The 267,950-nt window shown below is 45.1% G+C and overlaps 4 protein-coding genes across 19 annotated transcripts; 2 read left to right on the top strand and 2 right to left on the bottom strand.

Annotated features, from left to right (window-relative positions):
- Positions 1–7,163: 7,163 nt before the first annotated feature.
- Positions 7,164–50,452, bottom strand: GMEB2 (glucocorticoid modulatory element binding protein 2). 3 transcript variants are annotated; one of them, XM_077832033.1, is made up of 10 exons: positions 50,317–50,452; positions 40,263–40,456; positions 24,551–24,648; positions 23,182–23,309; positions 21,101–21,204; positions 16,979–17,136; positions 14,960–15,031; positions 13,910–14,047; positions 11,429–11,551; positions 7,164–11,151 (listed from the first exon to the last, which is right to left on the bottom strand). In XM_077832033.1, exons 2-10 carry the CDS (start codon positions 40,391–40,393, stop codon positions 10,502–10,504), a joined length of 1,602 nt encoding a protein of 533 aa, XP_077688159.1. In that variant the 5' UTR covers positions 40,394–40,456; positions 50,317–50,452; the 3' UTR covers positions 7,164–10,501. The 3 variants fall into 3 exon arrangements, with proteins under 3 accessions (XP_077688159.1, XP_077688161.1, XP_077688162.1); XM_077832035.1 differs by lacking the exons at positions 24,551–24,648; positions 50,317–50,452 and having other exon boundaries at positions 40,263–40,283; XM_077832036.1 differs by lacking the exons at positions 40,263–40,456; positions 50,317–50,452 and having other exon boundaries at positions 23,182–23,304; positions 24,551–24,649.
- A 9,665-nt stretch (positions 50,453–60,117) lies between these two features.
- On the bottom strand, positions 60,118–97,900 carry STMN3 (stathmin 3). 6 transcript variants are annotated; one of them, XM_077832153.1, is made up of 6 exons: positions 97,768–97,900; positions 87,255–87,421; positions 64,976–65,071; positions 63,665–63,840; positions 62,371–62,562; positions 60,118–61,330 (listed from the first exon to the last, which is right to left on the bottom strand). In XM_077832153.1, exons 1-6 carry the CDS (start codon positions 97,818–97,820, stop codon positions 61,271–61,273), a joined length of 744 nt encoding a protein of 247 aa, XP_077688279.1. In that variant the 5' UTR covers positions 97,821–97,900; the 3' UTR covers positions 60,118–61,270. The 6 variants fall into 6 exon arrangements, with proteins under 6 accessions (XP_077688279.1, XP_077688283.1, XP_077688281.1 ...); XM_077832157.1 differs by having other exon boundaries at positions 87,255–87,373; positions 97,542–97,899; XM_077832155.1 differs by having other exon boundaries at positions 97,542–97,899.
- Positions 97,901–97,976: 76 nt separating this feature from the next.
- Positions 97,977–215,993, top strand: RTEL1 (regulator of telomere elongation helicase 1). Of its 7 annotated transcripts, none has more exons than XM_077832237.1 (37): positions 97,977–98,045; positions 100,201–100,317; positions 103,701–103,899; positions 104,295–104,388; positions 105,394–105,475; positions 106,808–106,868; positions 108,693–108,768; positions 109,423–109,507; positions 110,524–110,589; positions 117,253–117,406; positions 117,879–117,917; positions 119,777–119,855; positions 120,893–120,990; positions 121,840–121,895; positions 128,699–128,773; positions 131,010–131,091; positions 135,324–135,456; positions 136,797–136,910; positions 148,584–148,624; positions 150,453–150,538; positions 155,215–155,292; positions 161,790–161,867; positions 162,881–163,024; positions 169,487–169,513; positions 170,782–170,897; positions 172,573–172,696; positions 174,459–174,606; positions 179,338–179,492; positions 185,701–185,796; positions 192,625–192,835; positions 196,007–196,144; positions 196,718–196,834; positions 205,443–205,688; positions 207,516–207,716; positions 208,290–208,469; positions 209,071–209,174; positions 214,735–215,993. In XM_077832237.1, the coding sequence occupies exons 2-37, from the start codon at positions 100,216–100,218 to the stop codon at positions 214,807–214,809; spliced, it is 3,960 nt and encodes a 1,319-aa protein (XP_077688363.1). In that variant the 5' UTR covers positions 97,977–98,045; positions 100,201–100,215; the 3' UTR covers positions 214,810–215,993. The 7 variants fall into 7 exon arrangements, with proteins under 7 accessions (XP_077688363.1, XP_077688362.1, XP_077688366.1 ...); XM_077832236.1 differs by lacking the exon at positions 97,977–98,045 and adding an exon at positions 98,066–98,553; XM_077832240.1 differs by lacking the exons at positions 97,977–98,045; positions 209,071–209,174 and adding an exon at positions 98,066–98,553.
- A 5,780-nt stretch (positions 215,994–221,773) lies between these two features.
- TNFRSF6B (TNF receptor superfamily member 6b) lies at positions 221,774–237,236 on the top strand. Of its 3 annotated transcripts, none has more exons than XM_077832244.1 (5): positions 221,774–221,902; positions 227,032–227,214; positions 228,233–228,611; positions 230,823–231,020; positions 236,264–237,236. In XM_077832244.1, the coding sequence occupies exons 2-5, from the start codon at positions 227,140–227,142 to the stop codon at positions 236,545–236,547; spliced, it is 936 nt and encodes a 311-aa protein (XP_077688370.1). In that variant the 5' UTR covers positions 221,774–221,902; positions 227,032–227,139; the 3' UTR covers positions 236,548–237,236. The 3 variants fall into 3 exon arrangements, with proteins under 3 accessions (XP_077688370.1, XP_077688369.1, XP_077688371.1); XM_077832243.1 differs by lacking the exon at positions 221,774–221,902 and adding an exon at positions 224,017–224,406; XM_077832245.1 differs by lacking the exon at positions 221,774–221,902 and adding an exon at positions 226,260–226,514.
- The last annotated feature ends 30,714 nt before the right edge of the window (positions 237,237–267,950 follow it).

Raw genomic sequence — 267,950 nt, forward strand, 5'->3', positions numbered from 1 at the left:
ACACACACACACAAACAGCAGCAGGAGAGAGAGTTTGTGTGGGGGGGGCTGGAGGGTGAGAAAACCTGGATTTGTGCTGGAAATGGCCCACCTTGATGATCACTTTAGATAAGCTATTACCAACAGGACAGTGGGGTGGGAGGAGGTATTGTTTCATGTTCTCTGTGTGTATATAAAGTCTGCTGCAGTTTCCACGGTATGCATCCGATGAAGTGAGCTGTAGCTCACGAAAGCTCATGCTCAAATAAATTGGTTAGTCTCTAAGGTGCCACAAGTACTCCTTTTCTTTGTGCCGTGGTAATATACCCCCCCCCAAGGTGGAATGATTACACTACGTTTTTTGTAAAAAAAATTACACTATGTTTTTTGTACCTTGACATCACCCTGTGAATTACCACCATGGCATTCACAAGAGGTCGGGTCTGCAGGTTCACTGAGCATTCAGAGTCTGTCTTGCAGTTGGTGGAAATTGGCACAGATGCTTTGTCAGAGAATCTGGTCCCCTGAGCCTGGGCGATATCGGACTAAAACTCCAAGTCTGAAGAAGCAAAACAAATTCCATTATGCTGGGGAAAAATAAACCCAACAAAACCTAGTTGGCTGCAGGGTGAATCGATACCATCAGGTATCACTCCACCTAGGAATGCCACAGACAGACAATCAGCTGCCAGAGTTAGGTTTTAGAGTATCTCTGGCAGGGTTATTCTGGTCCTTATGCCACACTCTCTTGTGTCTTACTGCCAGCTATGCAGAACACACTCTTTGCCAAACAGATTAAAGCAGGTATCACCTTTCAGTCACTACAGTTGGACAGAGTCAGGCACTCAGGTCAATTTGGAACTAAAAGCAACAGGCTTCTCTTTATTTTAAAATGAAAAAAATCTGTATTTTCATAGGTAGGCAGGTCTTTGCTTGCAGGATACTCAATGTAGCAACAAACTAATGGTACAGGTAGTGACTGTCACCATATTTACTGCTATCATTATTATTGAGAGAGGAAGGATGGCCCACTAGTTAGGGCCTGAGACTTGGGAGATCCAGCTTCAGTTCCCAGCTCCATCACAAACTAGCTTGTGTGACATTGGGTGAGTCACTTAGGGTCACATTTTCAAAGGTATTTAGGCACCTAACAATGCAGATGGGAGTTAGGCCACTAGGTGCTTTTGAAACTACTGCTAAGCACCTATCCACATCTTTACACACTTAAATACCTCTAAAAAACTGGCCCTTAGTCTCTCTCTGCCTCTGTTCCCCATCTATCCAGCAGGGATAACAGCACTGCCCTATCTCACAGGGTACTGTGAGGATAAAGCCACTGAAGATTGTGAAGTGCTCAGATGCTATGGGTGGGGACGGGGGTGTCAGATAAATATCTCAGATAGATTGATTACACTGACGTCCACCCAAAAACCTAGTAAATCTACCTCTGCCATTTGGTATAACAGAATAAAACACTGTCACAGGGTCATTGTCAGTTTCCATGGAAATAAGGGCCACATTTTCAAAGTGCAGGGCTGGGATTTTCAAAAGATCCTATAGCAGACAGGAACTCAAATCCCATTCAATTTCCACAGCAGCTGCTTAATTCCTGCAGTCTCCTTTGGAAATCCAGCCTAGAGGTGCCCCACAGGGCAGCATGCAAATTTACAACACACGCTTGGGTAAATGCATGTGCAAACTGCCAGGTAGGCATCTAACTTGTCATGTAAGCACTCATATATCTGTGTGAGTAGTCATTTACCCAATCTGCATATTTCAGAGTAACAGCCGTGTTAGTCTGTATTCGCAAAAAGAAAAGGAGCACTTGTGGCACCTTAGAGACTAACCAATTTATTTGAGCATAAGCTTTTGTGAGCTACAGCTCACTTCATCGGATGAAGTGCGTGAAGCATCTGATGAAGTGAGCTGTAGCTCACAAAAGCTTATGCTCAAATAAATTGGTTAGTCTCTAAGGTGCCACAAGTACTCCTTTTCTTTTTGCCAATCTGCATATGCAGTCACCGTAGCACAGTGGTTGTACATTTGCATGCATGCATGTATCTCTGGCTCTCTCTACTGGAGAATTTTAACCCTAGATGTCTCAGTATACATGTCAGAGCAGAATTATTCAAAGACAATGCCCTGTTCTGTTCTTATTCAAGTGCCAGGTAAGGAGAAAAGCACTCTTTCTTTTTAAATTTAGAAAGTAAAGCATTTAAAGACTCCCAAAATAGTAACAATGTGTTTTTACAAATAAAAGCCGATTTTAAAGATTTAGGTTAAAGTCATTGGCTTTTTCACTCACCTGGCAGGACCTGAGTTTTGTGCTCTTAGTTTTTCTTCTGCACACTTACTATCATGGACTTTAAACAGAACAGGGCTTTGTGCTCTCACTGTATCAATGGTACCTTCAGCTGTATTAACTGCTAGTAACTATTTGCAGCATTTGAGCCAACCAATCAATAATGTGATTTAAAAATATTGTATAAATTATATAATATATTAATATTATATACATATGGATATTTTGAACTCTCATATCTATCTATCTATCTGGAGAGAGATTTTGCCCCCCCCCCCCCTTTTGGTTTCTAAGGTTTAGGATGCTCTTGGGTCCCTTTATTTATTTATGTATTTTTAAAGAAAACATTTCTGTTCTGCTGACTTCACCACACGAATAATTCCGCGGTGATGGAGGTCAAACCTTGTTATACCATGGCTTATTCTTGCCTCTGTGTGCAGAAAAACAAGCAAACAAAAAAGCCCTAGAACCACATTAAAGAACTGCGTTTCTCCCCGATTGGCCTCATTTACACAGGTAGATTATCACCCATAAATTCACACCACAGATACAGCATCACCATGGCAACAGCAAATGCTGTAGTGTAGACAGGGTTCAGGCATTTCGAGACCACGCTGGTAAAAGCCCCATCTACACGAGCAGCCTCCACTGTTAGTGCCACCAATGGACCTGCATCCATGAACTGGCGGGGAGAGGGGAGCGTCTCATCTTTGTCAGTGCAGACGAAAAGGCTGCTGTCAAGAATAAATCATATGAGAACATCGCTTGGCCACAGTCCTGTTTTCACAGCTATGTTTAAACATGGCTGGTTTTGTAGCACAACCTGGGCCAAATTCAGCACCTTCTAGCTGGTCTCCCATGTATTAGGCAAAGGCAGCCCTAGTGGGTACTTAGGTTACTAAGGCTGATTTTACAGTTGTAGCAGATGTTTGGTGGCATTTACCGAGGCCACACAGCAATGGATATTAATCTGACAGTTCTAGTTTTACCAAAAAATATAAATAAATCACAGTTCAGACAGCAGATAGACAACATCTTTTCCAAACTGCTCTGTGTTGCAGATTTGCTCTCCGCTAGAATACTGCAAACCAGATACATTAGAACTGTACCTCCAGTGCAAATATTCCTTACGAACAAACAATGGACGCAATCCCAATCCAAATGAATAAAGAGATACTGTAAACATCCTTTGACAAAAATATCCTACCAAATTAATGAAACTCAGACACAGAAAGGGCAGTACTTTTGGTGAGAAAGCATATCTGGAATACCAGATTCCATGCAACATGGCACAGTTAACAGTCACTGTTTAGGAGATCCAGGATTTGAGAATGTAGTGTATTGAAAACTGTTAAAATTGTAAGCTATCACTTGAAATTTCAAGGGTTTTCCTGGTCCTCCTTGCAGGGTAGGGGGCTCTGTAGGGAAGCTTGCAATCTGGATCTATCAGAGTCAGTCTGCAAAAAGCCAGCCTACCTAGAGCAAAGTGGGTGAGCCATGCCTTGCCGTAGGGAGCAGCCTGCTTTGTATCTGTTTTTGGTTCTTGTGTGTTAAGATTTTGGATTTTAAGAAATAAAGTAGTGATACATTGCAACCTTCCGGAAAGAGTATTCTATATTTTTACCTTTCTTTGTTTGTATGCTACGAACATAACAGAATGGGAGAGGGACTATTGGTCAGAGCTGAGGAGCTCTGGCAAAGTTATGTAGGGAAGACTGCAGAGCATCTGTGTATAAAGACTTTCAACCCAGGGTGCACTTATACCAAATCCTGCCTGCCTGGAGTACACTGCAATGCATGAGCCTGAAGTCAGGTGCCTTCTCCCACTCAAGAACAGTCACTGGGCTAGATTCACCCCTGGATTATGCTGGATTCTGGCAGCATAATCCATCTAACAGGGTTGCAAGCAGCAGAAAATTTGGCTTGAAGGGGAGTACAGAAAGATAATGTACCAGCAACCTTCACTTTCCAGAAGAAGCCTGAAGAAGGCTAGTACCACCTAGAAGTGGTCACAGGTGGGAAATACAGCAATTTATTGGAAACCCCGTGAGGCTTTCACTGGCAGCATCTCACCCTTCAGGCTGCTTGCCCTTCCCTGGCAGCAAATCTCCTTGGGTCACTGTGTTCACTGCTGGGGCAGAGAAGCAATTTGCACCCCAGCTGCTAGTGCGGGTGAATCAAACCCATTTACTACCACTGTACTTAGGATGCATCATTGCTTTTACAAGGCATGTTCTGTTATACTCTTGGAATGGCTGTCTAATCAGTTCTGACCTATATAGCTACACTGGGTACCAGCAGAGATGTGACTGTCATCAGCCAGAAATTCTTCCTGTCATGTCCATTTGATATAAGTCACATTAGAACACCCCCATATACCTCTCTGTACTCACCCTTGACATCTCCAGGTCTGCTGAGCCTGTCTGACTTGCAGTGGAATCACAGGACACAGCCTAGGACCTATCCAATGCTCACTGAAGTCAATAAGGGTATGCCTACACTGCAATTAAACCCCCACGGCTGGCTCATGCTAGCTGCTTGGGCTAAGGGTCTATTTAATTGTGGTGTAGACATTTGGGCTCATGCTGAAGCCTGGGCTCTAGGACCCTGCAAGATGGGAGGGTCCCAGAGCTGGGGCTGCAGCCGGAGCTTGAACATCTACACTGCAGTTAAACAGCTCCTTAGCCTGAGCCCTTTGAGCCCGAGTCAGCTGGCATGGGACAGCTGCAGATGTCTACCTGCAGTGTAAACACACCTTTAGTCATTCCATTCATATCAGTGCGAGGGAGACTGGGCCCTGTGAGAATGGAGGGTGTTTCAGGAGCGTGGGTGGGAGGAACAATGAAAACAGACTGTGCTGGCCCCACCTAATTGTCAGCACGCCTGCTCTGACTCACTCGCACAAGGCTGGGTGGTTTGAGCCAGCCCCTCCTCCTCCTCGGCATGAGTTACAGAATAGCAACAGGCCTGTGGGTGAAGGTGGAGTATGAACACTTAAAGCAGCCTGAATTTGCTCTGAGCTCGTAACAGATACACACCCCAGTCCAGCAGGTGGAAAACAACCACCCCAACAAGGGGATGCACACACCTCTTCTGGCCTTTGTGCTCGTAAGGTACAGAAAAGGGCAACAAAAATTATTAGGGGTGTGGAACAGCTTCCATACGAGGCAAGATTAAAAAGACTATTCAGCTTAGAAAAGAGATGACTAAGGTGGGATATGAGAGAAGTCAATAAAATCATGACTGGTGTGGAGAAAGTGAGTAAGGAAGTGCTATTTACCCTTTAGAATCATAGAATATCAGGGTTGGAAGGGACCTCAGCAGGTCATCTAGTCCAACCCCCTGCTCAAAGCAGGGCCAATCCCCAACTAAATCATAGAACACAAGAACCAGGGGCCACCCAACAAAATCAACAGGCAGCGGGTTTAAAACAAAATAAAAGTACTTCACACAACCGTGGAACTCATTGCCAGAGGATGATATGAAGGCCAAAAGTATAACTGGGTTCAAAAAAGTATTAGATAAGTTTATGGAGGACAGGTCCATCAAAGGCTATTAGCCAGGATGATCAGGGATGTAATCCCATGCCCTGGGCGTCCCTAAGCCTCTGACTGCTAGAAGCTGGGACTGGATGACAGGGGATGAATTGCCCTGTTCTGTTCATTCCCTCTGAAGCATCTGGCATTGGCCTCTGTTGGAAGACAGGTTACTGGGCTAGATGGACCATTGGTCTGACCCAGTGTGGCCATTCTTCTGTTCAAGGAAGTACAGTAGATTCCACTGAATAGCAACCTGGACATTAACAACTTCTGGTTAATAGCACCATTTTGCTAGGAACCAATCCCATCTCATTGACTTTTAACGTTAATGGGATTTGGATACTGGTAATGGCATGCTGCTTATTAGCAACAGGTTTTTGGAAGAAAGGCTCCATGATAGGCAAGTTTGCAAGGATGCAACTAGAGAAGGAAGCACTAGGACCTGCTTTCCCTGGCTGCTGCCTTGCTAACCTGCCTGGAGCCAGCACTCAGCAGGTCCCAGTGCTTCCTTCCCACAGTGCAGCCTCACAAACCTGCTTTCTGCTCATTAGCAACTACCAGATAATAACTTTTTTGCTGGAAACTGAGGTTTGTTAATAAGTAGAATCTACTGCAGTGGAGAAAATGGATGAGCAGCGATTCCCTCAAGACACCAGGACTTAGGTGTATTTGTCCCTAAACACTGAAAAAGGATGTGCCCTGAAATATTAGAAAGCTGGTGACTTAAGGCCCTAACATCCATCAAGCCAAGAGAATCCTGTTACGTACCGGGCACATACTGTTTAAAGACCACTGGATTTTAGCCAGTAGCTCCTAAAAAAAAAAAAAATTACACTTTGGTGTGTAAATCCAGACAAGATCCTGCCTATGCAACCTGTTGTCACCCAGATACACACATACAGAATAAATGAATATTAATGGCAGTCATACATATGCATACTGGGGGAGAACAGACCTCTCCCAACCTCTCTTTTATTCCTGTTTATCTTTTGGCGGCTGTGCTCTGGCAAGCATCACAATATGCTTCTCTCTAGCCGCACCTACTGGCCTCAAATGGAAGTGCTTCATTAAATTTTAGTCTCCATATTGCTTTATAGATCCATATATGCTTTACAGCGTTTACAACTGTATTGCTAAAATAGATACGAGGCAAACAGCAGTCTCCTGACAATCATTAACAAAAATTCCTCTCACACAACACTTCACAGCCTTGGGTATCTCATATCCTTGGGAAAACATTACAGCAACAGAGACAGTATCTTACACAGCAAAACAAATGAAGGATCCTGATTGGCCACTAAACAGTTCAGAGCTTCCAACAAAGCAAGAGAGGGGATCAGATACTGAAGCGAATTAGGTTTAATTGGTTTTAATGCTCAAACAGACTCTGTTTATTTCTTTATGCTCTAGATGTATGCTGTTGAATCAGAGGTTGCAGACACACAAAATAATTCCGGTGCGATATCCTGGCTTCATGTTGCAGCGTAATCTCTCCCTCCTCTTCCTGGTGGAAGTATGTGTGTTTTCCCCCCTCTACTTGTACCCAAATGCTTAGGAGCAGGGGGAATCCAACCATGCAACTGCCTTTGTTCCCCAGTCTTCAATGGGGATAGGGGACTGGCTCCCCACACATTGGAAGGCCATCCCTTCCCTGCACATAATGGGCAGTGGAGAGCGTTCCTGATGTCACCATGCTGCTTGCTGTTGGAGATACAGGCAGTATTGATCAGAACTCGAGGCTCATAAGCAGCAGGCTAAATACCACACGTGAGAGGCACACAAGGGACATATGTGCTTCCCATGATTCTTTAAGCTGACAAGACACCGTTTGCTAAAGAGCACAAGATACATGAAAGGTCCCCAACACAGTTAATAGCTGCGCTGTCTCTTTCATGGCCTGAGAGAATGGGGTTGCTAGTATTTGTTTACATTTTCTGCCAACCAGATCTGCGGACTCCAAGCTGTTGCTTCAATGGAGCCTGACCTCAGTAAAACAAGAGCTATTGATTCCTGAACCGTGTCCCTGTGGCTGATTCCTGAACCACAGTCACCTGCTAGATACTTCTGTTGCTTGTCCCTACTGTGCCCCCTCTACTCCTCAGACAGAATAGGGCCCTTTCAGTAACTAGGGGGAAGGCAGCATAGGGCTCAAGTCTTTCATCTTGCAACTTCATAACAAGCTGCACTCTCCCACTTCCTACCCCACTCACCAACAACCCTCTCTAATTTCTTCCCCATTTCCACCAAGCACCTCTCTTGTCTATAAGGTCACAACTGCTTTCTCATAGGAGCATCCTAATTCCACCATTATGGAGACCAAGCTCAGCAGCATTTCATAGCCAAGCTGGGGAAAAGAGAACAAAAGTGAAAGATCTTTAGAGGGTTGTTGCTTCCCATCCAAAATAGTTGGTCAGGTTTGCATGATTTTGTCATAAATGTTTCCTGCCTCCTGGAGTTAAGAGCAGCAGCCACAAAGAAATCCCTTTATGTAATTAATAACAAGTCTTGGGATAAGCTTCTTTTCATTCACAAAATGAGGTGATGTCAAGGCTACAATTCACATTTCTGGAAAGCCCTGTTCTGTTTGCATGTAGATTCATGCCCTCTCCATCACTCAAAAGAAGAGGAGAAAGAAGACTCTCCTCCTATAATTCAAATTCTATTTCTTAATTTATTAAAAATCCCTAACACCTTTGAAAATGCTATGTAAAGTCATTAACAATAACATGTCTTCACCCATCCTTAGAGTTTTATTAGCACCAACATATGGAATTCCAGGCTGGCCTAGAAAAAAAAAAACAGTAGTAAAGAAAGCATCAGGGATGCCAATCCCACATCTAAAGCTTTGCCACTATTAAATCTTTCCAAAGGGTTAAGGCAGCAAACAAAGGACATTTCTTTCTCATCAAGCCCCCAGTCTAGGTCTCCAGTGATATTCCCTTCACTTTGCTAACACACCAGCCTATGCTCATGTGAAGGGAAGCACCCTTGGCTTTCTCCCACCACCACAGCACAAAGGAAATAACTTCCTAAAATATAACCTGAAACAGTGTATGGCCAACATTTTGGAAGGATTGGCAGTATTACTTTGCAGGTGTGTGTGGATGGCATGGGGAGAAGAGGAAGAGGATTCTGTTCATTCTTGGAGCCAGTTTTGTGCTTTAATACTAGCTGTAACAATCAGACACATACAAGGAGATGTAATAAGCCAGCAGCACTCTTTCAAAAATATTTATTAGCTTATTAAAGTGACCTGTTGTTGCTGCTGCTGCTGCTGCCAGATCAAGTTGACAGAAAACCCACACTGCAGGAATCCAGCCCCTTTAACACTGTCTCCAGCTGAAACGTCACTTTCTCTCTCTCTCTCACACACACATACTTTTTACAAAAATAAGGACAGTAGCGAACCTCTCAGCGAGCTGAATAATCAAAAGAGTATTTGATATTTGAATATTCTATTTGCATATTCAAACCTTGCAGCCCACAACATATCCTTTTGGGCACATTGGGAGGGGACAAGAACACCCAGCCACACTAGATAAGGCTCATTGGCTAGATGCTTCTGATAAGAGATTAGCAGAGACATGGAGACAATTAGATTCCACAGTTAACACCTGCTAGGATGGAAGAAGTTCAGATGTCTCTTAGTGCTATTATTTAATTGGTTTCTCTGCATACTCAACAGTACAACTGTGCCCCTGGACATCACCTGCACAACCAGAAGGGCCACAAGAGAGTTTCCTTTTTTTAAAAAAAACCAAAAGAACAGATTTTTGAGAAAACAGAAGGAGACCCTAAATCCTCAAAAGATACAGATTTTCCACACCTGTCCCTGGATGGAACCAAAACCTTTAACAACTGTCCCCACACCACCTTTCAATGATCAGACTTGGGACGCCAGCATCTCACTCACAATGAGGAGACTGCACATTTAGTAATATTGAGATACTGCATTTAACTACCCAAACCCAACATTATGTGCAGAAACCAGCAACAAGGGTCACTTGGCTCAGCCCTGGGACTGCCACACATCAGAGGACCTTCCCTGGTCCAAGGCTGCTTTACCTCAACGTCATGCACATTCTTCATGTCCAGCTACGCACTCTGTACCGGCCTACCCTCCAGAACACCAGCTTCCCAAACTGCCCTCTGTTGTGAAGGGGAAGCAGCAGACTCCCTAGTATTGTCAGCCTACATGCAGTATTGAATCATGCCAGAACTCAGGAGTGCCCCTTGGCCACTTACCCCTTAGTTTCTAGTAAAATGCTTCATCATCTATTGTTTCCTTAACCTTTCGCTACTTTCTGCTCTTTCCCTGTTCTCAGGCCCTGCCCACATCTGCTTCTCTCAACGCTCTGTGCCAGCTGAGATGTCTAGAGACGATGCAGAGCTAGTGAACTAGACATGGAGATAGCATGTATTCCAGGAAAACACGGGAGGAAAGTTTTATATGTAAACCGGCTAATGGGTCAGTGCATTTCCCCCCCTCTTTTTTGGTGGTCTCTCTTTTTCCCTTTCTTTGGCTCAAACCTCATTATTACTCCTTTTAGCCAATCTATCCCAGAGTCTCAATTCCCTGTGCCCTCTTTACACTGTTCCCTCTTCCCTCAGCACAGGCAGAGAAAAGGCAGTTCAAGCCAGAGTATGTCACAAAAAATGTCCCTCCAGGCAAGTCCCCTTTTCATTTCTGCTCTGGCTCTTCTGCCACTGTTGTCACCTCGATGGTGGTGGTATGTTCGTCTGATGCCGTGGCATCCTCAATGGCGCTAGACGGCACCGTCACAATCGTGCTCCCACTGGGAGCCATTTGTGTTACGTTCTGTATGGTGGTGCCTAGTCCCGGGAGGGTGAGCAGCTGAAAAGGGCTCACCACTTTCACCACAGTGCTGCCATCTTGTATGGCTGCTGTGCTGAGGACTGTCAGGTTGGAAGCGTCGGGATGGATCTCAACAGTGTTGGGGAAACTAGAGCCTGAGGAAGCCAGTACGGTGTATCCTCCCAATAACGGTGAGGCCGGGGAGCTGGCTGAGGGTGCCTGCGATGTACTTTTCCCAAGCACTGAGGCTGGAAGGGCAGACACCACTTTGCTGAGAGGGAGGTTGGCCAGCTGAGAGACGGGCACTCCTGGGGCCAAGGCAATTTGTGCTGACTGGGCCAGGACTTGAGAGGTGATAGCAGCTGGCCCAGATGTGGCCCTGGTAAGTCTGGGGCGTTTTAAAGGTGCTGGGATGGAGACTGGAGTCAGAGTCATCAGCACGTTGTTGAGGTGCTGCGATTTGTGCTTCAGCTCCTTTGCTCGCTTGCGGTGCTCGTCACATTGCTGCTCCAATGCTGAAAAGAGACCGTAATGAACGTTAGTACGGGTACTCTCCAACCTCCACCTAACATAAGCTTCCCAGTGGTCATCTTCCCAGTTTTAACAGCATAGCAACAACTGTAGTAAAATAAGCAAGGCAATATAGCTCATTCTTTAGCATCATTCCAAGATAAACTGATTTAGCATGCATTGACTTAGCAAAAGAAAAAATCTACTTTCCTACACAGAAAAACTCCAGGATAGTATCAGCGATGCCAACAGAAGAGACACGGAAATTCCAGGTGGGCATACCTGCTAAATCCCGTGTGTATTGTTCTCTTGAGCGATCCATCTGGCACTTGTGGCTAGCTAGAACTTTCTTTACCAGGTCCAGCATGCCGAAATTCTGGACTATGTTGTTGAGTAAGACAGCATCTTAAAACAGAAAAATAGATACTGATCGTTGAGGAAAGAATCATTCTCTACAGAAAGAATTTATCTTTTTCTTGGTAAAACACAGATATGCCAAAGCAGCAGTTCTCAAACCGTGGGTCGGGACCCCAAAGTCAGTTGCAACCCCATTTTAATGGGGTCACCAGGGCTGACGTTAGACTTGCTGGGGCCTAGGGCCAGGGCTGAAGCCCGAGCCCAACCACTCTCTGGATGGCGGGGCTCAGGTTACAGGTCCCCGACCTGGGGCTGATGCCCTTGGGGTTTGGCCCTTCCACCCAGGGCGGTGGGGCTCAGGCAGGCTCAGCCTTCAGTCCCCCCTCCTGGGGTTGTGTAGTAATTTTTGTTGTCCGAAGGGAGTTGCAGTGCATGAAGTTTGAGAACCACTGTGCTAAAGTGACGTAGCCAAATCTGTTTTAGGATAATGCAAGAGGTCAGAGCTTAAGAATTCATTAATATTTATGCTTAGAATACTGAGAAAGAAAGGATGGGGAGAAGCATCAAGGGATGATTAAGAGACAATAGTCCTTTCTTCCCAAACAGAGATTGAGAAGAGAGGTCTCGGGACACATAGCTAGTTGCTGTCTGAACAGCAAGCGCTACTGACAGGCTGACCAAAGCGTGGTCAGAGGAGAGAATTGCTTTCACAGGATACAATCTAGAAGCTTTTTTCTCCCCACTTTATGAGTGCTGAAAATTCTCTCTCTAGCTCAGTTTATGGGAAGCATTAATCTAGATGAGTTTAGCAATTACTTTTATTTTCATTCTGTTTTCTCAGTGCTTGTATTAAATCTTGTGGTTAAGATGACTTGTCTGAGAATTTCACAAAGACATCCCCAAATAAGAGAATCCCATAACTGAAGGGCAAAGGGTTTCCCAAAGTGACACTGCCCCTCAGTCTCAGTGAGGTGGCAAGACAAGGTGTGTTTCCTCCCAGCAAGACGTGCTGTGAAAGGCCACGGCAGGCAGTACATAAGGAAAAAACTCAAAGATTAAGGAGGACACAATAGCTGACAGCAGTGTTGGTCCCAAGTGCCAGACATTCCAAAATATGAAGCAGTCATATTAAATTATTTTTCTATATTCAGTGACATGTGTGAGTGGGAAGGACAGTCAATTTCCTTCAATCACGTGGTGCGTTACCTTCTAATGATGCAGCGCAATGAACTGCAGAAACTGGCTCAGATTAGCAGGGCATATGCACAGATGGCAAAGCCAGTGGGAATCTGTTTGTCAGCTGCTGGAAACAAATTTGTACCACAGACTGCATTGCAGATTCTAAGGAAACTGGCCACAAAACTATCCTGCACCACTGATGCACCGTCCATAGTGGCCAGTTATTTCCATACCCCACTCTGCATGTGAGAATTAAAGGGATGCCAGCAAAGTGAGCATAATTCATTCTGCTGTAGTTAAGACTAGCTTTTTATTTAAAGTTTGACTCTAAGTGCTCGAAAAATCTACATGGCTACTTGGATTGCCTTGAAATATGGTGTGCCTCATTGTGTGCCACACAAATCTGGGGTCGTCTGACCAAGGAAGTCCCAAAATACATCTCCCAAAACAAAAGTTGAGAGATTCTGGCAACCTTTTTTGGCTCACAGACAAAGCTCAACAAGGGCTCAAGATCACTGCATGAGGGTCCCTAAGGCTAGAGTGTTACCCCAACAGAGTGCATGGCACCCACCAGCCCTTTGTGAGAAATCAAATTACACTGCTATTTCAAAAAGATTTTGCTTCTCATCACAAGCCTCATGTGATTATTCTTGCTCCTAAGGTATTACACTGAGCATGTAGAGAGTGAGAGGCTAACTATCTGGAAAACTACTTCCAGGTCACAGGGCTGGTGGGTGCCAGTATCATTTCAGTGCAGAATCGTCTCAGGTGTCAGCAGTGAGGTGGGATCTGAGAGGAGTCTATGGACTTAATGATGGGTAGGTGAAAATATAGCTTTAGGTGGCATACATGAGTGAAGGGCTATAAAAGGGTCTGAAGTGTCTGTCAAATTTGACAAATGTGGTACTCTGTAGGGAGAAGAGGCTCAATATTTCAGTGCAGGTAGTGCCTGTCCACTAGAGCAACAAGGCAGAACGGGAGTATGTTATGGGTGCTGTGGGGCAGGACTCAAAGAGGGCAGAGTTAAGGGTATGTGGGCGTTTACCTTAACTGTATTTCCTGGTTTTCAGAAGACTGATTTTGCTGAACTCAACATTCTCGGAGGGCATGAGCTATCACCTGGCAACCTTAACTCTGCATTCACAAAGGTTTTTTGCGATTTAATAATAAGAATAATAATCAAGACACAAAGATACTGCTTATTAGCTCCTGCAATCAAGCTCTTACCACTGAGCTGTAAGGGAGGATCCTGGACCCGTTGCTGTAATCCCTTCATGGTCTCCACAAGCTCCTGGTGAAACTCTTCGATCACTTCTTCCAGCAGCCCTGCATCCTTCAGACCACGCCAGAATGCAAATGTGTCATCTAGGGGAGCAGCCAGTATAAGAGAGAACCTCAGAGTACAAGGAAAAGGCAGTGGGGGGGCTGAATGACTGATACATCACCATGTCTTACTGTGAGGTGAAAGGGGTGTGCACATTCAGCAATCCTATTGAAAGGCAGAAGCTCACCCTAGACTTTTCTCTGGTGGGGTTTGAAGCAGAAGACATTCTATCTCTAGGCAGGTGGGGATGGGGCAAAACCCAGTATGAACAGGCATCCCAAGGCAATGGGTGAAAAACCAAGTTGACTGCGTAGTTTTAAAGGAAGAACATACTTTTCCCTTATAGTCCTCCTATTCCCCATATCACACAGGACTGATCCTGCCCAACAGGGCAGAGAAGCTGCAGAAGAACCTGTGAGTCACTTTGAACCCTGAGCCAGAAGGACTGAGGCAGAGCTCCCGCTAGGAGTCTCACTCACTTCTCTTCCACAACCCAGCACAGGCAGCTGGATGCAGCACCACAAATCCCTATCCCATTTCGGTGTCAGACGTTATCCTCCATGATCCTTCTTAATTCTGCTGAATCAGAGAAGCAAGGGAGAAATCTCAGGACTCACACCCAGGTTCCTCTGAGGGCAATGGCCAGAATTTGATCCATGCTTGGGTATTCTGACACTTGGAAGCAATTTCATGCCAAGAAGATGTTGTGGCTACACTGCAAACACAAAGGACTTAGTCCTACACTACAATAATCTAAAGCTATGCCAAATAAATACCATGAAGATCAGGCAGCTGAGTATGGGAACACCTACAGCAGAAACAGTTTTCCTACTCACCCTATCTTTTTTTTCTCCTCAACCTTCTCCCCCTACATCCCTTTCAAATGTAGGTAGCGCACATGGAGTATGATAGGAGATATTAACAGCATTATGTCTTGTTTTCCTGAACTGTACCTCCAATGCTAGTGGTCCAATCACTGGCTTCCTCACAAGTTTCTATGGTGATTGTAGCAGGAGATCCATTTACTGCAACCAAGATTGAAAAGGAAAAGAAAACACAAGTCATGGCTTCACAAGTCTTGCCACATAGCATCAGGTTGTCCCTGTATTATACACCCACCATGTTACATCCAAGAAAACAGGCAAGTCCATGCAGTACTCAATATTGTATCAGCTTATCTCCTCCAGCTGAAAGCCAAACAAACAGAGACTCCGAAATGGGATTAAAAGTCACATGAGGCCATTGTGTGAGCTTTGCTTACCTTTCCATACAGCTGGGCAATACCCTGGGCACTATTTACACAACTCCTGCAAAATTCTCTTTGCCTTGGGGAGAGTCATTTCTTTATTATATTAATTTTTCTATTATTATTATTATAAACAGAGGGCTGGCAAGTAGAATTTGTATCTGGTCTGGTAAGTGTTCAGGACAATTATCTGGCTTGTCGCCAATCTACAGGACATGAAAGAAATATAAAATTCTTAACAGACTGCCTCTGACCTGTGGTTTGACTGGCCTGAAGACTGAACTGACCCCGTCATTCCTACAGATAATACACATTGGGGTACTGTCCTACCCTTGCTGCCTCCAGGGTATATAACTGTGATCATATTTCCGCCCAGCCACTCGTGATCTCTGCTCTCCACAGCCCTTTCCAATCTCTATGGTATTGTTACTATGGAGACGAAGGAGTCACATGTCAGTTGAGCTGCCAGGAGGATGTCAAGCTGCATGCTGGAGCTGTACAGCTCAAAATCTGGGCCAGAGATGCAGTGATCATTCTGGGAGCACCAGAATGCTCTCCTGAAAGACGAGCAGTTTGTAACGCTCCGTAGCTTTCAAATAATTCTTTCCCTGAGCAATTTGTTCCTTCTACTCTGCAAATTTGGTTTCCCCCACTTGTGCCAAATACAGCCTGACATCAACAGTGTGGAAACTTCCTGGTTTGCGTGTTAACATCTTGGATTATATTAATAGAATTGCTCACAGCAACAAGGGTTACAGCTATGCTGTGGGGTGGAACTAACCCTGAAATAAACAATGGGTTAAGCATGTACAGCAACCATAAATATTAGCCCAAAGCATGGAATTCAATTGTTAAATACTCTGGGCAGAGCCAGCACAAGGGTAAAAACAATTTTTGCTTTTCTCCTGCAAAAATCTATGGCTATCAGATTTTTTTTTGTGTAAGTTCTCAGCGGCAAAAGGATTTGCAAATATAAGTATTTAGAAATAGGAGCACATTTCCACCAAAAACATTCCCTGCTTAAGACAAATCAAATTTAGAACAAACTCTAAAGCAATATCCTTTTAAATTCATTTTTGTAACTTATTTGTGTGAGATCTGATAGAAATTTGTAGCATTCCATGGCTGCACTTAATCTTTCATCAGACAAAAGCAATAAATAATTCAGAAACGGAGCCTTAAATGAAAATATCTAAATTATTCAGAAGGAAGTCAGTTGCCATCTTTGAAAGAAAGTGCAATGAAAGGGGCTCCAAATCCAGCATGCTGCGACAAAGAAATCAGGCTCATCTCTGCAGCCTACTGCCATGTACACTGAGAACAGCTAGCAGCTGATCAGATGCTGGCACTGAAGGATGACCACATCACAGGGGGACTACTGCACTAATTCCTGTGGATTATCTGGAGGCCACTACTTTAGCTATGTAGCTCCTAGTAAGCCAGGATGCAGTACGGGTAACTCTTTAGAATGAATTTCTTACAGAGTATCTAAGTGATTTCCTTCCAGGCAGCTACTGCTCTGCCATGCAGCATTACAATAGCTGCTTCTGCATAGCTCCAACATGGGAGACCCAGCAACAGGGGGAGGGGGAGAAGTGAAGGAGGAAAAAAGCAACAAGAAAAAACATGATAGAGACAACAGTAACTGCATTCATAAGGAAGCAGTAATTAAGCTTTGATTCGTAAGAGCCCCAGTAACAAGGGCTATGGAAAACACTAAACATACCATCTGCAGAGGCAGGGGTGAGAGGAATATACTCTGTCGACGTCTGGCTGGTCAGAGATACTCTGGCTCCGGTCAGGTCAATTTTAGTGCTTCGGCAGGTGTTTGAACAGACCTTGGTATGTTGGTAGAAATCCAGCTCTCCGGAGTCCATGATCTTCCTGCAGCACAAGGAATGAGTATGAGTACACACTCGTATCAGTATGTCCCAGACACAGTGAGAAAGATCACTGAAAAACAGCTCCCCTTCTGAAGTTTTTAACTGCATTTCGAACACACAAACCTCTCCAAATCCGGCACGAATTAACTCTGCATTTCAGCTTCCTGCCCTTCTTTTCTCTTAAATTGGCCTGGTGGAGAGGAAGCAGGACATGAGATTGCCCTGCAGGATAATCAACTGCTGAAGTGCCCTCGAGACTCCTCCTCAAGGGGCCAGTAAAGATCAGAGGGACTGGCAGAGGTAATGGGCCAAGAGTTGCTTCTCTTTTCTCCCAATTATCCATTCTGGAGGGAACAGTAACCAAATTAGTGGCCCATAAATGAAAGTGTGAGTGAGAAAGTCCACTCTGACAGGAAGAGAGGGGAAAAATTGTTTACCAACAAGACAAGCATTTAATCCCCTTCTATACAGCCTTTACATGTGAGTTTAACAACTATACCACTCACTAGAGCTTAATACCACGCTAATACATTATGGACAGAGAAAACCTGTGTCAGAATATCCACATTCGAGCCAAGGTAGAGACCTAGACTAGGAGCAAGGTTTCTGAACATTATTCTAACATGGCTTGAACCTACAGGCTGAGCAAAGCGTATTAGAAGCCGGCTTGACAACAAGTGGGTCTGAATTGCGAAGAATACAAGATTGTTTTATCAGCTGAAAGACCCATGTAGATTGGGCCTTACTATGCAAGTTTTTGTGTGGAGAGGTCAGTGATCAGCCTGTCCAAGAATGACCTGTGTGAGAAATGGAAAGGGAAGGAGCGCTGTATGGCAGTGTGGTGAAAGATGCTCTCTCTCTGTCTGCTCTATAAGGAAAGGTTACAGAACATTAAGGATGAGGAAGAGAAACATGGACTCTTCACTGGTGAAGAGCACCATGCTGCAGCTTCTCTCATTCGCTCCTTCGGTGCAAACAGATACATTAGCAAAGCAAAGTGAAGCAAAGTAGGAACTAGGGAACCTGAGATGAAGATAAAACTGCCGGAGAGGAGGCACCTTGCTGAATGAGCACAGAGCAATGTATATTAATGGAAAGCTGTCAAAGCAAGTGTCACAGCAGGTTAATGAAATCAGGAAGCGGCTATTACCCAGAGAGAATAAGGTTCCACAGGAAGCAGCAGAGAACTTGAATTCCAGACTTCTCTAAGGGTATGTCTACACTACGAAATTAGGTTGAATTTATAGAAGTCGGTTTTTTAGAAATCGTTTTTATATATTCGAGTGTGTCCCCCCCCACACAGAAAATGCTCTAAGTGCATTAACTCAGCGGAGTGCTTCCACAGTACCGAGGCAAGCGTCAACTTCCGGAGTGTTGCACTGTGGGTAGCTATCGCACAGTTCCCGCAGTCTCTGCTGCTCATTGGAATTCTGGGTTGAGATCCCAATGCCTGATGGGGCTAAAACATTGTCATGGGTGGTTCTGGGTACATATCTTCAGGCCCCTGTTCCCTCCCTCCGTGAAAGCAGCAGCAGACAATCGTTTCGCGCCTTTTTTCTTGAGGAAATGAGGCTCAAAAGTTCGCGGTTCTTTTCCTGTCTACCTGGCCAGTGCATCTGAGTTGAGAGTGCTGTCCAGAGCGGTCACAATGGAGCACTCTGGGATAGCTTCCGGAGGCCAATACCGTCGAATTATGTCCACAGTACCCCAAATTCGACCCGGCAAGGCCGATTTAAGCGCTAATCCACTTGTCAGGGTGGAGTAAGGAAATCAATTTTAAGAGCCCTTTAAGTCGAAAAAAAGGGCTTCATTGTGTGGACGGGTGCAGGTTTACATCGATTTAACACTGCTAAATTCGACCTAAAGTCCTAGTGTAGACCAGGGCTAATGCACGTGCACTTTAGCACACACTTGTATTTACAGATGATAGATTAGGTGTGTAAAAATCCTGCATGCACACTGACAGAATCTATCATCTGTGTGCATACAAGCAGTGGCCAGGCTGAAACCCAGTGAAAGTCAGGCCCTTAGAAAAGGACTTCATCACTGATGATTATTCAATACATATTAAGTGACTCCTCTCTAAATCCGGCAGATTAATAGAGCGGACAAATTCCCTTAGCTCAAAGAACATAAACATCCCTCAAGTGGGAGGCCTAAACATGCCGAAACAGCTCAAATCGAGGACAAAGACAGAATGCAGCATGATCTCTTACAGGAACAGATTGCTATAAATAATACTAGAAGTACTAAATGACTGAAAATATCTAGGAATATCAAAAAGAAAATCTTTCTGGAGGCCACAGCTCTTGCTCCCACTATATGGAATAGTGTTCATATCGTGAGACTTGTCTGAGGCCCCAGAACAATTGTGCTTAATAAAGCATGTGCACGTTGGATGTCACAAGCACCATGATCATAACTGAAGATGCAGCTGGCACACAGATATATGCCAGCACTTTGAATACAGGAAGCACGGTAGGTACTGCCCCTGAGTCGATAAGCAGGAGGTTAGAAGTGCTGATGGGGAAGTTAGTCTGAGATTTATTGGGAACCAGGTTCAAGCACACAGAGTTCTCTGCCTACTGACTGAATGCCCCATGGAGGTGTCAGTTAGAAGATAATATGCTCAGCTGAGGGAGGGAGAGGAAGTGGAAATTAAGCCACAATGGGTTAATAAAATAACCCATTCATCTACCTCACGTCCTGGAGACTCTCCCTCAGTGCAAAGAAGGACTGGATGTAGCTCCTTTTGGAATCTAAAAATGAGGCATCTCAACTCAGCAAAAGGACATTGCCAGAGGGGCACAGATGGTCTCCCCCCCCCCCCGGTACTGAGCATATTGCCTCTATAGTACTCCGAGCCTCTGCTGGCTGGAGACAACATCTTGGATTGCTGGGCTCTGTTTGCCACTAGGCTACTGGGCTGGCTCTCACACATCCTTTGTAAATAGGTTTTGTTCCTCAGAAGACCAGCCTTACCAAAACGCTGAGGTATTGGGTTACAACAACCAATGAGTAAAAGCAGATTAACGATAATAGGAGAGCAGTTTGTGTTATTGCAGGAGCTCAGTGGGTGGGACAGCCTTGCTATGAAAGGACTGTGGAACCATTGACAATTCCGGGGTAAGGGATGATTTCTTTTTGTTTCTGACTACAGATGAGGAAACGAGTAGATTTTGGTCAGACAGAAGTCTGGAGCTGGTGCTCTGGGAGACCATAAGGAAAGGAATTCCTGTAGTCAAGGCCAGAGAAGAGGAAGACACAAATAAGCATTTTGGCAAAAAAAAGTGGTTTAAGACGGACATAACACAACCATATGGATAGATTAATTTCCTGCAGCAGGGAGTGTGGATTCAGTAGGTGGCACTCTTCTTTCAATCAGAATGAACCATTGCTCTGGAAAGGTGTTCAAGAGCGTTCTGCTGCACAAGTTCTGTCTTTTAGAAGAGATGTAAACAACACAGTCTGACAACTTGTGGCCATTAAAGATCTCATGACACTATTTGTAAGAGGACATAGGGTTTTAGTCCTTGTCAAGTTCAGATAAGGCAATTAACATTTGCCTTTCCAAATTTCCCCAGCTTTTCCAACTGGATAGTGTATTCTCTTCACTTCCTGTTCTAAAACTGTTAAGCGCTATTGCTGTGTGGCTGTTACAACTGCCATGCACCACCCTAGAGGCAACTGCATATCACATTGTTGCCCTGGGACTATGACAGGTAGTGACAGTCCCTCATTTCTTAACTACCTCTGCCTACCTGCAACAAGGAAAACACTTACAGAAAACTGATCACTGGATGGATAGGCAGTTATTGGGACAAATTTTCAGTGTGTTCAGTGGCACACATCCACTCAGTCGCTTAACAGCTGTATCAGAGCATGTGGAGGATCCTTCTGGATTCTCCCAGAAAGAAGAAACCCCAGCCATCAATGCACATATACAAGCAAGCAAAAAGACTAACCTGAGCATGATCCCATTCATCCGGATTGCTCGCTTCCAGTCCTTCAGGGTTGACTTCCCAGCCAAGTGGACAAACTCTTTGGGACTAATTAGGTGATCATCATACTGCAAAGGGGAGAAATGTAACATGGTGTGACACAGCAGGAAAAATGCGGACTTGTTCCACATGAGAGGACAGCAATATGTTATACCAGGGTGCATAAACTGTATTTAGCACTGTGCCCAGTGACAGAGCAGAATGACCTTGATGGCCAAGTTTAATATTACTGTGAAAATCAAAGCTGGGCTCATACCAAAACTCCTGATCTGAAGAACCACAAAGTTTGATACGACAATCTGGGCTAGGCCCACCTCTAGTGAAAATCACCCACCAGGATATTGTGATTACACTAAAATATATCCTAATAAGAGCCAAGAGTCTGAACTTTGGCAGAAATTGGTTACAAATTCTTCTCCTAGCTCTGTACATACCACAAAGCATCAGACAGGAAGGCCATACAAGATCCATCCTAATGCGGTTTGTGCAAAATATAATTTGAATTATAGTGTTCTGTTCCATACCATGTGCAATTAACACACTATTTTATTTAGCTCTCATCTGCTCCCACTATCAAGCAAACTAGTGACAAAAAACAGATTGTTCCCACCCACCATTAGTATCCAGTCTTCCTACCAGCATGTTGCCCAATGGTCAACCCCACAAAGCACTTCAACAATGACTTGACCAGAAGAGATGCTAAGATTAAGGCTCTTTGGCCACTCAGTTCATAGAATATCAGGATTGGAAGGGACCTCAGGAGGTCATCTAGTCCAACCCCTTGCTCAAAGCAGGGCCAATCCTCAATTTTTGCCCCAGATCCCTAAATGGCCACCTCATGGATTGAACTCACAACCCTGGGTTTAGCAGGCCAATGCTCAAACCACTGAGCTACCACCCCAAATCTTTGGCCTTTGCAGAGTTAGTTAACAAGCACAATTAGTGCCAACTGCAGCAGCCACTTTTATGATGTGGACATCTCTTACTGGGAACTAGATTGAGACAACCAGCATATTTCATATTGAATAGCCATGTGACATCTTTCCTTCATTACTGACCAGGTGGATTTGAATTGGTGACCTAGTACCCCTTCTGAGGTTCTCCTTTAATAAAACTTCTATGGGGAGTTCCAGTAGGGATTTGCCACCTCCAGGTCTCTTTTCATTCCCTCCTGTGTTAACAAGTAAATGTGATATTCCCAACTGCTGCATGACATGAAACATCTACCTATAACAGGAACCAGAGTCAAGTGCAAAGAGGAAGCTGATCTCTGGTGGTAGCAGGCAAAACTGATCTGCTCCCGTCTCTACAGTTTGCTTTGGAGAGAGCGAGAGCGAGAGACATGGAAAGATCTCTCTCTCCAAGAGGAGGTGGAGTAGACCATCTCGTCAAAAATTCTCTGGCAGTGCAGCCTGAAAGCAGACCCTTCTTAAGAAACAGATTATTGTTTACCATTGATGCCTTACTGTGTTATCATGAAACATATGTTCTGGGAATGAAAAGTGCCCCCGACTCCTCCACTCATTAAGAGTTTTTTCACCCCCAACCATCTGGGGTAGAAAGAGTGGAAACAGGTCAATACTATCTTTACCAAGAAGGTTTGCATCACCGTATCAATTTCTCTTAAACTGATCTGATAAAGGGAATGTCTACAGTTTAGAAAACTGCTCAAAAGCAGAGCCAGATTGAAGTTGAAGCTCTAGCCAGAGCTGCTCAGTTTTCTTATGAAGCACTAAGTCACAATAACAGACTGCATGAAGACAATGGTACTCAAAATAGTTTTCTCTCCTTTCCCCTTTAAAGCAGGATCTCAACATAGTTATAACAGAGTCCTGCTTCCTGACACAATCAAAGCCACATATGGATGGAGTTTAGCAAACAGGTAGAGTGATCTACCATAGCAATAGCACTGGAATGCTGGATTTCATTAGCATCTGTGGTCCTTATTCTCCTTTCTGGGCAAGGAGGGTAACCTAAGAGCACACCTCTTATCTTTATACATGTGGTCCTTCCTTAGGGACCTTCAGAGAACTCTGTACCCTCACCTGAACACATTTCACATTAATGCCTGGGCACACGAACTTCCTCCATATCAGGTTGGCTTTACTATCTCCGCAGGTGATGGGATAAACAATCTCAGCCTCCAAACTGTCGTCCTCTTCAGCCATCTTCACTTCTCACAGGGAATGAGAGGCAGGGATTGGGGCGGGTCAAAAGGAAAATGAGTTACAACTATTGATTACCGTCAAGAGTTAAAGACATTTTGGGACAGAGTTTTAAAGCTTGGGAGCAAAAAGAGAAGGCAGGCAGGAACACCAGATTCTTCAGACAAATTTTTAGCCAGCCTTCAATACCAAACAGCCAGCTGACCACAGGCAAAATGAGTGCATGCCTATTTTTGCAGGTCCACAAAAGTCAATATGAAAGTTCAGTGGCTGACTGAACATTTGACCCTTTATGTGAATGCAGAAACATTTGAGATAGATGATATAGTCACACACATTATTATGGTGCAACTGTCTATTTTCAAGGTGGTGGGTCTTCCACTGTTCCCAAAGGAGGGCTTATAAGCAGGTAATCATGTCTTTTGCAAAATGAAACACTTGCAAACCCACTTCAACTCAGTTGGTGAATATCTCCTACCTGCCTACACTGCAGTGAAGCCACTGAAGTGAGAGCCACAGGAACATTCCAAGATACAAAAGCATTAGTGTCCAGGCCCGAGCATCACTTTATTACAGGAATCAGAGAGTTTTGGGAGTCACCATTTTTATTACTAGAGTAAGTTCATTAAACTTAATCCAAATAATGAAGAGGCCAGCAAACCCCAGGGAGACTTTCCAGACTAAACTGGTTTATGCCACAGCAGCCCAATTGGCAGAGACATTGTTACAATTTTTGAGTCATAAATTCGTCTTCTGCTTGCTTCTGAAACCTGTAATGCTCTTGTAAACAGACAATCTGATGATCCCATGGCTGAGCTATGGGCAAAACATATGGGTAGCAGATTTAATGGGGAATAAACTCAAGCAATCCCACTATTAACCAGGAGAGGGCAGCAGTGTGCTAGGAAACCATATCTGCCCACTCTCCCTTTTGGGCCTTCTCACCTTCCTTTTTGTCACATGCAGCTAGGAGGCAGGATTATGGCTCTACTGTTCTGTTTCCTTGAGCAAATGACAGCTACAGTGATGCCTGCAGAAAAGGTGTGAAACCATGATCTGATCCTGAAGCTGTCAGTCTGCCTACTCTGCAAGGAGGCTCCTGGGCACTCACTGGCAGTGCGGTGTGCTCCCAGGCAGCTGAGCTAGGCAGACCTGCAACACTCAAACTCTCTAGCAGCAGGACTGCTGATGCTGCAAAGCTGCCACGAGGAAGGCTGCAGTAAAGGCCAATGCAGTACACTGAACCTACCTAAGACAGCTTCTTTCAGGTGTGTGGAAGCTGTGAAGGCAGCAGCGGCTGCAGCAGCTGCATTTTCGGTCTCCAGAGTGTCTTCATTTAGGTCGCCACTGGGAAAAGAGTTGGAGATGAAAAATTAAGGAAGTTAGATGAATCATTCCCATTTCTGATCTCTGGAGCGAGCGCTGTTTCGAAGATCACTTGTAAAAACACTTTGGTGTGAGCCAAAAAATGTCCCCGTAATCCCTAGAAATGCAGATCTCTTTCCTTAAGAAAGTATCCTTTGGCAAAAGGTATGTTATCTTTTCCTCACTTTATATTGCAGCCTGATGTTGCTAACTCCAGCCCAGTACAATAACACTTGTGTGATCTCTGTGCTGCAATTTCCTGATGCGCTCATAGGAAGCTGGCTGTTTTCCTCCGCTAGCACAATGGAAATCAAAATCAGACGGTTGCCAGTCACTGGCAGGCTCTTTTAAGAAGATTCCCAAAGGCAGCAAGTGGGCAACAATCCTCAGCTGGCTGGAGGATGGACTAGATGACCTAATCGGTCTTATTTTCCATCTCCAACTTCTATGGTTCTATGCTTCTTAGCAATAGGACCCGAGAGGGCTGGAAGAATAGTAGAGTATTTCATTCAAGCTTTTCCCCCCAATATAGGTTAGGCAAAACAAAGAGGAAAAATTAACAGATTGTCTGGAAACAGGATTATATTACCTTTGTTTCTGAACTTGAGTGAATCTTGGCGACGTTGGAAAAATGTGGCAGCAGCATGGTGTGGCATGTCAAAAGTATCCAGTGTGATCAGCACCTAGAGGAGCTGATCATTCTGAATTGATGTATAGACATTTGGCATGTCATTGTACCCCAATGAACTTGCTCAATGTTAAAAGCTAGCAGTTCATACTGAATGGGAAAAGGAGAAAGGGCAAAACAAACATATAGAGGCCCCATCTACACAAGACTTTTAACCACGTTCTGGAAAACCGTGCTTAAGCATGTTTTAAACATGGTTGTCTGGGTTATAACTAGGTCTGCCAGCTGATGAATGAGAGCAAATTATGTCCAATTACTGTGTGTAATGTGTTTTATCCCAGGGGGAGAGTGAGGCTAGAAGGACTCTAAACGTGGATTGAATGCAGTTTGATCCTGTCCATGTTGACAATATGAAAGGGCATGAATCCATACACCCAGTGAACATAGGGACCCCAAACCATGAATTTCTGCAAAATTTGTTTTAAATTAAGTTTCTAGACCTTATGGTTTCAAGATAATTCTGCAAATGAGAACCAAATGCAAACCAAGGCAGTGCCGCTTCCTGAGTCAGGACCCAGACAGCTCCAGTGCCTCTGCTGCTGCTCAGTAACTTTGGCCATACTTCAGAGAGAAATAAATAAAACTCCGGCCAGTTTCACTTCTTGTTTTCAAAAACTTGCTGTGCAACTGTCAAGGGCCATGTCAGTGTCACACTGACGCTGCTGGGGAATGGTTTATGCAGCAGCAGAGACAGGAACTATAATTACTCACAGGGTAGGAGGATCCAGGAAATGGAGACCCGAGGAAGGAGTAGTAAGACCTGCCCTGCTTGCAACAAAAAGGCTCTGGAGGAGCAAAAAACCAGGAAGCTCCTCTTTACTCCAACAGTAAGAGGAAGGCATATCTTTCATTTTAGCCACTAACCAGACATTGATATGTAAGACAGCACCTCCAAGCAGGAACTGGGGTCAGCACCCTGGTAGAAATCCCACCTAGCCGGTGGAGGAGGAGGCAGGAGATGCTGGGCTTCTAACTAAAGTGTTCCACCTGGATCTCACAAGTGGGGCCACCCCTCTTCTTGCCATGTCCTGACACACAAATTAGTTAAACTATGGTCGGCCTGATTGTTAAACATGGTGAAGATAGGACTGGAAGAGAATGAAGTGTGTGCGCGCATGTTGGAAAGGGAATACTCGTACATCGTGCTTTAAGAAAAAAGGGCTAAAACAAATCTGACAGTTATGATTTCAGAACACAGCATGCACATGGGTGATGTGCAGAAATTATCTTACAATGCACATTGGTATTTGGGGATAAATCTAAAGACCTACAGAGTAGCTCATGTCATTGCTGTCCCTCCCCATTCCTCCCAGTCACTTAGAGCAGAAATCAAAGTAGGAGTTGCTAGCCTCAGCTTAATACCTTGCTCTCCATGCCTGGAATACCTGCACTTGCTGTGATGATGGAAGTCAGAGCCCCTGCTAGGTTTCAGTTTGCTCATGCATCACTGGAGAATTGCAGGGACATGTTTAATTCTTTCTACTGGATACTTAGGCCTTGTCTAACTACAGAGTTTTGTTGAGAAAAGGCAGCTTTTGTCGACAAACCAGTGAACACGTACACAATGCAACGCAACTTTTGTCGGCAAAAATGCTGTTTCGTTGACAAAATAAAAAACACCCAGACGAGAGAAATAAGGCTTTTTGTGCAAAATTTTTGTTGACGAAGTGCCAGTGTAGACACCATGCTTGATTTTATCACTCTACTTGGCCTCCAGGAGGTGTCCCACAATGCTCAATCTGACTGCTCTGGTCACCGGTTTGAACTCAACTGTCCTGCAGCCAGGTAAACAACCTTGCCCCTCCGCATTAGAAGCCCCGGGAATTATTGAAATTCCAATTCTCGTTGGCTCGCAGTGGAGAGGTCTCATTGCATCTTTCCATGGAACCATGGCGGGTTATCGCAGCAAATGCTCTCCCACTTGGACCACTGCAGAGCTGCTGGATCTGATCAGTATATGGGGAGAGGAGGCTGGGCAGTCCCAGCTGTACTTGAGATGTAGGAATTTTGATACTTACAGGCAGATCTGTCAAGGCTTGTGTAAAAAGGGATATGATCCACAAGCTGCAGTGCAAAGCCAAGATAAAGGAGCTGAGGCAGGTATACTATAAGGCGAGGGAGGCAAATCGTTGCTCCGGTGCTGCACCTAAGACCTGCCAGTTCTATAAGGAGCTGTATACTATCATCGGTTGCGACCCCACCTCCACCGCCAAGAGCCCTATGGCTACTTTGGAGGGAACGGAGGTGGCGGAAAGAGAACCTAGCCTAGAAGACAAAGTCATTGATGAAGAGGTGGAGTTAGATGATGATGTGGCGCTCCCGGCAGGGTTGCCCGGTGGGGCAGGCATCCAGGAACTGTTCAGCACTCTGGAGTTGTCTAGCCAGTCTCAGCAGTTGCTCTCCGGTAAGCAAGAAGCAGGAGAGGAGACGCCTGGTAAGTGGCTTTGGTTTCTGTAGTGCAGAGGTGGGTTCAGGGTTAAGAAATGTGGGAGGCTGGCTGTGTTTCTGTGTGCTGGACATTTCCCCATGCAGCTAATCATTACGGCAGAACAGGGAGTTGATGCACACTGAGCTCTCACAGGAATCCCGCAGAGAGATCTCTAGGAAAGATTCCTGGAAGTACTCGGCAATCCTCTGCTGAAAGTTCCTTGGTAGCTTTGTTCCTTCCCCCATTGTAGGAAACTTTCCCGCGTCATTTGGCAATCAATCACTTATGCAGGGACCAAAGTGGCACGCAGGCAAGCAGCATAGGGACCAGGGTGGAAGCCACAAGCGTGTAGTAGATGTACCCTCTCTTCCCTGCTTACCCTCAGGAATGACATATCTGCTACAATGACCCTCACCTGTGGAAAAGTGGGAGAGAATTTTGAATTTTTTCCCTAGTTGGCTGCATTGCAATCCTTGCGGAGTGCTGCACCGCAACCCTTGCGGAGCGCTCTTTTCCCCATGTAGAGTGCCCCCCAGCCAACATTCACCATGCTTTGGGTGTTTGCCAAGATATGTGCTTGCCAAGGGTCAGTGAGAAAGTTACTGTAAAGTTACCAGAGGTGTATTTTACTGAAATGTTTCAATGCTGTGCGTTAACTTAACAATCATGCTTCTGTGCATTGTTCCTTGTGCTTTGGCAGATGTGTCCTTCAGGAACACCCCACACATACCGGCCGAGCGTCTCCACCAGATAAGAAAGCGCCCAAGACGGAGCAAAGACGACATGTTCCAGGAGGTACTGCACTTCTCCAATGCAAAGAAAAGGGAACGCAAGGCATGGAGGGAAGTGGAAAGGGAGGACAGAAAATAAAATCAGGAGTTTGTAAAGGATGTTACTGAGCAGATGATTAAAGTCATGGAGGAGCAAACACAAATGCTGAAGTCCCTAATAATGCTGCAGACTGAGCAGATGCATGCCCACCCTCCCCTGCAGCACGTTCAGAACTTGTTTACATGTCCCCACAAACTCTGCCCGCACAGTCCTTTCTGAGAGGTCTCTGTTTCCCCTTCACTCCACCTCCTTGGACAACTTTCAAAATGATACCTGGACATACACACAGCTCTGAAAGTCTGCCTTTCCCTGGTACCTCCTTTCCCACCAAGCCCCTTTCTGTGTGTTTGTGTGTTGTTTCTTGTTTATTAAAAGCAAAGTTTTTGAACAGTAACTCATCTTTATTTGTTTCCTACAAATTGAGATAGTAGGCACTACCAATACACAGGCACTGTAATCATTTGCTTACTGGAATGTAAGGCCCCAAATGTCACCATTGCTTCTCAGGAAAACTACATGTAATGTAACACTGCAGCACCAATCACAGAGATATACATTACTGGTTCTCATTTGAAAGCGTTGCCTCAAAGCCTCCCTGATTTGAATTGCCTCACTCTGGGCCCCTCTGATAGCCCTGGTATCTGGCTGCTCAAAATCAACAGCCAAGTGGTCTGCCTCAACACTCCACCCCCAGCAAACCTTTCACCCTTAGCTTCACAAAAATTATGCAATGTACAACACGCGGCTATGACCATGGGAATATTATCCTTATTGAGGTCTAACCTACCATAAAGGCATCGCCAGCGCGCCTTTAATCTGCCAAAGGCACATTCCACTGTCATCCAGCACCTACTCAGCCTGTGGTTGAACTGCTCCTTGCTGCTGTCCAGATCCCCCTGTAAGGTTTCATCCCTCTGTAAGAGGTAGGCCAGGTCTCCCAGGATCACTATGAGCATCCCCCACTATAATCTTCTGGTCTGGAAAGAAAGTCCCCGCTTGTAGCTTTTTATACAGGTCAATGTTCTTGAAGTTGTGTACGTTATGCACCTTCCCGGACCACCACACGTTGATATCAGCAAAACGCCCACGGTGATCCACAAGGGCCTGCAACACCATGGAGAAATACCCCTTCCTATTGATGTACTCCATCACAAAGTGGTCTGATGCCAAAATTGGAATACGTGTGTCATTTATTGCCTGTCCAGTTAGGGAAACCCATTTCTGCAAAGCCATCCACTATTTCACATACATTTACCAGAGTCATGGTCCTTTGTAGCAGGATGCGATTAATTGCCCTATACACTTGCATTAACACAGCCCCAACGGTTGACTTCCTGACTCCAAATTGATTCACAACCGACCGGTAGCAGTCTGGAGTCGCCAGCTTCCACACAGCGATTGCCATGCACTTCTCTACCAATAGGGCAGGTCTCAATCTGGTGTCCTTGTACCATAGTGCTGGGGCGAGCTCCACACACAGTTCCAGGAAGTTGGCTTTCCGCAGCCAAAAGTTCTGTAGCCACTGCTCGTCATCCCAGACATGCATGACGATATGATCCCACCATTCAGTGCTTGTTTTCTGAGCCCAAAAAGCGACGGTTCACCCTCTGCAGCTGTTCTGTGAAAGCCAAAGCAATCTAAAGTTGCATGTCACACAGCATGTCAGGCAACTGGGAGTCTTCTTCAGTTAGGAACTTCATGATTAACTGCGCTGCCTTCACGATGTCTTCATGACAGTTATCAGAGCATAGGAGAGCAGTGCAGGATCTCTCTCTTCTCACAAAGATGCTGGGGTGCACAGCAAACAAGGGCCATTGAAAAATGCTGTGAAAGAAAGCTGGAAGCCTATGGAATGCTGGGGCAGAAAGCAATGCATCATGGGATATTGAGCCAGGTCCCAAGATGTGCCGCGATCTGCTCTGCCTTCCCACAACACCTTGCAGCAGAAGGTGTTGAGCTGGACTGTGTGATAGGTACCCACAGTGCATTGCTCATACCGTCGATGATAGTGCCCAAACTGTGGATATGCTCTGCCGACAAAGGGAGCAAGTGTGAACCTGACATACAGATTTTTATTATAGCAATTTTTGAGTATCGACATCACTTTTGTTGACAAAACTCTGTAGTGTAAACCAGGCCTAACTTCTCCCTTGTTTCTTTTTTGCAACTGAAAATGTTTTACTAAGATCTGTGAACAAACCAAATCAACCCATGAATACAGATGTGCATTTTATAGCATCTCTGTGTACCCCATAGTTCAGGCTGCCTGGCATCCGATGAAGTGAGCTGTAGCTCATGAAAGCTTATGCTCAAATAAATTTTGTTAGTCTCTAAGGTGCCACAAGTCCTCCTTTTCTTTTTGTGGATACAGACTAACACAACTGCTACTCTGAAACCTATACATATAGTATAAGCCACTGCAGCCATAGGCAGACAGCTAATTAAAGACACTATATCAAAGTGTTCCTCTACTTCCTGCCTTGTACTAGTGGCTCTCCCCATCTTTCAGTGCTTGCTAATGGAAGGAGAGACAAACAACTGGCTCTGCATGGCTTCCCTATCCTCCCAGTTAGTTCCTGGCTTGCAGCAGCTTAATCTGCAGAGTACATGCAAAATAGACTATTTAAAGAGAAGAAATTTTAAAAATATACACAAATGTGAAATATATTTAGGCTACTTTGGACTGTAAATATTTCTTCTTTACACTCAGGGGATGCTGTTGCAATCTTAGCTAGCACAGAACACTGATGCTATATGTGTTAATTTTTCACAAAAGATTCCCATGCAAGAAAGCAAGGGCATGCTGGCCACTTGATAGAGAACATCTCTGGCTATCTGTCTGCATAGCCATCTCTACTGGATTTTAAAGACCTGCATTTGGATTTTCTGGCAAACAGGCCCAGTGTAATTAGCGCAGTACATTCTCTCCACCTCTCTGAAGTCCTGAGGTGGGGAAGGGAGAAAGAGGAAATAATAGTTAACAAATTTCCTGACACTTCAGCAGTTTCACTCTGTATAAACTGGGTGTGCTAAGCAGGAGTTTATGGAGGATGTAAATCTAAAGTCTGGCCTGCTCTGATAAAGAGGGGGAGGAGGGCGGGACTGAAGTGACTGACTGACTGACTGACTCAATGATTCATTGGCTGATTACATAAGACAGTGCTAGGGTACACAGGAAAGTCAAGTTCAGGAGCTACCGGTTTTTCCCTTCTGACTTTTCAGCAGATGACTGTAGGGTAGAGCTACAGTGTCAAGAATCAGGTTTCAGAGTAGCAGCCGTTTTAGTCTGTATTCGCAAAAAGAAAAGGAGTACTTGTGGCACCTTAGAGACTAACCAATTTATTTGAGCATTAGCTTTCGTGAGCCACAGCTCACTTCATCGGATGCAAGAAATTGTCAAGAAGTGTCAATAAATTCCTCTCCCTTCCAGCCATAGGACTAGTATCTTGTTCACACAGATCAGGGGCAGCTATAATGTGGAGATAGGGGATCTTGTGTGGGAGGCATCTCAGAATCATGAGGTAGATGAAAACTCCTAGGATTTCAGAGTTCCTGCTTTGGACAAGTAACAGCACGGGAGAGGAGGAAATAGGATATTCTGATACACGGGTCTCTCAATCTCTCCTGTTGAAGTTGTTCCACTGTGTATAAATAATTAGTCAATGGAGTAGGGAACTACACAAAAATGACGATGCTAGTTAGGTAGAAATTAAAAAGAGCAGTCACAAGGGTCAAATGCCTGCATGCAGCATGGAGACTACTTAAAAACACCACAAGAGAGGCTCAGATTAAAAGTATACCCCAAATCAAAAAAGACAGCAGGAAGAACAAAATAATGCCACCAAGGCTAAACAAAAGAGCAATGGAAGCCATTAGATGCAAAAATGCATCATTTAAAATTTGGTCATCAAATCCTAATGAAGAAAATAGGAAGGAACACATACTCTGGCTAGTAAGTTGTAAAAGTATAATACGGCAGGCCAAGAAAGAATTTGAGAAGCAACTTGCTAAAGATGCAAAAGCTAACAGTACATAAGAAGCAGGAAGCCTACCAAACAGGCAGTGCAACCACTAGATGACAAACATGTTAAAAAGAGCACTACTTAAGGAAGACAAGGTCATTGCAGAGAAGCAAAATGAATTATTTGCATCGGTCTTCACTGCAAAGCATGTGGGGGAGATACTCTCATCAGAGGTAATCTTTTGGGGGGACAAATCTGCAGTACTGTCCCAAATTGATGTGTCAATAGAGGAGGTTTTAGAACAAACTGTTAAATTAAACAGTAATAAGTCACCATCAGATGGTATTCACCTAAGAGTTCTGAAGGAACTCAAATATGAAATTGCAGAACTAAGTGTAGTATGTAACCTATGACTGAAATCAGCTCCTCTACCAAATGACTAGAAGGTAGCTAACATAATGCTGATTTTTAAAATGGACTCCAGAGAAGATCCTGGAAATTACAGGCTGGTAAACCTAACTTCAGTACTGACAAATTGGCAGAAACTTTTTAAAAAACAAAAACCCAGAATTATCATAGACACAAAGATAAACACGATTTACTGGGGAAACTGTCAACACAGCTTTTGTAAAGGGAAATCATGCTTCACCAATCTATTAGAATTCTTTGAGGGAATCAACAAGGATTTGGATATGGGTAAGCTAGTCAATATAATGTACCTGGATTTTCAGAAAGCCTTTGACAAGGTCCCTCACCAAAGGCCCTTAAAGCAAATTAAGCAGCCACTGGATAAGAGGGAAAGTCCTCTCATGAACTGGTTGAAAGACAGGACACAACGGGTAGGAATGGAGAGAGCTGAACAGTGGGGTCCCCCCCTTAGGGATCTGTAACTGGGACCTGTGCTGTTCAACATATTCATTAATGATTTGGAAAAGGGAGGAGGAACAGTGAAGTGGCAAAGTTTACAGACAGTAAAAAATTATTCAAGATAGTTAAGGCCAAAAGCAGACTGCAAGGAGTTACAGAAAGATCTCAAAAAACTGGGTGACTGGGCAACAAAATGATTAAATTCAACATTGATAAATGCACATTGGAAAAAATAATCCCAACTACACATATTGAATGGTGTGTTCTAAATTAGCTTTTACTACCCAAGGAACAGATCTTGGACTCAATGTGGATAGTTTTCTGAAAACTTCCACTCAGTGTGCAGCAGCAGTCAAAAAGGCTAACAGTATGTCAGGAACTATTAGGAAACAGATAGAAAAAGAGGCAAAAAATGTAATAATGCCACTATATAAATACATGGTTCCTGAATACTGTGTCCAGCTCTGGTCTCCCCATTTAAGAAAGGATATAATGGAAATGAAGAAGGGCAACAAAGATGATCCAGGATAAGGAATGACTTGCATACAAGGAGAAACTAAAAAGATTAAGGCTGTGCACCTTAGAAAAGAGATTACTAAGGGTGGATACGCAGAGGTCTAGAAAACCATGAATGGTGTGGGAAGAGTGAAAAGGGAAGTGTTATTTACCCTTTCCCACAATACAAAAACCAGTTGTCACCTGATGAAATTAATAGGGTGAGTATGTTAATACAGAAAAAAGAGGAAATACTTTTTGACACAATGTACAACTAGCCTGTGGAACTTATTGACATGGGATGTTGTGATGGCCAAAAGTATAACAGGGTTCAAAAAAACTGGATAACATCATGGAGAATGGGTCCATCAAAGTCTATTAGCCAAAATGGTCAGGGAGACAGAGTGCTCTGGTGCTCAGAGTGACCCTAAGCAGGAGTGGAGGAGAGGGATGAATTGCTCCATAATTGCCCTGTTCTGTACTCTCCCTCTGAAGCTCTGCTACAGGCTACTGTCAGAGACAAGATACTAGACAAGATGGACCATTGTCTGACCCAGTATGGCATCTCTTATGACATGAACATGGTCATGTCATGAACTGGATATGAACTCACTCCCAGGTGAGTGCCCTAACCACCAGGCAATAGAGTCACTCAGTCTTTCTCTGGCCCTATGACTATTTAATTATTTATACTCAGTGGAATAGCTTCAACAGGAAATAGCCCCACATCAGAATATTCTATAGCTCAGTGGTTAGGCCACTTACCTGCTGAGGGAGACCCAGGTTCAAATCTCTTGTTCACATCAGGTAAAGTGGGGAATGGAACTTGGGTCTTGCACATTTGTAGGAGAGTGGCCTGACCACTTATAAAGGAGGTGCACACACCCCACAAATTATTCACCCAACTCAATCCCTGACAACCTACATCAACAATTCACTGGCCCAAATAATTTTGACGATGACCTGCTGCAGAACATGCTTATTCTGTCTGTATCGGACTGTCACATGTATGTTCAGCATGAAGGATCGTTTTAAGTCAAGTCATGCTCCAAGCCTCACCCACATATACATTTCACTTCCTAGGTAGTGCTGTGCTTTTCTGAAGTCTTGCTAGGCATATGGCAGGCCTGCAAACCTGCAGAGTCAGAACTGCAGATGCTGAGCTGACACATACAGGGAAGACTGTTCGAGGAGTAAGAGTCTAACACCAGGGAAGAAAGGAATAATTGTAATTCAATAATTCAAGTTTGCCACAGGATTCCTTCCCAGCAATTTGTTAAATTTATCTAGGGGAACAGCCAAAGTACCATTTTAGTTGGACCTGCCTTGTGGTGGTTGCAAAAGAGAGACAGATCTATCTCTTACATACAGAACACCAGTACACCACGGGCCTCATTCAGATCTCTCTCACATGGGTGTAAATTAGGAACAAAAACCAGTGTATGCGAGAGAAGAGTCAGGTTCTATACCTTCTATTACTTTTAGCGATTACTTTTGGCAGGGAAAACTAATCCAGCTGCATCTTAAATCCCAACTTCTAATAACCTTCAACAGTCTTTGAGACAATAACTCATGACACTGTTGAGGCGCCTATAAAATGATATTTCCCCACAGAGGTTTAACTGGAAGAAAAAAGGCACTTGAAATGGAATATACCAATTTTCCTTCTCTGCTTCGCCACACCCCTTTCTCCCCCCCGAACCCCGTCTCTGTTCCCCTGTGCAGATGCAGGACAGTTGTGTACCTCAGCAGACAGAGGTGGGTGGGATGGGAGAGTACTCAAATAAGTTTCTCCAGTTACAACAGCGTGTCCCACCACCAAACAAGTATTTGCATTAGGTGGTTGTCATGACAAAGCTGTGGGAGGCAGCCGCTGCTCACATTTCATCAGACAGGATCATTCAAGCTTCTCCCCAGAAGGAGCCATAAACCAGAGGAGGAAAAAACAGTAAATGGCAGCAGACTTCCCAATCTATTTCAAACAAGAGATTGTTTTGGTCAAAGAAATCTGTTTGGAGCCAATTTCATTGTAAATATGAAAATGAATTTCCTGCCTGCTGAAAATCCAGAAGCTCTGGAAGCACCAACATGTATACATGCTCTGGGTATAAGCCAGGGAAGTGCCAAGGAAAATTCAACCAAATAACATGAACAGCCCTTCACTACTTAGGACTTCTGTGTATAAACAGGCCATTTTCATTTTGTGAACACAAAGAGTTAGCCAATCTAGGAAAATCTAGGAAAGTCTAGGAAAATAAGGAACGAACACAAACCAGGCAGTACAGTATCTAGAGTATCAACTTAAAAACTGATTTCAAACATGAGAAAAAACTACATTTTACAGCCATTCCAAGTTCACTGTTACGTAGGATTTTGAGAAGCACAACTCTGTTCTATATCTCGGTAGTGTTTTTGCTAAGGGCCTATTAGTAATTACCCTGGCGCTGCTGAAAATTACAGAAAGAAGGTCTCTGCAGAATGCTGCTAAAATCCTGGACCCAAAAATACACATTGCGAACAAAAGATTTTGCTATATCACAATATGAAAACAGTTGTGGATCAATTTCCTGACATGGGCACACGGTTTAGTGAATAAAACACTGATTTAGTCACCTGTTTTCACTCCCAACTGATTCATGTCCACCTTAATGTGCACATCTCTGAAAAGTGACCACTTTAAAACGGTACTTTTTCATTTAAAAGACATTTTCCTTAGGATTTGTGCACATATCTGCTTCGTGTCCAAAAACGGTTTGTACTGCTTTTCTACTCTAAGATAGAACGAGCTGTGGATTCTATTCTAGTTTGAGTATTAAACAGAATTACCAATAATTCCAATCATTACAGCTGAAGAGTCCCACTGAAGATAGCAGGCTTATGAAGATGTCACTGAGTGCATAATTTGAAGACAGAGGAGTTGCACAGATGCCATTGAGGTCCTATTGGTCGCAATGATGCAGGAGATCGAAAGAGCACAGTGACTCTCTCCAAGATGAGTTTGTAGGGATGAAAATTAGAAGCAGCATCCTTTTACTTATGAACTACATGTTTGAAGTGACAGGTTTCAGAGTAACAGCCGTGTTAGTCTGTAGTCGCAAAAAGAAAAGGAGTACTTGTGGCACCTTAGAGACTAACCAATTTATTTGAGCATAAGCTTTCGTGAGCTACAGCTCACTTCATCAGATGCATACTGTGGAAAATACAGAAGATGTTCTTATACATACAAACCACGAAAAAATGGGTGTTTACCACTACAAAAGCTTTTCTCTCCCCCCACCCCACTCTCCTGCTGGTAATAGCTTATCTAAAGTGATCACTCTCCTTACAATGTGTATGATAATCAAGTTGGGCCATTTCCAGCACAAATCCAGGGTTTAACAAGAACTTCTGAGGAACGGGGGCGAGTGGGGGGTCTTTGAGAAACAGGACATATGGACTCTCATGGTATCCTTTTTCCAAAGTCATTTTGTAGAACAGATTTGTATTTTAAGATCCTCAATTATGTGAGTTTAGAACAGGGGTGACCAATCTGTGGCTCCGGAGCCACATGCGGCTCTTCAGAAGTTAACGTGCGGCTCCTTGTCTAGGCACCAACTCTGGGGCTGGGGCTACAGGCGCCAACTTTCCCATGGGCCGGGGGGTGCTCACTGCTCACCCCCTGGCTCTGCCACAGGCCCTGCCCCCACTCCACCCCTTCCCGCCCCCTCCCCTGAGCCTGCCATGCCCTCGCTCCTTCCCCCTTCCCCCCCCGAGCCTCCTGCATGCCACGAAACAGCTGATCGAGAGGTGCGGGGAGGGAGGGAGAGGCACTGATTGGTGGGGCTGCCGGTGGGTGGGAGGCGCTGGGAGTTGGGGGGAGAGGGGCGCTGATGGGGGGACTGCTGATGTATTACTGTGGCTCTTCAGCAATGTACATTGGTAAATTCTGGCTCCTTCTCCGGCTCAGGTTGGCCACCCCTGGTTTAGAAGACTTCAGCTCACACCAGAGGGGATGGTGGTTCCTACTACTAAAATACACGCAAACCAGCAGGACACTGTGTGATCTGTGTTTGAGGAGTTTAGGAATAAGATGGCATGGGGACTGTATTGCCAATTACCTCAAGGATAAATGAAGTCAATGGGAATTTGGAATGTGCAAGGAATGCAGCATCAGACTCTCAGAAGCTAATCCAGTTATCTCAGCATGGTCTACCTATACTATAGCTGAAGCACTGATACATAAAGGACTTCAGCATCTAATAGACTCTTCACTTCATTAGAAATATAATCCTGCCTCTATGTCCAGCATTACAGTGAATTATGGCCTTAACTTAATACAAATCTATGCAAATGCACACCCTGTTGATGCAAATTTTGAATAAGAGAGAGTTAAGTATTCCAGTTGCAGGTTTTGTTAGTGCATTATGCTTAGAGGGACAACGGTATTAATCCAAGGTAGCTGGTACACTGTGTTATTTCAATCAATTTCCAGTTTTTTTAAAATTAGATCAGCATAGGATCATTTAGAGCTACCTATAGTTATTAAATTTTTGTTTCAACCATTTTGTTTACTTGAAATGATTATTAATTGCATTTAACAGACATTTGCTGACCTGAAAAAAGAAAAAGAAGAGGAAAAACAAAGTAAAAAAGATTTAAAACTCAGTACACACATGGATGCCTACATGTTAAAAAAAAAAACAAAAAAAAACAAGAATCCTGCACTAGCAAGGAGACTGGCTCTGTCTAGGTATTTATATGACCTTCAGCCCCGGTGAACATTATCAAATTTATCCTCAGTATCTGTGAGGGGTAGGAAAGTGCTATTATCCCCATTTCACAGATGATGAACTAAGGTACAGAAAGACTAAGTGTCTTACCCACAATCACACAGGCAGTCTGGGCACAGCTAAGAATTTAGCCCAGATCTCCTTTGTCCCATTCAAGTGCCTTAACCATAAAACCTCCCAGCTTCCTCTCTAGGGATAACCTAGCATGTCTTTTCCATCTCTAAAATATATGGGTCTCAAGTAATGATACTGTAGTAGAAAAAGAAGAGTAAAAGACTCAGCAAACATATAATGTTTCCACAGCAGATGGACCACAGCAGATGGAACTAGTGGTCAATTAACTGCTGCTCAAGAGAAGGCCCCCTCTCCCTACCTTATTACTTTGTATGTCTTAGCAAGTAAGCATAAGGGTGATTCAAGGAGAAAACCCACTGGAGTCCTCTGCACTGTTCCTAATATGAAAAGGGACACTGTGACACCTATCTGATGTCAGCAAAATGCTGGGAGGTGAGAGTGTGGGATTGCAAAAGGATCTCCTCACATGATTTCATGGAGAGGAGAGTGCTGTACCCTGTATTCTTTCCCCACTCACCCAAGGAAAACAGCAACATTTACTTTAACTTTTTTTGCTTAGATATCCCCCTTTGCTTCAGGGCCTGTCTGCATTACAGTTTAAGACATTCCAACAACTAACAGTTTCCATGGCCAGTGTGGACATGAATGCATCACACTCCCCTCAGCCAAGAACTGTGTTTTGAAACCTCGCTATAGTCTCCATCTGTGCTACAAAAATGAAAGAGCTTAACAACAGTGATTAAACTCTACTGTACCAGAACCAAGCTATAATACAGTTTAGTACAGCATGTATGGATAAGACCAACCAAACTCAAAAAATCAAAGCATTAGCTCAAGCAGAAGCCTAGTTTAGTCTTTGCAGCAATTCCTACAATATCAGGCAATTTGGTTGTCCCCTGACCCAGATACAACATGGTTTGGGCCTGCAGGGTAGATAAAACCAAAGTGATTTTTACCATGGCCCTGAGGCTCATGTCAGGTCAGCCAAAATCCAGGATTGTAGCAGAATATGGTTAAACCCTATTTGGGAACAGTGTATGCTACAAAACCAAACCATGTTTTAACAATGTCAGTGTTGTAACAGAAGTTCCTTCAACATAGTAAAAATTACAGTGTAGACAAGACATTCAGCTAAAGCCTAGTTTTAACCCAACTTGGCCACTCCAAAATTTAACAGCTGTTGGTAAACCCTGTTTTCCTGGCTACATATACTTGGCCACAGATAATCAGGAAGGGGATATGGGGATTATTAATCTAACTCTACTTGGTTAGCATGGTATCCAAGGTGGTGGGGTAAATCTTGGTCCTCCCTTGTCAAGGAACAAGTCAAACAACCACAGCACAGGCAGGATCATAAGGGACTGATTCTCACTCCTACTCTGAACCCTGTATTTCACAGGTATTTGATGTCTGCTTGGGTTGAATATTAAAGCCCCAACCTCCATGTCACTTCTATTGCATATGGTGAAACCATTTCTTACCCATGTTGAGACAAGTTTGTGGTCACTAGCACAGTTTTCACTTCTTCTACACCACTGCCATCAACCACATTGTCAGGTGTCGTTACCACGACCACCTCCTCCATGTGAACGCTCACATCTGGGGTTGCCATGGTTAGGCAGGAGAACACAAAGATCACCAGCTGCGTGGAGAGGTCCCTCCGTGAACTGGTTTCCTGTCAAAAAAAGAAAGACCAAAAATGTGATACATGAGAAGATTCTCACTAGTAAAAATGGCTAGAAAGAGAAGAACCAATACAGAACAGGACCAAGGCCTTCTCAAGGATTTCACAAGTAAATCCTGCATCCCAAATAAAATATTAGTAATTCCCATCCCACTGGTTCCATCTTGAAAACAGTTTAAGTGAAGAATATAAGAACCATAAGATGAGATATTGGAAAACGTACCAGGTCTATGCATAGGAACCCAAATACCTTAGTATTGGGTGTAGGATTTTAATAGGCTTTGTTGCTGTTGTGTGGTTGCTACTTCAGAAGCCATTTGAGACAACAAAATTACATGGCAGCTGAACTTCTCCCAGTACTGCCTACGTTCATAAAGTGAAACAGGAGAGGCCAGACCTTGCATTCTTTTGGCCCCATAAAATGGCACCCTGGGAAAAAACATTCAAACAGTAGAGCCTGCCCACGTCATTGGTATTTATTAATGTAACTATTCACCACAGGATATCTTCAACTGGCTAGCTACTCCTGACACTAAAGAACTATTGATCAGCAAGCTATTGTCTGAGCATTGTATGCCTTGTGACAATTGGACTGCGTTTTGTAATCTGAGGCTCTTCCCTGTTGTTATTCCTTCCTCCCCACATCTATTTTACAATGGGGAGCGAGGTTGATGCATGTCATCTCCTGCTCCCATCTGGACTTTATTGAGTTGCAGCAGTCATAGTCTTCAGGACTCTGATACAGCCCAGCATCCTCTTTGCCCGCATCCATGGCACTTCAGAACATAGGAATTGTTGTACCAGGTCAAACCAATGGTCATTCTAGCTCAGTATCCTGTCTCTGACAGTAGCCAGTACCAGATGCTTCAAAGTAAAGTGCAAGAATCTTCATAATGATTACTTTGTTGTGGGCGAAGGAAGCATTTTCCTAATTCTATCAATTAGAAGTTGGCTTCAAAGTGCTAGCAACTTCAAGCAAAGATACCCCAGAATCCTCTTTAGTGGCACTAAAAGTGTTTCAAAACAACAACCCTTGCTACTCTGTTTGGAATATACCCTCAATCTATAATGTCTCTCTTTTCTTGTTACTTAATGTCTTGTGTGAATGTCAGTGAAATTATGTTTAAAACTTTGTTTCCTATTTTAATGTGCTTAAAACTTTTACACACTACACTTTTCATTGCCTGTTGTGAGCAACTTTACCCTCTCTCTTCCCCTCTCCCCTTGAAGCTTGCCCACTATCCAGTCACCACAGCTCCTAACTTCCTTATGCCAGCCCCATAGCCCTAGGTCTCCAGTCCATCTCTGCTCCTGCCTAAGGTTTCTCCACTGTTAACACTTGCACATCCCCCTTCTCTGGTACACTCCCAGAAGATTCCTTTATTATTATTAGTTATTATCATTTAACATTTATACTGCGGTAGCATCTAGAGTCCCATCAAGTCAGGGCCCCATTGTCCTTGGTGATTCCAAAATCTGTCTCACGGTATTCCTGTAAGGAGCAGAAGAGAGTGCCTTCAGGTTTCTGGAGGTCATAGTGATTTCTGTACACTGATTCATGGAAAGCAGTCAGCTCCAGGATGTAAATGAAATTCCTTCCATTCCCAGAAGTTTTAGCCCAAAACAAAACTTTGCAGAATCGGAAAGCATAAAGTGACAGAGAAAACTGTTTTCAAGTCAGTGTTTCTAAGGGATCAGTAACAAATTTAAGAGAAAAAAATATTTTTACAGTTCTGATTTTAATGTTGATGGTGTCCCTTTAAAGGCACAATTGTCTCAGCTAGCTCTTGCTTTCTCATTACTGGCTTGCTTCCTAGCTGCTGTTGATTAAAGGGGGAAAAAGGACCCTCTGAAGAATCAGAAGACTTCTCTGCCCTACTAAATGTATCACCACAGGGAATCCCTCTGTTAGTTTCACTGATATAGACAAGATTATGTTGAGCACCTACACACTGCTTAACACTTTCATTGTTCTGCACTGCAGTGCTCTTTGTTAGAAAGTCTGTTCACATTATTATACATGGTATATCTTGGTATTATGGTAGACTGCACTGCAGAAGTGATTTATTAATGGTACTATTTACCATTCAAAGTTCAGTTCTACTCTGAAATCTGGCTTTGCGAAAATGGCATATTCATACTCAGTGGATCTGCTCCTTTGGTGCATAGAGTCTCACTTTACTTACCAAAGTTATTACAACAATCATCCCTGCAGAACCAATAACTTCAGTTTGAGAGAGTAAACTTGGATATTTCTGGTTCATGTACCACGAAAAAACTATTAACTAAGTTCCAAGTGTAGGGTCATGTGTGTAACTCTACAGGCTTAAAATTACACTATAGTTTACACTTGTGCAAACCCACAAGAGTGCTGCATACCAAGCTGGAAGGGGTTGCAAGTGCTTTGAAGGATAGGACTAAAATTCAAAATGATCTGGACAAACTAGAGAAGTGGTCTGAAGAAAATAGGATGAAATTCAATAAGGACAAATGCAAAGGACTTCACTTAGGAAGAAACAATCAGTTGCACACATACAAAATGGGAAACGACTGCCTAGGTAGGAGTACTGCGGAAAGGGATCTGAGGGTCATAGTGGATCACAAGCTAAATATAAGTCAACAATGTAATGCTGTTGCAAAAAAAGCAAACATCATTCTGGGATGTATTAGCAGGAGTATTGTAAGCAAGACAGGAGAAGTACTTCTTCCAGTCTATACCACGCTGATTAGGCCTCAACTGGAGTATTGTGTCGAGTTCTGGGTGCCACATTTCAGGAAAGATTTGGAGAAAGTCCAGAGAAGAGCAACAAAAATGATTCAAGGTCTAGAAAACATGACCTATAAGGGAAGATTGAAAAAACTGGGTTTGTTTAGTCTGGAGAAGAGAAGACTGAGAGGGGACAGGATAACAGTTTTCAAGTACATAAAATGTTGTTACAAGGAGAAGGGAGAAGAATTGTTCTTCTTAACCTCTGAGGATAGGACAAGAAGCAATGGGCTTAAATTGCAGCAAGGGCAGTTTAGGTTGGACATTAGGAAAAACTTCCTAACTAAGGGTGGTTAAGCACTGGAATAAATTGCCTAGGGAGGTTGTGGAATCTCCATCATTGGGGTTTTCTAGTAGCAGGTTGGACAAACACTGGTCAGGGATGGTGTAGATCCGTGGTTCTCAAAGTGGTTCGCCGCTCCAGGCCAATGGGGGCTGCGGGAAGGGCGGCCAGCATGTCCCTTGGCCTGTGCCACTTCCCGCAGCCCCCATTGGCCTGGAGCGGTGAACCGCGGCCAGTGGGAGCCGCGATCGGCCGAACCTGCGGACGCGGCAGGTAAACAAACCAGTCCGGCCCGCCAGGGGCTTTCCCTGAACAAAAGGGGGACCGGCTTTGAGAACCACTGGTCTAGATAATACTTAGTCCTGCCATGAGTGCAGGGGACTGGACTAATGACCTCTCGAGGTCCCTTCCAGTCCTATGATTCTATTATAACTGTAAGTGAGAGCAACACTTGCCCTTTAGAAAGCTTATCACTAGTGAAATGCAAGAGCCAGAAAGAATACAGCATGACTTTCAGATACCAACCTGAGCCTGAAAGGCTGACAATTAGCGGAGAAAAATAATTATTTACTTGTGAAGTAAGCAATATTTGACATACTAAATGTGGAACCTCATCATGCCTTTTAAAAAACACAAACCACAATGTCACTTCTCAGAGCAGAGTGACACCACACTTAAGGATGTCATCTTAAACACCTCTGGAACTACCTTCTCCAGGTGCAAAACAGACTGTTGCAGATAGTTTGGATTCTGGGATCAGAGATTCAATTGCAAAAGATTTTAAGTGACAAAACAGGAAACCCCTGAAAGGAGCCCTACTTATTTAGCATGCTCTCTCCCAACCGCCCCCTCTTCTCCACATCTACACTATGCTATACTAAATTACACACACACGCTATTTCTATTGCTCCCACGCTGCACACAGGGAGCCAACGGCTTGCCTTTCCCCTCCTTACCAGTCTGAGCATTGGTGCTCACAGCTGCTGCCCTAGCTGTCTCTGCCTTCCTGGTCACATACCCAGTCACTTTATAATGCGGAGAAGCCCAAGCCCTGCCCCTAGAGCAAGGCCTGGAATCCCCTCTTGCGTAAGAACCATAGAGCTCTGATGAATCATCAGCTGCCAGCTCGGGGCAAGTAGTCAGCCTGGGCATGGCTCTGCAGCACACAGGGAGCAGGGCTGCTCCTGAACAGCTCCAGGCCCAGCAGATCCAGCCTCTGCCTGCTGTCTCCTCAGGCTCTCTGTACTCCTGTTCTACGCCTTCTATAATCTCCTGGCTTCTCTTGAACCTTTATTTTACCCATTCATTCTTCTTTCTTTGACAGTGACTTGTGTCTTTACCCAGAGCCCGGCTTTCCAAAATTAAGGCACTCTTTTCTACACATGGACCCCTATGCTCAGGTAGGGCCCAAAGAAGTCAGCAGAGCTCAGCCCAGAAACAGGGGTCCACACACATGGTGTTTGTTGCAGACTGGAGCCTCAGTTTTATACTCCACTCATCCTACAGAAAAGCAGAGCAGGGGAGAGGCTAAGACAGTTTAAGGCTCCTTACAAGAATAACCTGACCCTCAAGTTGTTTGCCAAACAAAACAAAACAGAAGTTGCCTTGGGTCTTTCCCCTCCCACCACTTCTTCTTCCCAACCAAGTGTGTTATTTTAACAAAAGAAAATTATGTTGCATGTCCCCTCCCTCAAGGACAAGCTGCAGATCTGCTCTGACCTACATTTAAAAATCCTGGGTGTACTGGCTGACCAATATGAAGATGAGAAAGAATTATTCCCTGCTTCAGCTTCCTTGTCAACACTACCAGTTATGCCCCATATGGCACTTTGGGAAGAGCACTACGGTCAGCTATAGGCTTGCTTCCTAAAGGGCAGTAGAGGCCATGGCAATCTGAGCTGTGAGCCACAACAGGAATTTAGTCAAGCAAATGGGCAAATAGTTTTTTCTACCAGTTGGTGCCACTTCCAAACACTGAGGTGGGAGGCCAGTTTTTATTTTCAGCTTCAGATCAGACACAGTTACAACTCAGGCTCAAATCTTCAAAGAGCTGTACATCTGTAAAATGGGGACTGTACTTCTTTTCTCCCACATTTGTCTGTCTTGTCTACTTCAAATGGAAGTTCTTCAGGGTAGGAAATGTCTCTTACTATGCATGTATAGCACCTACCACAATGAAGCCCGGCTCTCGGCTAGAGCCTTTAGTTGCTAGCTAACACCACTAACAAATCACATATGAAAGTAAGAGAATTTGCAGCCAAAATTTCTATATCGGCTTTATCTCTGCCCTATTATTCCCAGCCAAACTTTCCCAACTAACCGTCAAGACACAGAAAAAGCACATCACTGTCTCAAAGGAAACTCTTTATATTGGGTTTCAAATTGTAACAGAGCCCATTGCTATTTATGACTAGACAACCTTTTATTCCATGCTTTCCCAGGGACCACAACTTTCTGTTCTATATAGGTTCTTATACTATGCTTATCACCATAGTATCTGAGCACCTTCCACTAGTGCATTAGTGCATCTCACATGTCCACCTGCTAACCATTCAGCAACCTGCACCCATCATCCCACTATGGATGGAGACCTCATTCCACCCTATTCACCCTCCCAATATTGGCCAGAGACCCTATGCTCTAGCTACTGTACAATCCAGAGATCAACCACTACAATGGCCCACCCAATGCTGAAGATACTGAATTATAAAACAACTACAAAAGGAGAACTTAGAGTTGTTAGAATCATAATGTAGGGTTGGAAGGGACCTCAAGTAGTCATCTAATCCATCCCCCAACACTCAGGCCGGATTAAGTATGCCTAGACTATTCCCGACAGGCGTCTGTCTAACTTGTTTTTAAAAACCTCAAAATGACAGGGATTCCACAACTTGTCTAGGTAACCTGGTCCAGTGATTAACCATCCTTATAGTAGGAAAGTTTTTCCTAATATCTAATCTAAGTTTCTCTTGCTGCAAACTCAGCTGATTACTTCTTGCCCTTCCCTCAACGGACATAGAATCATAGAATATCAGGGTTGGAAGGGACCTCAGGAGGTCATCTAGTCCAACCTCCTGCTCAAAGCAGGACCAATCCCCAACAAAATCATGCCAGCCAGGGCTTTCTCAAGCCTGACCTTAAAAATATCTAAGGAAGGAGATTCCACCACCTCCCTAGGTAATGCATTCCAGTGTTTCACCACCCTCCTAGTGAAAAAGTTTTTCCTAATATCCAACCTAAACTTCCCCCAGTGCAACTTGAGACCATTACTCCTCGTTCTGCCATCTGCTACCACTGAGAACAGTCTAGATCCATTCTCTTTGGAACCCCCTTTCAGGTAGTTGAAAGCAGCTATCAAATCCCCCCTCATTCTTCTCTTCCACAGACTAAACAATCCCAGTTCTCTCAGCCTCTCCTCATAAGTCATGTGTTCCAGTCCCCTAATCATTTCTGTTGCCCTCTGCTGGACTCTCTCCAATTTATCCACATCCTTCTTGTAGCGTGGGGCCCAAAACTGGACATAGTACTCCAGATGAGGCCTCACCAGTGTCAAATAGAGGGGAACGATCACATCCCTCCATCTGCTGGCAATGCCCGTACCTATACATCCCAAAATGCCACCGGCCTTCTTGGCAACAAGGGCACACTGTTGACTCAAATCCAGCTTCTCGTCCACTGTAACCCCTAGGTTCTTTTCTGCAGAACTGCTGCCGAGCCATTCGGTCCCTAGTCTGCAGAGGTGCATGGGATTCTTCCGTTCTCAATGCAGAACTCTGCACTTGTCCTTGTTGAACCTCATCAGATTTCTTTTGGCCCAATCCTCTAATTTGTCTAGGGCCTTCTGTATCCTATCCCTACCCTCGGGCATATCTACCTCTCCTCCCAGTTTAGTGTCATCTGCAAACTTGTTGAGGGTGCAATCCACACCATCCTCCAGATCATTTATGAAGATATTGAACAAAATTGGCCCGAGGACCGACTGTTGGGGCACTCCACTTGATACTGGCTTCCAACTAGATATGGAGCCATTGATCACTACCCATTGAGCCTGACAATCTAGCCAACTTTCTATCCACCTTATCGTCCATTCATCCAGCCCATACTTCTTTAACTTGCTGGCAACAATACCGTGGGAGACTGTGTCAAAAGCTTTGCTAAAGTCAAGGAACAACACGTCCACCGCTTTCCCTCATCCACAGAGCCAGTTATCTCATCATAGAAGGCAATTAGATTAGTCAGGCATGACTTGCCTTTGGTGAATCCATGCTGACTGTTCCTGATCACTTTCCTCTCCTCTAAGTGCTTCAAAATTGATTCCTTGAGGACCTGCTCCATGATTTTTCCAGGGACATGGAAAACAACTGATCACCATCCTATCTATGACAACCTTTCACATATTTCAAGACCCCCTCATTCTTCTCGTTCCTAAACATGCCCCACTTTTTCAACCTTAAATAAGTGCTCTTCTCCCCCCCCACCAAGATTTTGGTGGTTAAACTAAGTATTCATGAAAGAAAGGCTCTCACAGCAACAGCTCAAGCCAAAACAATACAAGGAGTTGCTAAGAGAGTGCTCTCTTTCGCTTTCCGTGTACCTCCAGTCTTACCAGCAACCTTCTGCTGGTGGCATCTGACTCAGATGATGAAAAGGAACATGCATCAGTGCACACTGCTTTGGATTGTTATCAAGCAGAACCCATCATCAGTATGAATGCATGTTCACTGGAATGGTGGTTGAAACATGAAGGTACATATGAATTGTTAGCGCATCTGATACATAAATATCTTGCAACACCAGCTATAGCAGTGCCATGTGAACATCTGCTCTCACTTTCAGGTGAGATTTTAAACAAGAAGAGGGCAGTAAAATGTAAACAAATGTAAATGTAAACAAATGTAAACAAACTTCTTTGTCTGAGCAATTGGCTGAACAAGAAGTAGGACTGAGTGGACTTGTAGGCTCTAAAGTTTTACATTGTTTTATTTTTGAATGCAGTTATTTTTTGTACACAGTTCTACATTTGTAAGTTCAACTTTCATGATAAAGAGATTGCACTATAGTACTTGTATTAAGTGAATTGAAAAATACTATTTATTTTTACAGTGCACTTTCCACTATCACTGCAGCTGTCTGCCTAACCAAATGAATGAAAAGAGGGACAAAGAAGAGATGTTATGCTTTAAGAAACCAGGATGTGCGGAAAGATTAAAATTCCTTGGACCTGACCAGAAGGAGCGGTAGAAACCTCCCCTGCCATCCCCAAATACAAATTGCACTCTCTGGAAACAGGCATAGAACTGCTTATTTTGGAACTGCTAAGGGGTTCCATCCCCAACCCATTTCTGAAGAGTATTCAGCCCTGAATTCTGCATCAAATCAGAAGGTACACAGCAACACATAAAATGCTTGGAAACATTTTGAAACACAGAATTTTAGATTAATTTAATTATTACAGAATCAATAAATTCATTTTAATATTTAATTATGTATCTGTGCTTTTCATGATACCACAGATATTCCAGATCATCACAGTAACCAGAAGGACTTGCCTCAGATACTAGGTCAACTGTATAACAAAAGGGAAACTGCCAGTAACCCTGTTTTTTGGGTGGGGTTTTGTACACAACATGCAGTGACTAGGGGTGCACTTGAGCTTTAGGCAGGCTGGGGGACGGCACAAACTGCACAAGGTGAACATATTGCATGCAATGGTAGGGGAGATCTTGGCACTTGAGAGGTCTATGGGTATGGAGACTACAATGTTAGCAGGTGTGAGAGAGAAAAGGGCTTCCACAGAATGTCTGAGGTACTTTTGACTACAAGATGGTGCACATATTACCTACATACTCTACACAGTGCCCAAAAGGCACGTTTCCAACTGGAATGATGGCACAATGCATGCAAAGTAACAGGGGCTGGTTGCAATGAAAGGTTATGGGATGCATTTCGTAGAATGCCCGAAGGAGGAAAGAATTTACATGGGGGTAGGGTGTAAATATTGCACATAACACCTAGAGAGAGTGGCGCATTATCGTGTAAGAAAACGGTACATGCAACACCCAGGAGTGTACTGCAAGGGAAGCGGGTGATATGAACACTGTGCAGGCAATGCCCAGAGGACAAGGGTGTACACACTGCATGCACTATTCAGAGGCGGGTCTGCTGGCAAGGCGTGGGTGCGGGGGGTACTAATCCTGCATACACAAAGGGACGCAAGGTGGTGCAGACAATCCCTTCCCTGTCCGGGTAGGGAAGTGCACAGCTAGAAGCAGGGTGGGGCAAACGCCGCATTCAACCCCCGGAGGGTGGGGGGGGGCATATCTGGAGGCAGGGGCAGGGCGTCCGTGCACGCGGAGGCGCGCGCGGCTCAGCGGCAGGCGATGCCCGGGGAGCCGGACGAGGGAGGGTGCGCGCACGGGGGGGGCGGGCAGGCACCGCGCGCAGCCCCACGGGGGGGAGGGGGACATTTCCACAGGCGGCGCGTGCAGCCCCCGCGCGAGCTGCGAGGCAGCGCCCGCTTCTTCCCCTCCCGCGCGCTGGGGCCCCCGCAGTCCCAGCGCGGGCGGGGGCGGCGCAGGCGGGGCGCGCTCACGCTGGCAACGCCGGACGGGGGGAGGAGGAGGAGGGGGAGCGCGGGGGCGCGCTCACGCTGGCAGCGCCGGGCGGGGGGGGAGCGGGGCGGGCGGCCGGGCGCTGCCGCCGTCTCCCTGCCGCTGCCGTAACGTCCTGACGCTCCGCAGGGACCCGCTGGCCGGACGGTGCGTGCGGAGGCCCAGCGGCGGCGCCGGGCCCGGCTCTTACCTCAGGCTGGGGCTCCCGCTGCCCCGCGCAGGCTCCGGCTCCTTGTTAGGCGGCGGGTGGGAGAAGGGGGGAGCCGGGCTCCGGCGCGCGCCGCTCTGCCCCGCGCAGGCGCACGCGGGGGCAAGGCAGCGCTGCTGGGACTTATTTAGCGGGGGCGGTGGAGCCGGCCGGCCTGTGAAATAGGTGCCGGCCTGGCCTAGCGCGCCTGCGCGGCAGGACGTTCTGGGGGGCGCGGGCCCCGGCCTCGCTCTGTCCCCTCTGTGCTCAGCACAGCGGGGGAGCGCGCGCGCGCGCGCCCGCCTCTCTGCTCCCGCAGCTGCTGCTGCTGCGACGGGCTCGTGCATTGGGCCACCTGCCTGGGCATGCTCCAGGGGCACGGGGCGTTGTGCGTTTTGTTCTGGGCATTGTGCAGGCACCTTCCCGCCGCAACTTGTGCCTGCATTCCGTGCGCGCGTGGCCCCTACCTCCTTTGGGGGCTGGTGCACGGATCTCACTTGGTGCACGTTCTGTTTGTGAGCTGGCCCTTTCTCCCCACACTCCTTTCCCCCTCCATATTAAGGGTTTACATGGTGCTTCGACATCTAAGTGCTAATCTTCCCGTTTCTGCAAGCGTTCTGTGTGTGCACGTGCATTTCCTTTGTGTTTGCCTTCAGCCTGTACATGCATTGCACCTGTGCATGCATCCTGTTTAGGATAGGTGGTGGCTGCAATACGTTGCTCTTGCAGATGTATATTAAAATGTCGCAAACGACCTCACACTCTGGGCCTTACCACTAGAGCTTGCAATGAGGGAGAATTAGTGAACATCTAGTTCCTGGTGGTGGGGTAATATTTTTTATTATAATGCATCTGTGCTAAGACACTCACAGTACTGCACTGATAGTTAAAATAATACACAAACCTTGCTAGTCCAATAAAATTTAAAATATTAAGTTTAATTCAGGTTCTTATACTGCCCTTTTCACCATAGTAGCTGAGCACCTTCCAGAAGTGAATTAAGCAAAGTGACTAATGTTTGTCACGTGTGGTTCTCCCTTCCTTTTCTCTTTTTCTTTCTGATGATTTGTTTTGTTTTGTTTGCCTGCTCTGCTACATGTGTATATATTGAAGGCAAGGTTAAAAAAAGTGCATCTTGCACTTGGAACAGAAGGTGATGACGCCTAAGATGGTTCTTGGATCTTGTGAAGTTTGTTCCACAACCTGTGACTGGCCCATGAGAAAGTTCTCTCACCAGTATAGATGAGCTTTATCCATGTGAATGACAGCTCCCTCATGCTTGGCCTGACTCCTGAGAAGTGGTGCTGTCATCAATACCTGAGCATCAGGCAGTCAGTTAGGTATCCTAGCATCCAGTCTCTTGAAGATCAGCTCAGGTGAAGTGTTATCACCTTTGAAATACAAAAAAAAGAAAAAGCCACCCCCCCCCCCCGCTCTGCCACAAGGCAATCCCACCGCAACCCCAACCCAACTCTGCAATGTCCCCTTCAACAGCAGCTAATAGTGTCTCAAACCCCCTCACACACACATGCAATGCGCTTTCATGTTGGTGAGCAGACAGCTGTTGTATTTTCAAAAGTTTTGGTCTGTTACCGCTTAAACTGTGGAAGTGGGAACACTGCAGCATCTTTAGCTGGACATAGAAACTTTTAACATTAGCTGTTCCAGTGTATTGTGAGAATAATGCAAATCTTTAGACCCATGTTAAAAAAAAAACTGGCAGATTAAATTATTTTTATGGCAACTTGAAAATCCATTAAAAAATGGCCAGCCTGGTCAAATATTGGCCAGCTGATCACATTAATGCCATCTGACTAGGGCTCTTATGGGAGGTAGTGTAGAGAGCAGAGAACAGATTTGATATGATCATGGTAGCTTGTGTTGTTGAGGAGAGAAACTGCAGCATTCTTTGTGTGTTGGGGATTCCTAAGGGCTGATGGCTTCATGCTCAGGTGTATTGCACTGTTTTAGTCCATCCAGGAGAGGACTAAGGCATGAGTTACTGAGGCCAGGTCAGTGTTCACTAGGATGGGATGGAGTCTCTTAGTTAGCCTGAGATGGTATACTCCTGGGGAAATTCTGCAGCACTGCACACCCGCAGAATTAATATCCAGTGTGGAATTTTTATTCTGCCCAAGTGCTGCAGTTCTGCCGTTTTCCCACCAGAGGTCACTGTGCGTGGGAACAGACAACTGCTGCTGACAAGCCGTAACAGTCAGCAGCTGGCTGTGTTCATCACGGGGCTCTGCCCGTGGAGCCAGGTTAGGAGGGATGGAGGATATTGGGGGGTGGGGGGGCACAGTGGGGCACACAGGGCTGCTGTGGGGGGTCACAGACTGCGGTTCAGAAGGGTAAGTGGTAGGGACCAACTAGGGCGGGGGCTCAGGAGCTAGTGGGGTAACAGCATTGAGCCAGGGGCTGAATGGGAGAGGGGTTCAGGGATACATGGGGATCGGGGGGTGCAGGGACACATGGGGACGGGACAGATGTGCCTGACTGAACGGGAGACGCTTCATGGGGCTGTGAGGATGACACACAGAAGAACCTGGCCCTCAGTGACCAGCTGTAGAGAAGCTGACAAAAACCAAGGAGAATGAGGTTACTTAGTCTAGATATGCATAAAGAAAACAGTTTCTTGTGATGTCTAAGTGCCTTGCCTACATTCCTGGGGACGGGAACTAGTTCTAACTTCCTGTGATGTTTTTTGTAAAAATTCCTGAGGCAGGATCAGTGGTATATTGTGGAGCATGTAGAAATACAGAGGCAGCACTATCCCTCCAGTAAGGATATAGATTATTTTCAAAAACAGGAGGATTGTGCTGTAAAGATAGAACTGCCCCTTCTGCAGGCTTCGTGCGCACATGCAGAAGATGTCCTGGGGCCTCAGGCTCTTCAGGACTTGGTGCACAAATGTTGACACGGTAATTGGTTCATGGCTATTTTCATTGTCCTTCCTAAACTGGTGTTATGGAAGACTTCTCCATTAGGAAATGGAGTCCCTTATTTCTTATGACATCACCACCCCATGTCTTCCACTCGTTTCAGTTTCTCATCTACAAATGAAGTTTCTTGAATTCTGCCACAGTTGTGCTATTTTTAATGGGATCATTAAAAGCTGATACAGTCTAGATGGCGATCCACTTTTATAGATGTTTTCATACAAAGGGGGTAAGATTGTGACATTGGCCATTTGCCAAATTAGCCAAAATTTCGTCCAGTGAAAGCAAAAATGGATGTGAGGTGAAATGTCCAGAGCATACAGGGAATTTAGCCAAACGTCTTCCATTTAAATGGAGAAATCCCCTGGGCCACTTTGAAAAATCTTAACTGCAGCTCCTATTTCTTCTCTCTAGATGTCCTCCATGCCCTTCCCTGTGTCCTATGGTCTTAAGTGCAGATAACTCACTAGGTTTAAAAGACCAGTATTGCCCTTTGTATCCCCTACTCATGACCGTGTATATTCCATTTTCCCCACTGCATTTTCCACTGAATGCATCCGATGAAGTGAGCTGTAGCTCACGAAAGCTTATGCTCAAACACATTGTTTAGTCTCTAAGGTGCCACAAGTCCTCCTTTTCTTTTTGCGGATACAGACTAACATGGCTGCTACTCTGAAACATTCCATTGCCTGTGACTTCGGGTGCAGGAGCTAGTTTACTGGACTTCCTGGATGTTTTCTTAGATCCTGTCCTTGTAAGACATTGACCTTCAAATACTGTTGAAGTTAATAGGCACCCAGTGGCATGAGGCCTTCCCTTGTATCCCAGGATGGAGGTGCCTTTCCAAGGAGATCTGAGCAGGTATAAAGTGCAACGTTTTGGAATGAGGTTGCTTTTTTTTAAAAAAGAATTTTTTTTTAGGTAAAAGCTACTTTTGCTGAGCTGAGTAAGGGCCAATGCTAAAAGATGTTTGTAGGTTTCCCAGAATTTTAACCCTTTTTTTTGACAACTGACTGCTGAGTTTTTGATCCTTCTCTCCTCATGAAAGGGCTTTGAACTCTTCACTTCCCCTAGGATTAGGTAAAATAATGGTGTTATCTGCATTGAAGTGTTTAATTAGTTAGTTTTTCTCCTGGAGAATGTAGTTAAATTACAGATCTGTGAGCTGTCTTTAAGGATGGGCAATAATTACTATTTAGTTTAACAAAAACCTAGATTCCATACTCTACCTTTGAGCCAGTTTTATATTCTGCTGAGTTATTATTTTCCCAACAAGAACAGAAGCCATGGAAGATTAAAATAAATTGGGTGTATTAAGAGAAATGGAGGCATGTGGTTTCATACCAAGTTTATTTCTTTTTGTTTTTCATAATCACTTCTTTTGCACAACAACAACCTCAAGTTGACAATTAAATGCACGTGGTAGACCTAAAGGAACCAGACAAGGCTCCATTACAGTGATGGAAAGTCTGTTCATAACACCATTTACAGTATCTTATTGAGCTATTTGGGAAGAGCAAAGATAGCACGCACTGGGTCATGAGGAGTGAATCCTGCACAAGGCCAATGATATTCAAATCCAAATTGGCTCCAGAGAGAACACGGGGGCAGCCCTGGGGAACTGAATGGGCCCATTGTTTAATTTTTGTCTTTGCAGGGAGGTGGCTGATGGCCTAATAGTCATAATACTCAGCACTTGCAGAGTGCTTTCCATCTTCAAAGTGCTGTGCAGACATTAACTTGTTAATCCTCTCAACACCCCTGTGAGGTAGGGAAGTATTATTACCCCGTGTTACAGATGAGGGAACTGAGAGACACAGAGAAGTGGAGGGTACCTCTATGCCGCAAGAAAATCTGCGGCAGCAAGCCTCAGCACCCGGGATCAACTGATGTGGGCTTATGGGGCTCGTGTTATGGGGCTAAAAGTAGCGCTGCAGACATGCCTGCTTGGGCAGGGCTCAGGCTCTGAAACCCGGCGTGGGCAGGGTTCAGACTGAGCAGAAATGTCTGCTTTATTTTTAGCCCTGTAGCGCCAGCCCAAGTCAGTTGATCCGAGCTCTGAGACTCTGGGGCTGCAGGCTTATTTTTTTTTTTTCCTTTCAGGGTAGACTTACCCCAAATGACTTGCCCAAGTCAGGCATTCCTGGCTGCACTTCCTGTGTTCAGATAACATCCCTCCAGCTTCCAGTGAAGTTGGTTATCCCCTCAGCCCCGAGTAGGCTCTGGGTTATAGAAACCTAAATGCTGGTCTGTGCCCCTCATCTACATTACTTAGGCACCTGTACAGAGATGGAGTTTATTGGTCCTAATATGTCATGTCATCCCTAGCATGGTTTGCAGTAAGTATCTCTAGCACCATAAACAGCCATTCCCTGACTCTTGTTTCAAGTTTGATGTGGTGATAGGTGGGCGTATGCATATAGAGTGTACACACATGCGCATGTCTGTGCATGCTCACTGTATGTGAATACACGGCCGTCACCACTGCAAGTGCGCAAAGCCAGTAATGCTGCTTAATGGAATGAAGCCAGTTACGCGAGACAACAAAGTTAAACAGAACCAGGGGCAGGGAGTCTCACTGGTCCTGGCAAGGGAAAAAACCTGAAATTTACACTTTACAGGAGCAGTGTCACAGCTCTGATCCCCTATTGGAACATGCACGCAATTGTCTGTGAATTGCCAGTGGCACTAAAAGGCTAGCATCTGGGGTAACTCCCACACTCTGACTGCAGCAAGGTTTATTTGAGAACACAACAAAAAATGGAGTGAGAACTTCCAAAATAGACATGAACGAGGAGCACTCTGTTGTCACTTTATGGGCCGTACAGCCTTGAGAGAATCCCTTAAAACCAAATCTGAATACTTCCTCTAAATAAAGCAAACGGAAAGTCTAATATTTGGAACATGAGCCAGATTGTTCTAGTTCTTACCCAAGAATTGCTAATCACCAAGATGCTTGTGACACCTGGGAAATAATTTATCTTCAGGTTCATCTTCCTTTTTCTCTACAGGGTAGGAGTCTTTAATTTGCCCAAGAGAACAGGGAGGGAGCTAGGAATTTGAAATGTGTATACACACTGGTGGTCTTTTGCTACCACAGTTCTTTCTGTTACACCTGGAGTATACATTAGACTAAATTCTCTGCTGGTGTAAATATTGACTTCATTGAAGTTACACCGAAAGAGAGTGTGGCCCAAAGTAGATACGCTGTTACGCAAGTAGATATGCTCTTAGATGCAGCCACTAACAGCAAGTCTAGTTAGAAATTCCCATCAATGAGTGTCTAAGGGTATGGCTGCACTGCAATAAAACATGTGCAGTTGGCCTGTGTTAGCTGACTTTTCCTCTTGGCTCAGGGGCTACAAAACTACACTGTAGACATTCAGGCTTGAACTGAAACATGGGCTCTGGGACCCGGCAAGAAGGGAAGGTCCCAGAGCCTGGGCTCCAGCCCAAGGCCGAATGTCTACATTGAAATTTTATAGCCTTGCAGCCTGAGCCCCATGAGCGCAAGTCAGGTGATGTAGGATAGCCATGGGTATTTTATTGCCAAGTAGATATACCCTAAAAGGCCACAGAAGGAGCTCAAGCCCTGTCATAAGAAATGGTGCCACAGGAATTTGTAAATTGCATGCCACGGAAAATACCTGAAGATGGCAACATGAGGGAATGGCTGAAGAGCCACAAGAAAAATGAAGTGTGATGGAAATATAAGGGAGTTAATGGGGTGGGGGTGGGGTAAGAAACCCCTCTTCACGCACAAACTGCTTGTTAGCAATTCTGGGATGTCAACAGGAATGAAATAATTGTGAGCTGATGTGGATTTGTGAACTGAAGATCAAAGCGATGTATGATGCTGTCAGGCACAGCGTTAGTTCAGGCATGTATCTTGCATCTGTCATTAACCTCTCTGCTGCAGTCTGGACTGTGCAAACGTTTCATCAGCAGTGTTAGTGGGATGTCCCTCCAAGCAACAGGAATTGCATTCCCAGAAGCACACAGCCACAGAAACCAAACACGTTGCCCTGATACAGCCAGTGGCACTGGACAAACTCATTTCCCTGACATTCAGTTGCACGGGGCAGACACAGCGCCATGTTATACCTGATTCACCTGGGCACACCATACAAGCATTTTTCCCTGACATGACATATCCCATCAGATGTAACAAACCTTTCCCTGACATTACTGATGCAAACCTCTACCTGACACGCCCCTGTTTCTCTGCCTGATGCATCAGTTTATCTTGCACGAATGCATTTTCCTGCCATGTCCACTGTACCTCACAGCACTGAAGGTGTAAAGGTGAAGAAAATGAGGTTCCCAGCTCTCCCGTCTGCACAAGCGCTATATCCTAGGCACCTCTCTGGCCAGATCTTGTGTGAATCACCAATTTGAGTATTTGTCAGGCAAGCTATTGCAAGAATAAGTCTTCACCTGAGATCAAAATTGGCCTGTAACTGTGTGGAGGCGATCTTGAACTGGGAGCTTCACCATGAAAGTCTGAGATGGAAGATACAAGCAGAGGCAAAAATTGAGACCTGGTGACTGTACAGGATAAGGGAAGGAAGGCCCCCAACAAAGACCAGTCTGCAGCTACCCACTTTCTTCTGCATCATACATAGAACCATCCATTTCTTCAGTCTTGTTCCCTGGTTACAGGAAATAGACTGGACTACCTCCGCAGAGGCAGAGTTGAATTAATACTAAATTGGACCCGGCTCCATTACATTTTAGGGTTGTGTTTGAAACATCACGTCCCACCCATTAGATTTTTTTCTCCTGATCCTCCTGCCCCACTCCTGGAATGAATTCTCCCAGTTCCCACCCACCCTGCCTGAAGGACTCTTTGGTCTGCCTCCTACTCCTGACTCCCTGATTTACCTTCCACCTGAAGCAGCCCAGCCACTCAGCAGGCAGCAAACAGCTATGCACTGTGCTGCCACTTGGCTTTCGATGTACTGCTCTCTCTGGGCCTAGATCCCACAGCCCCAGGCATCCTGCCCTCACCTGGCCCTGCCTCCAAATTCTTTTGAGCCCAGTGGGTAATCAAAGTGGAAATGGTTGTTTCTCATTGGTTTTAATCTCGTGCTCATGACTACAACATTTCTGATAATAATAATCATCGTCATAGTACTAAAAACAGTATTTACAACAAGCTTCAGGTCAGAATTACACACCAAGCAAACACTCAGCACTACAGAGAGTAGGACAGGATTAATATCTTGCAGACATCTTCTCAGCTCCCACCGGTGTGAGACACGGACATTTGACAGTTTCAACCATTTCTTACACACAAACATTTTATTTATTTATTCATTAACTTTAAAATTTATTGTCACTATAAGGATGAGATGATTCTGGCGATGATTCCGCAGTGTACACAGATGCTTATCTAAGACAACTGCTACTTACAAACTGATCATTAGCTACTGTTAAGAAATTCAACCCTCAGTTTCCTTTCCTTTTCCCTACCCTGCCCCTAACATGCTTCCTGTCCCTGGACACTGCTGGGGCCAAACAACAGTCCTGGCCTTTCTCTGACCCTGGCAGAGAGGTTTGTGGCTAAGCTAGCCCTTCCCTTTGGAGCAGAGCTTTTCCCTAATATCCATAAACATGTTGTGGCCATAGAGGGATCTTCTCTATTTAAAAGGAGAATTTATTCTCTGGTAGATTAGGGAGAGGCTAGCGGCCTTGTTTCCAGCAGCTGCTGTCACTTCTTTACCACACTATTTGGCTTTTGTGACCAATTGCTACCCATCTGGTTTGGGGCATGGCAGATTCCTTACACTCTGCCAGCTCGTTGTAGATGGAAAACCTGCAGCTTCAGAACTGAGTCAGCAAATATTTGTTGGGCGCAAGGGGAACTTTACACCAAATATGAAATCCCTATCTGCTTTGGCATCTTGACACCACCTGGTGCCTTTGTGCTAGATGACATTCCAGCCCTGCTTATCCCAACCCTGGTTTGTGACACCCCTCAGCGCCTGCCTACACAACTGCCAGGAACCATTCTATGTACAGTAAAAGGAAGCAGTATATACATGTCTGTGGCACCCACTGGGCCAAGAGCATATAGTTGTTTGGACAAATCATTCTCCTTGGTGACATTGCCTCCACAGAGCCGCACTGGAGGAGTAGTGTGCCTCACCTGAAGAGTGGCTTTTTGAAGGTAATGTGTGCAAAGGGCACCAGTTACTAGAAAGTAACCTCCTGTTCCCCTTGATGGCCTGTTAGTTCATCCTGGGTTCCGAAACAGACTCCATTATGGCCATTGGGAGAGGGGAAGTTTGTGACACAGTGAGGATGAATTTCAGTCCATGATTCCTTCCCGTATCTGTGCCTATATTCCTGTTCCCTTTCCTTGGAAACACTGCACTGGTCTGGAAGAAAGGTACCAGTACACTGCAAAAGTTGGAAGGTGGGAGGAAAGAATCTTTGCTGCTCTATGTTCCAAAAGGAAAAAGAGCTGCCATGTTCTCCCCCACAATATCCTCCCACAAGGAAATGCTCTTGTGCAAGCCGAATCCTGCACAAACACCCTATAACAAGTCTTCACTGAGTTTAAGATGGTGCCTTCTTGCACTTTAGCCACAGACATAAGAAGGCCAGTTGATGTATCAATCAAGTCAAATTCAGATCTGGCGTTAAGTGTCTGCAACTCTATTGACCTCAGTGATGGAATGGCAGACCCCTTACAGTTGGCTCATCATCTGCTTTTACAGCAGCCATCTCTGTAAACAATGACCTTACATTTCTACCGCCGTGACTGCACCAGAAGCAGGCACACAAACATCTCCTAACCCCTTCTGTCCTCTCCCTGGCAGCGTGTTCCCCCCCAACCCCCCCCCCACACACACACCTGTCTTTTCCAAAGCTGCCATTCTGGAAATACCATTGAAGAGATCAGGGTGTCCTTTGCTACACCGAAGAGCCAGAGCTCTCTGGTTCATTCTATGATCTTTGGTCCAAATGTCTCTCCTGTAATGGTATTGAAGAGTCACATCCATCTTTGGGAAGAGGGAACAATAATTCTCCCAAATTAGAGTTTTTCTAAAGGCTGGTGGGCTGATTCACAATCACATACCCTTTCTAGTTTATTTACTTACTGAAGTGAAATGTTATTGTTTGTGAAATTGATTGACAGTCCTGGAAATCGAGCCACCCCGATTATCCATAGAATCGGGTTCAACACAGGCAGTAACTGTGCAGGCTTCCCCGACACTGCTTAGCCAGCGTGCCCCAGTCTTGCCTCTACAACTGAGAGGGTAGTTCAGTCTACAGGCTTATTCAGCCCGTGGCCAACTAGGCTATCCACTAATGCCTGTGGTGATGGTATTTTTTGTGATATGGGCACCTGTCCACTAGGCTCTGAGACCCCCAGCTAATTTCACATGGGCTACCAAAGCACTATCAGAAAGTAACGACTAAGTCGCTACCTACCTGGGCTGGCTTCAAACCAGTGACCCAAGGTGAAAGGCTCTGCATGACATAACCAATTCCTTGAGCCATCTGGTCTCCTTCTCCATCTGCTGGGAAACAATGGATCCATTAACCACTCCCTCACAAGGAAGAAATCCTCACTATTTACTGCCCATTGTCTTGACACTGATATCTGGCTCAGAGCAAACACCAAGAGTAGTATAAGCTCTGGATAGGAAATCCATATCTCCATGACACTGCTGGTTGAATTTATTAATATCTGAATTCTTTACATCTGTTTAAGAAAGATTTTTAAAAAAGAACAAAATCCCAAAGAGAAGCTGATTGATTGGTTATTGACTGATTCTATACTTCATATGAACTAGCTGCTATTATGCTTAGAGGTACCCCATGGCCTGTGATCCCCCACAAGTACTGAACAGTTAAGGATGGAGAGAGAGAAGCGTGTAGCTGAGGAACGAACACCAGAGGGTGGGGGGAAATGAGGAACCGAATGTTGCATCTAGACAAACAAAATAAAATGGGTTGGGTGGTTGGTTGTCAGGAACCAGGTGCTAGATGTGTAGAAAAGCCCTTTATCCAGAGATCTCCTCCCGCTGTTCCTTGTTCCTGCGAACCTCAGCTGCATGCAGTTCCTGCAAAGACATGGAAAGGGTTACAGCATCTGCAGGCTGCATAGGGCAAACCCAAGGCTGTTTCCCATCTCCTCTCAGTTTAATCTACAACTGAACAGTTTCTGTTTTTGTGCATGCATCTCCTCATCCTCAGGAGCCTGGCACCATCAAACACATGCACTAGAATATTGTCATAGTTGGGGTAATTCCACTGAAGCCACTAGACTTACACCTAGGGTAATTTTAGCCCCCTCCTATGCAGAGCTCAGAAGACCAGGCATATCACATGAATGTTCTGTGAATGGGTCTTCAGTACCAGTGTTCAGAGCCTGCTGCAGCTGGCTCACAGAAGGAGCCCCACACAAATGATGTCCTGCCCCACACTGAGACCGGAAGCGGTTGTAGCCTCTGGCCCCAGAGATGAGCAGTTATCAAACCGCAGTGCAGCAGAGGAGACCTGAGGTCAGTGCTGCCTTTGGGCTCCCAAGCAAGGGCCAGCAGAAGATAAAGTAACATTCTCTGCCATTAGACCGGAGGAGGGGGAGCCTGAGCCTGCTACACTAATCTCAGGTGCACGTCTCCTCCATCTCATGGTATCCTGAGCTACTGCTGAAGAACTCTGTTTAGTACCTGTTCTGATGGAGGAGAGGTCAGATGTGGTAAGAAAGTGCCCAAAACTCAGTGCTCACTTTCACACAGCCAAGTATAGAGTCCCACCCCCCTCCAAAAACGTATGAGGCAGAGAGAGAGAGAGAGAGAGAGAGAGAGAAGGAAGAAAACTGGGGAGCAGGGCTCCAGAGGGAAGGGGTAAGCAGAGCACATTCAACACCTTGGGGAGGGAGAGTTACACAAGGTAGCCTAGGAAAATGGTGGTGCAGGAGATATAGATTGTATACAGAGCTCTGCTCTCATGGTGAACATCCCAGCTGTGTCTGAGGTCAACAGGCCAAGCTACAGATGCTAGGCAAAGGCTTTGGTACCAGTAGCCACTATAATATAGGCAGGTGTCCTGGCCCTGCCCATTCTCTAGGTGTGCTGGGACAAGGGAATCTAGCACTTGCCTTCTCACGCAGTCGCTCCCTCAAGGCAGCTAGGTGAGCTTCACGGATCTCCTTGCTCAGCTCCATCTTGTAGTTGAGCTTCTCCTCAGCCAGCCGGCTGAAGTTATTGTTCTCCTCCAGGGCCTTGTGCAGCACCTCCCGCTCGTGCTCCCGCTTCTCCGCCAGCTGCTTCAGCACTTGGGCCTCCTGGGTCTGTGGGAAGCCAATAGTGTATGTGAAAGGAATTCTTCATGTCCCTTGTCTCAGAGATGCTTCCCTGATCTGATCTGCAATGTCTCCCTGGAGGTGCCACAACCACCTCCTTTGGGTGTCTGTCCAAAACCTAGCAACTCTGTTATAGGATTTGCACTCAATATTTACTCTAAACTGATCTGCCCCTCTTAAGGCTTTGACCATTGCTTCTTGTCCAACCATCTTGCATTCATGTGGCTACCCCCCTCCATCCATTAGATGATATTTAGATATTGCGACCATGTTCTCCTCACCCCACAAATCCTTTCTAGATCACATGCGACAAATTTTCAAACCTCTACATTTGCACCTGCATTTCAGGCAGGTAGATGTTAAACATCCCAAATTCTGTCTTTGCTGTGTGAGCAATATTGTTGGTGCAATTTGCAAGCTATGTAGAGACTCCTCTGGAAATCTGTCCCTATATATTAAACTGCCTCTTCTCCTGCTCTTACCCACAAGTTTCTGTAGTGTCGTGGTTTGCCTCTTTTTATAGTTTCTCTAATTTTCCAATATTTTTCTCTATTAAGACTTTAAATTATGGTCATAAATGAAGTGCAAAAAGAGCATTGCCAGCTGTTAAAAAAGCAATGACATGGTGCAAAAGGCACTGATTCTAAGCTTTACTGGACGTGTGGCTTATATTTATATCTCCTATAGAGATAGCTAGTGATAGAGATTTTCATTCTGCAGCATCGGGTCACACATATAATTCTCTATGAAAATCTAAACCAGAGGACCACAGGATTCCATAGATCCACAGATTTTAAGGCCAGAAGGGACCAATGTGATCATCTGTTCTAACCTCCTGCATAACACAGGCCAGAGAATTTCATCCAGTGATTCCTACATCAAACCTAACAACTGGGGGTTGAACAAGAGTGTAACACACAGCACTATTACCAATCACAAGATGTGGCTCCTAAGTAAAATCAACGGTGTTGTTCACCCCCAGCACTGTATCTGTTTTTCTGTCCCCAATTATGAGTTGCGGTCACTTGGAGGGCTTGGTTAAAACATGATTGGTCATATAAGTTAGCATTTCCCTAGAAAATCCTGCTACCTTCCTCCTCTCCTCTGCAGCCTCCAGCCTCTTCTGCAGCTCCTCCAGGGACAGGTCCTTCTTCTTAGGAGGAGAAGACAGGACTGGACTCTCCGGGGACAAGTCCGAAGGGGACTTCAGGATCACTTCAAAGCTCTGGCCAGATGCCCTTTTGTCCAGCTGCTTCACCTCCATGTCTATGACAGAAGAACAGAAGCACTTGATGGATTATAGGACACTTATGAAAGAGCTAATTTGATAAAGGCACCTTGCAGAAGCTGCTAAGTCAAGCCCTGAAGCTATGATCACCAAGTGAGACCTGGTTGTGATGAGATGCTTCTAAATGGGGTGTATTGTCACTTGAGTCTCTGCTGGAGAGTTTCAGAGAGGTGAGAATTTGAAGTCAATCATTAATTGCTGGTAAAAGGGACAATGACACTGTACAACCTAGAAGTAGGAGCATCATTGTCACATGTTATGGTGCAGACCAACAGGAGGCAGTGGTGGTCAGTAAGTAAAGGGGATTCGGGGATCCAGCTGAACCTGCAGGGGGAATTTTGGGAGGCAGAATGGAATTACCCATGTTGGAATTTGGCCAGGACACCGGAATTAACTTCCCTGCTCTTATGAAAAGGACCACGAGGCCTTTGGTGACCACAGGAGGTCAATACCTTGGTCTTACATTCTATCTGAAAGATCCAGCAGCAGGATCTTTCTCTCTGCCCATTCACAGGCTTTTCACAGGAACTGCATACAGAATTGTGTTGTGTAGCCAATGCAATTAATCTTACAGCCACAGAATAAGTACAGCATAGCTGATGGCAGCCACAGAAAGGCCATACTACTGATAACATCAAGACTCATATCCCAGGATATGTAATGGTGCTGTTTGGTAACAGTCCTACTGTTTCTCTGTGTGTAAATATGGGTCACAGGTTAATAAACTATTCTAAGGAAAAAGAAAAAGGAGTACTTGTGGCACCTTAGAGACTAACCAATTTATTTGAGCATAAGCTTTCGTGAGCTACAGCTCACTTTATCGGATGTAGCTCACGAAAGCTTATGCTCAATTAAATTTGTTAGTCTTTAAGGTGCCACAAGTCCTCCTTTTCTTTTTGTGGATACAGACTAACATGGCTGCTACTCTGAAACCTATTCTAAGGAACTGGACTAAAATACCATGCTCCAGTAATACAGAAAACTTGGATCAGGACATGAAAACGGTCTCTCTCCCTAGTCAGGAACCCAGCCTAATGTACTGAAGTCCTCCAAGATTTACAGAAGCTGCCTGCAGATTGGATCTACAAGAGATTCTGTGCGTATGTCATTTACCTCCATACTGGTAGATGGTATTGGGGTGCGGCTGAGTGTGGAAACAGGAGCAGATCAGTGAGAGCAAGGACAGCTCCTTCATTTTCTCCTTGTAGGCTGAAAAGAAACAAACAGCAATGAGTGGAGAGGTCTACTGGCAGTCTCATGTCTTTCTCAGGGGGAAGGAAGCAGAGGGATACACAGAGACTCATTTGTCACTATTGGACTCTCTGAAGGCCTTTCCAAATAGTCAGATGCTGAGATACTGTATCGGTGATTCCCACATCCACTGCGGTACAGTAAGCTACACAGGGAGATGCCTTAAATGTGTTTTACCATCTTTGCAGCTCTGAATCACCCAGGAGGAATCTTCCCCCCAGTTGCAAGAAAGGCAGGTTGGGAGCTGGTGAATTTCAGCACTTATAAATAACTACACAGTGAAGGCTGCCCAGATACCTCCCCTAAACAGTTCTAAACTCAGTAATTAAGAATGACATTTAAAAAGCAAACCCTGCAGCCTGTAGAGAGGATCCCCTCCATTTTATGATCCTGCATTTCTGATGTCAATCAGTAATTTACAATGAAAAGAAGAGATAAGGCCAGGTTTGTTGGGAACCAAGGTAAATTTGGGGGAAGGAGGGATAGCTCAGTGGTTTGAGCGTTGGCCTGCTAAACCCAGAGTTGTGAGCTCAGTCCTTGATGGGGCCCATTTAGGGATCTGGGGCAAAAACTGGGGATTGGTCCTGCTTTGAGCAGGGGGTTGCACTAGATGACCTCCTGAGGTCTCCTCCGACCCTGATATTCAATGAAGCACTACTGAGAACTGGACCAATGATGCATGTAAATGGCTTTTAACTGTAGCTTGCAGGGTGAATGAAACTGACCACAAACCTGGCTCTCGCTGTGTCCTGAAGCCACAGCCCAAGGACAGAGCTCTGGGCTCAGGGCGACAGAGACTGAGTGATGCTAAGGGTTGCCTGGATGGTAATTTGATGATGTAAAGGGGGTTGCTATGAGTTAACTGGGTAACGTTGAGGACGAAACTCACCACACCAAGGGGTGCTACTGTGCCTCTGACCTTCTAGCTGGGATAAGCAGGATTGTCAATGACCCTAAGTTTTGCAAGATAAGAATTGTCCACTGAACCCCCATCCTGCCACTCTGCATCTTTGTGGCAGGTCTACCTGTCACATGGGTCAGGACAGTCCCAGGAAAAGGACTCCTGCTGGAGGCACTGACTCACAAAAAAAAGAATGCCGATTCAGCACACTGTGAAGCCAAGAGCCCGGGAGGGTGGCAGGCCCACAGTGGAGATCCCTGCACCTCTGACTTTCCAGTGCAGCAGCATCTCTAGTGCAGATCTTTATCTCAGCAGTAGATTAGAGAGAATTTAAATGGATCTGGTCATTGTCCTAGGACCTCCCCTCCGCCCTTTTCAGGGAAGGTTGCTTCTGGTCTGCAATGATGGTAAAACCTGCCTGTTTCTCCCTCCTCCCAACTGTCTGTGAACGAGACTGGGATACACAATCCCTTCTGGCTCAGCCCCAGGGCTGCTGCTAGCGTGGGCTTCACTCGCCATTGTTGCGACAGCAGGTTGCAGCTGCAGCAGTCCTCGGTGGCACTGAGCACACTAAGCTGCTGCCCTAATCAGAACAAAACAGGCCCAGTCTGCAGAGTCTGCTTTCCCAGCATAGCAGGCACCCATGTTCTCTGAGGTTAACCCATTCCTCCCCTGTACACAGAGGCGCTCTTGGAATGAACCAAACAGTACTCAACCCTTCTACGTGCCCTTTCCCTCAGTAGGAGTTAATTAACCCTCACTGCACCATGGCCAGATGAGGAAGTATTGTCTCCATTTTACAGCTGGGGAAACTGAAATATAGCACTTGCCAAAGTTTTGACAGCAAGTCAGTGGCACAGTTAAGGATAGGACCTAGGAATCTTGACTCATAGCCCCTCCCGTGCCCCCTAGACTCCGCTGCTAGTGGTCAAATCATCAGAGGCGTAGTGGGAAGAACACATAGACTGATGGAGACAAAGAACACATGAGTTGTTGGGAGCCAAAATGTCACAGCTGTCTGGGGTTCGATTTTATTAACAAAAAGGAGAATTATACAAACCCCAGCCCAAAGCTTCTCCCCAGGAGTGGCGGTTCCTAGGGTCCTGCCATCAGGACCAGCATGCCCCAGCCTCTGGTCTCCCCCGCAGTGGGCTACTCCCACCTTGCTTGTATGCAGGATACAAAGGAGCCACAATGACCTCAGTGAGTCAGCTGTGATGAACCAGCCGCTCTCTGCAGGGCTAACAGTAGAATGCAGATCAACTGACTTGGGCTGGCGCTACAGGGCTAAAAATAAAGCAGACATTTCTGCTCAGTCTGAACCCTGCCCACGCCGGGTTTCAGAGCCTGAGCCCTGCCCAAGCAGGCATGTCTGCAGCGCTACTTTTAGCCCCATAACACGAGCCCCATAAGCCCACATCAGTTGATCCCGGGTGCTGAGGCTTGCTGCCGCAGATTTTCTTGCGGCATAGAGGTACCCTCCACTTCTCTGTGTCTCTCAGTTCCCTCATCTGTAACACGGGGTAATAATACTTCCCTACCTCACAGGGGTGTTGAGAGGATTAACAAGTTAATGTCTGCACAGCACTTTGAAGATGGAAAGCACTCTGCAAGTGCTGAGTATTATGACTATTAGGCCATCAGCCACCTCCCTGCAAAGACAAAAATTAAACAATGGGCCCATTCAGTTCCCCAGGGCTGCCCCCGTGTTCTCTCTGGAGCCAATTTGGATTTGAATATCATTGGCCTTGTGCAGGATTCACTCCTCATGACCCAGTGCGTGCTATCTTTGCTCTTCCCAAATAGCTCAATAAGATACTGTAAATGGTGTTATGAACAGACTTTCCATCACTGTAATGGAGCCTTGTCTGGTTCCTTTAGGTCTACCACGTGCATTTAATTGTCAACTTGAGGTTGTTGTTGTGCAAAAGAAGTGATTATGAAAAACAAAAAGAAATAAACTTGGTATGAAACCACATGCCTCCATTTCTCTTAATACACCCAATTTATTTTAATCTTCCATGGCTTCTGTTCTTGTTGGGAAAATAATAACTCAGCAGAATATAAAACTGGCTCAAAGGTAGAGTATGGAATCTAGGTTTTTGTTAAACTAAATAGTAATTATTGCCCATCCTTAAAGACAGCTCACAGATCTGTAATTTAACTACATTCTCCAGGAGAAAAACTAACTAATTAAACACTTCAATGCAGATAACACCATTATTTTACCTAATCCTAGGGGAAGTGAAGAGTTCAAAGCCCTTTCATGAGGAGAGAAGGATCAAAAACTCAGCAGTCAGTTGTCAAAAAAAAGGGTTAAAATTCTGGGAAACCTACAAACATCTTTTAGCATTGGCCCTTACTCAGCTCAGCAAAAGTAGCTTTTACCTAAAAAAAAATTCTTTTTTAAAAAAAAGCAACCTCATTCCAAAACGTTGCACTTTATACCTGCTCAGATCTCCTTGGAAAGGCACCTCCATCCTGGGATACAAGGGAAGGCCTCATGCCACTGGGTGCCTATTAACTTCAACAGTATTTGAAGGTCAATGTCTTACAAGGACAGGATCTAAGAAAACATCCAGGAAGTCCAGTAAACTAGCTCCTGCACCCGAAGTCACAGGCAATGGAATGCCCAAAGCTTCTCCCCAGGAGTGGCGGTTCCTAGGGTCCTGCCATCAGGACCAGCATGCCCCAGCCTCTGGTCTCCCCCGCAGTGGGCTACTCCCACCTTGCTTGTATGCAGGATACAAAGGAGCCACAATGACCTCAGTGAGTCAGCTGTGATGAACCAGCCGCTCTCTGCAGGGCTAACAGTAGAATGCCACTGCTGACCTACACTTCAGGCCTCCTCAAAGTACCAAGTGCGAGGGCATCTCCTACAGAAATGCTCATTCCCGTCACTCTGCTGAGTCTGCTATGTAACCTTTAGGCTAGGAAGAGGCTTATGGAAGAGGCTCATGGAAGAGGCTAATTAGAGATTTGCCCGGAAGAGATTTTAGAGGAGCTGTAAAGCTAAGGCACTCATTTTCCAACACTGTCATGCTGTTTACCATGTCCCCTCCTGGACACCTCACTTCCCAGCCTCCCAACTTGATCCCTCATCTTCCCCCTGGCAACAAGCATTTGGAAAGGTGACAATAGGAAGGACATAAGAGAAACATACTCTCATCTCAGTGCCATGTGATTCTTTTGTACTTGTGTTGTTTACCTCCTTTCCCTGGCTGCAGGACTTCATATTTATCAGCAGCAACTCTGCCTTTGCTACGCTACAGCCCCCACAGCTCAAATTTCTCCTGGTCACTTTACAACCCCTTCCAGTTCTAATACCAAACACGAGGCTGACTGTGTTTAAATTTACACCAGAAAAGACCAACTTGCTGCAGCAATGCAAGGTGCAGAGAGGGGCAGGTGGTTGTTGTTTTAATTTAGCTAATCAAAAAAGCTTTTGGAAATCCTATGAGAGCCCTGTGCTGGGCTAGAGCCAGCAGCAAGCATCACTGCTTGGCGACTGATGGATGCTTCACCATTATGACCGAGGCAGCTTTGTGAACCACCCAAGAGCTCAGAACCACTGAGCTGAGGAGCTGTTCTATTTCCTACCAGGCGTGCAACTGTAACCGCACATGGCTAGCAGGTGACACCAGGAGAAAGACAGTATGTGCCTGAAAGAAAAAATATATATAGCAAGTAAGTTCTTATTTCAATCTTCCCTTTCCTGCAAAGGAAGCTTGTTCTTTCAAGGTACACCTTGTCATTTTGGTCAATCTGGGCTCTCTGTAGCTGGGGAAAGCAGAGGATTTGGACCTGTCTCCATGGACATTTTGGATTTTCTGTCCCCTGAAGATGCAGGCATAGTGTCTTGGTGAGGAATGATTCTTGTTGCTCTAATGCACAGGTTTAGCATGTTCCTCCCGAAACTAGGCCTAGGAAGAAGTTTTCCCATGAGCATTTTAGCAGGGATCTTTTCCTCCTTTTTCTGGCAGATTGAGCAAGGATCTTCCAGGAGGATCAAGTGTGTCAGTCTCTTATGATTGCAGGGGGTCCAGCACTGCTAAATCTTTGGCCTTTCCCATCTCTTCCTTTTGGAGAAAGTCCACCTCACCCTTTTTGGCAGACGGAGCAAGGATTTTACATGGGGATTAGGAAAGGTGGGTCCGTTTCTTGTGATTTCAAGGGTCTGGCCAGGACACTGAGACCTGTGGACTTTTGCTGGCAGATGCTATGGTGTAATTTGGGCATACATGTTGAGTATTTTGTTAAAAGTAGGTTTCAAACCATTCCAGGGCATACTGTTTCAGCAGCCATTCAGTGTCACAGTATTGCCATGGTGTAGCTGTTATACCTGAGTGCTGCCAATGAACCCAAAAGGAGCACCCACTGGGCTATGGTAAAAGAACTTATCACTGTAACAGAAACAAACCAGACCATGAGGCCTTTACTTTGACATCTACCTCGGGAGCTGCGTGTGATAGAGAGGAATTAAACAGAGAGCCCTGGTGCATGGCACACTGATTCCACCGGCTGGTAACTCTCATTTTCTTGTGTTAGGTTATCTGAGCTTTACTCTGTCTCCACAGAGTCAGTTTCCTGGTCTCCCTTCAGACTCTTGCAAGATACAGCTTCTTCCTTTCAGCAGTTCTGACCCAGTGTTCACCAGCTGCACCCATTCCATTTGGAGCTTTCCTTCCCTACTCCCTTCCGCAAATTGGCTCTTTCTGTCAATTACAATGAAAAGGAGCAAGAGGACAAAAGGACACTGGTTAATCGAGCTGCTGCCAGCAGCGTAATGAGCTGGGAAAGTGGTGTGTGAACATCTCCTGGCACTTGAGACTCTGCAGCTCCATCCCGGCGCCAGCTACCAGAGGCAATTAACAGAATCCAGACACACAGGTCGGGGGAGGGGAGCAGGAGGCTTTTAGCTTCGGAGGGCTCAGCAAGTGTGTGGGGGGGGCGGGGGGGGGAGCCACAAGGGAAAAAATCCGAGGAGCTATGACCTGTGGTTTGTCTCTTGCTACAAAACAAAGCACAGGTCAAGCTCTTCTGCTAGAATAATATCTTGCAACAAAGCAGTATGGTGAAAACAATGGGATTATAAAGGGGAAGTGGTGAAAATCCCTCTGTTCTCAGAGGCATTTTCTCCTTGCTATATGGGTACCAAATCAATATGCTCTAAGGCCATATCTATATTATGAGCCAGGGGGCGTGATTCCCAGCTCGCATATGCATACTTGTACTAGCCTGATGAGGACTAGCACCTGTATAAATCGTAGTATAGCTGTGTAGCATGGGCATTGGCAGGTTAGGTGTGCTGAGCAGAAACCCGCCTGAACCCATGGGTTTGTACTCAGCACGGCTAAGCCATGCCGCTGCTTCCCAGGCTACCGTGGCTACCCTACTCTGTATACTTGCAGTAGGTCTCATCGAGCTGCCCCGAGTCCGTGTATGCAGGCTGCGAATCACACCCCAGCATAGACGTAGCCTTGTTTAGTTACTCCAATCTGCCTGCTGGAGGAGGCGAAAGAGCTTAGTGGGATAGATGTGATTGGAAAGTGGAGCTGTCCGTTCAGCACCACCCACCAGCTATGGCTGGCCACCCTCTGAATGAGACAGGAACTGGAATGAATGCACTAGCACAACTGGTTCCCTACACCCACAGCTTTTAACTGAACCCTAAAAAGGGGCAAACTTGGACAGGTTCAGCCCAGTAGGGCAGGCTCTGGGACTGTCTCTGGAACCAGTAGGTGGGTCAGAAATAATCACTTGTGATCTAAAGGGGATGTTCAAAGTCCACTATATGGCTTACAGGCTGTCAGAGCAATACCCTACTCCTCTCTACAACCTTCTACCCAAGGCTCTCAAAGCCCTTTACAAACAGTAACTGAGCCTCACTTTGGAGTTGCGCAGGACTATCCCCATTCTACAGAAGTTTGAAACGCAGACATAGAAACAGTAAGTGACTTGTCCAAAGTCACACAAAGGTAGGAATAGAACAACAGAAGAGTCCTGACTCCCAGTTCTCTTCTCTAACCACTAGGTCACACTCCCATCCCAGAGCCACAAATAGAATGAAGGAGTCCTGATTTCCAGCCCCCATGTTCTAACCAGCAGAGCACACACAACACTTCATCTCTTGATGAGGAGATGAATGCATGGGGATCCAACAAACCTTTAACTCTCATGGCCTTGTGTTTGGTTATCTGAGCTTTACTCTGTCTCCACAAAGCCAATTTCCTGGTGTCCCCTCAGACTCTTGCACAATACAGTCTCTCCCTTTCAGCAGCAGTACCCATTCCATTTGGAGTTTCCTTCCCTGCTCTCCCTTCCACAAACTGGCCAACCCTGGCCTCCCAACTATTAGTCCCAGAGGCTGGAACAATTGCTTTCAGAGAGTCCTGACAGCCCTGAGGTGAAAAGACCTCAGGTGGGTAAGGGTACCACATGCTGACTGCTCGTTAACAGGGCAGAGAGAAAGGGGAGCTTAAGGCAACATAAGTAAGCCACATCCAAATGAGACTGACTAATGATTCCAATGATCTTTGGAATCGAGAATGGCCTTAGTGTAAAGTCCTGGACTGCTAGGAGTGGGGTAGCCCAGACCCCCCTCCTTGCCATGTGGCACATTGTAGAGGCAGCAAAAAGTCTAAGGAAAGTGCAGGAGGCCCAGAGCAGTGACTCACACAGGCTATCCTTCCCCAGATTTTCAATGGGATTAGAAACACCTGAAGTTTAAAATTGGGTTCTTGTTTAAATTCCATTTTAAGGAGCCCAGATTCTCAGTCAAGTGAATATTCCCTTATGGAACCTTTAAACTGATATAATTGCATCCACACTACAGGGAGTTGTACTTTTATTCCTCTAAGAATAAAGAATACATGTCCATAAAGGCAAGGCCAAGGTCTCCCAAAGCAGGAATATTTCTAATTCACATCTGTTCAGAAAGAACCTGTTTACATTTCCCAGGGGACCAAAAGACCAACAATTTTAAGTGCTAGCATAATGGAGTTACTAAACCGCATATTTTGATATAGCTGTATGCAAATTGGGACAGCAATTGTGCACCTACTTATTTGCATGTACAAATCCCCCTTTTGTGCACATAAACATGAGATTTTGCGGGTATAATGGGCACATACGTTTTTTCTGGACATGCCTATTGCACACACATTTGACAATTTGCTGATCAGGGTACTGTATAACAAGCATGCACATAGGATTGTGTTAGAATCAGATGGAGCTCTCCACTTAAGTCACCGATGTGTATTTTCCAGCTTCCATTAGGTTCTGAAGGAATGACAAGGTCAGCTGAGTTAGCATTGATATTATATATGTGTACAAATTAAGGCAAGATAGCTTCCAGCTCCTCACTTTAAATGCTTTTATAGATTTTAGGATCAGAAAGCCAATAACCGACTCAGAGAGGAGAAAATGCACACACACAAATTGCAGTTCCTTTGTTGTGCTGCATTATCTATACCTATCTATACAAAGTGGTAAACATTTTGTGAGCAGACAAGCCCTTACTCTTCTCTTGGTGTCCCCTCCATGTCCTTCTTCTTTGCTATGTTTCATTCTTATGTGACCTTCTAAACTCTCCTGCTCACATGCAGTGGGACTGAAAGATGTGGCGGGACAGTGGAACAGCTATTCCTGATATAAAGTTACTGCTCTCCAGCTCCTACTTCCTTTTTTTACAACAGCATCACATTGCTGATTCATGTTGAGGCTGTGACCCATCACAACTCCCAGATCCTTCTCAGCAGTGCTGCTGCCAAGCCAGTTATCCCCCATTTTGTATTTGTGCATTTGATTTTTGAGGTTGCCTTAACAGAGGCATAGCATGCAAGTCATGGGAGGTGACAGTACCGCTCTACTTGGCACTGGTTAGGCCTCAGCCGGAGTACCATGTCCAATTTTGGTCACCAAAGTATGGAAAGGAGATAGAGAAACTGGAAAGGATTCAGAGGCTAGTGACAAAGATGATCAAAGGGATGGAATCCAGTCCATATGAGCAAAGGCTGAAGGAACTGGGCATGTTTAGTTGGGAAAAGAGAGGAGATTATGGGGGGACATGATAGCGGTCTTCAAATACTTGAAAGGCTGCCAGAAAAAGATGGAGAAAAGTTGTCTTGCCCTCTGTGGCAAGAGAGAACAAGAGGCAGTGGGTTCAAACTACAGCACAGCAGATTTAGATTAAATCTCAGGAAAAGCTTTCTAACTGTATGAGCAGTAGGCCAATGGAACAGATGTTGGGAAGGTTGTGGAAGCTCCTTTACTGGAGATTTTCAAAAGGAGGCTGGGTAGCCATCTGTCTTGGATGTTCAGACACAACAAATTCTGCATCTTGTGGTCCCTTCTAACCCTATGATTCTATGGCCAGTCACCCCTTGGCCCCCAAACTAGTTTGTTTTTCCCCTTCCCCTATCTTCCTTCTCTCTGCCTTGGGTGTTTTTTTTTTTTTTAACAAATGTAAGCACTTCAGGGAAGGGATCAGGCCTTCTATTATGTTTGGAGAGGGCCTAGCACATTTTGGACTGTACAAAAAATAAGAAAATTAATAAATAATAATTGTTGTTCTCTTATAGGTGCTGGGACTTGATCTCCCGCTCCACCTGTATTAGATGTAGGATGGTGTCAAATTTCTCTCTCATTCACTCACACACAAACTCAATTCAGATGAATAGCTCAGTCTTCACAAACTGTTATTGCAGCCAAGGGAATGAACAATACAGCCAGGAATCTGTAGCTCTCAATCCTAAAAAAGGAATGGGAATCCAGTAGTCCGCAGCTCACTTAAATGGTCTCCACTGTGTGATCAAATTTCTGGAGTGAACCCCTTCATACAGGTAGCACCACTATTCAGTGTCAGGCGTTTTTGGAATATGTATTTATCAGTGGTTTTCAGGCTTTTTTCATTTGCGGACCCCCAAAAAATTTCAAATGGAGGTGCAGACCCCTTTGGAAATCTTAGACATATTCTGTGGACCCCAGGGGTCCGCAGACCACAGGCTGACAACCACTGGTATACATGATATCATGATACTTCTCCATTAGTCAGCTGGGGAAGAATTTAATATTCACCGAACTAAAAGGAAACTGCCTCTCAGCCACCACTTAGGATACCATGTCCATAGAAGGCAAAGCCAAGGTCTCCAGGAGCAGGAATATTTCTAATTCACAGCTGCTTCAGAAAGAACCCGCTTACAATATCCAGGAGACTAAAAGGCCAACACTTCCAAATGCTAGTGTACTCCTTTTCTTTTTGCGAATACAGACTAAGACGGTTGTTACTCTGAAATGCTAGTGTAATGAGGTTATACAAGAAACCTCACATTTTGATATAGCTATATGCAAACTGGGCAGGCAACTGTGCACCTACTTATTTGAATGTACAAATTCCCCTTTTGTGCACATAAATGTGGGGGTTTGTGGGTCTAAAGGGCACATATGTATTTTGTGGATATACCCACTGCACCCACATTTGACAGTTTGCTGGTCAGGGTACTGTATAACAGGCTTGTTATTTAAAATAGGATTGTGTGATTATACGAGCACATTTTTACACATTTTAAAAATAGCGGGGTAGAAGCAGGTGGAGCGCTCCAATTAGTCACCCGTTTGCATTTTCCTGCTTCCATTAGGTTTTGAAGGAACAACAAAGTCAGCTGAGTTAGCACTGATATTATGTATGTGTATATATTAAGGCAGAAAGGCTTCCAACCATTCACTTTAAATAGTTTTTATAGCTTTAAGGATCAGAAAGCCAATAACCCACACAGAGAGCAGAAAATACACACACATGCAAATAGCAGCTCTTTTGGGACCTCATGCAAGAGCCTCACTCTGAGTCTTGGTGAGATTGGAAATGTCATGGAGGTGGCACCCATGGATCTTACTCTGACTAAAATGGAAGACGTTATTACAAACAGTAGTTTGTAGATGCCCATCCAAGGCAGAAATAGCCAACATTTTCCTTTTCCTTTAGGCAGACAGCTGCAATACAAGACTATGCAAGAAGTTCATTAAGCCTGGCTATAAATTTCATCGCTAAGCAGTAGAATGTTTTTGCTTCACACGTATCACTGGGGTGATCCATTGCGAATGGCTGAGTTTTGCAAATTAGTAAGTGAGCAAACACAATGTAAAAGCCACAGAAAACGCATCACAAAATGAAGAGCCTGATCTCACAAAGTGCTGGGCATCCTTATGTCCCATTGCCTTCAGAGAACAACGCCCTCACAGCCTTTTCAGGCCACAAACTTACCACAAAAAGTGTGCAGTTGGTCTCTGAGCTCCTGTGGATATAGGCAATTAAGTTATGCTCTGATTCTGCTCCGTTCATATCTCTTTACATTACTGGCACAACCCTTTGACAGACCCCTTGTGCAAACCTGAATGTGCACCGGGCACGTTGCATGAACAAAATGACTCTCTCTCTCTATTGTATTTTGAGTGAAGTAAACAAGCACGGAAGAGGAGTTAACTGGATTCTCATTCAAACAGAGCTGCTAAGAAGGTCAGAAGAGCCACCACCTTGCTTTCTCTCAACTGACTCACCCCAGAACTCCCCCAGTGTACTCTAGTATGATTGCTGGGTACTCACTCCTGCTCTTTGCCATTAATATTAGCTCCAACACTCACACATTTTAAAATATTTCTGTCACAAAGTCAATCCCTGGGGATCCTACTCTAGCCAGCCCTTGCCCCACTTTTACATAGTAAACAGAGACTAAAACGGATTCTCTGGGGAGATCCACAACAAATACATAACTGGGATTCACCCAAACAGCTATTGTCCTATCCCAAAGCCTTTGGTATGTATAGGAAATAGTAGAGGTAGCATGTTACAGTGTACAAATATGCTGGGCTTGGATGCAGAAGACCATGGTTCTATTCCTAGCTCTGTCACTAATCTTCCGTGTGAACTTGGGTAAATCACTTTGCCTTCATGTGCTTCTATTTCCCTTCAATTTTACTATTCAATTAAATATATAAGTTCTTCTACTGATCTCTTCACCATAGTATCTGAGAGTTATAAGTGCGTTAAGCAATATGACTGTCTATCAAGTGTTTGTTCTCTCATCCTCTCTCTAAGGGCCGAAGTGTGTGCAGGGGATAGGAGTGTTTTGTTTTGGAATTTATATATATACACACACATACATGTTGCTATATCTTTGTTAGAGAAGGCAGGTCAAAGAAATGCACCTTGCACTTAGAGCAGATGGGGGTGAGGTTTGTGACAGTCCTTACTTCCTGAGGAAGTTCATTCCACAGTCTTGGGCCAGCCGCCAAGAAAGCTCTGTCTCCTGCACATATGTGCTTTACCCTTTTGTACAGAGTTCATACTGCTAGAGGAGTGCGGTTGTCACTCATGGTCTTCATCCTCATGTAGCTATTCAATGTCCTGGGTCCAGGGTGTCTTGAAGGTAAGGACCAAGACACTGAACTTGGGAAGCCAGTGTAGGATGTGAAGGACAGGCGTGACGTGCTCAAGGTAGCCAGTGTTGCCAAGGAGAAATGCTGCAGCATTCTATACCAGCTGGAGTTTCCAAGCTCTGAAGACTTCATGCCTAGGTATACAGCATTGCAATAGTCCAGCGAAGAAGTAACAAAGGCACGAATAAATGAGATTAGCACATCATCTGCCAGGATGGGACAGACTCTCTTAGCCCACTGGAAATGACAGAAAGCATTACTTGCGGATGCTGCTATGCTAGAGCTTAGTGTCCGTGAGGAATCCAGGAGCACTCCTAAGCTACAGACTGAGATGACCAATTATGAGCGTGTACCTTCAACCAAACGAGACTGCATCATGGATGCAAACTCTTCAAAGGGCTTTCCTCTCCCCACCAGCATCACCTGTTTTGCTTGGGTTCAGTTTCAACCAGCTGTTCTTCATCCGTGAGCTGATCTCATTCAAACACTGGGCCATCTTGATGGTAGTGGTATGGTTGTATATGGTGAAGGACAGCTAGAGCTGTATGTCATCTGCATACTCCTGGCACCTGAGTCCTTGTCATCTGATCAGTTCATCTAGTGGCTGCATGTAGACACCCTTTGTATGTCTAATCTCTTTAGACCGTAAACTCTTTGGGGCAGGGTCTCTCTCAATATAAATTTGTTCAGCGGCCAGCACAGGGGCCTAAGTTCAGCTGGGGCTTCTAAGTGCTACTGCAATATAATTAATACTATTTATCCTCTCACATTCATTTTTCTTACTTCTTCCTCTCTATCTGCAAAAGAAGGATAGTATTTACCTACCACTGCCCCCAGGATTAGTGTATGCAGCCAAATACTTTAGAAATGCTAAATATTTTATCACCCTTTCCCCAGAGGGAGAAGCACATGCACTGGAGTGTCTTGTTTTGGTAGGGTCTTTTGGGTGTGTTTGTTTTATAAATACGTGTTGCTATGTATTTATGGTAAAAAAAAGTTACGTTATGATACACATGGTGTAGTTACGATACCTTTAGGAATTACCAACATTTACTATTGGAGGGGAATCTCCTTATAATCCCTTTATTTTCTCCCCCATTTGTTTCTTCTCCATGTTAAACTTGGACTCTCTATATTAGTGGCCCTCCTTCCTATTGAAGCACACCCTTATTACAGCAGTTGGGGGATAAAGGAGGGGCAAAGTAGCAGAGATCAACTCAATTCCACTTATTGAGCAACCAGAGGTTCTAGTGATGGGTTCTACTGATGGGTTCATGGGTGGGAGTGGGGGTGGAACAGAGACAACGCTCCTTCTCCCTTTCAGCAGCCAGAGAGGAGATGCTTCAAATTTATAAACTCCTATTTGCTGCAGGCTGATACAAATGACAGAGCCACCAAGAAGAATCCAAGGACAGTATTTTGGTGGGTATCTCAACACCTTCTTCTTGGCTAGAAGATGGGAAATTAGTGGGGATTGGATTTCCTTGTAGGTGTTGCACCTGGACAATGGGGTGCCCCATCTTTCATATATTAGTCAATTTAGTTCTCTGGCTATTGGGATGTCTGGTAAAATTAGACTGTAACCCTTAAGGGCAGGGATTGTCTTTTTGTTATCCAGCAAAATGGGACTGGGGTCTCTGGGCACTACATCAATACAAGTTAAAGAAATAATAGTAATAAATAAATGTTATAGAGCTATGTAATAAATCTAAGTCATGTGAATTCAGACAGTTAATAAATCGATGAAATAGAGATTGAATATTTATGGTATAACTGATAACAAGGTCAAAGCAAGGTTATTACAAGAAATTGACTTGACTTTGCAAAGAAAAGCTGGGCTAATGAAAATGGTGTTTTCCAAAGAGAGTGTTGATAAACAGTGAAAGAACAAAAGTGCTTCCAGTTAAAAGTGCAGACTAATGCATAAACACAGAATAAAAAAGGGTAAACAACCTGCAGAAACCAGGAACCAGCTGCCCAGGTTATGTAAACTGACATAGCTCCATTTTAGACAATGGAACTGCACTAGTTTACACCACCTGAGGATCTGACTCCAGATTTGTTTGACAGAAAGGTGTACAGCACAAAGAGTGCCGTGTCATGAATGCAATAAAAGCAACCATTCTGCAGAAATGTGCTGCTTTCCGCACAGACTATAAGGAAATCCAGAATGCAAAAATACATTCATGAATATAAACACAAGGACAAAGCTTTGATGGAGATGATGATGCAGAAACAGAGTTCGTTGTTGGGTCTCTCAAGACATTTATAAAGCAAGGTTCTGTAACAAATTGACAATGATCTTGGAAATCAAAAAGTTGATTTTAAAATCGATACTGGGACATCATGCCATAATATCACAGATCATGAGATCAGAAATGTTAAATATAATGCACAGTGCCAATCTGTGCATTGAGAAGTGTAAGAATAGAGTCTGAGATATCCTTTTCTGTACAGGTTTGAATACTGTCATATAAGATAATGGTCACATCTTCAGCTGCCAATCTAGCTCCTTTGCATTGCTTCTGTGGCACCTATGCCAGAAAGCAGCCTTAATAGGGAAGCTGGGGATTCCCCGTGCATAGGGAAATTCACAAATCACAAGCCAGCACAGCCTCAAGGCTTCCCCAGCCACACCCAGAATTTAAACACAACTAGTTTAAAACTACCTTCACTTCCCTCTCGTCCCCTCTCAGGTGCACCAGGCACACCTGCAGCTCTGGCCTAACACGTGAAATCCACAGGAAATAGAATGCAAAAGAACTAGTGAAACCACCTGAGATTCCTGATCAGCTCATAGGCCAAGGCTGACACAGATCTATTTGAATTAAACAGGACAGATAATCTGTATTAATGGACTACTACTACATCGTGTTCTAAAGTGAGCTGTTGCACAACACAACAAGTAGCAATGCAACAACCCCTGGTAAATGGCAGTTTGCTCACCTTGAGATTTCGTATGAGGTAATAACAAATAATGATCCACAGCTAATGAGTATCTTATTTAGGCCATTCTCTTTCATATATGAATTCAAGAACTCCACACCAAACCCTCATTATGCACAGCCAAGTGGCTAGCAGAAAAAAAACAGTGAAAATAGCAAATAAAAGCCCTGGTGAATGCAAGGGATCCATATTTAGTATGGTTAGAATACTGCAACACAACTTGCAATGCTTTATTAGGCTCATGAGCCCAAGAGGGCCTATAATGCATATGTCTTAACCAGTCCCAAGAAGGAACTGTTTTGAGAACAAGAAATGGTCATGTAATAAAAACAATTGTTGAGGTTCAAAGGCAGTAGTCATGACAGATGTCCAATAAGAGACAGAATGATCCTCTCACCTGCTGGGGTTTTGGGTTGCTTCTCCTGATGTTTCCATGTGTGTTATTACTTGGCTGCATGAGTAGTGTGTTATTTTTAGATAGCATGATGTTTTGTTTTATTTGTGTTTGACTTTCAAAAAGAAAAAGGGAGATGTAACAGTGTCGGAAGATTCTGAACCCTGCCATGTAACAAGGGTATTCATAGCCTTTTGTAGCCCTTCAGGAGACTGGCCACGCCATGAAGATCAGTCTCTTCCCAGCACTCCTTGTTTGAGTATTTAGAAGCTCTTCAATTACATTTTTGTAGAGCAGGTTTTGCTGATATGGGGCCAGTCTGACGGGCCCCATTTGGATGTTCAAGGAGAAGAGGGCACAAGAAGGCTTCCCTCAACTTCTGATCCCTGCCCAGGCAGCCAGCAACACGGCAGTCACTCCTAGCAACTCCTCTCCTTGTATCATAGTCCTGCCCACTTCTGCACCAGCCAGTAAAGCTGGCTAGGCACAGAGAAGGGATTAGAGTATGCTGCATTGTTCTAAGAGACAGTACACCAGATATGCTTCCCCTGCATGCCTATGAGGTCCAGGAGGGGCTGAGGTTCCCAAGGCAATGTAACTCTGCACCACCCTAATGCAGGGATATGCCTATCAGGCACAAGAAAGCCCATGCAGTGGAAGTAATTTATTCAATGCATTGGAAACACAGATTTCATATGGTAATAGCCATATACTTCTGAGTCTGCATCTGCCTGTCAGGAGCCTATTTAAGATCTCTGGGGAAAGTCTGAAGAGTGCCACCCAGGAGGCGAGCTAAAGACTCATGCATACTAACCATGATTCAGGAAGCAGGAAAGAGAGATGAAAATTACCCATCCCCCAGCAGAGACATAATGCAAAACAGAACTGTCATGGGAGCTGGTGAGAGACAGAGGAGGAGGAAGAGACAGAAAGAAAAAGAATATGAGAGACAGAGACAGAGCTTGTGGGGCCACAAGTAAGAACTTGGGCCTATGTGCCCACATAATGCGGGGCCCCATGCATTCACTTACTTTGAGCTTAAGGCCTTCCTCTCCATTTCTACGTCTAAGGGTGTAGCATGGATCAGAATGTTATCTACCTCCCCCCCCATCTGGTTCTAGTACCAAAGTAGGACTCGGGCAATGCCATTCTGTGGCTTCACAGCAACCAAGGTAGTTGACTGAAGACATCCCTTGAGAGAGCAAGTAGCACAATGCCATTTGGATGAAAGGCAGGAGAGGTGAAATAATGAAGGACAGTCTGCACTCAGGGTAGGAGAGAGCAGTTTGGGCCATCTGGATTACCTCTCTTTTTGTTCTGAGTGACGGGAGAGAGAGAGCAGCAGAACTCAGGCTCCCATGCAACACTACCGAGGTCCTCCCAATAAAAGAATTAGTTTGTGCCTATCTCTCAGTGAGGCCATGGAAGGAGAAGGACAGGAGTGCTGAGGCCCAGGTCTGGTGGACTAAGTGGGTTGGATGCAGCAGCTGAGTCAGTGAGAAACCACAAATCTACTTAGCGAAGGGGAACTGGGAGGTGAAGAGGGAAAGAGGCTATTTGGGGGTAAGGTGCTTGAGAAAGGAAAATCAACGTGTCCAAGTGGGGGCAGGTGACCCAAGGTTTTGGTACATATGAGACCTATTTAGGACTAGATTCTCAGCTATAGTTGAAATGGGGAGACACCCAGGAGCCTAGAGAGGAAGGATATTCCAGCGGGTAGGTTGTTGGTCTGAGATGGGGGAGACCTTGGTTCATGTCCCTGCTCTGGCACAGACTCCCTGTGTGACCTTGAGCAAGTCACTTAGTCTCTCTGGACCTTGGTTCCCTGTCCGTACAATGGGGATGATAGCACTGACTGACCACACAGAGTTGTAGTCAGGACAAGAATATTAAAGACTGTCAGGTGCTCAGACACTAGGGTAATGGAGGCCATATAAGTATTTAAGGTGGATAGGGGACTGTTCTGAAGTACGCCAGCTGATAATGGACTTTAAGGAGCTGTTACCCAGCTGGGAAATGCTGCAGTGCACCAGAAGAGGCATGTAAGAGCTAGTTACTTTTTAGCCCTTTTGCACTCACAGATCCAACTGAAGATGTGGTCCTAAATTTAATCCTGCATTAGATGAGACTCTTGATGGAAACCTTGCCACAAACCTAAAAGGAGGCATGATATCATAAAGGGAAGGAGAAGATCAAAGGGCAGAACTCAGAAAGGTATGGAGTTTCCAATGAACTTCAGTAGAACTGGGAGAAAAACTGTTGGAGGCTTGCTGAGCTTCACCAAATTCCTGTAACACCTTTTCAGACTGACTGGCTCTCTTGAGTTTCACCCAAGAGTTAGACTCAACAGCCCTTAGACCCAGTTAACACCTGAATGGTCCATAGTTGTCTCCTGTATCTGAGAAGAAAGTGGTGGGTTGGACACTTGTGAACATGCTGTCTGGGACTGTGCACAACTGGTGTTTACAGAGCATTTGGGGTTGTTCTGGATAAGGTAAGTGTGGAGCAGGTAAGTCCAAAAGCTTTTATTTCACCTACAGCCTTCCTTCTTTGCCCTTCCCAATTTCAGAGTAACTCACCTATTTCTCCCATGTCCAGAGAAGTGAGTAAGGAGGAGTGGGCATTCCACACTAGAGGCAGTAATCAGAAAAGTATTTCTAAACTTCATGGAATGCAGCTTGGTTTATTAATCAGGGGTTTTCTGGGCCTACCCAGAGCAGGAAGGCAAAACTTCTGTGCATTTTGCTCCCTATCTCCAAAATGACCATGCCCAAATGCCACTGCTTATACCAGTGCTACACCATTCCCATATTTACTCCTCAGAAGAAGAGTTCACAGAAACTTCCCCAAGGTCCATGATGCCACTGAGTCCCCACTTTTCCTTTCCAGAAGGAGAGTCTATTCACTTCATTAAAACAATACATTCACCAAATCTGTACCAGCACTTAGATACCTCAGAGAAGGTTCCTTAGAAATATCTGAGGGATTTCAGAAGCTCTGCAATATGTCATCGATGGAGACCTGGTTTATAGACTGAGAAATCACAAACTATTTTAAAATGATTTGGAATCCCTGGTTGGATACAGTGGTTTAAAAAGACTATTCCTTTCATTGTACTCCTTAGGTTTGTAAAACTGAAGTCCTGCTAGATGTAACAGGAACGTCTAAAATAAGCCTTGTACACTCAGTTCATTAAAGAAATACCTTGGAGATGCATAGATAGGATGGGTAGGGATGAATCTGAGTGGGGCCTCTGGGCGCTATTACAACATTAATACTAAAAAAAAAAATAGATATATGCCAGTGCTACAGAGTGTCCGCTAATAGAGTCCAGAAGAAGAAATCATGGGGACCCACCAGGGCCATATAAAGCCATATGATGCCAACATCCATCTAGTGAGGAGAAACATCTGGGATTTTCCAGGACCACACAGTGCCATGTGGTATCCACTTGTGCATACCAAAATGAGAGACACCAGTGATTCAGCCTGGCTCCACCACACCAGATGCACTCGTCTATCAGAAAAAGAGTCCACAAGGCTTTCACAATACTACACCATTTCATAATCTCTAGGAGAGGTCACAAATATTCCTTTGCCTGTTCATATGCCCAAACAAGACTTTCAGTGATGGATGAGTAGACACAGTCATGTGTCCTGGACTCTTTCTTTAGGGGTATACAAAAAAGCGTAGTTACATTAGGCTTGAATAAAGACTGGGAGTGAATGTATCATTACACAAAGTAAAATTATTTCCCCATGTTAATTGCCACCCCCACTGTTCTTCATACCTTCTTGTCAACTGCTGGAAATGGCCCACCTTGATCATCACTACAAAAGGTTTTTTTTCTCTCCTGCTGGTAATAGGTCACCTTATCTGATCACTCTCATTACAGTAAAAAGAAAAGGAGTCCTTGTGGCACCTTAGAGACTAACCAATTTATTTGAGCATGAGCTTTCGTGAGCTACAGCTCACTTCATCTGATGAAGTGAGCTGTAGCTCACGAAAGCTCATGCTCAAATAAATTGGTTAGTCTCTAAGGTGCCACAAGGACTCCTTTTCTTTTTGCGAATACAGACTAACACGGCTGTTACTCTGAAACCTCTCATTACAGTGTGTATGGTAAAACCCATTATTTCATGTTCTCCGTGTACATAAAATCTCCCCACTCTATTTTCCACTGCATGCATCTGATGAAGTGAGCTGTAGCTCACGAAAGCTTATGCTCAAATAAATTTGTTAGTTTCTAAGGTGCCAGAAGTCCTCCTGTTCTTTTTGCGGATACAGACTAACAGGGCTGCTACTCTGAAATTTAGTCCCTGTGACTCTCTAAGGATTCACCAGAGCATGTGTGAATAGCTGTCAGCATAGCATGGCCATCACTGCAGCTGAGCCTGCACTGAGCATGTGCTGCTGCTTCTCCTGTTTTATCACTGAAGTTGACAATCATGGCAAGAAGGAAGTACCTAGAGAGTCTGGTGAGAATTGAAACAAACTGGTGAAGCAGGGCAAGCAGGACTGGTTTCCTTTTCATCTGAGGGATTTGTTTATTTTAACAGACCCCAGGAAATCTTCCCTAGGGATACAAGCCCTTGGGCATTGGTTGCAAACAATTACAGCTGCTCTCTCTCTCCAGCACTGATTTGTTTTTGCTCGGGATAAAGAGAGAAATAAAGCAGAAAGAATAAAGGAAAAAGAAGTCTCTCTTTCATTTACAATATCTGCCTGTTTTTCCTGACTTTGCAGCCTTCGTTCTATTCCTATTGTAAGTGCAACACTGAATAGAGAGCTGACCCCTGCAAAGTCCACTGACTGAGACTCAGCCCTGCTCCTTGTCATATACCAAGTTTCCATTTTCTCTCTTCTCCTTCAGCTATAATAACTGCTGTCTCTTGATTCCTCTGCTCTGGTACTTATGCATGTCACACCCACCATCTCATTTGTGTCAGGCTGAATGCAATCTTGGTTTAGATTGCTGAGCTCCCTGCAATTCAAATTAGACCAGAACCAATTCTGTAATAAAGCAAGATGGATGGGTGGGGCCTTCAGAATAAACACTAGCACACATTCAATGACACAGGCAAAAGGGTGCTCTCTCTCTCCCTCACACATCCTCTCCCATGCCTGCAGATTTTCTAGCATAAGGGCAAACATTTTTAACATTGGCTAGTTTTGGTTTCCTAATCATATACAAAGCCTTCTTTGGATTAGCTGCATCCCTACACACATCCCCCAGTGCCCCCTCCCAGCCCTCTTTTCCTTCCCCCCTCCCAGCTTTAGTGGTCTTTTTAAAAGGAAAAAAAGAACAGAAAATGCACTGCAGAGAGCACAGGGGTGAAGCTAGTGAATGCACCAAGAAAGGCTGCTCTGTCTTCCTTTCAGCAAGTTCCCTGGATGGGAGAGGGTCTGGAACAGAACACACCTTGTCCTTTCCTCCTCCACTCCCATTCAGCCCCCCATTCCAACCCTTTATGATTATTTTGCTTGCCCCATCTTTCATAAAGCCTCCTCCTCTTTAACGCAGCATAGAAGGAATCAGAGCTGTTTCAAGAAAGGGACGGGGGGGGGGGGAACACTCTCAACAAGCATCCATTGTTCAGGTGTAAATCAGCACTTTTATTTTCTTCCTCACTGAGCTCCAGTTCCATCCACATGAACCCTTCCCTCGTTCCCCCACCTGCGCAGCTCCCCAGCAAGGTGCTGCAAGACCCATCTCTAGGAACCAGTTTCACAGAAAGGTTGCACCATTCTCGCCGCAGCCTGACATGCTGCAGGCTAATCTGAATGTCAAAACCAGATAGTGCCTAACCTAGGAAAACAAGAGGCAGCAATGGTATTATTCCCAGTATTACTGCAGGAAGGAGGAAGGGCTTCCCTTGCAGCATTGGATTTCACTCAGCAGCATCAGAGGACCACTCCCCTACAACACTTTATAATGGAGCAATGCATCCTGGTGGATGCAAGGCTCTGGGAATGCACAGAAAGCAAGCTCCATTTTTTTTTAAGCATAATTTTCAATTTCTTGCTTATGTCTCTTTCCTTGACCCACTTGTACAGTGCCTGGTCTTTACCAATGTAAAAATGCAATTCCCAGCCCCTCCCCATCCCTTCTTCCAAAAATGAACAGGTGATTTTTTTTAAAAATTACCATGTGATGTGACCACAAAATATTATTTGACAGGTAATATTATTTGATATGCACTAAGCATATCTCAAGTGTCACATTTTAAGGTCAGGAATTTTTTAAGTAGGCAGGTTTTAACTACTGTGGATACAGGTGAAAAAAAAAATCCCACCCAGCTTTCATACATCAAATGGGGAAAAAAAAAGACAATGTTGCCAAACCAGCTGTCTGTCCCTCGGAGAATCCTCCCAGCATGAAAGCAAAATTCACACTGGAAACAATAACAAACAACAGTAACGATGTTTTAAATGATTGATATAAAAAAAATCCATGCTGGTCCTACCTGACACAGTACTGGCCATGGTGGCGAGGTGGGTAGCAGAGTGGATGCTGGAGGGGAGATGCAGTAGTAGGGAGGAGCGAAAGAACGCCTTGCTGGCTTTCCGCTGAAGTGCTGCAATGCTGTGGAACAGAGGAAGATCTGACTCAGCTGTAGGGGGCTGCAGCCATCTGAAGGAGGAGAGAGAGAGACTGAGAGAAGTGGGTGGAAAGAAAGAGACGGGGGTCACCAGTTCAGAATATTAATTAGCGAATCTGGCCTTCTTTCCTGGGTGGCTTTGATGTCAGATTCTTCCCAGAGCCACAGTTTTACTGCTATAAATACAGAGAGAATTGAGGGGGGAGGGCAAGGAGCTACACCCAATCTTGGGCTCTATAAAAGAGATTTTTCTCTCTCTTTCTCCATCCCTCCCTTGTCTGCTGTAGATGGACTAGCCTGGCACTTTTTCTCTCTCTCTCTTTAGCTTTCAATTGACAAAAAAAAAAAAAAGTATGCAGATTCATGTAATTTATTTTTTCTTTTAAAAGGGAAAAACTCTCTCAAAGCCAGCAACCCCTTGAGGGGCCATGGGTGGTGGCCAGGAGAACCAGGGGAAAAACACCAGCTGCTTTACACAGACAGGGAAGGGGAAGAGTGACCTGAGAAAAATAGGAATCTGTAGGTCTGATTCTCCTCTGACTCGTAAACCAGAAGTTCTACTGGAGTCAAGGGGGCTACGCTGCTGGGAAACTGATGTGAGGGAGAGGAGAATCCAGCCCTCTGCATCCAGCGGGGCTTCTTTTTTTTCTTCTGGGTGTTTGGGCTTTTACATTTTGTATCATCTCCACTCTAGTGGTTGTTGCTAGGGGCTGATACACTCTATGCTTTATGATGGTTTCTAAGTCTATTCCACACACCCATTGAGGAACCAGAAAAACACCGCCTCTTTCACAGTAAGTGCCGCAGGCACCCCTGTATTATTCATCCAGTTGTGGCAGTACGATCTTCACCGCATTATTTTTTATCCACCATTAACCTCATCAGCTTTAGGTTCCTCACACTATTCTGCCAGCTGCATATATCCTTCATCCTCAAACACCCCAAAATTATCCAGCATGCTGCAATATAGACACTCCCAACCCATCCCAGCAGCTGCAGGAAATTACAGCTTATTCAAGCAGCCACAGACATCCCTGCTTAGCACAGAAGTCACAGACAATACCCGCCTCTCAAAGGAAATTGAAAAGTCAGAGATTTTCCCCTTCAGCTAAATTCTACCTCCAATCCCTGTTTGTCCTAATGCCTTAAGGTTGGGAGGAAGGGAGGGTCTCTGTCATTTGGAGGGAAAAAAGTACAAATTAAAATTTTAATTCAGGAGAATAATATTATTAATATATCCCCAACTTTAAAGAAACCTGGACAACAGTGGGCTATGGAACAGGTTTCTTTGTGGCCCACCTGGACGCTTTGTTACCCTCCTTCAAATGCCTATTTCATGGCTGTAGCAACTACAGTTATCCCCACACCCACTTCCTGGGATGAAAGTCCTCAGACTTAATAGGTAGTCCCAAGAAATCCCCCCAAAAGCTTGTAGCTGAGGCCAGCAGCCTAAACTTAGACAGGCATGCCTTACAGCTATCAACAGTTCATTTCCCTATTTGCAATGCAGCTGGGGTAACTTTTGCTCTTTACTTGATAATGCTTTCTTTGATTTACCCAACCAATCTGACAGGATCTATTTTCTTCTTGCCACATCCCAGGCTTATGACTCCCTTTACTCTGAAAAGCATAGGGAACACTTTCAACCTGGTAACTGTTAGCTTTGTAGCATGTGCCTTAATTACAAAACATTCTGTGGCACACAGGAGGAGAATGGGCAGATTAACTAGTGCCTGTGCTATGATGCTCCTTCTGAGAGATTGGGGAGTTGTGTGGGTGGCAACAAAGGCTATAGAGATAAGATGGCCATATAGGCCAGTGGATCAGACAACAGACTATGGCTCCAGAAATTTGGGTTCTGTTTCTGGCTTGCTGCATGATCTTTTGCAAGTCATTTCACCTCTCTGTGCTTTTTTTCCCTTTCCATGTCTCGTCTATTTCAAATACAAGCTCTTTGGTGCAGGGATTGTCTCTCACTATGTGTCTGTACAGTGCCTACCACAATGGGGCTCCCATATTGGTCAAAATCTCTAAGTACTACTGTTTATATAAATAATATTCAAATAATGACTGTAGGTAGATGTCTAATGTTCCAAGTTATTTTTTCTTCCCTATTTTAAACGTAATTTCTTTTCCAAGCTGCCCCTGATTTGGGGCAGGACAAGTTTGAAAGAATCAGGCAGGAAAAGGTCTGCAATATTTTATGAAGGGATTCAGGAAAATAGGTGTGTATATTCCACTGATGTAACTGGTCCCCCTCTGCGTCTATGGCATGTGATAACTAACCAGGCAGATTATTGGGAATGATGGGTATTCAAGTAGAATCAGCAGCGAGACTGGTTTGTGGCACGCATGTCTTTCAGACTTTTCCATTATGAAAAATGTGACTTTTTTTAAAAAAAATCATAATTAAAATTTCCTGGACTTTTTCCCCTATGGGAAGCTTTTCTCTGGCATGTCATCCTTTCAGTGGTGCTGAAAAGAGCTCCCAACTATGCACCACATGAAAGGTGCAGATCATAAACGGCAGGTCTCTGATTCCCCTTTTAGTCTATGAAGCTCAAAAGGTCAATTTCAGAAGAAAATTCCACCTGAAATTTCCCATCCTTCCTCCCGACAGAAGCCTCATCAATACATTCTGCATCTCAACAGGAACCCACAATAATCTCCTCTAAGGCTTATTATCTTATAAGATACATATGGTGCTGGCTGCCTAGGATCTGGTGAAAGCAGATACAAGGATGGAAACCATTCATTCTGTGACAGTAGAGAGTACATATTCTAGACACTAGCATGTGAAATACACACCAAGCAAACCAAAAACAAACAACTTAAAATAATATTACGAATCCAAATTCACATCACAGGTATTAGAAGACACAAAATTAAAAGTAGGCTATAGTAATCTTCTATCATGGGCATCAGAATGATAACAGTCTAATGTTCCTGCATTTATTTAGCACCTTTCCTCCAAATCTATCCCAGCGGGCTTTACAGATTTTACCTTCTCATTGAATTTACAGCATAAGTACTAATCATTTTCCCCAACACTGAAGGGCAGCCACCTCTGGGGGGGGAGGGGGAGAGGGAATACAACAGCTGTTTAATCAGCGGAATGTAATTACACACAGTTGAAGTCATCCATGACATGAGGTTAATATTCTTGGCACCCCAAGATGTGCAGTCACGCCAAAGTAGAGGAATGGTGGACATGGACCTCAGCACTGGCCTGCAAAGTTAACCAGGCAAGTCTGTGAAGCAGGCTGCAACATCCAAAAGGATAGTGCAGTGTGGGTATTATCCCAGATCACTGGGGATCTCCGGAGTCACAATCTCTCTCCGAGTTCACATGGGGCAGTGTCTTCTTTGCAGCTCGGTGAATAATGGATATTTCAGTTTTCTGGCAATTCAAAAAAGTTGGAGGGAAGGGAATCATTTTGGTTTTGAGCATTTTTAAAGGTTTTTAAATGTTTAAAAATGAAATTAAAGGATTTCAAAACAAGAAGTTGTTTTGAATTGAAAAATCAAAATGTTTCATTTTAGAAAATGCTGAAACAAAACATTTCAATTTTAATTTTTTGCTTTTTTTTGGCCTTTATGTCACTAAAGCTAATATCAGTGCAGCTCCTTTCAGACTTCTGTCTTCCAAGCTGACTTAGCCAGTGAAGGTTTGTTTGATCTGTCTGTGGGGTATGCAATGCACTGGCCAGGACTGCTATGGTATAAAGTAATTGTGCTGCTAAGTAGTATAGCTTCAAGTTAGAGAGGGCTCTACTACTATATACAGAGTAACTACAGTTTTGATAAAAACGAGGAGTCCTTGTGGTACCTGAGAGACTAACAAATGTATTTGGGCATAAGCTTTCCAGATACGGTTTTGATGGCATTTAGAGCATCCCAGAAGCTGTCCTAATTTGTGCTGACAGTCAAACCAGCACCCAGGACTAGGGGGAGAGGTGATATAATGCACCTTCTGCCGGGTGCACCAGGGTTTTGGCATACCTGAGAATCTAGCACTTGATCTGTTCATAACAAATGGATTTTGAATTAATGGATATCAATCAATCTGCAGTTATCGCCTCAAAGTTAAAATTCTGACAGCCACAGGAGGTTGGCCTACACTGGTGCTCCCATCCTTGGGTTTTAGCTTCCCCCTCACAGTCTTCTTTTGTACAGATCAGACACATTACCTTCAGTCCATATTTTTTTAATGACTGCTTTTCAGGGTGGTCTGTAAATGTTGATTTTAAAAATATCAAATTTGAGCTTTTATGTCTCCAGGGATATTTCAGAATTTGTCTTCTGAAAATTCCTGACCATCCCAGCTATTATCATGAGATGGAACGGGACAGTCTGCCTTGTCTGACATGAAATTCAAAAGTAAATGGTACTCAGGCAACAGCCTGAAATTAATAAATAATACATGAGAAAGTTAGAAAAAGAATCTGATTGTCTAGCAGGAATACCAACTGAGGCCAGCCTGCAGGTACCGCTGCAGTATTTAGCAACTGAGAGAGAGAAAACCCAGCAATAGCAACATCAGCACTAAATCAGAAAAATGTCTCCCTAAAGGCAAAAGAAACAAGTGGGACATCCTGACTGATTCTGTTTTGGTGCCTGACATGTGCACTTCAGACGGGAAAGAAAATGAGGCTAAGTTGTATAAAAGATCAGGAGGAGGAACTGCATCAAATCAATCAGGTGAAAATGTGAAGGGAAGCCTGGATTCTGGCCATCTTGGAGTCTCCTTCCACTTGTCTTGCCTGTACCAATGACAAACTTCAAGGAAGAGACTACAGGCTGCAGGCAAAACCTGCCATCTCATCTTATAGTTCAGTCTGCATAAACACCAATCTAATATGAAATGCTCCAACCTGCCTTCTCTTGTAAAAGTTATAATGTGTTACAAATGCAGCATCTGACTCAGAGTGGGACAAATACATCTAAAACTGGTTAAGGGCCTGTTTAAAGAAGACAGTGGTCCTGACCTTGACCATTACATCTAGAGGCTGCAAACAATAAAATGATGCATTGCTTAATAGCCTGAGCACATAACTGAAAGCCAGGAATTTCTTCTATGGGCTAGTCCTGATTCCAGCACTGATTACTGTTCGGCCTTAGCTTCCCCTCTTATGAAAAGGGATCAGTTTCCTCCTTTGCAAAAATGGGTAATATTTACTTACGCGCCTACTTCATAGGTCTATTTAATTAAAATTTGAGTGTGAAAGAGGGAAGGCGATTTATTGCAGGTACTTCCTGATAGTCAAAAAGACAAAAGGACTCTGGCCCCATCTGGATCTCAAGGAATTAAATAACTATGTGGTCAAACAAAAGATGTCTTTTGAAAATGGTTTCCCTGGGAACCATTATGCCTCTTCAAGAGGATGGTGACTGGCATCTTTAATCTGCTCTTCTATCTATAAGGAAAAAAAATTACCTTCACACTATTGGCATTGACCTGCTTTATGGATGATCTGATCTGTGCTCTCATTTTCATCACATCCCAAAATTCTTACTCTCCAGGAGCAAGAATCTTGTACAGATGGTCTCTGTAGTGACGGGAAAATGACTTATCTTGTAACTATGCTTCTCCAAAGATGTTATCTTGCATGATCCACTCACTCATCAACCTCCCTTCAGAGTTTGGAGATTTCCTTTTTTGAGGTGTTTCTCTTGCACCTGTTTTTTTATTTTTCCCTGAAGTCAAAGTTTTTATCTTATGTGGACAAACTTCAATCAAGACATAAAGAAAAGGAGTACTTGTGGCACCTTAGAGACTAACCAATTTATCTGAGCATGAGCTTTCGTGAGCTACAGCTCACTTCATCGGATGCATACCGTGGAAACTGCAGAAGACATTATATACACAGAGACCATGAAACAATACCTCCTCCCACCCCGCTCTCTTGCTGGTAATAGCTTATCTAAAGTGATCATCAAGTTGGGCCATTTCCAGCACAAATCCAGGTTTTCTCACCCTCCGCCCCCCCCCACACAAACTCACTCTCCTGCTGGTAATAGCCCATCCAAAGTGATGTCTCTGTGTATATAATGTCTTCTGCAGTTTCCACGGTATGCATCCGATGAAGTGAGCTGTAGCTCACGAAAGCTCATGCTCAAATAAATTGGTTAGTCTCTAAGGTGCCACAAGTCCTCCTTTTCTTTTTGCGAATACAGACTAACACGGCTGTTACTCTGAAACCAATCAAGACATAGTTCTTCTGAGAGCATCTCATTTGAAAGAACTACCTGGAACATTCAAAAGCTACATTTATACTTGGCAGAGGTGCCACGCAAAGACCATTAGGGGCCTGACTTATGCTCTAGACTTCTACCACTAACCTCAAGAGTTAAAAAAAAAAAAAAAAAAAAAAAAAAGCTTGAAAACTATTGAAGTTCCTCCACTCTTGTGCTAAAGAGCTAAATTCCAAGAAGGAGAATCTGGGAGTGAGAATCCTGCTTTGATAGTATTTTAAGCATATATTTCCTACACGCATCTCCTGCAGTGTTTCTATATGCCAGTGATACACAGAGCAGTTATTTGAATCATGCATGTGTGAGATTGCAGAAGATTTATCTCATGCTCAGTTTCCTAATTAGAAGATGTACCAGGGCTATGTAGTTTAACGCAATGGCATATATTTCATGCACGTCTCAAGGGATCTATCCCAGGTTTTGTTTCCCATTTAAAGGTGGTACAGTGAGTGATTACCTTTAATCCTATTGGCATATAACAACAAAAAATACCTTGCATTTATATACGCCTTGTCTTTCTTATGAAAAATGGGGGAGGTTTAACCATTTGTTGAAACTACAACTACCTTGTCCATGGTAGGATTTTACCTCTGGTGGGTTATCGTATGTTAGTGAACACATTCTAAAAAAGCAACTTCTTTCTTAATGTGGAGGTAAATAAGTGCCATTCTTGCAGATAAGAAACTGAGTCACAAAAGTTAAATGACTTGCCCAAATTTGTATGGCAAACAGAGTTGGGAATACAACTCTAGTCTTTGGATTTTCTGCTCCCTGGGATAACCACTTAGAAATATTGTCTCCCCGGGGTATGTTGCCCATAAATATAACAACAGCAAGTATACCAGGCCCTATTTCCTACTTACGGATATTAGAGGCCTTATTATGTTAGTCCTAAATGTGTTTATTCCTTATGGATAGCCCGGAAATAGATCCCAAGCTCTGGTATAACATAAAGGATCCATCTTCAACTTTCATGTGTTGACTTTAAATGCACTAAACTCACCATACACAAATACAGAACTGTTTTCTGGCACCAAAAAAAAAAAACAACATACACATGGGCTCTGAGGTTATTAAAACACTTTACAAATTGTAATTACTGTAGCTGTACAAAATCCCTGTGATATAGGTAAGCACTATTATTGTTTTTAACGGATGAAGAAACTGAGGCAGACAGAGGAAGAAACTCGCCCAAAGTCATACAGTATGAAATGATGCAGATAAAACAGGGGAGCTGGCAAATGGAGCAGAATGCAGTGATTCAAAGGATTAGCAAGAATCTATCCCTCACATATCCCCCTCCCCGTCCCAGCACCAATAATGTAGCTGGCATAGGTATCATACATTTTAAAATGAGTCTTGTGTGCACAGCTAAGCCAACAAGATGTACAGCTCCATATAATGGTGCAAAATCTATAGACTAAGTGTTAGCCTTCATCTGAAATGCACAAATCTGAGTCTCTGACTTGGAGTAATAGTCAACAGTATCCATTCTTTAAATCTTCTGCATTACTATAATCTCCTGGAGATTTACTTTGGCTTTAATACACATCTATAGTTCTCTTGTGAAGGGCATCATAATGAGAAACAAAACCATCTCCCATAAATTTGTGAGGTTTTGTTTGTTTGTGTTTATTGTTCCCAGACATCCCTTTACAGTTCTTGGGAAGAAAATGGGAGTAGCGGGGGGAGGGGGGAATAAACCTGCCAGTGCTAAGCTGCAGAGTTGGTCAAATAAGGTAAATGGTGCAGACAAATAATTATATAGAAAGATAGAGAGCATCCAACTAATGCTGAGTCACATCAGCCCCTGAACAAGAGCATAAGCTGACTCATATTTCTGTTTGTGCTAGGACTGCAGTAGCTACTATTATGTTAATATAAACTGTAGCAAACAATAAAATACAATTCAACAGAATGTTTATATTACTTTTCATTGTACAACAAAGAATAATTACAAAGAGATATGGTGTATGTGATAATGATACTGGGTTTCTCCCCCCCTACTCACGATAGAGACTGAATTCTAACCTTCACTCTCCACTACACTTCTTCCTCTCACAATTTTCTGTAGTAGCTCAGAGTTTTCCCAAACCCCTTTGTTTTATGCTGAAATGTTGTGTTCTTGGGTTCACCCCAAAGCGACCACCTTTTCGAGAAAGTCTGAGCAAAAGCAGTTGAACAACTTTTTACTGGAACATTGGGAGGATTGCAGGAACGGGTGGGAAAAGAATGGTTTGTTTTCTATATGTTTCATATACTCAAAAGAGGTGAAGCTAGAAATTTTAAATCTGACATATTTTGTAGATCTCATTAAGACTTAAAAGTCACAGCAAATTTAAATAGTTTGGTTGGTGTAATTAAAATTCAAAATGTTGTGTATCTACATTAGATTTTCTGTATTCACCCTAATGATGCATTCTTTAAGAATTCCGCAGTTAAAGATGCTCAATTCTGCAAAGCAAGTATCTTTGCTTCACGGAACATACAAATGCTGTTAAGGATGACTGAATTACGGAAGCCTGAATTATTGAAGGCTAAATTAAGGACAGATAAATTAAGCATGCTCTATTAAGTATAGCTTTGTTATGACTGCTGAAGTTGGGAAACTGGAGTTTTTAAGTTCTCTATGAGAATCATTTATACAGACCCAGCCTTAAAGTGAACTGTACATAGGTAGTTCACTAACAAAATAGCTAAAGTTCAGGCAATTTATAGGCCAGATGACTTCAATGCAAAGACAAGCTTGCCAGGTAAGGCTAGCCGAAGCTGTAATCTCCCCTAGTTGAATACCTCCAGAAAAAGAATTTTACTGACTCTGCCAGCAAAGAGGTCAGATTTTGTAATATACTCAAGCTTGTTTGCTTTTATCTAGAATATTTTCAAATATTTGATGAAGCATTAGTTATGGTACTTCTGTATAAACAATACCATCTGTGTGATTGACTACAAATTGAGGGCACCTGTAAACTCTGAAGCACCTGTGATTGGCTAGAAATGGATGGCATCTGTAAGTTTGTGTGGCACCTCTATGTGAGGCCATGTTCTGTTTCTTATCTATGCAACAGCTGTCTAGTAGTATGGGGAAATGCAAAAACATCAGAATTAGCAGGACCATTTACAGAGAGCTGTAGTAGATGAACTCATATTATCTTCCTATATCTAGCCTCTATGAGTACATGAAATATAATAGAAGAATCTGGGAATCTAATTAAACCACATCTCCCTTTATTACATACATGTACAGGGCACCAGAATCTTACAGGCCCTAGACTAACCCATCTCTCCGCTGCATCCGATGAAGTGAGCTGTAGCTCACGAAGGCTTATGCTCAAATAAATGGGTTAGTCTCTAAGGTGCCACAAGTCCTCCTTTTCTTTCTGCGAATACAGACTAACACGGCTGCTACTCTGAAACCCATCTCTCCGAAGTTACTCAGGAATTCATTGTGAGCATGGACATCTGGGGGAAGCCCTTGGTCTGAGTAATTGAGCTTCCGATGCAGGAGGTCCTGGACACGTGCAGTGACAAGGAGCTAGTGACAGGGAACTGAAGGGAAGAGGAAAACAAAGGGGGTCTGCATCCCCCACGAACACAAGACACCTGGCAGGTCGCATTAGCATTCTTGCTGCAGACACCACACAGCTGGAAGGGATGACGTAACACTAAACCTGGAAGAGGGAGAGCAAGGGTCCTGCACAGCCTGACACTCGTCACACGCACACCCCTAAAACTCGGCTACCTGGGAAGGGCCAGGAGCAGCCACCCGACCCCAAGCAGAACCGCGCACGGGAGAGAGGTGCTGGCCAAGGCCACCACCTAGGGCGACCAGACAGTAAGTGTGAGAAATCGGGACAGGGGGTGGGGGAGTCATAGGAGCCTATGTAAGAAAAACACCTCAAAATCAGGACATCCGGTCACCCAGCCACCACCTCTGACAAAGAGTTTCGTGGGCCTTTAAGGTAGGGCTTGAAGAGCCGCTCAACCCCGCTGGGGCCGGTCAGGCAGCCGCCTGAGGGGAGCCAACCCGCCTCCGAAGGGGCCGGATTCATTCGAAACACTTGGCTCCTCTCACTGAGGCGAGCAAAGGACACCCCCAAAATGGCGTCGCTCTACCGGGCACCTCCTGGGCCAGGCCCTGGCCGCTTGGTTTCCTTCCCTACACGAGGCCCGCATCCCGCTGCTAACGACCCCTCGCTTCGGCCGCTCTCTCACGCGGCGAAACACGCCGCCCCGCAGGGCGAGTTCTCGCGAGAGCTATCCTGGCGGGGATGGGGGAGGCGGAAGTGACGTACAGGATGACGGCGCGGGGCGGGCTCAGGAAGTGCGTCACGGTTGCGCCTGCGGTGGGCGGGCCTTGCGAGCGCCGGGCGCGGGCCTTTGCGAGCGCCAGAGCGGGAGGTGAGGGAGGGGTGGCGCGAGCCATTTTACTGGTTGCTCCGGGCTTGGCCTCTTCCGTGGGCCGCCGCTGCCTGGAGCGCGGGCCCCGGCTCCCCGCCTCATCCTAGCCCGGCCGCTCTGAGCCTGGGCCAGGGGGCTGTAGCGCCCGCGGTGTTTCCGGGGTAACCAGGGGAGCAGCGCCCTGGGGAGCCCATGACAGCCCCCGACCCTCGTTAGGACCCCTCGGGGCCGGGCCGCCGCGGTTCTGCGCCTCTGGCCGGCTCATGCGGGGAAGGCAGCGTGTGCGGCCTTCCTCCTTTGGGGGGGCTGGGGGCAGAGCGACGGGGCGGCAGCTTGTCCCCCCTCGGCGGGCGGTGACCGCGCCGCCCCGCGATCTCTGGGCGCAGACGCAGCCCTTCCTGTGCGGCTTCAAGGGACCCGCACGCCTCCTTGGCATTGAACTGTTTCTTTACCGGGTGTACAAAGCCTCTGCGTGGATCTGCTTATTTCAGCTCCCCTGCGACCCATGGTGATTTACCTTAACCTGACTCCTAATCAGCTTAGGTTTTCAGCCTGTGGGCGGTGGACCCCTGAGGGTCTGCGGACTAGGGCTGAAGGGTGTGCAAAAGGCTGTCCTTACCCTAGAAGAATGGTTTTCAGTCTGGCGGGGGTGGGGAATGGACCCCTGGGGGTCCACAGACTATGTGTAAAATGTCCAAAGGGCACTGCACTTCCATGTGAAATTTTTTAGGGGTCTGCAAATGAAAAAAGGTTGAAAACCACTGTCTTAGACTGACTACACTACAGCGGCTCAGCTACGGTGCTGGGGAGGCCACTTGTCTGATTTTATACAAGACAGTTCCTTTTTTAGGTGGTTTGCCCCCTATCCACTACTGGGACGAAACTGGACAGGGCTTTGTCGATATCATTTGGGGGAATGGCATTTTGAACAGTACTTCATCCCCACCCACCTGACTTTGAACACATTTCTGCATGCAAGGTCAGGTAGGTGGGGCTGGCAGGGCCAAGGTCATGCAGATGCACTGACACTGTTCCTGGAAGTGCTGAAATGTCCAGTATTCCGGGAACATGTGTGTGGCGACCCTGTGCTGTGCTGCAGCAGCACCATAGCATAGATACTTCCTACATCAGTGGAAGGGTTTTTCCATCAGTACAGTTAATTCACCTCTGAGAGGCACTAACTAGGTCTCTGGAAGAATTCTTCCTTCGATCTAGCTGTGTCTATGGTGGGACTTAAGTCAACTTAATTATGTTGCACAGCACATGAAATTTTTCACAACCCTGAGCGAAGTAGCTAGGTTGACCTCATTTTTAGGTGCAACTTTTTCATGTGAATAAGGCCTCGTGCAAAGTACTTATTACGATACATGTGCACAGTTAGGAGATTTTAAGAAGTATGAAACTTGGGACAAAGGTGACAAAATCCCAGGACTTGTGTGGGCAAGGCTGCCGGAAGCCTGTGCAATTTGAATGAGGGACACTTTAAAAAAAAAAAAAAAAAAAGTGAGATTTAAAATGTTTGAGATGTAAACAGCAAACTTATTCTAGAAACAGATCTTTGAAGTGAATAGACAGGAGGGACTTTCCCAAAGCAGGGAGACTTGACAGGATTGGGGGTATTTGAGGTGACCAAGTCATTTATGCTCTCTGTGTTTAACATTAAACTACATGCATCTCTCCCATGCTCTGGATATATATAACTTTAAATTGACAGTATCAATTTATTTACACTTTCCAATGATGGACTGCCCATTCTATTCCACTAAATGCCCCCAACAAACATAAATAGAATAATAAATTTGGCGTATTCTGTGGCTGCATTAATGGTGCGATTCTACAAAGATTGAAGTTTGTGAATAACTTTACTCCTGTGAGTAGTTGCATTGCACGCATTGGACTACTTAGAAGAATGTGCTTAGATCTTAGCAGAATTGGGCCCTAAATCCTTGTGAACTTTGTACCTGTTGTAAATAGTGATTTGCTGGCAATATTGTTGCCTAAAAATGAAATGACAATACTCTCTTCTACCATATAAGTGTAATTTCAATTGATTTTAATGAGAAGTTGCAGTATGTACATATTTAGCATATACGCCTCTTGTTGTGTGCTGTAAATTATACGTGGTAAAGCATGCTCTTGGTTTCTGTGCTTTCAGTGTGTAAGATAAAGTATGCCCAAGATAACATTAAATGGCATCGCAGTGGACTTTCCTTTTCAACCATACAGATGTCAGGAGGAATACATGACTAAAGTGCTTGAGTGTCTCCAGAAGGTAAGCACTGGGAGAGGTTACAGTAAATTTCCAGCACTGGTCAGGTATTCCTTTGGGATTCATTTGTGTTGGGGAATGGGTGGGAAGGGCAATTTAGGATTTGGAGTATCAGTGTTTCCAAAATAATTCCTTCTACCTACAATGCAGATTTTACTGTGTCAAGTGACAGGGTTTTACCTGTGATCAGGCTGAATTATAATCATGCTACAGAGCCCGCTCTTTATAGGGCTTTCGCCCAGGGCTCTATATTGTGTTTATAATACAATCTGATTCCGTCCACAAGCAGTACCAGGCCATGATATAACACCGTACCTCAAGAGGGTAAAATTTATAATGTAGATTTTTTGGGTCTGGGTGGGGGAAGAGGTTCATAACTGTGAGGATTTCTCTGTCAAAGGGGGCCAGGTCCGAACCCAAGAGCAAGCCCTTTTTTTTTAATTAAAAAAAAAAATCAGTTTGGTGGTTTTAAGCGAAACAAAGATGAAAATAAATAGATTAGCGTATCAGATGTTTTGAAGGTATTGTAACATTTAAAGGCTGTTTGTATAGCATGGTGGGTAAATGTTTTTTGATAATGTGAAAAAAATCTTTTTTAAGAAAGAGGCTGTGCATTTATCACAAATCACAGTTTGTAGAAGCTAGATTGTAATTTATGTAAAATTGTCTGTAGGGCCCTACCAATTTCATAGCTGTGAAAAACGTGTCAGAGACTGTGAAATAAGCACTTTCCTGTGAAATTTGATCTCCCCGAAATCAGCAGGGCTGGGGAGGGACAGGACCTGTCCGTCTCCTGCACTGCGATTATGGGGAGAGATCAGACCCACTTCCACAGGCAGCGCAGAAGTGAGGGTGATACACCCTCACTTCTGTGCTGCAGCAGCTCCAGAGCTGGACTCCGGACTGCTGGCCCTCATGGCTGTTCCCCGGGCTCAGGGCACCTGAGCTCTGGGGCTTCCGCTCCCTCTCCCACATGGCTCCTGCCCAGGGTGCTGCCTCTCTCCCTTCCCCTCCCCCGCCCCCACAGCTCCGGCTGGGGCTTGAGGCTTCCACCCCCTGCAGCTCCAACCTGCGATCAGAGACCTGGGTTGGGTGCTGTCACGCCCTGCAGCTCCAGCTCCTGCCCGGGGCTGCCCCCCCGCCGAGCCCCTGTGCTCTGGGTGATTGAGCTTGGGGCTGCTTCTCCTCCGCTCCCCCCCGGTGGCTCCAGCCAGGACTCAGAGATTCTATCCCCTGAGGCGCCTGCCCAGGCTCAGGGACCTGGGTTGGGGGCTGCTACCACCCGCAGCTCCGCCTCTGCCCCCCCCCCATGGCTCCAGCTGGGGTTCGGGGTGCCTGGGCTCAGGGCTGCTGTCCTCAATGGCTTCTGCCCGGGCTCCGGGCCACCCAATCTTGCCCCCTCCCCCCCACCTCCCTCATGGCTCCTGCCAGGGCTGGGGCAACCATTTTTCAAATTGTCCCGGGCCTCTGGGCACGAGCCCCATGGGCCCATGCAGTAATCCACCACTGGCCCTGACCAGCAGCCAGGAGCCCCTAGCTGGGGTTCTCTCAGCAGCACTGGGGAGATTGGACCTACCTCCACCTCTGGGAGCCTCCTCCAGCTGCAGGAAACTCTGCAGCTGCTGCTTTCAGAGCTGGGGTCTGAAGGTAGCACGATAGTGAGTATGGCAATCCTGCAACCCCCGTACAACAGCTTTAGAAACCCCCCCCCACGATCCCCTTTTGGATCAGGACCCCCCACAGTTACAACACCTTAAATTTCAGATGTAAACATCTGAAATCGTGAAATTGACTAATTTTTAAGACCCCCATGGCTGTAAAATTGACCAAAGTGAATTGTGAATTTGGTAGGGCCCTAGTTATCTGGGTTGCAAACTGCGAAAGGCGACTCTTACAATTTAAACTACTAATGAAAAAATACCTAGTTTTTCTCCTTCCTTGTTCATATACTCTCTGCTTCCCACTCCACCAGACTTTATTTTTAATTGTACATATTTTTTAGCATGCAATTAAAAAAAAAACAATGCCAGAAATGTTAGTGTTAAATCTTTTGGGCAGAAATGTAGGTAGTTTTTTTCTTCCCTCTCTCTGAAACTTGAAAAAAGAAAAGAAAACTAAATAAGTAGTCCTTATGTTCATGCAATCTGTCCTTAATTTAAAAAAAATTGATGGTGTACTTATGGTGGTATCTACTTGGCATCTCCGCAATATAGTCTTAGTGAATGTCAAACAAATAAGGAAACGCTTTCCAAAATACTGATTATTCTTTGCCTGGAGTGCCTAAAGTAGTTTTTCTGAGATTTATGTTCTTTGTTCCACCCTATCCAAGACCTGAGCTCTTTTGTGAAAGAAGAGAAGTTTTACTCTCCATGACGCTCCAGCATTCAGCCTCATCATAGTTGCAATGTTAGTTGCTCAGTAGACCACCCACTGATGTTGGGCTGTAAAAGCAGATATAATTTTAAAGCTGTTTTATGAAGGGCCTTAATAGTGTTGAGACATAATTTGCCTTGGCCAATGCATAACCCAGGCATAAAAGAATGTAATTTGTTTTAAAACTGTAATGTCTGGCACCGTTCTATCCCTGGTGTAAATCATCTATACTGCATGATTCAATCTTGTGATGTGGAGTGTATGTTTAAACTATTAACTTGCTTAGCAAATCAGTCTCCATCTACAGTCTTATAATCATTTCCAATTTTAGCCTAAGGCAGCAGCTTATAATATTTTCTTTTATTTTAACCTAAAATTTGTCATGTGTCAAGCAAAGTATGGAGAATTTCTGTGTGAATTAAAGGATAAAATAGTCCATGAATCTGTGTTTTAGGTTGACCACTCCACCCCAGTTAGTGGAGCTCTGAAGAAGTGTTTTTTTACCCACGTAGTGCATCTGAAGAAGTGGGTTTTTTATCCACGAAAGCTTATGCCCAAATAAATCTGTTAATCTGTAAGGTGCCATCGGACTCCTCGTTATTTTTGTGGATACAGACTAACATGGCTACCCCTCTGATACTTGACTGGGGTATCAGAGTATCAGCCGCGTTAGTCTGTATCCACAAAAAGAAAAGGAGTAAGTGAGCTGTAGCTCACGAAAGCTTATGTTCAAATAAATTTGTTAGTCTCTAAGGTGCCACTAGTACTCCTTTTCTTTTTGAATGGAGTAAAGGCTCTTACAGGTTGTACCTCTATGTGTCAGCTTTTACAGGCTTATAAGCATGTACATATGTGTTTCTAGTGGAAGGTATATCATGCTACATAAATCTGTACAGTGATGTGGTTATTCTTTTCCTGGGAAAATACTGTACTATATGGTGATCAATGCTAGGCAAATTTCTGAGCTGTCCCCAAATTTTCCTTCCTTCTCCCTGTCTTTATCAACATTAAAGAAGGTGAATGGCATTTTGGAGAGTCCCACGGGTACAGGGAAGACATTGTGCCTCCTCTGTGCCACTCTGGCTTGGCGGGAGCATTTTAAAGATACCATCTCGGAATGGAAAATTGCACAGCGAATGAATGGAGTGGAACTCTTTCCTGACAGACCCATGTCGTCCTGGGGTGACGCTGGCAAAGATGCTGAAATCCCAGGTAAATGTCCCAGCAGGCAGACTTTGACTGTTATACTTGGTTGGGAACCTTGAAGGAATGACAGAGGATGATTAGTATTTTTTTCTTTTATCCTTGTCATGTACCTGTGAATGCCACAATGGCATTATTTAGCAGCTAAAGCATTATTTCACACTTACCTTTTACTGATGTAAATCTAAAGATGCCCCACATAACCTTTCTCCTTGCTACAAGGCAATAAAAATATCCACTTAGCTCATTTCCTATAGGTGAATAGCTGGACTGTAAAATTCCTTGCTGTCTCCATAAGCCACGCTGTTACCATAGCACCAGCTGGGGAAAGCAGGCTAATGATATCTTTAGTTCTTCCTTCTGTTTAGTGCTAATAATTTTTTTCTTTTTTCTCCCTTTGGCAGCTTATTACACTGATGTTCCTAAAATAATTTATGCCTCCAGAACCCATTCTCAGCTTACTCAAGTCATCAGTGAGTTAAAGAGCACAGTCTACAGGTAAATACAAATTAAGAAAATGCTTTTCAGTCAGAGTAAAAGGGTATTTTTTGTGTTGCGTTGGATGACTACATATCTGATGATGTATCCCTTGGAATGCAATTTTCATAATGCAGATGGGTGGAAACGGAACTTCTCTGGCTCACTGTGTAGCTTTCTCCCATGCTGAGGATTCTGCTTCCCATTCCTCTTCCTTTTCTCACTCCTATTCCAAAGTTTCCTGTATATAATCCCCTTTACTTCAAAAGTTCCTTTGAAAAAGTGTGGTTTTCTAGATGGTTTTCCAGTCAAGCCTGTAAACTTTTTTGTGTATGAAAAGAAATGTGCTTTATATTTTTCTTTGTTCAGGGAGAGATGGATTTTTCAGTTTATCGGGGTTAATAGAATATTTTGCTTGTATTCCTGCCAATGGTGCTGATTCATGTAGCTCCATGGTTCTGTTTTTTGAATTTGTCCATTAGTAACTGCTTGAGTATCTGTATGGATATATCTTTTCAATGAACAAAGCTATTTTGAATGCTTGCCTTCAGCCACAGCTTCTGCAGTAAATTATCATTAATCCAATCTTCCTGCTATCTAAAAAATAGATTACAGTACAGTAAAAAAGAGGGTTCTTTTTTAGGTCCATGGTATTTAGATGTGGGATGCTGAGCCATTATAACAGGATCTATGTTTTGTGGGGGTGCTTTTTGAGAGAGTTGACTAAAGCTACTATTGATTACTCCCTGCCCCATCAAAATAATTTCATTAATGCATGTTTAAATTTGAGAATTTATTGCTGCTACAAAAAATTTACTGTGATGTTATAGATGAGAAATGTAGCTGTTGAAAAGCCTTGAGATTCCCAAATTTCTGACATCCACTTTTATTCTTTCCAGCCAACTTTCACATTTGAAATACTTGACTCAAGCTAGCAACATATGTGTTCAAAAGTCTGTTTTTCTCTCTCTTGTCATCCCTCCCACCCCTTTTAATACCAGCTATTTGGGTATTTTGTTTAAATAGGCCAAAGGTTTGTGTTTTGGGCTCCAGAGAGCAGCTTTGTATTAACCCTGAAGTTAAGAGGCAGGAGAGTAACCACATGCAGGTAAGAACGCAACAATGAAATTGTGCAAAGCTCATACATGTAAGTGACTGTATCTTGGCTTTAGGGCATGTAATTTCTAATGCTGAAATTCATTACAATCCTCGGCAAAACTCAGAGGTATTAGTTGACCATACAGTTGGAGTGCTATAGAAAGTTTGTGTTCTTGTCGTGCTCTGTTAGTGAAGAATTAAATTCTGGGATTTACCTTTCCAAGAGGGGTTGTGACTGGTGAGAGCATGTGAATTAGTTTTCTGTATTTAACTTGCAGTCCTGCCATTTGCTTGCCAAGTGACCCAGAGCAGGTAGTTTAAAATGACACCATCAATTTAAAAATCATGCTCCTGATTGAAAATGTTTTACCTACTGTTGCCAGATGTAATGTTAAGGACTCCCATAGCTGAAAAAATAATAATGGGGAAAAATAACTGAGTAATCTGTCACTTTCCCCCTGTTTGTTTGGGTGTTTTACACAGCAATAGGGAAGAGAAGAACACTGAGAGGAAAATGTGATTGTGAAACTGCAAACGTTGGCCCAGGGATTTGTAGACAGGTGTAGACCCTGTAATGGTATTTGATTCATTACCTGAAATTGACCAAATTTCAAATGACTGGTGTCCCTTTTCTTTCTGCCTTAGTTTCCTTATTTTTAAATTGGGTTCGATACTACTTCCCTTACGTGGCCTAATGTATGTAAGGCACTTAGGTCTTTATATAAAAGGTACCATAGAAATCCAACATACTGGTGATGCTCAGAGGGTATTTTCCCCTTTTTCTTAGGCAGGACAACTTGTTGGTATCCCGCTATTTGATTCTCATTATTGATGATCTGGTATGCATTTCCTCTAGCTTCATGCTCAAAGGGCATGCTGCATTTCCGCAGCCCCTATTGGTAGCTGAATAAAGAGGCAGTATTAGAAGGGTCTCAGAGGGAGGTTTGGTGGCTTCTTCAGGCAGGTGGATGCCCCTGGGGAGGGAACCTATCTGTGGGAAGTATGGAGGCTTAACGATGGATATACAAGTAAAATCCTAGGAGATGAAAAAATTTGGGAAAAAATAGCAGCCTCATTATGAAGGAGTCCAGTGAAGCCACATGTTCGTAGGCTGTGGATTATAATCTGATCCTCTTTCGTGCTTGGTTGGGGTGGATGCTGCACCGTGATCAAGGTCTGTAGAAAATGTGAGAAGAAAAGGGATTGGTTTTTTAGAGAAACCTTTCTCCATTCCTTATTATGCTGAGCGAGTGTCCCTGAATACGTTCATTTACCCTGCCTCTCCCTCCACAGCCTTGGGCGAGCTGTACCTTTGCGCCCTGAAATATGCTTTATCTTGCAGATCCACATGTGCCGAATGAAAGTGATGGCTCGTACTTGCCATTTCTATAACAATGTGGAGGGTAAGTTTGGCTGTGGAGGCAATGCCCTGATTCTGGGCAGAGAGATGCCTGGCAGGTAGATGGGGAAATTGAAAAGGAATGAGAGAACCCATCAGCACCTGAATGTATGCATGTACATTTACTTTTAATAGGTTTTTAAGCTAATGCTCAGGAAGGGTACAGGGTCGATATCCCTGAAGACTGAAATCCTTTTTATTTGTCCACAAAACAGAGCAGGAGCAGCAACAGTGCAAATTATCCATATAATCCCGGCAATATGTTTCACCCCTGACCTGGTGAGGCCCTTCTAGGAGTGAGAGTGTATTTCGTTCTACATGCCCATTCAGCTCTTGGCCTCTTTGCTGTGACTGCTAGCAATTGAGCTAAATGAGAAAGTGGGGTTTGGATCAGACCACAAATTAATTTCATGTTAGTCACCAAACTGTTGTCAGCACTACTGAACTGCAACTCAGCAGACAACCATCATGCTACATGATACACAGTTCAAGGGAGCTGGGAGGAAGTATCCAAGGAGTCTGCTGGTGTGGGATGACAGACCCCTTGTCTTCAAGTGCAGATGGTTTTAAATGTCCTTGCAGAACCCCCATTCAATAAACTGTATTGTGCTTATTGTATCTTCTGAAGGATGATGGGCTGGGTTGACTGCTGGGTTTCAATCCTGTGGTTCTGTGTATTTTAAGATGAAGCTTAGACCAGTAAACTGTCCTCCTGAATTTTTACTAATATGTGTACACACACACACACGTACACACACGTACACACACACACATCCTTCTTTAGCACAAGACCAAGTTAAGGAAGGGATAGCAGTTCCTCTTGCCTGTGTGAATTATAAGGCTTTCAGGTCATTGAATTTTGGGCTGGAGGAACTGAGCAAATCAGAAATTAGGTTAGGACTAAACCATTGAAAAAATTATGGCACCAAGATGAGTATTAGCTCACAAGCTATCATCTACACATGTTGTAAAATGTAATTAAGAGTTAAATCAGCAGGTATTCACATTTTCTTGGAGCCTGTCCGGGAATTTAGAAGCCGCAGGGCCAGATTTCATAGAATAATAGAAATTAAAGTTGGAAAAGGACCTGCTAGGTCAGTGGTTCTTAAAGCCGGTTCGCCGCTTGTTCAAGGAAAGCCCCTGGCAGGCCGGGCCAGTTTGTTTACCTGCTGCGTCCATAGGTTCGCCGATAGCGGCTCCCACTGGCTGTGGTTCGCCGCTCCAGGCCAATGGGGGCTGCGGGAAGGGCAGCCAGCACGTCCCTCAGCCCGCGCCGCTTTCTGCAGCCCCCATTGGCCTGGAGCGGCGAACTGTGGCCAGTGGTACCTGCGATTGGCCGAACCTGCGGACGCTGCAGGTAAACAAAGCGGCCCGGCCCGCCAGGGGCTTTCCCTGAACAAGTGGCGGACCGGCTTTGAGAACCACTGTGCTAGGTCACATCTAGTCCATCCCAAGAGATCCAGTGCAGGATTGTTCCTTGCAATATGGACATTAGGGTAAAATCAAACACTATTTATATAACAGTTCTCTGTGGAGTGGATGGAACAAAGTACAAAATTGACTGAAATCTTCAAATGCTAATGTGTGTTTGTCTGAAGCTTGTGCATCGAGGAGTAAACAACAGCCGGAGCACTCAATGCTTCTGGGGCTACAGCGCAGCTGGCTCTAGATTATTGCACAGAGAATAACCTCAGGCCTTAGTTTCAATCCAGGGAATCAAGACAAGAGATTTCGATAGAATCCAGTGAATTCGGAGCGAAGTACAGATGTGATTGATTTTGTGATTATTTGCTTCGATTTCTGTAACTGTTCGTTATCTCCTTCACAGAGAAGAGTACAGAGAAGGAACTGATCAACTCAATCTTTGATATTGAAGATTTGGTTAAAAATGGAAACAAGCACAGGTAAAGTTCCTCAGTGTCCTTGTTCTGGGGAATGCATTTGTATGAACTTGACACACCTAAAAGTTCCAGATGAGCAGCAATGACCAGAGTTGAGTAGTTACATGTTGTTGTGCAAACAATTCTCAAGAAATCCATCTCTGCGATGAGGCCTTAGTACCTCTTCCTTGAGCTGATGGTGTATTTGAGTCCTGATCTGCTGCACAGACAAAATACTGATCACAGTCAGGCATACCTGAGGAGGAACTGCTGATTATGCAGGTGATGTGGTGGTTTTATGAGGTGGATGAGACCACAAAATCTCTTACCACTAGAGATTTAATGATCTAATCCAGCATTGAATCCTGGTCTCCAGGGGAGAAAGATTAGTGCATTAATCACCAAGTCACCTCATTTTTCTCCTGTTTGGTATCTTGATCTGTGTTTTGGTGGACTGCGCAGTTAGGTATTAAGTCTGGCGTTCCTTTTTACTGAAGTATAAATAAGAAGGGCGCACATGGATAAAGCGAGGCATCTGCCTTAAGGTCCAATGTTCCAGTCAATTAAAAAACTGATTAGAAACCTTTGAGAGCCTGAAACATAATAAATGAAACCAGAGTGCACTTCAGTATTTCTGTGGATATTGTTTTATAGTTCATACTTTTTTTTTTTAAACAGAGTTTGTCCTTATTATCTATCTCGGAGCCTGAAGCAGCAAGCAGATATTATTTTTATGCCTTACAACTATTTACTAGACTCAAAGGTAACATTTTTATTTTTAAATTCATTTTTATTGATTTTATTGATTTTTTTTTTGTCAGATTCTAGTGGATATGCCAGAAAGAATGTGCATAGCAAGCAAACTCCTGAGGTGGTTCACTTCAAAACTAGCTAACCTAAATCTCCATTGCTGCCGATTAAGCCCATTATTTCTTGTCCTATCTTCAGTGGACACTGAGAACAATTTATCCCCATCCTCTTTGTAAGGGCCCTTACCATATTTGGAGACTATCATCAGGTCCACCTCAGTCATCTTTTCTCAAAACTAAACATTCCCAGTTTTTTTTAACCTTTCCTCACAGGTCAGATTTTCTAAAGCTTTTATCATTTTTCTAGCATTCCTCTAGACTCTCTCTAGTTTTTCCGCATCTTTCCTAAGGATAGATGTCCAGAACTGGACACAGTACTCTAGTTGAGGCCTCACCAGTGCTAAATAGAGCAGGCTGGTCTTTCAGCTGTCACAGAATATGAAAGTGAGCTAAAGATGAAGAGGATATTAGGAAATGAATTGATTGAACTTTATAATTGTACTGCACATAATACTGTGGGTGTGTTCTCTTTTTGCAAGGATGACAAACAAATATATGTAGAAAATACTAATGACAAAAAGAGAAATTGGAATGAGTTATAATACGTTAATGCATCCCTTAAGGTATTAGTGTTATCTTCTTTCTTATGCATGTGAGTGCCTCTCAATTTCACCTTTTGGGTCCCAATCCCACTCCTTCACAAGACAGACTGCTATTATTCATAAGATGGACCCATGATGTCATCTAACTTTCAGCACAGGTGTATGGCCTTGTTCTTACCTCTAGAGGACACATTGACTATCTCCATTTCAAGGGACTATGTTGCAGTGTAAGCAACCAAAACTGTTTTGCTTGCCACATTCCATAGTGAATTATATCCTGTCCAAACTCTCTCATGGTCCAGTTCACCAAGCTGTGTCTGAAGGCAGTGTTGCTATCTCACCCGTGTCCCCTTTGTTTTTGCTTTTAGAGCCGGAGAGCACACAACTTAGATCTGAAAGGGACTGTGGTAATACTCGATGAAGCTCACAATGTGGTAAATTATATCTGATTTTTTTCCCCCACCATTTCCCCTTCTTCACCCAAACACGAAATCTGGCCCTTGTAGGGTTACATGTAACAAGGTGAAAGCTACAGTAAAAGAAATTATTTCAGCTGCTAGTATGATCAGTTTAGAAAGGTGGTTATTAAGTATACATTTGCGACTCCGTCTATGTTGAAGTGGGTTTGTGTTCTGCATGAATCTTAGCATTAGCTAAACCGATGTCTGTAGCAGTACACCTTCCACTCTCCATCTATAGTTGTGTGATCAATTAGGAAGCCAGGATTCTGATATTGCTCCCAGTCTTCTGTCAGGGGCTTCGCATTTCTGGTAGTGATTGAATCCCCAATTTCTGATATCAAGGAATTAAATAGATATGATACAATCAGTGCAGCTTCTTGCATTGTGTCCTTCACTGAGGGTGTGTTGGATATAGAGCAAAGAGAACACGTATTGCAGCAGTGATGCTCAGACGGAGGCTTGCGTGGCTCTTTAATGTGTCTCCTGCGGCTTTTTGCAGCACATGATATTAAAACTGTGTGATTTGATTATTAACCAGTCTAAGTTATTAACCATTCAGGATGCCTTTACTATGTTGTTAACCAATTGTGGTTGAGAAAATAATACTTGATCGGTCATTTTGCTGTGAGAATTATATATACTCAATATGTCCCCTGTCCTACTGTTTATATATAGTACTATAGTAAATGAAACAATGAAGTCACGCTACTATGGCTCTTTTGGGTAATGTTGATTTGGCTCCTGAAGCACTGAGGACTGAATATCCTAGCATTACAGGTAAAACTTTTACATAATGAAGAAGTAGGATGAATTATTCAAACCAGTGATTAAGCCCAGTGAGCACCCAGACCTACTCAGCAGTTTGTACTCAGTGCTAGATCTTGGAAACCTATCTGAAAGACCTACATTTACAGTACAGCAGAGCCCCCGAGTAACACTGTGCTTGGCAGAACTGTTTATTTACTGTTCTAGTGGAAGAGTTTCTTGCATAGCCTTATCGCTTCTGAGTCAGGCTTTCCTGAAGCAATCCTGGCAGATCTTTGGATCAGCTGGCACCAGGGATTTAACCCCTTTTCTGCTGGAAAGTGCAAGTAATCAGTTTCCTATGGAATGTTGTTCAAATGACTTCAGAATCAGGAAATTGCTAGGTACTTCATTTGGTAAGCAGCCCTGGAGCACCTGTCTTGTTTCTTGTATAATTGGTGATTAGAAGTGAAGAAGTGATGATTAGTGAAGAAATTGACCAGTTCTTGCCATAGTAGTCTGGTCCAGTTCTGGTTTTTCAGGTGTTTGTGTTGCACTTGGGAGAGATGTGGAATTTTATTTGCTTACTGAATAACTAAGCAGATTTGATCATTCTGGTTCTTATTTTCAAAAGTGCACAGAATTTCTGTGATTGCACACTCAGGTATTGCTGCTGCACTTAGATATTTAGTTATGTTCCTAACTAGTACATCTGCCTAAACTAGTCACTTTGACACACAGCTGCAGTAGCTGCATATGCAAATTGGGTGGACAAAAAGCAAACATTTTGGAAATAAAGATTCTAGGTTCAGAAAGGTTCAGCTTCTATGGAATGTGAGCTCCATGATGAAAGTATTGAGTCTCTGCTGGCAGTGAGTACTCCTACCTTGTAGATGGAACCTGGAAAAGCAGACTCTGATGTAGTTTCATGTACTTTATTACAAACAGACAACTAGAGAGCCCCCCCACCCCCAGTTACCACACCCCATTGTATTAGTTCTGCTCTGACATGGGCTATCTCACCTTTAAATGCTGGATAGCACGTGAGTGTCTCAGCAATGATAGAAAATCATATTTATTTCACAGGCATATTTGTTGAGTTGTTTTTTTAAGAACAAAGAAACAGCTGGTGGTCTCTTTGAGTAGGAACTCTGTAAAGGGAAGATTGGATTCCTGCCAGGGCACCCTCCTCCTATCAAGCAGATACCAGAAGGTGTTGCATTACAAGATCATATCCCTAACTGGCTCAAACACTAGTTCAGTGCTTGGATAATGAAATACAAAGGAACTCTTAAAATGTGTCTCCTGATTTGCCAAATTACACCACTTTGAATTTCTCTCTGGCAGCGGCAAGTTTTATTTTCTAGAGTGCCTGTTCTTGCTGTTGTCTATTTTGCTGTAAAATGGCTGCTAGAAGTAGAGGATGTTTGGCCTGAGGTAGGTATAGAAATTATTTTTAGTGTTGGAATATTAATCCAACAGTGCCTTAATCAAAACAGTCCTTTCCATTAAAAAGTGAACCCGGTTCCCACAGAGCTTTTCCTTGTCACAGCACGTTATAAGTCTTAGGGCTTGTCTACACATGGAAATTGACTGAAATAGCTAGTCTGGAATAAGCTGTTTTGCTCACCCTGTAGACAGTCTTTGCAGAGGCTTTGGGCAGTGGTGCCCCTCAATCCCTCTTATTCTTTTCCTGTTGAACGTAATAATCAAATCTCCTGTGGGCTGTAATACTTTGGTCTAATTTTGGTTGATGGGTTTAGTGTACAGGTAGTGTTGGTGACTTTTGCTATACAGGAGATCAGACTAGATGATCTGGTGCTCCCTTCTGGCCTTAAATTCTATGACTGTATTCTGGAATAAAAGTGACTTTTATTCCAAAATAGCACATCCATGTGGGGAGCTATTCCAGTATAGCTATTGTGTAATAGCTTATTCTGCATCTCAGTTTCCCCATGTAAGCAAGTCCTTACTATTTCTCACAGCTGGGAGGAAGGTCAATACTATCATCATTTTATGGATGAGAAAACTGGGGCGGAGAGGGCTGTGACTTGGCCAAGGCTACAGAGAAGTACTGTCAAAACTAAGATCTGAATACTTCCCAATTCTACCCATTAGACCACATCTCTTATGTAAGGGTATTCATTTCCCTTCTCCATAGTTGATAGTTATTTTCTTTATTTGTGTGTGTTGTTTAAATCTAAGATGGCATGTATGTATGTTGTATTTTATCCCTCTACCTTCATTCATTACTTGCCATCTTGAGTTCAGGGGACTGCATCTTCATATACGTGTTGGTCTAGTGGTATGATTCTTTCTTGTGTGAAAGGTCCCAAGTTCAAATCCAGAAGAAGTCCTGCAAAGGACAGGAATGGTTTGGTTCCTGTAAAATTTTGTGGAAGGAAATATTTGTGGTGTGGAAGGACAAGCGCATACACCACAGAGTATGAGAGAGGCTGAGGAGTTATTGGACATCCAGATTCAGGAAGCATTGCCACCCAAGATTCAAGAAAGAAAGAAATTGGTCACCAAAGCAGAGTGGGAACCAGAGAGGAGAGTTGGCAGTTTGTAACGATCAGAGGCAAGAAGTTCAGGTGCATTCTACATGGCTGGAGGCAGGAGAGGAGGGGCAGGCCATGACCACCAGACAGAATCAGTCCAGGAGGAATTCCACATAAGTAGAAGAATCTAATAATAATCATGATCTCAGCATAGAAACTGAGGATATAGTCTATGAAGATGCAGCTGGTCAAATGAAACAAAGAGCTGGACAGGACATACCTGTAAGGTTGGCTACTCAGCCCAACCCACAAAACAATCAAATGTACCCACAAAGAGATTTCCAACCAACTAAGGAAGACAGAAAATCCCCTTTGGGGATTCTGTACTAAGAAGAAGAAGAACATCCTTTCTAAAGGAGCAGGCAGAAAACAGGATTGTGTGCGGTCTTCCCGGAGCAAAGACACCAGATGTGACTTGAAGGCTGGATAGACTTCTGAACTCAGCGGGCAGAGATCCACTGGTGATGATGAGTAAGGCATCAATGATGCTGTTTCCCAGGATACCTCACAGATCATAGATGACTTTAGGGAACTCGGAAGGGTACTGAAGGAGAGGAATGCTCTAGTGATCTACTCTGAAATCCTTCCTTTGCCATGAGCAAGGGAAGGCAGAAGACTTTAGAAGTAAACCGCTAGCTAGGTAAATGGCACAAGGCAGTAGGATTAGGTTTTGTGAAACATTGGTCCACCTTCTGTAGGGGCGAGGGGACTGTCCACTTTGCATGGCCTCTATCTCAGTAGAATGGGAACCACTCTTCTAGGGTACAGGCTGGCTAGACTTGACAGGGAGGGCATTAAACTAGCAACAAACGGGATGGTGAAAAGAGAGAAGTAGTAAGCACTCAGTTACAACAAACCATGATGTTCAGAACAAAATTAATCAAGGTACCAAGACACGTGAAGTGAAGAAATTCTTTAGTTGTCTATACACCAATGTTAGGAACCTGTGTAGTAAACAAGAGGAATTGGAATTGGTTATTTATGAGCATAAATTCAACTTAGCAGGTACTACTGGAACTGGGTGGGATGGTTTGCATTATTGGAATGCTAAGTCAGTGGTTTTACCCTATTTAAAAGGTTCAAGTGGGCAAAAGGGGAGGAGTAGTGGCAGGCTGTCAGAAGTGGCATTACCTGTTTCTGAGTCTCTGACAAGTCAGAAGCAAATTATCTTGAATGCTTATGGGTCAGTGTCCTAACAGATACAGCACAAGATGGGGTACTAATTAGGGATGTAAATGTTGTTTTAAAAGTTAACCATTTAAACTATTAAAATTACATTGTTTAACCGATTAAAGGAAGAGGGGCTGGGGCTGCTCCGGCCGGCCCAACCAGGCCCGCGGCTGGGAGTTAATGGTTAGGGTGGATTAACGGTAGGACTAACGCTTACCAGTTAACCATTTAATATTTTACATCCCTAGTACTAATTGGGGTCTGCTAGAGACCACCAAATCACCCTAAGGAACAGGATGACCATATCCTCAAGTGCCTAACTATAATGCGTAGGAAAAAAATTGCATTATCATGGAGGACTTCAATCTGAATGACACATGCTGGAGTGCTTGTGCCACCAGTACTAAAAAGTCCGCAGAATTTGTAAATATTATAATGACAATTTGCTAACTCAAAACGTGTTGCATCCCACATAGGGGAATTCAGTATTAGACCTCATCTTGACAAATAGAGAGGAATTGTATTTAGGAGTTTTAAAGGAGCTGACTGCGGAGCTCTGTTGGATCATTAATATTGATTTTCAATAACTCTTGGAACACTGGGGAAGTTCCAGAAGACTGGAAGAAAACGAATGTGCTAATATTTAGAAAGAGTGAAAATGGTGACCGGGTAATTATAGGCCTGTTATCAGTCCCAGGCAAAGCAATGGAAAGGCTGATACGGCACTCAGTAAAGAAGGGTAATATAATTAATGCCAATCAGCATGAGTCTATGGAAATTAGCTCTTGTCAAACTAACTTGGTACCTTTCTTTGATGAGATTACAAATTGGTAATAGAAATGATGTAATATATTTAGACTTCTGTAAAGCATTTGACTTGGTAACACAGAAAATTTTGATTAAGAAATTAATTATACAAAATCAAATAGCACACATTAAATGGATTAAAAACCAGCTGACAGGTCTCAAAATGTAGTTGTAAATAGGGAATCATCATCAAGCATGTGGATTTCTAGTGGGGTCCTGCAGGGATTCATTCTTGGACCTCTGCTATTTCATATTTTTATCAATGACCTGGAAAAAAAACGTAAAATCGTCACTGATAAAGTTTGCAGATGAGACACAATTTGGGGGAATTGTAAATAATGAAGAGGACAGGTCCCTAATACGGAGTGATCCAGATCATTTGGTAAGCTGGGTGCAAGCAAATAATATTTGTTGCAATATGGCCATTGCAAAGTGATACGTCTAGGAACAAAAAATGTAGGCCATAATTTCATGTTTGAGGTGTCTATCCTGGGAAGCAGTAACTCTGAAGAGTGAAGGATGTTGAAAAATTGGAGAGAGTTCAGAGAAGAGCCGCAAGAATGATTAAAGGGTTGGAAAATATGCCATATAATGAGACTAGGGAGTTTAATCTATTTAGTTGTTAAAGAGAAGAATAAGGTTACCTATAAGTGCATGTGTTGAATGGAAATTTGATAATAGAAGGTTCTTCAATCTGGCAGACAAAGTTATAACACGATCCAGTGGTTGGAAGTTGAAGCTAGACAAATATAGGCCTTGTCTACGCTACCGCAGTAAGTCAACATGATTTACACTACTTCAGTCACGTAAATAACATAACTGATGTCAGCGTAGCTTAGGTCGACTTACCGTGGTGCCTACTCTGTGCTGTGTCGACGGGAGACGCTCTCCCACCAACTTAACATATTCTTCTCGCGGAGCTGGAGTACTGGAATCAATGGGAGAGCGCTCTGCCATCAACTTAGCGGATCTTCAGCAGAGCCACTGAATCAACACCGATGCATCGATTGCAACAACTCCTATCTATCGGTAAGTGTAGACATGGCCTAGGACTGGAAATAAGTAGCAATTTTTAACGGTGAGGATAATTAACCACTGGAACAATTTACCAGGGGTTGTGGTGGATTCTTTGTCACTGGAAACTTAAATCTAGACTGGATGTGTTTCTAAATGATCTGCTCTATTTCAAATGGGAATTAATTCAGGGAAGTCCTATGGTCTCTGTTGTATATGAGGTTGGACTAGATGATCATATTGGTTCCTTCTGGCCTTACAATCTTTGAAGTGCCCAGCACATGCAGGGCAGTACTAGAATCCAAATAACAATAAATTCTGTATTTTCTTGGAATTTCAGGAGAAATTGTGTGAAGAGTCATCTTCTTTTGACTTGACTCCCTACGACTTGGCTTCGGCCATGGATGCTATAAATGTGGTACTGGAAGAACAAGCCAAAGTAGTTCAACAAAATGAAATCCAGGCTGAATTCAATATGGAGTTTGCTAGCTCAGGTGTGTTGATAGCTGGGGACTAATGGTTTGCAAGAGATGTGTGGGGGGGTGGCAGTGTCAACAAATATGGAAAATAACTGTTTCCCTTAGTCAGTCCCTGAAAGGTCAAATGTGGGTGGTGGATAGATGAACTTTCTTCTTGGCCAACATTGTTGCTGTTCTTCTAACCTATGGTAACCAAGCACATCAAGGTTTAGCCAAACCTTTTAACATGAGATAAGGAATCAAGAGGAGAAAAGTAAATAGAATACAAAAGATGTAGTTGTATGAACACTTGAGTCTAGCCTTCAAAAACTGTAATATCCAGAAAGGCAGTCGGCAACAATAGTCTCACTTGGAGAAATGAAAAATGCAAGTTGAAAAATGAATGTGAGAAAGTTGGGATTAAGTTAAGAAACAGTTGCCTCAAATGCTGCACACTTCATCTAATCCCTGTGCAATTAGGAGTGAATTGTTTTTCCCTCTCAAACAGGGCTGAGCATGGAGCTTGAAGATATAGCAAAGATAAAGAGTAAGTACCATTTCTTCTGTTTTGAATTATCTCAACAAAATTGCTATTGATGCAATAGGAAAAAAAGGTGCTCTGGGTAATGATTGTAAATCAACCTCTTTCCATGGCACCCTTTGACAGCTGTCAGGCACATCGTTGAAATCTTCATAGGGAAGGGTCTTCTGTTTGTTTTAGAGAGAAATTTTGTCAAGTGTTCTGGTCCTTTGAGCATTCAGCCTTTTTCAGTATAGCTGAGAGGTTTGTATAGCTGGGAGAAGAATGCCTCCTACAGCTAGTTATTTTCACCGTTACAAGGACTTTCCAAATTTTGTAGTCCATCTCTCTTTTGGTGGTGCATTGGTTGTATCACTCCGCTGCAACGACAATTCTGCCAGCCAACAGCTGAATTAGTACTAAAGAGTTTGACCTTAAGTAACGTTTTTCATCCCACCAAAAAACAATACATGTTGGAATAGAAAAGAGCTTTGCTGGCAATAACAGAGCAGCTTTTTGAAAATTGATCCAATAGCACCTTGATTCTGGGAACACTTCCACAATGTTTGAGGGCAAATGGTTAATTTGCAACCCCTGCAACAATGATCTCTCTTCTGATTGTTCATGTTGCCTGGGCAGTGCAAGGTGAGTTTGAGATCTGTAATCCTGGGTTATGGCATTAGGAAGTACAATGGAAATTTTGATAATGTTTTTAAACTCAGCAGGCCAGAAAACTTCAGGGTCCCATACATTACCAGAGTGACTCCAAGGCTTTGTTAAATGGGGGATTTTGAATATTCTTGTTGCCAGTAAATATTTTCAAATGCTTAGTTCCACAGTTCCGTCCTACAGCTCCAAATTAATCACAGAAATTACGCAGCATGGGCTAGACAATATTTCAGCTGTTTGGATGAGCTGTTCATATTGCTAGCTTTGCCTGTTTGTGGGGCTCTCACTTAATCAGAATACTTCCTTCTAGTAAGCGAGCAGGAGATCAGCAACGGTAGTTCAGAGTGTCATAGAATAAAGTGGCATGTAAAATCTCAGTTTACTGTGTAATTGGATGTCCTCAGTATAAAGTTCACTGTTATGAACAGGCAATATGGGTCAGTGGATAGAACGCTGGAGTGAGACTCCAGAGAGACATGAGTTCTATTCCTGGCTCTGCCACTGGCCTGCGGGGTGACCTTCAGCAAGTTATTTAATCTCCATGTGCCTCAGTTTCCCCATCTGTAAAATGTGGATACTGACCTCCTTTGTAAAGTGCTTTGAGATTTACTAATAAAAGGTGCTATCAAAGAGCTAGGTATTATTATGCCTTGTTTCTCTTACCTGTTAACTATTGATGCTCCCATGGTCACATAACCCTCATCTTCTAGGTTCAGCTATACAAATATGGTGACCTGCCACTGAATTAAAGAGGTCCTTAGTGAGAGAAATTTGCAAAGGTGTCAGACTGAGTGAAAGATTGTGTATTTATTAAAATCTCATGTAGTAGCCAGTTCTCTTAGGTCTGAGAATCCCTTGTAAATGCAAGGAAATAGGCAAACATACATATATTTTACTTTCCTACATAAATTATATCTCACAGGGATGTTGTGAGGCTTAATAAATGCTTGCTAAGGGCTTTTGGATGATAGGTGCTCTATAAATATAAATGTTTAGAGGTTTTAAAAATTAAACATTTGAAATAACTTAAAATTTATATTTCAGCAGTTTTTAAAATATTAGGTTGGGTTACAGAAACAAGATAATAGCTAGGTTTAGGGGGAGTAACTAGGTGACTATCTTTGTAACAAAGGCCATTCGAAAGAGCTCATTTAGATGAGTTCTGAATTTTTCATTTACTGAAAATTGAACTGTTTTCTCCTTTGATTGCCTTAAAGGAATTCTTCTTCAACTCGAAAATGCTATTGATGCTGTGCAGCTGCCAGCTAATGGAAATGGAGTCACTAAAGAAGGGAGGTAGGTGCCAATTGGTGCTCTGAGATTGTATTATCCTCCTCCTTAGAGTGTCTGTATGTTAGGAGAAGAGACTTCTGGCCTAATGAGTCTGTCTCCAATCTGAGTTTCTCCTCCAAAGTTCCATATGAAAGTAACACCATTATCTGAAATAGGAAGCCTCCAGGACAGCAAGTAGCAATACGTGTTTAAAAGGCATACTAGCTGTTAACATTAGTAATATTACCCTAGCTCTGAGATCCAGCTTTTATTATGTAACTGTTGCTCTACACACACAGTATATTCAATGGGTCCCCATAAAACATTCCCCATTGTACTTGCTTACTTTCATGGTATTTCAGTAATTTATGTTTTTAAACTCTGAAGAGCATTTCAGCCTCAGATTATACTAATTATGAAATCTAACAAATGTGACCCTAAATCAGTTGACCCCATGCCTTTAGGAATAGCGAGTAGTTTGTTTATTATACAATGCTTTGAATACAGTATTATCCTACTGTGATTGGAATTTTACTGTTTAGCCTCTCACTATTTAGTAATAGCAAGGTCCAACCATGTTGTAAGCTGGAGACCACAGCTCCTATAAAAATAATAAGTTAAAGTTTGGAAAGTCTGGCATGGAGCGGGTGGGTGAATAATAGGGTATGTTGAACTGGACAATGGTCTTTATTTGTTTCCGTCAAATGCTGGCTTGTGAGATACTGATTCATATTAAGGTACCAGTGTAACTATGTTCTGGTTGATGTACTTCAGGCTCTACAGAACTGTTTGTAAACCACAGGAAATTATGTGTTGTAATAAGGTGTGCATGAAAAGTAATTGCAAATGATGTGGTGGTGAAAGTCATTAAGCTTTCAAACAAAAATATCCCAGCATTATCTCAGTTAATCTTGTAACAAAGTAGTTACTATTTTTATTTACCCTTATTGCTCATGGAGAAGGGAATACCGTGAACTACAAGGGCAAGGTATTGCTGTTATTAAATAATGTAGGGTTATTTGTAAAGTTTGTCCAATTATATTTTTCTTCTTGAATTGCAGCTACATCTTTGATCTGTTTGCAGAGGCCCAGATCACATTCCAAACCAAAACCTCCCTCCTAGAGTCGCTGGAACAGATTGAACAATTTCTATCAGGCCGTAAGTGTAAGCCTGTCACTGTGGCTACTATATATAGTTCTGTAAGTTACAGATGACGGCAAATGGAAGCTTCCATATTTTGGGGGCATAATGAGAAAGGGAGAATGAGCGCTATTCACCTAATGTTCTTCCTGTATTCCCTTTGCATGGGAGCAACATTAATTGTGCCACAGGCTTGTGAAGAGGCAGTTAAAAGTGAAAAGGCAGCTGTCATAGTTTCAGCAAGCGGAAAACTGACAATTTTCAAATTGTCAATTCTCAAATGCCTGTTTATGTGCATAGTCTGCAGGATCTCTCAAAGTGCTTCACTGATATCACTCAAAGTGCTTCACTGATATGCTACCGTCTTAACTGGGCAATAATACTCAGTGGGAGGTGGTCAGGTGCTTGTCAAGGGGCAGGAAGCCTTACTACTCCTAGAAGGGAAATGGCATAAAGTTCCCTTTTGAAATATCTTATAAACAGCTAGTATCCATTATTTCCAGAATTACAGACTCTCAGTTTAGAGAACCTCCATTGAGATTTTGTCATTGATTATTAATGTATGTGAGGGGTATGAAAGCTAATTTACATTAGAGCTTCTCAGTGCAGGATGGAGATGGGACAAAATATTATGAAATCAAGTCATGCTCTCGTTGCACACCAAACTGCTGGCAATGTGCTGGTTTCGTTTCTTTTTTGTTATCCAATGATATTTTTAAGCCACTTTATTCATAATTGTGGTAGTGAGTGAGATGTGGATGTGTCCAGTGCACATTTATGTGTGTGTTTGTGCGCGCTCAGGTACGGGTATATATACATATGTACATTTGTCTACATAAAAAGAAGTTAATATACTGTCCTCTCTAGGTACTGGGATATTTACCAACACAGCTGGATTACATAAACTTTCAGACATTATTCAGGTAAATAATTCTGTGCTGCTTCCTCGTTATAATTCTAAAAGATTTAAAAGGTAGTGGAGGATGTGGAAAGACACCAAAGCGGTCTTTTTTTCTCTTTGAAGTGCATTTGTTTAACTCTTAATGTGCTAGACCCAGGCCAGTTGGGTACAGCAGAGTAGTCGAAGGCAGATATACTGGCCACTGGATAAGCAGTTTTCTGTTCCCTGACTGAGCAGAGCAGGGGCGGCTCCAGGCCAGGGTGGACACATGACTCCAATTAGCCTGCAAAGAGTCAGTTGAAGCTGTTAGGCAAATGAGAACACCTGGCTCCAATTAACCTGCAAATAGTCCGGTGAGGCTGTTAGCTAATATGAACACCTGAGTCTAATTAAGGCCCCTCTGATAGTATAAAAGGGCTCACTCCAGTCAGGCCGAAGGGAGCCAGAGGAGAGGAAGTGTGGCTGAGCGGCTGGGTAGTGAAGACACCCTCAAGCCACTGGAAAGGGAGCCCTAAGGTAAGGATGAAGAAGGCGTTGAGAGAGCAGCGGGAGAGCTTTGGGGAAGTGGCCCAGGGAAATGTAGCAACTCTGGCGGTGAAAGGTTGGCTGCCAACAGCTGCTGCCATTAGGGTCCCTGGGCCAGAACCTGGAGTAGAAGGCGGGCCCGGGTTCCCCCCAACCCGCCACTACAGAAACACCTCCTGGGAGGGGAAGACAGGCCCATCTCAGTACAGGAGGCTAAACTGTTCTGGAACAAGCCCGTAGGGACAACAGAGACTGTGGGTGTTCTCTCACCAACCTCCTTGTTGGCTTATGATGAAAAGGGCTCAGTAGACTGTAGAGAGAGAAGGGCTATGTCGAGGGTTGCAATGAGCCTCTGAGGCTAGCATTAACCACCTGGAAGCGCAGGACCCATGGGGACAAGGTCAGAGCTCTGCCACATTAAACATTGATGGGAGCTGGCATGCTACTGAGGGAAGAATTTCTACCTGACTATAGACTCAAACAGAGCTACTTCCATGTGGCTTGTAGTTTGGTAGTGTGTTTCAGCAGAGATTTCATACCTTTCACTGTAAGCATTAAGGTGTGAGTATAGCTGTTCTGGTTAGTTTTCTCTATTGAGAAATTGCTTCTACTTGTGTAATTCAGTGGGGCATATGGAATATGGGTGAGAATCTACTTAAAAACATCTAAATCGACACACTTCTAAATTTCCTCTGCATACAGAGAATAGTCTCTAAAGGAAACCTCTTTGTGAGTTTCATTTCTCAACTTCCAGGACCAGCTTTTCTTGGCATCTTGTGGACTGAAAGTTCATTTACAGGAAATACAGAATTGATTTGTGGCATTCAGAAGCCAGCTATAAAAGAGTTAAGCAGCTGTGTACTTCTGATATATGACATAGTAGGAAATAAAGGAAAGTAAAAATCCATTGATATTTCTCTGCACTATGATGAGATGGGGAGAGGCAATCTTAAACATTCATATATATATAAACGTCCCTTTTAGAGGTGTCAGATTAAAGTATGGTTCAGTTGTTTCTAACCTCCACCAGGAGGAGCTGGATCGCTGAGTTGTGCAAACAGCATGTTCAGCCAGCAGTATTTGATTAGAAGAGAGATTCCCATGAAAGAGTAAGCTGCAGTTGGGGAGGGGAAAATGTAGATAATCTTAACTCTGTTCTTTTGATTTATTTATTGAATGTAAGGAACTTTTAAAATAGAACAGCTATACAATGTTTTACAGCTACAGCTCAATAATACATCAAAAGAACATGGTTGAGTACACTGCACTAGCAATCTCCCTCCTGTTGCAGGACTAGAAAATATAAATATGTCTTTGAGGAAGGCAGTAGTTGCAGAGCTTAGAGGATACTGTGGATTGGTGAACTGAAATTCATTTCCTAGCTGACCTCTAAATTTGGCCAACATTCTTGTTCTGAGCTATACTGACAAAGTACACAATGAAGTTTGGAGAGCTGAGAGGTCCAACTGAATAGCATCATAACTGTAATGTTTTAATTTTGGAACGGTTGCTGACATTTCGGATGGCGTCACTTTGTTTCCAGACTTTGATGACTTCACGGCAGTCTCCTCAATTGAGTCACTGTATGTCAAATTTAATTGGAACTTTCCCTGAAAGCTGATAGTGAAATTTGACTGAGCACAGTCCCAACTTTTCCTTTTCCTTTTGGATCAAAACAGATTTTCCTCTGGCCTTTCATAGAGAGGTGGTGGTAATCCCTATAAAGATTTGTATACGTGTCTTGCTGCTTCGTTCTTGCTTGTTGCTCTATTGTTTAATATATAGAAATCATTGATAAATTCAGTGTAGACATTTGGACATCCAGGTAGAGATTCAAGAAATAAATTCAGATTGATGAGTGACACTTAAACTAAATGAAAAATCGATGAAACCAGTGACCCTGTATAGTCAGTAGTTGGCCTACTCCCACCTTCCACTCCAATGACGCTAAGGACTGTAGTTGGTTGAGACCCCCCTGACTCCCTCCATTCACTGTAGCTCTATGGACTTTCCTTAGTGGCTAGTAGTCCCGTCCCGTCCCCCCTGCACCCCAGCAGTTAACTTTCATTCTTTTTACTCAGAAGTCATGTGCCACACAGACTTTTTCCTGGGAGAAGATGCTGCTTGTAAGCGTAAACTAAATTGTAGGAAGAGCAAAAGGGCCAGAAATACTAGTAAAGACAGGCAGGAGGGGGATAGTATTTCTGGCACTTTTGCTATGTCAGAGGGGAGTAGCATGAGGGACAACAGGAACATTTAACAAATTCTATGAAATTCACTTTATCTGAAAACTGAACTGGATAACTGTATGCACTGCTCTGCATTTTGTAACAGCATAAACCACTCTTCTTATGTGCTTTTTAATTACCAAAGCACCTTAATATGTTAACAGCCTTCTAATTCAAATGGCCTCCCCTGTATTTTCTGTCTGTATATAGTACCAGCAGTTAATTTTTTTTTTTCCTAAATCTGGGGAGGACAATATATGTCAGTCTGCAGTCTCCATTCTTGCCAAAGACTTTATATGCTGTTACTTACTCTCATCTTTACTGGGAATAATGTTACATTTTGTAGGCTCCAGCATTCCCTATAATTACACCAGATACTGTGCTCTTAAACGTCTTGTTCAGTGACACACACCATCAGGGGCATGTTCACCTGCACATCTACCAATGTGATATATGCCATCATGTGCTAGCAATGCTCTTCTGCCATGTACATTGGCCAAACCGGACAGTTTCTACGCAAAAGAATAAATGGACACAAATCTGACATCAAGAATTATAGCATTCAAAACCAGTAGGAGAACACTTCAACCTCCCTGGACACTCACACAGACTTAAAAGTGACAATTCTTCAACAAAAAAACTTCAAAAACAAACTCCAGTGAGAAACTGCAGAACTGGAATTAATTTGCAAACTGGACACCATCAAATTAGGCCTGAATAAAGACTGGGAGTGGATGGGTCACTACAAAAACTAATTTCCCCCTGCTGATACTCACACCTTCTTGTCAGCTGTTTTGAAATGGACCACCTTGATTACATTGGCCTCATTAGCACTACAAAAGTGATTTCCTCCCCTTCTTGTCAACTGTTGAGAATAGCTCACTTCCACCTTAATTGAATTGGCTAGTTAGCACTGACCCCCCCACTTGGTAAGGTAACTCCTGTCTTTTCATATGCTGTGTATTTATACCTCCCTACTGTATATTCCACTCCATGCATCTGAAGAAGTGGGTTTTAGTCCACGAAAGCTTATGCCCAAATAAATTTGTTAGTTTCTAAGGAGCAACAAGGACTCCTCGTTTTTGCTGATACAGACTAACACGCTACCTCTCTGAAACCTGAAATGTTGCTGTTTCCAAGTGATGTACCTGAAATGCTTTTTGTCACCTGTCATTGGATCATTTGGCAGCATTCAAGTAGTTAATGTGTCTTCACTTCACTGGTGATTCTTGGAAACATAAGTGGGAATAGTGAATTTCCCAATAACTGTTTGTTTGTTAGTTTTTCCATCAAGAATTGTATGCTTTGGCAGCTGAATAAACTCTCCCTCTTCTTCTAGAGTTGGAATTTGGCAGGAAGGGGTGATCTTGTTTTCTATTCTGTATTTTTCTAAGAAAAAAGAACTAGCTTCGTACAACAGAATAGGCAGCTCATTCATCACAGTATCTTTCCTCCCTCTTCCACCAATTGATTCACCTCTTACCCTAAAAGGAATTAGCTTTTCCTCCTCCCAGCAGCCATTGTCTACATTGTTTACAGCTGCCAGAAAGAAGATCTCCAAAAGCACATTACAGAAAATGCTCCCCCTGGAGGTCACTTGAAAGAGCAGAATTAATGTATTAACCCTTCCTCTTGCATGGCAAAGATCGGAACAGTGGTTCTCAACCTGCTGGCCACTTGCAGCCCTATCAGCACACAGCTGTGGCCCATGTGACATCCACAGGGCCATACAGGTAATATATATATTGTGTGGATGCGGCCCACATAACAGAGAGAGAGCTGCATAGGCGGCCCACAATGGGTTGAGAACCACTGAATCAGACATAGAGCTGTATTCTGATCAGTCTGCCAGCTCCAGGCCATCAACACCTTAAACAACTTCTATCTGTACAATCAGATTTGGGATCAAAGTAGTGTCACACTGAGCTTCAGGTCAAGTACTGTTCTGAAACTTAGAACCCTGCTAAGTTGGATGTGTGGCAGGAACGTGTCTTGGTTTTGGTCAGCAGCACTGAGCTCAATGCCTCCTCAGCAGATGAATCAGGCTGCCTTTCAGACAGCAGTAGTGGATCTCATTCCTAACAGTCAATCTATTTGGGAACACACAGTTCAGAAGCTCAGCACAAAGAGGAGGTTTAGTGGGGAATCTATGGGATTTGTCATGTCAAGTTTTACCCACGTCAAAAGTGTACCAGTAACTTTGGGTTGAAATGAGCCTGTTAGGCAAGTGCCACCTCATCCAGAATTTACTCAATTTTGAGCACCTTAGAACCTTTCTTTGCTGCTACTCATCTACTCCATAGGAGTTGCTACTAACTCTCAATGTACCCAGCTGCTCCTATCATGTCTGGTGAGATGGGCACTCCTAAATTCTGGAAGCTCTAAAAGTGAGGCATTTGAATTCTGGTCCCTCAGATCACTGGGGCAGTAGAAGGTTGGTTTGTAAAGCTGAGCCGTTCATGCATTCATGTGTGTGAAATGTGCCCAGCTGTGTAAAGGTTGTTGTATTTCTATATAGATTCAATAGATATCATGTGTATGCTCTGATATAACGGTAGCACTTTATATCCATCTATCTCAGTGAATTATAAAGGAAGGCACATATCATTATCCCCATGTGGGGAAGATAAGGCACAGAGGTTGAATTGCTTGCCCAGTGTCCTACAGCAATTGAGTGGTAGAACCAGCAATAGAAGCTGGGATTCCTGACTCAGTTCAGACCCCTATTCTCTTGGCCTCAATGCTTCCTTGTCATATGACCCTGTTTTCAGAGCTATAACTTTTCGATGTATCATGTGTTTGTTTTTGTTAGGAAAAAAAAGGTTTTTAAAGACATTTGCTAAAACCCCTTTTGGCCACAGGAAGGTTAATTTTCATTGGTTATGCTTTCCAGGAATGCTGCTTTTATTTTTTCTTCACTATTATGGGAAACGCCTTCCTTTTACTGTGAACTGTATTCTCATGAGCACTGTTAATGCCTTTTAAATGTCTCCAGAAACTTGGCTTACAATATTACAGTTATTCACCAGTGTTTATAACCAGCTATTTTTATTGAACTGATGCTGACCATCTATTTGAATTTGCAATCCCATATGTTTAATAAAAGCATTGTCATTTAATAAAATACATGAAACACAGGAAGAGTGGAGATGCACAGTCCTTTCAGAGCAGAGCTGATACTTCTATTAGTTTTGCATGTGGCATTTAGAGACTATGCTGGGTGCTGTGCAAATGGAGAGGTGGAAATAGGTTTGACAGCAGCATTTATTTTGCTTTTTTCTGAAAAGTGAATTGTTTGGGCAGTATGTCGTGGCTGAAATTTTAAGCACAAGTCAGGAAATTCAAAGGGATTTTTCTCAAAGCAGCTGTAGCCTGCATCATTGCCAGCTTGTGTATTTGTAGAGTGTTTCTACTCATCATAAAATTAATCAAAATCATATTCAATTGTGTATAACATAGAATCGTAGAAATGTAGAACTGGAAGGGACCTCCATAGGTCACCTAGTCCAGTCCCCTGCACTGATGCAGGACTAAATATTATCTAGACCTTACACATGCACTGTTACTTGTGTTGCTTGCATAAATTTGGTATTTGTTCACACAGATGGCTCACTAGTTCTGTAACTATCCATTTGTGCTTGCAAATATGTGTTTTGTGTACTCTGGTGCTGTAATTCTGTTCGTAAAAATAGACAATGGTGACAATCAGGACAAATTTGTTTAAATACTAGCAAACCCTTTTAGATTCTGGTTATACATTTTAATACTTATTTTTCCCTTCTACTTAATAGTGTCACAGGTACTTTCCACTCACAGTGAAGTCCATATGGGAACCTAAAAATATGCTAGAATTTAAACATATTTGTCCTGATTGTCAAAGATATTTTCACCATTGCGTCTTATTTTTTTGAACAGACTTACAGCACCTGAGTATAAAAAACAAATACTGAAAGATATAAAGATACTTAAAGTTATTGCAGCAGCAATCATTTTGCATAATTGTTTGACACATTACTGATTTTGCTGGAGGCATCTGTTAAAATTTTCTGTGCTTTATCCATCTGTTTCTTAGATTGTTTTTAACACTGATCCTCCAGAAGGCACATCCAGCTCCATGCCAGTTCAATCAGTATCCAAGTATTATAAGGTATGGGATGCTTGATGTGTTTTGGCACTTTCTCTTCCTTTCTGGTGTTTCATGGATGGGCTGTTGTAGTCAAGAGCAGATAGTGCAGAAATCAGTGGAAGTGGGCAGTGTAACATCAAAGTATGTTGTTGAATTCCAGGAGATGAGGATGTATAAATCCTACAGGCGGGAGCCAAGGGGATTTCAAGTCTTCGAGTACTGCTTGAGATTAGAATCCATTGCTCAAGTTCCAGGAAGAAGGGAACGTCTGATTTTTAGCTCTTAAATTTCTCCTAAGAACCTAGGAAGCAGGAAGATGCGGCAATTGTGAGTTATGGGAAAACTTTGATGCCACATGTTTTTGTTCGAGAATTAGGCCAGGTCTACGCTATGGGTGCTACAGCGGCACAGCTGCAGCACCATAGCTATGCTGCTGTAGCATCATAGTGTAGATGCTTCCTGCATTGATGGAAGGGTGTTTTTTTAAATTGCGTAGGAACTCCACCTCCCTGGGCCGCAGTAGCTAGGTCAGCAGGAGCATTCTTCCATCAACCTAGCTGCATCTAAAGCAGGGGTTAGGACAGCACAGCTGCGGTGCTCAGGGATCTGAATTTTTTACATCCCCGAGTGCCATAGCTATGTTGAACTAACTTTTAAGTATAGACTAGGCCTTAATATATTCCTACACTAATCTCTTGGGTGGCTCAAGTTTTGCAGCCCCACTTATAGTCCTCTGAATACCCTTTTTATTCACAAGGCCTAGAGTGGATTTCATCCTCTTCATTCCAGCATAGGGAGTCCATGCATCAAAGTGCATTTGCTTTGAAAACAGGACGCTCCTCTTCCTTCATGTTTATCTACCAAGAGAGAGACATACTTCACCAGTAAAACTGTGTCAAATCCCCCCACCCCCAAAGAATTGGACATGTGCATGGAAAGGTTTGAAATGAACTGTCCTGCACAGAGTTTGGGAAGTGCTAAACTTGATTCCCGTGACAAAGAACTGAATTAACTATTACACTATTTATTTTTCTTTTCCCATACGAAATACAGTAAAACCCCGTCTATCAAAAGAGAAGAAGAGAATGTAATTTATTCTGATAAATGGAGATGGGATACACTTACCTTTCAATGCAATACCAAATGTTAGGACACCTCTTAATTTTGGATAAATGGGTATTTTTGAATGAGGGGTTTGCATAAACCTGGTTCCTACTGCATTTGGTAAATTGAATTGTGTGTTTAATCTTGGCAGATGCTCTGAAGGTATTTTGGAAAGGGTCTGATCCTTTGAAGCATTAGATCTCCTTTCTTTAGACTTTGAGGATTGCAGACATCAACACTTAGCCTCCCTGTTGTCTGGCATCACTTTCTAATTGTAGCACGCAACTCCCAGGCCCCTTTCCCACCTGCATTCTCTGTGCTACAGACTCCTTTTGGTAGAGAAATGTAAGACATTAAAATGGTAAGGCTGTGGAAGAAATTCTAGCCCAGTAAACCTGCCCTCTCTTGGCTGATCTTAACCCTACCTTCTTGCATTTTTAACAAACCCCCCTCAATCCTTTCCTTCTCCAGAAAGAATGTCTGTCATTCATACTTTTAGCATCAATCACTTTCCCTGACAGTTTACTCCATGGGTTTACCCCACATTTGAAATTATTCTACTGGTCTTCCTCCTTAACTCCAAACTACTAATTTTTAGGTTGCCCTGTAGTTTTTGATCTCTTTACCTATGTGAACATTTTCTTTTGGCTTTTTCCTTTGCTTTTATCATTTTGAAATCATCTGAGGTAGGGTCACTTTTCACCTCAAATGAAGAAAAGCCAGTCTTTCTTCCTCAGAAATTTTATTCTCAAGACTTAATATTTTTGTTGCCCTATATACACCATCTCCTTCGAATAATCTTCTCCTTGTAAGTCTGTACACTGCTTTCCAATGGGAGGTAACAAGAGCCATACTAAACAATTGTATTCTTTGCCTTTGCTTTATGCAGCCCAGGAAATCCTGCTCTAACAAATTGGTTCAAAATGGCAATTTGGGTGGTGGTGTGTTCCTGTAGTTCTTGTTGGGTGGTTTTTTTGAGGGGGATGGGTGGGAGAGAAATGAGGAAAGGCAAATACCAAACACTGTAAGCATTGTAAGAACTGCTGGTGAACCTCAATTATCCAGGGCTGGACCCAGGCTTATGGGGGTGCAGATATCTAATTTCTGCAACAGTCTGTGGGAAGATGTTGTCATGTACCTATTTTTTCCACAGGTGCACATTCATATGGATACCAGTAATCAGAAAAAAACCCAGAGGACAGACCTGTGGAGTTCATCAGTAACAAAAAAAGAAGGTGCAGGAGTGGGCTGTGATGGGAGGTTAATACAAAAGCCGGTTAACGAGGCCTTCCCTGACTTAAATAAAATAAATACTGGAAACTGTCCGAGTGGTTGAAAATGCTAGTACAGCAAGTATTTCAGTCAGCAGTGTCTCACGTCACTCAACGGGGAGCTCTCTGGCAGGCTAGGGAGTGCCATCTCAGGGCTGTGCATGAAGTTCCACAAAGTCTTCCTTGAATGTAAAAATGGCTGTGCTGGGTGGGAAGGCAAAACAGAGTAGCTCCTTAGGGAACTTTGTGGGCTTGCCTGAACACAAATTGCACTGCTTTAACTGTATTAAATCAGTTAAATTGATATAAACCCTCTAGTGTGGACACAGTGAAATCACTTCAGAGGTGCTTAATACCAGTACACCTGTTCCTCTGTAGGAAGGGAATAAGCTATACTGGCATAAAGCACTGTCCTTGCTAGAGGTTGAACAGGTATAACTATTTTAAAAAATCAGCCCCTTAACTGAAATAGTTATACCCATACAAAACTGTGTTGACTAGCCCTAAGTGGAAAAAGTACCCATGGTGGTTGGGGGGAAATACTGAGATTTTGCTCTTGCCTTTAGTCTTCCTTGTTGCACGCTTTTCTGCTGTTAAAAGCTTGATTAAGACTGCAGCACTAGCTTTGTAAGACTTAACTTCAGGAGCCAATAAGGTGTGAGGTTAATTGGCTCCTTGGAATCTTTGCAAGCCAGTGCAGTTATTTGTCTTTTAACTGTCTTTGTAGCATAAACTGCTGCTCAATGAGCCTTGAAGGTTCTGAATTATAGTCATTGTCCTTCTGTGTAAAGCCTGGTATTAAACAACAGGTCAGGTAGAGTTGTGGTGTCTCTAAGTGGCAATGGAAGTACATTACTGGGGCATCGTCTGCATGGGCGCAAACACAGAGAACTGGGTTTGCAAGCTTACACAGTGGACACATTTTTGATATAACAAATAGAAGGCAACACCTTGGCCTTTTTCTATGTAAAACTATTTCTAAGAATAAGTTATTGTTTATATAGAATATGTCTACACTGCTGTTAAAACCCCACAGCTGGCCCATGCCAGCTGACATGGATTTGGGCTAAGGGACTGTTTAATTGCACAGTAGATGTTATTGGGCTGCAGCCCGAATTCTGGGACCCTCACAGGGTCTTAGAGTCTGGGCTCCAGCCCAAGCCCAAGTGCCTACACTGCAGTTAAACAGCCCCTGAGCTGGAGCCCAAGTCAGCTGGCACAGGCTAGCTGCCTGTTTTTAATTGCAGGGGTAAAGTACCTGTAAATGTTCTGAGTTGTTATCTCAGTAGAAACCTTTCAGTTCTGGCTGCAGCACTGTAATTGGTTGTTTCATTCTAAGCCCCTATCATCAGGCTCTTGCAATGTGCCAGAAAAATTACCCTTTGGAATTAAATCTCCCATGCTTATTTTACTAGAGGTGCCATGCCAGTTAGCAGCATCACAGTATCAATATGCTCTATGAGGTAACCCTCTTGTGAGACCTCCATACTTAAGCACAACTGGGTGCTGTCATGGTGGATCTTCAGCCTTAACTGTAAATTTTAAGCCTTTCATGATTAAATAGGGTTTTCTTCTGTTGTTGTTACTACCGCTCCTTATATCTTGTAGCTGGCACCATCTCCAGTATAACCCTGCTGCAGAACTAAACACAGAATTCAGAAGCCAAGTTTCTCTCTGAACTTAAGGCTTTCCCCCAGCCACTAAACCAGCTCCAAGTTGGATTTAGTGAGGATATAGTCTCCCTTTTAAAAAATAATTATATATATCCGTTAATCAGAGCAAACAAAACAGACCTTTTGACAATCTCTGGTTAGAGCATTAAGGTTCAGAAGTTATGTTAGAGTCCCTGTATTTAAGTTTCCTACAGAAGATGGTACACAGTGCTAGAAGGAAATTATTTGGTTGTCTGGAGGCCTCTCTAAGGATACATCTGCATTGAAATTGGAAAATGTAATGTCCAGCTCAAGGAAACATACCTGCACTAGCTGGATTAGGACTAGTGAGCTAAAACTAGAAGTGCAGCCTCAGTAGCCTGAGCCGTGGGAGGGGTAGCCGCACAAGTACGTACCTAAGATCACAGATGGAAACGTACTCTGGGTAGCTAGCCTGTCCTCCCACTCTCTGCATAGCAGCTACACTGCTATTTTTAGTGCACTGGCTTGATAAGTGCTAACACATCTTTCCTTGAGATGGAAATTACACTTCCATTTCTAGTGTAGACATGCATTAAGAGTTTCTTGTTTTGTTTTGTCGGTATCTGGTTTCATAATTTTGGCACTTAACTACTGGAGGCTGTTTGTTTTTTCCAGGTAGAACTATTCATCTTGAGGCCAAAAACCAACTTATTTTTAGGAATATCAGTAGTCATAGCACTTCAGCTAATGTTTTTGGACTGCCTCTTCTAAGTATTTCAATGAAATAAGTGTTGACTTTAGTGATGTCAGTTCTAAATGTTATCATGGTTCTCTTATAACTTGCATGTTTTGTTTTCTTTGGATATTGTGTAATCTTAGTTTCTATTACAGGAATTCTCCTCGGAACAAACTTCATTGTGAGGGGGAGGGGGAGGGGAAGCGGAGCAAACTGGGCCATTTGTTTTGGTTTTGTTTTGGTTTTTTTACGTTGTTTGGGTGTTTTGTATACATCAGCCTTGCAAAATTGTCACGAAAATCTTCCACAGTTTACCAGGGACAAAATATTTTCTTTACCTCTCCTTCAAAACAAAAAAATTACTCATGACAAACTAGTTAGTAGACGTACAACATATACAAATCCTACAGATGGCAAAAATAGCCAAAAGCAAATATTTCCTCACATAAGTGCTGTAATGCTCCTGTTAGGATAGTCTGTAGGAATACTGTCAGGTGCCTGAAAAGTGTCACTTTGTCTCGGGTTTTATGGGGATCTGTCTTGGCTCAGCTCACTAAAAAGAGTTCAACACCTTGGGCTAAATTCTGGCTTTGGGCTACCCTTATGCTCAAAAAGTCACAGTTAGTTGAGGAACCACAGACTGTAGCTGTTGTGGTCCAATCCTGGCTCCTCCAGAATCCATGGAATTGACACTGTGAAAGCCCCCTGCATGTTCAGAGACAGAGGATGTTTCAGGGGTGGGCTTAAGAGTTGAAAGGGGGTGTGTCCTCTCTCTAAGCCTCCCTCTCTCACCCTCAGCATCCTCCTCACCTGGGATTACCTATGCTCCTTGCGTGAGTGTGTCTACTCACCTTGTGTGGGCAGACTCCCAGACCTATCCAGATACAGGTCCAATTAAAGACTGCCTCCACCATGCTAATATGCACCAGTTTTGGTGTATAGTGAAGAGGTTTGCTCACAGTCAACATAAATCTCCAAGGATTTCAGTATCTCCTGGGTGTGTTTGCCCAAAGGGCTGTGTGTGGGAAGCAGTGCAGAGAATAAAACATAGGTTTAAAATAAGTTTCCCCCCTCTAATGATGGGTACTGAGTGACTCACTTGAGAAGCACAGCTTGATCAGGGTTGGAAGTTTTCAGTTAGCTCCCCTAAAGATGTAGCAATTACTGTCTTTGGATCAGGAGGGCCTAATTTAAGGTATGTGTAATGGGTGACGTATTTGGGCTCTTCAACGGTCTCAGGCCTTCCTTCAGTCACTCCTTATATTCAAAAGTGATCTTGCATGCTTTTCGATCATGTTGCCAGGATGGATAAAAATACCCGAGCACACTGTGCTCTCACACTCTCCATCAGTGTATGAAGGGGTGCACATCTTGACCCTGATGCTGCCTGTGGGGATGCCCCAGAGAACCGTGGATTCATAGGATTGAGCCAGTTCTGGGAACTTCTCTATACATGGTGCCTGATGTGATGCCATCAACCTTGGTTCTCTGGTTCGCAGAATCGTCCTTAGTAGACTGTGTGTTTGATGAAGATAACAGTCTCTTGTTGAAATTAGAAACTACGGAAATTTGGGTGGGTGTTGACCTTTGAATCCTGCTTTGAATTGGCAGACTTAAGTTCAGAGACAAGTTGAAGCACAAACCCCAGGTCCAGACATCCCTAAACAGGTATGAAAGCTTAGCTCTAGGTTCTGGCTTTGTTGTTTGTGCCCATCTCCAGTTATAGAACCTCAAACTCTGGTTTGCACCATGCGCAACTCAGACACATAGTCTTCACTGTATAGACAGATCTCAGTTCTTAGTGTTTTATTTTCTATTTGATACAGGAAAGATCTTGAGCTACTGGTGTTTCAGCCCCGGGTACAGCATGCATGAGCTGGTCCGTCAGGGAGTCCGGACAATCATTCTCACTAGTGGGACCCTCTCCCCACTGTCCTCCTTCACCATGGAAATGCAGATGTAAGTTCATTTCTTTGTGTGCAAATGAAGTCATTAGATGGCATTATTTACTGTTTGTAAGGCCTGGTCTACACTGGGTGGTGGGGATCGATCTAAGTATTCACGTAGCTGAAGTCGACGTTCTTAGATCTACTTACCACGGTGTCTTCACTGCGGTAAATCGACGGCTGATGCTCTCTCGTCAACTCCGCCTGCGCCTCTCACCCTGGTGGAGTACCGGAGTCGATGGGAGAGCGCTTGGCGGTCAATTTATCATGTCTAGACTAGATACGATAAATCGACCCCCACTGGATCGATCACTGCCTGTCGATCCAGCGGGTAATGTAGACAAGCCCTAAACCAATCTCACAGGACTTATCTCACGATTTTTGAATGCTTGGGGTTGGAAATGAAGTGATGGCTTAGAACTGGTATGAAGAGGATGCAAAGTAATGCATGTTGGAAAACGTAATCCCAACTATACATATAAAATGATGGGGTCTAAATTAGCTGTTACCACTCAAGAAAGAGATCTTGGAGTCATTGTGGATAGTTCGCTGAAAACATCCACTCAATGTGCAGCAGCAGTCAAAAAAGCGAACAGAATGTTGGGAATCATTAAGAAAGGGATAGATAATGAGACAGAAAATATCATATTGCCTCTATATAAATCCGTGGTATGCCCACATCTTATATACTGCGTGCATATGTGGTTGCCCCATCTCAAAAAAGATATATTGGAATTGGCAAAGGTTCAGAAAAAGGCAACAAAAATTAATAGGGGTATAGAACGGCTTCCATATGAAGAGAGAGTAATACGACTGGGACTTTTCAGCTTGGAAAAGAGACGACTAAGGGGGTATATGATAGAGGTCTATAAAATCATGCCTGGTTAGGAGAAAGTAAATAAGGAAGTGTTATTTACTCCTTCTCAGAATACAAGAACTAGGGGTCACCAAATGAAATTAATAGCCAGCAGGTTTAAAACAAAAGGAAGTTTTTTTTTTTTTTTTCACACAACACACAGCCAACCTGTGGAACTCTTTTTACCAAAGGATGTTGTAAAGGCCAAGACTATAACAGGGTTCAAAAGAGAACTAGATAAATTCATAGAGGATAGGTCTATCAATTGCTATTAGCCAGGCTGGGCAGGGATGATGTCCCTAGCCTCTGTTTGCGAGAAGCTGGTAATGGGTGACAGGGAATGGATCACTTGATGATTACCTGTTCTGTTCATTCCCTCTGGGGCACCCGGCATTGGCCACTGTTGGAAGACAGGATAATGGGCTAGATGGACCTTTGGTCTGACCCAGTATGGCCATTCTTATGTTAGAGATCATCTCTCTCTTCTGTTTCCTCAGCCCTTTCCCCGTTTGCTTGGAAAATCCACATGTTATTGATAAACACCAGATCTGGGTGGGGATAATTCCCAAGGGACCAGACGGAGGTCTGCTCAGCTCTACCTATGAAAAAAGGTAATCAGCTCTTTCATTTAAATACTGCTGTGAAGTCTTGGGTATCAGTGTATCAGATTTTTGTTTAAAGGAGAGTGCTTGTGGAAAAAGTCATCTGCAAAGTTCACTTCTTAGATCAACAGGTTTCTAATTAGTAACAGGAAGCAGCAGAAGGTGAGGTTATAGAGAAATGTTATGCTGCTTCTACATTTCAGTTTGTGCTTAGCTAATCTGGAAAAAAGCAGAGAATTTCTATGCTGGGGAAAAAAGAAACATAAGTGCTGTTGCCTAGAAAAGTGAAGACCTGAAATTAAGGTTCCTCCTTTTGTTCTGTTTCTATTCTGTAATGTCATTTTTTGCTTAAAAACCTGTTTATAGAACTTTAAGAAGTAGTTTCGTGCTTTGAGTGCTTTTTGTATTTATCAGTTCTTTACAAGAAAGTTATTTACCTAGCAGAGTAGCACAGTTGTTTTGGCACCATTATTTCACCTCTGTGAATGGGTGTTTAAAGAGCTAATCCTTTTGAAGTTTCTGGGGTGAGGGAGAAGTTTTTCTGCACATCATACATATTTTCTTATTTTAATTACCTTTTGAAAATATTCAAAGCAGTTATATCCTGATAATTTTTCATCCATTTTAAGTTCAACTTTATATACATTCCCCTGGTTAAGACTGCTTTTGTTTGGGTTTAACCAGGGCAGATGTAGCCTTTTTAGTGATACTCAGTAAACCAAAACCACTACCCATCGAAGAGTTTTTACCATGTAAAAGGAGACGTGCCAGAGAGTCCATGAAGTTTGCTGTTGATTTTATGTGGAAGGCACTCAGATACTACAATAATGGGTGACAATATATGGTCCTATGATAGTGTATTGCTAGTCCAAGAAACTTAGATGGCCTGCCATTTAAGTTTATTTTGATGTAAGATACCACTGAGTTTTTTCCTTTCCACAGTGTGTTGTGTGGAGTAAGTGAAGCATACAATATAATTACCACGATATCTCAAGGGTAATAGCATCAGAATTTGTAGATCTTGTAAAAATAGTTCGTTGAGTGCTTGGTCATGTCCATTCCAATCATGTGTGTGCACATGCACAATGGCTGGAAGATTTTTCCCTTAGCAGCATCCATCAGGCCGGCCTGGGTGTCCCCTAGCGTCATGCCTTCATGGCGCTCAATATAGAGCCGTGCCGACCCGCCACCCCTTCAGTTCCTTCTTACCGCCAGTGACCATTGGCTGGAACTTTCCTTAGCCCTTGCTTAGCAAGAGCATTCTGTACTCGTATATAGTTACCTTAGTGTCTTCTTAGTATTAGAGTTCTTAGTAGATTTCCCCCGCACACCTACCTGGAGCCATTTTATGTCACGGTCCCCAGGGTTTAAAAACTGTGTGGCCTGTGCAAAGTGCATGCTGAAGAGCGATCCACATTCATCATGGTTCTTAGGGGAGGTCCACCAAAAGGACGCAGTAAGATCTGCCACGAGTTCTGCCCTAGAACTCTTAAAGAAAGGGAGCAGCAGCTTAAGGTGATCCTCGTGGAGGCAGCCCTATGCCCCCACTCTGACCCGGGCTCAGGGGGCCTGGCTCCCAACGCTTCGTCCTTGACGCGGAGTGCCCTGGCACCGTTGTCAAGCTCAGCACCGAGAAAGGACTCATCCCGAGATGTCAGTACTAACAGGCACCTCACGAGGCCCAGCTGAAAGCAGGCAGTGATCCTACTCACCGGTGCCTCAGAAGAAAAAGAAGCCGGACAGCTGCACTCCTCCGGCTAAATCCAGAGACGTGAGACCCCAGATGGGCCACAGCTCCGGATCCCCTGCTGGGGCCATGTCGACTCCTGCCCAAGTGAGGGAGCTGAGTCTGGCCCTCCCTCGGTCGCAGCTATAGCTCCCTTCAATGCCAGAAGCTTACTAAGCTGCTCAGGACCTCCTGCACCTTATGGTGCCGTTCTCGCCCCCCCCCAAGAGGAAAGAACCTTCAGCAGTGGTGGACCCGTCCCGCGATGCAGTCAAGAGGGAAGCTGGCTGTGATTTTGAGGTGCCCCCCCTCTCCATGCCCCTCGCCACCAGCTCACTCAGACAAAGAGCCTACCCGCTCCCCAAGGTCTTGACGCTTAAGGCACCGAGGCTCGCTTCCCCCATGGTCTTCAGTCTCGGAGACCTCGGAGTCAGAGTCCGACTCCTATTGCTCCAGGAGAAGCAGGAACCACAGATAGAGGTCCGTGAGAGACAGGAGGGAGCCCCAGGCATGGCCTCCGCAGTGGCAGAACCCACCTTGGTGGCCTTTCTGGACTCCCTGGGCCTTTCACCAAGTACAGGGAGGAACCTAAGGTCACCGCTCCGCAACTTCTTCTGTGGCCTCAGCCACCATTGTCCCGCCATCGGCTACGCATCTGCCCTCGGTGCGTGCCCACAGCGCAATGCCTCTGACAGCAGCACCAATCTTGGCAGCGTCCTTGCGCCCATCTTCCACACTGGCACTGTTGTCGACGTCGGCTATGACGCAGGCACTGACTGCCCCAGTGCTGATGTCGGCGACGGGCCCTCCGCCTTCATCGGCACCTGCGAGCAGATCAGCACTGGCTCCATCGACAGTTCTTCCCATCATACTGATGATGGCGCCAACAATTTCCTGGTGCAAGTGCTGGAGGAGCCAACTAGGGGGAGAGCTTTTCTTGACCTGCTGCTCACAAACCGGGAAGAATTAGTAGGGGAAGCAAAAGTGGATGGGAATCTGGGAGGCAGTGACCATGAGTTGGTCGAGTTCAGGATCCTGACACGGAAGAAAGGGAAGCAGCAGAATACGGACCCTGGTCTTCAGGAAAGCAGACTTCGACTCCCTCAGGGAACTGATGGGTAGGATCCTCTGGGGGAATAACACGAGGGGGAAAGGAGTCCAGGAGAGCTGGCTGTATTTCAAAGAATCCCTATTGAGGTTACAGGGACGAACCATCCCAATGTGTCGAAAGAATAGTAAATATGGCAGGCGACCAGCTTGGCTTAACAGTGAAATCCTTGCGGATCTTAAACATAAAAAAGAAGCTTACAAGATGTGGAAGATTGGACAAATGAACAGGGAAGAGTATAAAAATGTTGCTCGGGCATATAGGAATGAAATCAGGAGGGCCAAATCGCACCTGGAGCTGCAGCTAGCAAGAGATGTTAAGAGTAACAAGAAGGGTTTCTTCAGGTATGTTGGCAACCAGAAGAAAGCCAAGGAAAGTGTGGGCCCCTTACTGAATGAGGGAGGCAACCCAGTGACAGAGGATGTGGAAAAAGCTAATGTACTCAATGCTTTTTTTGCCTCTGTCTTCACGAACAAGGTCAGCTCCCAGACTGCTGCACTGGGCAACACAGCATGGGGAGTAGGTGGCCAGCCCTCTGTGGAGAAAGAAGTGGTTAGGGACTATTTAGAAAAGCTGGAAATGCACAAGTCCATGGGGCCGGATGCGTTGCATCCGAGAGTGCTAAAGGAGTTGGCGGCTGTGATTGCAGAGCCATTGGCCATTATCTTTGAAAACTCATGGCGATCGGGGAAAGTGCCGGACGACTGGAAAAAGGCTAATGTAGTGCCCATCTTTAAAAAAGGGAAGAAGGAGGATTCTGGGAACTACAGGCCAGTCAACCTTACCTCAGTCCCTGGAAAAATCATGGAGCAGGTCCTCAAGGAATCAGTCCTGAAGCACTTACACCAGAGCAAAGTGATCGGGAACAGTCAGCATGGATTCACCAAGGGAAGGTCAAGCCTGACTAATCTAATCGCCTTCTATGATGAGATTACTGGTTCTGTGGATGAAGGGAAAGCAGTGGATGTATTGTTCCTTGACTTTAGCAAAGCTTTTGACACGGTCTCCCACAGTATTCCTGTCAGCAAGTTAAAGAAGTATGGGCTGGATGAATGCACTATAAGGTGGCTAGATTGTTGGGCTCAACGGATAGTGATCAATGGCTCCATGTCTAGATGGCAGCCGGTATCAAGTGGAGTGCCCCACGGGTCGGTCCTGGGGCCGGTTTTGTTCAATATCTTCATAAATGATCTGGAGGATGGTGTGGATTGCACTCTCAGAAAATTTGCAGATGATACTGAACTAGGAGGAGTGGTAGATGCGGTGGCAGGTAAGGATAGGATACCCTAGGGACCTAGACAAATTGGAGGATTGGGCCAAAAGAAATCTGATGAGGTTCAACAAGGGTAAGTGCAGGGTCCTGCACTTAGGACGGAAGAATCCAATGCACCGCTACAGACTAGGGACCGAATGGCTAGGCAGCAGTTCTGCAGAAAAGGACCAAGGGGTGACAGTGGACGAGAAGCTGGATATGAGTCACAGTGTGCCCTTGTTGCCAAGAAGGCCAATGGCATTTTGGGATGTATAAGTAGGGGCATAGCCAGCAGATTGAGGGACGTGATCGTTCCCCTCTATTCGACATTGGTGAGGCCTCATCTGGAGTACTGTGTCCAGTTTTGGGCCCCACACTACAAGAAGGATGTGGAAAAATTGGAGAGAGTCCAGCGAAGGGCAACAAAAATGATTAGGGGTCTGGAACACATGACTTATGAGGAGAGGCTGAGGGAACTGGGATTGTTTAGTCTGCGGAAGAGAAGAATGAGGGGGGATTTGATAGCTGCTTTCAACTACCTGAGAGGTGGTTCCAGAGAGGACGGTTCTAGACTATTTTCAGTGGTAGCAGATGACAGGACAAGGAGTAATGGTCTCAAGTTGCAGTGGGGGGAGGTTTAGGTTGCATATTAGGAAAAACTTTTTCACTAGGAGAGTGGTGAAACACTAGAATGCGTTACCTAGGGAGGTGGTAGAATCTCCTTCCTTAGACGTTTTTAAGGTCAGGCTTGACAAAGTCCTGGTTGGGATGATTTAGTTGGGATTGGTCCTGCTTTGAGCAGGGGGTTGGACGAGACGACCTCCTGAGGTCCTTTCCCACCCTGAGATTCGATGATTCTTGGTCCAGCATCTGCAGCTCTGGCACCGTCTGGCACACCACTAGCACCAGCACTGCCCCAAGAGTCTCGGGACCCCCTGGGGGCGGATGGCAGGGAGCATCCGCTCATTGTAAAAGCTTTCTCGTCTTCGTCACCGGATGAAGCATTGATGGGTACGGCCGTAGCCCTGGTGCTTGAGGACAACAAGGTGCTGCAGCAGTTGCTGTGCAGGGCCGCTCAGGGTCTGGGCATTAAGGCCGAGGAGGTAGTTCAGGAGGCTGATTCCATGGTGGTCATCCTTGCACCCTCAGGACCTTCACGTATTGCCCTTCCACTTACTAAAACCATTGTGGACACCACCAAGACACTGTGGCAGACCCCAGCTTCCTTGCCACCCACTGCCAAGCACAATGAGAGGTGTTATTTCATGCCTTCCAGAGGGTTCGAACATTTATACTCCCACCCCCTGACTCTTGTTTTGGATGCTGCTAACCAGCATGAGAGAGAGGGCTTCCAAGGGCTCCCCAAAAAACAGGGAGACTAAGCATCTAGACCTTGTTGGGAGAAAGGTTTATTCTACAGGGGGTCTGCAGCTCCATATCTCGAACCGACAGGCCATCGTCAGCAGGTACTCATACAATACCTGTGCAGCGATAGCCAAATTTACAGAGTTTCCCCGGTTGGACTCCTGAACCGAGTTCTCGGCCTTGGTGGAGGAGGGGAAGCTAGTCTCCCGCGCTTCCCTCCAGGCCGCATTGGACACTGCAGATGCTGCCACTAGGGTCATGGCAACTGGGGTAGCCATGACGAGGGGTTCCTGGCTCTAAGTCTCGGGGCTCCCTTACGAGGTCCAGCAAATCATTCAGGACCTCCCATTTGAGGGTGAGACTTCTATCTGAAAAGACAGACAAGAGGCTGCACAGCCTGATAGACTCATGAGCCACCCTCAAGTCTTTGGGTCTGCACACTCCTACCATGCAGCAGTGACACTTCAGACCACGACCTCCTCCGAGATTCTGTCAGCAGAACCGACAGGATGGTTCTTGGAGGTGGAACAGGAGTGGCAGGAGGAGGCAACACCCATCCTCAGGCCAGGGCTCTTGCCAGCCCATGCTGCCCTCTGGCCCTAAACTGGCCTTTTGAAGGTGCAGTTGAGGACGGCGCACCAAATCAGAAACTGGATCTACCCTGCCTTACCTTTTCTTCCCAACTCTCCCCTTTCTACTGTGCATGGTCCCATATCACTTCGGACGTCTGGGTGCTCTGCACAGTAGAGAGGGGATACTCCCTCCAATTCTGTACCCTGCCACCCTTCCACCCGCTTTCCCCGTCCCTCTTCAGGGACCCTTCTCACAAGTATCTACTCATCCAGGAGGTGCAGTTGCTTCTATCGCTAGGGGCAGTGGAGGGGTTTCCTCTGGAGCACAGGGGTGAGGGCTTCTATTCCCGGTATTTCCTAATACCGAAAGCCAAAGGTGACCTCAGGCCTATCCTGGACCTGCGAAAATTCAGCAGGTTCGTGAAGAAACTCCCATCATCCCCTCGCTAGATGCAGCAGATTGGTATGCCGCCCTCGACTTGAAGGACGCATACTTTCACATCGCAGTCACTCAGCCCCACAAGAAGTATCTCAGGTTTGTGGTCAACGGTACACCCTACCAATTTACTGTCCTCCTGTTCGGCCTGTCAGCAGTACCTCAAGTATTCACCAAGTGCATGGCAGTTGTTGCCACGTTCTTGCGGAGGCACCAGGTACAGGTGTTCCCGTACCTTGATGACTGGCTGATCAAAGGCCGCTCCAGGACCCAAGTGGAGTCTCAGGTCACATTTATCCGAGTCAGCTTTGAGAGACTCCGATCACTGAGTCTACTCCTAAACGAAACGAAATCGACTCTGTCTCCTGTCCAGAGGCTAGAGTTGATAGGGGGAGTATTGGACTCGACCCAAGTCAGGGCATACCTGCCACAGGCGAGGTTTCAGGCCTTCAGCGACATAATCTGAGGCATCATGCAGTTCCCCATCGCTACAGTGAGAAACTGCCTGAAACTTCTCAGGCACATGGTAGCCTGTACCTATGTGGTGCAGCATGCCGGACTCAGGCTTCAACCTCTCCAGTCATGGCTCTCGTCAGTGTATTGCCCAGCCCGGGACAGCTTGGACAGGATTGTGACCCTGCCTCGCCCGGTCCTCGACTCCTTCCTGTGATGGCTCGACGCTCAGGAGGTGTACTCAAGGGTCCTCTTCGCTGCCCCACAGCTGTCTCTGGTGATGGACTCATCAGACCTGGGCTGGGGAGCTCATCTGGGAGACTGCAGAACTCAAAGCCTCTGGTCACAAGCAGATCTGCATGTCAACATCAATGTCAGAGAACTGAGAGCAGTGCACCTAGCATGTCAGACATTCTGTCCTTACCTAACCAGGCAATGTGTATCAGTCATGACAGGCAATATGACAGCAATGTTCTATATCAACAAATGGGGGTGCACGCTCCTCTCCACTGTGCCAAGAAGCCCTCATGCTGTGGGAGTTCTGTGTAGAACATTCAATTCCCCTGCAGGCGTCGTACCTCCCTGGGGTTCAGAACGAGCTGGTGGACCACCTCAGCAGGTCCTTCCACAGCCACGAGTGGTCCCTTGGCCCAGATGTTGCAATCTCAATCTTCCAGAGGTGGGGTTTCCCCATTAGACCTCTTTGCCACGCGACGCAACAGGAAGTGCCAGCAGTTCTGCTCCTTCCAGAACCACAGCATGGGCTCCAGCGTGTATGCGTTCCTCCTCCACTGGGGAGATTCTCTCCTGTACGCCTTTCCGCCCATACCCCCGCTCGTTCACAAGGTGCTGCTCGACATCCGCAATGATCGAGCTCATGTCCTACTGATAGCACTGGCGTGGCCCCATCAGCACTGGTATACATCCCCAATAGACATGTCCATGGGAGCCCCGATTACCTTGCTGCTTTCCCCGGACCTTCTCACACAAGATCATGGATGTCTCCAACACCCAAACCTCCAGTCACTCCATCTTATGGCGTGGAAGCTCCATGGTTAAATCTGTTGGAGCTTTCTTGTTCAGACCAGGTTAGACAGGTCCTCCTTGGCAGTAAGAAACCCTCTATGAGAGCCACTTACCTTGCCAAGTGGACGAGATTTTCAGTCTGGTTGGTGCAGCCCCATTCGCCCTCAATGCTGGCTCCAGTGCTGCACATTCTGGACTACCTCCTCCATCTGAAGCAGGAAGGTTTCTCGATGTCTTCTGTACGGGTGCACTTAGCAGCCATCTCGGCCTTCCACCCGGGTGTGCAGGGCTGCTCGCTATTTGCTAATCCCATGGTCAGCTGATTCCTAAAGGGCTCGACAGGTTATACCCTCACGTCTGTCAACTGGTTCCTGCCTGGGACCTCAGCTTGGTCCTTTCTAGGCTCATGGGGGCCCCCTTTTGAGCCTTTAGCAACCTGCTCTGTTCTCTACCTCTGTTAAAAGGTTGCGTTCCTGGTAGCAATAACCTCGGCCAGGAGGGTGTAAGGACAAGGTTCAGCTCAGGCCTCACCCTGCTTTCCTCCCAAAGGTTGTCTCGCAGTTCCACATCAACTAGGACATCTTCCGCCTCATTTTCTACCCTAAACCTCATTGCAGCGGCAGGGAGCAGAGAGTCTACTCTCTGGATGTCCGCAGGGCACCGGCCTTTTACGTCGAGAGGACGAAACCGTTTAGAAAGTCAGTCCAGTTGTTCATAGCAGTGGCGGACAGGATGAAAGGTCAGCCAGTTCATCCCAATGCATCTCATCATGGATTGTGTCCTGTATCCATGAGTGCTACAGCCTGGCAGATGTTCCCGCACCTCCGATCACTGCGCACTCTACCAAGGCACAGGCTTCATCTACAGCGTTCCTGACTCAGGTTCCCACCCAGAAAATCTGCAGAACAGCAATGGGGTCCTCCATACGCCCTTTTGTCGTGCATTATGCGATTACCCAGCAGGCCAGAGACTATGTGGCCTTCGGAAGAGCAGTACTCCAATCACTGGACAGCTCCAACCCCACCTCCTGAACTTGGCTTGGGAGTCACCTGATTGGAATGGACATGAACAAGCACTCACTCCTTGTAACTGTTGGTCTTCAAGATGTGTTCTTTGTGTCCATTCTAATACCCTCCCTCCTACCCCTCTCTCGGAGTAGCTGGCAAGAAGGAACTGAAGGGGTGGCGGGTCGGCAGGGCTCTGTATTGAGTGTCATGAAGGCGTGACTCCAGGGGGCACCCAGGATGGCCCGGGATGCTGCTAAAGGAAAAATCTTCCAGCCAACGTGCACGTGCGCACGCACACACCTGATTGGAATGGATGTCAACAACATATGTCTAAGAACAACAGTTACGAGAAGTGAGTAACCATTTTTACTCCCCCTCAAAGGCGTAATAAGAAAACAGAGCATGCAAAACTGTCTGGAACTAAAGAGAAGGAAACAAGGAGATGAAAATAGGGACCAAATGTGGGGAATTTCCATAGAAACCAGCACAGACAGAATGCTACTGTTCAAGCAATGCTGAGCCAAAGAAATCTGTCAGTGACTAATTTGGTTGTCACTAGTAATACAGCAGCCAAACCCATCTCCTTTTTTTCCCACAGCACCACCACACCTAGTTCATCATCCATTGTTTTAATCATCACAATGTTGGCAGCTTTTACAGGCTCTCTCTGACAGGATTCTGTTCCTGAATTTATTACTGTTAATAATTAACTTCATTATGTGTGGTAATGTGTACTTCCACTGATGGAAGGCTGATATGTTAGGATCTAGATTTTCTTCACTGCTAAAACCCAACATCTCAAATTGTTAATTTTGCTGTTGATAGAGATTGCTTGCTTGTTGCCATCTTGACTATTCCTACCAGTTTGGGGCATTGGATGCTGCTGACATGCAATGTACAAAAGCTAGTTGTAGGAGGATCTTCATAGAATCATAGAATATCAGAGTTGGAAGGGACCTCAGGAGGTCATCTAGTCCAACCCCCTGCTCAAAGCAGGACCAATCCCAACTAAATCATCTCAGCCAGGGCTTTGTCAAGCCTGACTTTAAAAACTTCTGAGGAAGGAGATTCTACCACCTCCCTAGGTAACGCATTCCAGTGTTTCACCACCCTCCTAGTGAAAAAGTTTTTCCTAATATCCAACCTAAACCTCCCCCCACTGCAACTTGAGACCATAAGTCCTCATTCTGTCATCTGCTATCACTGAGAACAGTCTAGATCCATCCTCTTTGGAACCCCCTTTCAGGTAGTTGAAAGCAGCTATCAAATCCCCCCTCATTCTTCTCTTCCGCAGACTAAACAATCCCAGTTCCCTCAGCCTCTCCTCATAAGTCATGTGTTCCAGTCCCCTATCATTTTTGTTGCCCTCCGCTGGACGCTTTCCAGTTTTTCCACATCCTTCTTGTAGTGTGGGGCCCAAAACTGGACACAGTACTCCAGATGAGGCCTCACAAATGTGGAATAGAGGGGAACAATCACATCCCTCAATCTGCTGGCAATGCCCCTACTTATACATCCCAAAATGCCATTGGCCTTCTTGGCAACAAGGGCACACTGTGACTCATATCCAGCTTCTCGTCCACTGTAACCCCTAGGTCCTTTTCTGCAGAACTGCTGCCTAGCCATTCGGTCCCTAGTCTGCAGCGGTGCATGGGATTCTTCCGTCCTCAGTGCAGGACTCTGCACTTGTCCTTGTTGAACCTCATCAGATTTCTTTTGGCCCAATCCTCTAATTTGTCTAGGTCCCTCTGTATCCTATCCCTACCCTCCAACGTACCTACCTCTCCTCCCAGTTTAGTGTCACCTGCAAACTTGCTGAGGGTGCAATCCACACCATCCTCCAGATCATTAATGAAGATATTGAATAAAACCGGCCCCAGGACCGACCCTTGGGGCACTCCGCTTGATACCGGCTGCCAACTAGACATGGAGCCATTGATCACTACCCGTTGAGCCCGACAATCTAGCCAGCTTTCTATCCACCTTATAGTCCATTCATCCAGCCCATACTTCTTTAACTTACTGGCAAGAATACTGTGGGAGACCATGTCAAAAGCTTTGCTAAAGTCAAGGAACAACACGTCCACTGCTTTCCCCTCATCCACAGAGCCAGTTATCTCGTCATAGAAGGCAATTAGATTAGTCAGGCATGACTTGCCCTTGGTGTATCCATGCTGACTGTTCCTGATCACTTTCCTCTCCTTTAAGTGCTTCAGAATTGATTCCTTGAGGACCTGCTCCATGATTTTTCCAGGGACTGAGGTGAGGCTGACTGGCCTGTAGTTCCCAGGATCCTCCTCCTTCCCTTTTTAAAGATGGGGACTACATTAGCCTTTTTCCAGTCGTCCGGGATCTTCCTCTGTTTCTATGTAGGTGCTTGGCTCTTGTGGAGCAATAAGAAATGTATTGCACTAGTAGTGACCCATACTGGCAGATCATAGTGTTATGGAGCATCTGGAGGTGTAGAGCCTCTTTCGTCTTTCTTCCTAGAGCACTGAGGGGTCATCCTGCAAAGCAGGGTGGGAGGAAATAAGTGAAGAAAACTCGGACCTCATGACTGCTAGAGGTAATGCTTGAATTGCCTATTACTTTGAGGTTTGTCCATCAGGAGGGGAGTGAAGGCACAGGAGAGGGAGAGAGGATGCGGGTTTAGCGGTGCAGTCATTATTCCAAACAAGAGTGAGTTAATAAAAGGGAATTGTGATGGTGATGCTGATGGATATTGTTGTCTTTGTAGGTTTTCTGTGGAATGTCTGTCTTCTCTGGGGAAAACAATAGGTAAGTGAAGTTATAACCAGATTCAGGAAACAAGCTTCTGCTCTGGGTTATTTATAAATGAGTGGGGGAAATGACTTTTAAACAAGCTTAAGCAGGTTTGGAACCCAGAAAGGAGGTGGTTTACATCTGGATTGACTAAGGAATTTCTTGTGCTTTCCTGACGTCATTAGCTTATTATTTTAGAAGAACATTCCAATTTCTAATTACAAGGTGTGTATATATACACTGTAAGTCAGTTTATCAACTTTCTGAGCCCATCTTTCACAGCATAATTGTACAGTACTTAGACAAAGCAAGGTTCACAATGGTAAAGTATGTATAAGGTGGCACTGGAGCAATAAAACAAGATCTGACGACATAAATAAAATTGGAATTGTTTGTCCATAGGATATAGTATAACACAGAACCTTAACCCTAATCCGTTACTTCCTCATGGGACAATAAATAAATCTTGCACTTCAGCAACGGGTGAATGTCTAACACACATACTAACATCAGAGTTAAGGATTTTGGTCTTAATGCAATTATAAGGAATGTAGTGTGGCGGGGGGGGTGGATACTGTGGTTTTGTACGTTTGGAGTGTATGTAACGTTTGCAGAGGAGCAGAGTCTGTCAGTGAAGTGGTGATGAGATGATAGGGGTTAACGGTTTGTTAAAGAAGGATAATTTAACTGGATATCACCTTGCTTTTAAGGGTTTGGTTCAGTGGCTATTCCCTGTAAGCAACCTTATGTGTTTAATCAAGTTTTTTGTTTGAGGATTAAATTTGTGGGTGTTTTAAATGCTCGTGAGGACAGATAACACAAGAAGAGATTAAGGGTCAGATTGCATGCACAAATCAGATGCTTGTTTGTACCAAGTAACCAACTAGGTACATTTACGTGTGCAATTACGTGATTTCAACATACAAATATTTGCACATGCAACTACTATAATCCCATATGAAAGCCAGGTAATTGCATCTAGTTACCACTTGCAATTTAGGACACCAATTTTGCACACAACTGCTTATCTACTGGTCTGAAAAGCTGGCGCCGGAAACATGGTTAAAAAATAGGATGAGGTACAAATTGGAAAAGGAGAGAAGTTGATAGTGGACAGTAAATTAAGCATCAGTTTGCTATGCTATATAGTATCAAAGAAGGCCAGTGCAGAATTGGGCAGCATATGCAGAGACACCATTTCATCAAGCCTCTCTTGGTACAATTCTTACAATCATAAGAGAGCAGAGGAAATTGACTTATGAGGAAAGAATAAAAGAATTGTGTAGGATGACTTAACATATTCCCCCTTTAAATATCTCTTAGTCTAGAAATGTTTTGAAGGAGATAAACTTGAGGGGAAAAGGAAATATTTATGGTGGAATGAAGGTGTCTAAGTAGGCAAAATGGGATGAAATTGAGAACATTTTGGTTACATATCAGAAAAACTTCTTGTCAGTGAGATGTATAGTATAAAATTATAGAAGACTTCCAAGGAAAGTGGACAAAACACCAGAAAACCTCCCACAGGAAAAAATTCAACCCTGGCATGGAGATGGACAGGGCAACTTATTAGGTATTTTCCATCTCTTCCATCAAATGTAGTATGTGGCTATGTTGTGTCAGTATAGTTCAGTGGAATGCTAACCAGGCTAGAATAGTGGTGATGATATACTCTTCTTCCAGCACTCACTTCTCTCTCCCACCCTTTCCATCAAGAAGCTGAAGGGGAGTTGTAGGAAGACCAGTTATGTGCCCTGAGAAAAGTTGGCTAATGCCCTACCAATGTCTTGGAGTGCAAGTGTTCTGAGTGGTGAGTTATTCTGCACCATCTTCCTTGTTGCAGGTAATCTTGTGCGAATTATACCGCATGGGCTGCTGGTATTCTTCCCTTCGTATCCGGTCATGGAGAAAAGCCTGGACTATTGGAGAGTATGTTGGTTCTTTCTTTGTGTATGAATTGTACTTACACGCTTTGGACCAAATTTTCACACACGGGTGCTTATGTTGGAGTTCCCAGCACTGCAGTCTAGTACTGACTTGCCCAAATACCTATTTTATGCATCTCTGTGTTCATTTACATTTGTTGTCTACATTGTGACATAAGGTTGTGATCAGCACTCTCTAGACAAATAAGCCCGAGCTCTAAAAAAGTTTAAAGTTATAACCCAACAAATGCTGAACAATGAGGGACCTGGGGAACAAGCAGAGCAAGAGATAAAAGAAGCTCGGTTAATTAGGCACATGTTTCTACAAATTAATGTGTATTTGAGATGGAACTGCTAACACCACCTGTTGTTAAAGTTTTATAAGACCCTATTTTCAGTTGCAGTAACTTTGCCAAACTTTAACCATTTGGGCTGAAATTTTTCATGACAGATGTTTGCCTCAGGTTGAATATTTTGCTTTGCCCATGTTAAAAAATTCTGGTGAACTTTTTTTTTGAAATGTTCTCTTGCCCCCATGCTTTGGAGGAGGGACTTGAAATTTGCGGTGGCCTTTGCTTCAGGGATTTACTTTTGGTGTCTCTGTGAAAATCCACACAAATTTGACCAAGTTATTAGCCTTTGCAAAATCTCAGTTTGTGCATGCTCAGTAGAGACTTAGATTTTATCAGCTGAATTCCCAAAGATTCTGTTCATACTAGCCATGCTCTAGCCCAGTGGTTTTCAAACTTTTTTTTCTGGTGACCCAGTGAAGAAAATTGTTAATGCCTGTGACCCAACAGAGCTGAGGATGAGGGGTTTGGGGTGTGGTAGGGGCTCAGGGCTGGGGCAGAGGGTTGGGGTGTGGGAGTGAGGGCTGTGGGGTGGGGCCGGGAATGAGTGGTTCAGGGTGTGGGAGGGGGCTGTGGGCTGGGGCAAAGGGTTGGGGTATAGGAGGGGGTCAGGGCTCTGAGCTGGAGGTGCAGGCTCTGGTGTGGGGCCGGGGATGAGGGGTGTAGGGTGCAGGAGGGGGCTCTGGGTTTGGGGGGGGGAGGGGGTCTGGGGTAGGGGGTTGGGGTGTGGGCTTACCTCGGGCAGCTCCCAGTCAGCGGGGGTGCTAAGGCAGGCTTCCTGCCTGTCCTGGCACCGCGGACTACGCTGCGCCCTGGAAACGGCCAGCAGCAGGTCTGACTTCTAGGCGTAAGCATGCAAGCAGCTCTGCGTGGCTCTTGCCCACAGGCACCAACAGCCTCCCCCGCCAGCTCCCATTGTCTGGCTTCCAGCCAATCGGAGTGCAGAGCTGGTGCTCGGAGCGGGGCAGCATGTGGAGCCCCGTGGCCTCCCCGCCTAGGAGCCAGACCTGCTGCTAGCTGCTTCCGGGGCGCATTGCGGTGTCAGAACAGGTAGGAACTAGCCTGCCTTAGCTGGGTAGCACCACCAATGGGACTTTTAATGGCCCGGTCAGTGGTGTGGACCAGAGCTGCCACAACCCAGTGCCTTACATTCCGCGACCCAGTACTGGGTCGCAACCCGCAGTTTGAAAACCACTGCTCTAGCCAGAGACCACGCAGAAATCTCCCTACAATTTCAGCTCTCTGGACTGTTGTGGGACATGCTGGGTGTGGGTCTGGGAATGTGAACAGAGAGCAGGGAGACTATCCAGTGCTCTCCATGACCCCACCATTGGGCTCAGAAAGCATGGAGGAGAAAACTGCCTGATTTGAATGTAGAGGGGACAAAAGACAGGCTGCATGGCAACCTTAATTCTGGGATTTCCTAACTTCTGAGTGCTTGACAACGTTAAGGTTTTTTTATATATCATATGAACAGAATGTTTATAACTGTGGGTCCGGGCTCCCAAATCTGAATTGGACTCAGTATGTGTATATGTAGGATGATGTTTGCACTTCCTTGAACAATCATTTTTTTCTGAAAAAATATTCAAAATAAGACACTAAATTATATGATGAACTTACTTGTTTGACCTTAAATGAGATGACTGTTCTTGTTGCTTCCATGCCACTTGGAGATAGTGCCCTCGTGGCCTAGACAGGTGAGGTACTCAGCTCTACTTCATCTCTCCTTGGTAATGCCTTTCTGCCTTCCCAGGGAGGCTCTTCTGTCTCACAGGTCTGGTGCCTTCTCAACCTTTCATCTCGGAACTTGCAGGCTTGGCTTCTTGATTGTTTCCAGGCATGGAGTTAAACTGCTTGGCCAATGTTCAGAACCTACTATTCATAAGACTTACCTCAAAAGTGGAAAAGCTTCCATTCCTGGTATTCTCATCACTCTTTGAAAGCCTCAGAAGCTCCGCTCTTAAGGATCCTAGATGACCTGATTCTCAGACCTTGTGTTTTTAAGTCCATGAGCTCAGTTAGAATACACCTGGCTGCTGTTACAGCCTTCCTTTTACCTATAGAAGGGGTTTTAGTCTTTGCCCATCCAACCATGACCAGATACCTTACAAGTTCATAAATTATTTCCCCCTGTCCAGAGCCCATCTCCTCCATGGGACCGTAATCTGATTCTCAATGCCTTGAGGTAGCGCCTCCCCCCCACATTTGAGCCCATGACTACCTGTCTTCTCTTCCACTTCTCCCTTGAAATTTCCTTTCTGATAGCTATCACCTCAGCCAGAAGAATGGGAGAACTTGGGGGTGCTCATGGCAGACCCACCGTACGCTGCCTTCTATTGTGACAGAATGACGCTGTGCCCCCATCCTCGATTCTTCCCTAAAGTCTTGTTAGAATTTCATATCAACTAAGAGATTTGTTTATTGGTATTTTTTCTGAAGCCTCAGATCTCCAAAGAGGAAGTTAGTCTCCTCACACTAGCTATCAGGAGGGCCCTCACCTCTACCTCGACAGGACCGAGACTTTTAGGGCCTCTGCCAGACTCTTTGACTTCTATGTTGAAAGGAGGAAGGGACAGCCAGTTTCCACTCAGACTGTTGAAGTGGGTTTCAGGTTGTATCTTGACCCGCTATGAAGCTGCTGGGATACATTCCCTTCACAGAGTGACAAGCCGCTTCAGCAGGTCTCAGAACACTTCTGTGGTCCTTCTGAAGGATGTCCCCGTAACATAAATCTGCAGGGCTGCAACCTGGTCCTGGTTCACACATTCACCAGACATTATGCTATGATATCTGCATCCATGGCTGATGCTACCTTTGGTGACTCAGTCCCCCAAACTGCCTTGGATTTGCTGCCTCAGCACCTGCCTCCATGTTAAGATACTGCTTGTGAGTCAAAGAAGGAGAGGTTATTTACCTGTAAAGTAACTTGAAGTCTTCGAGTTGTTTTGTCCTTATAGGTACTCCACCTACTATCTTCCTTCTCCTCTGCTGTGGAGTCTTCCAGCCTTCGTAGTTGAGAAGGAACTGGAGTGGCAGCAGATCCGCATCTCCTTATAAGCCCTTTCCTGAGAGCAGATGCTGCTGCTCTACACAGTCCTCATGCTTGTCTTGTGTCAAGTACACTCTTTATTTGCTTAATTGATTAAGGTGAAGTTTCTAAAGCATGCATATCATCTCAGTTAGCTCCTCATTACCAGTGACTTTAGTGGAAACAGAGTTAAACGAATATGGGGGCATTAAGGAAAATCTCACCATTTGCTTAAATAAGCATTATACAGGCTGGAGGAAAGTTTTGGACCATCGTCCTCTTAATAAATGAGCCAAAAGCCAAACAGCTTTTCTTCAGAAGGGACCACTTGAGGCATGCTGAGGCTTAGGAGGGGAGAGCTACAACTTCTATAGTTTCCATTATAGGGTGACCAGATGTCCCAATTTTATGGGGACAGTCTGGTTATTTGGGTCTTTTTCTTATATAGGCTCCTATGTCACTCCCCACCTCCTGTCCCGATTTTTCACACTTGCTGTCTGGTCACCCTATTCCCTTAGCTTTCTGCAGTACTTTTCCTAGACTAAATCACTGACTCACTTTCCTCTTGTTCACTGTTGGTATCCTTAATATGGAGGTGACTCCTGAATGACTTGAAGCTGAGTTTTGGTTGGATTCTAATCCATTTGGAGGTTTTCTGAGACAGACATACCAAAGGGTGGTAATACTTCCTAACTGGCTTGTTTTAAAAAAAGTTGATAGTAAATAGTTAAATCCTTGATACTAAACTCCCAGTTGGGTTATTATTTTATTTTTAATTATAATAAATTTGTTGTAGTTTGTATCTTTCCTTGGTTGCTGTTGCTCACATCCCTGTCTTTGTTTCTGGCTGAAGTCAGGGACATTTTTCTAATGTGAGTTGTGTCTCCCAGCAGAAGCCGTGGTAGGACATTTGCCTAGGTAACTGTTGCTCCCCTTCTAAGGTACCAGTGTGGGGCAGTGGTGAGGAGCAGGGAAACAGATTTTCAGTGCAGATTGCAGGAGGAGTATCCAGGAGGCAGATGTTGGGCGCCAAGGGTCTGCAAGTTGGAAGGAAGGAGTGGCATGCTTCTGAAAAGATGCACAAAGCATGGAGAAAGTGTCCTGGCCATTCTGTCTAAACTGCCCATGTTGGAACTGCTGCCTGGACCCAGCTCATTTCCTTACCATTGGAAGCTGCATGCCCCTGCCTCCAACTCTGGCTGGCAAGAAGGGAATAGGTGATGGGGAGCATGTAGTTACCACCACCTGTGGCTTCCTTTCCCATATGTACTTCTGACTTATTTGCTCTCTGTTTAATAGGAGCATGACTTTGCTAAAAGAATAGAAGAAGTGAAGCCCATGTTTGTGGAACCAAGGAATAAAGGAACATTCACAGAGGTTGGTCATTTGTGTTGTCTGTCTCATTTAATAAGTTCTCCTTTTTATGCTTAAATACTTCTCCAAAGATGTGTTTGCAGCAGTGACTACAGAACTGCATGCTTTTGGGTTAAAACCAAGAGAGCTATAAGTGCTCTTGAAATACAGGTCTTCCCTTCTCCTTTCTACCTTCCCTCATGCTCCATTCTCCTGACAAGGTGTACTGAACACTAAGGATATGTCTGTACACTATGAAATTAGGTCAAATTTATAGAAATCAATTTTTTTAGGAAGCGATTTTATACAGTCGATTGTGTGTGTCCCTACTAAGCACATTAAGTCAGCGGCGTGTGTCCACAGTACCGTGGCTAGCGTCGATTTTTGGAGCGTTGCACTATAGGTAGCTATCCCACAGTTCCTGCAGTCTCCGCCACCCATTGGAATTCTGGGTTAAGCTCCCAATGCTTGATGGGGCAAAAACATTGTCGTGGGTGGTTTTGGGTACATGTCGTCAGTCGCCCCTCCCTCCGTGAAAGCAACAGCAGACAATCGCTTCGCGCCTTTTTTCCGTGCAGACGCCATACTGCTTTCAGCAGACAGTGCAGTAGGACTGCTAACCGTCGTCATCAAACCACCGCTTCTGCTGCCACTCTGCTCTCCTGCTCTTGTCTCAATAGCAAATTTCTCCATGTTGGCTGTCATGGGCTCCCGCTGCCACTCTGCTCTCCTGAATCCACCTCACTGGTCGTCAGCCACCGCTTCCGCTGCAACTCTGCTCTCTTGCAGACGCCATACCATGGCAAGCATGCAGCCTGCTCAGATCACCGTAGCAGTTATGAGCATAGTAAACACCTCGCGCATTATCCTGCAGTATGTTCAGAACTAGAACCTGCAAAACCAGGCGAGGAGGCGATGGCAGCACGGTGATGAGATTGATGAGGACACGGACACCAATTTCTCTCAAAGTACGGGCCCTGGCAATTTGGACATCCTGGTGGCAATGGGGCAGGCTCATGTAGTGGAACGCTGATTCTGGGCCCGGGAAACAAGCACAGACTGGTGGTACCACATAGTGTTGCCGGTCTGGGATGTTTCCTAGTGGCTGCAAAACTTTCGCATGAGTAAGGTCACTTTCATGGAACTTTGTGACTTGCTTTCCCCTGCCCTGAAGCGCAAGAATACCAAGATGAGAGCAGCCCTCACAAGTGAGTGGTGATAGCCCTCTGGAAGCTTGCAATGCCAGACAGCTACCGGTCAGTCAGGAATCAATTTGGAGTGGGCAAATCTACTGTGGGGGCTGCTGTGATCCAAGTAGCCAACGCAATCACTGAGCGGCTGCTATTAAAGGTAGTGACTCTGGGAAATGTGCAGGTCATAGTGGAGGGGTTTGCTGCAATGGGGTTCCCTAACTGTGGTGGGGCAATAAACGGAATGCATATCTCTACCTTGAGACCGGACCACCCTGGCAGCCAGTACATAAACCGAAAGGGGTACTTTTCAATGGTGCTGCAAGCACTGGTGGATCACAAGGGACGTTTCACCAAAATCAACGTGGGATGGCCGGGAAAGGTACATGACACTCGCATCTTCAGGAACTCTTGTCTGTTTGAACAGCTGCAGGAAGGGACTTACTTTCAGGCCAGAAAATAACCTTTGGGGATGTTGAAATGCCTATAGTTATCCTTGGGGACTCAGCCTTCCCCTTAATTCCATGGCTCATGAAGCCATACACAGGCAGCCTGGACAGTAGTCAGGAACTTTTCAACTATAGGCTGAACAAGTGCAGAATGGTGGTAGTATGTGCATTTGGACATTTAAAAGCTTGCTGGTGCAGTTAACTGACTCGGTTAGACCTCAGTGAAACCAAAATATTCCCATTGTTATTACTGCTTGCCGTGTACTCCATGATATCTGTGAGAGTAAGGGGGAGACATTTATAGCAGGGTGGGAGGTTTAGGCAAATCACCTGGCTGCTGATTACGTGCAGCCAGACACCAGGGCGGTTAGAAGAGCACAGCAGGGCGCACTGCGCATCAGAGAAGCTTTGAAAACCAGTTTCATGACTGGCCAGGCTACAGTGTGACAGTTCTGTTTGTTTCTCCTTGATGAAAACCTGCCCCCTTGGTTCACTCTATTTCCCTGTAAGCCAACCGCCCTCCCACTTTCGATCACCACCTGCAGGGGCAATAAAGTTGTTGTTGTTTCAAATTCATGCATTCTTTATTAATTCATCACACAAATAGGGGGATAACTGCCAAGGTAGCCTGGGAGGGGTGGAGGCAGAGGGAAGCACTGCGTGGGGTAGGGGGGGAGGGAAGGACAAGGCCACACTGCACTTCAAAACTTATTGAATGCCAGCCTTCTGTTGCTTGGGCAGTCCTCTGAGGTGGAGTGGTTGGGTGCCTGGAGGGCCCCCCCCCCTGCATTCTTGGGCGTCTGGGTGAGGAGGCTATGGAACTTGGGGAGGATGGCGGGCGGTTACACAGCGAATGCAGCGGTGCTCTGTGCTCATGCTGCCTTTCCTGCAGCTCAACCGTACGCCGGAGCATATCAGTTTGATCCTCCAGTAGCCTTAGCATTGCCTCCTGCCTCCTATCATCTTGCTCCCACCACCTCTCCTCACAGTCATTTTCTGCTTTCCTGGACTCTGCAGTTGTCTGCCTCTATGCATTCTGCTGAGCTCTTTCAGTGCGGGAGGACTGCATGAGCTCAGAGAACATTTTATTGCGAGTGTGCTTTTTTTTTTTTGCCACCTTATCTGCGCTAGCCTCTGGGACGGAGATGATAGAGGGAGTGTTGAAACATTTGCAGCTGCAGGAGGAAAAAAAGGAGAGTAGTATTTAAAAAGACACATTTTAGAAAACAATGGGTAGACTCTTTCACGGTGAATCGTTTCAAACAGCAGCGCCCTCCTTTCCCATACCAAGCACCCGTTGGGTTAGCTATTTAAAAGGAGGGGCTGTGGTTTTCGGGTTAACGTGCAGGACAAACCCAAATACCCTTCCCCCCCCCACACAATTCTCTGGGATGATCACCCCTCCACCCACCGCATGACTAGTATCAGGGAAGATCTCTGCCAGCCAAACGCGAACAGCTCAGTGTGAATAGGGCCCCCCCACCACCGCAAGGCTAAAAGCGGGGATGATTTCTTTTCAGCCACAGGCAAACAGCCCAGCAGGAATGGCCACCTCTGAATGTCCCCCTAATAAAATTCCCCTATTTCAACAAGGTGACCATGAATGACCATGAATGACCACTCTCCTGAGGATAACTCAGAGAGATAAAGAACGGATGTTGCTTGAGTGCCAGCAAACACCGGGATCATACGCTGCCATGCTTTATGCAAAGTTTCCAGACTACGTGCTCCTGGCCTGGCATGGTAAAGTGTCCTACATGGAGGACGGAATAAGGTTGCCCTCCCCAGAAACCTTTTGCAAAGGCTTTGGGAGTACATCCAGGAGAGCTTCATGGAGATATCCCTGGAGGATTTCTGCTCCATCCCCAGATGCGTTAACAGACTTTTCCAGTAGGTGTACTGGCTGCGAATGCATCCCAAGTCTTCAGGGAAAATTAATCATTAAACACGCTTGCTTTTAAACCACGTATTTTATTTACAAAGATACACTCAGCAGAGATGCCTTCTCTACCTTCAAGGTCCGGAAGCCCGTCTTGGGAGGGTATTGGCTGCAGGGTGATAAACAGTTCCTGGCTGTCGGAGAGAACGGTATCATCCTCCTCCTCATTATCATCTTCCTCGTCCCCAAAATCCTCATCCCAGTTGCGTGAGACTCCCCCCTTGCAGGAGTCCACGTACAGGGGTGGGGTAGTGGTAGGGGCACCACCTAGAATTGCATGTAGCTCATCATAGAAGTGGCATGTCTGGGGTTCTGAGCCGGAGTGGCCGTTTGCCTGTTTGGTTTTTTGGTAGCCTTGCCTGAGCTCCTTAATTTTCACGTGGCACTGCTGCAGGTCCCTGTTATAGCCCCTGTCCTTCATGCCCTAGGAGATTTTTTCAAATATTTTGGCATTTCATCTTTTGGAACGGAGTTCTGATAGCACGGATTCGTCTCCCCATACAGCGATCAGATCCGGTACCTCCCATCCGGTCCATGCTAGAGCTCTTTTGCGATTCTGGGACTGCATGGTCACCTCTGCTGATGAGCTCTGCATGGTCACGCCATGCTGGCCAAACAGGAAATGAAATTCAAAAGTTCCCGGTGTTTTTCCTGTGTACCTGGCTAGTGCATCTGAGTTGAAAGTCCTGTCCAGAGCGGTCACAATGGAGCACTCTAGGATAGCTCCCGGAGGCCAATACCGTTGAATTGTGTCCACACTACCCCAAATTCGACCTCGTGATATCGATTTCAGTGGTAATCCCCTCGTCGGGGAGGAGTACAGAAATAGATTTTAAGAGCCCTTTAAGTCGACAAAAAATGGCTTCATCGTGTGGACCACGTGCAGGGTTAGATCAATCTAATGCTGCTAAATTCAACCTAAACTCGTAGTGTAGACCAGTGCTAATATAGTCATGGTTTGAAATCTGCCTGCGCTTCGGATATTAGTACCACGTGCTTAGACATAGGGTGACCAGATGTCCCGTTTTGGGGATTTTTTCTTATATAGGCACCTATTACCCCACACCCCCGTGACGTTTTTTCACAGTTGCTTTCTGGTCACCCTACTTAGACACCATGGTGAAGGATAGCGTAGAAAAGCTTAGCTCAGTCTGTCAGTGCAGCAGTCAGCATTGGAAATCAAGCTCTTGGATAGTCTGCAGGCCATTTCCCTCCAACTTGTTGCAGTTTGTTTTTGATTATGAAAATTTTCACGGTAACATAGAAGTGTGTTTTTTTATTCAGAATGCTTTTATCTTGTCTGGGCAACACTAACTTTTGCCCAGGACCTCAATTATGGTAATCAGGGGCGCCATCAGGGTCTGCCTTTGTGGAAGCAACTCAACTGGAACATCACACCAATGGCATATTCCTTTTCTTCAACACCAGTATTGAACCCAGTAATTCTCAGGGGGCTTGGTTTGGGTGTAAAGGGGCTCTGAAAAAAAATTAAAAAATTAAAAAATCTAATGCGTTTCCAAGGCGTGCGCGGACACACGCAAGCGGGGATGGTTTAGAAGCAACCAAAGAAAGAAGGCAATGAACTCTAGTACAGGGAAGAGAAACTTCTACCACTTCTCAGTATAAATACTACTGTGTGTCTCTCTCTCACCTTGGCACAGCTTTGTTTAGTGTTTCTTGGGACTGCGTTGCTGGAAGATACTGGTATTTAATAGTTGTAAGGGAAGAGGAGGCCAACTGTACAGCTGTTACAATCATGGGCTGGCCATTTGTCAAGAGGGGAAAGAAAGGACAACTTCCTTGTTACGTGCACTCCCTTGGCTGATAGTGTACAATATTGTTTACTGTTTAAATTGTTTATTGAAAAGAAACCATTACAAAATTAGATGGAAGTGACCTAATTTAGAAACAAGATTAGATTACAGATAAGTATTCCTCTGCTAAAAAGATAACAAAAGTTTTTAATACCAGCAGTTTAAAATGTAGAGGAAAGAACATGTTAGTAATCCAGGAAGTTGCTAGGTACTGTTTGTACCAATTTTCACTGAATCATTGCCTCTTCTGAGGCAATAAGCCTGCAACATGTTAAAGGAAGTTCCTGACTAAAATTATTGTTACACTTTTCCATCACTGTCATAAATCCACCTCCTTGAAAGGTGGTAGCTAGGTCAAAAGAAGAATTCTTGTATCAGTGTAGCTTTGTCTACAGCGGGGATTAGGTTGACCTCACTACGTCACACAGGGTGTGAAATTTTTCACAGCTCAGAGTGATGTGGCTAAGTCAACGTAAGTTTTAGTTGTTTAGGCCTTGGTGGCAACAGACTTATTTTTCTGTACCTAGTGAAATTCTTAAAATATAATTCTTCATATTTACAGATATTGATGCAGTTCTGGCATGTGCTGCTTGCATCATAAATAGTTTATAGAAAGCAGAATTAAAGTTTTAAATTAATATCCTTCTAGTTTCTTAATTTGTTGAAATTCCTCACGCTTTCTCCACCTTTTTCTGTTCTACTGAATTCCAGCCTCTTCTCCTTGACAACGATTAGAGTAAATGATAACCTCAAATTGCTTTGTTTTGTTTTCCTCTTTTGCCAATGTGGAGTCATAAGAGTACTGCATAATAAGTTCTTTGTTTTCCCTTCAGAGATAGGTGACATCACAATGTTATGTCTATCAGAAGATCTGTGGGATTCTTTGTAATAAGGGGCTTTTGGAAAGCAAACATTTCTAACATCCATAGTTGTACTCCAGTAAGGAAACTGACACTAAGCCTAGTTAACTACATTTTGAGTCTTAGTATGTGAGTCAAACTTGTTATGATGTACAAGTTTGTTTGGTGGGTGGGTGGGTGTGTGTGTGTGTGTGTGTGTGTGTGTGTGTGTGTGTGTGTAAAGGAGGTGGTTTTCTCTCTTCCTCTTACCTAACCTGTTTGTCTTGTAGATCATGGATGCATATTATGATAAGATTGTCTGTCCCAAGTCTAGTGGAGCTACTTTCTTGGCAGTATGTCGGGGAAAGGTAATGTAGAACAGAGTTTGTCATTCTTGAGAGCAAGCTGCTTTTTGCATTTGGAAGACTGTAGCTCTTCCAGATACACAAACACACACATTTCTCTTTGCTAAAAGTAGTATCTATAAATAATCACATGTATAAAAAAGCCCTAGTGAAATAAAGGAGCAAATGCAGAATGCATAGTTTTTCCAACTCTATTTTAAGTGCACAGGTCTGTCATTCATGGTTTACTGGTGATACGTGCATGATCTCAAAGGGGAACAGCTTCATACTTTCCTACATTTTCTTTTGGTTGCTCACAGAAGAGCTGTATTACTGTATGAGAAGGACTGTATTAGACAAGATTTGACAAATGTTTCTGTCAGCCTAACGTTATAGAGAAACAACTGTCTGAAATGTTGTTCAATTTCAAAAGACAAGCTACAGTTAGTTCAAACCCAGTGCCTGCCCTGGAGCCCTTCTGCCAGTTTTGGTGGTTTTACAGTCATATTTCCCTATTTTTAGAAGTGAATTTGATCCTCTTGAAATGGTTGTATTTGTTTTGAATGTTGAGGGAGGTCTTATTATATTGCATTTTGTTATCCGGTGCCCCAGAAGAGGAGCACACTTTTCGTAAATAGATGTTGTTATTAATGGTCATCCTCTGGTGTATGGACAGTTCAGAAAGTTCAGGCATGAAATGTATAATCAGTAATGGGTGTGCTGGCAACACAGCCTGGAAATCAGGAAGATGGTTGAAATGCTTACTATCTCAGAAACCATAGAAATAGGAGAGAAGCAGAGATACCTCTCCTTACACCCTTTGGCTGATGTGTTACTCGGTCAAGGCCTGATAGTAGGAAACCACTGGGATTAAAGCCCTGGCAATAAAAGTAAGGAATCCAGTTCAAACTGTTTCCACTACTCTCAAACTACAATTGTTAGATGTGTAATTTAAGGCAGAGAGGCCACAACCCCTGAACTGCTCTGAAATGTCACTTAATTCCCTGTTAGTGATTGAAAACACTGTTCATCTTCAGGCCAGCGAAGGCTTGGACTTTGCAGACATGAACGGACGAGGTGTTATCATCACTGGGCTTCCATTTCCCCCTCGCATGGAACCAAGAGTCGTTTTAAAGATGCAATTCCTGGATGAAATGAAAAGACAAGGTTCAGGGGCACAGGTAAGATTGGGGAGCTTTTTGCAATTTTTTTTTGCCAGTCCATTGTCTCATAGTTTCTCTCTCCAGCATATGGCTTTTCTTCCCATCTCTGTGGGGCCACAGTAAGCAAACCTTCTCTATCAAACCATACAAATTTGACATCCCTTTCCCACCCCCCACCTCCTGCTGGGTTGTGCTGAAATTTTAAAATCTTCAAGAGATTGCACGTGTCTGTTTCATTTCAAATGTGTGTGCACCTGGTGCACAGGATGCACACGCACCTGAAGTACAAAGAACATTTGTAACACATCTCAAAGAACAGCAGTGACAGTTCAGGTTAGTAATCGGTTTTTCCATTTCTGATTACTGTGGTGTTTCTTCGAGTGCTTGTTCACGTCAGTTCCAATCAGGTGTGCGCACACTGCATGCACGGTTGTCGGAAAGTTTTTCCCATAGCAGCTTGCATCAGGTCAGCTGTGGAGTCCCCTAGAGTGGTACTTTCATGGCACTCAATATATGACCCTGCTGACATGACCCGACCCCCCTTCAGTTCCCTTAGCTTTCTTCTTTAGTCTGTAGTTCAGTCTAGGTTTTAGTTAGTAGTTCATTTTAATTTCCCGTACATAGTGTATATAATAGTTTGGGTTAGTGTGCAGGGTTCTCCCCTATCCCTTACCTTCCCTCGGCTCTGGGGCAGGCCTTGGGGCCAAGGGCTTAAACCTTGCAGGAAGCCCATGACAATGGGTGACCCCCGGGACACATGCCTGAAGTGTCTGGGGGAAGAACACCAAACAGACAGGTGCAAAATCTGCAGGTCTTTCCGCACTAGGACAAAGAAAGAGCGGGATTTCTGGCTGAAACAACTTCTGATGGAGTCCGCTCTCTGTCCGCAGCTCACCACAGAGCGCCGGGATCTGACACTAACCATGTCGGTGCGGAGTGCCCCAGCCTCAGTGCGTGACACGGCACTGAGGAAAGACTCTGACTCGAGACCCTCGGCACCGGCGGTCCCTGGCTCCAGAAGTGGCGCAGTCAGCCAGGCACCGCTCGCACTCACAAGTGCCACACAGGTGGCACAAGAAGATGGACAGGGGTTGTTGCCCAGTGCCGAAGGTAGCGCCAGGCGGAAGAGCAGTGCATCACACAAAGGAGCACGCAGCACCCATGTACCAGGAGTCGGTGCCGCTGACTTCTGTTCCCCGGAGGGGACTGTTGAGTCAAGTGCCCAGCAACTCCCAGGACAGACAGTGTCAGGTGGAGGAGTTGGAGTCTCCCTCCATCCCAGTCACTTTTGAAGCCACCAGGGACCTAATAGCAATGACGGCCCCTCAACTTCTGGCTATCAGGGACAAGCCTCTATGGCACCGCATCCGGCACCATCTAGAGGCAAGCTGGCCATGATGCGGCAATCACCTTCTGTGACATGGCACCATTCACCTCGGCACTGCTCGGGTTCACCATCGTTGAGGCACCATTCCCCAGCTCGGGACCCCATGCATGGGTCCCCGGCACTGGCGGAGCAGCACCGTTCCTCTGCTCAGCACCGCTCGACGCCGCTGTGGTTGTGATGATCTAGATCAGTGTTGTCTGACTCGGATGGGGACTCCTTTTACTCATGCTGCACCAGGCACAGGTCGAATCGGCACAGAAGTGAGGCACCAGCAGCATGGCCTCCACATTGGCAGCCGCAGCCTCAGTGACCATTCTGGACTCCCTGGGCTTAGCACCAGCCCCAGGGCTCATTTTCCTGTGGCTCTTGCTTGGTAGTCTCTGAAACCCAAGCACCACAGCCATATAAAAATTGCCCGGCATCTCAGGGATCGGAATGGACGCCAGGACAGGACCCACAGTCCATCCAGGACGTCGTCGAAGTAGTCACAGTGATAACCGGACAGACTACTGCTGCCGCAACTACATTCAGCGCAGAGCCCACAGGCGCTGACCAGGGGGATGCTAGAGAGCTGAATGATCAGGAGAACCCAGTACTGCCTCTAGCCTCCTCATCCTCATCCCCAGATGAGGCGATTGCGGGGACGTCGGCCTTGGGACATCCCCTGATAGATCACCGTGCACAGCAGGACCTCTTGCACAGAATCGCTTGCAACAAGGGATTGCAGGCGGAAGAGGTTATCTAACCAGAGGACCCCATGGTCGATAGCCTGATGCCAGAGGGTTCCTCCAGGATAGTTCTGCCCCTGATGAAAACTATACAGAGCCATATCAAAACGCTGTGGCGACCCTGGCATTGATCCCGCCTATGGCGAGGGGCATGGAGTGCAAGTACTTTGTCCCATCCAAGGGATATGGGTACTTGTTCTCACACCGCAGCCCTCCTTCCTAGCAGTGACCGCGGTCAATGAGAAGGAGAGGCAGGGCCAACAAGGACCGACTCCAAAATCCAAGGAGTCTAAAAGATGAGACCTTTTTGGTAGGAAGGTCTACTCAACGGGGGCCCTGCAGCAGAGGATAGCTAATCAACAAGCTATCCTCAACAGATAAACTTCAACTTGTGGGCCTCCATGTTGAAGTTTAAGGAACCTACTTTATCAGACTCCAGAACTGAATTCATGGCCATTATTGACAAAGGGAGTGTGGTGGCACGAACCTTCCTTGATGCGGCGGACTCTCCCCCACACACCTTGTCATCAGGTTTAGCCATGAGAAGGGGTTCATGGCTGCAGGCACCTGGGCTGCCCTCTGCAGTGCAGCAAACCCTTCAGGACCTGCTGTTTGAGGGCACAGGATTATTCTCAGAGCAGACAGACTCCAAGCTGCACAGCCTGAAGGATTCCTGGGTGACCATGAAGTTCCTGGGTATGCATACTCCTGCTACCCAGCGTAAACACTTCAAACCACAGACTCAACAGCAGTGTTCCTACCCTCCTCAAAGACAGGACTTCTATAGAAGGAGGGGTAAGAATGGCAGGCACAGACTGTTGCACCTCCCCATCAGGGCCAGGGCCCAGCCAAATCTTCGTCCGGCTCAAACCAGGCCTTTTGAAGGGATGCCCGGGGATGGCGTACCCACCGCTACACCGGATCCTTCCCAGTGCTTCCTGAATCAGCTATCCCGCTTCTACAGTGCCTGGTCCCAAATAACATTAGACTGCTGGGTCTTTCTCATGGTAGAGGTGAGATATTCTCTCCAATTCTGCTCCTCCCCTGCCTCCCATCCCACTTCCCTGTCCCTCTTCAGGGACCCTTCTCATGAGCAATTCCTTATCCAGGAGGTGCAGTCGCTCCTCGCCATGGGGGCAGTGGACGAGGTTCCTCTGGAGCTAAGGGGCAGGGGATTCTACTCCTGTTATTTCCTAATCCCCAAAGCAAATGGGGGTCTCAGACCCATTTTAGACCTGCAAGGACTCAACCAGTTCTTGGTCAAGCTGAAGCTCCACATGGTCTCCCTGAGCACGATCATCCCCTCCTTGGATCCGGGAGACTGGTACACCACCCTCGACATGAAGGACACGTATTTTCACATATCCATTCGGCCTGTTCACAGACCATTTCTGCCATTTGTGGTCAACCACAAACATTATCAGTTCACGGTCCTCCCATTCCGCCTATTGACAGCCTCCCAGGTCTCCACCATATCACTGATCACAGCCTTTCTTCGCAGGAGGCAGGTTCAGGTATATCCCCACTTTGATGACTGGCTGTTACGGGGGCGTTCCAGGGAGCAGGTGGAGTCTCAAGTCTGACTAGTCAGAGCTACTGTCGAGAGGCTGGGACTCCTCCTCAACGTGAACAAGTCAACCTTGTCACCGACCCAAAGAATAGAATTCATCGGGGTGATGCTGGACTTGGTACAAGCAAGGGCAATCCTCTGAGGCCTGATTCCAAGTGATGACAGACATCCAAAGCCTCAGGCGATACCCCACCACGACAGCAAGGGGATGCATGAGTCTCCTTGGCAGCCTGAACTTGCGTGGTCAGACATGCCAGTCTGAGGCTCAGACCACTCCAAGCGTGGCTCACTTCAACTCTAGACAGCCTAGTCTCAGTGGTGTCAGTGCCAGATCACGTACTCAAGTCCCTCTGTCGGTGGCTTGACCCTCGGACAGTCTGCAAAGGAGTTCCCTTCAACAGTCCACAGCCCTCTCGGTCTCTAGTAATGGATGAGAAAGCTCTGGGTTGGTGCGCTCACCTGGGAGATCTCCAAACACAGGATTTATGGTCGCAGGACAAGCTCTCGCTCCCTATCAGTATCAAGGAACTCAGAGCAGTGCGGCCAGCCTGCCACACCTTCCTGTCCCAACTACAAGGCCCAGTGCGTGGCAGCGATGACTGTTAACACCACTGCCATGTTCTACATCAACAGACAGGGTGGAGCTTGTTCCTCCCCGCTATGCTATGGGAGTTCTGCAAAGCCCACTGCATTCACTTGGAGGTGTCCTATCTCCCGGAGTGCAGAACAAACTATCGGATCACCTCAGCAGATCGTTCCGCCACCGCGAGTGATCCATCCATTCGGATGTCATGCATTCCATCTTCCAAAGATAGGGGTTTCCCCAGGTTGCTCTGTTGGCCACCCAGAGCAACAGAAAGTGCCCAACGTTCTACTCCTTCCAGAAGCACAGCCCGGGTTCCATCTTGGAAGCGTTCCTGCTACCCTGGGGAGAATGCCTCATGTATGCCTTTCCGTCGGGTTCCACTTGTGCACAAGGTTCTGTCAAGATCCCCAGAGACAAGGCGAAGGTAATCCTCCTGGCCCCAGCGTGGCCCTGCCAACACTGGTACACCACACTTCTGCAGCTGTCAGTGGACACCCCAATCGTGTTACCACTTTACCCTGATCTGATCACACAGGACCATGGTCGCCTTCTCCACCCAGACCTCCAGTCCCTCCATCTCACAACTTGGAAGCTTCATGGTTAAACCCAATGGCGCTCTGGTGCTCGGAATCTGTAAGGAAGGTTTTTCTCGGCAGCAGAAAATCATCTACCAGGGCCACTTGCCTAGCTAAATGGAAAAGGTTCACTTGCTGGTGTGCCCAGCATCGCACACCTCCACTCCAGACACCTATACCACTTGTCCTGGAGTACCTCTTATACCTGAAACACCAGGGCCTGACAGGATCATCCATCAGGGTGCACCTCGCTGCTATCTCTGCCTTCCACCCAGGAGATTTTGGGTGTTCCATGTTCGCCAACCCCATGGTTGGGCGTTTCCTCAAGGGCCTGGAAAGATTATATCCACAGGCTTGACAACCTGTCCCTGCATGGGACCTTCATCTGGCCCTCTCAAGACTAATGGAGGCCCCTTTCTAACGGCTGGTGACTTGTTCCCTTTTATATTTGTCATCGAAGGTGGCATTCCTGGTTGCCATTACATCAGCTAGGAGGGTGTCCAAGTTAAAAGCACTAACCTCCGATCCACCCTACATGGTCTTCCACAAGGACAAGGTTCAACTCAAGCCTCACCCAGCCTTCCTTCCCAAGGTGGTGTCCCAATTTCATAGTAGCCAAGACATTTTTCTACCAGTCTTTTATCCCAAATCTCATACTGGTATGGGAGCAGAGGCTTCACTCACTGGGTGTCTGGCGTGCACTAGCATTCTACATCGAGCACACGAAGCCTTTTAGGAAATCAAACCAATTATTTGTGGCAGTGGCAGACCAGATGAAAGGGCTCCTGGTCTCTTCCCAAGGCATTTCTTCCTGGATCACAGGCTGCATCCACACATGCTATGAACTTGCTCAGGTCCCAGCCCTGGCTATTACGGCACACTCCACAAGAGTGCAAGCCTTGTCAGCTGCTTTCCTGGCCCAGATCCCCATTCAGGAGATCTGCAGAGCTGCAACTTGGTCATCGGTGGATACGTTTACCACTCACTATGCTATCGCCCAGCATGCCAGAGATGATGCAGCATTTGGCAGAGCGGTGCTCCAGTTAACAATTCCTTAGCTCTGACCCCATCTCCAGGGGAGAGCTTGGGAGTCACCTGATTGGAATCGAGGTGAACAAGCACTCAAAGAAAAAACGGTTACTCACATTCTCGTAACTGTTCTTCAAGATGTGGTGTTCACGTCCATTCCAGAACCCACCCTCCTTACCCTCTGCTGGAGTAGCCAGCAAGAAGGAACTGAAGGGTGGTCGGGTCGGCAGGGTCGTATATTGAGTGCTACTCCGGGGGCTCCACAGCTGACCCGACGAGAGCTGTTAAGGGAAAAACTTTCCAACGACATGCACGTGGCGCGCACACACCTGATGGGAATGGACATGAACAACACATCTCGAAGAACAACAGTTCCAAGAAGGTGAGCAATCCTTAGTTATAATCAAACACAGGCCATACATTTTTTGAACACAGTTGCAGTCAAAATAGCTTGAATGCATGGTAACCATTTATCTTTCAAAGGGAATATTTGGCCCGAAAGGAAATTGGTCAGGACGTATAAACCATGGGTGTAGTGGGCTCTGTTTGGCAGCCTTTCAGGTTTGAGTACAAATACTATGTAATTTTTCTTTATCATCTTGCAGGGAAGCTGTTGGCTATTTAATAACATGGTAAGTGCATTGTAGGGCCAGGGCTATAAGCCCTAGTTCGGTGGCTAAACAGCAGAATTATTTATTAATAATTAGGTCAGGGTTCCATAGCAATTAGTAATGCCTCAGTTTAGTTGGAAGTGATTGCTTTAGCAGAGTCTTGCACTTGACTCTCACCTTTTAGAGATACATTTATAGCATGTATTGGAGACTGAGACAAGTAGCCCCTGCATTGAGAATACATTTTACCTACGAAAAAAGAAAAGGAGTACTTGTGGCACCTTAGAGACTAACCAATTTATTTGAGCATGAGCTTTCGTGAGCTACAGCTCACTTCATCAGATACATACCGTGGAAACTGCAGCAAACTTTATAAAGTCTGCTGCAGTTTCCACCGTATGTATCTGATGAAGTGAGCTGTAGCTCACGAAAGCTCATGCTCAAATAAATTGGTTAGTCTCTAAGGTGCCACAAGTACTCCTTTTCTTTTTGCGAATACAGACTAACACGGCTGTTACTCTGAAACCTGTCATTTTACCTACGGTAACTCCTCACTTAACGTCATCCCAGTTAGTGTTGTTACATCGCTGATCTATTAGGGAACATGCTCCTTTAAAGTTGTGCAATGTTTGCTTATAACGTTGTTTTGCGGGTGGGGGCTCGGAACTAGGGTGGGCTGGCAGCCTCCCTACTAGTTCCTCTCTGCTACCACCCTCCAGTGTCTCCCACCTGCGAGCCCTGTGGATCAGCACCTTCCCTCTCCCAAACGCAGCGAAGCAGCTGTTTCGCCACATTCAGGAGGTTCAGGAGGGAGAGGAGCAAGGACACGGCTCGCAGCCTCCCCGCTCCCTCCCCGCTTCTCCTGAATGTGGCAAAACAGTTGTTTCACCATGTTCAGGAGGAGGGGGGAGGCGCTGATCCGCAGGGCCCGTCAACAAGCAGGAGGCGCTGGGGAGTGTGTGGAGGGGAGCTGATGGGGGGCTACCAGCCCACCCTGGTTCCAGGCCCCCACCTGCTAGCTCCAACGGGCTGCTCTTCCAGAGAATCCCACAAGTAGTGGACAAAGTACTGTACTAGCAGGCAACGAAAAAAATCCCTGGAACTTAACCTCCCCTATTTACATTAATTCTTATGGGGAAATTGGATTCTCTTTAACATGGTTTCGCTTAAAGTCACATTTTTCAAGAACATATCTACAACATTAAACGAGGAGTTACTGTATTTGACTAGCCTGATCCCCCCTCTCTCTCTCTCTCTCTCTCCCCCCCCCCCCCCGCCCCCCTTTTTAGTATTTATCCGGGCGTGAGTGGTATCGGCAGCAGGCTTCCCGGGCTGTGAACCAGGCCATCGGCAGGGTTATCAGACATCGCCAGGACTATGGTGCCATTTTCCTTTGTGACCACAGGTGAATTCTTCTGTTGAGTAGGATGGACTATAAACGATGTATGTGCCAACATTCCTGTATCCAACACACACAACTGTATGTACTGTGTGTATAAGTGCATTAGTATGACTAGTTTAAGACTACAGGTCATTAGTGATCATCAGCGAGCTAGGTATCATTCTCCCTAATAAGTGAAAATAACATACATGTTCATCCTCTGTTCTCCTTTCCCAAAAGCTTCTTTCTCCCTATTCCCTCCATGAGGCTGTTAGTAGTATTAGCAGATGCAGAATAAGCTGTCAGTGATTATTTGTGGGTGTGTGTAGGTATATATCTTTTTTTATACATCTTTTTTAACCCTTTTCATGCCAGGAGTTAGAACTTCCTGAAATGCTAATACAGGTTATGTGAATACAGGGGTTCCAGTCCTGCTCTACACTAATTTTGAGAAAAGAGTGAATGGTAATTGCAGTTTTTAAGGGAGGTGCAGGAAGAAGTTACATATTGCCAGAAAATCTAAAAATGATCTCACCTGTATTTCTAAACAGAATCATGTTTCTGGGAAATGAGTGAATTCCTGCCATTGCCATGAAACATGTCAGCTTGAGTAGGAGTTTTGTTTGACCATTCTGCAAGGTGTGTTGGTAGCTATGTTGGGAACCTTCTGAGCTTGCATAGCCTCCTTGTTTCTTAAGGATGAGACTGAATCACCACTTTGTATTTTGCATGCTTCCAATTTCGGTTTCTGAAGAAGAAAGCTAGTTATTTCCATTTTTCCATAATGTTTTGTTTCTCAGGCCTTTCATCTGGTCTCTGCAATACGTGCAGCTTCTTCCTTTTGTTTATTTCTGACTTAGCCCCCAGAAACTGCTGGGTACAATAAAGTTTCATTCAAAAATAAACTATCTCAAGATTGGTATTAATGATTATGGGGTAGATGACCCAGAGAACTAATAGTCTAGAACAGGGGTTCTCAAACTGGGGGTTGTGACCCCTCAGGGGGTTGAGGTTATTATGTGGGGGGGTTGCAAGGTGTCAGCCTCCACCCCCAAACCCCGCTTCACCTCCAACATTTATAATAGAATTAAACATAAAAAAGGTGATTTTGATTTATAAGGAGGGTTGCACTCAAAGGCTTGCTGTGTAAAAGGGGTCACCAATACAGAAGTTTGAGAACCACTGGTTTAGAATGAGCCTTTCGTTTCTGGACATCTGGGTATGAATCCTGGTCTGTGTTCACAAGTGGAAATAAATGTGGTGGTTTCAGCCCAATCCCTAATGAGCATTTTTCTACCTTATGCAGCTGCCAGTCAGTTTTGGATAGCATGATATAACTGGTGCCTAGCAGGAATGCTGCAGTTCAGTACAGAGCTGTAATGATAGACACAAGCACCCTGGCTCCAGCAAACTCTTGCTCTCCTGGGGACAAAGATCAATCCCAGTTTTTTTTGTGTTCTTACCCAGCTGCTTGTTTTTACTGTTCCTGCTTAGCTTGGCGTTTCCAGGAGTAGGGGGATAGTCATACTATGAAATTTAATTTGTAATGTTGAGGACAGTGTCTGCGTATGCTCTTAAGACTTCAGTCACATCCCTGTTCCAGCTCCTCAGGTGAGATGTTCAAAGCTGCCTTCTGCTGAGAGATTAATTTAGTGGAGCTGTTTGAAGGATTTTTCTCCCATTTTCCAATTCTCCACAGGTTCGTGAACAATGATGTAAGATCCCAGCTGCCCTCCTGGGTCCGCCCTTATGTCAAGGTTTACAACAACTTCGGGCATGCAGTCAGAGAGGTCTCCCAGTTCTTCCGTATTGCTCAAAAAATCGTAGGTATTGTGAGACAAAGAAGGAGTTTTTGTCCAAGGGTGTCAGGGACTAAGCGCACTCAGCCGTAGGAGGGTTGGGCAGAGGATCTCATCATTCTTAAGTGATCTCCTTTACTCAGGATTCTGAGGGTCAGCCCTCCCAGGGAAGGGCAGGGTATGTGTCACCAAGCTACAGGGCCTTCTGGGTTAGATTTCAAAGGAAAAAACTCTTCTCTTGTCTTCCTCTCATCCAGACTGCCCCTACACACAAGTTGCTTTGGTCTGGTATATAAAATGAGGGAGTGAAACTGAAGACTCCCCTCGTCACCCACATGGAGAGGACACAAGTTTGGAAAAATTGATCAGACTCTCAAATTATTTAGGTCCAAGCTGGCTGGTATGTAAAACAAGAAGCAGCAGCGGTTAATAGCACAGGCCAGAAATCATCCTATCATTTGCCCTTTTGGTACTAGGACATCTTTAAGACTTTGGCTTCTGCCTTGGCAATAGGGAGCTCTTTGATTCATTAGTACAATACACAAAAAGAAAAAGGGTACTTGTGGCACCTTAGAGACTAACAAATTTATTTGAGCATAAGCTTTCATAAGCTACAGCTCACTTCATCGGATGCATGCAGTGGAAAATATAGTGGGGAGATTTTATATACACAGAGAACATGAAACAATGGGTGTTACCATACACACTGTAACAAGAGTGATCAGGTAAGGTGAGCTATTACCAGCAGGAGAGGGGGAAAAAAAACTTTTTGTAGTGATAATCAAGGTGGGCCATTTCCAGCAGTTGACAAGAACGTGTGAGGAACAGTGGGGCGGGGAGAATAAACGTGGGGAAATAGTTTTACCTTGTGTAATGACACATCCACTCCCAGTCTTTATTCAATCCTAATTTAATGGTGTCCAGTTTGCAAATTAATTCCAATTCAGCAGTCTCTCGTTGGAGTCTGTTTTTGAAGTTTTTTTTTTTGAAGAATTGTGACTTTTAGGTCTGTAATTGAGTGACCAGAGAGATTGAAGTGTTCTCCGACTGGTTTTTGAATGTTATAATTCTTGATGTCTGATTTGTGTCCATTTATTCTTTTACGTAGAGACTGTCCGGTTTGGCCAGTGTACATGGCAGAGGGGCATTGCTGGATGTGCCACAAGTACTCTTTTTTTTTTCTTTTTGCGGATACAGACTAACACGGCTGCTACTCTGAAACCTGTCCTAGTACAATACAGTTTGCGTGGTATAGTGAGGCACGGCTGATAGACAAAGGGATTTTGAAGTTGAGGGCTAAGTGTAAGATGGTGCCTTCAAAAGAATACACAGTAAAGGTGGCAGGGTACTTTGTGCAAGTATTTGTATGTGAGAGGTGTGAGCCTGAAATTGAGCTTAGAATTCTCATGCATTTAGGGGGAGTTCAAAAGAGAACTATCTCATTGTAAAGGGGAGCCAAAGAATAGTGCATCTGAATCAGAAGGGGCTGCACTGCAGAGAGAACATCAAGATTTTGTGTGATGCTTCCCACTCTGACGTCCCTTTAGAGTTGCATTATCCCTCTGTTCCACCTACGTGTTTCTATGCTGAACCTCCCCATCTCTGCTTAATCTGCCCATGCTAATTTCTAATTATTCAGTCGCATGTCAGGTGCATATGTGTTCAGACCTCTCAAAATCCAGGTTATCTTCAGCTTTGCTCTTGGGTTCTTTCAATGAAATATGTTGAGCCTTTGAAGTGGAACGGTAGTGTTTGCCTAGTGTAACATTTTCCAGTCTTTGTGCAGATGCCCCCACCCCCAACACGGAGCTCCTGCTCTAGCACCATATGTGAAGGGGACCCGACATCATCCACGTCATCTGGGCAGCCCCTGTCTCGGACAAAAGCAAAGAATTTAGATGACCATGTTCCTAGTTTGAAGAGGAAGCGAATGGGTAAGTCTGGGTGTTTACATTTCTAAATTGTTTACAATTGTGTCTTCCTTGTATTATAGGAAAACACATAAACTGAACTTTTTTTTTTTTAATCCAAAGATTCTGGGCCAAGCCAGAGGTGGAGCAGGGAGACTAGGAAATGTAGAGGGGCAAGAATCCAGGAGGGGTTAAACAGAGGAGGGCCAAGAATCAAAGGATATAGACTAACAGAAGGGGTCTGGGGAAACACATGGGGGAATGGAAAGACTGGAAGGAAGAGACTGATAGGTATGGAGTGGGGACCTGAAGGTGGTTGGGTACCAAAGCGCATGAGATGACAGCAGACTGGGGATGCATGGAAAGGGGGCAGCATATGGGGGTAGAGAGAGGAGGCAACCAGACAGACAGGAAAGAGTCTTTTATTTGCATTTAAAAACTCCAAACATCTCAAATTTTCTAGCTTTACAACTCAGCTTTCACTGTGAATAAACACATGCCATCCCCCGCTTCATTGGTACAGGTGCCTGAGTGTTTCTTTTAAGGGTTCTAAATTGGAATTGACAAAAATGAAAAACTATCTGGCCACTGAGATGTCCAGGTGGAGGGAATGTCAAATAGTTACCCCACCTGAAATATTTTGGTATTTTTCCTCCTTGATGAACAGCCTTGAACATCTGAGGCTTCAACAGGTTGAATTTCATCATGGATTTATTTGATATGGCTTGAATTCTGACCAAGGCTGACTATTCTGGAAGGCGAGATAGCCTACTGCTTAGAATAGGCGACAAGAAGTCAGAAGGCTTGGCTTCTGATCCTGACACTGCCACTGACTTGCCATCTGAAACCCTGCCTCCATTTTTCCATCTTCAAAATGGGGGTGATAATTCTTGTTCACCTTTGTAAAGTGTTTGAAATCCTCCTAATAAAGATGCTAAATGCTGTTAGCTACATACATCATCTCCCATTCTGTTCAATACTAGTCTCCTGTACATTGTGATAGCGCCGAAAACAAAATGAGGGCATTGACATCAAATGAACCAGTGACCTAAAAAATTGAGCTTAACTGATGTCAAAGGTAAAATGTTTTTCATGCCAAAGAAACTAGAACAGACCATTCTGTTGTGGACTACTTGCTGTTCCTGAATTTGACAATGTTTCATTGCACAGTAAATATGGTCTCCAAGCCAGATGGTGTTCTTAAAAATTATTCTTGCTTTCCTGATACTTTCTGATTAGAGAGACAAGATGGGTGAGGTAATATCTTTTATTGGACCAACTTCTGTTGGAGGGAGGGAGACAGCCTTTTGAGATTACACAGAGCTCTTCCTCAAGCCACTGTGTAATCTCAGAAGTTCATCGCTCTCACAGAAGTTGGTCCAGTAAAAGATATTACCTCACCCATCTTGTTTTTCTAATATATTGGGACCAGCATAGCTACAGCAACTCTGCATACAACTTTGTCTGATTGTTACTCAGATTGTTTTGCCAGAAGTAAAAATATTTAGCTACTCTACTTAGTAACTGACACACAAAGGTAGGTAGTCTCACAAACTAAAGAGAAATAGGTGATTTTTTTGTGTGTGGGGAGAATGCCTTTTTAGAAGCATCAAACTGATGTTGCCAGAACCTGGAACTGTAGGTTTAAAGTATCTACAGACAGACACAACTGGGCCCTAAAGGATGAGAATATGTTTCATGGACAGGAAGCTTGAATAAATGGCAATAAGATGTCAGTTTGGTACATGTAATTACAAACACTTTGTAAGCTCAATCAGTGAGGTGATTGTCTAGTATAGTAATTTACGTGGCTAATAGTAGCTAACAGTCTCACTTTAACAAGTAAAAAAAAAAAAAGTCTTCTGTAACACCATAGAAAATGTGTGTGTTAATATTAATCTTGTGCCAAGTCAAAAGTTAATTACTCAGACTTCACTCCAGGAATTGGGCTCTGAGGGCAATTCAGAGACCCACAATGTTTAAACACAAATAACTTTGGTAGTAAGAGTGGCAGTAAGATTTCTGAAGATCACTCAGTGTAAAGTGTTTTGAGCTTAAATATGATTTTATTCAAGCTTTCCCTGATGTAGAAGTCCATCCTTTAAATACAGAAGTCAGAATTACAAAGGTTGTGACAAAGTTCCTCCTCTGTCTTGGTGGGTCCTGCGCTTATTGGCGGATTTGCTTACCTCAGAGGTTCATGGCAGCCCTCAGTTTGGCCACTTTCGTGGCTCAAGTCTGCCGTTCACTGTTAGCCTCATCACTGGCCAGCATGGGGAAAAGGAAGAAGAACGATCCCCGCAGTCTCCACTGATCCACCTAGTGGATCGGGGAACAGGCCAGAAACCTTCCCCTCTGGTGGAACCCACAGCCCAGGTCAGCTCCTCTGGTATCAAGTAGGGAGTTGGGGGGAACCCGGGCCCACCCTCTACTCCGGGTTCCAGCCCAGGGCCCTGTGGATTGTAGCTGTCTACAGTGGCTCCTGTAACAGCTGCGTGACAGCTACAACTCCCTTGGCTACTTCCCCATGGCCTCCTCCCAACAGGACCTTTATTCTTTATTCTTACCACAGGACCTTCCTTCTGATGTCTGATAATGCTTGTACTTCTCAGTCTTCCAGTAGTACGCCTTTTCACTCTCAGCTTCTTGTGCCCAGCTCCTCACATGCGCACCACAAACTGAAGTGAGCTCCTTTTTAAACCCAGGTGTCCTGATTAACCTGCCTGTCTTAATTGATTCTAGCAGCTTCTTGATTGGCTGCAGGTGTTCTAATCAGCCTGTCTGCCTTAATTGTTTCCAGAAAGTTCCTGATTGTTCTGGAACCTTCCCTGTTACCTTACCCAGGGAAAAGGGACCTACTTAACCTGGGGCTAATATATCTGCCTTCTATCACTCTCCTTTAGCCATCTGGCCTGACCCTATCACAAGATATAAAGTCCCCAAGTTGGAACAGATCAGCTAAACTGACTTTTGTTGACTCAGCTGTTCAGTGCAGTTCTACTGCAAGTGAGACAAAGGATGAGAGAAACCAGCACACACTACTGGGTTGCCCCAGAGAGTTAGAAGGGATGTTTGGTAGGAAATCCTGTAGAATCCATCAGAGTTATTGGAAACATTGGCATGTCGCCAGGCATGTAAGAGGAGGGGGAGGTATGTCAATTTCTTCTTGGCGTATGTGTCAGCGTTGATCCCACTGTAGGGTCCAGATACGTTTTGACCAGCAGACTGTCAGAGCTGCACAGGGGTCCTACTGAGCTGCCTCTTGTTCTGTAGAAGGGCAGGGTGACTGCCACCTGCTTCACTTCCTTCTTACTGCCCATGGCAGCGAGATGGAAATCAGTGAGTGTCTGACCCATTAGTTCTGAAGTCAGGCAAAATTCTTTCTGGTTCTGCTGAAAATCTTCAGAATCACTTCTCATCTTCTGTTTCAACCACTGTGGACTGATGACTATATTAGAACTGAACACTTCTTCTCAGACACACCTTACGGACTCCCTGTCCAACCCTCCCCTATCCCCACGTCAGCCCCACCGTACAGTGTTTCTATAGCGATGAATTCAAAATCTGCAGGCTTCTAACCCTGTCCATCCTGCGATGGACTAATTCCCCTTAAAGACAGGCACAGTAGATGTCATTTTCTGCTTGGGAGAATCTCATGTTCTGAGCAGGTGCTCAGTATACTTAGCCTGGACACCGCACAAGTCATGAGATGTGAGGTTGAAACTCCACCTTCTGGGCCCAGACTACAGATCCAGAGGCAACAAGCTACTGAACAAACAAGCATCATTTAGCACCCCATCAAGCAGACAGGTGACAAAGACTACCAAGGAGAATATACCACCGAGAAAAGGCCCGTCACCGACATCGGCACCAGCACCAAAGTTGACCTCTGCTTTGATGACAAAGCTGGCAACAACATCTCAGACACTGAAGTCGAGCATTGGAAGTGGCCACTCTGAATACCGGAGCAGAAGCTTAAAGCCCTCCCACACAGCATCCTCCCACACAGACAGGCACAGCAGGACATCTGGGGATAAGCCCTCCAAGACCCTCACAGTATCGAGGGATGGAGAGAAAGAGCAGATTCTCCTGACAACGATGGTCGTACCATTGGTGTCAATCCTGTCCTTGTGGGATGATGCTCAGGCTGAACCAGGCCCATTGTCAGTGGTGAGCTATCCACTGGCATGGACTCCAGTACTGAAAGTGGCTTATATGTCAGCATGAACCCTGAAGGAGTTATGCTCCTCACTATCACCGGGGCCATACATCAAGCAAGCAATTGAACATCAAGGCACATTTCACCAGAGCACAGGCAGCAGCATCTGCCTGCTTGAGGAATGTGCTAGTCTCTGAGTTCTGCAAGGCAACTGTGTAGAGCAACTCACTAACTTTTCTGGTTCTTTGAAATTCCAAGGAGTTCACTTTGGATCCCATGACCTGCCCTTCATCCCTACTTTTCAGGTTCCTCTGCAACACAGGCTTTGAATTGCAAGGGAACTCAGGGAGGATTGCAGCTGCCCCATGTTTTATGCCTTCATATGAGAGCACAAGGAGGCAGAGTTCCCATATTTAGCTCCAATGGACATCACTTGTCTTTCTCTCTCTCTCTCTCTCTGAGAGAGAGTCAGTCTTGTGCATGTAAGGCATGTGCTCACCTATTGCAGGATCCACCCTGACTGTCTGCATCTTGGAAAACCACAGTTACTGCAGGGTAAATAACAGGTCTGTTTACATTCTGTCTTGATGTTGTAGGGCTGCTGGGGGATGGAGCAACCAGCCTGTGTGTGGAGTACGATCAAGAGCTGATCTCATCAAGGAAGCAGCCCCTTGGGCTCCTGGATGCATTGGAGCACAATGAGAAGAGCAGTGAAGGGGCAGAAGATGACTGCTTGCCAGGAGAGGAAAAGGTAATGGTGATCGCATACAGAAGAGCTGTATGTAGGTTTGAATGAACTATTGGTCCTAAAATTAAATGTTTGGTTGGCAATTTATGGGTGCTGGATCCAAATCCTTTCAAAAAAATACCTTGTAATTCATCACCATTAACAAGAAAGGTCTAGAGATGCGCTTGAGTAATAGCTTCTTTTTGGAGAAGGACACCCTGCCACGTTCTAGTATGTGACCTACACATTCACGTTGGTGCTAATAATGAACTTATCACTGCTATAGGTGAGACACAGACTGCCAGAAGTTAGCATTCTACTTTTAGGCCTGAGGAGTCCTCAAAAAGAGGTTGCTGTATATGCAGAACCTCATGGTGGACATTCACTGTAGTTGTTTGAATGTGAATATGTATTACAGGAAAACTGGAACTCCTTTTGAATTTTTATCTGCATGTGGAGCAGCATTCAAATGGGAAATGGACTCTTTGGCTCTCAGAGCCCAAACTGCACAGATAGAAGTACCTTATCACTGAGCCACAGGAGCCCTGCAATGCCATTGCACAATAGGGTTAGTAAGCATCTTCTATGCTACTGCTTTTCCTTAGGCCTCTTCTAGAGAGAGAATAGTCTCTAACTGGGAGGTCTAAGTGAAATACATTTCTGATCAGGCTGGTTTCCTCCCGCTATTCCAGAAATGAATTTTTTGCAATTAGTGATGCAGTTGTGTTGGAGTAGCCTGGTTTCCTGTCTCAATATGGCCCCTGACTCCATTACATGCAGGAATAGTTTTACTGTTCCTGCTAATCAGTTTTCTTTAACACAGAGATGTCTCTTATGAAAATATTGCTTTCAGGGCTATTTCTTGTGCATAGAGCTGTTCAGTATGGGGTGCCATTTGCCAGTTGGGAATAAGCACCCCTTCACCTGAACCCATTTGATTAATTAAATCAAATGAATTAAAAAGCCATATGGTCGTTGTGTTTATCCTGCTCAAACTCGCACAGCTTTGAGCATCTCTAGGCAATGAGAACTGCAGTTATGACAGAGAAGAACATCAATGGCCAGTTCTTAAACCCAACATATCTTGAGGGTATTTTTATCTTCTAAATTTAAATCTAAAAACCAACTATGAACAAAGATCTAGGTGAATGACAAAGTAAGTATTCAGGAATCATATACGAGCAGGCGGGATTGTATTCGTACCCTGCTGAATATGCAGATATATTCTTTGAGTGCTTGCTCATGTCGATTCCATTGTAGGAGTGCATGTGCCCATGTGTGCAGTCGTCGGAGATTTTTGCCTTAGCGGTATCCATAAGGCCAGTTGTCGTCCCCTTGAGTGCTGCGCTCATGCACTGGTATATCAGGCGCTGCTGGCCCTACAGCCTCTCAGTTCCTTCTTACCGCCTATGGTGGTCAGTCAGGACACCTTTCCTTGCTCATCAAGGACTTGTGGTTTTCTTACCATGGACTTTTTGCCTTTAGGCTTTCTGCATACTTATTTTTAGTGTTAAGTACCTGTTTATTGCAGTAGTTAGTGTTACTAGTTAGGTCCCAGTGGGGTTTTAAGCCCTGTGAATCCTGTAAGAGGCCTGTGCCTGTTAGTGACCCCCCACGGTAGCTGTCTCAAGTGCCTGGGGGAAGTGCACGTTAAAGAGAGGTACTGAATTTGTAAAAACTTTCAGCCTCGCACGCAAAATGAGAGAGACATCGGGCTCAGAGCCCTCCTTATGGAGTCTTCCCAGGGTCTGAGCTCTCCCGCCATGAGTCTCCCAGCACCTCAGCATTGGTAGGAAGTGTGCCACTGGCACCGGGGCCCACTTGTCACTGCTGTGCGTTGCTGGTGCCAAAGAAGTTGCTGGGCTAAGAAGCATGGCTCCGTGGCACCAACAAAAAGGGGCCAGTTAGCAGAAAGCAAAGAGCCTGCCTCGAGTTACCTGCCTACCGCAGAGCCCCGCAGTTGGCCCTCTCCTGTCCGGGCCGTCAGCCCGCTGAAAGGTCCTCCTCCGACTCCTGCAAGCGGGACTGGACTGACTCCCCTGCCGGCACTGATGCCTTCAAGAGCCCTGGCTTCAAAGAAGCACAGCTCTCCACCTGTGCTACCAGTGCCACAGGCTTTGGCTAAGGCTCCCCAAGAGGGCAAGCCAGTCGACAAGGCTCCCTAGGGAGTGGTGGAGTGCCGCCGATTCCTTGAGATGATGGTGCGCTCTCCTCCTCCATACCGCCAGGCACCAGTGCCATCGCTGAGATCGGCGGATACTTATTGTTGGTCACCGGCTCCATGGTCACGGTCGCTGTCATCTCGATTCAGCTTACCGAGAGGGAGGCGCTAGTCCAGCTATTATCGGTGCCGATTGCCATCCCAAAGGTCGTCATTCCAACACCGATCCCAGTCACCGACACAGTGGGAACAATCTTCTTCACACCTCTGATCTCCTCGGCATGGGACCCGCTCACCACACTGTCTGTATTGGTCCCCTCGGGCAGGGCGCCGGTCTCCTGTGTCAGTGGTCTCTAGGCAGACCCAGGCCTCAACAACCCCACCGTGGTCTCCAGAAGGGGGGGTTCTCCGGAACCGAGGGCCTCTTCAGCCTGTCACCTAGATCTCAGCGGCGAGATTGGGTGTCCGAGCTGGCCGCAGTGGCAGAGGGGTAATAGCAGTCTGTGCAGTGGCCTGCTCAGTGGCAAAGTTGGAATGCCTGGGGGATCCTGGTCATGGCAATGCCCCCAGGCACGGTACTGGAGGCACACCTGGTTGCCAAGTCTCAGGATGCTGTGCCTACCCGCAAGCCGGCCTCCCCGGTGGAGGAGGAGGAACAGGTCTCCACCGAGACATCCTCATCCTCCCCCAACGAGGCGGTCGCTGGCTCCTCCAGTGCCAGCCTGCCTGATGACTTTAAGGACCACCATGCCTTACTCCAACGGGTGGCCAACCACCTGGGCCTACAAGTGGAGGAGATGGCTGAACAGCAAGACACTATTCAGTGTCCTGTTAGCCTTGACCCCTACCCGTATTGCACTACTAGTGCATGAAGGGATCCTCAAAGTTGCCAAAGCCATTTGGCAGATGCCCTCCTCCAGCCCTCTCACCTCAAAATGAGCTGAGAAAAAGTACTTTGTCCCTGCCAAAAGTTTTGCATATCTTTATACCCGCCCTCGTCACGGCTTACTGATGGTTTCCATGGCCAATGAGAAGGAGAAGCAGGGGCACTCCAGTTCTACCCCAAAAAATAAGGAGGCAAGCGGCTGGACTTGTTTGGAAGAAAAGATTTATTCCACTGCAAGTCTATAGTTTCGGGTGGCAAACCACCAGGCCCTCCTGGACCACTATAATTTCAATTTATGGGACACTCTCCATAAATTTAAGGAGTCCTTCCCGCAAGATCAGGCCCAGGAATTCATCACCCTGATGCAGGAGGGCACCTCAGTGGCCTGCTGCACCTGCAGATGCGGTGGCCTTGGCAGCCAGGGTGGTGTCATCCGCAGTGGTGATGAGGCGCACGCAGCTCCTGGCTTCAAACCGCTGGGCTTTCCCAGGAGATGCAGACCTCCATTCAGGACCTTCCTTTTGATGGGAGCGGTCTGTTTTCCGATCAAACGGATGCGAGGCTGCACGGGATGAAGGACACCAAAGCCCACCCTCTGTTCGCTGGGCATCCACACACCACAGTCTGCATGTAAGCTGTTCCAGCTGTCCCCGACACCAAGGTCGTGGCAACCTCATTCCGGACCTGTCAGGAGAAGGGACAGGGACACTACATTTGGTCATTGCTGCCTTTCTGCCTCCTACTTACCTGCACATCCTAGCCAGGCTAAACGTTTGGCAGGGCAGAAGCACCCATTTTGATGGCACGATTGAGAGCGACGTCCCAGCCAATTCCTCGGATCCGTTGCTGCCTTTCCTCAACCGCCTTTTTCCCTACCTCTCAGCCTGGTTGCGGGTTACGTTGGAGCGTTGGGTCCTGGACATAATAGCTATACCCTGCAATTTTTGCCCCTTCTTTCCCCGCTCTCCCCCCCCCTTCCCCATCCCTCTTCAGGGACCCTTCTGACGAGCAACTCCTCATTCAGGAGGTTGACAGTCTTCTGCGTCTGGGGGCTATGGAGGAGGTTCCTTGGAACATGAAAGGAAAGGGGTTTTACTCCTGGTACTTCCTAATCCCAAAAGTGAAATGGGGCCTCAGACCCATTCTGGATCTGCGCCATCTCAACAAGTCTCTCAAGAAGTTAGTTTCGCATGGTCTCCCTGACCTCCGTCATCCCTTCCCTGGATCCAGGAAACTGGTACGCCGCTCTTGACTTGAAAGATGGTTATTTCCATATTTCTATATTTCCAAGGCACAGGCACTTCCTCTGTTTTATGATAGGAGGGCGCCATTTCCAGTTCACGGCGCTACCCTTTGGTCTCTCTTCGGCCCCGCGGGTGTTTATGAAGTGCATGGCGCTGGTGGCCGCTTACCTCAGGCATCCCCATATCTACTCTAGCGACACAATCATAGGACCCAGCCACACCATCAGGGGCTCATTCACCTGCACATCTACTAATGTGATGTATGCCATCATGTGCCAGCAATGCCCCTCTGCCCTGTACATTGGCCAAACCGGACAGTCTCTACTCAGAAGGATAAATGGACACAAATCGGACATCAGGAATGGTAGCATACAAAAGCCAGTAGGAGAACACTTCAGTCTCCCTGGATGTTCAATAACAGATTTAAAAGTAGCCATTCTTCAACCAAAAAAACTTCAAAAACAGACTTAAAAGAGAAACTGCAGAGCTACAATTAATTTGCAAACTTAACACCGTCAGTTTGGGCTTGAATAGGGACTGGGAGTGGCTGGCTCACTACAAAAGCAATTTTTCCTCTCTTGATATTGACACCTCCTCATCAGTTATTGGGTGTGGACCACATCCACCCTGACTGAATTGGCCTTCAAAATCAGTTCTCCACTTGTAAGGTAACACCCTTCTCTTCATGTGCCAATATATATTTATGCCTGTATCTATAATTTTCACTCCATGCATCTGAAGAAGTGGGTTTTTTACTCACGAAAGCTTATGCCCGAATAAATCTGTTAGTCTTTAAGGTGCCACCAGACTCCTCGTTGTTTTTGTTTTTACCGCTGTGTTACCTAATCCTGCTCTGACTGACTTTGAAAGGTAAAGTTTCTGCATAACTGCATTAGGTTTTTACTCTTAACATGCTAGGCAGTGTCCTGGTCTGATTTATCTGTTGAAAGGAGGGAACTCAGGGTGCGGGGAAAAATCAAAATAATATTTTTTAACATTTAAATCAACCTTTGATTTTAAAAAAAAAGCCTTATTTGAATTTTCAACCATCTGTCTCAAGATTCAGTTTATAATAAACTATTGTCTTCTGAATAAATAAAATAAATTCAAAAAGTTGAAAAGGATCAATATATTAAGAATTACATATGCTTACAGTTTTCATCATAGTAGATTCATGACCCTGTACTCTACAGTCTGCTTTATGAAACGCTGGAAATACAACTGGCTAAAGACTCTTCATAGCCTGGATTAAGGCATGACTTGCTGGTATTCTTTAAAACTCAAGGCCAGATTCACCCTCATAACCTTTGTGGACACAGAATAGTCCTTGGGAGGGAAAGAAAGCTAAACCATTAAGGAAGAGCACAGTTTCTCTTGATGTGAACTTTTGCAGTTCTCTGTCAGCCAGTTGTCCAGTTCTCTCTCTGCATTGTAAAAGATGTCTATATAGGGAATATTTTGAATTAGTTTTACATACGATGGTCATTTCAAAATAAAATATAAGATTGCGTGGCAGAGAACAATCTCCACAGGTTAGGCTTATTTTCTAATTTCTGTTTCTTTGATATGAGAATCTCTGGAGGAAGTACGAAGGAACAAAAGAGTGGCCTCTGCCTCACTCGCTCACTGTAATGCCATCATAATTTTCTAGTTAGGACCATTCTACACATTCAAATGAATGTGTTCGTCCTCTCTGAACTGCCCCATATATTGTCTTTGTTCATCTGCTTCATTCCCTGTCTTCTGAATCATCCAGTAGGTGAGTGCTCTTCCAGAAACCGAAATTCATCCAACGCTCCATTGACACAGTTTGTCATGATTTGCTTTGTCTCCTTGGAGTCATGTCACTGTGCAGGATTAACTACCTTTATTACAGAAAACGACAAGAAGAGGAAGGGGGGAAACAAAATAAACTAAAGCCTTTTAATGTTGTCTTTACAGGCAAAACGTTTATCAACGCTCTCGCTTCAGTACGAGAAGAGGTTAACAGATGAGCAGAAAGGAGGAAGAAAGAAAATAAGAATAGTCAACAATCTGGTATGTGTTTGTGTTGAACAGTTTATATGAGAGTAGAATCTGAGATTAAAAAGGCTGAGATTGTTTATATGTTTTATAGGCGGTGCAAGTAGCAATGCCTGTAATTAAAGTTGCCCAAAAGTTTCCCTTTTAAGACTCTGTTTCCAATTTCTTATAACTTGGCCAATATTAAACCTAAAAATTTCCAAGATGAGTGTCTGACTCAGATTGAATTTTTGGGATAATTTTCAGCTACAATAGTCCACCCATTTCCAAGAATTAGGTTAGGGGAAAATAAGTTGTTTTGCCCATGTAAAAAACCAAAATCTTACAATCATTGAAGAAGAAAGCTCTAGCACCTCCAGGCTTTGGAGCACGGACTTGAAATTTGGCGGGGATGTCACCCTAGTGTTGGAGATGTGCCTTTTCCATCCGTAGGAAAATATGTCCAAATTTGGACAAGTTATAAGCGTCTGAAAAGTCGGAGTTTGCACAAGTTCAGTAAAGGTTTGTTAGTTTGTGAGCTAAATTTTCTGAAGATTCTGTCTGCACTGAGCGTTCTCGTAGATTCTAAGGCCAATAATGAGCATTGTGATCATCTTCCTGTGTAGCATTGGCCATAGCATTTCACCAAAATAATTCCTGGAGCTGATGCTTTAGACAAATATCCAATCTTGATTTAAAACTGGTCAGTGATGGAGAATTCACCGTGACCCCTGGTAAATTGTTCCCGTAGCTAATTATTCTCAGTTAAAAATTTATGCCTTATTTGCTGTCTGAATTTGTCTAACTTCAACTTCCAGCCACTGGATCATGTTATACCTTTTTCTGCTAAATTGAAGAGCCCTTTATTAAATATTTGTTCCTACGGCTGTCGATTAATTGCAGTTAACTCATGTGATTAACTTTAAAAAAAATTAATCGCACTGTTAAACAATAGAATACCAACTGAAATTAAATATTTTGGATGTTTTTCTACATTTGCAAATATATTTATTTCAATTACAACACAGACTACAAAGTGTACAGTGCTCACTTTATATTATTATTTTTATTACAAATATTTACACTGTAAAAATGATAAATAAAAACCAGTATTTTTCAAATCACTTCATACAAGTACTGTAGTGCAATCTCTTTATTGTGGAAGTGTAACTTACAATTTTTTTGTTACATAACTGCACTCAAAAACAAAACAAATGTAAAACTTCAGAGACTAAAAGTCCACTCAGTCCTACTTCTTGTTCAGCCAATCTCTATGACAAACAAGTTTGTTTACATTTACGGGAGATACTGCTGCCTGCTTCTTATTTACGTCACCTGAAAGTGAAAACAGGCATTCGCATGGCACTTTTGTAGACGGCGTTGCATGGTATTTACATGCCAGATATTCTAAATATTCATATGCCCCTTCATGCTTTGGTCACCATTCCAGAGGACATGCTTCCATGCTGATGAGGCTCGTTAAAAAAATAATGCATTAATTAAATTTGTGACTGAACTCCCTGGGGGAGAATTGTATGTCTCCTGTTCTGTTTTACCCACATTCTGCCATATATTTCATGTTATAGCAGTCTGATGATGACCCAGCACATGTTCGTTTTAAGAACGCTTTCACAGCAGATTTGACAAAACACAAAGAAGGTACCAATGTGAGATTTCTAAAAATAGCTACAGCACTCGACCCAAGGTTTAAGAATCTGAAGTGCTGTCCAAAATCTGACAAGGATGAGGTGTGGAACATGCCTTCAGAAGTCTTAAAAGAGCAATGCTCAGATGCAGAAACTACAGAACCCGAACCACCAAAAAAGAAAATCAACCTTCTGTTGGTGGCCTCTGCCTCAGATGATGAAAATGAACGTGTATCAGTCCACTCTTCTTTGGATCGTTGTCGAGCAGAACCCATCATCAGCATGGACACGTCCTCTGGAATGGTGGTTGAAGCATGAAGGGACATATGAATCTTTAGCGTAGGCTCTAAAGTTTTACATTGTTCTATTTTTGAATGCAGTTATTTTTTTGTACATAATTCTACATTTGTACGTTCAACTTTCATGATAGAGATTGCACTACAGTACTTTTATTAGGTGAATTGAAAAATACTATTTCTTTTGTTTTTTACAGTGCAAACATTTGTAATAAAAATAAATATAAATTGAGCACTGTACACGTTGTATTCTGTTGTAATTGAAATCAATATATTTGAAAATGTAGAAAACATCCAAAAATATTTACATGAATGGTATTCTGTTGTTTAACAGCATGATTAATTGTGCGATTAATCATGATTAAAAAAATTAATCATTTGACAGCCCTGTTTGTTCCACATGTAGATACTTATTGACTGTAATCAAGTGACCCCATAATCTTTTCTTTAAGATAAATAGATTAAACTTCTTCTATCACGGTAGGCATGTTTTCTAATCCTTTAATCATTCTCATGTCTCTTCTTTAAATCCTCTCCAATTTATCAACATCATAAGAACAGCCATACTGGGTCAAATCAATGGTCCATCTAGTCCAGTATCCTGTGTTCTGACAGTGGCCACTGCCAGGACCCCAGAGGGAATGAACAGAACAGGGAATCATCAAGGGATCCATCCCCTGTCGCCCATTCCCAGCTTCTGGCAAACAGAGGCTAGGGACTCCATTCCTAAATTGTGGGCACCAGCACTGGACACAGGATTCCAGCAGTGGTTACACCAGTGCCAAATAGAGAGGTGAAATAACTTCTCTACTTCTACTCGAGATTCCCGTTCATGTATCCAAGGGTCACATTAGCCCTTTTGGCCACTGCATCATGCTGGGAGCTCATGTTCAGCTGATTAGCCACCATGACCCCCACATCTTTTTTTAGTCACTGTTTCCCATGTTAGTATCCCCCATCTTGTAAATATGACCTGCATACTTTGTTCCCAGATGTACACATCTACATTTAGCCATATTAAAATGGTTCCAGCTCCTCACAGATTCTGTGTGCTGATCAGATGGTGTATCCACCTTCCCCCCCAGAGCAACTGTAGCGCAGGGCAGCAGAGACTAAGCGGGACTTTCCCTGCAGCGGCTCCTAGCAGGGACTCTTTGTCGTGCAAGGCATAGGAACTAAGATGTCTCTCCTTAGTTCTCAGTGTTGCTTCCCTACTGACACCCCAGCGGAAACAGCTTGACTCGAGGATGCAGAGTAGTGAAGAACAGAGGGACAAGTGGGAAGAGATGCAGAGCTGGGGGACAAGGGCAGGAGTCTGGGTGGAAGAGAGTTAGGAGCGGGAGCCCCAAGAGAGGTGAGGAGAAAAGCAGGAGCCAGGGTGAGGAATGATGAGAGCAGACGGGGAAGGGGGAGAGAGAGGGGAGCAGGACTGAAAGAACAGGAGCTGAGTGTGTGGGGAAGTATAGGAGCAAGGTTGTCGACACCCAGGAGCTGCGGGAAAGCATCGAGGTACAGAGGGAGTTGCTGGGGAAGGGGGAATAGGAGAAGAGGAGGACAGGGAAAGGCTGAGGGGATCGGGGCAGAAGGGTTTCTAATCTCTAGAGCACAGTCCCCTACCAGACCTGGAACTGAACCCATTATTTCTGAGATTCATCATTCCTTTGCTGTCTGGCAACTAGCTGTGTGTGTCTGGCAAAGTATGTGTCTCCTTCCCCCTCCAGAGGCATGTCCACCAAAGCTAAAGTTATTAGCCACCTTCTGCTACTAGTTATTTCAATTAGCTTGAGTGATAGAGGACTGTGCTATGGGTCTAAAGATCCTAACCCTACTGATGACTCATGTGAGAGTCAATATGGTTCCATATGGTGGAATTTTTGGTTTTGTTTTTTCAATTTTTAAGTTTAAAAAGCCAGGAAATTACATTTAAAAGCCACATTAAATGAACATTAAGGTTTCAAAGTCAAGCAATCAGCTGGTAGGGAATGCCCACATTGAGGTTGCTTGTGAAATCTGAATTAGACCCTCTTGCGAGAGGCTTTATATTATACAGTCTTTAATTACATGCTTACATAATATTTTTTCCACAGGATTCCTACCTCATTTAGTGCACAGGGATTGACAATGGTCTGGGAATGAATCAGGGTTGTGTAGTGAAGGTGGGTGACTGTAGGACCTCTACCTCTTTTGTGCAGACATTTGAAAGGGTGTGTGGTGAAGGAGGCAGCTATCACGTAACTAAAGATTGCGTTATAATGCATATTCAGGTGGGGGGGGGCTGAATTGATGGTACTGCAGTGCCATTGACACCTAACTTTCTCTCCTCCTTATCAAGTGTAGACAGTACTGGGCTCAGTTGAGGATAGGCTGAGATAATTAATGTCAGTAGAAAGGGTGAAGTATTTTGAGGCTCTTCCTGGAGCTTTGAATGCCCATTTAGTAGAGACCATCGTCTCGCCCATTTCAGGATGGCAGGCAACCTCACAGTTCTTTTGCACTGCTCATGGAGGCTCAGATGTCATCCATGACCAGCCGAGACTGGCAGAGAGATTACATGCTAGTTTCACAGATGTAGGCTTAGCCACAGTGAGCCATGCTTTTGTCACCTCAGGGCTGACCTATTGCAGTGCACTCTGAAGGTGACTCAAGAAACTACAGTAGGTTCATCATGCAGCTGTCTGCCTGCAAGGTAGAACAAACTGATATGAGCTCTATACACAGATTATGTATATTTCTGGAGCCCTTTCAAGATACTGATGTTTATCTTCAAAGCCTGAAATGGATTAGGAACTAACTGTTGAAATGACCACCTGTTGCTCCACATCCCACCATGGCAGTTGAGCTCAGGGATGCTGAGCCTGACAGAATCCAGGCTCCAACAGGAATGGAAGCAGGTTGCTTTCAGCAGAGGGCCCTCAGCGGTGGAATTCATAGCTACCTAGATTATGATGAGTCAGTCTTGTAGCCCTCAAGGTGTGATTCAAGACTCATCTCTTTTGGCAGACCTTCTAAGAACAGAGTTGTGCAATGGACCTGGCTGCCTGCCTGCCCTGGAAAGCAATCCACCCAGAGTTCAGTTCCCCTAAAGCACTCACCAGTAATCTGTGAGGAACGGGATTAGAGTTTGTTCCTCTTCCTTGAGGGAGGGAACAGGTGAACATCTAAATTTATGTGAATGACCCCAGATGTTACAGGGATGGGTGTCTTAGGAGCATATATAATAAGAGTCTGGGAAATCTGTTGCATACACAGGTATTGGAATTCCCCAAGGAGTCACCATTTGTTGCCCTAAGGGATATACCCATGGGGAAAGGCTTATGAGGAAGGGGTATATTAAAATATACTGCAGGCATTCTGTTTTGATTTATGAGCACACTATGATTCAGACCCAATTAATACAGCTGCTGTCATAGAATAACTAGGGGACTGCCAACAGAAATATAAGTTATATCCTTAGGAAAATCCCTACTGTGTTCCGCAGTACAAGCCTGTCTCCTGAAATTCCTGCTTCCATTCTGGAGTTACAATGGCCAAGCATTAAACCAGGGGTGGGCAAACTTTTTGGCCTGAGGGCCACATCTGGGAATAGAAATTGTATGGCGGGCCATGAATGCTCACAAAATTGGGGTTGGAGTGCGGGAGCGGGAACGAGGGGGGCGGGGTGAGGGCTCAGGGGTGGGGCCAGAAATGAGGAGTTCAGGATGTGGAGGGGGATGGGGTGCGGGGGGGGAGTGAGGGTTCCGGTTGGGGGTGTGGGGGCTGGGGATGAGGTGTAGGAGGGTGCTCTGGGCTGGGATCGAGGGGCTGGGAGGGAGGGAGGGGGATCAGGGCTGGGGCTGGGGGTTTGGGTGCAGAGGCAGGCTCAGAGGTGCAAGCTCCAGATGGCGCTTATCTCAAGTGGCTCCCAGAAGCAGCAGCATGTCCCTTCTCTGGCTCCTACACGGAGGTGCAGCCAAGCGGCTCTGCATGCTGCCTCGTCCGCAGGCGCTGCCCCTGCAGCTCCCATTGGATGCGGTTCCCAGCCAATGGGAGCTGCGGAGGCGGCTCTTGGGGTGGGGGCAATGTGCAGAGCGGAGTGCCCTGGCTGCCCCTACGTGTAGGAGCCGGAGGGGGGCCGTACCGCTGCTTCTGGGAGCCGCATGGAGCAGCCCCAGACCCTGCTCCTTGGCTGGAGCGCCAGAGGAGGGCAAGCCCCAGACCTCACTACCCAGTGGGAGCTTGAGGGTCAGATTTGGCTCACGGGCCGTAGTTTGCCTATCCTTGCATTAAACCCTACCAGCAATGATATCCCATCCGGTGGAGAAGCACGGGACAGGCAGGGAAGGATCATCCCAGTTTTCAGTGGGGGGCCTTTGGGAGAACTTCCTCTTCCAAAATAACTGTTTTTAGATGGCTGGTTTGGGACATTTTTCAAATTCCCTGCTTTTCGTGATTGAGGAAATAAGTTTTACAATGCTAGATTCATCTCATTGCCTTGCTTGCGTGTGTGTGTGTGTGTGAGCATCCTAAAGTAACCAAGATGAGCTAAGTTCCATCTGTTTCACGGAACCCATGCTTTGCACACACAGAGGATGGCTAAATTCTCCCAGGGAGCTGTGAATTTCCAGCAGACGGACACAACTGGGTTTGTGTTCCCTTCTGCAGCACTGAAACTTGTTTATCAGGAGATGGTGCATTAGTAATGCACGTTTCTGAGCAACTACCATTGCTTATAATGGAGTTAACAGGATGTTAGTCACTAAGAAGCACTGCATTATGTTCTGTGCTGTGTAGTTAACTCATGTCAACTTTATTGATGATGACCGTTCTGCATCTACTTGAGGTGCTGTATGTTGAAACGAAGTTCCTGGGTTTACTTCTTCCCATTTCAATTAATCTCTCCAATGCATCCCATTTACCGAAAAACTTTGGTGTCCTCTTTGCAGCAAGCTGACAAAGTAGCAGACCCTGCTGAGCCAAAGAAGACCAGGGCCACATTGTTCATTGCAACAGTAAAGCAAGCCCTGAGCCAGTTACACTATGATCTCTTCTCAAAGGCTCTGCAGCAATACAAGAGGACTGATGACTTCAAAGCCATGTTATCACAAATGAGCTCTCTTTTCATGGAGGACCAGAAAAAGCATATCCTGCTGCGAGGTATGGTGGTCTCCCTGAATGTATCCTATGGGACACAGGTATTTTTCTTGGGATCTTGTCCCAAAGCAAGCACTTCTATGTGAAATACAATGCAGAAAAATTCATTAATAATTCTTAGCATTTTTATAGGGCTTTACATTTTCAAAGCGCTGTACAAACATTAGTCCACCTAGCCATTACAAGTTAGCTTATATATTAAAACAGGCCTTCTGGTTACATGAAATAAAACCAACAGTTTACATTGTTAGGGAATTTATGCTTTTCATGCACAGCTAATACATGTATAGACTTTGATATCGATAGTCCCACCATAGATCTGGATTAAGATAATATTTCCTAAGACTGTGTGATTGTGAGAAATTGATTGTGTGCGTTGGGGTGGTTTGATGTTAGAATTGAAAGTGACATTAGAGCTGTGGAGACTGTCTTGTTGGGTAATGATGGTGATTGGGATGTGTAAAGCATGTCACTATGAGGTTAGCATGGATAGTAATTTTGGTTTAACAGATGATTTTCTTGATTTTTGATGATTGTGTTGATAGGAAGTGGACCTGAGCTACCTTAATTCTACGCTGAAGTTTTTCATGTTAGAATTTCCATGTTTTTTTACTGATCTTATTTAACAGCTTTTAAAACAGGAATGGGAGGGGACTGGCTGGTTGGGTAGTGGGTAAATGATATGGGCAGCTACTGTGGAAAGGGAGCTGGAAAGGAAGGCTGGTGAGCTGACCAGCATGGCTCACTGCTGAATACCTATCAATCCTGTACTGGCATTTGTTTTTAATATGTCATACATTATAATAGCATCATAATACACCTGCAGCATAGCACAAGGCTGAAGCCCATGAGTCCTGGCAGCCCATGAGAAATTATGTTGTATTGTTCTAGAACATGCCCTGGATTGTTGTTAATGTCTCAGAATGAGAGTTGGTATCAATGTATTTTTAAGCATTGTGAAACTTTGATTTCTTAGCCATTGCTGTGAATAAGAGAAGTTACTATTTTAGGTCAATTGAAAGCAAGAATTAGTGGTTTTGAAGGAATGTGTGACTGAGATGATGGTGAGAGGCAGAATCTGCTCTGGGAAGATGCAATAGAGGTCTTCTGTGGAATTTTTTTAAATTCCAGTGCTTTACATTTGAGTTGATGATGTTCATATCTTCCTCATATGCTCTAGCGAGTTATTTGTTTTTGTGGTTCTTTTTCCTTTGGACAAAATATTCTTTTAAATCCAAAACACTTATCAGCTGATTCTGACTCTGTTGCTGTCACTTACACTTGCTTTTCTCCAAAACACAATAACCTTTTCAAGCACAATAAGAATAGTCAATGTTACAGTAAATCTCAGGTTTTTCAACTTTTGATTTCCTAACTAATAGTTCATTCATGTCCCCCACACTTCACTGTTTTTTAAATCAGAAATAGGGGAAATAGGGGAACAGATGACTGGTCTAAGGGAGTCTCCAGCCTGTGCTCTTTTACTTTTCTAACATCATGATTAGTCAGGGAAGCAATTGAGGGCACAGGACTATGAGTGGGGAAACCTGGGTTTTATTCCCCGGTCTGCTGATGACTTGCTGTATGATCATGGGCATGTGACTTAACCATTCTCTCTGCCTTAGGGCTTGTACACTATATAAAATTAAGTTGACATACAGTCACAGCAGTAATTAAAACAATAGTTCATGTCTGTACTTGCTCCTTATGTCAGCAGTGCACATCCTCACCAGGAGAGTTTACACTGACTGAAGTGGGGCATTGTGGGACACTGACAGCTGGAGCCCAGCAGCCCAGAAGCTGACAGCCTCAGCTGTAGGCACGGAGATCACAGCTGCGACCCCTACCCCAACAGCCCAAGCAGTCAGCCTGGTGTGGGCTCACAGCTGTTAGCCCCCCGCCCCCGTGCTGGCAGCCCCAGCTGTGATCCCAAGGGGGGCTCAGTTTCACAGCAGGGAGCTTACCAGCAGTGAAATTGACATTCTTGTCAGTTTCACGGCTGTTGTTTCACATTTCTGCTCTGGGTCCTGCTGTCAGCCTGCAGGGGGATCCTTTCCCCCCCAGTCCTTCTCCAGGAGGTAGCCGCTGGGCTCTGGGCTGTCAGCGCCGGGCGTCGGGAGGCAGAGCTCTTGCTGTGAGCCCCATTGCTGGGGCTGACAGCTGCGAGCCCTGTTGTTGTCTCTTCTTGAGGAATTGGGAGTGAAGGAGGGAGGACAGCCCGAGCCCCCTGTCCCTGCTGCCTCTTCCTGTTGAGGGACTGAGAGGGGGAGAAGAGCCCAAATCTGGGCAGCAGCTAGGCTTGGGCTCTCCCTCCGCAATCTATCACCAGGAGGCAGTAACAGCTCTAAGCCTGTGCCCTGCTGACAGCTCGGCCTGTCAGCTCCGGGGGTGGGATGGGGAGGGCTCCAGCTGTCAGCCCCCTTGGCTAACACGGACACTGTCGCCCTAGGTACGTTGACATAAGCACTATGCCTCTCATGGAGGTGGATTTACTATGTCTATGTAAAAAGAAAAGGAGTACTTGTGGCACCTTAGAGACTAAGAAATTTATCTGAGCATAAGCTTTTGTGAGCTACAGCTCACTTCATGTCTATGTAGCTGGCCACTTACTTTGATAGAAGCAGCATTGTGGTGTAGCTGCCTTAGGTCGACCTATCTCTGTAGTGTAGACCAAGCCATAGTTTCTTCACCTTTTTGTAAAGTGTTTTGAGCTCAAGAAGTGAGAAGTACTATATAAGCACTTAGTAGTAATAGCTGCAGTAACAGAGTTTTTTCAGTGAGTCCATATCATTTTATAAATATGTGCAACTGTGACATAGGATAAAATTTTCAAAAGCACCAAAGTCCCATTTTCAAAAGTGACTTAGGCATGAAAGAGCCTGCATTTCATTGAGAGTAAATGGATTTGGTCTCTTAAGTGCCTCAGTCACTTTTGAGAATGGAAATTAGGTGCTTCGTATGGCTCCAAAGCTTGTCTCTCTCGCCAACAGAAGTTGGTCCAATAAAAAATGTTAACCTCACCCACCTTTTCTTTTAGGCTCCTAAATCAGATTGAAAATTTTACCTTGTGTCTGAACTGCAAGTCCTGCCAGCATCAGGTGTCTGTGGAATTTTGTGTGTGTTGGGATGTATAAACTGCATGTGTTAACTTCTTTCCTCTTTCTTTAATGAAAGAATTTTACCAGTTTGTTCGACCTCAGCATAAAAAGCAGTTTGATGAAGCATGCTGTAGTCTGACTGGAGTGGGCTGTGGCTACAAACCTGAGCACAGCCTCCTGCGCGAGGAGAGAGAGGTGTTGGCCAAGAAGGCAGGTGAGGCACATATAGCTGAGTGCTTTAATAGATGTTTTCCATCAACTCAAAAGCACTGGTAATAAATCTGCATCAACTGATTTCCAGGACTGTGTAAGCTGTATCCCTCCATGAGATATAGAAGGTGGAAGTTAGAGCATGTGTGTGTTGTTAACTTTTTTTTTAAACAGAAAGTTAATTAACCTGGAGGCTGAAACACAAATCCTGCCAATCTGGAGGGGCTTTGTTCTTCTTAGTGTGAGACACTGCAAATAAGGCAATGCCTGCTGTGTGTGTGATGTTTTTCATTACAGTTAGATAAAATACACAGGGTTTGACTATGCCATCCTGAAACCCAGGAAAGCTTTGTGACTGCAGAAGGAGGGGATCATGGGGGTGGGAGGGTTGATATTCATCCTCCTGGTCCTCTCTTCACCAAAAAAATGCACCTGGTGGTTTCCAGGTGCAGTAGTTGAGGAGAGAGGTACTAGGAAATTCCAGGTTTCTGATCGTTCTATGAACAGCTTTCCACGTATCTTCCAAGCTCCCCAGCCTTCAGAAGTTCACTGTTCACTGACTAGTTTAATTTAATAGGGGAAAAGCAGTGTCTGCAGAAAACAGCATTCTCAGAGGGTTCATCCAGTCAGCTAAACTCCCAGCTACACCTGAACAAGGGAGGATCCCACCTGACCTCTGGGCTGAATAGAACAGGTACGCTTTCCATAAAGAAAATAGCAATGCAGATTCCCTGTTTGATTATTTTCTTGCGCTCCCCTGTTGTCTGTCAATATCCATCTGTGATTTCTTGTCTTACAGTTAGAATGTAAGCTGTCTGGGGGAGAGGCCATCTTTTTGTTCGGTTTGTACAGCACCTAGCGCAAGGGGGCCTCGTGCATGATTGGGGATCTTAAGTACTTTGGCAATACAAGCAAACAATAAGTTGTGTCGAGTGGAAATGGATTTTGAGGCCTCTAAAATATGCTAGTGTTGTATAAAATGAAACACCAAGCACGTGATTTCAATTAAGTGTATGTGCCGGTATAACCACCTAAAGTCAGAAGTTTGAGTTAAGAGTGTGTCTTTGCACCTGATTTCCTCCAGGGTGGGAAACGTGATCTGAGCACAGGAACCGTTAACCTTCCAGCCACTCAGCAGCCCATCTGTTTTTCCAGGCTTTCAAGAAGAGAGCAATTTAGGAGGGGTGGGTTAAATGAAGCTGGTTAGGAAGGTGCCACTGACAGCCTGGCCAGCGGGTGGCTGAAGGTCTGGCTAGAACAACACGAATGATGTGTTGTGATCAGCACTCTCTCTGCGAGGGCTGATGGATCCAGGTGATAAAGGTTAGGAAGGAAAGGCTGAGGGGTATTCATATTTTGGTAGTGGTATTTTATTTGTAAATATGTGTGTCCATGGGGTTCAGGGTGCACTCCAGACCAGTGAGAGGTTGTCACCCTTTACTCTGTAACCCTGAGGGCCTCACAGTGCCTTGGTACAGTAGCTCCCAGCCTGAGACGCTCACAGTCAGCAACAAGCATGCAGCTCACACGCTGAGTGTCTGTGTGCTCCCAGTCCCTGATTTTCCCAAAAATGTGTGCTCTACAATGTCCAGCCCTCTGCTGGACAGTTCAGAGAAATAATAAGGTTATTTTGTTTCTTAAAGCAGATCACAACTTATTAACTTAACTGGGGTAAATACACCCTTTCCTTCAAACACAGCACTGAGTTGGTTTATAGTAAAAATAAAACACATTTATGGAGATAGTAAGTGGTGCCAATTAAAAGGAATAAAAGTAGAGATGGTTACAAGCAAGTAAAAGTGAAAACACACCTCTAAAAGTCTAAAACTTAATCTAACGAGGAACAGACTTTGTTCAAGATGGTTTCTCTCAACGATCTTCCTTCTTCCCAACCATGGCTGACTTTCCCTCAGACAGGACCTTTCACAGAAGTACAAGGTTCTGGCTTCCCTTGTCTTCCTAGGTGAAGGATCATTGCCTAAGCAGATTTCTCACCTATATTCAGTTTTCAGAGACTTCAGAACCCCTCCCGCCCCTTGGTTGAAGGACCCATCTTTCTCAGCTTGCAAGAGCTTTGTTACCTTGTCTGTCTAGTGATGGGTGCCAAAGATGGCGGCTGCTTCAAGGAGTGTCCCTGTGGGTGCTCCACTTAAGGTGAATCTGCACCTCTGCACTTGTAATCGGAGATTTTTAGCAGCAGTGCCTGGTTGGGTCTCACAAGCACTGTCCCCATCTTGCGCTGCCTAAGTCAGTTACATAGTGCTGTGCGACCAACTCCGCTCAGTTCCTTCTCTACTGCCCTCGGTTTGATGGCGTACTTAGCAGCACTTCTGTGCTTTAGCTTTCTCTGGTTTTAACTTTACAATATTAGTTGGTTAGTTAGCAGTAGTTAGTTAATATTAGTACTTAGTTCATCGTTACTTACCCTTCCCTGTTTATTTTCTTTTAAAAAACCCACCTTTTTTTCTTATCGTAGGAATTTAAGTTTCAGTTGTTAGGACACCCCTTGGTGTAGCATGGGTACCCTCCATCATGGGAGAAACCATACTTTGAGGGGCATGCCCAGCTTCCTGGGTTTTAAACATTGCCTCACTTGCGGTTCCTCACTCCCCGTCTCTGATGGGCACTCACAGTGTGTCTGCTGCCTTGACGAGACACACTTCAAAAGTGCGCCCACTGCCACAACTTGAAACCCTGTGCCAGGAAGGTGAGAGACTTACAGCTAAAACTTCTTGTGATGGAGAAGTTTTACGCTACACATCCAATCTGGGATCACAGACCCCTCCAGGGCAATGGTTTCCTACGGTCGCATCTGACAGAGGGTCTTCTCCACGCTCTCCGGGGAAGGAGCATTCTGCCAAGAAGGCGGCAAAGAAGCGAGTTTTGACTTCCCCTCCTCGAGAATCTGCCAAAAAGCGGTGTTCCCTGACTTGATAGTTCCCATCGATACCGACCGCACAGAGACCTTCACCTCTGAGGTCGTGGAACCATCCAGTACCAGGGGTATCTCACAAATAAAAGAACCTAGGCAGGCTGGCTCAGAAAAAGGCAGTAAGAGGAGACCTACACTCCCGACCTCAGTACCATCAGAGCTGCTCAAACATGCAACACCAAGCATCTTGACAACACTACAGATGATGGTACCACCTTCTGCTCTGCAGTACATAGCGCACGAAAGGCATCGGTACCACCAACAACACTTTCTCTGGTATCAGTGCTGTTAGTACTGCAACTGTTTCTCCACCACAAAGATCTTCTGGTCTCCTCGCAACCAGAATCTCCACTCCTCGGTACCGAGCCATCTTACTACACCACCCAGATCAGCTCCTCCTTTATCTAGTGATGAGGATGAAGGTGAAATCTACTCCTCCCATCATTCCTTGCCTATCCATGCAGCTACTAGACCAGGTCTACCAGAACACGATAAATATCATCCAGGACCTGTACCAGTCTTTAAGGAACAAGGCTGGTACAGGCACCCATGGATGCCACTACCCATGCCATTTCTACCAGTGCAGCCTTAAGAACATAAGAACGGCCATACTGGGTCAGACCAAAGGTCCATCTAGCCCAGTATCCTGTCTTCCGACAGTTGTCAATGCCGGGTGCCCCAGAGGGAATGAACAGAACAGGTAATCATCAAGTGACCTATCCCTGTCTCCCATTCCCAGCTTCTGGCAAACAGAGGCTAGGACGCCATCCCTGCCCAGCCTGACTAATAGCGACTGATGGACCTGTCCTCCAAGAATTTATCTTGTTCTTTTTTGAGCCCTGTTATAGTCTTGGTCTTCACAACATCCCCTGGCAAAGACTTCCACAGGTTGACTGTGCGTTGTGTGAAGAAATACTTCCTTCTGTTTGTTTTTAAACCTGCTCCCTATTAATTTCATAGTTCTTGTGTTATGAGAAGGAGTAAATAACACTTCTTTATTTACTTTCTCCATATCAGTCATGATTTTATAGACCTCTATCATATCCCCCCTTAGTCATCTCTTTTTCAAGTCGAAAAGTCCCAGTCTTATTTCTCTCTCCTCAAACGGAAGCCATTAATACCCCTAATAATTTTTGCTGGCCTTTTCTGAACCTATTCTAATTCCAATATATCTTTTTTGAGAGGGGGCAACAACATCGGTGCACAGTATTCAAGATGTGGGCATATCGTGGATTTATATGGAAGCAATATGATATTTTTTGTCTTATTATCTATCCCTTTCTTAATGATTCCCAACATTCTGTTCCCTTTTTTGACTGCCACTGCACATTGAGCGGATGTTTTCAGAGAACTATCCACAATGACTCCAAGATCTCTTTCTTGAGTGGTAACAGCTAATTTAGACCCCATCATTTTATATATATATATATCGTTGGGATTATGTTTTCCAGTGAGCATTACTTTGCGTTTATCAACATTGAATTTCATCTGCTGTTTTGTTGCCTGGTCACCCAGTTTTGAGAGACCCTTTTGTAGCTCTTTGCAGACTGCCTGTGACTTAGCTATCTTGAGTAGTTTTGTATCATCTGCAAATTTTGCCACCTCACTGTTTACTCCTTTTTCCAGATCATTTATGAATATGTTGAATAGGACTGGTCCCAGTACAGACCCATGGGGGACACCACTATTTACCTCTCTACATTCTGAAAACTGACCATTTATTCTTTCCCTTTGTTTCCTATCTTTTAGCCAGTTACCAATCCATGAGAGGACCTTCCCTCTTATCCCAGGACAGCTTACTTTGCTTAAGAGCCTTTGGTGAGGGACCTTGTCAAAGGCTTTCTGAAAATCTAAGTACACTATATCCATTGGATCGCCCCTGTCCACATGCTTGTTGACCCCCTCAAGGAATTCTTCTTTTTTGTTTAGCCACGGTGACTCTTTTTTGTTTCTCTTACTATGTTTTTAAATTTGGGGTATACATTTAAGTTGAGCCTCTGTTATGGTGTCTTTAAAAAGTTTCCATGCCGCTTGCAGAGATGCCACTTTTGGTGGCAGAGGCTGTGAAACAAAGGGGCAGACAACATCACTCCAGAACCACCCCTTATGATGGACTGGAAGAGCTTAGACTTTTTGGACATAAGGCCTACTCGTCAGCAACCCTACAATTTGGGATTACCAATTCTGAAGCATTGATGGCCAAATATATTTACACTAATTATTCAAAAATATCTAAATTTATTTTTCTACCCAAGGACAAAAAAGAGCAATTCGAAGTAACCATCTCAGAAGGCCACCTTCTTGCTCGAACTGCCTTAGAGGCCTCACTGGACTCGGCAGACACGGCAGCACGTTCCATTGCCACATCCATGATAATGTAACAAGCTTCCTGGCACCACCTCACTGGGTTCCCCAAAGTGGTACTATATGCCATCGAGGATTTTCCATTCGAGGTCCCGAAGCTGTTTGCATCCAAGATAGATGAGTCACTTCACTCCTGGGGAACCCTCAGATCCTTGGGCATTTATATACCTTCCCAAAATTAAAAACAAGAGAAGTATTACCCAGCGCAAAGAACAAGATCCGCGCCCTACTCCCAACTTCAGAGTCAGTATGGCCCACAGAGGCGGAGACCACTCCCTTCTGAGCCCTCTGTGTCTCAACAACCTCTCTCCAAACAGCAGGGGTTGAGGGTTTGGTCGAGGACCCAAGATACCTCCCACATTTTCAAGTGTTGGAACCATCCACAACTACTCATCCATTTGGAGACTGACTGATCCCATTCCACCCAGCTTGGCAGATCATCACGTCAACCAAATGGGTACTAGAAATCATTGAGACTGGTTATTCCGTCCAATTTACCTCCATCCCCCTCATCCACCCTCCCTCCCCATCCCTCTTCAGGGACCCTTCTTACAAACATCTGCTACAACAGGAATTAAGCCATCTCATACACCTGGGCGCAGTAGAACCCGTACCAACACAACACAGAGGGAAGGGTTTCTACTCCCATTATTTTCTAACCCAGAAAACAACTGGAGGATAGAGGCCCATTCTCGATTTAAGATTCAACAAGTTTGTGACGACCCTACAATTCAGGATGGTCACGCTAGCAACGATAATTCCGGCACTAGAACAAGGGGGCTGGTTCTCGGCCCTTGACCTCCAGGACATATATTTCCACCTAATGATACATCCTTCACACAGGAGGTGTCTCAGATTTGTTCTGGGAAAAGATAATTACCAGTACAAAGTACTTCCTGTCAGATTATCCACTGCTCCATGGTTATTTTCAAAAGTTCTTATGGTAGTGACTGCCCACCTCTGCCAACAAGGGGTCCATAATATTCCACTATTTGGATGATTGCTTACTCAAAGCATCGACTTGAGAAGAGGCACTAAAGACAGTGGCTCTAAGTCTTCAAATAAACAAACAACATTCAACACTCACACCGGCAAGGCTCCACCTGAAGGCAGGGCTGTTCCATGGCTTCGAGACAGTGAAATGACCTGTTCAGAGGAGGTAAGGGACGTTCTCTTAAACAGCAGACCACCTATTATTCAACATGCTTACCCACACAAATGGAAGGGATTCAATACATGGTACCGAACTAGACAAATTATGGCAACTTTTTCCACTTTACCAGTGGTACTGGACTATATACTGGAACTTAACAGATCGGGCCTTTCTGGGAGAGGCAATCATGCCATTCCACCATGAAGAGGACAGGTTCTCCATCTTCTCCCACCCAACCACTAAACACTTTCTCAAGGCTCTTCACAACCTTTACCCTGTAATACGAGCCCCCATTCCGTTATGGGACCTCAATCTGGTGCTGCTACTGAAAACCTCTGATTACAAGTGCAGGCACGTAGATTCACCTAAAATAGAGCACCCACAGTAAGAAGAACCTCCGTTACTACACGGAGTAACCTTCTCTTCTATCTTCCAAAGTTCAGTTACCTTGTTTCAAGAGACAGGATAACCTCATGCTGTTCTTCCCTTCTTGTGGGCTTCCCATTCCCCTGCATGGAAATAGGGCTTCCATTGTTTTGATTGCACCATGCTTAATTTAGATAGAAGATAGGTAGATACCTTTTTTCCTGTCTGGAAGGGAACCTGTTTCTCCCTGTTTTGTCACAGGCTTTAAAGCATAATATCATTTAAGTATCAATATTTCCTCCTATAGTGTTAATACAGATGTTTCATGATGACATTAATCATCAGTGTCATTAGTTTTTAGAAGACCTCACTCTATAAACTTTTATAATATAATAATATTGTATACAATCAGTTGGTTCAGTTCCCCACCCCTATCTTTATAGACCAGTAAACCTTTAAAATAGATTATTTTGAAGGCTATACCTCAAAGTAAAGTTTATTCAGGCTGTGAGGAAGGTAAATTGGAGTCTGGTGGTGAAAGAAGCTCCATGCTCTTTCTCCCCCACTGGTGTGCAGGAAAAGAACAACTTGCATTTTAGCAGTCTCCTCCCCTTGTTAGTTGGATGGCTCAGTTTATTGCTTATACATATGTTGAGATAAATCCACCTTTCTTTGTCTGAAGCAGACTGTGCTTGTGCATTGTTTGCCAAACACCTTTTAAGAATATAATTCTAGCACCTATTCATAACTTTTCATACATACCCTGTGCATCATCAGGCAAGAATTTTAACGATCAGTGAGTTGTTAGTTTTCCAATGATATCTAACATGCCACCTTTTAGATACAGATTATAACAACAGTGTGCTAGGTGTGATGAGTACATCAGGCCTGACCAGACCTGCTGACGCGGAGTACTAACCACAAATGGGCCTCAGCGTCACAGCATGTGCCTAGAGCAAAAAGTTAGGCTTATATTTTTCAGAAATGCAGATTAGTAAATGTATTAATGTAGTTGCGTCGTGTTTTTTGCACCTATCCCTCTGGCCTTATTTTCTGCAACATTTATCTCTGAACGTCAGTGGCTCAGTGTAGATCTGATTAAAGTGCTATTCCTGAAATCAGCTGGGAATTTCTTGGAGAAATGAATAGGGTAACTCTTCCTATCGCTGCTTGTAAGCTTAGCTCATGCAAGCTAAACTCCTTTTTAACTGCCCTCTGAACGTGGTCCTTAGCAGTAATCAGTGACTATACCTGTTAAATGTTAACATTGTACAGCATTTTAAAGAGTAAAGAATAGTTCAAGACTTTGTAATCATCGTCCTGCAAAGAGCAGCTGACATTTCTTGGAAAGCTTTAAAAGAATTTAATTTATGAAGCAATTCTAGTTTTCTTGGTTCCTATTTCCTTCTCTCCTGTATTTTTAGGGACATTTGTATGAGAACAGGATCATTGTTTTCATGATATGGTTATCTCCTGTTGATTAAGTCTCACTTGAGTTCATAGATCTCTGTGACATTATAGGAATGTTTGATGGCTCCAAGGCTTTGGGGGAAACAAGCAGTTGGAATAGAAGAACCATTAATAAACAACTCCAGTTTTCATACACGTGTCCCCAGTATTAAAAAAAAGTTACTACATTTCTCTATTATCTAGGTTACCCCCTAAATAGAATGTTTCCTTATGAGGGAGGGTGTCAGATGATTCCAGGATATGCAGTGATGTAAAAAGATACTGTTTACAAAATTCCCACCATGCTCTGTAGCCACATTCACTTCTTTCCACGCCCTCCCGCTTCAGGAAACTGAGTTGGGTCCCTTCCTTTTCAAAGATCATTTCAATTTTTGTTCTGCAGTTTAAAAAAAAAAAGTTTTTAAAAGTTATTTGTCAACCTGTGGCCACTTAAGAACTTGAAACTGTCAATTGGCATTGTGCTGAAATAAAAACCACAGCTTTATTTCTGTAGACAGCACAATGGCCTGTCAATCAAAGAGCACTCCTTTGGACTGCAACAAAATACACTTCATTATGTGGTTAAAAGAATGGTGTTAGCTGCTTTGACCTTGATCAGGTTTGTACTCTCTATTGCATATGGTGCTGTGTTTTTTAAAATTTTGAAATAATTATTCCCTTTTGATGATGATTTCCTATTTGGCAAATGTTATTTTTTTCTCACTTTGTTTCCTGGGTGAGGATAAATCCTATGCTTGTTAAATGAATTAAGCTTTTTTTCTTGCTTCCTTGGCATGCCAGCACTGTTTATTAGCACAGCTATTTGGAAGATTGCTACTTTCTGCCTAAGGGAAAACACAAGGCATTGTTTTAGTACTGATCTCACACATTGTGGCTGTTGTAGCTTTTGCTAATTTTCCATTGATTTAACAGATTCCTAGAATATGCAGGCAGGGTACAAGAATCCAAACTATATGTCTCCCTTAAAAATGCTAGTTTGTGCTTCCCAAAGCGTTGATAATGTATGTTCTCTCTCAGGAGACAACCACACCCATATCCCTAAGGAGGACCCTGAAGAGGCATCATACTCTCTCAGACAGGACCATCATGAGCTAGTCAGGGCTACATATCTCAATGATCTGAAAAATGCTTTGGACAAAAACAGTTACAGCCGCTTCTGTGCAGCGCTATCAGCATATAAGAAGACTGATGACTATGATGCTATGGTGTTGGTGATAGCTGCCCTCACCACTGAGAAGCCAGAGTACTTTCACCTCCTGCAACGCAAGTATTTTTATTGAATTTTTTTGTTTTTAGAAAGAGATGTAGGTGCTGTGGTCCTGTCCCTCATACACCCCAGATGTACACTAAACTCTCACTGATTGGCATAAATTGGTGTGCAAACTCTATCCTTCTTTTGAACTTATTAGCACTGATGGAACACATTGCATCTCTTCTCTCTGTGTTCAGCACTCTGGGCAAATGGGACTTCCTGAATAAAAGTGTTAGCCAAATCCAGATAATTTTGAAGTTATAAAATTGGGCACTGCTTCCATTTGTTCTGATTACACTCAGTTCCTGAAGAAACCTAAAACTGAGTTAATACTTCCACAACTATACACACTTCCTCCAGATGTGCTTCTTTCACTTGTATGATTTCATTGCATTATTTTCCTTTTATCTGCAAGGGCTGCTCTTTAGAACAAGTGATTCTGGTGATTCAGCTTTTAGGGATAGACACACTCACTTTTTTCCCCTCACGTCTTTACATGGACACAGTTAAGGAATTTTGTCATGATTAACACTCTTTATTTACCATTATTTATAATAGACCTTTAGAATCTTGAAACTCACATTTATTTCCTTACAACAAATTTTTTGCTTCCTGCCCATCACATGTGCCGGTTTGTTGTTGTAGAGTTTCTCATTATGTCCTAGGCTGCTGGCACTGAAAAGTTGAGATTAGGTTTTGATTTAGTTTAAATAATACAGATTTTCAGACAGATAAAGAAAAAGGAAAACACACACATGTTGGGCCTAACCACCTTGAAGAGGGATCTCTAATTCCACTACTGTAATGTTTCATTACTGCCCTCTTACTGACTTGTGGACATCCTAGTGCCTTTGATGGGCAATTCTCTTCAGGGAGCAGTGGATGCTACATGTGCAAGGCAGCTGAAGGATGGAGAACAGCTAGCAGGAGTAGAAAATGCTTAAATGTGGCTCTGTTGGGTCCCGCAGAATCCCATCCAAATCCCACAATGTGGGTGACGATCTCTACATGTTGGGAAATAGGTTACCCTACTCTGTTAACTGTAGACGTGGGTTTGTCGCAGCTGAAGAAGATGGAAATGAACCACATGATGTGATGAGTCAGAATTTCCTGTTGAATGTCACATTATTGAATATGCAGTGTTGTAGCTGTGTCAGTCCCAGGATACTAGAGAGACAAGGTGGGTGAGAGTAGTACATATTTATTGGACCAACTTCTGTTGGTGAGAGAGCTTGAAAGCTTCTCTCTCTCACCAACAGAAGTTGGTCTAATACAAGATATTACCTCAACCACTTTGTGTGTCTATTCTTGACTATGGTGTATCAGTGTTTTTAGTGAGCAAGCCAGTTTCAAATTGAAGCACCACAAAGGAATTGTCTAAGCTTGGCAATAACCCAAAGTGGGGACTTCTTAAAATTTCTGTACTCACGGTCTAATTTTTTTCCCAATGTAAAAAACATACCAAGAGGATTCCTTCTTGAGACAACCTTTTTGGGCACTGACCTTGTTTGACTTTGCTATAACACCCTGCAGTGCTCATTGGCGCACCAGAACAGAATTAATGTCTCTTTCAGGGGTGGAAGCAGAATTTTCAGACAAGCTGATGCTGCTGTCAATGCAAATACTCATCCTCTAGTGAGAAAAAAAATTAAGCATCGCCCTTCAAGAAATGATCAGACATTCCCCAAACCTTCAGATGTGCTGGGGAGATGGTGGGAATCACTGGCTATTCTGGCTCAGTCTCCACAGAGCTTTCCCCTTTTCCAAAAAGGAATGCACAATCTATGCTAAACCCATTCATTTCATGTGTGTGTGACTTTTTAAAACATTTTGAGCAGGGTTCTACATGTTTGTACGTCCTCATCACAAAGAACAATTCAGACAGATGTGTAAAGACCTGACTGGAATGAGCTGCAGTGAGGAGAAGGAGAAATTGCAACTGGAAGTGCAGGAGCCCAAGAGTCCTCTGAATCTGGAGAGTTCATGTTCCAAAGCAGAAAACAGTGAAACTCAAGATAAAGCTGTCAGCCACACACCAGGTTTGGAATGAACACTTTTCTGGCATTTAGATCGTATTATTTATTTTTGTGGTAGCACGTAGGAGCACTCCAGACATGGATCTGGATCCCATTATGCTAGGTTCTGTACAAACACAAAACACAATAACAGCCCCAGTCCCAAAGAGCTTGCAATCTAAGTATCAGACAAGAGAGAACAGGTGGGTACAGAAAGACAAGTGGATGAACACAAGGAAATAATGAGACAATCACCTGCAAAACAGTTCTTCTAGACTCATGGGAAAATTAAGGCAAAAGCCTTCCATGTGAGCAAAGTCCACTGTCTTTAGGTAGAGTCTACCATATTAGAGTTGTTCCATTGGAAGGGTCTCCATTTTTTTCAGTGATAATTTTATGTATGTTAATACAGTATCAGAAACTTGTGGTATGGAATAATGTGATTTAGAAAAAAAAGTTAATCAAATTTGTCTGGCAGACTTCTAAATGAAACCCTCCTGGAAATGCCAGCTGGTCAAATTTCACAAAGAGCTGAGGTATGTCTAGTATTCTGGATTACCCCACATTATATACTGTTTGATATGTATTCATGTGCAGCTACTTTCAAGAGTGAAATGCCAAGAAAAACCCAGAGCAAGATTTTATCCTTCTGCAGTAATCAGAACAGGAAAACTGGCTCTCAAAAGACAGACACATTGACAGGATCCAGCATCATAAGAGCACCTACCAACCCACGCAGTTTGCATGTCTTGCCCTTCAATACGGAGCCAGAGTGTGGTAGGTGTAGATGTACTGGGCGGAGATCTTGCCCTCTAACTCTAGAAAAGAATGGTCAAAAATGTGTCGGAAATCCAATTATGTTTACCCTTTTTAGAACAGTATGAAGCCATCTTTTATTACTACAGTTATTCATGTGTATTTAAGCATTCAGATACAGCAGTGATGAGTGTGGTATAAAACCCTATATAGAATAAAATCGAATTTGGGTTTTCTTGTTCAACTATGTCCATTCTGTCTAAGTACTTACGTGGCCTAGGATGAGTGCCCCCTGAGGACTAATGCAGTTATCCTCACACCTACCCTGTGAGGTCAGTAGTATTACCCAGCTTAATAGATGGGGAACTGAGGCACAGCAAAATTGAGTGAGGTCACACAGAAGAAACTGTGTAATAGGGCCAGGAGTTGCACCTCTAAGATACAGGGGCCTCATAAAACACATTGCACACACCTTCAACCATTGCTTTCTAAAAAATGCACTGGAAACATGAATATGTAAAAACTTCCGAAACAGAGTTACTGGAATTTAGTGTCTTTTCTCTCTTTCTCTCCCCCCCTCCTTCCCCACCCCGGCACCTTCTCTCTCAACTGCTAATTTTAGGAAGATTCCAGTGCTCTAAATGCAAATCTGAGGATGATGTGCCTTTTAAATGCCAGTTATGTACCTTTACTTGCTGCAAAACATGCTGGGAACAGTTCTTAAAGGTTGGCTTTGCTTATTAGTTTCCGTTATTTTCTCAGACTTTTAGTAAATTTTGTTTTGGTTTAATGAATCAGATGGACAGCCCTGGATTTGGAAGTCCTCTGCTTCCCTCAGGGCCTTACCACTCTGACTCCATGATCTCCATGCTGCAGTGATTGAGGGCATACCATACCTTTTGTCCTTGTTGAGACATAAAGCCTCACCCCATCTGAGCCTTCCCCAATTTTTTCTGCCTCCAGAGAGGTGCAAGCAGCAACCTATGGAACTTAATTTGTGACAGAGATTTTTCATACATCTTAACTCTTATTTTAAACATTTTCTTTGCCCGGTTTTGTTTCATTCCTGAAGCATCTTCTGTAAGGCACAATCATGAGGCAACCTTCCTGCCATCACTGCATCATCCTGCTACTTCAGAGTTATCCTGGCTTGCAGAGATGGATGCCTTTCCCCTGGATAAGAAGATGAAAGCATTACTGCAAAGTATCTCTTTGGTAGCATCCTCCACAACAGATACTTTCCTAGACTTCCTGTGCTGTGCTGTGCAGTGCCTTCAGTGACTCAAGCACGGTAGCCCAATAAGATCTGTGGCTCTGCCCCTGAAAGGCAGATGAGAGGATGAAAAGGCTTGACAGCTTCCATGTACTCAGGGGTGAGGATGAGAGTGTTAATCAGAGAACCTGTAGACAAGTTGGTAAGAAAAGGCATCAGAGAAGAAAGAGAAACCCCTCCCCTCTCATCCATGAAGCAGTACAGAAGGGACTATGAGCAGGCATTCAGAAACGGGCAGTCCTTCTGTACCTACCGGTCTTCTTAGCTTCATAGGGACTTTTTATCAGGAAGACGACCCTGGAATATATTGACAAAGTGTGGAAAATCCAGATTAAATTAACAATAAAGACATCTTCAGACAAATGGGTTCTACAATCAATTCAGAACAGCTGTTCAATAGAATTTCTCCCCAAAATGCATGATATTCCCAACATTAAAGAATCCAGGAAATTACGAGAAGGCCAAAAGGCCATTTTGCAACTGCTGCAGATTAGGGTTATATAACCAGTTCCATCAAACAAGCAATCTTATGGAGTGTATTTGATTGTTTCTTTTTGGTTCAAAATAGGACAAGGCCATGCAAGCCATCTTGGATCTCAAAACACTCAGTTTATTCACCCAAAAGTATGGAGGCTTTTAAGTCTGTCATAAAAGCTCTGCATCCCCAGAATTCCTGTCATTGATAGAGCAGAGACGGGAGTGAGGTGTGTCATTACAAGTGTCTGCATTTCTGCCACTATAAGAGACACTTTGAGTATAAGTCCCTTCCTTTCAATTTGTTGGCCTTGTCATGGATCTTTACTGAGGTCCTAGTGTCAGCTGTCCAAGAAACAGGAATACCTCTCTGCCTGTTTCTGGACAGCTTGCTCATCTGGCCCTTCTCGACGGAGAAAGCTGTTGAGGCCAGCAACCTGCTGGTATGTGTTTTCTTAGTTTCTGCTGCTGAAGGCCCAGGGTGATTACAAAACAGCATCATATCACTAGATTCCTAAGAGCTGAAAAATCCAAAAGTTTGTTTCCTGTTTGCTACAGACCTTTATGAATCCTTCCTTTGAACCTCTGAGGAAAGACTCCCTGTGATTTTTCACTTGTAAACTCTTTCCTAATTGCTGTTATGTCAGGCTGGGGAGTTTTTTTGTTTTATTTTTGCGGGGGCGGGGAGCCACAGTACTGCACCATGCTGTATTTTTCATCAGGATGAGGTGATGGTTCTTAGGACTGAACGACACCTTAATTCCAAAGATCAGTTTAGTTTTTTCTTGGCTCACAAGCAAATGAACCTTCCATCCTTCTGCCATAATTCTCAGCAGCCTGTAGAGATGAAATGGCACACCCTTGTTGTATGGAGAGTAGTTACAACCAACCTGTCATGGATGTAGTGCTGTCTGCACTTCTGTTACCAGAGGACATGTATTCACTGAGGGGGGGAAAGGGTGTTCTTAATTCTGGTTACTTATCTGCATTAGTTTAGTCAAGTTAAAATAGCAGGGAAGACATGACAACTCGGTTTTTTTAACTCACATTAGCAGATTGAGTTCAACCATAGGCTCCCCTATAGGCTTTAACTCATGCTGCTAACTCAAGTTAAAAGTGGAGTTGCTGTGTCTTCATAGCTATTTTAACCCAATTCAGTTAATGTGGATTAACTAACCCAAATTAGGAGCAAACCTCTTTTTCGTTGAAGACCTCCCCCTTCTTGTTTCTTTGAATGCACACAGCACAGGTCTTGGGTCTCTTGCCCTGTTTCATGGAGGAAATGTGATTCTTCCACTCAGACTAGGATCTGTCTACACTACCCTGCGTATACCAGCCACTTATCCTATAGGACCAACTGGTTTTCGAGCACCTGCGTTTCCTCCCTTCAGGAACCTGTGACCAGTGATCCAGGGTATGTATGCACTGCAGCAGGGAGTGTGCCTTCCAGCCTGGGTAGACAGATTTGCACTAGCTTGCTAAAAGTAGCAGTGTGGATGTTGCAGTCTGGGCAGCAGTTTTGGCTACTCCCCTAAGTGCAGATCCAGGGGGTTGGATGGGCTTGGACTTGAATTGCTCACCAAAGCCACCTCCCATGCCGTAACATCCACACTGCTATTTGTAGCAGGTGAGCTTGAGTGAAGGTAGCACAAGTCTGTAGGCCCATGCTGGGAGGCACGCTCTGAGCTGCAGTGGTTTCAGGCCTGTTGCCAGAGTTGAAAGCTCTGGAACAACCATGTGTTGGCTTACTTTGTGGCATGGGTCTGGTATAGTTTGGTTCATGAGAAGCTGAGTATCTTGCAGTTTTGGAAGCTGTCATTCTTTGAAAGGCCTGGTGTGGGGCAGGTTCTCTGACCCAAGAGACAGGATAAAAGATCTGTTCTGCATCCAGTCACCTAGTAAAGAGGGGGAAACCAAGCGTTAATATTGTGGGACATGAAAGGTGTGAGAGGGGAAACAAATTTCCCCATCTTTCTCTAGAGCCTGGAGGAGGAGAAGCAGCGTCTCATTCTCGTTCAAACCTTGATCCAACTTCATTCCCAGGGGTGATTTGTTTTGTGACAGATGTCTCACCAGAAGGAAATGAACAGCCACTGACCACTTATTTCCTCTGGGCCCCCAAACCGCCATCAGATGGTAGTAACATTTGATCACTAGTGACCTAGTCTGGATTCAAACTCGTGACTTGTAGACTAAACTTTGTTCCTTTACTACAAGTTACTCATTCTAAATAATTGGTTCAAGCTTACTACATTTAATGAGGAAATGACTAACAAACCATCATACAGCACACAATGACTTCTCTTTACCCTAATCTTAAATCCTTTCCCAGTCATTATTATGGTAAGACCACTTAAAGGCGTGGGAAGAATGCTGGTCAATCATTGGAACTTTCAGCACAGGAGGATGTTCAATCCAGAGGGCATGCACCAAGAAGAGCAGCTTGGGAAAGATCTCTCCAGTGAATTCTTTCAAGACCCATTTGGCAAGCTGAGCATCATGCACATGATGTATACTGTAGGGCTTTGTCTTTAAATGTTTTGTGAAATGGATGGTCTTAAATGTGCCGATATACAATGAACAGGTAGACGCAGTTCTTTCCACGTACCTCTGTGTGCCTCAGTCCTGATTTGCAGCATTTTTGCATGTCATTCCTGAGCAGAAACTATCCATTGTTCTACCTTGCACAGTGGGCCTGTAATATGGGCAGACTATCATAATACTTTGCACGTATACAGTGTCTTCCATTTAAGGATATCAAAGCATGCTTACAAATGGATGTCTCCTGGGGATTAGATTGAGACAGCCAAGCTTCTATCCATTTGTAGCCTTTGAACCCATGTTTCCAGAATCAAAAGGCTAGAGCATTAAGCTACTCTGCTGCAATCTAGCGTCTATTACGAGGACTGACTAACTTCTATACTGGGAGACCTTGAACTGCTACTGCTCATGCTGCATCTGTCCTTTGAGTATGTAGCAATCTCCAAGGCTGTCAATATAGCCTCCACAAGGACTAAATTTACTTCAGACAACCTCACTTTTAAAATATTTAAAGCATTTTTTTCTTGGCCAATAGCCTTCATCCCGGAGTTCCTAGGAGGAAGTGGAAAATTTGGTTCTAGGCTGTTACTCTCTGTTCAAAGATGAAAGTCCGCAAGAAGGTTTTGGAGGTCACCCTTCCCTCAGTGTGGAAAAAGAACTAGCTCTGTTAACTAGGGACATAATAAGGAATCCCACGGGATCAAGTTCATAAAGGCTAGAACCGTTTCACTTTAGAAGCAGTGAAACCAACAGGCTGTAACCTTCACAACAGAGAGGTTTTCATCTCACAGGCTTTATCTTCATGGACCCAAAAAAAGGTGTTTTTTACAGTGAGGTAACTAACATGCATTAGCTATCCCACTGTTAAAAATCCACTTATTTCACATAGCCACAATCAGCTAACAGTTACATCTTGTCCTGCCACCACAACTTGGCCATGGCCATAAACATCATGGGTTGCCTTGTTTCAGAGTAACAGCCGTGTTAGTCTGTATTCACAAAAAGAAAAGGAGTCCTTGTGGCACCTTAGAGACTAACCAATTTATTTGAGCATGAGCTTTCGTGAGCTACAGCTCACTTCATCAGATGCCTTGTGTCTCAAATAGGTCACTTCCCCTATGCTGTGCTTGAATTGTACAAGAGGAAGTGGGAACTCAAGAAGTTCAGCTACTATCTCATTTGGTTTTTCGAAGGTCCAAATATTTGTATATTTTTGCAACAGCTGTTGCATATTCTGCATTTCCCCCCCTTTATTTTAGTAATTGCACAATTGGAATTGATTTTACAGAAACCATTCCTGTGGGGTGAGTTGCTATGAGAATTGGGCAGAATTTTTTTGATGGCTAATTTGCTGAGGAGTGCATTCTTAAAGTTCTCAAAATTATTGGAAAATTTGGGTCAAATTTAGTGGACAGTTTTGCCTGAAAAAAAGGGAGTACAACTGTAAAAGTCAAAACATTTTGTTTTCATCATTTTAAGTTAAACAGTTTGACATCTCATTTTTTAAAGATGTTTCATTTAGAAATTTAGCTAATTAAAAAGGGAAAAACACTCAAATGACCTGAAACAACAAACTGAAAAAAAAAAAAAAAAATTTCAGGTCAGGGTAAATGTTTTGTTTCTGTGCCGGGGGCGGGGGGGGAGGGTGGAATCAGTTTTCAGTTTGAGCCGAACTAAATTTTTTCAGGGGTTTTTGTTTTGTTTTGGTTTTGGTTCAGCTCATGAACAGAAAAATTGGTTATTTGCTCAGCGTGAACTGCTACTTCATTAGAGCAGTTTTCCTTTTCTTTCTTGTGTCACAACCAGTTAAATGGTTACATGTTGAGTATGTTTATAATAATTATAATTGTTGGGGACTGGCAAATGGTGGGCATGACTGATGTTTGTATTGAGACTGCTATTCTGTAGACTTCCTCCTTTGCAGATCTACTCTATGCAGACATTTGAAAGGAAGTGTAATGCTTGTAATCTGTGTGTTTTGTTCATCTGTCTTCCCAGATTGCTAAAAGGTGCCCAGAATGCCAAGCTACTACCAAGAGGAAGCATTTAGCCCAGGTTTTTTTTCTGCCATAACCTCCCTGACAAGGGGCAAGTACATTGTGTCAGCACTGGTTAAAGAGCCAGCAGAAAAAGAGATTGGAAAAAGAAGCAGGGTGCACATTCCTTTACGGACCCTTGATCTCAGCTTCTCGCAGCATCATTCCTCTCCTTGGCAAAACTCATCAAACCCCAAAGACCTCGCTTCCCACTTCTCTTTCAGCAAGAGGGGAAAGAAGCAAACATTGTCCTTAGAATTGTAACGAAATGGGGATCTGCATTTTTTATGTGTTTGAATCAGCAGATTCTTGTGCCGATATGGTCCTTTTAAGTTGAACTTTGACAGCCTGGAGGAGGTTTTTAGTAATTGCCTTCTCTCAAATATTTACTCAGTCCTCGAAAATTTCCCAGCAGTAGTAGTGCCCCGAATCCCCTTTTCCAGGAATACCATTTTCCTTTGGTGACTTACAGAAGCTGTTGCTGCTAGGGATTTCAGAGCTGTAAGGTGGTGAAAACCTTTTTAAAAATCCAGTAGTTTTTACTGTGCATCGCTCGTAGTACAGACCAAACTCATCTTGTGCTTATTTATGCCTTCCCTTCCAATCAGAAGCCTGTTTCCTATATGGCTATAAGTGCTGAATGTTGCACTGAGCACGCTTCCAAAGAGGATTCGGTTTCTTCTGAGGCACTTGCACACTCCTGTTGTGTCTGTACGGTTTCATACTTGTGTTTTCAGAAGTGTAGCAGGGAGAGTGAAAGAACTATTCATGTTCTTTCAAAGTGAACGTACAAACTGATTTTAAACTCCATCAAGTTGGAAAAGAGAAACACTGATATTTTCACTCTCTGACTGGGGGTATTCATGTTTTGCTAATTTAAGGAATTGTATCAATTTTTAAATCTTCAGTGGAAAATCTAAAATAAACTAAGTAAAAATGAACCAGTTTGCACGTCCTGAGTGTATTGTACATGGCTTTTTGTTTTTCACTGTGTCTAGAAGAGGTGGGCGTTGAATCCAAGTGGAATCTAAAGTGGAAGTAAATAGAAGTCATTTTGCTATATGATTTTAAATACTCTGATATTTTTGCAACAATCCTTTGATAATTTTTTGTCACTCTTGTGTTTTCAGTTGTCAACTTGTATAACATGATATAATGGCTGGAAGTTGAAACTTGGCAAATTCAGACTGGAAATAAAGCATTTTATTGGAGGGTAATTAACCACTGGCCAGTGTACCGAGTGTTGCGATGGATTCTCCATCACTGACAATTTTTAAATCAAGACTGGATGCTTTTCTAAAAGATCATCAGCTCTAGGAAATATTTTGGGGAAAGTTCCTGTGGCCTGTGCTATGCAAGAAGTCAAGATAATAGCAATGGCCCTTTCTGGATTTAAAGTCTATGAATCAGTGACAAATACATATGACTTTCAGATGCTTAGAATTTGGGCGGCAATTGTGGGGAAGGGGGCGGGGGGGGGGCATGGACTTACCCTTTTGGTAAGTTTGATTTGCTTTTGCTTAGCCTAAAGGTGGATTTTGGGTGGAAAGTTTGGTAAAATTCCCTTTGTCCATTTTCAGTATATTCAAAAATGAAAGGTGAGTGATATTCTGAGAAATTTGAGAGGGTCTTTTTTTCTCATTTTGAAAACTCAAAACTGCCATTTTTGAAATTTCACACTTGCTGTGGATTTTATCCACGATTAGGAAAGTGCCTTTGACAAATTTGAAGAACCTTCAGTTATAAACAACTTAGTTGTTCATGTGTGGTATGTGACTTAGTGTGTCAAAATGTGGAATTGTGGGTGTGCATGTGTGTTCAGATTTGAATTCACATCTATTGGTTTTAACTGCTTCTATGTTTTTTTCCTAATAAGCTCAGACTGGAAGAAGGGCGGGGGGTTGTTTTTCAATGATGATGATACAAAAGCTTTTCCTTACTACTTGACTGAATAATTAGAAGGGGAAGTTGAAAGATGAGGATTTAGATGGATCTGAGGATAATCTTGTGCTGGAATATATTCTCCCAGATTTCAATATGTCCTAATATGTGGACGTATTTTACTGTACATTTAAATTTACCAGCACCTTACAGTTAGCATATTAGTTTATTTTTGCTGTCTCTGGCTTTTCTGAGTACCTAGATGTCACTTTTTCCCCTTTGTTTTTTGGAAAGTGGTCTCAGATGATTTTGAGGACTTCAGCCAGATACACACACATTTTATTTTTTCCTGATTTTTTTTTTAAAACCTTTTTATTAGTTCTGCTGATGTACTGCTGATACTAAACTAGCGTGGGAGACATCAGCAGGGACAAATAATGCAAAGGGATGTAGTCGTTATAAACATGGATGGGAAATAATTAAATGAGGTTTCAACCTGGAAGCTTATCCTTACGCAGGAAAACCAAGAGGAAAGATATTTAACAAATAGTAATGTTGGAAAGGCACTAGGGCTGAAACATGACCGGCAACAAACTCCTGCCTCTTTAAAGCTCCCAGGGTCTTGTGACGGATGATACCACAAAGCTATCAACTGGTTAGGGAGGGAGGGACTATAATACAGTGGTGTAGTGATTAAACAGGAATAGGTCTGGAGGAAACCAGGCATCCCAGACATGGTGTTGCCACACATTAAATATAATGAAATATTTTTAGTGGTGGTATTTTCTTTGTATTAGATCCACATGACATCAGTTGCAACCTAAATACTTTTTCTAATCTTGAGTCTCCCTTTTGCCTTTTTAGCAAAAAATATCAGTCATCATGACTTCATGGAAGTCAAAAATATTCAGTGAAAAGCAGCTTAGATTAATACTTTGCACTCCTGTAGCATCTTTGTAAGTCATCTGAGATCATCACATGAATCAAGTGTCACAACCACTCCTGATGGTTCAGTTCCAGCCATTGATTTTTGGTGCTAATTTCACACCTTAATACTGCTTGTGTTAGGCCCGTGCAACCTGTGGCATGTGAAGTTTAAGAATAGAGCAGAATCATAATGGATTCTATTATAATGAAACTCTCTTTAAGGCAGTGGAATATTTCAGTGCACTGCAATGTGCATTCTGTGATTCTGGTTGTGTGGAAAAACTTAAGTTCCTTTGTCATTTAAAAGAACTGCACCTTGCTCCTTTCACCACTAGAGGGAAGTTGTAGTATAGGATAGTACATGGGTTTTCACTGAAGAGTATAATTTTGGACTACTTTATATAGTAAAGAAATGATAACTTCACCTATATTTATTTAAGGGAGCTTTAACTGCTGCAAACTCATGCAGCTATCTTTTGCTTTGTCTTATTTTTGATTAGTGGGTTTCAAGTTTGTGGGAAGATAACCAGGTGAGTGACCTTGCTGTTTTCTCATGCATCCCAAAAATGTAAACCCCCAAACTAGAACATCTTCATTTCACGTTCTTCTGCATGGATATCTTGGGGGGGGGGCAGGAGAGATGGGTGGATGGATCTTAAGAAGACATTTGGAGACCCTGGATTTATTAACCTTCTGGGCCAACCGTAAATCTCAGTATATATCACAACCATTTGGGGAAGGGATAGTTTGAGGAATGTAGAGTGGTCATTTGTGAAATGATGATTATTGTGGGTTCAGTCCTGTGATCTTACCAATAGATGGGCCTCTAGCTGGGTTCTGAATTAACACAGTTTAGAGCACAAAAATAATTGGGTTGAAGTAATTGATTGACTGTACTCTTACCTTCCTAAAGGTCAGAGGGGAGGTGGGTGGGGAAGCTGCTTCTGTTCCATGGATACCGAATTTCACCCTCTAGTAGTGAGCTACTAGTGTGGCACCTCTAATGAGCACTACAATCATAAAACAAAAATTAACTATAATACTTTGGGTTTGGTTGCGGGGCCAGAAGTCACTCAGTGGTCAGCCCTACAAGGCTGGTATCGAAGTGTCAATTTTAAATGGAACATCTGGACATCCCTGGTGCACCAGGCAGATGACTGTGCTGTTTAAACTGCTGCTTGATACACATACTGCAAGAAAAGAACAGGAGGACTTGTGGCACCTTAGAGACTAACAAATTTATTTGAGCATAAGCTTTCATGAGCTACAGCTCACTTCATCGGATGCATGCATGCATACTGCAGGAAAGGATGTAAATGCAGATCTATTTTTCATCTGAAATAGTGGGAAATCAAGAAAATCTTCCATGCTTGCACTTGTTTAACCATTCAACAGCATTAGTATATGACTGTTTACCATTTCAGCTTGTTCAAAGATTTGCAAATGTTTACAGATGATCCTTGCAAGTTCTTGGAAATGCCCTCAGTGAATGGGTAGCTAACGGTAATAACAAGCTGTGAAAATCCATTATATGTTGATAGAAATTATTTAGCCTTTTGGTTACCAGAGAATAAAGTGTGTCAAAGCTCCACAGAAACTAACAGGCAACCAGATATTCACAGCATCCCTCTCAAATCCCTGTTTTCTCAGGGTAATTGCTGCTACTTTTAAAACTATTTGACATTTGTAGCTTGTCTGCCTTCTATATATAGATCTATAATTTAGTTTTAATAAAATGATTTAGATAAGTGCATATTGAGGAAGCAAACGCCTACCAGTCCCCTGCTGACAGTGACTGAATTGAATGAGGTTGCAAATCATCCAGGTTAATATTATCCAGATCTTGCTTCCTAAAAATAACAGCAATAAAGCTAAAACCCCATTTGGAATATGGACCGTGTAAAGGTCAGCCTGTTACTTCTCTATCGTATTGTAGGAATTGCCAGACCAGACTAGATCTCGTTTCCATCTAGTACAGTATCGGCTCTCTGACAGTGGCCAGAATCAGATGTGTTAGAGGGAATGTACAAAAAACCCTGAAGTAGTCACATGAAATAACCAGTTCAAGGATAGTTACAATTTAACCTCATCCTTAAAGGTTGGTTTATGCCCTGAAGGCTTCTATCCTTTCCAAACACTGGGTTGTAGTTTTAATCCTCTCCGACTTCCATGCAAATGTCCAGTCCCTTTTCAAATTTTGGTAAAATGATGAGATTGATCTTTGACAGGTCCAGTGGCTGTAAGAACAAAGATTCAAATGTGGATTCACCTTTCAGAACGGGAGCAGAGCCAATACTGACCTAGAGTTGGAGGTGCGACAGTTTTGTGTTTCCAACTAAAGATTAGCCCCACCTGCTCAGTCAAACAAGAAATGCTCGGTGCAGGTCCTGCTTAATTCTAGCTGCATGCAGGATACTCATATAATGGCTGGTTCTTTGGGAGGAAATTCCAACTTCCTTCCCCCATGTCTGACTCTGCTTTGCATTTTGTTTTCTTTTGATAAGAGGTTTTGCATTTGCTTTTCAAAACACATGGTACAGGACTTGCCTTTGAAGGTTGTTGAATGCTTGAACTGGGGGACCTGTTTGGATGGGAAACACTGCCTCTTCCTCTGGGGGGGCACTTCTGGGCCACTTGCAGTATTTGCATTCATTACTCTATTGCCTGGGTGTGCAGGATGTTTACACCACACGTATTTTTTTAAAGGTGATCAGAAGGGAAGCTATCCAGTAACATGCAGTGCATACACAGTATATATTTCAGAGTAGCAGCCGTATTAGTCTGTATTCGCAAAAAGAAAAGGAGGACTTGTGGCACTTTAGAGACTAACCAATTTATTTGAGCATAAGCTTTCATGAGCTACAGAATGCATCCGATGAAGTGAGCTGTAGCTCACGAAAGCTTATGCTCAAATAAATTGGTTAGTCTCTAAGGTGCCCCAAGTCCTCCTTTTCTTTTTACTGTATATATATATTGTGTGTTTATGGAAATAAAATATACAGTGAGAGAGAGCATGCACACTTAGGCATAGAACTGTATATGTAGAATGTTACATTGATGTTGCACCTGTGTTAAATTATCAATATGATGGATGTTGAGTGATTTGGACATTAGGTATCTGACCCTGCAACCTTTATTTGGGCAATGTTCTTGGTGAACCCATCACCTCACTTCCTTCCGCTCCAAGTGCAAAGTGCATTTATTTGATCTGCCTTCTGTAACCTGAATCCACAGCAATATGAATATTTATTAAAGAAAGAGGAGACCCTACCAAAACAAGGCACTCCGCTGCACATCCTTCTCACACTGGGAAGAGGATGAGAGAACAAACATGCGACAGAAGTTAGTCATGTTGCTTAATACACACTAATGGAAGATGCTGAGGTACTGTGGTGATTAGAACCTACATAGGAGAGTTTTAATAAGAAATAGAGCTTTGAGCCTGTAAAGTGGAGTCTTATTTTGAAAAATGTCTAAAAATGGCAACATGACGTTTTCTATGTATTGTCTCAGTGATGGTTAGCTAAATCTGTCCAGTTTGCATGTAAAAAAGCAATTTTTTGGGTCTAAGCATGCCAGCCCTGGCAACTTAAGCTTCATTCTTTTTGGCTTGTGCATCACTAGTAGTCGTCTGCAGTAGGCGTTTATTTAACAATCCTGTTTATGTGCAAATCTGAATAGAATTCAGCTCCCTCTCCCATATTGCATCGGCTCTGCAGAGCTAACAACAATAAAAAGTAGTAAAAACTAAGTAAAAGGTCAGCAGCTGATTGGCAGAGTAAGCAGGTACCATGGTGCATGATCATTTTTCAGTGTTAAACACCTTAAAGTTGAATTTGTGGCACGATCCTGAATGGTTTACATAGTACAAATTAAATGAAGAGGTTCTATGCTTGTGTTTGACAACACATATGCAACACATATAACAACAATTATATGTCCGTGGTCAGCAATTGCAAAACCAAAAGGGGAAAAAAATTCCACGGACGACTCCCCAAGGTCAATGCAGAGTGGCTTTGTACATATCACATTGTCTTTTCTCCTGTTTGTTGGAAGGAAATGAAAAAAAGTACCTTGAGTTTCCTGTTCTCCAACTAACACAGTGCTATCAATATCTGCCCTGCTTCTCTCACTCTCTAACACAAGATACAATTGTTTGGGGGGAAGTAGTCAGAGTGTAAGGAGATTAGAGGCAAGATATCCACTCGGTAGGGGAGCAGTTCTGCCCCTATAGTGAAGTGCTGATGATCGTGCCTGCAGTCTGGAGTAACTCAGCTCATGCTCCTTCCACCTGTGCTAGCAAAGGGGGGACAGAAGTACTTGTAAGTAAAGGGGGGCACAAGAAAGAGCAGTGGGCTCTGGAGCACATTCATTGCCTTGGCATGCACAAAGGCTGTCTGCAGATGTACCACAGGATTTGGCTGGATTGTGAGGGGTGGTTAGGGTAGCCTGGGTCAGAAATGAGAAGTAGCTGCTCTGAGGATTTCTGATGAGAATTAGACATGGGGCATCGGTTCTCACAGGACCGGCGTCAGGCATTCTGCTTTGCACGCCCCCCGCCCCCAACACTTAGAGAGGGATCATGTGCAGCCAGAGAGGATTAGCCGATGAACCCTTATGTGGGAAGGTTTCCTAGGCTGCAGGGCAGAGGAGAGATCTATCCATTGGGATGGCTGTGGATCAGTGTGGTTATCTGCTTTCCCCATGGATCCTTGGGAGCTATAGCTTCTGGTTAAGGAACATCACTATAGTATTTACATGTTGACTTTCTCTCCTTACATTGGACACCTAGGGAAGGTTCAGGTTTCAGAGTAGCAGCCGTGTTAGTCTGTATTCGCAAAAAGAAAAAAAAAGAGGACTTGTGGCACCTTAGAGACTAACAAATTTATCTGAGCATAAGCTTTCCTGAGCTACAGCTCACTTCATCAGATGCATGCAGTATTTTCCACTGACTGCATCCGATGAAGTGAGCTGTAGCTCACTAAAGCTCATGCTCAGATAAATTTGTTAGTCTCTAAGGTGCCACAAGTCCTCCTTTTTTTTTTTTTTTTTTTTTTTTTTTTTTAGGGAAGGTTCAGTTACTATAGAAAAGCCAAGGCAAATAAGTGCTTTACCATTACGTTTGAAGATGGTCAGTCTAGTGGTCAATCATGGCTCTTATATGAGGGGAATGAATAGCTGTGGCCAGGATCTGAGAACGCTTGGTCCCTTGCTCCTGTGAGTTTTGACCTGAGGAGCAGTTTGCTAGATCTATGGAGGGGGACAATGCAGTGGCAACTTACAAAGTGAAACTCTATAGAGTGTCTGGGGTAGTTTTTCTCTGCAAGATTCCTCACCATCCCCTAGTTATGACCATGGCAATGGTCTTTGTGGCCTATGATACTGTGCGGGGATCTTATGACATTGGGGAGTGGGGCATATTTAGCTACGGATGATGTATGCAACAAATATATAAGTGACAAAAACATTCCCTGACTAGGAAGTTATTGAACATTTACAGCTAGGGAAGAGAATGTGTAGGGGGGAATTTCCCTGCCTTCCCCCAGTAAATCAGTTACTGATGTGTCCGGGTAAAATGTGTAATAGTCAAACGAGAGAGTGCAGACGGCGCACGTGCAAAACTTCAGATCTCGTTTGCTTCCTGGACAAAAATTCAAGGCAAATACACACGTGCGTGGATGCACACCGTTTTCATTCAAATACAGTGCACACAAAAGTGCCTGGACATGGTGATTGATCATTGTTAGAAAATTCTAACCCATGCCCTAGTGTGAACGGGAAAGTGGAGCCAAGCTTTTGAGTAACTTTTTTTTGGTAAAAGGTGGAAGTATTCACATAAAAAGGAAGCAGATAGGTGATGTTAGGAGGCTTTCTGGATGTCTCTTAACTGTGTGCGCTCAGTGCTGTGTAGTTTGGATCGGATCCTGCTCTGGCAGGAGTTTTGCCATTGACTTCAATGGGAACAGGGAAAGAGAGAAGTCCTGGTTTTCTAAAGTGCCTAATGATTCTGGTTTCAGAGCAGCAGCCGTGTTAGTCTGTATTCGCAAAAAGAAAAGGAGGACTTGTGGCACCTTAGAGACTAACAAATGTATTTGAGAATAAGCTTTCGTGAGCTAGTGAGCTGTAGCAGTTCACCTGCAGTTAAATACAGTCCCAAGCCCAGCAGCAGGGACAGGCTGAAAAGGGGGAAGTGACACCCCTTCTGGAGCTGTCTAGTGCGATTTAGAGCCCCCTTTCCGCTGGGAGTTTCCAGGGGGCTCTAAATGGGGGACTGCCTTATACACGGGTGGTCCCCCGGTATTGCGGACCTCACTGGGGGGCCCCGTCCCCTCTGCTGGGCGGGGAGCAGCACTGCCCTCTTGTGCCTTTCCCCAGACAAGGGCGGTGCAGCGGCTTCCAGGTAAGGGACACGTGTCCCGGTCCTGCCCCACCTCTGCTTTGCGCCCTGGCGCGGCGAGCCGGCGGCAGCTGGAGACCGAGCCGGGCCGGAGCCCTCGCGGAGAGAGAGGTGGCATCTCGCGGCTCCGCGCAGCGCAGCCGGGGCGCTGCGCCTGGCGCAGGGGGGATTTTCAGAAGGCGGCTACGTGGCTGTCACCCTGGCCGGAGAGGAGCCGGCAGAGGCTGGGTCGGGCTGGAGCTGTTCAGCAGCTGCCCGGAGCCGGCAGCTTGATGATTCATCAGAGCTCCGTGGTTCTTACGCAAGAGGCGATTCAAGGCCTTGCTCTAGGGGCAGGGCTTGGGCTTCTCGGTTATAAAGTGGCTGGGTTGGTGGCCAGCAAGGCAGAGACAGCTAGGGCAGCAGCTGTGAGCACCAGCGCTCAGCCCGGTAAGGAGGGGAAAGGCAGCGGCTGGCTCCCTGTCTGCAGCCTGGGGGGGCCTGTGTGGCGGGGGAGGCGTGTGTGCGGCGTGTCGATGTGTATACCTGTGTGGGGGAACTCGCTTTATAAGCCGGGCTGCAGTTTTGCAGGATTTATTACTTTCATTTTGGGGATGGGGGTCTGTGTTTAACACTTTTTGAGTTTTTATGCAGATGTCCAGCCATCAGAGGCTTTTTCAGGGCTTTCTCTTTGTACACGCTAGTGCAGGGAGCGTGTGTGTTACTCGTGACAGTAGAGCACACTGGAAAGCGTATGCTCTTTGTCACATTCAAACCGCGTTCTTAAAGCACACTAGGGACACTTTAGCGCACACCAGCAGGGTCAACGGGGACTAATTATGCGCAATACATTAGTGTGCTTTAGAAATCATACCCCCTGGAATGCACATTAGTGCTGTGTGTAGACAAGCCCTTAGATACAAGTAACCATTTCCAGTATTTTTCTGCTGTTTATTGAGTAAATATAACTTTATTTATTTTTGTAATGGGGTGTTATAGCAGTGTTTATCAGTGAAAAGCTAAAATCAGAAGCCCTAGAAATACAGGACAGGATAGAAAGTAAGGTTTGCGTCAGTCTTTTGTGTTTCATAACTGTTTTGTACTCTTGTGTGATTAGGACTGATTTTTATGAGTGAGCGTCATATATGTCTGTGTATCATATATGATCGTGTGTATATGCAAACTGTGTGTGTGTGTTTGTCTAGAGAGAGAGGTATAGATATAGCAGACTGATTTTCAGAGGGAGTTGGAAGCAATCAGCACCTTTGCAGACCAGGCTGATGAAATATGTGTGACGTTCTCCTTGACTTTCAATGAGACTAAGGCTCCTAAGTCATGTTGTTAAATTAGGGTAACATTTTCAAGTGTCATTTTTATTCAGTAAATTGTAGGAGCTTTAATATGGAATTACAAACTTTATTAAGCAGATGGTTTTAAGCTGATAGACCAGACTACTTGCCTGGCAGCTTGTTCTAGTTTTTCTAGTAGAAATTTGTATGTATCAATCGCAGAATTCTTAAATATTCAGTTAGACCCTTGATAAAAATCCATATAACTTTTTCATAGACTTTTTTACTAAAGGCTCAGAGGTAATATTTAAACTGGTGTAGTTCAGCTACAAGGGAGGGAGGGATAGCTCAGTGGTTTGAGCATTGGCCTACTAAACCCAGGGTGGTTGTGAGTTCAATCCTTGAGAGGGCCACTTAGGGATCTGGGGCAAAAATTGGGGATTGGTCCTGCATTGAGCAGGGGGTTGGACTAGAAGACCCTCTGAGGTCCCTTCCAACTCTGATATTCTATGATTCTATTTCTTTTTAAAATGCTGAATGAAATCAGGTCATAGGGTAACAATCATCATATTAGTCACCAGCAGGGGTTTTACCCAGGATCTCTGGAGCTAAGGCCAGACTTTCAACAGCTTGAGCTAAAGGACAAAGTCCCCTAGTTGGTAGCTGTAGCAGACATCCTCTGTGGATCAGGCACAGAAGGGGATGCGTAACATACACTGAGCAGTGGGCAACAGTAGCGTAGGGGATAATTGTTTGCCAAATGTCATGCAATTATGCCAGTGCAAAAAGAAGATCATCTCATTCTTTGCTCCCTCTGTCTCTCATCTTTATGCTGGACTTGACTTCGTCAGCTCCTAGATACACACAACTTCCTCGTGTTAAATGTTTCAAAGGCCACCTTCTGAGTAAAGAATTCTTTGACTATTGTGTCTGACTCCCTATTGGTCTCTCTAATCCAGATCGTTTCAGAAAACTCTGAATCATCCTTGTCTGACTGTTTTCTTCTCACATCTCCCTTTGTCTGTGAATCCACCTGCTGCACATCTCCAGACTCAAGAGAATTAAACTTTACCTTAGAGCTCTGCTCTGCCAAAATCCTTATCCATGTATAATTTCTTCAATGTGGCTACTGCAATACCCTCTTCTATGTTCTCTCTAAATCCATAGGGGCCCATAATGACCAATGACTCTAACTCCAGGAAGTGGAGCCATATAGTCTAAGGCGGTTCAAAATTGCCCGCTCTGACACATTCTCTGGAGTTCCCTGGGGTAAGCTTTACAAGCCTCTGACTGTCTTCTCGCACCCACACTTCTCATCTGCTCTAGGAACCTCATTCTGAGTGGATTGAGGTGACCTTCCTTTCACACTCTCTGTTTCCAAGTCACTGAATCACTTCCCTTCCTAAGACCCCACCTGTACGACACAACGGCCCAGTGTTACATAACTGACAGTGCAATCATGTATAACATTCTTGCATTCCAGAGCACCCTGTGAATGTTGGATTTGTGCCCCCAACTCTGGGGCTGATTGAATATTACTGTTGAGATCCCAATAAAGAGGATCTCTGCTTATTTAGGCTGGATCATTTAAAATCATAGCCAGGACTGAGAGATCTCAGCCCTTGGTGAGAGGTTGTAACTCTTGTTCTTCTTGGGCTTCTTCTTTTGGACACACCGGGATCCAAACAGAGCATCACTTCTGTGTAGGGATATTGACAGCATACTGGATAAGAGGTGTCCACTAATAATTCATGCTCTTTACTGTGTGTCTTTCTGAATGCAACAGAGCTGGAGCTTCCGCAGAAGTTAGCATCACTGCATTCCACGAGAAGAGAAGCAGCCCAGAAATCATTCTAGGGCCCAATCCAAGCATCTGGAGACGTCTCCAAATACCATGAGTCCTAACCCTAATACCACCCTCTGTGCTATGCTGTCCAACCACACACTGAATGTGAGACATTCATCTAAGGTAACATCCTGTTTGCTCTCGATGTTGGTCTAATGTGGTTTTAACAGGAAGGGGGTAACCAAAAAAGGCTCCGTGGCTCTCCAGACCTTTAGTGAAGCCCCACCTTGTTTCTCAAAGGGTATTAAATTTGTATGAAAATGTTAGTGTCTTTGTATTTTATGGAAAACCTCTCCCCCTCCACACACCCCAGGGCCTTCAGTCCTTAGCTGGAACCTCATGTTCTAAAAGGCTCTAATTGTAATTTTGTCCCATCTCAACGTCCAACTCATTTATTTTCTTTTAAAGCTGCCGGGATGTTGGTAACTGTCAGGACGTTCGTTAAATCACTCTGCTCCTCTTTTAGGGTTCTGTATCTGAGTGTCTTTGTTTTCTGCTTTTCGTGGGGCTCCTGTCTGGTAGAATTCCCTACGTCACTGCAAGCCGGGGAAAACCTGTAATCCCAAAGCAGCTCTATTCACTCAAACATTGCACTTCACATCCTCGCCCCATTCAAGTCAATGGCAAAACTCTCCTTTAGACCAGGGAGGGGCACTAAAGAGGGATATGGAGAACATATACTCGTGCAGGGGTCTCAGTGAATTTGGCTGCTTAAATAGGTCTTTGTCTGCAGTGTGCTGTACAACACACAACATGGAAAGGCCCTGCCCCGAAAGGCTGAGAGCCAGCAGGGACAGGAGGGCTCATGCTGGGGAGCCCAGAGGGAGGAGGAATGAAGGGGATTTTTAAAATGGGTTTCAATCACTTCTTGTGGGCATGGCGAGAAGCAGGTCTTAAGGAGGCCTTAAGGAAGTGGTGGGTTAGTGAGTCAGGATGGGGGGGGGCGCATTCCCTGTCTCTGGGGCAGCATGGAAAAGTGAGTGGGAGGAGGAGCTAGATGGGGCAGATAACACTGTGATCGGGAATGGTGACCCAGTGGTAATCGCGAGAGGCCATTCTGGCACCCAGCTGCTGTTACCGTGAGGCCCCTCTACGAGAGGGCAAGGGAAAGGCTATAGTTCTTTGTATCTCTTTTCCCTAGTGGGTGGTTACTGCCGTGGTGCTTTTCCTGGCCGTGCCTCGCTTCAGCGCCACTCCCACCTACCCGCGGAAAGACCCTGTGACTCACAACAGAGTGGTGTGCCACCAGTGCCCGCCGGGAACCTTTGTGGCCCAGCACTGCACCAGGGACAAACCCACCGTGTGCTCGCCCTGCCCAGACCTGCACTACACACAGTACTGGAACTACCTGGAGAAGTGTCGATACTGCAACGTCATCTGCGGGGAGCGGCAGGTCGAGCTGCATCGCTGCAACTCCACCCACAACAGAGTGTGCCGCTGTCGGCATGGCTACTACTTCGAGTCCGAGTTCTGCCTCGAGCATGCCGAGTGTCCCGCCGGGTCTGGGGTGGTAAAGCTGGGTCTGTATTACAGCTGGCTGGCGGAGCCCGGGGGGGGGTAGAGCTGTGTTTAAGGGCCCTGTATAGTCTCACGCTATTGCTGTCCTGTCGGAATCCAGGAGGGACCTGTTAAATAGCAGTAGTGGATAATTTGGTGTTATGCATGCGTATTCTCTCACCCTATATATGGGCACCGCTGCCCTTTGCTGGATGGGATGTCAGATCCACTCTAGTGAGTAAGAGAATATCGCCATCTAGTGGCTCTGTCCTCTGAAAGAGCAGCAGCCTACTACTGTTGTCCAAGTATAGCTATTCCAATGGTTCCTGCTAATTTGGCCATCATCTCGTGTGGGCACCCAGGGCTGAAGGCAATAAGGCGAGTGGGCAAGGAAGGTTCATTGTACGGACCAGAAGGGGTTTGCTTGGTGTCTCAATACGGGGACAGCACTGACAGATGAACTTAGCCATGGGGCTGCTTTCTGGAATCCTTATTTGGTGATTTGGAAAGCACGTATTAAAGATGGAAAAGGGGCAAATGAAAATAAGACTGATATTTCCCCCTCCCCCTCAAAACAGCAGTTATGTAACAAAGAGCATTTAAGGGTGACTCAGAAGTGTAGCTCTCTAGCTCTGGATGACGCGTGGATTACTGAAGGATATTAGGGAGTTTTTATTTTTTCCTTAGCACAGCTCTGTCTAGTTGTTATATTACCCCCTTTCCTGTGGTATTTGAGGGCTTTCCAAAATTACAACATGTATACAAAGATGTATTTTTCTTTTTCCCTCCCCACTACAGTCATCAAGGACTGGCCTCTATTTATTTTGGATTTAAGCTGCAGTTTTATAGTAGGCAGGCTTGGTCTAGCAGTGTGTTTTGCCTCCTACGCTGAAGACATTGAGGTTTGTGGCTATGTTTCCCTGGCAGTCTCCATGACGGCATTCCAGATTCATAGGCCAGTCACCGAGAAAGTCCTGTCTTCTGTACACACGAGTCTCATGCGTGAGGTTGATGACTTGTTCCCATGGAATATGGCTATTGTGAGATGCCACGATTAGGCATGGTGAGCTAGGTGCCCAAATCACTTAGGCCAGTTCCATGTAGGTTGAGTTTGACCAGGTGCTCAGGTGACAGTGATGAGGGCCATATAAGTAGGATAGGGAGCCAGTGAAGGGAGTGAAACAGTGGGGTGATGGGCTCCTCCATTCTGCACCAACTATGCCTTTTTTAAGGTTAGTGGCTTCGTACCAAGCACACTACCTTCCTACCCGGGGAATGACGGTAGCAAAGCCCAGAAGTCATGAATGCGAACCACAGTGAGGTGCAGGCAGGCATCTCGATATAGCTGGAAAAGACATTTATTTTTCGCGTTTGCGACTACTTGGATATCCAGAGATAGGGAGGAGTCCGGGCGCGCACCGACGCGGTGGGCTGACATCACAGAGATGGCAAGTTCTTCAAAGGGCTTTGGAGCAGAACATGGGCTGCATTCTTTGGAGCAGTGACTCCTGAGATCACAGATTCACCCGTTAGTTTCATGTACAGGGCTCATTGGCTTCCGTAAAGGCTGAGCGCTCTGTCCAGTGTGGGGTTTCTCTTGGCACGCTGGCTGTTCTCTTATGATTTGATTTTCTGCCTCATTTGTTTCTGATCATCAACCCGCGAGTCAGGTGCATCCGATGAAGTGAGCTGTAGCTCACGAAAGCTCATGCTCAAATAAATTGGTTAGTCTCTAAGGTGTCACAAGTCCTCCTTTTCTTTACGCGAGTCAGCGTTCCCAACCCAGCTGGCTGGGACCCCAATATTGGGCTGTCTTGCAGCCAGATCCTAAGTTTGGTAACTGCTCATCCTCCTTGAAGGATGGGGACTGGGCTCAGGGCAGGGCCCCTTCTCTGATCCTGTGAATGATGTGTACGCAGAGCCTAATCTCTCTCTGACATCCCCTTATGCCCAGAGGGAACTCAGAGCACTGCCAGATGCAGACTCTTAGGGCCAGATTCACCATTGCTTTTCACCTTGAGCACTCATTTACACCAGCGCACAGTGGATGTCAGACATCTGGTAGTGACTTGCGCTTACTTTACGCTGGGGCAAATGACTGCGTAGGCACAGGACAATGGCGAATTGGTCCATCTTCTTTTACCGTGTTCCCTAAGGGGCCATTGTCCCAAACACAATGGATGTGTACTGCAGGTATTTCATTGCTCAGACTCTTTCTGTGCCCCGTTTTGCAGGTACTCCCTATCAGAACACGAAATGTGAGAAGTGCCCCCACGGGTTCTTCTCATCCTCCAGCTCCAGCACAGAGCCATGCAAGCCACACCAGAGCTGCTCGCAGCAGGGGAAAGAGACTAATGTCGTAGGAAACCAATTCCATGACACCCTGTGCACCACCTGCAAGATGTTCAAGGGAAACGGAACCCAGGAGTCAGGTGAGGAGCTTGGTCCCCTTGGGGACGGAATAGCATTAGCGGATGTAGAGTGGGGGATTATTCAGGTCTGCCTGAGTTGGGGGAGGGAACCTATGTGCGAGAATCATGTTGCTACCAGGGCTGGAGTGAAGCTTTCTGGTGTAGGTTGTTCTACCCCAATGTATCGGATCAGTTCCAGTGGAATTTAAAAGTACAAAATTGGTTTTAATTAAACTACAAAGAGGACAAACTATTCGCCCCCTAATTCACTGAAAGCTTGGCTAAGATCATCTTAGACAGGGTCCCCTGGCACCCTCTCCAGCCATTGTCTCATTCAATTAATGGAACTTTCCTTGGCTTTTACCTACCCCTGTTTTCCTCCCATCCCGATCTCTCAGTCTAGCTGTCAGGAAGATCTCCCTGTTGGCACCTTTTCTTTTTGCTGATCTCCTGCCCCCAGATAGTGCCTGCATCAGGGCACGAGGCATGTCAGAATCAGCCTGTTACATACAGTCTGAAGCAGTAGTGAGAACATGTTGTTCTGAAGTATCTGGCACTGCCCTTCTGGCAGCCCAAGACACACAGCACTGAATCATGCAGGAAACTGGAAATAGATTAGGAGTCTGCAACAGGTGCAGAAGTGGTGTGCCGCAGATAGGGCAGCTTTGCTGCCTCTCCCGACTGCGGCCACCAGTCTCTATTTTTTAACTTGTTTTAATTTTGGTTTCACTTCTAGTTAGTGACTCCTTCCCATTTAACCTTCATTCTCAAACTGACCCACTGAGGCAGATTGCCATATACCTGAGCCAGGCAGCTACTCCGGAGCCACTGCACTAGACCAAATGCGCTGGACGGGAATGAAGACAATGGATTTGCTCCCACTTCGTAGTGAATCTGTCCCTTTGACTTCCATGAGGCTGTATAGCTGTAACAGAGAGCAGAATCTGGCCGTGATGTCTTCAACAAACAATAGCTTCCCTTTGCCCAACATGCAGCGGAAGGGATGTTTCCCCCAGCAAATGTGGCAGAAGGAATCTCTTGTTTTCCATCCCCCCCGAGTCCCTCTCCCTGGTCAACATTCTTCTCTCCTCATCAAGAATTTGATGCAACAGCATTTCAGTAAATTCCAGTCAGAGCAGAGGCTGGCAATTCTATAATAGGAATCTTGACTCACACTCTCACTTGACACTCCCTGAGTCAGCCTTTTCCCAACGGGGCAATGGTAGCAACTGAGATGTTCCTTGGAAAGGAAGCAAGTGACAATCGCAGTCGTCAGCACGTGCCCTTCTCTAGTTAATCATCAGAAACTGGCTCTGAATCCTGCCCTGGGGTTGTTTATATACACATACTCATCTCTTGAGCAACAGTGCACTTGCAAAATGGGAAACTTATGAATGGAGCGATATTTTTAACTCCCAATTTGCAAGAGTGTTGTTACTGAGCAAGGTAGTGTGTGTGTACTATGCCTGCATATGTCTTTATGTACATAGCTACAGATATACACAGGCACGTCGGTAATTGTATACAAATACAAACTCTGTAGATAGGGTTACATTCTCTGCTAGTGTAAACTGACATGACTCCAGGGCCAGATTAGCCCTCCTGGGGGCACGGGGTTATTAGATTTTGTGGGGCCCCTGTATACAAGTCTTTTTCCTGGGAGGGAGTTTGGTGCAGGAGGGGGCTGGGGCAGGAGGGATGCGGGGGTCTGGGAGGGAGTTTGGGTACAGGAGGGGATTCTGACCTGGGGCAGGGGGTTGGGGTGCAGGAGGGGGAGTGAGCTGCAGTTCCCACAGGCAGCTAACACCAGCAGTGCAGCAGGGCTCAGGCAGGCTGCCTGCAAGCCGTGGCCCCACGCCACTTTTGGAAGCGGCCGGCTGCTGGCACGTCTCTGCATGCCCCTGGGGGGACGAGGACAGCGTGTCTCCATGTGCTGCCCACGTCCACAAGCACCGCCCTCGTAGCTCCCATTGGCGGGAGCTGCGGGGACGGTGCTGGGGGCAGGGGCAATGCGTGGAGCCTCCTTCCCCTTCTCCCCCCATCAGGGGCCACAGAGACATGCCAGCAGCCAGCCACTTCTGGGAGCAGCGTGGGGCCAGGACAGGCAGCCTGAGTGCCCCAGAGATCACTGCCTGTGATTTATTTTTGCAGGGCCCCCCTTGAGCTGAGGCCCCAGACTCCCTGCCTTAAGTCCCTGCTTTAATCCCGCCCTGCATGACTCTGTTGAAGTTAATGGAATTCAGCAGAGAAACTGGCCCAACCCATTCCTCCACAAGTTCGAGTTCTGCTGTAAAATATTGAAAATACTCTAGGCTGATCTTACTCCTTCCCAGGGTTCCACTGAACATTCACACTAGGCCAAGCGAAATCCCCAGGTCTGGGCACTGCTACGTTTTGGGAGCGTTTGGGTCCATCTCTGTTGTGAGCTTCTGGCCTGCAGTATGACCTATAGGATCAGGCCCATAGGGTCAAATTCACTCTGGTGCAGCTCCACTGAAATCAGTGCATTTACACAGGGGATGAATGTGGTCCTTTAGCGTAAGCTCAGGGTTACTGGGACTCGCGTCAGCTGACCCATGTTAGGATGCCTGCGCTTGAGTATCTACATTGTATTTTAACCCTAGGTTAAGACTTTTCTAACCCGTGCTCGAACATAGGGCTCTGACGTCCACACTGCAGTGCACAGACCCAAATCAAAGTAACCATATCCCAGAGTCCCTAGAGCCCCTCCCCTCCCCAAATGTGGCCCCTCTAGCCCTAGGAATGTGGGTCTAACATTGACCAATGAGGTACCTTCCGTCTGTGTCGCCCCCCACACTTTCTATCTGGGTCCTTTATTTTGAGCACTTAATTTTAATGAGGCGAGTGCCAGGTGAGAGCTGAGTGTTGGACTGATTTTTCGGTTTGCTGGCTGAACGGAAAAATCAAAAAAACCCCACAAAATCTGGTTTGTTTTGAACTAGGGCTGTCAATTATTCGCAGTTAACTCACGTGATTAACTCAAAAAAAATTTATCGCGATTAATCACACTGTTAAACAATAGAATACCAATTGAAATTTATTAAATATTGTGGATGTTTTTCTACATATTCTGTGTTGTAATTGAAATCAAAGTATATTATTCTTGATTACAAATATTTGCACTGTAAAAATGACAAACAGAAGAAATAGTATTTTTCTATTCACCTCATACAAGTATTGTAGTGCAATCTCTTTGTCGTGAAAGCGCAATTTACAACGGTAGATTTTTTTTGTTACATAAGTGCACTCAAAAACAAAACAATGTAAAACTTTAGAGCCCACAAGTCTACTCAGTCTTACTAGTTTGTCGGAGAGATTGGCTGAACAAGAAGTAGGACTGAGTGGACTTGCAGGCTCTAAAATTTTACATTGTTTTGTTTTTGAATGCAGCTTTTTATACATAATTCTACATTTGTAAGTTCAATTTTCATGATAAAGAGATTTCACTACAGTACTTGTATGAGGTGAATTGAAAAATACTGTTTCTTTTGTTTGTCATTTTTACACAACAAATACTTGTAATCAAAAATAAGTATAAAGTGAGCACTGTACACTTTGTATTCTGTGTTGTAATTGAAATCAGTATATTTGAAAATGTAGAAAACATCCAAAAAATTTAAATAACTGGTATTCTATTATTGTTTAACAGTGCGATTAATTGTGATGAATTAAGACACCAGGGACTTCGCGGACAATACCAAGCTGGGAGGGTTTGCAAGTGCTTTGGAGGATAGGATTATAATTCAAAATGATCTGGACAAACCGGAGAAATGGTCTGAAGTAAATAGGATGAAATTCAATAAGGACAAATGAAAAGTACTCCACTTAAGAAAGAACAATCAGTAGCACACATACAAAATGGGAAACGACTGCCTGGGAAGGAGTACTGCAGAAAGGGATCTGGGGGTCAGAGTAGACCACAAGCTAAATATGAGTCAACAGTGTAACACTGTTGCAAAAATAGCGAACATCATTCTGGGATGTATTAGCAGGGGTGTTGTAAACAAGACACAAAATGTAATTATTTCGCTCTACTCTGCGCGGATTAGGCCTCAACTGGAGTACTGTGTCCAGTTCTGGGTGCCACATTTCAGGAAAGATTTGGAGAAAGTCCAGAGAAGAGCAATAAAAATGATTCAAGGTCTAGAAAACATGACCTATGAAGGAAGATTGAAAAAATTGGGTTCGTTTAGTCTGGAAAAGAGAAGACTGAGCGTGGACATGATAACAATTTTCAAGTACATAAAAGGTTGTTACAAGGAGAAGGGAGAAAAATTGTTCTTCTTAACCTCTGAGGACAAGACAAGAAGCAATGGGCTTAAATTGCAGCAAGGGTGGTTTAGGTTGGACATTAGGAAAAACTTCCTAACTCTCAGGGTGCTGAAGCACTGGAATAAATTGCCTAGGGAGTTTGTGGAATCTCCATTATTGGGGATTTTTAAGAGCAGGTTAGACAAACACCTGTCAGGGATGGTCTAGATAATACTTGGTCCTGCCATAAGGGCAGGGGAGTGGACTAGGTGACCTCTCGAGGTCCTTCCAGTTCTATGATTCTAAACATGTTCTCCCAGCTCTGTGCATAACCCATCAATCCAGCAACTCACACAGGCAATCAATATTCTCTCCTCAGCTGGTTTGATTTACAGTAAACAAACAAATCTGCATAATTCAGGTGCTTTCATGCAGGCTGGAGCCGATAATCACGTGCTAGGGGCACACTAGTGCACTGACCTGCTTTGCACATGCACTGCAGTGTTTGTGTGTGTGCACAAGAAAATCCCATTATGTGCACACCCATGGCCACACAGATCTCTCTCTAGCCGAGTGCACAAGCATAGGGATTGTCACGTGTACATCTGGTAGTACAGGTGGGCCCATGATGTGTACGCAGACAAGGTCTGAAAACCAGGCTCTGTATGCAGCGGGCCTTGTGCAAGAATCAGTAGGACAAATACATCAGTGGAAGCCAGGGGATGAGACCAGCAGGTATAAGATGGGACAAATGTCAGGGTCAAATTTTAGACTGTCTAATTTGAACAGTATTTCTTTAAGAGCTTGGGCTGTGCTGCTGGGTCTGACAGCTGGTTGACTGCCCACTTGGGGCTCAGCTGCTGACCTCATGTCATGGGCCTCTCCAGTTATACTAGGGTTTTTCTCCTAGTCCGATCCACAGAGAGCAGTGGGGTTTGCCCTTTCATCCCTGCACTCTAAACCTCATGCTGGTTTTCTCCTCCCCACTCTAGGAAATGAGGACTGCGAACAAGCAGTGATCGATTTTGTGGTTTACCAGAACATCCCGGTGAGAAAGCTGAAGCGCCTCCAGCAAATCCTCGAGGGGCACCTAAAGGGGATCCTCCACAAGGACACCAAGGCTGCCCTTCAGGAAAAGTTCCACACATATCTCACCCAGTTGAAGAAGGACCACTTGGAGCTCATCAAAGTGCTGCTGGATGCACTCCGGGCAGCGAAGCTGTATACGGTGGAAGAGATGGTGCGGAAACGTTTCTCCCTGGAGTTAGAAAATTAACAGAACTGTTTAGGGTTTTTGTTGTTTTTGGTTTTTGTCTAGCTTGATTAATTTATTAACTTTCCACAAACTAACTCGAGGTGCACCTTGGAGAAGATGAATGGTGGGGTAGTGAATGGTGAGTCTCTGACTCATTCCCGATCCTCTCCATTCTGACAGCTGACCTCTGTCCCAGTGTGCGCGCTGTCTGTCTAACATGGCCGCAGGTGAAGTCTGTAATGCAGTCTGTGCCTCGGCTATCAGAACTTCACTGCAAGTGGAGCTGGATGAGAATTCTGGGAGAAACTTGCACTTTGAATATTAACCTCCCCTCTGGGAAGCAGGGGTAGATGATGATGTTACTTTATCAGAAATGAAATGCATAAGATTCCAGAGAGAACATGCCATATCTCTTGACTGCACAAGGGTCCCTGTTGCCCTTCCTTGGGCCACTGTGCAGAGTTTAATTTTAAAGTGCACCATATTTTTAAAAGAATATTTAAATGTTTCCTGGGGGAGGCTGCCTTTCACCTTCCAATGTTAAGTTTCTTTCAAAGAGGGGTTTATCACTGAGAGATGAGTCAAGTATAAGATGCCTCTGGGGTCACTAGTTACAGCCTCTTTTAAATGTATTTCTACAGTGCCTTGTTTTGTACAGTTTGTCATGTTTGTTTGATACAGAGAAATGCAAAGATGACATTTGCCTCAGACTCCATGTTATCTTCATCTGGCCTTGTCTTGGAATGCCCGATTTGTGCATTCACATCCGTACCACGAGTGCAAAAACTAATCCCTGTCTGCACCGAGAGGTTGTGTCAATTTCAGCCACCGATGCCAACCTCCATCAGACACCATTCAGCCCGTGCAAACGCTTTCAAGCAGGCACCAGTGCAAACAGCAGCTTTTCCTGTCTGCACTAGGGTTTGCACTGGTGTCTGGAACCAAGGCAAACCCTCTGAGTTAGACGTGGCCCTAGACTCCTGTCCTGTTGCGCCGCTCGGCCCTGGCCTGATCTCTGCCTTAAAAATGCAGCATCATGACAGGCGCCATTTGGTGTCCTCATGGCCTTGTTCTCCTCAGGGCCATGGATCACTGCTACATGCATGCATCCCTCAGCAAGCACTCTCATTGCTATGGAGCCAACAGGCGGTTACATAATCTAAATAATGCCGTTCCTCTAAGTCAGGGGCTGAGAGGCCGAGTGTCTCACCACACACGTCAGCTGGGAGGAGAGTTTTGGTTTTTTAAACCCTTAGGGAAGTCCCTGGGGATGACTGCCATATGTACACTTCAGCTGATCTGCCATGACGTCACACAACCACAGCTTCCCTCTGGGACGCATTTAGCTTTTTATAGCTTTATTTGAATGCTTGCCAAGAACAGGCTATGGTTTGGAGGGGGAAGGGAGAGTGGTTTTCCTCCATCAGTGGTGGTTTAAAGGACGCAGAAAATTTCTCCACCTGGAGCAGTCTCCCTGCTGAAGACCAACTTTAAATGGCTCTGAGCACACTGGACTTTGAGCCTTAATTCATCTGCTCCTAAACATTCCCCCCTTCCACCCCCAGAGTTTTAGGAAGAATGACTTACAGTTCAAGGAAGTCTGTCTAAAAGTCAGCTTTCTCAGTACAAACTGCTCGAAGAGTGGAGATCCCCAGGGGACTATTACAATTGGAAACCCATATAGTTTTCATGTCATTGTGCTTGTCATCTCAGATCCCGGTACTAACACATTGTCCAGGCTGTGAAAGTCCCGGCATGTAAGCAGCACTACATTTAGCCACACCTCACCTAGAAAATCAAGTTGCTGAGAGGTGTGAAAAATCTAACATAAAGAGCCAGCTGCTCTCATCCACTTCCTCCTCGGGTGCCCAGACAACAAGTGTGAAAAATCGGGAGGGGGTGGGGGGCAATAGGAGCCTATATAAGAAAAAGCCCCAAATATCGGGACTGTCCCTATAAAATCAGGACATCTGGTCACCCTACACCCTCCGGACATGTGCCCAACACTACAGCTCCCAGAGCCTTCTCCTGACCCCTGCATTGGATTCCCCCAGGGACAGTTTTGGTTGCAGTCAGGAATACAGGGTGTGGAAAGGTCTTTACCAGAAGGTTCCCCTGTTCCATGGGACACTGAGTCAGCTTTACATTAGGGAGAAGCCCAGAACTGATGATCAGGAGCGTGTACCACGAAAAAGCTGTAGAACTGGGCTTTCTGAGTAATAGATAATGTGCAAAAAACCCCAACCTACCACATATTCCAGCAAACTGGTGCAGAAAGCAGATCCTCTAATGCAGTGATACTCAGACCTCAGAGGTTCAGGAGACAAATTAGTGATCAACAGGACCCAAAAGAGCCACAGTCGTGTGAATTCATAGTTTCATTTACTACAGTACTGTATATTCCTATTTAAACAGTAGGACCGGTTAATAACTTAGTGCAATATATAACTTAATTTGTTAATTGAATAACTTAATTGGTTAATAACCTAGTAAAAGCATCCTGATTGGTTAATAATTAAATCATACAGTGTCTGATGCAAAGAGCCACAGGACACATGTTAAAGACCCACTCGCAAGCCTCAGTCTGAGTATCACTGCTCTAATGATGTTAGGGCTCTGGGATGAAATTCTCCCTTCACTGGGCTTGTGCACCATTTAAATCCATAGGGCCTTTGCTCACAAGTCATTTCACCCATAGCAGGCCAACTTCTCCCCCAAACCACCTGCCAGCCACAGGGACCCTTCACGCAACCCCTCTACCATCCTAGTATCACTTTGGTTAACTGGAATATCAGTCCCTCCCCACCCCTTGCCTTTCCCCGCTCCTGGCCCAGCCCTTCCAAATAGGAGATCTTGGAGCTTTTAAGAAAGGGATAAAAAATCACAGAGAAACCACTGATGTCCTGTCCCTTCCCCTTATAAAAGAGAGAGGCAGAGACAGGGCTGAGAATGGTGCAGATGTCCACGGAAGGAGAGTCTCCAGAGTACGACTGCTTTGCAGCAAGGCACGGGCTAGGAGAGGTGTATCTGTCGTTGCTGGGGGTGGAGAAGGCTGGGCAGGTGCTCCCATCTGACGCTCTCCTATGATGCAGGAGGAAGGGGAGACGCATTGTGAGGTGAAAGGACAAGAAGTTGCCTCGCTGGCCTCCAGCTGGCATGCATAGCCTCGGCTTTCACCAGTAAAGCCCTACATGGCCAGGGACCTGCCTTCTCCTCTTGCCCCCTGCCCTGCTGCCCCAGTTGTCATCCGCTTCCGTGCCCTTGGTTTAGAAGAGGGGGGCTGGTGGCATGACGGTCTCCCTAGGGGTAGGGGCTCTCAGTTTAGGAACCTGCTCCATGCTGTGGGGTGAATCAGGCCCATCTATTTATGGGGGCTGTTACAGGAGAGAGGGGTGCAGAGTGTGATGCTGGGGAAGGGGAAGGGAATTTTGTTCTCTTGGGGGCTTCTGGTTTAGTTGGCTGATTTCTAACCTGGGTCGGGGCCTTTTTTCTCTGTTTTGTTTAAACATCTAACTCGCTGACAAGGGAGCAGTCTTTTTACGCCGTCCTTCTGCGTCTCAAGGGCCCTTCCAGCTCAGGATTGTAAAGCACTTAATAAAGCCCCACGTCACCCCTGGGAGGCAGGAGCATGTGATTAGACCCGTTGGACCAATGGGGAAGTTGCAGCCCAGGCCTTGCTCACAGTTGCCCAGGGAGTTGGTTGCAGACCCAGGAGAAACCCTCAGATCTCCTGGTCCTGTGATTTAACCAGACGAGCATCTGCAAAGCACAGGCCAGCCCCGAAATCTGTAGGACGCTCCAAGCCAGTGTCTTGACTTGGGTCCATCTCTGCCTGGTAGGAATAAAAAGCGCATCACTGCAGCGAGCAGCGGGAGAGTGGAATCCCGAGGACCCTCGGCCCCTTGGGTCCAGGCATCACCTGCTCAGCCCCAGGGCTCAGCCTATGTTGGGGTGTTGTGTGATGAGGCGCGTGGGCTCCATGGCTTCCTCTGAACTATTATTATTGTCTCTATGGCGGCGGTGCCCTCGGGATCCCAGTCGTGGGACTGGGCCGCACTTTGCTAGGTGGTCTAGCATTTCCCTGTCAGGATACGGGGCTGGACAGCTCATTGTCCTGCTTCTGATGGAATAAATTAGGGAGTCGCCTGTAGACGTTGGCTCATCAGGGCACAGGTATCACCCAGTGTCACTCTCAGAGCAGCCAAACAGTGCAGCACCTCCATGCAGTATTTGGACAGGTGCCAACCACACACCTTCCTCCCGCTCCGTCCTCTTTCTGCGGAAAATGACTTACCGTGGCCTTCCATCTGAGCGGCTGGAGCTGTGCAGCAGTGGGCGCCATTTCACATGGGCCAGGTTGGTCGCTGATGCGGGAGGGGTTTCCCACTTGGCCAGGAAGTGGTGGATATGTGTCAATTTGGGATAAATTGCTAGGTTTGTCCATTTGTCTCTATTTTGTGAGTCATTGGACTCTGCGCTCTGTGTGCCATGGGCTTTGGTCTCTGTGCATCTAGTTCCCATCACTGCAGCCTCTGGGCATTGCAGACTGACCCTGGTGGTGCTGTGTAATGGGGAAATAGCCTGTTTCTTGGGCTGTTTTTCCCAGAATGGGCTTTGTGCTTGGTATTTAGGTTGGCTGGAGTTTTGAGGGGCAAGGTTGGGGTGGAGTTGCCTGAAAGGGACACATGGTCATGAATGTGAGAGAATCACCCTATGGATGCAGAGGTGCCTTGCGAATGCTTTGAAAATCCTGAATTGTAGGCATGCCCTGGTGGGTCTGTTTTGGCAGCATCCTCTCCTGGGGCGGGCGAGGTTTGGGTGAGTTTGTAGGGAGGGTTTGTGAGCTGGGATTCATTAGGGAACAACTCCATTTCTGGGACTGCTTTGTCAGGCTGGGGTGTGAGGATTTGGGGATCTTTTCATCAAGCGGGGCTGCTTTGGTATTTGGTTCGGTTTCTCGGTTGTTGGTAGGAATCGTGATTACCGCTGGTTTGGGAGGCTGTGCGGGATGGGGAGGGAGGTTCCCCTGTAGCACCTCATTTTGACTTATACAGAATTTCTATATGCTGAAAACGTCTCCCTGCTGTGTGAACTTGCAGAGTGATGGGGGCTGCTCTCTTATTTACAAAGGTCTCCAATTCCCTTAGCACGTATTCCAGGAAACCATTCAGTTTCCAGGAAGCTTCATCTTGCCATTAAATCCTGCATGTTAACACTGTGTCAGTTAATTCAGCCTTTCTGGAAACAGGATGATTTCTCCCAGACCTGAGGTGTGTTAGCTTCCTCCTATGTAAGTCATGCTTCTCATTCCAACCCATTTACTGAACCCTTAGAAAACGGCTCAGCCCACTCCCCATCCACTCTGCTCCTCTTTGTATTTCTCAGGCTGCTAAGAATTGGGAGGGTGAAAATAAAAGTAGTTAGGAACATAGGAACTGGCTGTCTGGATTACATGCCAGGTCCATCTCATCCACTATCTTTGACAGTGGCCAGCCCCAGACCCCTCAGGGAAGGAGCAAGAACCCCACAGCAGCAGATGTGGGATAAGCTGCCCCCCCTCTACATTAGATTTCATCCTGGTCTCTAAAAGGCAGAGATCATCTTAAGCCCCAAAGCACGAGGTTTGATATCCCTTACAACCGTTTTGTTATGATAAATATGCTATTAATTTATAAGAACTCCAGATTGTGGGTGAATGGCTTAGGGAAAGCCCAGATAAGGGTCTTTTTTCTAGAGGAGGGATTGGGAACCCCTTTATGGACCGCATCATGGCTTCCTCAAAGCCATGAGAGGGCTGGGATGAAAGGTGCCCAAGAAAGGCAATTTACAGAATAGGGAAAAAAATCTCCTATTGAGGAGAAATCCCACGGAGAGCACGTTCTGGCTCCCTAAAATAGTGCTGAGAAAACATTTATTTTGTGGTTGGTTCATTGTTCTTTGTGCTGGAGAAAGCCGTGGGTGGGGGGGTTCTTTACAGGCTCATGTTTGCTGGCATTAACAATGCTATTCTTTTTTTTTTGGACTGAGTCACAAGATTCATTGCTTTGTCAGAGCTGACCAAGCTGCTCCCCGCCCCCCTGGCAGCTGCTGGAGTTGCTGGTGAAATGCAAACAGTGACTAAGTCATGAGATAAACTTCACCTCAGGCCAGTATCATCAGCAAGCAGGGCATTTCTGATACAGAGTAAAAGACAAGTGTGCATATGCCCACAGCTGCCCACTCCACCCTTGGGAGAGAGCACGCCAGTGACAATGCTCCTTTCACTCTCGCCTGCCGGAGGCGCTGCGGCCACCGGGCCCAGGTAAATGCACCCTCCTCATCTCTTTTTGTTGCTGCTGTCTCCAAGGCTCGGCGCACTGGGTAGACCAGGACCCCCATGAACAGTCAGGCAGCAGTGAGTACCTTTGTCCTAATAACCCAAAGGAGGGCGGGGTAAAGCGTGCCCCTGAGAGAACGTTTATTTGATCGTGGTAACGAGCTACTACATATGACGTGATTACGTACGCACCTCACTTCAGGCCGGGTGACTCATCTGTTATAAAGAGCATAGGTAGCTTTCCCAAACACTGTGCTCATGGCATGCGCTGCCCAACCCCATGCCAGTCCTGGGGTTTGGCTTTCTTAACGAACCAGCTCTTACATAACACCAGCTCAATCCTTCTTCTCAAAGTTGGCCGCTCCTGGGGTTCCTCCTGTGGGACTGCTCAGCCCAAATCTTAGGTTCTCTCCCACTTACACCCCTCTTTTAGGTGTGGTAATGAGTCACCTGCCTCAGTGAGTCATCAGAAATCACCGACTCCTTGGGGGAAGGCAGTGTCTGGTGAATGCTGCCCACCTTTGGACAAGACTGTTCTTTTGATGATGCACAAATGACTCTGCTCACGCTCCCACTGCTGGAGGGCTTGACTCAGCATCAGTGCCCAGGGCCCCCCAGCTGTGATCCTTCCACCAGTGCTCCTTAAGCACAGCACAAATGTTTCTGGAGCAGCTCCTGGCTATAGGGAGGATGGCCAGAGTGCCAAGAGCTCTGTAGGAAGCAAAGAGGAGCCCAGTGGAGTTACAACCAACCAAAGTGGAAAGAAAAATCCTTTCCCTGTGTCGTGAGCTGTCTTGCCAAATGACTCCTTCTGCCCCAGATAACATCCATCAGAGCTGCTGTTCTTGTCAGCTGCGCAGAGCCAGCAAACAAAACTCACATTTTACGTGGGACCTCAAACCAAGGCCTCAGCCCCTGGAGGTTGTTTAAAGATCCCGATGGCATAAAGGGTATGAATGGCTGCAGCTTTCGCCTCAGAGGATCCCTTCCAGCACCTGCTACAGTGGTGTATACTCCAGCAAAGACAGCTTCTCCCACTGATGAAATGCAGCCACTCCTGGGTGAGGGACAGCATCACTATAGAACAGTTTAGGGGCCTGATCCTAAACTCTCCTGAAGTCAATGGGCTTTGGATCAGACCCTAACCCAGGAAATAAGAAGGGTCTGTACTGTAGCTGAATGGAACTGCAGTGGAAATTTTTAGCAAGGCATAATGAAATCGAGAGGGAATTTAGATCGCGGTGGTCTACAGAGCAGTGGGGAGAACTGAAAAAGCTGTGGCCTCTAGAGAGAGCCTCAGGGTTGCATGAATCACCTTGAGAATCCTCATCTGTCTTTGTGGCAATGGAAATACTATCCGGGCTCACAGAATTCCTGCAAGTCAAACCATACCGTACCCAGGAGTACTGAGAACCATTCTAGCCAGGCCAGGATTTCTTACACCCTCCCTGCTGTAGGTGGAAGCTCAATGGAAATTGTTCCCTTGCTTCTGTCTCCCATGTAGCTGAGCCTCTCAAGGCAGTTTACACACAACAGTGAGTGAAGTTTCCCCACAAGTCAGAGGCGCAAAAGTAGCTTTCGCCCTGTTTTACAGAGGGGGGGAAACTGAGTCGCGGACACTGACTTGCCCAAGGTTATGCCAGAAACTTGTGGCACAGCTGAGAAAAGAAGCCAGGTCTCCTGAGGCCTATCCCTGTGCGCTCTAGCCACAAAGGCCACCTGCCCCCATAAACTGGATCGCGTTTCATGACGCTTAGTGCAGCTGAAGCTGCAATCAAATGCCAGCGGGTGGCAAAAAGGGGCAGGTTGAGGTGTGGACTCAACATGGCTGTTCCCTCACACTCACAGTGGCACTTTCTTCTTCTTTTTGCTTCCTCTGAGTCCCCTGCTCCTTCCTCTCCTCAGGCATTTCTTGCTCAGTATCTACTTTCTGTTTTCTTTCTCACACCTGTAGCTGCTTCTTGTAAATGAGCCATGCAGCAGAGAGGAACTGCAGGTGCTCTCTGACCCGGGACACTCTCACACCACACTAATCAGCGACTGCCAAAAGGGAACTGTGCAGCGTAATGCATGGGGCCCGCTCTGCCACTCCAAATAAGAAGAGAGTTATTGGATGCTATCACTTTTAATGGGACTCACGCTGGGCTTTACTCTCAGGGGAAATTATTCTAGCGTGGCAGGTTAGCTGCACTGTTGATTTATGGTTAAGCATTGTACGTACTACACATATTGCTTATTAATAGCATCAGTGTTAGGGTAGTCTCCTTCCACAGCTGTAAGCAGACATGAATCCGCTCCCCAGAGGAATATTTGACCTCTTGTAAACTGGAGTTGGCTGAAATCTTTTCCATCAAGACTTTTTTTTCCTTTTGAAAAATGGATTTTAAATTAAATGGAAACTTTTGCCTCCATTTTTGGGGGGGTTGGCCCAAAAAACCCCTGAATTTAAAAAATAAAACCACCCTGAAAAATTCTAACGAAGAAGCTGATGAAAATGAAAAATTTCATTTTCATCAAAGTTTTAAACAGAAAGTAAACTCCATTTTTGATTGGGTCTATCATCGAGGCAGGGAGCTCATCTCCCCAGCTGTTCTAAACCACTCAGCACACTGCAGAGGAGCAGCGTGGCCTGATGGGTATGGTACTGAACTGAGAGTCCACACCCAGGTTCGATTCTCACCTCTTCCACCGACTGACTGTGACACCTTATACTGGAATTGGAAAAGGTTCCGAAAAGGGCAACAAAAATGATGAGGGGTATGGAACAGCTTCCGCATGAGGAGAGATTAATAAGACTGGGACTTTTCAGCTTGGAAAAGAAATGAATAAGGGGGGATATGATAGAGGTCTATAAAATCATGCCTGGTGTGGAGAAAGTAAATAAGGAAGTGTTAGTTACTCCTTCTCATAACACATGAACTAGGGGTCACCAAATGAAATTAATAGGCAGCAGGTTTAAAACAAGCAAAAGGAAGTATTTTTTCACACAACGCACAGTCAACCTGTGGAACTCCTTTCCAGAGGGTGTTGTGAAGGCCTAGACTATACTAGGATTCAAAAAAGAACTAGATAAGTTCATGGAGAATAGGTCTATCAATGGCTATTAGCCGGGCTGGGCAGGGATGGTGTCCCTAGCCTCTGTTTGCCAGAAGCTGGGAATGGGCGACAGGGGATGGATCACTTGATGATTATCTGTTTTGTTCATTCCCTCTGGGGCACCTGGCATTGGTCACTGTCAGAAGACAGGAAACTAGGCTAGATGGGCTTTTGGTCTGACCCAGTATGGCCGTTCGTATGACCTGGGGCAAACACTTTCCCCTCTTGGTGTCCTCTATGAAACAGTGATAACGAAGTTAGTTGGCAGATGTAAAGTATTTTGGGATCTCTGGATGAAAAGTTCCCTATAAATGCAAAGTACTATTATTGTTGGTCTTACACCAAATAATAATGCTGGGTAAAGGTCTTCCTGAAGTTATTCTGCTCGCTTACTCCTTACAAACACTGGCTATTTCCAGACTGCAGGTCTGAGTGCTTAGAAAGATGGTTGGTCTTGGGGATGCAGTTTCTAAAAGGGGAATAGGTATCAGATATCAGCATTAGAGTGGGCATATACCCTTGTTCCCTAAAATCTAGGCCCCATACCTGCATAATTTGCACCTTGCAGTAACCTCTGTAACTTTCACAATTGCAGCGAATTGTGGTGGGCGTATGAAGGAACAGTCAGGCTCCTAGCGCTCAGCGTTGGGCCCAAATGTCATTTTGAACATTGCTGAGCTTGGGCTACACAGTGCTGGCTAGCCTTCGAGGGAGCATTTCAATCTGGAGACTCAGTCACCTGTCCGAGAGAGGTGGACATGGAAGTGCAGGAAGATTATGGCCTCGCAGAAGACACTGGAAGAAAGAGCCAGAATCTCCAGCCAGGAACACAACAACAGGTGAGTGGGGAGTGTGTGTGGGTGAGGGAAAGGTCTGCTGCAGAGGATCCTGGAGGTGGCAGGTGTGAAGGCATAACAGGGTTTGGAGCACAGGTGAGTTCCAGAGGGTTGGATAGCTCAGGTCAGCCCCCTAAACAGCTCATCAAAGAAGCCCTGAATCTGAGTCCGTGAGGTTCCCCTATTGCTAGTTTCCATGTCTCAGAAAAGAGCAATTTGGTTTTCTGAAAGGGCGTGGATGCACAGACCAGATCTTCACTCTACGAAACATAATAGAACAGTGCTTAGAATGGCAACAGCAGCTCTATATAAACCTCATAGACTTTGAGAAGGGTTTTGATAGCATTCACAGGACCGGCCTATGGCGCATTCTGCAGGCGTATGGAATTCCTTTCTGTATAATCAACGTGATCAAAAGCTTCTATTTCAACTTCACATGCAGGGTTGATCACAGTGAGCTCAGTTTTGAAGTCAAAACAGGAGTACGTCAGGGGTGTGTCATGTCTGCAATCCTCTTCAACATGGCCATCGACTGGGTAATGCGGCGTACAACAGAAGACATGCCAAAAGGCATTAAATGAACACTCTTCTCATCCCTTCAAGACCTGGACTTCGCAGATGATGTCGCTCTCCTATCATATACCCATCGTCTTATACAAGAAAAAACAACTCGACTCAACGCATTCAGCCAGCAAATTGAACTGAAAATCAACTGCAATAAGACAGATCTCATGACCTTTCATATTGCCTCACCATCACCAGGACAGGGAAAGGGTCATGTTCTCACCAATGTAGAAACAGTCACATACTTGGGCAGCACCATCAGTCAGGACGGTGGATCAAGCCAGGACATCCGGAACAAAATCTATAAAGACAGGAACACCTTCAGGAGCTTAAATACAGTCTGGAAATCACCAAAATACAACACCAAAACCAAACTCAAGATTTATCAGAGCTGCGTACCTTCAACACTACTTTATAGTGCAGAATGTTGGGGAATGAGAAAGTCTGACATGTCCAAACTGTCTTCATTCCCTACAACCTGCCTCAGAAAAATCCTACGTATCTTTTGGCCCACAACAATCTCAAACCAAGATCTATTGACACAGTGCAGCCAAGAGGATCTGAGCACCATCATAGCAAGGAGGTGTTGGAGATGGATCAGCCATGTGCTTCAGATGGAAACTGATTCCATCACCAGAGTAGCAATCAGATGGACACCTGAAGGCAAGCGAAAATGAGGCCACCTGAAAACAACACAGGGAAGAGCTGTGGAAGCCGAGCTGAAAAACCTTGGGCACAGCTGGGGAACCATGGAAAAACTTGCCAGAAACAGACAGGAGTGGAGGAACTTCGTGACTGCCCTAAATGCCAGAGGCGTAATAGGAACCCAATGATGATGGTCTCAGTGTTTATATAATGCTGATGCTGGAGCTTAGTGTGGTTTATTTGACTTCACTTGGCCTTCCAAGAAGCAGCTAAAGGATTACTTAGAGGGGAAATTTGGAAGAAAAGAATCTGACCACATTCCCTTTGGGCATGATACTGAAACCAAAGCATGAACAACACTAACAACATCAAAACCAACCTCCGGTTTTACCCATGTGAATTTCAGTCATCACCATTAGTATTCCATGACAGCAAAGATTTGTCATTCTGTGACACAGCAGTTCTGATCTTCTGAGACACAGCTCATTCTCCAGTGTCCTATCTGCACTCGTGATATTTCTTAAATTCTCTGCAGCTTTCTGAGAATTTGCGGAGCTCCCCCAGCATGGAATGTCCTGTGATAACATCTCTCTGTGATGGTTTGGGATGCAGGGGTGGGGATGAAAGGGCCAGATCTGAGAAGGGCCCAGCCCTAGTGCAAGAAATGGGAATTGCTGGCCCAGATGTATATTTTGCAGGCTTTGAGGCACAGTCTCTAGTTGACTCAGTAACCTCCCTCCCACTGGGACAGGAATCCTAGGTGCTTTTGCTCCATTCTTTGGCCAGTGTAGAGTTGCTTTTGAATCTTGTTTCTGCTTTCACTTTGGGTGTCCCTAATTTCTCCTCCATAATCCTTTGATGCCACTGACGTCAATAGACTATGCAGGCCTACACAGCAGGGCAGGGAGGGGGTGGGGGTGTAGGAAGCATCTGGGACTCTGAGACGTAGGGAAGCAGATAATTTTCTTTTGATCTAGCTGGGGTTTTAGAACTTTCCATGGACTTTCATTTTTTAATGAACTGTTTTCTTTCAGTTGGTCTGTCCTTGGGATTGGATTTGCCATTGAGAGAGTGTCTTTGCGCAACTTGCAACGTGTGTATAGGGGTCATTTCCCACTCAGTCAGCCCCCTTCTAGCAGCTGGGCCAAATGGAGAGAGATGAGCCTGCTACAGCCTATGAGCTTATAGACCCGGGTCTTTCAGCTCAGGAAGCCGCAAATTATGCTTTTAGATCCAGAGGTCCTGGGTTTGAGCTCTACTGTCAAGGACCTTCCCAGAGGCCTTGCATCGGGTGAGCACATACAATATAAATATGTTAGCTGGGCCTGACCCCAAACCCCCCAGAGTGTGGGGTGGTCAATGGGGACAGATGGCTTCTGTCATCAGAGAGAAGCAGACGTTGCGTATAGTCCCCAGCTGCCTGGTCTCTCTCTGTGCAGCATGTTCTGAGGGTGACCTACCATTTCCTGGAAAGACCAGCCTTTGGCAAGCTGTACTCTAACATGGCAGCCAGAGCCTCCTGCCTCACATCCGTTCTACCAATGCCTTGATGGTGTCCTTGGTGCTTGGGCAGGACTTCCTGCTGTAGCATATCTGCACACGCCACACAACCGCCTGGGCGTGATGTTACATGATGTCAACTTGAAAGCCGCAAGGCCCTGTCTCACAGCCTGAGCACCTGCTCTGCCCCTAAGCGCCAAAATGCATTTGAATTTGTGGTGGCTCCCTGCAAAAATTGGATGCAGCTCGGGGTTTCAAAGAGCAGTGGTGTTTAGATCCAGGATTATCACGGATTAATTTGCATTTTATAGTTTAGCGAGTAAGATGAGCAAACTCTGCATTTGCATTGGCTGCTTCCAGCTCAGAACGGGAGAATTCCTTGTTCTTTTCTACAACATTGTGCACGACATTTACACGCCTGCACAGAGCCACCTGACAGTGCGAGTCAAAAGAGCAGCTGTATAAAGTCTATAGAGGAGGCTGCGCCAAGGTCCCTTGCCTTCAGAGCCACAGCAAGGGAGTCTCTAGCAAAAGGCTCAAGTCAAGACAAACCTGAACGGAGGTGAACTCCCTGGAGTCCCGATTTAGCACAGCATGTAAGCACATGCTTAACTTTCAGCCCGTGCTTAATCTGGCAGCTTTCCCCAAAGACCCCCTGTGCCGTTCCATTGCAATGAAGCAGCCTGATCAGGCCTTCCATGAAATGCACCAGCACGTGCCTGCTTGGCCATTTCGCGTCTCTTAATTCAGTGTTTCTCAACTACTGGTCCCTGAGATCTCCCTGACACAGTCTAGGAAGGTAGCAAAAAGCTTGAGAAACCCTGTCTTAGGCCTTGGCTACAGCAGACGATGTCCCCCTGCGGGACTGGACGACACAGTGGTTCAAATTCTGGCTGCGTCTATGCTCGTGTTCCCACCAATGCCACCTGGGGAGGAGCTCAACCGCTGGTCACTGTGGAAAAGTTACAGCCACGTCTGTGTGTGCAATCCTGTGCAGCTAGGTCTTAGCAAAAGCCCCTTTGCTGGCACATACGAATATGTCGTTTTGTTCATGAGTTCATAGGGTCCATAGAGCTTGGTGAAATGTTCTGGATGAGTAGTTTATTCACCAGAAATGCACTTTCGGTTGACCCAAAACTATTTGTGAATTTGCCAAATTGTTTTAGCCAGAATCTTTTGTCTGGGTGCCAGTCACGAAACGGCTGGAGGAGGAGGTGGTGGTGGTGGTGGTGGTGGTTCATAGTGGCAAATTCGTAGACATTCAGAATGACAATGCGGAGTCGTTGGGCCAGGGAACAAGCGGGGGAATGACTCTCTAGCCTGGTGGTTCAGGCCCTCCCCTGGGATGCGTGAGACCCCAGTTCAAGTTCCTGGAGGGACGGCAGGAGCCATGTAACGAGAATTGTTCCTGTGAGTTACCATCACTACACGGAGACAACACTGTGACAAGGCTTTTGTGAACTTTGTTTTCTGATTGAATGTCGTATCTTAAAGGCCTGATCCATCCTATGGAAATCAGTAGGAAGCCCCCTGTTGACTCTAAGAGGAGCACAAGAAAAAACCCCTCTGAAGGGATTCCTGGGGTATCAGAAACCAGGTTGGGCGCTGCAAGAAATGCCTGGCAGTTGCTCCTTTGCTCTGCATAGGGCTTGGGATGACTCAGACTGGCACCCACGGGCTCCTCTACCATTTGTTCGTACCCAGCTTTTGATTCCCTGTGCAATGAGCACATCTCGGCAGATGCAGCGCAATGCAGGACGCTGAATTCTAGGAAAAGCAAAGATTATCTCGCACCATCTGCAAGGGCTTGGCCCAGCCACCAGGAAACTAATGACATGAGTTGTCAATTGTCTTTCCTTGCAGGCCTCTTGTAGAGGCAGAACTGCTCTGCTGTGAGTGTTCCCCACTTAGGAAGCTGTTTGCACATGCAGGGCAGGTAGCAGGTGGGGCAGGAGGCCTGTGAGTGCTGTTCCACCAGAGCCTCTGAGGGTCAGTTACTCAACAGACCGGCTGAGATGCCATGAGGCCTCCACTGCCTCCCTTTCAGTCTTTCATCTCTTCCTGTTGCTGTGCCCCAGGGGCAGTCTGCAAAGCAGTGTCAGCAAACAGAGTTCACTTTGCAGAGTCCTCCTAGAACGAGCCGGTGGTTCCCCCAGGAGAGGTTACTGGAGGGCTCCTGGCCCTTGGAGCTCTGCTGTACGCTTTCATGCCAGCGCATTCAAAGGAGAATTATTCCATTTTAATCAGGAGATTGCCAGACATACCAGGTGCAGCCCACATCAGCAAATTCAGTCAGGTCATGTGGATTCAGCTGAAAGACTCATGCTCTCTGCTGGACGTTCCCGAGAGAAGTGATACCACAGCATGGGGTCTGGTGGGAGCCATTCTCCCCCGATGCACCCTCAGCCTCGCAAACCTACATTCCAACTGGGCCTTCTATGAAGGCTCTCACAGCACTCCCCACCTGGTAATGTGTGACACGACACCTCCCCATGGGTTTGTGCGGTGCAGAGAGCTGGTGTGATAGGCCTGCAGTTACCAACTGAGTCTGTGGTACCCCTGACTCCCAGACCCCTGCTTGGACCACTATACATGCTCTTTGTTTCCAGCTACCTTCATTCCAGCCCAACAAGACTTTGCTCCCATAACCAGTCAAAAAATGTCTCTGTGCAGGGAGCTGAGGGCACCTCATCCTCACAGGGTGATGCAGTGGGAGACCGGAATAAGGAGCTGAGCTTCCAGTCATTTGGCCTTAACTTCCCGGTCTCTTTGGCTGCAGGAGCTGACAGTTTGGGTCCTCATGGTTCTTCAGCTTCATGGGTCCCTCTGTTGGAGGAGATGCCCGTGTTGAGTTTTTGGTGCTCTCTAGGTGTTTCTAACACGCACATCTCCGTAGTCTGTGGGCACAGTGTCCAAGAGCTGCCTTATATTTAGCTGGTTTTGTGCAATGCAGAGGAAAGAACAATTCTCTCTGTAACCCAGAGCATCACTTAACTTCCTGATCTACTGTCTAAATATCCTGATTAACAGAGGATTCCCCAAAGAGATGGCCTCTGGCAAGCTGCTGTTGGAGCTTCCCTGGCCCAGCATCCGTCTAGGGATATAGTTTCACACCTTACCTAGAATTTCAGCACCATCAGTCCAGTGGTAGTAGAGGACTTCTTTATGGAGGCATGTTGCGCCCTCTACTGGTTGAAGAGTGCATACGACAATATCACACACACATGTCCTGGCTGTGTCTTGTTTCTTATACAATTGTTGCTTTAAGGGCAAGATTTTCATAAGCACCCAGTGCTGGCCTAACTCTGTTCCCACTGAAGTCAGTGGGATGATTGAGAATCTCATCCTAAAACACCAGTTCTCTGAATGACATTTCCCTGGCCTGCCAGAACATTAGAGTGAAAACATGTCACTGGTTTAAAAAAACTCCAACCCATCAAAACTGAATAATGGGGCTTGGGAAGACTGGAACTGCTCTATTGGACAGGAGTGTCCAGTTAGTCTCCAACAGTGATCAATGTCCGCTGCTGCAAAGGTGATGCAAAGTCCCCATCCATGACAATGCCACACTGGATCATAGAATCATAGAATATCTGGGTTGGGAGGGACCTCAGGAGGTCATCTAGTCCAACCCCCTGCTCAAAGCAGGACCACTCCCCAACTAAATCAGACAGGCCTGGGATAAACAGTTCACATCCATATTTACCACAATATTCCAGGGTGTTTGGATCTGGGGGGTTTATTGTAGATCATGGAAGGTAGTTTCCACTTGCCTCAACTGTTGATCAACTTATGGCCTGAAGCATAAGCCATAGCCCCCTTGAAATTTTATCCTGCCATAGCTGGTGCAACTGCATGGTACGTCCAAGGAAACGCTCTGCTCCAGTGAGATTTTTGGTGTGTTCCAATCAGTGAATGGACAGATGTTCTCTTGAACAATGGTGTCAGGAAACCTTCATGTGCTATTGGTATTAATAGTGACTTTAAACAGGGGTTGCTGCTAACTTCAACCTGCATGTGTCCACCTTATTTGTATTTAACTAGTGAAGGAAGGTGTCTGTTCAGAAAACACAGATGATCATGACATTGTGGTCAGCTATCCCATTGTCTGAGACTTGATTCCACATCAAAGGAAGAGTCCCTTTCTAGTGCCCTACAGCAGAAGCTCCATCTCTGTCTAGGAGGAGTGTGCAAGTGACCATTCAGGATCCCTCTATTCCAGAGCAGCAGTAGCCATCCCATAGTTAAGACTGCAGCTGAGTTCACATGATGAGCCTGGTTTTGCTTCCAATCCTAAAATCCAGAAAGAGAGGAGCATATATGCTTCAGAACTGGCAGGTGAGATCTGCAGCCAAGGTAGAGTTTGGCAAGATCTGAAGAGAATTAGACAAGGGTTTCCGTAGTTACAGTGCCCTGAAATAGTGCTCACCAGAGTCCAAACATTTGTCTCTTGTTTTTTCCAGGGGTAGCAGGTGAAGCACTTTTGAAAATGACAGCTGTTGCAAGAGGGGACTAGAGACAGGAAGGGTGGTGCCAGGGCACTGAATACCTTAAGGGACTGATAAAGGGAGAACATAAGAATGGGCGTACGTGGTCCAACTACACCAGCATCCTGTCTTTCAACAGTGGTGAGCGCCAGGTGCTTCAGAGAGAATGAACAGAACAGGCAACCACTGAGTGATTTATCTCCTATTGTCCGCTCCCAGCTTCTGGCAGCCAGAGGCTAGGGACACCCGAACATGGGGCTCCATCCCTGCCCAGCTTGGCTAATAGAGACTGATGGACCTATCCATAAGAGGGAGCTTTCCACTGGTAGGCCACTGGCCTGAGCAGGCAGGAAGAGAAGGTTGTTCCCCTCTCCCAGCTGTCTGGTGGCCTCTCTGGGAGATAAGTTAAGGGATGTCACTTCAGCTCTTAATGGAGATGTGTTCACAAACTTACCAACGTGGTTGGCAGTCTCAACAGAGAGGTTAAGAACTGAATGGAGACTCGAGTTCTCCTTCACCCTTCGAAGTGCTCCTTTCAGGAAGGGTTGAGACCTGTTCGGGGGCTCTCGGGCAAGCTCAAGCCACCCCTGTTCTGTGGGTCGTGGGGCCTGGGGCTGTCAACTGAGCACCGGTCACCTGAACTGGGTTTTTTTTTTAAAGGAATAATGTCAAGGACCAGTGACAGGATTTCCCCTGCTCGCTGCCTTTCCCTGCCTCCTGTGGGATCCATGTCTGCTGCCCCTCCCGGTTCAGGTTCCATAGTGCCACAGCTCCTATTTGCCTGATCCTATGTCTTTGGTGATCCCTAGTACTTGCAGGGACTCGTTAAGTACTAATCCCACACTCCTGCTCTGACCTCCCTTGTCTAGAACCAGCAGAGCAGAGATGCTTTTGGCAACACGGAGCCTATGTGTCATTTTGAACATTTGCTTTTCAAATGCATCATTAATTGTTGCATTCCAGGAAGCCTGGGTTCCTCTTGACCACCAGTCCTTGCCTTACTATGAAGTTCCCTCTCTGGGCCAACAGCCAGTCCAATGTGCTGCTGTTCGCTGCCCGCTTAGTGCAGAGACTGTGTATGTCAAACCAAAGAATCACTGTAATGAAAGGTCAGTCTAGATACAGTGGGAGAAATAGTCCTGGAGTGGCTCAGCCTTTTGGGCAATTGCAGAGTGCAAGAGACTACAGCAGTGTGTCGGAAGAAAATGAAGGGGGTCTAAGCGGACTATGACCCCTCCAGCATTTCATTCGGGGCCATCTGTGACCTTTAGCTCATATAAATGACATAATTAGCTCAAACTTTAAGTTATTTGAATCTATTTTCAATTAACGCAATCACTACAAATCCAGGAAATCACCAGCTACCTTAACCAAAAACTTCCGTTCACAGGCCGTAACCACTTAAATGTCAGAGTGCCCAAGTGCACCTTCAGACTCAGTGTCCCAGTGAAACTCCCCTTTCACTTCCAACGATGCCCACCCCAGGTACTCTGCTAGAGTAATGTACGCTCCCTATGGGCAGTGTTTAATGTGTCATTTGTATGTGAAGAAGTAGGAGGTGAGAGTTAAGGTTGTGTGGATATGGTGGAAGGGCTATTGAGCACATCTAGAGTTAGAATTGTAAAGGTTAAAAAAACCCGTGAGCATGGGAAAGCTATAACCTCTCTCTCCCCTACCCTCCACTTCGGGATATAAACCAATCTCAGGCTAATGGAGAGTAGGATGAAATCCCCCCTAGCCCCCCGCCCCGGCACAGGTTCTCTGCCTGCTGCTTTCTTTTTGTGCACCTTCTTCTGAAGCAGGACAAGGTGGACCATTGTTCTGATCCAACCTGGTAATTCCCATGGTCCTATGGAAATGGGTCTAGGTGCATGCTCCAAGCAACAGGGAGCAGTGGGATGAGCTATTGCATCAGACGGAGTCCCTGAGAGGCCCGCAGTAACCCAGCTGTGATGGCCTGATGTGACTTGACCACGTTCCCAGGGTCATCTTCCACCGGGATGTGTCCTCATTAGTTTCCTTGTGCCTCTCAGCGACTCCAAGTGATGCTGCAATGCTCTTTAGGGCTGACAGCCCTGGATTTCAGACATTCCAGGTCGCTTCAGTACGTCTTGCAGCATCACCTCTGAAGTTCTTTCCCCTTTAAATCTTTGAAAGCGAGATGAGTGTCTGGATCCCCAAGGCAGCCTTCCCCTAGCCCTGGCAACCTCAGGGGCTTCTCTGCCTCTCCCTCACACCATTCATTGTTAATCATTTTTTAAACTAGAGTAAGCAGAGTTCTGAGAGTTCTGTACATATCAGATGTTCCCCGTCCCTCTGAGCCTCACTCTCTGGGTTCCCAGGACAAAGCCACCCTTTGGTGATGCTGTCTCCAGGCCAGGCTGCCCATGTTCCATATTGATATGCAGCTTGGTAACCTGTTTTCATCCCATGTTTAATAAGCATATGGAAAAGTCCCACGGACTGCCTCTTTTCCCAGGGTTGATGCTCTTGCCTGAATCTTGTGGTTCAGGCTGGTGTTGCTGTCCTTGTTGGGCACTTACTGTACATACAGCCATAGACTTAAAAAAATCATAGGAGTGGAAGGGACCTCGAGAGGTCATCTAGTCCAGTCCTCTGCACTCATGGCAGGACTAAGCATTATCTAGGTGTTTGTCCAACCTGCTCTTAAACTTCTCCAGTGATGGAGATTCCACAACCTCCCTAGGTAATTTATTCCAGTGCTTAACCACTGTGAAAGAAGTTTTTCCTAATGTCCAACCTAAACTGCCCTTGCTGCAATTTAAGCCCATTGCTTCTTGTCCTATCCTCAAAGTTTAACAAGAACAATTTTTCTCCCTCCTCCTTGTAACAACCTTTTATGTACTTGAAAACTGTTATCATGTATTTTGTATGTGTGCAATTAATTGTTCCTTCCTAAGTGGAGTCCTTTGCATTTGTCCTTTATGGAATTTCATCCTATTAACTTCAGACCATTTCTCCAGTTTGTCCAAATCATTTTGAATTTGAATCCTATCCTCCAAAGCACTTGCATCCCCTCCCAGCTTGGTAGCACCCGCAAACTTTATAAGTGTACTCCGTATGCCATTATCTAAATCATTGATGAAGATATTGAACAGAATCAGACCCAGGACCGTTCCTGCGGGACCCTTCTTGTTAGGCCCTTCCAGCTTGACAGTGAACACTGATAACTACTCTCTGGGAACGGTTTTCCAACCAGTTTTGCACCCACCTTATAGTAGCTCCATCTAGGTTGTATTTCCCTAGTTTGTTTATGGGAAGGTCATGCAAAACAGTATCAAAAGACTTACTAAAGTCAAGATATACCACACCTACAGCTTCGTCCCATCCACAAGGCTTGTTATCCTGTCAAAAAAGCTATTAGATTGGTTTGACATGATTTGTTCTTGACAAACCCATGCTGACTGTTACTTATCACTTTATTATCTTCTAGGTGTTTGCAAATTGAGTGCTTACTTATTTGCTCCATTATCTTTCCAGGTACAGAAGTTAAGCTGACTGGTCTGTAATTCCGCGGGGTTGACCTTATTTCCCTTTTTATAGCTTGGGAAAAGGCAAATATTGTGCCAGTCCTCTGGAATCTCTCCCGTCTTCCACAACTTTTTGAAAATAATCACTAATGGCTCAGATATCTCCTCAGTCAGTTCCTTGGGTATTCTAGGAGGCATTTCATCAGATCCTGGCGACTTGAAGACATCTAACTTGTCTAAGTCATTTTTAACTTGTTCTCTCCCTATCTTAGCCTCAGATCCTACCTCATTTTCCCTGGTGTTCACTATGTTAGACGTCCAATTGCTACTAAACTTTTTAGTTAAAACTGAAACAAAAAAGTTGTTTAGCACTTCTGCCATTTCCACATTTTCTGTTGTTGTTTTTTCCCCTTCATTGAGCAATGGGCCGACCCTGCCTTGGTCTTCCTCTTGCTTCTAATGTATTTGTAGAATGTTTTCTTGTTACCCTTTATGTCTCTACTTAGTTTAATCTCATTTTGTGCCTTGGCCTTTCTAATTTTGTCCCTACATACTTGTGCTGTTTGTTTATAGTCATCCTTTGTAATTTGACCTAGTTTCCACTTTTTGTACGACTCTTTGTTGAGTTTCAGATCATTGAAGATCTCCTGGTTGAGCCAGGGTGGTCTCTTGCCATACTCCATGTCTTTCCTACGCAGTGAGATAGTTTGCTCTTGTGCCCTTAATAATGTCTCCTTGAAAAATTGCCAACTCTCAAACTGTTTTCCCCCTTAGACTTGCTTCCCATGGGATCTTACCTACCAATTCCCCGAGTTTGCTGCCTTCTTGAAATCCATTATCTTTATTGTGTTGTTTTCCCTCCTACCATTCCTTAGAATCATGAACTCCATCATTTCATGATCTCTTTCACTCAAGCTGCCTTCCACTTTCAAATTCTCAACCAGTTCCTCCCTATTTGTCAAAATCAAACCTAGAACAGCCTCTCCCCTTGTAACTTTCTGCACCTTCTGAAATAAAAAATTGTTTTCAATTCATTCCAAGAACTTGTTGGACGATCTATGCCCTGCTGTGTTATTTTCCCAACAGATGTCTGGGTAGTGGCGATGGGGCACTTCCACTAAGTCATGTGTGTTGGATGATCCTTACACAGAGACTTTCAACAAGTCTGTCTCCTATTTCCATCTCAATCTCAGTCCAACTGTAGGCATTTTTGATATATGTTAACACCTCCTCCCTTTTTTCCTTGCCTGTCTTTCCTGAGCAAGTTGTACCCTTCTATTTAAATTTTCCAGTCATGTCTATTATCCCACCAAGTCTCTGTGATGCCAACTATGTCACAGTTGTGTTTATTAACTAGCATTTCAAGTTCTTCCAGCTTTTTCCCCTATTCTTCTTGCATTAGTATACAGACATCTGAGATACTGATTTGATTTCCCCTCTGTGTTCTCTCTTGTCTCTCCCGTATCCCTGCTAGAACAGCCCATGCTCCCCCGAGATTCCGATTCTTCTCCCAGGTCTCTATGTTTTTGACTTACCTGTGGGCTTTTATCTCATGCCTCCATCAAACCTAGTTTGAAGCCCTCCTCACTAGGTTAGCCAGTCTGTATCCAAAGAGGCTCTTCCCCTTCCTCGATAGGTGGACCCCATATTAACAGTGCTAGGCACAGCGCTCCGAGGGCCTGGGGTGCAAACAGTGTCTGGATGAAGAGTCCAGCTGCTTCCTCCAGAGCCTTTGCTGAGCACTTTGGGGAGAGGACTTCGTCCACCTGGCAAACTCAGAGACCTAAGTGATGACAGCCAGGTCTGCACTGGGTTCCAAAATCCCTAGGTGACCTTCTGAGCCCTCACTGGAGGGGTTTACCTGTCCCTCCGGCTGTTCATGCCACATGCAGGCTACATACTGTGGCCCGTCACTGCTTTGCTGAGCAGCAGTGTGTGATTTTTCTCCTCCATCCCAGTTCGGGTGCAAGCCTGGGCCCTAGACGCTCGGGTGAGGAGCGATTCAGCCCCTGGATGACTCCTTTCTTTCCTGTCCTCCCTCATCAAAGAGAGACCTCCTGCAATGCCCTGAACCTGGATATCTCCCCCTTCCCCACTAGTATCACTGGGCTAACTCTTCGAAGCGCTCTACAGCCGAGAAAGGATGATGCTGTCCCTCGCTCCCAGCCTTGTGCTGCAGCTGTCTGCTCCTTAAACCTATGGCATGCTCCCACCACCCTCCCCTTCCCATTGGTGACATCCACTCCCAAACCCCTGGCAAGCTCTCCCATTACCCTCACACCGTGATCAGAGATGTCTGCTCTTAACCCCTTAGGGACAGGGGTGCCTCCATCATCCTTGCACTGTAGTAAGTCATATCTGTTTCCTACCCTCTTGCCTGCTGCCTTCTTGCCAGTGCACAGGTATCCTGGCTGTGCCTTCCCTCTGTTCAGTCATCCTCCCTCTTTTCCTTTGAGCTCTCACTAGTATTGTTTGTGCATGAGACCCCCTCGCTCTGTTCTCCTGGCCAGTGCTGCACGGCCTTTACCAACACTTATACACCAGGATCAGGAGAACTCCCCCATTTGTTCATCAGCCTCCTGCTGGCCGTGGATCTGTGCATGCCCTGACCTCTGGAGTGCCCCCTTATCGCTGCAACAAGCGATACACTTTTGACCAGGTGAAACATGTCCCTCTCTTTCAGGGCCTGAAATACCCGGGCGGATGGAACATTTATGTGATTTCCCACAGGTAATGACGCAGAGACTGTCTCCTGCAGAGCTGTCTTTAGACTGCTCCCACTGGGATTTCTCTTTGGATAACTGTCCAGGCTGTAAATTCCCTCACTCAGTAACAGCTATGATATAAACACAGAATACGGATCAAAGCCAAGCCAGACCGAGAGAACTGCTCTCCTAGGGCTGCTTCCCACATCACAGGCACTGACCTTGGCTGTTTTCACAGCACGTTTGTTTAATTTTCTCTTAAGAAATTCCCTGTTCTCTAGGTGTCACATGAGGACAATGGCTGTAAAGCACATGTTCTCTGGTATCCAGAGCCATATTGGACACATACATAGACAGCGAGACAATCAGAGCATGCAGAGTCCCTCAGATAGATACAGGCACGCCCACGGGTGTACGGCACGTTAATACAGATGCTCAGAGACACAAGCAGCAAAAAGACTTCTTATTAAGGAGATCTCTGACCATTGGTGTTAATTTGGAATAAATCTTGGACCACCAGGGAAAGTCCAGAACACTGGCCGAGTGCTAATGTTGCGCCAATATTCAGAAAGCAAGTGGGATGAACAGGGTAACTATCAGTCAGTTAGCCGGCCATCAATCCCGGCTGAAATAATGGAAAAGCTGATGGAGGGTTCAACTGATCAAGAATTAAAGGATGGGAATATAACTGATGCCAGTCAATGTGATTTTTTTATCAAACAAACCTGATTTCATTTGTTGATGAGATTACAAGTTTGGTTTTAAAGGTAACTAGGTAATAGACGTAGACTTTTGCAAGGTGTTTGACTTAGTATCACACAACATTCTGATTAAAAAAATTAGCCCGTCACAATATCAGTAAAGCACACGTTAGATGGCTTAAGAACTGGCTGATAGATCTCAGTTGTCAGCAGGGAATCATTATTGAACGGTCGGTGTTTCTCGTGGGGTTCTGCAAGGATCAGTCCCAGGGAGAGCCTTCGAGAGCTTGATTAGTTTCACTTATCAAAAAGAATGAGAGCTAACTTGATCTCACACGGAGAAAATACAGGGTGCTAAAGCCTGTTCAGGCTTGTGGAGAAAGGCAGACCCAATGCTGGAAGCCGAAGCCTGACAAATTCAAATTAGAAACAAGGCACAAATTGTTACCAGGGTGGGTGATTAACTTACTGGAACACATTCCCAAGGGAAGTGGTGGATTCCCCATCTCTCAATGTCTTCATATGCAGACTGGTGCCTTTCTGGAAGATGTTTTAGCCAAACTCTAGTTATTGGGCTCAATACACGAGTAATGGGTTGAAATTCTCTAGCCTGTGACATACAGGAGGTCAGATCAGATGATCCAATGGCCCCTCTCTGACTTTAAACTCTATTAATCTATGAAGACTTAAAGTGGGTCTGGGTCCCACACAGCTCAAATCAAACTGTCCCACACTGAGAAGTGGGGTGGGTTTGGACACAGTGAGTTGAAAGGGCTGAACATTTGAAGGGGCTTCAAGCTCCTTTGGAACAGAAACAAAAAGAAATATTCTGTACAGAGGAGGGGCCCATAAATCATTTTAGAGGCAAATCCTTGGATGATTTTCATTTTGACCTGACTGCTAGCATTCAGCAGATTCCAGTTGCTGTTTTCCAGGAAATTGATGTGCTTGAGTGCATTTTCTGGCTCATGCTTCTCAGCTCGTTAGGAATGCAGCCTGTACTGCTCAGATGGAGTGTGCTGTTCTTATCAGTAAAGGGCAACTATTTTTATTGTTAGTCTTGGCTTTTTCTGAGTCACCTGCCCTGGAGGGGAAACAGCTTACGGTATCCCAAGAACATGTCTTAGGCACAGAATAACTTTCTATGTCCAGTCTCTGAATGCTGCAGTGGATGTAGATTTGAATGGCCGCTTAGAGAGTTTGATAGAACAGGTCAAAAGTTTATTATTGAAATGAGCAGAGCTTCTCAGTTTAGAATCAGGTGCAAGATTTGGGACTGACAGATATTAGAGAAGTTGGGAAACTGGAGCTTCAAGCCCTGCATTTTACATTGACAAAATATATTTTAAAAAAAACCTATTGTAGACAATGCTTTGACTTAACCGGTATCTCCTGTTCTATTCAGGATTTCTATGGCTCTCATCACCATAGTATCTCTGCTAAAACTTCTCAGCATCATCATCGTTGCTACTGGGTATGATTACTGGGTCTGACCAACATTTTGGAGAGCCTCGAGAATGAAAGACACCAGGAGAGCTAAACCAGCAGAGATGTTACTGTGATTTGCTCAAGAATGAAATGTACATGCTGTAGTAAGATGAGGCCCTGAAACATAAACCCTTGTATCCAAGGCCCGGTATGAGGCCTGAGGCCTGAACTGAAGTAATGGTCAAGACTTTAACATAAAGCCAAGTTAAGCTGTGAGCCAGAGGCAGGCCCTGCTCACAGAAGTTGGCAAGAAGGCTGATGTTGCAAAAATACACATACCTAAAAGGTACTAAGCATTAGTAATATAAACACGTGCCAGGATGGTACCAAGAACACTCTGATACTTGCACATTCCACACATAATACGATGGATGGGGTTGTTTTGTTCAAACCAACATGTACAAGATGAGAGGCGGCACCCCAACACATAGAGGGGTTGTACCGCAATACGTCAGGCGTGACGTGTAACTTATTTGTACCTGTGCATAAGAATGCACCCCTGAGGAGTTGCCTTTGTCTGGCCTAGGGGGCAGTGGTAAGTCCTGTCGCTGACTGAGCTGTGTCCATTGTCAGGAAGCATATATGTACTAGCAGAACTGTAGACCTCTGATCCGGGGAGCTAGGGACTGTGTTTTGTTTGGCAATAAACCTGGCTGGGTGCCTTCGTACGTGATTGGAGTCTATGGTCATTGGGGGGGTCTCTCGGGGTCTGCTGTGTCAGCGATCTGCAGAGCCGGGGCAGCACACAGAGGGAATGCACACACGCAACTGACTGTTATCAACATTGGACAGAGCAGAGCACCACACCGGTGAAGTCTGACAACACATGCGTCTCACTGGTGAGGCAAAAGGGGATTATTGAGTGTTGTACCAAATAGCGTAACCTATAGGTATTTGCTAGGTGAGCCATAGGGATGTAAGCAGGGTCTGAATGAGCTCTGCCTAGGTGCGCAGAATGATGGAGCTGTTTTGCCCAGATGATCACTCTTGGCTGGTGTTGGAGTGCAAGTCACTTTGATCTCGGGTGCAGGGGTGATGAAAGGTGGTGGTTGTGTGAGTGGGGGCAGCACAGCTGTGCTTGGCATGCCCTGATTGAGGGCAACCACCCGCAACTGTCCTACACTGGCTAAGCAGGCAGAAGGGGTTCCAAAACGCACTGGAGAGGAGAGTGGGTGGTGGCAAGTATTTGTACCTGGTGGTGTGGTCTCTGCCTAAAGAGTCCTACTCACCATTTTGCCTCTTCACTGTTTAATGCCAGAGCGGATTAGACTCAATGGGGAATCTGTTTGTTTTGTTATAGATCCCCAGGGCTGAAATCGCTGCCAAAGTGCTAAGCCTCACCTGCTGTGGGGCAGTAAAAAGAGGCAGACCAGCCTGCTCTCGCAGTGAGGCGGCCCACTAACTGCTGAAGTCACAGAGAGCTGTGTTAAGTGGTGAGACATCACAGAGGTGGCCGCAGAGCGACGCAGTGGGCAATGGTGCAGCGGCAGAGCGAACAACCCAAGCAGCAGCGTGGTGGCAAAGAGAACGACGGCCCGGTGGTGGCGCGGTGGCAAAGAGAACGACGGCCCGGTGGTGGTGGGGATGACAGAATGGTGGTGGCAGCAACACCTAATGAATGACGCAGCAGCAAATAAGGCATTGCTCGCCGCCTTCCCCAGGGAGCAATGTCCTGTCACGTGAACGCACCTCTGGGTCTTCACTGACCAAAGACAAGAACAGCTGTGAGTGGGGTGTGGTGGAGGGAGAGGGGAGTAGCCCGTTAAAGGACCATTTGTTTGTTGGACTTTCGCACCACAAGTTGTCTTTTCTATACTCAGTGCTTGTGAGAGGGGCAGTATTGGCTCTTAGCGGCACCCAGAGGTGGTGTGTAATTTTCTCAGATTACTGGGTAGGGGCTCATGCCAGTTCTGAGCTACATTGTTAAAAGGAACCCCTAGAACGGGGTGGGCAAACTTTTTGGCCTGAGGGCCACATCTGGGTATGAAAATTGTATGGTGGGCCATGAATGCTCATGAAATTGCGGGTTGGGGTGCGGGGGAAGTAAGGGCTCCAGCTGGGGGTGCAGGCTCTGGGGTGGGGCTGCAGATGAGGGGTTTGGGGTGCAGGAGGGTGCTCCAGGCTGGGACTGAGGGGTTCAGAGGGCGGGAGGGGTATCAGGGCTGAAGCAGGGCGACAAGACACGGGAGGAGGTCAGGGGTGCAGGCTCTGGGTGGCGCTTATTTCAAGCAACTCCCAGAAGCAGTGGCATGTCCGCCCTCCAGCTCTTACGCGGAGGCGCAGCACCAGCCAGGTGGCTCTGCGTGCTGCCCCATCCACAGGCAACACCCCTGCAGTTCCCATTGGCCACAGTTCCTGGACAATGGGAGTTGCAGACCTGGCACTTGCAGTGGGGGCAGCATGCAGAGCCCCCTGGCTGCCCCTATGTGTAGGAGGTGGAGAGGGGACATGCCGCTGCTTCCAGGAGCCACAGCACATGCGGAGTGGGGCAACCCCCCAACCACACTCCCCGCTGGAAGCTCGAGGGCCAGATTAGAAGGTCTGACAGGCCATAGTTTGCCCACCCCTTCCCTAGAACCTAGTTATTGAATCCGGTCCTTGTCATTGCTGACTCCACCTGGTAGAAGGGTTACAGATATAAATTAAGGCAGTAACGCAAGGAGCCTGCAGTAGATCCCCTAGGAATTCATACAACAGGGGGAATTCACTCAAAACAATTCAAAAGAGCAGTTTCCTGTCCGTCCTTCTGTATATAAAAGTATCCTCTGAAGTTGAAACCAGCTTCTTCTGGTGACTAATTCTAATCCTGGAAAGTATTCTGAAAAAAAGATAATGAGGTGCAGATAAAGAATTTGTTTTGCCAAGAGAAGGAACAGTGACTGCTCAGACAAAGAATGGCACCTAAACCACAATGTGTGTGTGTTAATTAGGCCCCAGGGCAGGCTGTGATAAATCATCAAAGCTTTCAGTCTCCCTCCATTAAGAACTTCAAAACTCAGCCAGCCTCCTTTATTACAGCCCAGAAAACAGGAATAGCCATTGGCCGCCTACCTTTAATTGCTTACTAGAATGCTTCTTCAGGACTATTTATGCAATGGCTAACACCAAGGCTCCCTTTTAATGACTGTTTCAATTCAGGTCAATTACCCCATCCCTATTTTTTTAGTCTCTGCAACAAGGAGAATGAGCCATAAAGATGAGCCATACAACCTAGAAATATTTGTGTAGTCATCTAGACCTATGATGTAAGTGCCCTTGCACAGTTCTATGATGTAGGGTTGGTTGCCTAGCCCCAAGGTGTCGTCATGCAGACACATGGGGGTTGAGTCTTCATAACTCTAGAACACTTGTGTCACATCTGTGCAAAGTGGGTGTAAAATGTGTCAATTTTCACTGGCATCAATAATTGCGTGTGGTCATGGCGAGTCAGGCCCAGGCTGTACTTGCATATCGCAATACTGGAGTTAGAGGCAGCTGCACAGCTCTATGGCCCAGATAACTCACTGCACTGTTACAATACTGGAAAAGACCAAGGCAAAGCATTTAGCCACTGCCTCCCTCACAGAACTAAGCTGGATTTATTCACAACAGCTGTGCCCTGGAAAACATAGCAAGAATACTTAACTGTCCCCTTCTCCCTGGCACACCGACTTCCACCTGCTGTTCGCTCCCTGGGTGCAGGGAAAGCCTTTGACTGGGTGGGATGAGCACGTTATTTGTAATGCTGGCAAAGACTGACACAGACACGGTTTCCTTAAATGACCTGTCAGGTAGGTCTGAGGTGTCTGGCTGTGGTGCAGGAAGACAGCAGGGACTGGCGTCATGTTAGGAGCTAACCCTTGCTTCTGCGGCCCTCCCTCATAGGCTGCTTCTTGCCCTCCTTGTGAACGTTGCAGCCCGCTGACCTGCCCGCTAGTCTGTACAGCTAGCCTGATGCAGCTGGCCCCTTCTCAAACAGTCTGACAGCACTAACATTAGGTGGTGTCTGATTCCTTATGGGCAGCAGGAAGAACGTGTTCGCATTCCGCCGTAAGTACTGAGCACCCGCGAAGTACTAGTGTCAGAACAAAACTGGCGTGGCTAGTAATGCAAAACAAGTCCCTTTGGTCTCCTGTAGTCTCTGGGAGGCTGCAGGCCAACATCCACCAACATTACTCTCATTATAATCGGTATAGCAACACCCATTTTTTCATGTTCTCTCTCTCTGTCTCTCTGTGTGTGTCTTCCTACTGTATGCGGCCAATGAAGTGGGTTTTAGCCCACAAAAGCTTATGCTCAAATAAATGTTAGTCTCTAAGATGCCCCAAGTCCTCCTTGTTCTTTTATCAGGTAAAAGGCTGTTGAAGAGAATTTGGCACCTCACAGAAAACACTGATCTGTTTATAAATCATTCCTTTTAAATGGCATTTCCTCTGTATTTATCTGCTGCATTTTTTTGTGACTGAAAAGGTTAATGTGAAGACAGAGGCTTAAGCATGAATGCTTTCCATTCTCAACAGTTTACTGTCCAAAACCTATACCCCGTGGAATTTGACGTACCGCTTTAAAGAATTAAAATAGTGAATAGCTGGAAAAAAATGTGAACTAAGTGACCATTTGGGAACTGACATCTGTGGCCTTACTGGTCTCCCCTTTCGTTGAGCACGCAGTGGTTTGTTATCAGAGGATTGCTCACAAGTGGGACTATGCTTTTTCAGAGACTTCAAGCATCATTTGAGTGGGGGCAAACCAGACAACTGGTTTCTAAGGTGACAAATCTGCAACTCATCTACTGGGCAAGATAAAGGAAAGCAGCTTTCCTCAGGAAGAGGAAACGGGAGGTGAATAGCTATCGACCTGACATTTGCCTTTCTGTCCAGGAGCAAACCTGGGGCATTCGGAATTCTTGCCAGCTTGAACTGCAAGGCCACACAACATGGTTTCAAAGTCTGGTCATACCAGAGTAAGAGAACAACAGGCAACAAGGTTCACTTAATGCTTTATGGTAACAGAAGCTGTATTCAGGCGCTTTCTTCGGGGTAGTGCCAGGAGGGGCACCCATCAATATACTGGGTTATTCCTGATCGCCTCGGTGCTTGGTCTTCCACTTTGCTACAACTTGATTTCCTTTTTGTTGATCAAAACTACTTCATCTCCTCTCCAGGCTATTCGATGGATTTAAATGTCAATGGGGAAACGATCAGGGCACCATGCAGAGCTTGGATTAGTTATAACAGGGATGTCAAGGCCCCACTCTACAAGCAGCTCTTCCTGGGCAGCCCTGTCTCTGTATAGAACCCATCGCCTGCCATGGAGCTCCATGCCTGCAAAGGGTTTTAACAGTGCTGAGCAGCTTGCAGGTTTGGGAGCTGTTAACTGTCAGGGTCTCAGGCCAGGGCCCATTGTCTCTGCAAAGCACCACACCCACCTCTGCTGCTCTCTAGAAATACTGAACAATAAGCAAGTATTAGAGAGCAGGGCAGAGCTGCTGCAGAGAGAGGAAATCACATGACTGACTTCATAAAGAGCTGACGGGAAAAGGAAAGTTTGGTGCTTTCCACTCTTAACTTGGATTTAATGTAATGAGCGTTGCTTAAATTCAGAGCCCCCCACTCA

This window comes from Eretmochelys imbricata, chromosome 13 (genome assembly GCF_965152235.1).
Source record: "Eretmochelys imbricata isolate rEreImb1 chromosome 13, rEreImb1.hap1, whole genome shotgun sequence".
In the NCBI taxonomy this organism is placed as follows: Eukaryota; Metazoa; Chordata; order Testudines; family Cheloniidae; genus Eretmochelys; species Eretmochelys imbricata.

What these genes read in the sequence shown, in the direction of transcription:
- RTEL1 (XM_077832237.1), top strand. Translation starts at nt 100,216, where the DNA reads ATGCCCAAGATAACATTAAATGGCATCGCAGTGGACTTTCCTTTTCAA. An exon ending in GTACTTTCACCTCCTGCAAC is followed by an intron (nt 205,689 to 207,515) that starts GCAAGTATTTTT and finishes CATTTTGAGCAG; the next exon opens with GGTTCTACATGTTTGTACGT. An exon ending in GCTGGGAACAGTTCTTAAAG is followed by an intron (nt 209,175 to 214,734) that starts GTTGGCTTTGCT and finishes CTGTCTTCCCAG; the next exon opens with ATTGCTAAAAGGTGCCCAGA.
- GMEB2 (XM_077832033.1), bottom strand. Translation starts at nt 40,393, where the DNA reads ATGGCAACCCCAGATGTGAGCGTTCACATGGAGGAGGTGGTCGTGGTA. An exon ending in ATGAATGGGATCATGCTCAG is followed by an intron (nt 17,137 to 21,100) that starts GTTAGTCTTTTT and finishes CTTGTGCTGCAG; the next exon opens with GAAGATCATGGACTCCGGAG. An exon ending in TCCTCCCTTACAGCTCAGTG is followed by an intron (nt 11,552 to 13,909) that starts GTAAGAGCTTGA and finishes TTCTGTTTTAAG; the next exon opens with ATGCTGTCTTACTCAACAAC.
- STMN3 (XM_077832158.1), bottom strand. Translation starts at nt 88,215, where the DNA reads ATGAATAATACAGGGGTGCCTGCGGCACTTACTGTGAAAGAGGCGGTG. An exon ending in CATGGCCAGTACTGTGTCAG is followed by an intron (nt 65,072 to 87,254) that starts GTAGGACCAGCA and finishes GTTTCTTTTCAG; the next exon opens with CCTACAAGGAGAAAATGAAG. An exon ending in TACCATCTACCAGTATGGAG is followed by an intron (nt 63,841 to 64,975) that starts GTAAATGACATA and finishes CTTCTGTCATAG; the next exon opens with ACATGGAGGTGAAGCAGCTG.
- TNFRSF6B (XM_077832244.1), top strand. Translation starts at nt 227,140, where the DNA reads ATGAGTCCTAACCCTAATACCACCCTCTGTGCTATGCTGTCCAACCAC. An exon ending in ATGTGAGACATTCATCTAAG is followed by an intron (nt 227,215 to 228,232) that starts GTAACATCCTGT and finishes TCTTTTCCCTAG; the next exon opens with TGGGTGGTTACTGCCGTGGT. An exon ending in AAACGGAACCCAGGAGTCAG is followed by an intron (nt 231,021 to 236,263) that starts GTGAGGAGCTTG and finishes TCCCCACTCTAG; the next exon opens with GAAATGAGGACTGCGAACAA.